Source organism: Gopherus evgoodei, chromosome 3, assembly GCF_007399415.2.
Source record: "Gopherus evgoodei ecotype Sinaloan lineage chromosome 3, rGopEvg1_v1.p, whole genome shotgun sequence".
Lineage (NCBI taxonomy): Eukaryota > Metazoa > Chordata > Testudines > Testudinidae > Gopherus > Gopherus evgoodei.
In genome coordinates this window covers 161,291,854-161,580,211 of record NC_044324.1, presented here as the reverse complement: position 1 = coordinate 161,580,211, position 288,358 = coordinate 161,291,854, and the positions used below count along the sequence as shown (strand labels likewise).

Genomic DNA, 288,358 nt, shown 5'->3' with positions numbered 1-288,358 from the left:
CCCTGTCTCTCCCTCTGTGGCTCTCTGCAGTGAATCCAGCCAGGCTAGACTCCAGTGGGAGGCTTGTACTGTCCCCCTTCACAGCCCAGTGCTCTCAGTGGGTATTCACAGTGACTCACGCACATTTTTCAAAAACAAGGTGGTAATTTATTAGTCACCTGGCACACAGAATCTAAAAGTCCTTAAATTAGCAAAAAGAGGAGGAACTTAAGCCACAGTCCAGTGTTGTCAAGTCAGTGCCTTGATGAGCCACCCAAACTGTAATGGACTCCATTTGTGGCTCTTTCCCCTGTCCTCTTTCTCTCCTCAGGTCAGAGCTCCTGAGTTCTTCCAAAAGGGCAGTCCTTATTCCAGTCACCTGACACCTTGTTCTCCAGCTCGGTTCACAGAGCTCACCTCCTGGGGGTTCCTGCTGTTAGGCTGTGATGGTCCCCTCTGGTATTATCCGGACCAGTGATCTGCTAGGTCACTCCAATCCTTGACTCTGAGAGACAGCCTTTCCCCGCACTGCTGTGAGAACCCCCACTCCTGGGCTGTTCACGCAAAGCCTCTGGCATGTAAGCTGCTCCTTGGATTGTGCAACCAAATGATACTAGCCAATGTCTCCGGTCCCAGACACAATCCTAGGAACCTCCATCTTGCAGTGTCCAGTTATACCTGCTGGATGCTGCAAACTCATATAGAGTTTGTCAATTTAACAAAGAAATTGATATGTACCAGGCTTGTTATCCCAAGGGGAGTCTCTGACACACTTCAAACCAAATGCACTGCTTCAGGTAGAATAAACAAGCAGATTTATTAAGTACGAAGATACATTTTAAGTGATTATAAGTCAAAACACAAGTCAGATTTTTGTCAAATGAAATAAAAGCAAAATACGTTCTAAGCTGATCTTAACACTTTCAGTGCCCTTACAAACTTAGATGCTTTTCACTACAGGCTGACTGGTTGCTATTCAGCCAGGCTCTTCTCTTTGATCAGCGCTTCAGTCACTTGGTGTGGTGGTGCATCTGTAGATGTAGGTGGAAGAGAAATTAAGAGCATGGCAAACATCTCTCCCTTTTATCATGTCCTTTCTTCCCTCTTGGCTTTGCCCCCCACTTCAGAGTCAGGTGAGCATTACCTCATTGCAGTCACAAACTGACCAAAGGAAGGGGGGTGACTCACTCAAGAGTCCAACAGAGCCTTTTGTTGCTGCCCAGGCCAGCGTCCTTTGTTCTTGTGAGGCTGGGCTGGGTTTGTCCCATACATGCCTTGATGATTTGTGAACTGCCACTCTGCTCTTAGAGAGTTTTTGCCTAGGTTTATTTTAAGCGATGTGGATACATTTTCAGCCTTATAACTATATACATGAAATTATAACATACTATAACATTACTGCAACAACAATTACTATAACATCACTATAACAACAATGCTCAGTGCATCATGAGTCTTCTGAAGACCCCCAACATGACAAACTTTGCATCGGATACCACACAATCATTTTACTGTATAAAGATGAACATGGGCGTGTAGGGTGTTCCCATGAGGTACCGAACGTCACATAGACGTTGATTTGTTTGGAGATTGGGATGTCTCTTTGTCTTGGGGGACCTTCTGTTGATTTGAGTCAGTTTCAGCCAGTTCTTTAATGACTGTTCATTCCACCCCGATAGCTGGGCGATACTCTCCTTCCCAGCCTGCCTCCTGCACTGTTTCAGGAGCAGTGTTAACCCATTTTCACCCACTAGGTAGCAATGCAAAAAACAGAGGGCAACTGAGGCATGCCTGGGATTCATACAAATATCACTGAAAACTCCCACTTTGTTACAGGAGGCTCATACACCCCATCTGTCCCCATATTGCTGGTGCTTGTAAACTGATGGTGATGCCACTGGATGAAGCTTAGCACAGAGTGGGAAAGCACTGTGCAAACTTCCCCCCTTGCACCACATCTACCCATGCATCTCAACCCTACCCTGTAGCCTCCCCTGCTATTCTAGTCCTGATGTACCTCATTCTTGATCTACACCGCCACCTTCTGTCACACTGTCAAGTTGTTGTTGTTCCAAAGGAACTTCATGCTAATCGGCAGCATTCCCTGCTGTTCCACGCCTGGCCCTCTCCTTGGCAGAGACTACTGTCAGGGTGATTTTATGCTAACCATTAATAGGGGCTAGGATGAGAGTCCACCAAACTCATTTCATTTGTAACTGTAGTCAGGATATCAACCCATACCTGTGGAGGTGGAACATTGGTATATTAATCCCTGATGGCCTGGTGGCATCTCATTTCATATTTGCCTAGAATTGCTTACTAATCTCTGGCTGAACTCTGAGGCTGCTGGGCAGAATGAAACAGGTATAGGATTGTTTTCAGTTATAACCCATTACCTTAATGAAAGGGCACAGGGAATAGATAATGCTCCTACATGAGCAGAGGCAAAGGACCAAAGAGTAAATAGCCTTTGTGAGAGAGAATTCCAGGGAGCAGGGACTGCAATATGGGAAAAACATTGGGGAAGAAACTGAAAGGAGTAAGAAAAATGAACACTATTGCAGGGCAGAAAAATCCAGGGTGGTAAGAGATTGCAGAAGAGGCACAGCTACTCATATGAAAACGCCAGAGCTGAAGGGAAACGAAAAGGCCAGGATCCTCTTGGATGCTGGAGATATTTTGGTGTTTTCTGTGGGATTGCCTTTGGATATATTTGGCTTCCTGGCTGTCTTCATGAGCCTTCAACTCACCATTTGCAGGGAAGTGGCTATGTATAATGATGTACAGATTCCAGTCTGGTTCATCAGTCTCTAGGCCAGTTCTCTCTCCTTCCTCAGCCTGCAAGAAATAGATGGTTTAGGGTCTGGAGGAATTAACCTTGGGGAGATCAAAAGAGCCATCAGAGGCATGGTCTACACTACGCATTTAAGCCGATTTTAGCAGCGTTAAACCGATTTAATGCTGTACCCGTCCACACTACGAGGCCCTTTATATAGATATAAAGGGCTCTTTAAATTGGTTTCTGTACTCCTCCCCGACGAGAGGAGTAGCGCTAAAATCGGTATTACCATATTGGATTAGGGTTAGTGTGGCTGCAAATCGACGGTATTGTCCTCTGGGCGGTATCCCACAGTGCACCACTGTGACCGCTCTGGACAGCAATCTGAACTCGGATGCAGTGGCCAGGTAAACAGGAAAAGCCCTGCGAAATTTTGATTTTCATTTCCTGTTTGCCTAGCGTGGAGCTCTGATCAGCACGAGTGGCAATGCAGTCCCAAATCCAAAAAGAGCTCCAGCATGGACCGTACGGGAGATACTGGATCTGATCGCTGTATGGGGAAACAAATCTGTTCTGTCAAAGCTCCGTTACAGAAGACGAAATGCTAAAGCGTTTGAAAAAAAATCTACAGGCTACACAATGCTGCATGACAAGCATAACGTGAAGCCAGAGACTCAAATGGATGCTCATGGAGGGAGGGAGGGGGTACTGAGGACTCCAGCTATCCCACAGTGCCCAGCAGTCTCCGAAAAGTATTTGCATTCTTGGCTGAGCTCCCAGTGCCTGTAGGTTCAAACACATTGTCCGGCGTGGTTCAGGGAATAGCTCGTCAATTTACTCCTCCCCCCCCCCCGTGAAAGAAAAGGGAAATAAATCGTTTCTTGACTTCTTTCAATGTCACCCTATGTCTACTGAATGCTGCTGGTAGAAGCGATGCTGCAGCATTGAAGAGCAGTATCCACTCCTCTCCCCTGCCTGGTGGCCGATGGTGTAGTAGGACTGGTCACTGTCTTTGTCATCAACCTGTGAGTGCTGCTGGCTGGCTTCAGGTGGGGCTGGCTTGGGGCACCTGGGTGAAAACAGGAATGATTCTCGGTCATTCCCAGTAGATGGGACAGAACGGCTGGTAACCATCCTCATCATAGCAACTGGGGGCTGAGCTCCACCAGTCCCCTCCCTTTCCTGTGTAAAGAAAAGATTCTGTCCTGCCTGGACTATCATAGCAGTGGCATGCTGGGCTCCTCTCCCCTGCACCGCTTAATGTCCTGCTTGGACTGTCAATATACCGGGAGGCTGCCTCCCCCTCATTTTATCTCACTAACAAGTCATTGTTTCTTATTCCTGCATTCTTTATAACTTCATGACATAAATCGGGGGGGGGGGACACTGCCACGGTAGCCCAGGAAAGTTGGGGGAGAAGGGAAGCAACGGATGGGGTTGTTGCAGAGGCACCCCCTGTGAATGGCATGTAGCTCATCATTTCTGTGGGATCTGACATGGAACAGCTGTGCTCTCTGATACACTGCTTCTCTAGTACATTTGCCCCATATTCTAGGCAGGACTGACTCTATTTTTAGAAACCCTAAAGGAGGGATTGACTCGGGGAGTCATTCCCAGTTTTGTCTTTGCGCCCCCAGCCAATCTCAGCCAGGGGCACCCATGATAGCAGCAGACAGCACAGAAGGACAGATAACCGTCATCTCATTGCCAATTTACACCAGCAGCAGACGGTACAGAATGACTGGTAACCGTCTCTGCTATCAAGCAAAAGCAAATGAATGCTACTGTGTAGCGCTGGAGTATCACCTCTGTCTGCGGCATCCATTACACATACGGTGATTGTAAAAAAAAAAAAAAGCTGAATGGGCTCCATGGTTGCTGTGCTATGGCGTCTGCCAGGGCAATCCAGGGAAAAAGGGTGCGAAATGATTGTCTGCCGTTGCTTTCTCGGAGGAAGGAATGACTGACGACATTTTCCCAGAACCACCCTCGACAATTATTTTTGCCCCATCAGCCACTGGGCTCTCAACCCAGAATTCTAAGGGGCGGGGGAGACTGCGGGAACTATGGGATAGCTATGGAATAGCTACCCACAGTGCAACGCTCCAGAAATCGATGCTAGCCTCGGACCATGGACGCACACCATCGAATTAATGTGCTTAGTGTGGCCACGTGCACTTGACTTTATACAATCTGTTTTATAAAACTGGTTTTGTAAAATCAGAATAATCCCGTAGTGTAGACATACCCAGAGCTTCAACACATCAACTGACGGCCATGGAAGTCAGGATACAATTCCCTCACTTGTTCCAGCCTCCACTCCCCTGCCCCCCTCCATATACACCATCAAACAATTAAGCAGGGTTATTGAGGAGATTTTAGCCCTACTCGTAAGCATCTAGTATTGGCCCCTTGCTGCTCCATCCTTCATTGGACCTTTAGCTGCAAATCAAAGGGCACATCTTGGAGAGGACTGTAATATCAGCACAAATCCAGAATAATTCACTGGACCTCAGTGGATTTACTCCAGATTTATATCAGTGTAAGTGAGAGCAGAATTGGCCCCTGCTTTTTCCACTGGTGATCTGTGGGGGAAGTGAGATTATTTTCTTAATATATATTTTAGATGAATTTAATGAATTTTAGACCTCATAATAAAACACTAAAAACCCGTCAAACTTGCTCTTCTCTGCAGAGGTGAAGGTGAAACCAATTCACTGAGTAGGGACAGGCAAATTAATGTAAAGAAAACAAACTATTCTGAGGGTTGGAACAGTCCATGTGCAACCTCACTATCACCTGTTCTTAGCATGAGAAAGTTTTGCCTGGGCCTGCTGTAGATCAGTTCCCTAAACTCTCCAGCCTCTGGCAGCACAAGCACTTTCCAGGTCTTGCTCTCTCTGTACAGGTTAATGAAAGACACACATCAACCCCTGGCCTCCCTTCCCAGAGTTTCTTGCCTTGCCTAGCCCCTTTTCTACTGAACATTCACACCATTACCAGGCCTGCTGTTTGCAAAGAATGCTGCACAGTTTGTTAGTTACACTTAGAACATAGCTCTATTAAATACACAGAACTGAGATATATTTATAGTGAGAGCAAAAGTAAGTATATTATCAAAGAAAAGAGATTCAAGTGATAGGGAGTAAGGATATTGGAAACAAACGGTTACATATTAAACAAAATCATAACACACTTTCTAGAGACTAAATTTAACTAACATGTTATACTCTTGTCTAAAGAAGCTTATCTTACCCAAAGTTCTCTCCAGTGTTTTCAACCAAGCCTGTCTGAAACCCCTCTTCTAAGAAACAAACTGGCTGTCCATTTACTTCGTAGGTGAAGGATACCAGGGTGTCTTCTCTGTCCCCCAAATATACCTGAAGATAGGGTTTGTCCTCATACTCTCACAGTTTACTTTTTCCTGTTGGTTTTCTTTCTTTGAAGTTTTCACAATCCTTCATTAGCATTCAATTCAGACTGGTGAGAGAGGGCCATTGTGAACTATACCATGCTTAATTTACATGTAAACAGCCAGATAGATAGAGAAACATTTCTTGTCTGCCACAAATTCTGTTTATTCCCCTTTGCTGGTGACCAGTCACTAGACATAGACCTTAAGAACATGATTTTCAGTGTAGATGCATAACTCCTTACACAATATCTGTACGTGTGTTTCACAATGATATTGATGACCAGTGAGCCCTCATATGACAGACACCCTTTGGTGAACTAGAATGTGTGTACCAGACCCAGAAGATCCCGGTGGTAACCCTTAAGTAGCCCCTCTGTGCCCCTTGCCAGTTGGCAGTAAGAGGTTCCTGCATCACACCACTTACTTTTTAATTAAATAGTCTCGGGCTGCCTCTGAGTGATCTGATTCCAGCTGGCATTGGAAGAAATTAAGTATTTTGAGAGAGGCCATTCATGTGGAATTACATTCTTCCCTGGTCCAACTCCACTGAAGTCCATAGAACAGTTACTCCAGGACTGGTGTTTTCAGCCTGTCTGGGAGGAGGTAGCATGACAAATCTCCCAAGAGAGCCCTTGCTCAGGGGATTTCTAATCCAAAGAGGCTGGGGATATGTTTGAATAAACAGCATCCAAATCTGTAGCTGCCTTTCCAACACAAATCTTTTTAGGATGACCCATCACTAGTGTTAACTTGCTGCACTTCTATGGACATAGGATGGGTTAAGGCAGAATCCACAGACTCTTGGGATATGAACCCCATAGTCCAAAGGGTACCAGATTAAGCTGTGAGTCAGAGGCAAAGCAATAGGCAGGTCATCTGACTGGTAGCAGCCAGTCATCTGTAAGTGTGAGTTAGGCTGCTTTTGTTGCCAAGATGCTTAAGAACGTGAGAAGGAAGAAAAATCTGCCTAGGTGGAGAGCTTGGGCTCTAGGGAAGAAGGTGAAAGAGGCTTCTGGAAACAGAGGAAGGAGGGCTGATAGACTGCGAGAAAGAGTCTGGGGAAGAGGAGGCAGGAACAAGAGTCTATCCATTGGGCCTGAGGGAAATAGAAGTGAGCAAAGTTTTGGCATTATAAAATATTAGAGAGTCAGTGCTCTATTTAGCCTAATCCACCCCCATAGAGGCCCATAAAAGTAGTTTGTTGTGACGTAGGTTTTGTCTCTCACCTACCACAAGAGCTCCCTCCCCCTGCATCCATCACCTTCAAAAATCAGCCAAGGCACTGAGTTTGGATTTAGATACCTGTCCAGCCTACCGCAAAGTTTAAGGGGTTCAGATGCAAGGGTCTGGTTTAGTTTGAGCAGAGATAAAGTGTGCAGCCATTTTAGCACTGTGCCCTGGAGACAAATGTCTGGTGAGGGAGAGAATTCTCAGAGATCTGATTACTGAGGCTTGTGTTGAATCTCTATCTATAGAAAACCTCATCCCAGAGCTCTGGAGGTAGGACACCTAGTCCCATTGTTGACTGGATAGGAGTTTCCCTTAAAGGTCATTCATTTGAGTTGTTTGGTAGCAGAAGTTTTACTTGGCCTCTCTTTGAGATCCTCACCTCCTCCTCCTGGTGCTGAAATGGGAGGAAGTGGTTTTGTCATTTAAAAGAAAGAAACAGATGGAATTTGTGGCAGCGCTAAAAAGCTCCAGCTTGTTGCCACGGTAACTGAAGGGGATTTTTAAAAATTATTATTTTAAATTCTTCATTGTCTTCATTAAAGGTAACAATGATAATAGCAGAGAATAAATAAAGCAGAGCCCCGCTGTGCAAATCAGTCCCTCAATAAATAAAATTAAATGAGAACTCTGTGTGATGAATGCTGATACAGTCACTGAAAGGATGGAAGGACTATGGGTTAGCTGAGGAGGCTGAATTAAACATACGGGTGGCTTTCTGGGCAAGGTAGATTTACACCTTGGCTCTGCCCCATGAATCATGGCACCAGGCTACACAGGTTAGGACTAATGTGCTGCTTAATGTAAGGAGCGCAGGGTAAAAACAATCAACTCATTTTTCAGGGCATCACCTGGTTGACTTTCAGGATCAGGAAGGAATTCCCCCATCCACATACACCATATATAGCATTAGACAAGTACATTATGGAGATTTGCACCTTCCTCTGAATCATCAGGTTGGTCACTACTGGACATAGACTAGCAGACTTCTTGAACTAGTGGATCTGAGGAATTATGACAACTTCTGGGTTCCAGTGTGAGGGGATATGGTCCAGGGTCTGTAAAACGATGAGTGATGGCTGACATTTTATAGCAACTTCCATCCAGAGATTTTTATGGCTTAACAAACTGATTATAAACTATGCAGACTGGTATCACTTCACTCACCACTGAAATGAAGTTACCTCCAATGTGGAACACAGCACCTGCTGTCCAGCGCACAGCAATACTGCACAACACTTCAGGACAGGAAGTGAACAAGAATCATCAGCCAACTGAAACTACATGGTAAATGTGAGGCAGCAGAATGCAATTCCTTAAACTGGAATTTGGGCAGAAAGTGGAACTAACATTAACATCAACAATAATCATCACTGGGCTTTGGTTCTGGAAGATACCACCTCAAGATGCTTTCACTTCACTCGTTATGTCAACTGGAGTCAGGCAGGCATAATCCTTAGATAGCTGAGTTACAGGGGGAAAGAACTTCAGAAGAATGAGCATAGCACAATCCACCATCAGGAATACGCAGCAACATTTCTTTCCTCGTGAAGCCAAGGTCAGTGAAGTGAGTGTGTGAACATGGTCAGGTCTAACTTGACCCAAAGTGTAGATTTTGTGAAAACAAGCTTACACAAAATGCAAGGCTATTTATTTATTATTATTATTATTTCCCATGGATTAAACTGATATGATCTGGTGTTATTAACATAAGGAATTTTTTTTTTAAATGGCGGTGAGGTAGTGTTGTTCTTCTCCAAGATCTGTGCATGGACTTTCTATTTCCTGCATGGATATAGGATCTTCAGACTCCGTGGCACTATACTTAGAGCCTGTGAATGTCTGTATCTGAGAGGGGCAGACCAGGGATGGGGTCTGGAGGATGTGTATCAGACCCACCCCCTAGACGCCAGAAATAGATATGCCCAAATTTAACACTGCTCCCTCTCCCTCCCATATCAGTGAAGTCTGATCACCAAAATGATACAAAATTGCCCTTAGAAGGGATTGGACAGCAATCTGCATTCTCCATCCACTAACTCCATCCTTCATTGGAGTCTTAGTTCACTGAGCAGTTATAGGCAGATCTTTTTCAGGCGGAACATTTGGGCGCAGTAATCCATGATTCCCTGCCTATGGTGCATGATTCCCTGCTCCCTTAGGAGCGGGGGAGCAATAAGCCAAAGAGATATTGTATCTTTCCCTCTGCAGACGCTTCCAGCTCTTGTACATGGCTGGAATATGTGGTAGAAATCTCTAATGCAGAAACCTTCCTTTAAGTACATGAGCCACTTCTGAAGTCATGTAAGCAGAAATGAAATTCACTGATATGTCATAAATGTTCATCTTATTACTGACTTTACTGCCACAGTGACCCAGTTCTTCTGTGCCTGGAAAAGGGAAGAACAGCTTGAGGGTCACATCGAGTCACTGTCTGGCGATTCCTTTATTACCAGTTGTAGTCCTCTTCCCCATGTTCCAACAAATTACAAGGAAGTTCCCCATTTGGTTTCTGTATTGCTCTTGGATCCTACATAATAGGAAGTGAATAATACTATCCTCTCTGCCATGGAGTAACTTCTAGGGTATAGCTGACTCCAGCTCTTCTGGGCACTGCACACATGCTGTCTTTGAGCCTTCCTTTTCTCCCTCCCCCTCTTTATGCGCACAAAAGCTGAAATTCCTGTTATTTCTGTCTACTTTAGCTAGTTTTCCAGTGCCATTAACTGGTCACTGGTTCAGAACTGGGGTTCAGTTTGAGTTTGGTATGTGTGTGCATGGGGGGGACCTTGGGTTGGTCCTTCCTTTATTCAAACCAGCTCTTCCTTCCCTAGATAACCCTAGGAAAATAGGAGACATTGGCCTTGAACTCTCTCCACACACTGGTGAATGTCTTTCTGACCTTCCCATATAGCAGAAACTTCAAGCAGGTTGTGATCTGTTCATTGAGCTAATGGTGGTAAACCCACCAAGGATCACTAGGGTCAGTAGCTTATATTGTCTGATAATACATTAAGTCATACTGTCACATTAATCAAAATGCCCCCTGGGAAAATGCGCTCCATGTTGCTGACGAAGTCTTTGGAAGAACTAAAGTCAACACAGATCCTGATGCATCCACCCCAGGTTTTATACAGACTGGGCTAGATCACTGTGAATGTTCTCGGTCAGTGCTAGTCCGATTCCCACCCAGGTAGGATGGATGCATTCTATAAAGAAGCTAATTCTTGACTTTGGTTCTGATTTTTAATGTGCAGTGTGCCTGTCTTGGGGGTATTGGTTCATGCCTCTTTCTCCTTTAATATGCATTGTGTAACAGTCTCTTCTTACTGAAATGCTTGTGTGTGTGTGTGTGTTTATAGTACAGTCCTTACTGAAAAGATCCAGTATGTGGAGAAGGGAGGAAGCAGCTATGTGAGTAGTGTGGTCTCTAGGCACCAGCACATCTCTGGAGCAGTGATAAAATCCTCAGGGGGTACATGCAAAGGAGGTCAGTGAATTAGGCTTTGCAGTCAATGTTTTCTCATTGGTGCAGCCCCAGATTTCCAGAATGGCCCCATCTCATGTCAGCAATTCTCCTGGGGGCCAGAAAGACTGACTGTGGATGGGACTTCTCTTCCAGGTTCTTCCATCGTGGTACTGACTGATAGGGAACAGAAGATCAGGGAACTGGGAGAGGGGAATAAATTCTTAGATCTCCTTTCCTCCCTATCAAAATAAATGAAGGAGCAGTTTTCAAGAGGGTGGAGCATCTGACCTCTCTAATTTTATCTGTGAGGGTGCAGATCTATTCTTTTCAAAGCTGTTTTCAAAGTGACTCTGATAACAGAACTGCCTACAGACAAGACTGCAATGATTATTCAAGGCATTAATCAGGGAAAAATTATGCCAGTTACTGATTAACTAATTACTGCAATCAAATATTCACTCCGCTCTTTGGAACAGTGGGCATGGCATGGGGAAAAAGCAACAAAAAAACCTCACAACAACCAAGAAGTTGAATTAATATTTTGAGGGCCAGGGGGTCCACTGGTTGGAGCCTGAGGCACATGAGAGAGAGCACTAAACTCCATGCTGTGTCCCCTGGCAGATATCATCCCAGGGCATCTCTGCTGCTCCAGCTTTCCAGATGAATGAAATAACGGGAAGGAATGGTGAGTGCCTCATTAAATGAGAAGCAGTTGAAAGTGACCCCTGCTAATCGCAGCAAATTACAGATTCAATAATGCCACTTAGCTCCATGTTTCTGGGGGCACATCCGCCAGCCTCATTCTGCCACACCGGCACTTTGAAACACTGGTAGTGGCTGTGCCCCCAGAACAGTGAAGCGGAAAACTCCAGAGGAAGGCATTTCAGTTGCACGGAGGAGCTTTCCAGGAAATCCCCCTCTTACAGATTCTGCACTGCAGGGTTGAGCAGCAGAGGGTAATAGGAAAGTTGGATGGTGGGAGTGAGGACAGGGGAAGGGATTGCTCTTCCTGGTTTGAGGGTGATTCTCCTAGGACTATCCAAACATTGCTAAGATCCCAACTGGCTACCAATACAGCAGTAAAAAATTAAGGACAATAGGTAAAAGCACAGAACAGCAGCAAATTACATTATTTAGCCCAGGACTGAATATCCAAGAGAAATTTATGACTATGAAATGTATTAGGTTGTGAAATAAAACCCCAAGGTTAGTGCCCTTCCATAAGACATTTAAAAAGAGCTAGGACAAAGCAGTGGACTGTACACTGTAGGGCATAATCCTCCTTGGCAGGGGGAGGGATCAGATCCAGGAGTCTCAGACTGGTGCAACACTTCTAGGTAATCGGTGGAGCTGCTTCTCTTTCAAAGGGGACTCTTGAATTAGTCTCCAAGCAGTGGGGCTTCCTGCTAGCTGGAGCTCAACACCAGAATCTCTTAGGGCTTTCAAAGGATCTTGGGGGGGTTGACCATTTGAAGACCAATCTGCACTCTGCATAGCTCCTATATGCCTTTCTTTGTTAGGTGGTTCATCTTGTCTTCCTAGCTATTCATATAAACAATTATTACAGATGCCAGGAGAAGGTAAGAGATCAGAACAGGGAAGGTATCTATGTGAGGATCTCAGTGTGGCTTCACTCTGAAAATGGGCCCATCACACTCAGCAGGTTCACCCCCTGCGTGTGTATCAGAGTTAGATCTGGCTACTTTGATGATTAAAATAAGAGTTTTTTTAATTAGTTGTATCACTTCTGGTATCCTTACAGGACCAGTATAACTCTGGGGGAGTGAGTTGGATTCTATTTCTTCCCTTGAGGTCTTAACAATTTTTTTGCCAAATTCCAATTACTTATACCTGTGAAAACCCACTGAGGACAATGGGGTGGCACAAGGGCCTCCAAGGGCAGAATTTGAAGACACTGGGGTTGCACAGGTGTCACTGATGGCAGAATTTGACCCACAGAGCTTTTGTTACTAGTGATGATGCACAAGAAGAACATAAGAACTGCCACACTAGGTCAGACCAATGGTCATCTAGCCCAGTATCCTATCTTCCAACAGTGGCCAGTGCCAGATATTTCAAAGGGAATGAACAGCACAGGGAGAAGGAAAAACCCTGCTTGATACTCATCTCCCAAGATGAGTTTGCAGATGGTGAAAAGAACCTTGAATTTGGAGTTGAGAGGTTCAAAGGGGGACATTTATCGACATGACCCACAATGAAAATGAATACATTGTCAACATGCATCTGTTAAGGCCGATGAGGTAAAGCAAAGCCCAGAAGTTTAACAAAAGGATTTCATTTTTATTTTTTTGAATTTTGACACATACTATTGAAATTCCTTACCAAGTAATTTTATTTTAAAATGGACTTACATTTTTCTGCTAACCGGAAGTTTAAGCAAGAACTTAGATACTAATTGCTATTAATTCAAAGTGTAATGACTGCAGAGGTTGAGCTTCATACCCGGTTCAGACATAAATTCATGCTTGATAATAATCATATTTCATAATGTTAGCTTCTTAATGTTTTTATTTTAAGTATCATCAAAAATTCTCTTCTAGCTCACTAACGCCCACACACTCATCCACTCACGCATCCCCTCACACACACTAATTTGCTCTCAAGTATTATTTTAAACATTTAAGTTTTTCCTCTCCGTAAATTTCAATCACAAATTATTTGAATTTTTTTTCCATTTGTTTTTGATCAGAACAAGAATTCGTCTGACATTCACAGATTAAAGTCTAATTCTTCCAAGAAATAAATAGCAAAGCAACCCCTCGCCCCCAAGATCAATGGAGCCATAGTAGAATCAGGCACAGCTTCATGGGTGGCGGGTATCACAGGCAGGGGGAGGTTGTGCCTCACCAAACAGCCTGGTATGGCCCCAGCCACACTTTGCCCCTAGACCTCCCCCTGCAGTTCCTAACTTCCTCCTCTTCCATGGCCCAGACTGGCTGGGGCTGGGGCCAGGGTTGCTCTACCTGGCTGGTGCTTGGGGTGCTGAGACCACGCTGCTGTGGCCACACCACCTGGCCACCTGGCACTCCAGGGCTGGGAGCACTCAGGCAGCCTGGACTGGGGGCCAGAGGCTGCGGTTGGGGTGCTCTGGGATCCTACAGTGGAGGGGAGGCAAAAGGGGAGTGATGGGGTCTCGGAAACAAGGGAGGGCCTGGGAGCTAGCCTCCCCCAACGGCTGGTTCACTAGCAGCCCATTCACAACTTTTATCCAGTCACGCCATGGGAAGGAGGCCCTTTTTTATTAAACTGCCCAGTGCTTTGCCTCATTTCCTAGTGTGCTTCAGCCAATGGAAGTTACCTTTCTAAAATAGCCGACTTCCTCTTCTCCGCATGGACTTCATTTCCTAAATCTGCAAGACCCAGTTCTCAGATAGTTAGCCCCTTTCCCCCCTCTCAAAATGGTCACTAGTAGGGCTTTGGTAGCCTACTTACCATTGGTAAGTTTCACTGCTTGGCTTGGTCTTCTCCCTTTCTTCCATAGACCTTGCACAGGGATTTGGGGTGTTGGACCAGAATTACACTGTGTGAAAAACTACAGGGAGAAATATACATTGCCTGAAATTAGGCAAACTAAGCATCTTGCTTAGATTATATAGACTAATAACAGTCTTCACATATGTTTATAAAGAGGACAGTAATCAATTGTTCTCCATGTCTACTGAAGGTAGAACAGGAAGTAAACTAGTTAATCTGCAGCAAGGAAGATTTTAGGTTAGATAATAGGAAAAAACTTTCTAACAATAAGTGTAGTTAAGCTCTGGAATATGCTTTCCAGGCCGGCTGTGGAATCCCCACCACTGGAGGTTTTTAAGAACAGGTTAGACAAATGACTGTCAGGGATGGCCTAGCTTTACTAGGTCCTGTCTTAGCACAGGGGGCTGGACTAAATGATCTCTCCAGGTCCCTTCCAGCCCTATGCTTCTATTATTATAGTATAACAAGGGGGCTGTCTGTCCACCCCCTGGGGAGCTCCAGCCCACCTGAAACAGAGCTGGAGAAACATGAAGGGCATCTTTCCTGAGCCCAATATCACAGAGGGATGTGGTAGAGTCCCTCTTTACATCTGATTTTCTCACTAAATAACAAATGGTTTCTCAGCATGAGAAAGGCTCTCAAATGGAAATACAGCACAGCAGCCCCTCTTGCTAACCCCTGGAGAACACTCATTCCCTCTGATCCCAACTGCAGTTATGGGCCCCGATGTAAAGTATTGTATAACAACTGCTTCCCAGTCAACTGAGCTTCCATTCACTCAAATACGTTTGATGCCTGTCTGACACTAGGGGGACAAATGGCTGTTCTTGTAGCAACCCTCTCTCCTCCCCTGGACTGCTTGCAAGTGGCACCAGAATACCAACAGGAAAACCTTCTCTAGGTTGTTCTAGAGAGAGGAGGGTCATACTTATATTGCAGGTGGCCTATTGCCCAATCAAGATCAGATCCCCACTCTACTGGTGCCAGTAGAAAAAAATAAACTCCACCCAAATGAGCATACCAGTAAATATAAGTACAAAAGCTATGGGCCAAATTCAGGTTTGGTTTAAGCAGGTGCCACTCCACTGAAGTCCACAGAGTTACACCTGCTTACACCAGTGCTGAATTTAGTTCATTTTCTCCAATGAGCCAAACCTTGTCTCCAAGACCCTGCTCCTGCTGTCATTCAAGTCAACGACAAAATGCTCAATGGGGATAAGAGCAGAACCCATGACAGTAACTAGATCTGGGGAGGGGTAAATGCTTTTGACATGCCTCAGCAGGGTCACAGCCATGGCTACCTGAAAAGGGGGCTCCCTCCCATCCAGCAGTAATGACATACTTTCTATGGTTGGTGAAGTGAACCTTGGGTATAATATATAGATTCAGGATTCCAACTGTGTCCATTTCTTCCTTCTGAACGCTGCTATAGAAACATACAAGATTATAAGGGAAGATGAAGTCACTCAACTGAGCATTAAATATTCATTCCCTTACATGCTTCATTTGGTTTGTTTTAAAATCCTTCCCTTGATTTTCTTGTTTCATTCCCGTAGAGCAGATGTGACGCTGGCTGCAGTTGTGGCTCTTCATTATTATTGTTATTTATATTGTGGAAATAGGCTCCAGTCAGGAGTGGGACTGACTGTGCTGGCTATTGTACAAACACAGGAAAACATGAGCACTTCCCTAGAGAACTCACAGTCTATAAAGAAAAACATCAGAGTAGTGGCGGAAAGGGATCCACCACACAATCAAAAAAGCAGCAAAGAGTCTGTGGCAGCTTATAGACTAACAGACATATTGGTACCAATATGTCTATTAATCTATAAGGTGCCACAGGACTCTTTGCTGCTTTTACAGATCCAGACTTACACTACTACTCCTCTGACATATAATCAAAGTCGCCTGGGTGATTGCAGCCACATGGCAGCATAGTTCTAGGACTTTAAAAAAAATTAGTTCATCTGTTTCACCTGGCCATAGTTTTGAGGGGGGTCTTTTGTTTTTTGGGGAGCACTCAGGGTTGGAATTGGGAAAGACAGGGGTGCGTGGAGTAAGAGAGGGGCCTGGGTAAAGGAAGGAGGAAACCTAAAGGGGTAGGAGGCATACAGGGCAAAGAGCAGAAGGGAGGGGAAGTGAAGGAGAATTGGTGATGAGAGGGGTGAGGTTGGGCAGTGGAGGGCAATTGTAGGGGAGTGGGCAGAATGCAGGGAACCATCAACCAGTGGCAATACACTGAGCAAGGAACAATAGAGCTGAGAGTCCAAGTGGGTATTCACCTATGAAAGCTTATGCTCCAGTACGTCTGTCAGTCTGTAAGATGTCACAGGACTCTTTGTCGCTTTTTGCAGATCCAGACTAACACAGCTACCCCTCTGATACTTGACAAATTTCAGAGCTGAGTGAAGATGCCAGCAGGAGCATGAAAAGGCTTGTGCTGCTGCTGCTACCCATCTGGAAGGGAAAGGAAAGGTTGCCCTGGGCAGGTCCCTCAGGCTCTGGGGGTGAGGGACAGTGGGATGCTGGAAGGACTTGACTTAACCCTTCCAGTCTCAGTTGTTGTTCAAAGCTGCAATCCTTGTTCACACCAGAAGAGGGCACCCCTTCAAGTGTTTGTTATGTGACACTCTTCATGAACACAACCACATGGCTAGAGGAGGTAACAGGGAGATAGAAGAGGGGCCTGCATGGGGTTAGGGCTGGCTCTTATCTCCATTTTGTCTGCTGACACACCAGGGTTAAGATGTGTGTGTGCGTGCGCGAGGTGCCACAATAACTACAGGGAGATGCAACAGAAGGAAGCACGAAAGCAGCTAAAATGCTGAGAGATTAACTCAAGCGGAAGGGATCGTCTGAAAAGAGAAGATGAAAGGAAAGTGAGGGAATATCAGAAGAGAGGCAAACAGAACAGGCACATTCGGCGGTAACTAACCCTGTTGGAAGAAGGTCGGTGGAGCCAAGAGAAGATGAAAGGGACTGGTAGGGAGAGTGATAACCAAACAGACATTTACCATGGGACTAAAGAGGGGAAATGATGGATGAAAAATAACCCCCTAGAGAGGGATGAAACAAGTGCTTTAACTAATCAGCTTGTCCAGCTGAGCTGAAGGGTTAATCTGGTTATGACACAGTGAAAAGACTAAACACATGGCAGGGGTCAGCTTAGCTGTGTGACCTCCATTTGGTCTCGCTCTGAGAGATAGTGAGAAAGGAATGGACAGGGATTGGGCAAAGCTTCAAATGGCTCAGACAGGCACCCAGAAGTTTGGTTGCTTCCTCAACTCTGGATTTGCTGAAAAATCTTATCCGCACAAGTTTACTGGAGGCATTTCCAGAACCTTCTGGAAACACAGAGATGTGTAATGACATCTAAACCACCCTGAGCCTCCAAGCTTGGGGTGAGGTTGGGAGCGGTGGCTTCAGTCTGAGTTTGGGAGGAATCATATTTTATCTGCACTGGTCACGTGTCTTCAGAAAAGAAAGAGAGTGAGGAAGGATGGTGAGGGAACTTGTAGATTGGATTGACACCCACTAGTTTGAAAGTAAGCCTGGCTTATGGTCTGTATTAGAAGAGACCAGCTGGACAGCCACTGTGCCTGTGGACCAGGATAGAAGTAGGGTTTATAACACTGGGGATGTTGCATCTCTGGAGAGTGGATATGCTTTCTCTGATATGGCAATAACAGCCCTTCACTCTCTCCCCTGCCTAATCTGGTGCAAGTCCTGAATAAGAAGATCAGTGATTCCTGGACATACTTAGGGTTGGATTACTGACATGATTTTTGCATATGTAAGACAAAAGTGATATTTTATAAAATCTGTTTCAATCGCTGTTAAATGCAGGTTAAATACGGTATCTGTGTAAGCTAGCTGGGATTGGGGCGACTGTAGCAAGGTGATCACCCCACTCTGGCCCTGGAAGGGTAGAAGCAGCCCTGGAGAGGGCTGCAGCTCTGAAAGCTGGGCTGATTGGGAAAGCAGTCACAGCTGTAGCTGGCTTAATAAGGGCCCAGCTGGCCCTTATAAGAGGGCAGTGGGCCAGGAGAAAGCAGTCTCCCTCTATCTGAGGAGGTAGATGGACCTAGCTGCCTGAGTGCTAAAGGATACTGGAGTGAAGCAGGGCTGGGGAAAGGCCAGAGGATGCGATAGCTGATGGATTCCTTCACCAAGTAGTTGGAGAACCAGCAAGAGGGAATGCCATTTTAGATTTGGTTTTGGTGAGTAGTGAGGACCTCATAGAAGAAATGGTTGTAGGGGACAACCTTGGTTTGAGTGATCATGAGCTAATTCAGTTCAAACTAGTTGGAAGGATAAACAAAAGTAGATCTGGGACTAGGGTTTTGTTTTTTTCCAAAAGGACTAACTTTAAAAATTAAAGAAATCAGGGAGGTGGATTGGACTGAAGACTTGTGGATCTAAAGGTGGAGGAGGCCTGGAATTACTTCAAGTCAAAGTTGCAGAAACTATCAGAAGCCTGCATCCCAAGAAAGGGGAAAAAATTCATAGGCTGGAGTTGTAGACCAAGCTGGATGAGCAAGCATCTCAGAGAGGTGATTAAGAAAAAGCAGAAAGCTTACAAAGATTGGAAGATGGGAGGGATCAGCAAGGAAAGCTACCTTATTGAGGTCAGAACATGTAGGGATAAAGTGAGAAAGACCAAAAGCCATATAGGGTTGGACCTTGAAAAGGGAATTAAAACCAGTAGTAAAAGGTTCTATAGCCATATAAATACGAAAACAAAGAAAGAAGAAATGGGACTGCTAAACACTGAGGGTGAAGTGGAGGTTAAGGATAACCTAGGCATGGCCCAATATCTAAACAAATACTTTGCCTCAGTCTTTAATGAGGAGCTCAGGGATAATGGTAGGATGACAAATGGGAAGGAGGATATGGAGGTAGATATTACCACATGTGAGGTAGAAACCAAACTTGAACAGCTTAATGGGACTAAATCAGGGGCCCCAGATAATCTTCATCCAAGAATATTAAAGGAACTGGCACATAAAATTGCAAGCCCATTAGCAAGAATTTTTAATGAATCAGTAAACTCAGGGGATGTACCGTACGACTGGAGAATTACTAACATAGTTCCTATTTTTAAGAAAGGGGAAAAAAGTGATCCGAGTAACTATAGGCCTGTTAGTTTGACATCTGTAGTATGTAAGGTCTTGGAAAAATTTTTGAAGGAGAAAGTAGTTGAGGACATTGAGGTCAATGGTAATTGGGACAAAATACAACATGGTTTTACTAAAGGTAGATCGTGCCAAACCAGTCTGTTCTCCTTCTTTGAGAAGGTAACAGATTTTTTTAGACAAAGGAAATGCAGCGGATCTAATTTACCTCAATTTCAGTAAGGCATTTCATACGGTTCCACATGGGAAATTATTAGCTAAATTGGAAAAGATGGGGATCAATATGAAAATTGAAAGTTGGATAAGGAACTTTTAAAGGGGAGACTCCAACTGGTCATACTGAAAGGTGAACTGTCAGGCTGGAAGGAGGTTACTAGTGGAGTTCCTCAAGGATCGGTTTTGGGGCTGATCCCAAAGATCTTATTTAATCTTTTAATCTTTTTATTACTGACCTTGGCACAAAAAATGGGAATGTGCTAATAAAGTTTGCGAATGACACAAAGCTGGGAGGTATTGCTAACACAGAGAAGGACCAGGATATCATACAGGAAGATCTGGATGACCTTGTAAACTGGAGTAATAGTAATAGGATGAAATTTAATAGTGAAAAGTGCAAGGTCATGCATTTAGGGATTAATAACAAGAATTTTGGTTATAAATTGGGGACACATCAGCTGGAAGTAACAGAGGAGGAGAAGGACCTGAGTATTAGTTGATCACAGGATGACTATGAGCCACCAATGTGATATCACCGTTAAAAAAGCTAATGCGGTCTTGGGATGCATCAGGTGAGGTATTGCCAGTAAAGATAAGGAAGTGTTAGTACCATTATACAAGGCACTGGTGAGACCACATCTGGAATATTGTGTGCAGTTCTGGTCTCCCATGTTTAAGAAGGATGAATTCAGACTGGAACGGGCAGGGCCGTCCAGGGGGGCAAGTGGGGCAATTTGCCCCAGGCACCCGCAGGGGCCCCACGAGAATATAGTATTCTACAGTATTGCAACTTTTTTTATGGATGGGCCCCTGAAATTGCTTTGCCCCAGGTCCCCTGAATCCTCTGGGCGGCTCTGGGAACAGGTTCAGAGACAGGCTACTAGGACGATCCGAGGAATGGAAAACCTATCTTATGAAAGGAGACTCAAAGAGGTTGGCTTGTTTAGCCTGACCAAAAGAAGGCTATGGGGAGATGTGATTGCTCTTTATAAATATAGACCAGTTAGTTTAACTTCTGTGCCAGGGAAGATAATGGAGCAGGTAATTAAAGAAATCATCTGCAAACACTTGGAAGGTGGTAAGGTGATAGGGAATAGCCAGCATGGATTTGTAAAGAACAAATCGTGTCAAACTAATCTGATAACATTCTTTGATAGGATAACGAGCCTTGTGGATAAGGGAGAAGCGGTGGATGTGATATACCTAGACTTTAGTAAGGCATTTGATACGGTCTCGCACGATATTCTTATAGATAAACTAGGAAAGTACAATTTAGATGGGGCTACTATAAGGTGGGTGCATAACTGGCTGGATAACTGTACTCAGAGAATAGTTATTAATGGCTCCCAATCCTGCTGGAAAGGTATAACAAGTGGGGTTCCGCAGGGGTCTGTTTTGGGACCGGCTCTGTTCAATATCTTCATCAACGATTTAGATGTTGGCATAGAAAGTACGCTTATTAAGTTTGCGGACGATACAAAACTGGGAGGGATTGCAACTGCTTTGGAGGACAGGGTCAAAATTCAAAATGATCTGGACAAATTGGAGAAATGGTCTGAGGTAAACAGGATGAAGTTCAATAAAGATAAATGCAAAGTGCTCCATTTAGGAAGGAACAATCAGTTTCACACATACAGAATGGGAAGAGACTGTCTAGGAAGGAGTATGGCAGAAAGAGATCTAGAGGTCATAGCGGACCACAAGCTTAATATGAGTCAACAGTGTGATACTGTTGCAAAAAAAGCAAACGTGATTCTGGGATGCATTAACTGGTGTGTTGTAAACAAGCCACGAGAAGTCATTCTTCCGCTTTACTCTGCGCTGGTTAGGCCTCAACTGGAGTATTGTGTCCAGTTCTGGGCACCGCATTTCAAGAAAGATGTGGAGAAATTGGAGAGGGTCCAGAGAAGAGCAACAAGAATGATTAAAGGTCTTGAGAACATGACCTATGAAGGAAGGTTGAAGGAATTGGGTTTGTTTAGTTTGGAAAAGAGAAGACTGAGAGGGGACATGATAGCAGTTTTCAGGTATCTAAAAGGGTGTCATCAGGAGGAGGGAGAAAACTTGTTCACCTTAGCCTCCAATGATAGAACAAGAAGCAATGGGCTTAAACTGCAGCAAGGGAGATTTAGGGTGGACATTAGGAAAAAGTTCCTAACTGTCAGGGTAGTTAAACACTGGAATAGATTGCCTAGGGAAGTTGTGGAATCTCCATCTCTGGAGATATTTAAGAGTAGGTTAGATAAATGTCTATTAGGGATGGTCTAGACAGTATTTGGTCCTGCCATGAGGGCAGGGGACTGGACTCGATGACCTCTCGAGGTCCCTTCCAGTCCTAGAGTCTATGAGTCTATGAGTCTATATATCAGAGGGATAAATATCTATGTGGACTAAAAACCTCCATTGTATCCTTGCTCAGTATCCTCCATCTACAACTTTACCTAAAGCCCACTGAGGCATAACTGAACTCCCTCCATCATGTCTGCAGGAGGGAGCTCTGATTAGGTGGGCCTCATAAGATTGCTCAGTACAGGGTTCCTCTCTTGCAGACCTCATAAAGCAACCTGATTTAAACAGGAGTGGGTGAGTGAGATTCTGTGGCCTGCGTTGTGCAGGAGGTCAGACTAGATGATCATAATGGTCCCTTCTGACCTTAAAGTCAATAATTCTATGATCTAATCCTTATTAAAACAACAGGGATATTCACAAACAATATACCCCTTCCCCACCATAATCCACACATTCCATAACAGCAAGCAGATCAATCACTTCGTTTCATAACAATATTCTTCTTCTCCACCAACACGCGCTCTGTGAGAAAAGTCTATGGAACTCTGTCATGACAATGTATCTTGGGACTATGGTCCTTTTGGAACCTTTACTGCTCATTTAATAAACACCGTATGAAATCACTGTGTCCATCTGTAGTGAGGTGGTACCCACCTCTAGCGAGTGCCTCGTTGTTCACGTGTGTGTCTGCACCTCTTTCAGTCTGTAGTAACCTCTTCTGGCAGTTTCTGTGGTGGTTTCTAGGGACACAGCCTCTGGCCAAGTCACGCACAGTCAGTATGGAACACAAGTCATACAGACCCCTTCTGTGCCATTAGTCCAACAAAGTCTTTAAGTGCTCCTGGTGCCATGAGAGGCAAGTTTGTAGAAATTTTGGTGGTGCCCAGAACCTGCCCCCCTAACTCTGCCCCTCAAACTCCACCTCCACCTGCCTAAGGCTCTGGGGGGGTTTCAGGGGGGGAGGTCTCAGGTGCAGGTCCTGGGCTGGGGATTAGGGTGCAGGAGGGGTGCAGGCTTTGGAAAGGAGTTTGGGTGCTGAGTGCAGGCTCTGGGCTGGGGCAGGGGGTGGGTGTGCAGGAGGGGGTGAGGGCTGCAGGCTTTGGGATGGAGTTTGGGTGCAGGATCTGGGCTGGTGGTGGGGGTGTAGGAAGGGGTGAGGGGTGCAGGCTCTGGGAGGGAGTTTGGGTGCTGGGTGCAGGCTCTGGGCTAGGGCAGGGGCTGGGTGTGCAGGAGGGGGTGAGGGGTGCAGGCTTTGGGATGGAGTTTGGGTGCAGGCTTGGCTGGGGGGGTGTAGGAAGGGGGAGGTGGTGCACGCTGGGGCAGAGGATTAGGCTGCAGGGGAATGAGGGCTGGGGCTGAGGATGAGGGGTTCATGATGCAGGGGGGCTCAGAGCTGAGGCAGAGGCTCAGGGTGCGGGGGGATGAGGGCTCTGGCTGGGGATGAGGATTAGGGTGCAGGGGGATGAGGGCTCTGGCTGGGGCAGAGGATTAGGATGCAGGGGGATGAGGGTTGGGGCTGAGGATGAGGGTTTGGGGCATTAGAGAGGCTCAGGGCTAGGGCAGAAGAGCAGGGTAAGGGCAGCCTGCCTTGCCATTAGTGGATGGCAGGCGCTAGGACCCTAGGGCAGCAGACAGCAGTTCTGCCGGGAGCCGATCTGCGAGCAGGCAGGGACGCGGCGGAGGGGGGATGCAGGGGGCGGGGTGGAAGGCAGAGGCCGGGACCCGCTCCAGGCAGGGACACGGTGGGTCGGGGTGGTGGTGGGAGACCCGCGGGGGCCGGGGCCCGGGCCCGGGCCCGATCCAGGCAGGGCCAGGGGAGAGACCCAGCTCCAAATATTGCTGGAGCAGGGCACCCGGCCCTGAATATTCCTGGATCCCGGGCACCTCGAGCCCATATAACTAACTGCCTATGCCTGGTGCTAGTAGGGAGTCGTGCCTCCAGGGCTTCCGCCCTGATGACTCTTCACCCACTCTAGTCTGTTCTGGCCCCCGCTCTCCAGCTGGGCCTCTTAAAAGTTCATTTCCCCTTCTAGGGGTTTATCACTGTCCCGTTGTAGGCCACTTTCCCAGGGGTTTATGGGGAGGATCTGAATTAATTACAAAGCAGACCTAGCAAAAGGTGACAATAAAATAGCACGCAGGTAAATGAAAGGATTCTCAGCCCTTTTCTATCCTCTTTGTACCTATCTGGCTGTGCAAAAGGGATGGAAACTGGCCAGATCACCTCTGCTGAGGACTCCCCTAGTATTCAGTTGGCACATAGCTAGTTCCTACCCCATCATCCATCCCATCCCTGGCATACTGGGCATGTGGGGTGCATGCAGGGAGGTGTGAGTGAACCACACTGTGCTTTGGCTCTCCCCGGATGGCAGACAGTCATTGCCAGCCATTGCCAGCTAGCATAGATCAGAGTAGTACCCAGGTTACTCTGACTTCTGCTAAAATCATGCCTTGGACCAGTGAAGAATGGGCTCAAGAATCAGGCAGCCTGTAACCAGTTTTCTGATGGATCTTCCTCTCTGCTCTGCAGAGCAGAGCTCTGCCACAGCTGAGAATTTGGGTCATTTTATCTAGTGTTCTTCCTCTTCCTCAGTGTTTGATAAAGGTCTGTAAGCATTGTCATCCTCCCTTTACAGATGGCCAAAATGAAGCACAAAGACTAAGTCCAAACCCTCAAAGGCATTTAGGCTCTTAACTTCCACTGATTTCAATGGAAGTTAGTAATTTGGCTGAGATCACTCATTCAACAAGTTAAGACTAGAACCTTGCAATCCAGACAGCCAGTCCCAGCCATTGCAGCATAGATGACTAGTTTAGTTAGCTCAAAACCCCATCAGAACTTTCGTAGACAGCAGCGTTATAGAAATAAGAGCTAAAAGAACCATCCACATCTTTGTGTTTGGACTTCAGGATATGTATAGTAGGGAAGAGTGAATTTACTGGGTGAAATTCTGTGGGCTGTGTTGGGCAGGAAGTCAGACTAGATGTTCATAGTGGTCTTTTCTAGCTTTAAAGTGTATGAACCTATGAATCTTTGGCAGAAAGTTCAGCTGCCACACAGTAAGTACCAGAAAGAACTTGGTCCCAACTTTTCACAGATGGTAGATGGAGTTCTCCTGCTTCAAACAACAAATAGTGCACCAGAGACTTAGAAAGACACGACATGAAATATTGATAAGAGTGGAACATTGGGAGAAATGTTTAAAAAGAGCAATCTTAGCTGCTTTTTCTTTCCAAGAGAGCTAGATGGAGGGTCAAATTCAGGAAATGGCCCCTGGTGCATTCCCACCCCACAGAGAGGGGAATCTACAAAGTTGGCTGTATCTAGGTGGAGTGAAGTAAAAACAAGCTGTGTAAGAGCTTAAATGGAATATTCCTGAGCCTCATGCAAAATGAAACGTGGCATCCAGCCCAAAGTAAATTCCCTAATATCCCTCCATTATTTTGACACTTAAATCCTCTGATCTCATGTGTCTGAGAATCTTTCTATTTAATGTTGGAAGAAGCCCTGCAGCATATATACCCAAGGTACCTCAGTGACATGCTAGAGTTCTTTGCTTAGTGATACACCTTCCCAGGGGAGTGTGATCTCCAAAGAACTTGTCATATTGTGCCTTATGTTGTACATGAAGTGGTGTTTATATGCAAAGCATATATAGCCAGAAACTGTACTAAAAGTTAGAGATAGAGGAGAACAATTCAGTCATCAAATACACCCCATGGTGGTCCATGTGAGATTTTTTCCTTACAGTGCAGTTTTAAATGTCCTGAGTGTCCGGGCATTTTGAGAAAGTCTGACATAACCTGTCTCTGGTCCTCTCCTGCAGTACCTGTTCTTGTTTTTTGTTTTTCAGATTCTCCAAACCAAGCCCCAAGTGTGTTTGGCTCATGAGATCTGTCTGGATCTCCGCATAGAGTCACCTGGGTGCAGTACAATCAGTATCTCTAAGCTCATGCAGCTTTATTTCCTAGTGCTTCTCTCTTAGAACTGGCTGTGGGGAGCTGGGGTTTGGCTGACTTGCATTGTTGCCTTACACCCATTTCTCTATCATCTTTGATTTCTAACTGGTGTTGCCAGTGGCACTGGAGAAATATACAATGGGACTGTGAAACTGCGCCTATGTGATAGAGGGTCTGGGGGTTGTAGTAGCCCCAGTGTGCTGGTCTCTAACTCTGACACGCTCTGTTTGCTCTTGAAAGCACTAAAGCAGTAGGCCAGATGGCCAGTCCCCTGCTGCCTTCTATGCAGCCACTGGAGCATTAGAACAATGTCGCCTGTCACTTTAACTGTATTTAAGCTGCTGGAAAGGCAGGAAACATAAGGTCTGAGTTTATCAGTGGAACTACTTCAGATAGTAGTTGGGATGGACAACATTTATCCCTGGAATAAAAAGTTGTACCCCACATGAATTAACCCCCGGAGGAGGGGATAAATAAATCCCATATTGTATGGCTGGAGAACTGTTCTACCTGGTCCCTTTGAAGTGGTTGTTGAGAAGCAGTGTTGTCTAAGTGCTGAACCGAGGCAATCTGAAGTCCTGTTCCAGGTCCTACCAGTGACTTGCGGGAAATCCTTTCAGAAGTGTCCAACTTACGTTGTGACTGCATTTTAGGGGGTCTGGCTTGAGGTGTGTGTTTGCCCTGAGAACTGTTTCAATATAATCTCTATTTTTAAAAGAAGCCTTTCCGCTTGTGCTACTGTGCAACACGTCTGACTGCGTGTGAAAGGAAATAATGCCCACTGGGCTTTGCCAGGAGGCATGCCTGTTATGAGGTGCTGCTGGGTGTTATTTACACACCTCAGAACAAAAAGTCATAGATCAGCTAAGAAAGGTCTCCTTAAATCTCTTGGTAAATAAAGACTGGGATGTCTGTTATCTGACTTCACAGCCTTTCAGTTTAATTATGTTAATAGCCATCATCAAGGGGGCAGCCTGGATTCTGGCAATTGATTTATAACCTGTGAATTCATCAGTCTTAAATTTCAAAGTCACTGTACTGCACCGTGGAGACCCACTGAAGGCTTAGTGTTCTGTGCAGGAGGTTGATGCCAACATTATGGATGCAAGTTAGCAAGGGTCCCCTATGCTATCCTTATCTGGCCCCATTCAGCTGTGATGGTGATATTAGAGCTCCCCATTGAATGCTGCTGGCCTGTGTATCCCAGGTGTGCAGTGTGATGACTTGCCTTTGAAGTACAGGCTGCTGGATAAAGATTGTTGTTATTGGGGATACTCCATGGACACTGGCTTGGCTCTCGGTGCTCTTTGAGTGATGGTGGTGGGTGAATCTATCCTCCAAAGCTTTGATTTGGAGTAGCAGCAACAATTTAGCTGTTTCTCCAAGGTACACTGCCAATTTAAAAAGTGGACTAAGGAAGCAGAGTGAGGATGTTCATGTCTTACCCTGGAAGTGAGTGAGGGGCTTGCAAATTTTACATGAAGTCAGCTGGAACTCACCTAACCAGCTGGGCAGTTGTATTTTCTGTGTAACCTGTGTTGGTTTAGACCCTGTTCAAATGAGATGACTGTCTTGCACATGTGTGGTGCTAGCTTGGTTTCTGCCACATTATGAGCAGGGCCTAAGAGATCCCTGTTCTCTAGGGATGTCTGGGGATTTTCCTAGTCTGAGTAGGAGCATTGCTCCAGTGCCACTTCAGCTCTAAGGCTACAGGTTGCTCTGACCAGGTGCAAGGGACAATCAGAGCTTGGGGCACCTGAAACTCAGACCTGGGGTCTGGATGTGCAGGGGATTGGGATAGATACAGCCTTTCGGATCTAGGCCAACAAGTCTAAATCCAGCCCAACACAGAGGTCACCCACAGTCATTAATATTTAGTTTGTGGGTGAATGGACTCTCTGAAATGGCCAACCCATTTCAGGCCACTTCCTAGCATGGGCTGGCCATTTCGGAGAGTCCATTGACCCACAGGACAGCTTTAATTCCATCCATGTCCAAAGCTGCTTCCCATGTGCTCCAGTCAGAGTCCACAAGAGTTGAAGCTCAATTGTTAAGGAGAGGGGAAATGGAGAGCAAGGGAGTGCTGCGTTTTCACCCAATCTCCGTTTTATCTGTACTTTGAAATGATATCATATTTCTTATTCTTGGATGCCTTTCCTCCTTGCTGAGTCCTTGCTGCTTCCTGCATCTCATACATAGCAAGGCCCTCACCACATCAAGAATTCATAATCATCCAAAAATATTCAATAGGAATATAAAATATTTACATGCAAAAGACTGTCAGATGGAATGAATCATTTGTGTTACTTCACTGGAAATCGTTCACTTAGAAACTGTATGAAATGTGCCAAGTTGCAATGCAATGGGTGTATGATCTAGCGCCGTGTGTATGATGTGGATCTGGGACCCCAGGTGGGCTCCCCATCTCCTCTTCTAAACTGCTATGTAATGTGGAGATGAAAAGAATTCCAGGCCTGGACAGTCTCCTAGTGTCTGCGGCTAGCCAAGCTGTGTCCCGTTAATCACAGAGTAACAATATCAGACAGAAAGAGGCCGTGTGGCTGGGCTTGGTCCATCCACCTGACACAGCTTATATTTTTGTCCTGGCTTCTGAATCTACCCCACACAGCCTTCATCTTCTTGCATAATGAGGACACTCCTGAGAATTGCTTCAATACCTGACTCCTTTCTTAGCCTCTGTTCATGCTCTCTTGTTCTTGAGCCTGTTTCTCTCTCAAATGCTTTCTTTTGGAACTGTCAAGCTTGTCTATCCAGTCCTCTCATAATTGCCTTCTCCTTTGTAAACAATAGTCAAATTCTGCTCCATTACAATGGGGGTAAATCTGGAGTAACTCTATTGATTTCAGGGAATGACTCTGAATGTACATTGGTGTAACTGAGAGCAGCATATAGTCTTGTGTTTTGAATACTCTGCAAAGAGTATGGGATAGTGAGTATGGGATAGATGAACTAGGATTCCCCTGGGGAGCACACTTGGCCCATAATTTTCAACTGCCAGCCAAAACCCCCTTACAAATGAAACACATGGGGTTAAATATCAGATACCCAAACCTGAATCAGACTTATAATTGTAACACTCTGCATAGTTGTAGTTGTATTTCCTAGTGATAGGAACCCTTTGGATGCTGCATGCCATGCTGGTCACCTCTTTGGGTGGGGAGCTCTGTAGTCTACTTTCATATTAATGTATGAATGACTAGCAAGGAAGATGGTGAAAACAGGAGGACGAGCATTCAGAGCAACTCATTCAGGCAGTCAGAATAAGGCAGACAAAGTAGTCTTAACAGTGGGGATAAAAATGCACTCTGTTTATTTCTAGTGTAGTTTCTCTGCTTGCATTCTTATTCATATGCTAACTTGCAAAGGCCTTCAGATTATTCCGAAAATTAGGGACAAGTGGATCCCAAATTCTGTATTAAACTTCAACATGAAGGTGAACATCATTCCAGAGAAAACATTGTTAGGATGTCATCACAGAAGAACCTACACTCTGGGTGGAAGGGAAGGAGCTAAGAGGACCTCAGAGTTCCAGGAGCCCATTCCTACACTCAGCTGACAGGCTAAGTGAAGGAGTGTCTGACCTTCTCACATTTCATGGAGGTCTTGGAGCTCAGGGATCTTCTTGGTCAACAACTTCAGCTACCCTTTGGGTACACCCCACTCCCCCAAGACTCACTAGTGTTAGGATCTGGATGTGCCATCCCCTAGAGGATGGATGATCTTGTAGTTAAGGTAACTGGATTGGGAAGCATCAGATGTGGATTTTTTCCTGGTTCTACCACAGATTTGCTGTGTGACCTTGGATAAGTCACTGATCTTGCTGCACATCTCTGTCTCTAAAACAGAGGTAATGATATTTACTGTCCACAAGAGTGGTGTGATGCTAAATTCAGGAAGTGCTCAGATACAAAGGTGGTGGTCAGAGAAAAGCCCACTATCAATGCATAGAATGTGTTAGAGTTCAAACTAGAAAAGAGTACTTTGGAGAGAGACTTCAGACCAAGTTAGAATGTCACACAAAAAAAGTGTGGCCCACAAAGTGTCTGAAGCTGAACTGTGAAAATATGAAATATAACTTCCCTGCTGACTCCAGATTCCAGCATCACCCTCTCCTTCTCTGATCATTTCCTCCAGTGATGGGGAGACATTCACACAGTTTCCCTGTCATTTCAGGATAGAAGTGGAAGATGAGGATGAGAACCATGTAATTTAGAAATGGTAGAAACCTGGGGATTTATATTGCAAAGCAAGGGGGGAAAAATCACTCAAGAATATTTTATAGAGAACAATCCTGCATTGTCAGAAGGATGAACGAGGTGACCTAATAAAAACCGTTAGAGACTTTTTTCAAAATCTATCACATAATAGAGGACTTCTTTCTCCAGAGCTGTCAATCCAATACCTTTCCCAGCTCAAAATTCACTCAAAAATAATCTTCATGAAAGGAGAAAAATCTTAGTTAACTGCTTGCCTGGGGCAAATAGAATGAAGCCAAGAGGCATGTTGGCAAGTAATTAACTATGCACTTTTAGCTGTACAGGTGCAGGAAGCACAGCTTAGATTTTTATTTATTAACATCATTAAAATTTTCATTCCAGCCATAGCTCTGGCACCAATGGGGCTCACAAAATCATGAGCAGGGCAAATAAAAATTGGCAGCATGCCTTATGCTGGGCAACACAAGTTCAATTGCTTAATAGAGCGAAGAAAATGCTGATTGAAATATTCAATCATTTGGGGGGTTCCTACATGCAATTTACATGAGGGGAAGGGTGGCTTTGTGGGAAAAAGACTGGATTGGGAGTTGGGAGATGCAGGGACATAGGAAGTGACATCTGAGATCAGGCCAGTGGTCCATCCAGTCTAGTACCCTGTCAGAGTGGCCAGTACCAGAAGCTACAGAGAAAGGTGCAGGAGACCTTGCAGGGCACGGTTATGGAATAACCTGTCCATAGGGGAAGTTTCTTCCTAACTTCTGTCAGTTAGTGGTTGGCTTATCCCCTGTATCATGCAATTTTACAAGCATTTTATATATGTGTGTGTGTGTGTGTGTATATATATATATATATGTATTGTTTCTAATATAAAAGTGGATGTTGTCATTATCCACACTTGTGTCTCTTCTTATTATCCACATGTGTCTCATCCTTTCTTGAATTCTGCTAAGCTCTTGGCCCTAATGAAATATTCTGGCAGTGAGTTCCACAAGTTAATGGTGTTGTGTGTAAGAAGGCATTTCCTTTTATCATTTTTAAATCTGTAGTCTCTCACTTTCATAATCTAAGAACAAAGGGATATTCCATGAAAGAGGGTAAATAGTAGCATCCAATGTACCTTTCTCTAGCATTTATTGCACACCTTTATGAATAAAAGGGGGCACAATAATCTTTATAAAGTAAATAGTCCTGTATGGGAAGACACTGAAATGTTGGCAGTCTTTCCATGCCTCTAATATTTTTATTGCCTACCTCTGGAGCCTTTCCCTTTCTACTATATCATTTTATGAGAGAATGACCAGAGTTTACAGTGTTCAAGGTGAGGGTGCACTATGGACTTAGATAATAGTATCACGATACTTGGGCATTTTCTAGCCTAATCCTTTTATACATGCCAATGTTTTGTTTGCTTTATTGACCAAAAATGAACACTGAACTGATGTTTCCACTGAGTCTTCTACAAGAATGCCCAGTTCTTTTTCCTGAATAGTTGGTTTTATTTAGGACTAGCAACGTGTATGTAGTTCAAATGATTATTCCTTCCAATGTGCATTTGTTAACAATAAATGTAATCTGCCATTTTGTTGCCCATTTCCCTAGTTTGGCTACTTTTTCATAGTCTTCTCTAGTCTTGACTTAAATAATATTGTATCATAGGCAAATTTTGCCACTCACAGTTCATTCCCCTTTCCCAGATAGATAATAAATATACAAAAAACCACCGATCCCTGCATTGAACCTTGAGGCACTCCACTGCTAACCTTTTGCCATATTGAAAATTGAGCATTTATTCCTCAATTTATTTTTTTCTGTCTCTTAGCCAATTTTGAATCCATGACAGAACTTTCACTCCAGATCTACTTAACTTAATTGTCTCTTGTGAGGGCCTTGTCAAAGACATTAAGTGTCCAAATAAACTATATCAACCAGTTTTCCTTTACCTGCTATTTGGTGACATGCTTAAAGAATTCTAGTAGATTGGAGAGGCATGGTTTTCTTTTGCAGCAACTGGATTGGTTAGTCCCTACCATATCCTCATCTAGATATTTTATAATTCTGTTATCACTTCAGCCAGTTTTCCTAGTATGGAAGCAAGGCTCACTAGCTCTGTTATTCCCAGGATCACTCTCAGCACTCTTTTTGAAGATAGGTTTGCTGCACTTAGGGTGACCAGATGTTCTGATTTTATAGGGACAGTCTCGATATTTGGAGCTTTTTCTTATATAGGCTGCTATTACCCTCCACCCCTGTCCCGATTTTTCATACTTGCTATCTGGTCACCCTAGTTGCACTCCAGCCCTCTAGTAGAGTAGTTGATATAAATGAGACCGGATCCTTTTGGTAGCAGCTCAGCTACTTCATTCTTAAATTCCTCCCCTCAGTTCCTATTCCTGGCTTTCACTGATTCATGATGTGGCCTCAGTCAAATGGCTTAACTGCTCTGGGTTGCAGTTCTCATTTGAAAAAAGAGGTAAATTAAACTCCTCTCCCTCACAGTGTATTGAGTGTTTGTTCATATTTGTAAAGTGCTTTGAGTTCTTCAGACAGAAATTGCTACAAAAATGCCAAGTATTGTTATTTAAGACCTTAGATAGTTATAATATAAAGCATTTCAGTTCACCTTTTAAAAGTGTAATTGAATTCTATATACATTGTTTCTGTCATCTGCCCTGTTTCTGATGTATTCACATGGTAGTGCACATGGGAAAGAATTGCCTCCCTTTGGATGGATGCTCTAGACTAATTGTTTTATCCTGTCTTTTTCCTGCAAACATCCCTTACATATTAATGTGTGACAATGAAAGGATTATGATGCCATGCCAACTGCAACCTTTAGTTAACGTTTTTTCATGCCATCTCCATTTTTGAAATTCCAGCTTTAAAATGTTTCTTTTCCTACTGCTTTTGTCCTTTTCCACTTGCCAAATAGATCATATATTTTTCCCCTCCTGTGTTTCTAGTAAAGCTGAACATATGACATGAATTTGCTTCTGTTTATTTGCAAAGCAGCCTTCATAACTTAGTCAAAACTCTGGGAACTAGGATTGCTGTACTACCGTGAAACCAGGCTTCCCTTGGCAGATTAGTCCACACCCTAACAAATCTCAGTTAGGATGAACTTCCTCCTTACATATTCCCTTTGTATCTTACCTTTATTCCTAATTGTATCACCTGCAATAATTCCTCTCCTTCCATTGTGTGTTAAGTATTTTCAGACTGTTACCAAGTGCCTCCTTTAGTTGTCTCTTAGACAAACTACAGATTTAGCAATTTTTAAAAATCTTTTCTCGTATAAATCTCTAGCCCCGTGATAATTTTTCTTGCTTTTCTCTGAACTTCCTCCCTGTCCAGAAGTGATATTTACTATCCTCAGAAGCATATTACCTGTTAATTGTTTTCTGTGGTGTGAGAACACGGATACAGATGAATGAGTGTTCCTGTTGCTTGTTCATCAAGCAGGAAGTGGCCAGTCTGCAGGAGTGGCTCCAGGCCCCAGCACGCCAAGCGCGTGCATGGGGTGGCAAGCCGTAGGGGGCGCTCTGCCGGTCGCTACGAGGGCGGAGGGCAGGTTGCCTTCGGCAGCACGCCTGCGGGAGGCCCGCTGAAGCCGTGGGACCAGCGGACCCTCTGCAGGCAAGCGGCCGAAGGCAACCTGCCTGCCATGCTTGGGGCGGCAAAATCCCTAGAGCCTCCCCTGCCAGCCTGGATATAGGATTTTCACACCTGGCTCCACCCACCTTTAGGGCTCTGTGGTGGCAGATTCCCCAGCTGATGACTTTCAAAGCTGCATAATATAGGTTAGTCTGTGCTACCCTGAGTGACCAGAGTTAGGAAGGTATATCTACAGAGCAGTGAGGAGGGCACTTCCCAGCATGGATGGACAGATGTACTAGCTCCTTTCAAGCTAGCATGTTACTAATAGCAGTGTGGCCACTGCTGCACTGGTTCAGGCTAGCCTGAGAGTCAGATGGGGTTGTACTTGGGCAGGTAGCCTGAGCCCGTCATCCATGCTGCCGTGTCTGTGTACCCATGCTTGAAAGCACCTCCTAGCTGCTGTGTAGACGTACCCTCAGCCTAGGCCTTACATTAATGAGACATTTGAGTGGGTGTTTGCACCAGTGTAATTTAAAACTGTAATTAATATGTTTAACTGTACTCAGAAGCAAGGATCCACAACACCCATTGAAGTCAGTGGCATTACTTCAAATGTACTGTTTGCTAATGTAACTGAGATCAGAATCTGACCTTTAGTAAGAGAGTTCCAGGCTTGTGGAAAGCTGCAACGTTACACCATTGTTTCACTCCCAAACATCAAACCTGCTTTACTCCAGAGCTCTCTGGCAATATAGAAATTAGAGATAAAAGAATACCTGTTAGACCATGTATTTCATCCTCCCCCATGCCCCCCCTTCCCAGGACAAGTTTGTCCCCTAAACTCTCTTTTTCAGGGCTCTATCCAGTCTAGTTTTCAAGTGTCCCAAGCAGTGGGACTTGAGGTATTTTCCATGCTGCTTGAACACATTGGGACTCTCTGCTCTCGTGTCTATTCTACTAGCAGTCCTCAACGGATGACCTGGCTGCACTGCTCTGACTTGCTGGTGATTCTGAGGGACTCTCTGGCATGGATTTTGCAGTACTTGAACTCCTTTGCAGAATTTTGTGGTAACTCAGTAATGAACATTGCCATCCAAGCTCCCTGAGGAAAGATGTTTTCTTCTTTGTCTCCCCACCCCCCACCACACACACACACAGACACACACACACACATGTGGACTGGATGGGACCGGAAAGAGCCAGGTGTCTGCAGCATGGAGAAGCAATTTGTGAACTGCAGGTATTTTGTCTGTTTACTTGAAAGCACAAAATTTGTCACTTGTGTGAGTAATTTGCTGCTAATTATGAGCTTACAATCTGCAGATAGAAAAATCAGAGCCAATGTGCATTTTCAGAGGAAAAGGAAAATTACCCCAAGCACTGTATAATTATGCACTTAGTGGAGACTCGCTCCTGTGCCCTTTCCAGAATGTTGCATTTGCTGTACAACTTGGGACGTTTACACACAACTATGTGTGTCAGAAATACATATATAAAATGCCATTACCAATGGTAGAGAGAAGTTGAGGATAAAATCTGGGGCACCGAATGGTTGGAATTTACTTATAAAAGTCCAGGATTGCAGTAGCTATAGCCCCAGACACCGAGCAGGCTTCACCTAGCCCTGCTCTATACCTCACTCCTGACCTGCAGCCCCCCTGCTATCCCAGCCCTGGGCTCCCCACATGCTCCTCAGCTATAGTCCCCCTCTTGTTCCAGTTCTAGGATTCTCATGATCACATTGTGCTAAACTCAACAGCATTTTTGCTTATTACCTCTAAGTGAGCATGAAGAATACTTGAGAATCTCACTTTTGTTGTTGACCAAATGTGGGATTTGAACTTAGGGTTCCCAAGCTGAAAGGCCACAGCACTAATGCCCTGCAGCATGTAGCTGAATGCCAAGCAGCTGTGAGAAGGGATGTGCCAATACAATGCAGTACAGCGTTATTTTGTGTCTCTCTACATAGTGAAGCCCAGACCATAGTAGAGAATTAAATTACACTATTGCTGAGATAATAGCAGAAGCGCGAAACAAGAGCCAGAGAGGTAAGAGATGTAATTTGAGATGAGATGGAGAGTCGATGAGGCAGAGAGCTACAGGAAGGAAAATGTTAAATACTTAATTGAATTTGCATAAGTGATTCCTTAATGATAAACTAGGGACAGGTAAAGTGGAGAAGTTAGAGATAGAAACGATTTATTAGGCCATCTTGCCCATACACCAGTTCAGATAAAATAACACTCTCCCGCTCAGTGCTGCTGTCAATCTCTGACTCACTCTTCTCTCTTTCCTCCACCTCAGACTCATGTCAAATATTTTCAGCTTTTTTTAAAAAAAAATCTCTTTTTCTTTGAGGTGCTGGGCTCACTAAAATCCTTGGAGACTGGAGCTCTTGTCCGTCCACACAACAGATGCAATGGGTGTTCCTCCTTCTCCTCCACTGCCTCTTCCTTCTGATGTAGAGGGACCCCCTCTTGGGTTGAACAGGGAATGGGCCACAGTGACTTGAACTCAGTCCTTGGTCTGTCCCCTGAGACTTCCAACTTGGTGGGCAATTAATGCCAAATATAGCTGCAGTTTTCATTGCGTAGATATTTGTCTTCCTGGCACCCAGCCAAACTCATTATTCACAGGCTGTTGAATAGCTGTGAGTTGGTCATGATTGTGGATTCCTGCTCGCTCTTGGGTGACTCTCAAGACTGCTTCCGAGAGGCAGGCACTCTGATATAATCCAACATCCCTTTTCGTCCCCAGATCTGCCCTGAATTCTTTCTCTAGTGGCTTGAAGTCTGGTTAACTTTTGCTCCTGTTTTAATTTTCATGCCTTGTGGTTCCATCTGGGACCTTGTGAGAGAGGCTGGGGCTGGAGCCAGAAGCAGGAATGTGTTCTAGAGACCCTGATAGGGCAGGGAAGCATGCATACTTTTGGGTGCTTAACTGAACCTACAAATATTATGAGCTCCACCCGTGACAATAATCAACTCCAGAATAAAGCTTCATCTGCCAGCGCCTTTATAGAATTATTTATGGATTAGCAGACTCTTCTCCTTCCCACTCCACAGAAGGATGGTTAGGAACAGTGCCAGCATTGCTGGAGACAAGCTAACACTGCAAACTCATTTTTTCATGAATAACTGTTTGAATTTTTAAAGTGAATTTTCTTCACCTGTGTTCATGCTGCCTCTGCCCTCCCCTTGCTCCAAATGTTGTCACAGACAGGTTTGCTGGCAGGACCATTTACAGAAACAGTGAATTTTAAGCGATTATTGGAGAATGAGCGTGAAAAGCAAATTTCAGATTCGTAGTGGTGAATATTCTAAGAGTTTACTCATCCAGTCAGAGACCAGAAACACACCAGGTGACCTATAATCCCCATCAAAACAGCTCCAATTTTGCACAGCAAATATTTGCAACAAACTAGCCACTAACTGAGAATTATTTGCCAGACTTTATTCAAATCATTTCAAATAACAAATACACTGAGAAAAGTGCAGTTTGTCCATAAATAGCCAGAAGAGAGATGAAATTAATCAAATAACCAATTTATGATTTATTCTCCCAGTTCCAAAAATCACACAGGATTCCAACTGCAGAGTAAATTCTTTCTCATCCAAACTCCTCTGGCTCCTTATTGAGACTTCTCCTTTAAATGCTGTTGTATTGTTGGCCTAAATTATTCATGTGTTGAAATAAATTTATTGGTTGTGGACTTGTCCCATATTCCTTTCCCTTAGCTGAAAATATTATTTAACTTCAAGGTGGCAGTTATGCAATTTAGTCTTTGTCTTCCATTATTGATGAATTTCAACATAAAATATTTAGGCACTTCCCCTGTTCTGCTTTATGTAGCACTGGCCATAATTATGTCAGATGGAATTTTCTCCTTTTTTGAAGAAGTATTTAGTAGAAGCCATCCTCTGTGGCCCTGACGTTGGGTATTTAAATGAAATAGTAATTTGTGCCTCCTTATTTTTAGCCCTTTTGGTAATATGCTGTTTTCAAAAAATGACCCTTCCAGTTCCTAACAATCTGTTGGCCCTGATCATACAATCCTTACTTGTGTGATTAATCTTTACCCTTCCAAGTAGTTCCACTGAAATCACCATGGCTATTCATGAGAGACTAAGGGTGACAGGTTCAGTCCCTACTTTTTGACCATCTTTTCTCCGCAATAATAAGACTTTGCCCTGTGTTAGCACCGGTTACTTAGGTGATATCAAAGCACTTTACAAACTTGAATTAAACGTCACTCAGTTCCTGGGAGATAAATCCTATTATGCCAATTTTACATATGGGAAAACCGAAGCCCAAGTTCATACAGAGATTCAGAGCTGGGAATATAACTTTAAAGCACTGACTGCCCCCGATCTCTACACCAGACCACACTACATCCCAGAACTGTGATTAGAACACAGCAGTAACACTCAGGACTCCCATGCTCTAGCCTCAAGAGCTGTCACTGTCTCTCTCCTTTGCTTTCTGGTGCCATTATTTTCACTTCTGATTGCACACACAGATGGAAATCAACAGATCATTAATAGTATCCTCTACTTAATTAACATGCAATTAGCTTAATGAACATCTAAACCTCATTCTGTAATTATTCATCTTTATATGTTGGGGAAGTCTGGTGCCCAGCTATGGTCCATTGTAAAGACAAGCCAAATGAGGTTTACTTCTGTAATTATTTCCAAGGGACTTGTTTGTGTAGTTGCTCCTCTCGGTTCTTGTTTAGTGCATCTACGCTGACGGGGCTGGGCTGCACAGCACTGGAGAGCAATGAACTGCATCTGATGTGGGAAGGACCGCTCAGCACACAAACAGAACCTTTTATGAAGTTTAAAACTGTCTTTAACATTTCAATTAAAATGCTGCTAGTGTCTGCCTGCCTCTGCGCTTTCTGCTTTCATCAGGGGTTGGTGGAGGAAATAACCTCAGAGAGGCTCTGACAGAGAGGGGGCAAGAGGGGAAATACTGTGTGAGGGGCTGCTTCCAGTTAGAGTATCCCAACTCACCCCTGCAGGTGGCTAAGAGCAATCAGCTGTGAACATCTCTTCTGCCTGCCTCACTGCTGAGTTTGCTCTGCCTGCCTCTTGAGTTTGGCGTCTCTGAGCACAGAGCCAGGACCCCAAATAACCTATCTCAATTCTCCTGCCTGCCTGCAGTTAGGCTGTTCTTTGTCCATCCAGTCCATCTTGGGTATCAGGCATCCTGTGTGTCGATTCCAGGTACATATACTGAGAGAGTGGATAATGGATCTGCATGGGGTTCAGTGGCTGAGCACTGGAGCCTTATCTCAGGGCAATCTCTTAGCAAAGAGTTTCAGAGGGCAGTTGCTCCATTCTTGGTTCCTTCCCCATCTCTGTCTTGCTACATTGTTTGGTTGTATAGTGGACACCAACTGGCATGAAGTGCAGGAGAACAGCAGACTCTCTTCCCTGTCCTTTCTCTCTGAGTTTGAATCCCAGGACAGGCAATGCGGAAGCCTTGTAGAGCTGGGTCAGAGCCCCATAGGCTGCACTGGGTATTGCACAGCATCTCAGGGCAGCTGATCTCTATGGAGCCATATTGGGAGTTTCACTTGGAGCAGGTGTAAATTTTAGTCCTCACTAGCATGTCGCACACTAATTGGCCTGTGTGGATCCTACGGGCTTGCACTAAAAGTTCCCTACTGTGTGTTATTGTCATCCTGTTTTGAACAGTCCTACATAAATGCACACTAAGGATTTTTACGTGTGTGTCACATAGGCCAGTTAGTGTGCAACACGCCATTGTGGATGAAAATTTACATATCTCTTTTCTGGACCAAAGTGCCATGTAGACAAGCAAGCCCAGAGTCTGCCCGGAGCACGTGAAGATGCTCTGGTGAGAGAGGGAGAGACTTCTGGCCAAAAGTAATATAGGAAGCAGGACATGAGGGAGAATGTGTGTCCTCATCAAAGCGATCTCCTCAGCAAGTCACCATCTAGGTGTCCTAGTACTGCCTGGCAGGAGGCTGGATTTGATTCTCAGTCTTCATCTCCTGCTGTGTCAGCCAACAGGCTCATGAAAGCAGAATGCTTGTCTGATGGGGTGAAGGGAGCATCTTGCTGGTTCAATAGCAACCCCGTTAGCTGACTACAAAGCAGCATTAACAGTGTCTGAAAAGGAGACCTGTTCAACCTTCCTGGGCTGGAAGGATGGTGGCAGAAATAGGGTGCCTATTAGTCTAGCAATAGAAAGAGGGATGTGGAAGAAACACTCACTCCCATCATCCCTCTAGGAGGAAAATCAAAAGATTTGTTTTCTGTTGATATCTCAGCAGCCCCCTCACCTCCTCTCTCTTGTCATTACAGGCTGGGGGAAGGTAGTCATGCTTTCTGCCCTATGCCTGGGGAAACTTGCTGGCAAGAGCCATTCTGTCTTTATGGGAATCCACACAGAGAGAGCAATGGATATCGGAGATATTAAAAAAACAACCCCCCTAAACCCACTCCAGTAAAATGCCATTGTAAAGTGGGGGAGGGGAGGGGAAACCACACTGAGCATTATTTCCTCCAGGCTGTGTTTGTTGCTGTTTTGAGTCAGCAAGGTTAACCAGAGAAATAGAGCAGAAAGTTGAGATTATTGGGAACAGCTGCAGCTGGGTTTTCAGATCCTTTCCTGATACTTCAATGGAAAACAACAAACTTTATTTACCCAGCACACACCCTTGCCTCCTCAACCTGGTACTGGCTTTGCAGAACGGGGGGTGGAGGGGGTGAGGGATGAGATCAGAGAGGAGCACGAGCAAACAGTAGGCACAGGGATGAAGAAGGGTATTTTCATCAGAGGGAAATCACCCCCACGCAGCCTCACCCAACCGCAGGGCTGATCCTGCAATGTGCTGAGTGCCCTTGTTGAATTCACATGGCTTTAATGGTGCTCAGCTACCCCCCAGGTCAGGCCCAAAGTTCTCAGTCAACTAGTTCCCTCTCCTAGTTAGCACCACTTTTTAAAACTCCTGCCGTGTGATCACACAGCTGTTGTCCTTATGCAGCAGTGGTGTTCAGTGAAAGAGCACCTTCTTGATTATCCTACTGAGCAGGAATGATTTGTGGGTGCACATGGGTCAGGCCATGCAGGCTATATAAAGAGCAATAAGTCTGTGGTACTAGTCTTCACCTGAACTCTTAGGAAAAAAATATAGCTAGAGTTGTGTCGCATCCGGAAATCTAGAGGACTATCCGACATCCCGCAGTATTGTGACTGCTAAAGTCCAGACAGACACCAGGACTGAAACCTGCCCTCTGGCTTAATGGAACATGTGCTGAGCTAGGATGCCATGAGTTGAAGTCTCAGCTCTCCCTGTTACTAATGTTAATATTTCTGGGCACTTCAAGAGCCCTCATGCTGAGCAAGGCCTCCTGCCTCTACCCTAGTAGGCAAGAAAATATCCTTCATGTTATAGGTGAGGTAATGGCGAAGCTGCACAAGGCCACATGTTACAGAACTAGCAATAGGACCCAGGTATCATCCACTTAGCCACTGTGTCTTTGAGGAAGTATCTAGGGTGACTAGGTTTTATAGGGACAGTCCCAATATTTGGGGCTTTTTCTTATATAGGCTTCTATTACCCCCCACATACCTGTCCTGATTTCTCACACTTGCTACCTGGTCAGCCTAAAAGTATTTAACAACTCTGTGTATTTGAGTATCATAAGCCAAATCCTCAGCTGGAGTAAAATGGTGTCTAATCCTTGACTTCAGTGGCATTATACTGATTTACACCAGCTAAGGATCAGGTCCCCTGACTGTAATTGCACCAACTAATACAGTACATTCCCTTCCCAGATTCCTGATTCCCAATATTGTGCTGGTCTCAAGGAAATACCTGTGTAACCCATTGGCAAAGTGTGTGTCACATATCTCTTTAGTGGCTGTTCCACAGAGAATCAAAACTTGCCACTGCTACCAGTTACTCCTTGAGCACAAGTGGCAGAGATCTCTGTTGGGTGCCTGAAGGGCCCGCAGTCAAAATGTGCTGATGGCCCCTGTGTTGGAGGAATACGTGCCCGCCTCATCAGTAGTGCTAAGTGAGAGAGTGGAGACCTCTGAGCATTGCTCATAGGTATTAGAGCCTTACACTTGTAAGTCACCAGTCTGAATCCAGCCCACCACAGTAGGGCCTGAAAGTTGTTTCCATCAAATGGATTTTTGGTGGCCTATATAGGAGATGAATTTGGTGGGCCTCAGTTCTGGTTTCCACATCACAAAGTCCCCATCATGCTTTGCACTAACTGGCAGATGCGGTGGAGGCCAAAGACTGCTCTCCCCACATCTGCCAGCATGCCTCAGTGTGTGTGGGAAGCTTGTCCTGCTGCTGGCGTTCATTCACCAGGGCTATCAATCTGACATACTTCACTAGCATTAACTCTGCAAGAGAAAATTAAAATGAAAGGATATAGTCATATGCACTTTATTTATGAATAGGCAAATTACGCTAATCAAGTATTTTTCATATGATATTTGCATGCCAGCAATTAAGTATCCCTATTTTTTTCCCCTGAAGGTAGTAACCATAGGTGCTGTCAGAAATTAGGGCTTGCAGTGGAGCCTAGGACCAATTAGCTTCGCCTTGTTCCCAGGCTTGGACCAGTCCAAATTCTGCCTGGCTCCTGTCCTGCTCCAGCCTTACTCCCCTGCCCAGTTCCTGACTCCGTTCCTGACTCTAGCTTTGACCACTAGGCATGACTGCCCATGCCTTGGTCTGTGACAGTTTGAGCAGCCCAAATAAAAGGGGGTAGCTTTCAGGATGAATCCTATGGAGCCTAACATCCCCTTGTTGGGTTTGGGAGACCCCTGCAGAATTTACAAACCCAGATTAGTGCCCTGCATGTGCAGAACTCTGCTTTCCAGATCCAAGCTTGCCCCAGGTCTATGGAGAACTGAAGCTTCCTTTACCGGGCAAGCTTGATAGGGATCGCAGAAAGATCCATGGCTTCCTGAACCAGTGTCTGTTCCTGTTCTTATTATACCTACAAACCAAGGTGGTCCATGGTGAGGCTCAGGGCCGTCCTTAGGCATAGGCAGAATAGGCAACTGCGTAGGGCCTCATTCTCCCTGGGGACACCATGCTGCAGGCAGCCCAGACAGTGTAGAAGCAGGGCTGCTGGGTCCTAGAGAGAGCCGAATGCAGCACAGTCTGAGGAATGGGATTGACTGCTGGGGTCTCTGGGAAGGGGAGGGGTTAGGGATTGGGAAAGGAGCTCACCTCCCCTCCGCCCCATGGAGCACCCCCTCCTTACTCCCTCCTCCCCAGGAGCACCCCTCTCTCTCTCCTCCCTCCCCTCCGTCAGGGCTGGGTTGGGTGAGGTGCTGGGGGAGGAGGGGAGGCTGGCTGCGTGCTGAGGAATGAAAGTGAAAGTAACTCACTTCCTGGGCAGGCAGCCAGAATTGGAATGTCACACAGGGCTTGGCTGGGGTTAGCCAGATGTGTGAAAAATCAGGATAGGGGATTGGGGTAGGGTGAGCAGATATCCCTATTTTATAGGGACAGTCCCAATTTTGGGGTCTTTTTCTTATATAGGCTCCTTTTACCCCGCCACCTCCACCCATCCCTGTCCTGATTTTACACACTTTCTGTCTGGTCACTCTAGGTGGGGTAATTGGTGCTTATATAAGACAAAGCCCCAAATATCGGGGCTGGCCCTATAAAATCAGGACATCTGGATCTGGCCACCCTAGCTGGGGAGCGCCTCTCCCCCGGGCTGGCAGCTGCCAGCGATCCATCTCATCCGGGGGGAGCTGCACAGGGCAGGATGAGCTGCTGTGGCTCCATGGGTGCCCCATCCCTGAGATCAGATGCTGTGCTAACTTCACCATGGTCTGTTGGGCTGGCGGCGGTGCCCGTTGGCATGTGATTGGACCTGAGGGTTTGCTGCTGCTGTTGCCACTCTGCAGCCCAAGAGGTGGATTTTGGGGTCCTGCAGTTTTCCACCTATCTTCTCCTCTACTGCAGCTGTTGGACCAGCAGGCTAGGGGGTGAGCCAAGCATGAAAGCAGTACTGTGTTGCCATTTAGATTGTCATTTAACAACTTTGTTTGCCCAAAATTCTTGCTAACAATCCTGAATCCAATTTCAATATTTTTTTTAAATCAATATCTTAGCCAAAACCAGAAAATTAAGTTGTTGACAATTATTAGTGACAGGTTTGGTTTGAGGCAGGGATTGGGTCAGTTTTCATCAGAGAAACAAAAAATGTTGACTGACTTTCCTATAGCCTGTTACTCCTGATAAGAGCCCTCCAACAACTGTAATATGCTCATCTCCTTACTAGTGTATAAAGCAGGGGTCGGCAACCTACGGCACATGTGTCAAAGGTGGCAGGTGAGCTGATTTTTGATGGTATGCAGCAGCAGGCTGAGCGGCTCAGCCCATCACTGCTCTGGGGTTCCGGCTGCTGCCCTATTGCCAGCTGGGATACCAGCCATCCGCCCCACTCAGCACCTGCTGCTGGCCTGGGGACTCCCAAGGAACCGCAGGCTGGCAGTGGGCTGAGCAGGCCAGTTGAACCACTCAACCTGCTGTCAGCCTGGGGTTCCATTCACTCAGCCGGCAGTGGGCTGAGTGGGCTGGTGGTGGGCTGAGCGGGCTGGTGGCGGGCTGAGCAGGGCCGGTGGGAGGTTGAGTGGCTCAGTCTGCTGCCAGTCTGGGGTGCCAGCAGCACTCAGTCTACTGCTACTCCGGGGTTCCGGCTGCTGGCCCCTTGCCAGTCAGGAGCTCAGCCGCCAGCCCCACTCTTCCTCCTGCCAGCCTGGGTGAGCAGAATCCCAGGCTGGTAGCGGGCTGAGGGGGGGTTGGCGGCCGGGATCCTGGCTGGCAGGAGTTGGTGGTCAGAACCCCAGACCAGCAGCGGACTGAGCAGGGCCTGGGATCCTTGTCTAGGGTTCCAGCCACCAGCCCGCTGCCGGTTTGGGGTTTCATTTACTCAGCTGGCAGTGGCCTGAGCAGGACCGGTGGCCAAGACCTCAGATAATAACAATAGTTTATTTATATAATATAGACATAGAGAGAAACCTTCTACAAACATTAAAATGTATTACTGGCACGAGAAACCTTAAATTACAGTGAACTTGGCACACCACTTCTGAAAGGTTGCCGACCCCTGGTATAGAGTAACCATATGTTGTACTAAGATTCTCCTGCCTTTTTTTTCCCCTGTGAGTCAGTATAACTTTTGCCAGCCGAGAAGTTGGGCAGCCAATGTTTTACGTTTTCACAATGTTTTCTCCAACTTTCATAAAGTAAATACATAGTTAATATGAGTTAAAAAGGCCAGGAACACTTCTTTATGAAGAATCTGTACAGCAGATCATGCCCATAGACGATCCAGAAAAGAAATTTGAGGTTGAATTTTTTAATGTTGTGATGGATAAATCAGTATCTGCTGTTGATGAAAGGTTTAATACCTTGCAAGTACACCATGAACAGTTTGGATTTTTGTATGACATAACTAAATTCAACGAAATAGGAAAACAAGAGCAACTAATGACAAAGTGCAAGAACCTAGAGAGCCTCCTGAAGCACGGTGATAGTTTTGATTTAAATGGACTTGAACTGTACGAAGAATTGAGTACACTGTCATCAATGTTACCACATGCAAAATCGGTGATGGACATTGTACAGTTTATTCATACCCGCAAACTTGTTGACATATATCCTAATGTGTACATTGCCACTCGTATTCTACTGACTATTCCTGTAACAGTAGCATCAGGAGAACGGAGTTTCTCAAAACTAAAGCTCATTAAAAACTATCTCCGCTCTACAATGAGTCAGGAACGCTTGACTGGTCTTGCTATTCTTGCGATCGAACAAGACACGACTTTGTCTTTGTCATACGATGACATTATTACTGATTTTGCAGCTAAAAAAGCCAGAAAGATTGCTTTTAATTAAAAACAAATCTTTGTTTCAATACCTCTTCATATAAATTTCCAATAAAATTTTGATAAATTAAATATTATTTGCATCATTCTGTCATATCAGAATTTTTTCTATAGTGCTGCTTCTTTAGTGCTAGTCCATCAACATTACAGTGTGCTTAATTAAGTTAAACTGGTTTTAATAATGTGAATGTGGCAAGTTTTCCAATACTATAAGCTTATGTTTGTGTTGCTAAGAGCAGATCAGGCACAGGGGCACCAGTTTAATAATCTCGCCTAGGGCACCATAAATCCTAAGGCCGGCCCTGGTGAGGGTCATCATCAGCTTGCTAAGCAGCAAGCTGCTGTTCTGGGCCTCTCTAGTAGTGGAGAAATCTAGCCCCTCCTGAGCCAGTTCAAGAAGTTTGTCTGTGCTATGGAGGTAATTTTCAGTGACCCAAATCAAGTGCATGTAGTGGCAGCCATGCTCCAGGCCCTGAGGGATGCCAATGGGGCAAGAGGAATAGCTCAGTGGTTTGAGCATGGGCCTGCTAAATCCAGGGTTGTGAGTTCAATCCTTGCAGGGGCCATCTGGGGCAAAATCAGTACTTGGTCCTGCTAGAGAAGGCAGGGGGCTGGACTCAATGACCTTTCAAGGTCCTTTCCAGTTCTAGGAGATAGGTATATCTCCAATTAAGGGGAGGGATATAGCTCAGTGGCTTGAGCATTAGCCTCCTAAGCCCAGAGTTGTGAGTTCAATCCTTGAGGGGGCCATTTAGGGATCTGGGAATAGGTCCTTCTTTGAGCAGGTAGGTGGACTAGATGACCTCCTGAGGTCCCTTCCAATCCTGGTATTCTATGATTTGGAACTTTAAAACAGCTCTTTCAAGAATTAGGGACTGCTCACCAACTGCAGGTCAGCAACAAAGTCTTTCTCCACAAAGCCAGATCATTGCTGCCATCATAACAATTTTAAGGCAGACTTTTCCTTCTATGACCATATTTAACACTTGACCCTGGTTTGTTTTTTACAGACTCTCAGTGGCTTCCCTTGTAAGAGGCATAGGCAACCTCCCACCCCATTGCAAATTTCAGTTTAAAATTACCAGTTGGTTCCTATTGGTTCCAGCTAGCAACTCAACTAGGTTTTGGAACATGAGCAACTACTGTATTGGTCTTCCAGTTCTTGAGACTCCAATAAAAAACAATAGAGACCAGCTGAAAGATACTTGTTGAGTCTACTGGAGTTTCCAATAGGTCTGCTAGCTAAAGGTAGCTCATGGCATTTTACAATATGGCTGGTTGCCACCATAATATTCATCTGGCTCTAGTTTATGCATATTTGATACAGCCCTCAGACCTCTGGCAGGTGACTAGTGCAACCCTTAGCTGAACAGTTAGGCACCCGCTTCCTTATGGTAAAGAGTTTGAAGCTGCACTGACCAGGGCCACCTAGAAGATTCAGGGGGCCTGGGGCAAAGCAATTTAAGAGGGCCCTTCCATAAAAAAAGGTAGCAATACTATAGAATACTGTATTCTCGTGGGGGCACCTGTGGGGCCTGGGGCAAATTGCCCCACTTGCCCCCCCTTCTGAGCAGCCCTGGCACTGACTTCTTCTGGCTTCCATCTGCAACTCAGCTGCTGTTGAAGACATGGGGAGAGTGAGAGGGGTGCTTGTGAGCTGCAGCTGGAACTACTGGTCTGTGGAGTTGCGCTGCTTGCCTCAAACCCACAGGCAGCATGACACACACACAAAGGGAGTTCTCCAGAGACTCCCAGGCAATGCACATGAAACTGACTCATCTCTGGCTGCCAAGAGGCTCTTCTGTCAGATGGAAAGAGCTGAGCTGTGACAGTTACAGCAGAGGATACAGTAGCAGCAGCACCTTGTCCTCTTCGTGTGCTTTCATCACTGCTCTCTGCCACAATTCACAGCTATTTTGCCTCCTAGCCAATTAAAACCATGCCCTGGGTTGTATTCTTTGTGTATTGTTTTATTTCTGACAGTTCTGGTCCAATGTCAACTGTGGTTTATAAAGAGAATAAAAAACTACCCCCTTCCCCCTAATTCCCAGACTTAATCTCCACATCAGCTCTTTTCCACAAATAGTCATCCATATGTATAGATGTGGGCTGTGTGTGAGAGAAAGAGTTGGGGGCAGGAGACAAAATGCAGAGTCTCAGAAGAGATTAGTGTGCAAACACAGCAGTCGGGTTTTCCTGGAGAAGGCAAGATGCTGGAAGTTCAGTATTTCCCCTTCACTGGTGATTGATGGTCTCTGAGTCTTGTGGGGGCATTAGAATTCTGCATTTTGATTCACTCTTGGCAAGTCTAAAGCTAACGAACAGTGTCCCTGAGATGTGAAATCAGGCCTCAGCGGACTCTCAGAAGACACGTCTATCTCTTGACTTTGCAAATATGCCTTTTTAACATACATTATTATCTATAATGTTTAATAATCTCTTATACACTTATGAGCTGTAGCACTTCTCATCCCCAAGCACTTGATAAATGACTATAAAATGAGTAAATGCTGCACATAGTGTCTCCCCAGGCTTGGGCAGATTAGTGCAGATTAAATTCTGCACTAATATGCCTGCGGCCATGAATGTTCCATTATATTTTACTGACTTCCGACAACTCTGCTGACAATATTTTTGTGCTCCTTGAGCAATTGAAAATATTTTTAAATCAACACTAACCTGTGTGTGTGAACACAACATAAGAATACAATGTTCTCAGTGCTGTGTAAGGAATGGACAAGGTCCCTTCCCTCAGGAATTTACAATCTTACATACATTTTTTTAAAAATGTATGTGAAAGCCCAATTTATGGGACACCTTTGAACTTTTGTCTTGGGAAATTTTGGCTTGAAAATGACCAGCTCGACTCTGAAACCAAGGGGGAGTGCGTGCGTGCGTGCGTGTGTGTGTGTGCGCGCGCGCGCGCATATATAATATACAAAGTGTGTGTGAGCGTGTATATGCAATATTTGAAGAAAAGTTTCAAAAGATTTGTGAGTTACAGTTAATTAAAAGTGTAACCTCTGACATTTTCCCTTTTGCATAGACCCCTCTATCTCACAAATATCTTGTTTATTAGGCTTCAAACTTCCTGTACAGTGAAAGCTTGTTGGAAGCTCATGAACTAGCTATATATGAAGAAAATAGATTATATGAAGTAAATAAGCAACTTTATTAATTATTTTGTTGGTGCCCTGTACTGCTCCCATTGATTTCAGTGGAAATTGCCTGATTCTATTCCCACTGTTGTCAATAGAAGTTTGCTACTGATTTCAGAGGGAGCATAAGTGGGCACTATATGTATGTGAACGTATTGCCCTCTATTCAGCTGGTTAACTATAGGATTTAAACTAAAAGCAAAGGGGGTGCTACCCCTCCTCTCTGTGGCTTGGGTAGCAACGTTCCTCTACGGCACCCTTCCCTCTTAACGGGCGCAGAGAGCATTCACTTTTTGTTCCAAACCACTGTTGGCTGGTGGGTTGTTGGTGAGAAAGGACATAAAGGTCTGTTCTGTATGAGATAGTGAAATTACGCACCTCCTTTAGCTTTGAGAGGTAGGTTCTGTCTGCTTGCCGCTGTAGGATAAGAATTCTAGACCCGGCTTCTCAAGTGTATATGTGGCTTGTCACAGCAAGGTAGCAACCTCCTCAGAGTTAAGGTTACAGCTAGGGGGCCATTATGAGGTTGCTTTTGATCCTCTTTGTAAGAAAAAGAAGGAAGAAAATAAAATTCCTCACATTTGGGCATTTCTGCAATTAAATTTCGTTGGCAAAAGAATATTTTCTGAAAATTTTAAATGAATTGAATTGATGCATTTTGAAATTAAAATACTTTAAATGGTCTCCTTTTAAAAATGTGTGCAAAGTGCCTACTATTTCTCCCTGCCCAGTTAAACTGCATTATATCACACAAAGTTCAGTATAGGTAGATTTTTACAATGGCTTCTGCAAGAGGCAATTTACATGGTCCGGAATAGTAAATGTTTAATAAATTGCTGTTATTTGAAAACTAGACACGATTCTTCATCAATAAAGCCAAAGAAGAATCATGTATTAATGGCGAATATTTTTGTTGGTGGTGTCTGAACCAGCCCAGACTCCTTTTCAAAAGAGAGTGGAAACTCTAGGCCAGGGGTCAGCAACCTTTCGGAAGTGGTGTGCCGAGTCTTCATTTATTCACTCTGATTTAAGGTTCTGCATGCCAGTAATACATTTTAACGTTTTTAGAAGGTCTCTTTCTATAAGTCTATAATATATAACTAAACTATTGTTGTATGTAAAGTAAATAAGGTTTTAAAATGTTTAAGAAGCTTCATTTAAAATTAAATTAAAACACAGAGCCCCCTGGACTGGTGGTCAGGACCTGGACATTATGAGTGCCAATGAAAATAAGCATGCGTGCCGCCTTTGGCACCCATGCCATGCCCTACCATGCCATGCCTACCCCTGGTCTAGGCTCTAGTAAAATGATTCTTTCTTTTGCATTTCCCACTAACATGCCCTCTTGATCTACGACAAAGTTCAGAGTTCCATTTTTCAAGAGCTGGCAAATGAGGGACAGAAAGCTTTAACTTGAGAAATGTTAATAGGACATTTTAGGTCAGAGGGGGAAACAGAACCTGCTCTGTGAGCCCTGGTCTACACTTTGAGTTTAGGTCAAATTTAGCAGCATTAGGTCAATTTAACCCTGGACCCGTCCACACGACCAACCCTATTTTGTCGACTTAAAGGGCTCTTAAAATCGATTTCTGTATTCCTCCCCGGAGAGGGGTTTAGCACTAAAATCGACCATGCTGGTTCAAATTTGGGGTAGTCTGGAGGCAATTCAATGGTGTTGGCCTCTGGGAGCTACACCAGAGTGCTCCATTGTGACTGCTCTGTACAACACTCTCAACTTAGATGCACTGGCCAGGTAGACAGGAAAAGCCTCAAGAACTTTTGAATTTCATATCCTGTTTGGCCAGCATGGCGAGCTGATCAGCACAGGTGACCATGCAGAGTTCATCAGCACAGATGACCATGCAGTCCCAGAATCGCAAAAGAACTCCAGCATGGATCAAACGGGAGGTACTGGATCTGATCCCTGTATGGGAAAAAGAATCCATGCAGGCAGAACTCCGTTCCAAAAGACGAAATGCCAATATATTTGCCAAAATCTCCAAGGGCATGATGGACAGATGCTACAACAGGGACACACAGCAGTGTCGTGTGAAAATTAAGGAGCTCAGGCAAGCCTATCAAAAAACAAAGGAGGCAAACAGTCACTTCGGATCAGAGCCCCATACATGCTGCTTCTATGATAAGCTGCATGCAATTCTAAGGGGGGCCCTACCATCACCGCACCACTGTTCGTGGACCCCTGCAAAGGGGGAGTCTCACACAACAGAGATGAGGATTTTGTGGATGAGAAGGAGGAGGTGGTTGAGGATAGTGCACAGCAGGCAAGCAGAGAATCCTTTTTCCCCGACAGTCAGGAACTGTTCATCACCCTGAAGCCAATCCCTCCCACGGTGGGCTCCCAGACCATGAAGCCAGAGAAGGCACCTCTGGTGAGTGTACCTTTGTAAATATAATACAGGGTTTAAAAGCAAGCATGTTTAATTATTAGTTTGCCCTGGAGACTTGGGATGCATTCGCAGCCAGTACAGCTACTGGAAAAGTCTGTTAACGTGTCTGGGGATGGAGTGGAAATCTTCCAGGGACATCTCCATGAAGCTTTCCTGGAGATACTCTAAAAGCCTTTGCAGAAGGTTTCTGGGGAGGGCAGCCTTATTCCATTTTCCATGGTAGGACACTTTACCATGCCCCTTACTCTCACAGAGATCATGGAGCGCACAGCAAGCAGCAATAACGATGGGAATATTGGTTTCACTGAGGTCTAACCTAGTCAGTAAACTGTGCCAGCGCGCTTTGTGCATTTGGATGTTTAATTCTACCATCATTCTGCACTTGCTCAGCCTATAGTTGACCTGCTCCTTACTGCTGACCAGGCTGCCTGTGTATGGCTTCATGAGCCATGGCATCAAGGGGTAGGCTGGGTCCCCCAGGATAACTATAGGCATTTCAACATCCCCAACGGTAATTTATGGTCTGGGAAGTAAGTTCCTTCCTGTAGTTCTTCAAACAGACCAGAGTTCCTGAAGATGCAAGCGTCATGCACCTTTCCCAGCCATCCCACACTGATGTCGGTCAAATGTCCCTTGTGATCCACCAGTGCTTGCAGCACCATTGAAAAGTACCCCTTGCGGTTTATGTACCGGCTGCCAAGGTGGTCCAGTCCCAAGATAGGGATATGCGTTCTGTCTATCGCCCCACCACAGTTAGGGAACCCCATTGCAGCAAAGCCATCCACTATGACCTGCACATTTCCCAGAGTCACAACCTTTGATAGCAGCAGCTCAGTGATTGCCTTGGCTACTTGGATCACGGCAGCCCCCACAGTAGATTTACCAGCCCAACTTGATTATTGACTGACTGGTAGGTGTCTGGCATTGCAAGCTTCCAGAGAGCTATCGCCACTTGCTTGTGAACTATGAGGGTTGCTGTCATCTTGGTATTCTTGCGCTTCAGGGCAGGGGAAAGCAAGTCACAAAGTTCCATGAAAGTGCCCTTACGCATGCGAAAGTTTCATAGCCACTGGGAATCATCTCAGACCTGCAACACTATGTGTGGTCCCACCAGTCTGTGCTTGTTTCCCGGGCCCAAAATCGGTGTTCCACAGCAGGGCCCTACCCCATTGTCACCATGATGTCCAAATTGCCAGGGCCCATGCTTTGAGAGAAGTCTGTGTCCATGTCCTTATCACTATTGTGATTGCGCTGTCGTTGCCTCCTCACCTGCTTTTGCAAGTTCTGCGCATACTGCAGGATAATGCGTGAGGTGTTTACAATGCTCACAACAGCAGTGGTGAGCTGAGTGGGCTCCATGCTTGCCGTGGTATGGCATCGGCAGGAGAGCAGGAGACCAGAGTTGCAGTGGAAGCAGTGGATGATGACGGATGCAACGAGAATAGATATTTATATAGAATGATGAGAGGACCTGAGAGGTGGATTCACGGCACTAGGAGAGCAGAGTTGCAGCAAAAGCGGAGGATGATGATGGATGGCACGAGAATAGATATTTATACAGAATGTTGAGCGGACCTGCGAGGTGGATTCATGGCACCAGGGTAGCAGAGTTGCAGTGGAAGCAGTGGGTGATGATGGTTAGCAGTCCTACTGCACAGTTAGCTGACAGCTGCACCCAGGACATAACGGCAGTGGTGACTGTGAGCTGAGCTGAGTGGGCTCCATGCTTGCCATGGTATGGCATCTGCACGGAAAAAAGGCACAAAATGATTGTCTGACGTTGCTTTCATGGAAGGAGGGGTGACTGATGACACGTACCCAAATCCACCCGCAACAATGTTTTTTGTCCTATCAGGCATTGGGCGCTTAACCCAGAATTCCAATGGGCGGCGGGATAGCTACCCACAGTGCACTGCTCCGTAAGTCGATGCTAGCCACAGTAGTGAGGACACACTCCGCTTAATGTGCTTAGTGTGGACATACGCAATCGACTGTATAAAAATCGACCCAATTTCATAGTTTTGCTAGAGTTGCTAGAGCTATATTTTATCCACCAAACCTCATTGCCTCCTGTGCCAATTGCTCCAATTGCTCCAACTCCATGTTGCCAAGTGTCATGCATTTGATATGACACTTGCACATTTGGCAACCCTGTCCCACTTTGCCCTGTCCCGTCTCCTTACATTCGGCTGTGTTTTGGGAGTACAGCTGCAGTTGTTTCTCCTGGCCACTGGGGGTTCAGGCAGCCAGCTGGCCTTTCTTCATCTCCTCTCTGTGCTACCCCTGCTGGCACCAGGTGTGTGGTGCCTCTAGGGAGGAGATGGTGCCTGGGGCAGCTGATAGGCGGGTGATGGGAGCAATGGGGGAAGGGGACAAGGGGAGGGAGGAGGAGAAGTGGTGGAAGATTGGGAGGCTACTGAGGAGAGGGGCAGGAGGAGGCCCAGGGCTACCCATAACCCCAACATCTTCCCCGGCCCCAAGCTTCTGCTGACCTTCTAGTCACCCTGCCCCACCCGAGTAACCCTTCAGCCTCTTGCCCCACCCCAGCCGTCTTTCTTCCAGACCTTTCCCCCCACCAACCTCCCCTTTCCCCCAGGTAACCTCTGACTCCTTCCCATCCCCTGGTCCCCATCGCTCTTGGTTGCCCTTGGTTCCCTCCAAACTTGCCTTGCTTCTGGGATGCCGGAGGAGTAGGTTTCCTCCCCTCTCCCAACACACACCTACTGCCCCGATTGAGGGAAGTGAGAGGGAGAAATCAGAGACTTTTTCACACTATTGAGAAATGTCACTCACGGAGCTGCACAAACTTGGCAGTAATGCACATTTCTATGCTTATCTGTACAGTTCATCACAACACAACAGCCTTAACTCTGATCTCAGCTGAATACCATTCTCTTAGAGATCAGGTTATTGTGTTGTGGAGCAATATGCATTACTTTATGGTTGATAAGAATAATTGGTTTATTTCGTGGGTGGTGTAAAATTTACAGTATCTTTTAACTATTCATTTCCTTGCCTTTAAGTGCTAGAGATTGGTAAATGATACACTAGGGAAGTCACTGTTGTCACTCAGCAACCATAATTGGATTTTGAAGTGAAGATTTGTTTGGTTTTGCAGTAGGAATCACTTCATCCTCCACTGAAACATAGCCTCCTTTGGGATAGGATGGAGCCACTGTTTAAAAACATGTTGCCACAATATGCAAGAGTTTAGGACAGGATGGGAAGCGGATGAAAAATTCTTCAGCTGCTGGAAACTAACGAAGGAATTTTGCTCAGCACAATGGGCACCAGGGCTAATGTTGTTGTTCCTTGGGGAGACGTGATAGTGTTTCAGGGCAATGCATGCTCCTGTTTATGAAGATATTATGATTATTGTTAAATAGCTTATTTCAGTGTCTCACAGGATTGCCATCCACGAAGACAGCTACATTGTGTACAGAAGGCAATTACTAGCTAGAAAAACAAATCTGTAATATGTGAACAACAGATCTTCCAGAGAAACTAGGGCAAATCACAGGACAAGTTCAAGCTAGAAAAAGCCTCACATACAACAAGTAAACTGAGGCCCATCTTGGAAGCCAGATGACAGAAATGCATGGAGCCACTATCATCTCAAGCTGTCTATATTCTTCCCAGCATCCCCCTTGCCTTGTGAAATGCTGAGAAAGTGTGTGTCATAAAGCTGATTTGTTTTGTTGTCTCCAGGGAACTTATTGTAGGGACACTAATGCAGAAACACGAGTTTTACATTTCATTCTGAAGATGGTAATCTCCATGATCGCTGTAGTACGTGGTGACATGATTCAAGTGGTGTGAGCTAGTATCAGCTAGTGTGATCATGCTATTTTTGTTTGCAACTGAAAGATCAAACTTCAACCCTTTGGAGGCTGTGAGAGGTGAAGCTGCCACTGGGGAAGGGTGGTATGTTTATTCCAGGGAATGGGAGGAAGTGCAGGGAAAGAAGAGGTGCATCTCCTTTGCATTTTCACTAACTTCACTAGGGGGCATGGACCAACGTTCACGGGGCACTCCCCATCAGTAGCCGGCCCAAGATGGGGAAGCTGATAATCCAACTGGTGGACCAATTTGGTAGTGAATCCTGGTCACGTGCCACCTGAGGCATGTTGCACATATGCCAAGAAGATTGGCATGACGTTCAGTTCATTCAGGAAGTAACTATACAGTGGCAAAGTAACTGGCCAGTGGTAAAGGGGTTTGATTACACTTGCACTCGGGAATGTGGGAGTGCTTCCTAATGATTAGGGCAGGGGACTAGGCCCCTGGAGTCTGGGATTTGTAGCTCCGACTTTGCCTCTGATTTGCTTTCTGAACATGTCTCTCAATTTTCCCTACCTCACAAGAGGGGTTAAGAATTTATGTTTGTAAAGTGCTTAGAGACCCTCAGAGGAATGAGAAAGGCACAAATGTGATTGTTATTTCTGTAATCTCCTCACACCAGGATTTTTCACTTTGGTTTGTTTTAGGCACAGTCTAACATTACTTGGATTTACAGTAACGACTTCCTCTTTTTAAATGGAATCTGTATAGAAATGTGCTATAAAAATAACCATGTAAATCAGGACAGCTTGTTTTCTAAAGTTTTGCGCTCTAAAAGTTTTGAGGTGAAAAACTGAACAGTCTGCTTCCACTAGGATTCAAGGATGTAGGGCTTTTCTATTGTATCATGTGATGGAGCGGTCTGTCCCTGTAAGGGCAGTGCTGCCTAGGGATTGGCCAACCCTGTAATGTGGCATCGCCCTTTAAGATTTTGGGAGGTCTCATGTATACCAGGACCTAGGATATATTGGGAGAAAGTAAGCAGTCCTGGGACGAAATCCTGTTGCTGTTTCTTTAAGGCCCTGGGACCAGGAGCCTCTCCGAGTAGGAAGGACAAGGTTCCCCTCTGCACCAGCCAACTGGGATGAGCTTTAGGAAGGTGACCAGCATATATGCTGCTTCCTCCCTTGTAGTAGGACAGACATAAGCAGGAAAAGGCTGGCAATACTTGGGGAAGAGGGGTAGCTGAAGGAGAAGCTAGTTAAGGCCCTACAGCTGGCCTAAACTGCACCACCAGCTCCAAGGAGAACTGGGAGAAGGGCCTTCCTGTCTTACGGAGAGAGACTGTTCAAAATAGAGCCCCGCTGCTGCCAGAGAGACTAAGCGCAGCTTTGTGGAAGCTCCTCGGTAAATAGTTGGGAAGAGGCTGTGAGAAGCCACAAATCCAATGTGGGAATAGCAGTCTGCAGACCTGGTGAAGACACTGGAAAACTGGGCAAAAGTAGAAGAAGCCCAGGGAAGTGGCAAGGGATTGAAGGAAGAGCCCTTATCGCCCCTAAAGCAGGGTCCCTGGGCTGGAACCCAGGTGAGAGGGTGGGTCTGGGTTCCACTATCTCTTCCCCCAGACCAAAAAGGGAAGTACAGTCTTCAAGACTGAGAGGCTGAGAATGGGGGCTTCCAGATAGGGTTGAGGACCTGGCATAGAGGGCACTAGGCTTTGTGCTCTTCTGTTTTAGCTGTTATCCCTAGAGGGGAACTGGACTGACAGGTGACCTGGTTGATGGGCTAGGCCATGGAAGTAGCAGACTGCTCGGAACAAGGGGTTCTGGAGTGGAGGAACACCTGCAATGCTGGGTCCTGAACCAACCGGGTGCTCTGGTGGTGAGTGTGCACCATAAGGGCCAACAATACACTTAAAGCATGTAAAGGATAAGCATATGGAATTCAGTTGACAGCTCTCCCAAAATATGTGGAAGGAGCTGTAGTCCTTCTGGGGATCTTAGTTTAAATTGAAGTAGTTCCAAATATTTTACTCACTTCTGTATTTCTTGGCATTCTTGGCTTTGTGTACATCTATAAAAATATATTAAAATATTCTCTGACTTGGCCAATGTGATTAATTTAAAGTGTACTTGTAACTTTTTTTCTGGACAGGAGGGGAAGGTGTGTGCGCATATCTCTGCGTAAAAGCATAGGTCATTAGGCCCTTGAGCCTAGAGACCTCCCGTGAAGGCCAATGAAATCTGAAAGTAAATAGCCTAAACTCCCTTCAAAGGTAGGCACAGCACTATTTACGGCATCCAACAAAGGTCATTCTGTGTGTGGCCCTTCCAAGGCTCTACGGTTGACCTGAGTCTTGCCATGAAAAATCTAAGTCATTTGAGTTGAACGCTTTGTGAGCTGGTTCTGTGCAGTGCCTGGATTTGGGCAACAGCTAGACAATGGCATCTACATAAAGTATAGGTAAGAGATCTCAAGAACCCTTAGTGGTATCTGCCATACTTCTCTTGGACATTTTGATTCTTAATGTCCAATATATGCCAGTTTAGCTGAAAGAAGCGGTAAGTAAACACATGTGGCACTTGTGAGGAAACTGCTGGGAAATGGAAGTATGGACTTTGAGACCCAAAAAGCAGCTCTGGTATGTGAACTCAAGGAAAATATCCCTTAACTCAGAGGTGGACAAACTATGGCCCAAGGGCTGCATCAGGCGTTCCAGACATTTTAAATTTGGCTCTTGAGCTCCCGCGAGGGAGCGAGTTCAAAGGCTTGCCTCACTCCATGCGGCTCCCGGAAGCAGAAGCATGTCCCCGTCTGGCTTCTACTTGCAGGGAAGCCAGGGGGCTCTGCACACTGTCCCCATCTTAGGTGCCAATGAACCATAGCCAATGGGAGTTGCAAGGACAGCGCCTGTGGACAGGGCAGTGCGCAGAGCTGCTTGGCCACGCCTCCTTGTAGGAGCTGGAGCGGGGACATGCTGCTGCTTCTGGGAGCTGCTTGAGGTATGTGCTGCCCAGAGCCTGCACTCCTGACCCCCTCCCATGCCCCGACCCCCTGCCCCAGCCCTGATTCCCCTCCGAACCCCTCAGTCCAAGCTTGGAGTCCCCTCCCACAACCTGAACTTTTCATCTCTGGCCACACCCCAGAGACTGCACCCCCAGCTGGAGCCTGCACCCCAACCCCCAATTTCATGAGCATTCATGATCCACCCTACAATTTTCATACCCAGATGTGCCATCGGGCCAAAAAGTTTGCATACCCCTGCCAGGGGCGGCTCTATGTTTTCTGCCACCCTAAGCATGGCAGTCAGGTGGCCTTTGGTGGCATGCCTGCAGGCGGTTTGCTTGTCATGCGGATTCAGCAGCATTTCTGGGGGTGATCTGCCAGTCCCACGCCTTCAACGTACCCACCGCTGAATTACTGCCTAATCCGCGGGACCAGCGGACCTCCCACAGGCATGCCACCGAAGGCTGCCTGACTGCCACGCTCATGGTGACCGGCATGCTGCCTCCCGCGGCTTCCCGCCCCAGGCATGTGCTTGCTGCGCTGGTGCCTGGAGCCGCCCCAACCCCTGCCTTAATTGGTAGCAGTTGTAGCAGCTTACACTATCCCTTCAGGTCTCTAACCACTAGGGGGCGAGACGACTGCAAACCAAAAGCAAGAAAAGCCCAGCAAATTGGAAATTTGTAGTGTTCAACAAAGCAGCAACCTATCTTCCCTCTCTGGCTCTGAAAACCCTCCACATCTCAGGGATGCTAATTCCCATTTATAATTCCCCCTGAATAAAAGCAGATATTCAAAATTGCTCAGCACGCTGGGTATAGCTGTCTTTTGAAAACCTGGGCAAAAGTAGCATTTTAAAATTAAATAGGTGACCAACCACATCCTACTACAAGTGCTTGTCTCTGCTGGTGATGTGGGAAATGGTGAACAGCCAGTGAGAGAGCAGAGATGGAGGGCTGTCATGCTCCTGAGGAATTGTGCTGGTTAACGAACACTGAATTAACGCAGCAGGTAGTCAAGGTGGAACTCCTCCTGTATGTGTCATGGTTATTGTTATCTGTATGGGGGCAGTGCACAGAGGCCCTATTCACTCTTCTATTTAAAACTCCTCTGGTGTTTCTTCACTCTTGATGTTACAGAAATCCTGGCTGGAGATGCAATCAGATACCTCACTGATGAGCACAGTATAGATACTTAGATTAGATACAGATCTGGATCAGTCTTGTCACAGAATTTCATGGTATCACTGCAATAACTCTGCATCATTATTGGAATGGCTCCTTTGTGTAGCTGCTTCTCGTGGCTATTTGCAGTCTATGATCAACAGTGGGGGAGATTCTAGAGTGTCTGGCTTGCATGTTCCTCCTCTCTTCCATGTCCTTGATAGCTACTCTTCCTTGTCCCATGAGGACCTTCTTTTCTGGGGGCATACGGAGACCATGGGCCCTCACATGCTCAGTTTCAATCCCATGCAATGTTGACTGATCAGTTTCCTGTGTATTTAAAGAGGATCCCCAAAATAGATTCTAGTGACCCCACACTCAGAGGGATGTAACCAATGAGGACAGTCTCCTCTCCAGAAGCTGGTCTTAGGGTGTGTGTGCATCTGGCAACTATTACAGCCCAGCCTCAAATGGATCCTTTAAAAAAATGGGTCTACAAGGTGAACCCAAGGGTATGGAAGCCATACTAAGCTGGTCCTGGGTGGGCGTTTCCTCCCCCTGGGGCTGAGCAGGCAGGGGCTGTGCTAAACTGGCCTCTGCTGGGAATGACTCTTTGCAGATTTTACACGGACTCATGCCAACCTGTTTCCTGCGGTGAGGTGGATTTAAAATGCTTTACAACAAGCAGCTCAAAAGGTGCAGTCTCCTTGCAGTGACAACACCAGCTAGAGCTTACACCCGAGGCTGACGCCATCTGTTTCTGGAGCCACTCTCTCACCCTTTCCAGCAGTTTTGTACCATTCCCAAGGCAGAGCTCAGTGGTCTCAGATCATTCATTGGCACCAAAAGGATTAGCAGTCAATATGCCATCTGCTGATTATGGTGGAGCAGAGGAGAAGGGGAGATTTGAGACATGGATGGTTATGGTTCCCTTTGTATGAGACTTTTGTTGTTGTTGTTGCATCACTTTGACTTAGCATTCACAGAGGTGTGTGTTGAAAATAGGTGGCTGGGGTGATGAGGAGGGAAGAGAGAGACAAAGGGAGCATGAGTTTCTTTAACTAGCACCAGTTTGTGTGGGGTTTATTTTGTTTGTTCTAAGAGGGAGGAGAGGAGAGAGGAAGAAAGCATGAATATAGAAGGAGGCAGAGGGAGGGAGAGAAAGGAATGGGGGAAAGAAAACTAAGAGAAAGATGCTACATGACAGTGGTAGGGTACCAACCCTTTGTATATTGACTTCAGCCCTCCTCTGAGCTGAAGCAGAGAAGCAACAGATCAGCAGCATGTAAGACAAACCCTCAGGTAAAAGCAGTGCCAGAGGGGAGAGGGGAATGTAGGGCCCAACGTCTCCAGTTTTAGAGCACCAGGGTGGGGCAGAGTAGAGCGCTGGTGCCCAGGGTAGAAGAGCAGCTAAATGCACTGACCAAAGTGCTGAGGGCTCACAATGGCAACAGAAGGTGTCACAAAAACCTTATCAGTGAAATGTAAGCCTCCCTCCCCCCCACCAAGTAGAAATCAGGTGAAAGCAGGAAAAGGAAACCCCAACAGAACAGTGACCAACTGCAACAAATACCCGCCTGTCGCAGAACAGCTGCATCAGAGTTGGTGGGGAGGGGGCATGAATATTAAGTTAGAGAAACAGAACCGGATTCACTCCTCATTTATTTCTGTACCGAACATTCGCTGTAAGGAAGGAAGTTAATCAAAAGGGCAGAGAATACTCAAGAGGTTCCCCGGCACTATTAATACTGTAAAATGAATCTAGGAAGGAAGCAAACACAGCCTAGGGGTGTATCCCCCAGACGAGGCCTGATAACCGCTGAGAGCAAAGCAGAGCGCCTCACGTGCATCAGCCCACATCGCCGCCACCTTGGCTGGGGGAGCAGCGCGCTCAGATGGAGCAGGCAGGGGCCCCCACCTTGCCACAGCATTCGGAGGGAGCGGGAGCTCCTAGGAACCGAAGAACAGGATGGTATTGGAGGCGGGGGCGGGGTACTGCTTATGTGCTGCAACCTGACAGGTGTCCCCCTGCTTTCCCAGCTCCCCACTGCTGCAGTCACAGGCGTCCGTCCGTCCGCCTCCTTTCCTATGGATCGCCGCTCCCACCAGCGCCGCAGCGTTAGGAGTCTCCTGCATCCCCAGCCGCCGCCTGCCCCAGCCAGCCCCACACTGCACTATCATCACCGCCCTGTTTTCCCATCTCCCGGGCTGAGAGCCGGGCTGCGCGGTTCCCGGAGAGCTCGCGCTTCCGCGTGTCCCCCAGCTCTTATCAGTGCCGCAGCGTTAGTCACCCTCCTTCCCCATCTCCTGGCCTCAGCCGGCACGTTACAGGGGCTCCCTCCCCCGCCCCCCTTTTTGTCACTTCTCGGGCTAAGCCCTAACAGCAGGACAGTGGCTCAGCAAACCCGCACACCGTGCTTGTGCCTGTGCCTGTGCTCACTCCCCTGTGTAGCGGAAATAAATAAAACCCAAGCCCCTGGGTTACGTGACAGAACTGGGGAGTAGGGCGGAGGGGAGGGAAATGCCAGACACCAGAAACCGGAGCGGATCGGTCCCCAGGAAAGGGGCGAAGGGATGGAGCGCGCTGGACTGCAGCGCGAAAACATTGACACAGGGAGGATGAATGTTTTAGTAACTGGACCTTGGCCTCGCCCACTTCATCAGTCGTCTCTAGCCCGGGGCCGCTGTGCTATATATATGACTGCCTCTCTTTGAACACCCCGGCTGCTCCAGAGGCTGTCTGCCTCTTCATGTCTCCCTGAAATATGTGCCGGAGTGTGTATAAATATTTCAGACGGGCAGGGCTTATTTGACAAGCGGGGACTGACAAAGAGACCAAAGGCACTTAGTTGTGAGGATGGGACTAATGTGTTCACTATAAACTATTTGGGGAGGGGGCACCGACCCTTATCCATCTTTCTGACAAATGGAAACCCTGGGGGTTCTGGTTCCCTTGTAGTTCGATGGCAGAGAAACAGGGCTGGTAAGTGTAGGTGGTTTTTGTCTTGTGTTTCCCATTGGAATCACTGAAAATTAATATTTTTTAAATGCTACCTGGTTAGACCTGAGCAAATCATTCATAAAAAATTCAACAACCGTCGTCTCTTATTGCTCCCAGAATACCCACGAACAGATCCGTTTCTGCCAATTACTCATTAGTCAATTACTTTTCTTAACTCCGTAGACTGATCTCAGCCTGTTCGCTGCAAGAATACCACATTTGCTATTCAAGCTGCATTGTTCGAGCTCTGATTAGTCAGTTAATTGCGATATTTCTTTCTGTTCCCTAATTGGATGACTTCACAGGTACTTCTGGCACAAATACTTGGGTGTGCTCATTTAAAATTTGGTAGCTGTAAATACTTTGGCGCATTATTTTGGAACGCATTTTCCATGGTCACTTGCTCAGTGAGACAGGGGCATGCAAATGTTCGCAGAAAGTTAACATAAAAGGGGTATGAATATGGCGGAAGCAAATTAATGTAAAACTCTGAGTGAATATTGCTGGATCTGTGCACCATTCAGATAGCTCTGTAACGCGTTGCTGGTACAAATCCTTAGCAGAGGTTAATAACTAAATTAAAAACCCTGCAAAGGGTTTCACAGGTTACAAACTGTACCATACTTATGCTTATCCCAGTAATCATTTTAAAATGTATTTCCCCATGTTACTGATAACATCGAAGTGCATTAAATCTGAAAACCTGTAAACATCTGACACTTCTCACTATTTGTTTCCTCTTTGTGCTTCACTTAGTTTTGATCAATTCCACGTTCTATCTCTAGGCGGTTTCACTTCCCTGCTCTCCACCTGCACTAGCATAAAGTTCTGCGTCTCTCTGCAGTTGTCTCCTGTGGCCCTCTTTAGGGTAGCAGCCGGCTGTAAGGAGCTGAATTTAAATCCCTCCCAAAACAGGGTGTATTGAAAGTTCTTAGACGTCAAGAAGACATTTCTACTCGTATGGAAGTTTGGAATCTCCCCCTGCCCCCCAGCTGTCGATAACCAATAGGGTTGAAACCTAGAGCTACTGACGAGTGTTCCTTTTACCCATCTTTGCAAAACTCCTGATCCTGATTTGGGGAAGAATATAGGCCTATTATAAACCCTACCGGCCTTCTCTGCCCCGTTAATAGGAAACTGGTCCTTATAGTCCAGCTAGTCTGGCTGCTCATGCTGCCTCTGTCACTGCTGCACATTATTGCTCCTCTCCATGGTTGAACACAGTTTACAATAGAAATACCTGCTCACTAATTAGCAGTTCTAACTGTGAATTGCTTATCTGTTAGAGCATGGATTAGTAAGCAGCCTTTCTCTGGGCGATCACTCTTTCTTTCCTGTGTGTTTAACCTTGGGTCTGATTCTTGTTCACACGATTAATCAATCCCTGCCAGGGCGCCTTTTACAAGTGGTTTTTCCTTTCGGTGTAACACCTCTCTCTATCTCCGTGGCAGCACAGGTTCCGATTCAGCGACCCCAGGGACAGAGGGATGAGTATCATCTCCGCTGGGGGTTCACTGTACCAAGGAGTGTCATTAGCAAAGGCAGCTACTTTCCTTAATGATCTATCGCAAAGTGTCTTCTAAAATCGCGGATAACTACAGCACCGATGATGCTAGTCTAGAAGCATGTTTGGGGCCAAGATACTAGGAAATCTCCAGCTGGTTCCTGCCCTGGAGAAGACTGGATATGTCTAAATACCTTACCTTCAGGCGGACTCTTGATTGGGTCACTTAAAAAAATAAAAGCTGCAAAGAATCCTGTGGCACCTTATAGACTAACAGACGTTTTGGAGCATGAGCTTTGGTGGGTGAATACCCACTTCGTCGGATGCATAGGGCGAAATGGGTATTCACCCGCGAAAGCTCATGCTCCAAAACCTGCGTTAGTCTATAAGATGCCACAGGATTCTTTGCTACTTTTACAGATCCAGGCTAACATGGCTACCCCTCTGATACTTAATAAAAATAGGGCTTGAGAGTTGAATGATCCCCGAGAGAATATTCCTAGCGGAACAATCATACCCACGAACAGAGGTTTCTAGAGATCTAGACTAGCCCTCCGCATCTGAGCCTGAAGGAAACAGCCGGCTACGCCAGAGACCTCGGGAAATGGAAACTCCCCTATTTAGACTTGCCAGGGACAACTTCGCTGGCGGCTCCTACGTTCTGCGTTTGCTGATTCCCTGCGCCCCCGGCTCTGTCGGGCGCGGGGGGGGGGGCATTGTGGTATTAGCGTTCTGATGCGTCGAAGGGAGTCCAAGAAGCAGTGAATAGCTAGGCAGGCTGCAATGGGAAAGGGAAGAGGCTGGAGACCCGCAGAGAGGCTTAAATTCCCCCCCTGGTCCTGAACGATCTTACCGGTGGCTTTCCAAGCCATGCCCACACGCAGAGATAAATAATGACAGATCAAGCAGGGGTAATGAGACATAGAGGAAGAGGGGCACAGATCCCTTTAACCTCCCCTTCCCTGCCTCCCCCAATAATCCAGATATCTTGGAATTCCTGATTATTCTTAGCATGTTTACAAAACCACTGCAAAGAGAGCTGATAAATTCTACTGCTATCTCCAATACAGCTCCTCCGAAACCTCAGTTGTGAGGGCAATGAGGACAATATTAGCGGTTTCTCTCCTGAAAAACGTCAGTGCACTTGCAGTATCCCCCGCAAGGTTCCCTGCTAAAACACCCCCCACCTTGAAGCGCGTTTGCTAATCTGCTCAATGTACAATCTGGTTGCGAAGAATAAAGAGCGGAGTCTTTCCACGGGAACTCGGGCTCGGGGGCTCGGTAGTTCATTAGACATATTTTGCTTCCCACTGGAAGCAAAACTCAGCAGAACTCTGCTCCCAGCAGCTCCTAAGCACTCTCTGATTAATATTGCAACAGCTTCTTCTACATTCTCGCCACATCTTACCTCCAGCCCCACAACTAATCATTTTTAACAATATGGGGGGGAGGGATAGATTTGATTCTCTGAGCAACTTTGATTTAAGACCCCCCCCCCACCACCACAAGGATGTGAGTGTGTGTTGGGGGATGTCTTTCACATGGAGTTTATGGAGGAAAAAGAAGCTTCCTGACCTACTGAACAGAAGTAAGACGTTTGCTCCACCACCTAGGAGCAGAGGGGACAGCTGGAGCATCTCATTCACTGGGTCAGAGGAGAAGCGCCTTCTTTCCGCGAAACCAGGCAGAGACGTTTACAAGAAAAGCGGAGTTCTTCCACCGGGGCTCTACAGGGACCTGCAGCAATTGGATTATTATTATTCTAGGGGGATGGTGTATTTTTTTTTTTCATCTCCGGATTGCTCTCAGCCGTGCTCCAAACTGCCGCGGGAGGTTGTCTTTCCCGTTGCTCTGCGAGGAGAACAAAAGCGCCAGGCGTCTGGACGATTGCAGCGAAAGTATTAAGAAGCAGAAGGCAGCCTGGTGGAGAGTACTCATTGCTCCTCCACAGGGCTGCGTTCGCGGCCAAGCCCCAACGCGAAGGGTGGGTAAAGGGAGCCTCGCGCACCAGCCGCCTTACACACACACGGACAATGTGCAAATGCACGCCCGTGCAACGCCAGCAAACGTGCAGTGCAGACCCATCCTACACAATCACACCTGTGCACGAGCATCCGGCGCGCTTGGACCATACGCAACTGCGCACCCCTGGAACACAACCATGCAGGGACAAGTGTGCAGAAACATATACACTACACAAGCACACACCCCTGCAACCCAGGAACTATAAGCGTGCAGGCCGTGCAACACACCCAACACCCCGGTGCACCAACAGACACACCCGTGCGTTACCCACCTAGGCACCCTGCGTGCACACACGCTTCCTGCACATCACGGACATGTACCACAATGCTACACTACGAACACGGTCCAACTTGTTTGTATCGCACCCATCCCCATGCTCATTGCGCCAAGCGTGTGTACCACCAACTCCTCCAGTCTCCTCTGCCCCTGGCCTTTTAGGAATGAGCCCCCGAATCCGCGTGTGCCCCCAGGCTGAATGGATCGTTGCCTGGTTTCTGGCATTTCTCTGCAGGGGAAGGAGAAAGGAGGCGAAAGAAAAGCCGCGCAGTTTCGATTTTTTGCCCAGCCTGTTTTCTTTTCTCTAATTTGTCATGGGTGAGGCCGGGGAATTAGGCAGGAGGCAGGGCTGTCTTCAAGCACAGCTGATTTAATTGGCTTTTCCCCACTCCTACCTTTAACCGAAGGGGGGGGACCAAATAGTGGAGAGGAGTGAAAAAAATGAAAAGCCCAAGGGGGGAAAAGAGGCAGAACCTGCAGCCGGGTCTTGGAGGATTATAGATTCAATTCGGGGCAGAGGCGCAGCGAACAGACGAGCCACGGTCACTCCCGATCTGCACAGCGGCTCAGGACATCTCACTCGTCGGGCCAGCCCGAGGCAGGAGCGAAGAGGCCAGAGAAGGTGTCGGCCAGAGGCGCCGAGCTCGCAGGGGTGGCTAAGTCTCTGCCCGGGCGAATGCTAGTCGAAGGGGAGAAGTAAAGCCAGATCCAGGCACTGGATTGTGCAGTGCACCCAGAGTGAGCCTCGGATTCCTCAACTGCCTTGAAACTGCGGATCCAAGATCTTAGGGGTGGGGGCGAAGGAAGAAGGGAACCAACCCCCCCCACCTCGGACTTTCACACTTTGGGAGGAAGGGGCGGGGCCAGGACCCATGTCTCCGAAGCCTCCTTCAAGGAGAATCCAACTTTCTCCAGCCTCCTAAAGCCTCAGCTGGCTTTGCAACTCTAGCCACCTACTAGGGGGGGGGGAACCACATTAAAAGCCCTCATCACGGCCAGCTAACCCGACCTCAGGGAAACTTCGGAAGCCAGAACGATCTGCCAGGTTGGCTGGGGGAAGGGAGCGAGAGGGGGAGGGGAGAAGAGCCAAGCTGAGCTGCAAACCACTAAGCAGGGTGCGTGTGTTGTAGCGATTCCTCGCTCCCCCACAGGCTAGGGGGGCTGGTACGGTGCACCTGGGCAACTTCAGGCTGGGGACCGAAGCTCAGCAGCTGGGGGAGCTATTGGGAGCTGCTGTTAAACGAACCCCAACCCCCTCCCTGGATTTAATGAATGACAACACCGCCCCTTCCCCAACAGAGCTGGAGACTAAAAGAGAGTCACCTATCCCCTCCCTCCACCCCTTTCTCCTCCTCCTGCCTCACTTCCCCTTGTGCCTTCAGCCAGCGCCTCCTTAGCGGGCGGGCGGCCGGGGACTCTCAAGTTGGCCCCAGTTGGCAGCCAGTTCGGGAAGCCCGGGAGCTCAGGAAGCGTTTGGGGTCTCCTTGTGGTCCCCTCCCCCCCAGTGACAGGAGCGGGGCAGAGCAGAGGGAAAAGCAGCTGGAGTTTGTCTGGATTCTGCTCCCCGCTGGATCCGTGTCTTCTGGGCTCCGGTTTGATTGTGTGTGTGAGTGTGAGGTTGTGTTGATCTTCCTGGAGCTCCTAAGGAGCCTGGGAGGGAAGAGGGGCCCTGGTTTGGTTTTTCCACCTTCCCTCCTCTCTTCTCCCTCTCACACCTCCCGTTTATTTTTAACTATTGCTCCTATTTTGGGGTATTTTTTTATTTCTTCCAAGTTGACTGTGCAGAGATCGGCGACTTCCAGGCGGCGCTGACTGACTTCGCTGGCCGGGCTGAGGCGCTCTGCTCCCGGGCAAGCCTCTCCTGGATCCCTCCCTGCTCAGAGGCGGTGGAAGTGCTGGGGATGAAGTAGCTTTCGCCTGTTTCTCGTTTTCCCCCCACCGGATGCTGCCTGGCCTTTTGGGCTGCTTTTCTTCGCCGGCTATGAGGGATCTGCCTTGAAGATGGAGATTATTTGTGTTTTCTTGCTGGCGGTGGTGCCGGTGTACATCCAGGGAGACGGGGTTTATGGTAAGAGACGTTCTTGTTCTATCCCGGGTTGGGAGGGGCGGCTGGGGGTGGGGTGCGGACCAGGCTATCAGGTCCAAGTTAAAAAGCACCTGCAGGAGGAAGTAAATGACTCTGGCACAGCTAGTGGCAGCCCGAGCGAGGAGATTGATGCAGCAATCGGGCTTCCCCAGACCTTGTCGCTACTTCACAATTCCTGCCTGGAATGTACGAGAGCGGGGAGATTGCACCGCGCGACCCTTTCCTAGTCTCTCTGGGTTGATGCTTTTTAAGGGAGAAAGCGGCAATTTGTGTCACACGGATCAGCCCCACCAGGTCTCCCCCTCCCAAACTAGAGACGTTCTAGGCCAGAGACTCGGCTGCAAAGCCCAGTGTCACTCTTGTACTGACAGTTGCAACAAGAGCTCAAAGTTGCAAGCTTCCCTGTGGGGTTTGTTTGCCTCTGTGCTGTCTTGTTTCCCTCGTGCGAGGACACCACGTCTGTCGGCTCTTTCCTGCTGCCGCTGCTGGGCTTCCTTTGCTGAGGCGGTGTGTGGAAAAGGCTCTGTTGGTGTGTGCGTGTTGGGGGTTTGGATGCTCTCCTAACCGGTCTGGCTTTGATCACCGTGCTGAATTGACAAAGGGCCGCTGCGCTGGGAGCTCCCTCTGTCACCTGCTGCAGGGGGAGCAGTAAAATACAAATACAATAAAAGCGCTTGTTTGGAAGGGAGTGTGGGAGGGTGGATGTCAGTCCACGCCGCGCTGGGGTTTTTGAAAGCAAGCGGGTCCAGGGTAATTGCTGCAAGAGTCAGCGCACGTGCGCTGAAGCTGTTAGGAGCTAGATAAGAGAGATGCTCTGGGGGCAGTGATCAAGGTGTAGACTGGATGCGCCAGGCTGGGTTAAGAAAGCATCTCCCCAAATCCCCAAGGACTGTACAGATCTAACTGAAAAGGGGTGTGGGGGCGACTTTGCCTTTAAATCCTACTGAGCTGTGTTACTTTGCTGTCATTCTTTAAAATTATTTCCTTGGCAGAGCTCAGGTTTAGCTGCTGTTTGTTGTTGCCCATTTGCAAATGAATGCAGGCAGCTAGCAAACTGCAAACGCAGATGACACCCAGCGTGGGACGGTTCCCACGGACACAGATTATTTATCCCTTCAGCTTCCAGGAGAGCAGCAGGGCTGACCAGCAATACATGTTGATGAGAACAGTCCTCTGTCCTGAAGACAGGCTCCAAGTTGATCGTACACGCAGGATTTGCTTTGGCAAGCACAGCAGTTCCGAAATACAGCCGCCCGCCCGCCCCCCTACTGACTCACATTTTTTGCTTTGCAAGGAGAGCTACATTTCCAACAAATAAACTCCCCCCCCCCCAGCCGACATGCCTGCTTTATCTTGGCTTAGATCTCCATTGTGCCTTGCTATAAAGTCTGTCTTGAAGATACGCCTTTTCCTCTAACAAGGAGAGCTTGAGGATAGACCTCCAGCGAGAGGCTCCCAATCCTTATGTGTTTTTTTTTGAAGAGCACGTAGCTAATCTCTTGTGTGAGCTCTGATAATGCTGAGTTCAGTCTCACTGACTGTGGCTAAGTCTTTGTAGGTCACTTTTTAATGATGTATGTCTTTGATGGGAAACGATTCTTCCTCTCCCCCTCAGGGCTGGGATGTTAATTTGAGTTTAGATCGGTTTTGTACAAAAACTGCTTTAAGTAGAGGCTTTACTTTTTTGTTGCAGTGTGTGTGGGTAGAGGAGGGATTGCAGGTTCAGAGGGAAATTGGAGGAAGCGCCCAAGAGCAGTGAGATGGGGAGTCTAATGTATTTATGGCAACAGAAACATGGCATGTGCAGGTTTTTTTAATCCTTGAGGATGGGTATTGTGCTCCTAGACAAACTTCTACATTTAATTAGTAGGACGGCTGCTGTCCAACTATTACTAGTTTTCTTTGCTTTAAAAGGCCTCTTCAATCAGTTTTAAGCTCTCTCGCTCTTGTCACACTCCTGTTTTGTATACACCTTCCTTCGAATGTGGTTAATTATACTGTTTATCTGGCCAGGGAATTCATATTTTAGCAGAGATGCTGCAAAACTAGATCTTCAGAATATCTACCTGATGTTTTTTCAGAAAGAGAGAGAGAAACTAAGATGAAGGCATCCTTTAAAGTCAGAACTGTACACTACTCATATTTATTTTGCTATTTCAACTGCACAAATAAAGGAAAAACCCAGCCTCCTTTCCCCCCTCCTCCTTATGCTATCTGTCGAGAGAATCAGGGTTTTTAATATAGAGCTGTCTCTGTGAGTGCAACTCAGAACATTGGATGCTGCAGTCAGCACACCACAAACTTTTATGGTGACTAATAGTTTCATATCCTCTTTTCTGATGCTTCCTCCGGCCTCTCTTCTAACACTCGCTCTGTACAAGCTCCAGCCAGAGCTGTTTGTTTAGATGTGAAATTGCTGTTACTGCTGGCTCGCCCGTGCTCGAGTGAGGCCATTATTTGCAAGAATATCTAAAACTGGATTAGAAATGCGTGCTTCCCTTACTTTTGTCCTGAATGTTAATCTCTAGCTATAGCCCCAAGCTAAATATAGTTGGAGTGTTTTGTGGTTGAAATGCTTGTCTCGTGGCACTTCATTTGGGAATTCAAGGATCTTGTTTCAGAACATTTTTCCTTCTTTTGAAATATTCTAATGGCGGAGATGGGAGCGGAGGAGAGACATTTGTATGAGGACTATAAATATATTTAATTAAAGTAAATCTAGTGCGATTAAATCAGATTAAACCAGATAAAATATCCATATGATGTACCCTTTAAATAATACCCCCCCCCCGCCCCGTGGATGTGCACAAAAGACCTCTGTCTAGGAGAGCTGAGTTGTTGGAGAGGTTTATTGAGATGGATGGTATAAATTAAATGTGTGTGAGGATTTGGAGGGGAAGAAGTGCCTAAAAAGGAGACTCAATTTAATTAGGAGTCAAGGTACTTTTAGCCTGTTACCTGAAGAGGCTTGTTACACAAATTGGTGTTTGTTATAATGACTGAAGCGCGTCTGAAACCCAATAATTTTTCCTCTTCTCATTAGCTGATTCCATCTATTCAACCATGTTTGCTAAAAGGGTATGATGAGGCTAGTCAGATCAGTTCATATAGTATGGCAGTTCAGTGGGCTGCCAAGAGACAACGCCTGCTAGCCCACTGCTGACTGTGTGATAGTCCCATTCCCAAATGACGTGTGTGTTTCCTGAGGGCTAGCCACACTCATGCCTCCAAGCCACATGCTGAGGCAAGCAGCAGGTTGTGATACACTTAGCAAATGATGCTCCAAAATGCAGAAAAACAGACAAGCGAAAATGCTTCCCCTGGCTGGGCAGCGCTGAATGTTTAGAACAAAGGAACCAAAATGTGGAGCAGGGAGGATTCTCTCTAACTATTCCTCTACAAATAACTAATTGGAGTTTTTGAAGGGGGATGGGGCAGGGGGGAGGGGTGTGCCCTTTTTCCATCACTTTATTTAAAGTCAGCCCTGTGAACTTCAAAATCTTCTCCAGCTTTGTCTTAGGCTGCTGCTCTGCTTATTCCACGAACAGCGGTTCACAAGCACTGATGGAGTGTTTTTACTGATACACTGTCAGCTTCTCAATGTTAACGTACTGCTTTTGAGCTGAGTCAAAGATGGTGGGTTGCTGTCCATTCCACCCCAGCCCTCCAGCTGCAGAAAACAAGAGAGAACTACCTTTCAGGAGTGTTTTAGGGTAGAAGCAAGGGCTATAGCAACATGCTAATGGGAGGAAAAAGATTTTTAGCCTGGAGATCAGGGAAAATGTCCTGGATGTGAGATGTGATGGCCACCTAACCAGAGGGGCTGGAAGAGACCTGTCATTTGGGTCATATAAATCTGACCAGGCATAGTGCTTGCAATATGGAGCAATCCTGTCTCGGCCTCTGAGAATGGGACTAAAAGACCAGGAAATCTCTCTCTGTTAAGACTCCATGACCCTGAAAGTCAGCTGTAGATTTCCCAGTCTAATGGGGTGGGCTGAAGGCAGCATAAAAATCTATGCGGGAAGTCTTTCCTTGCTTCTGTCATATGAGTGCTTTGGGGAAACATGTCCTAGGCTAGCACACAAACCCTCAGTCTCTTTCATTTAACACACACAAGCATTCCGTTTGTTTCCTGAACCCTTGTCTCTAAGGCCAATCCTCTGCTTCTAGAGCTTCTACATCACCTTCACCCAAGCAGGACTTCTCCTCATCTCTTACAAGCTTTGTGTGTTTCAGTGTTGGGCCGTGAATGCACGCAGATACACTGTAATATTAATCTCTAGCCAGCTGATCTGAACCAACAGCTCCTCTCCCTCTACTTCCTTTGTCCAGATGTTCCACCAGCTGAGCCACAGTGCCAGATGGCCTGCTTTGCAGCCTCTTTGCCATTCCACCCATCCCTCCCTTCGGGGCTGCTTCTTTAAGACCCGATTCTGCCTACACTGAAGTTGATGAGTTTGACCGTAGGCTTAACTGGCAGCAGGGTTGCATCTGTAAGCTGCTTCTTGGCATATTTTTATTTTGGAAGGTGTGTTGTAGGTAGTTTGTATAAATACAGTGGCTCTCTTGGCTCCACCCAATGTGTCCCTTCCCCTGTGATCAGTCAGGCTTCCTTGTTAGCCATTGGATTTAGATCATAAATACCCTTCAGCACAAGACCTTTGTGTTATATCTATAAATTGCCATTTATATCTCTGGTGCTATATAAACATAATCTCCCACAGCATGCAGGTTGGGCCAACACTTCCTGAGCATCTCCAGCAACTCCTTAATATCAGTGAGCTAAGTATTCTCAGCACCACTCTACAAATCCAGTTTGAGTCATCCTGCCCTCCTCCTGTTGTACAGCCTGTTGGTTCTTTCCCTTTGCGTAGCCAGAGCCTTGTTTTAGGTCAGTGGAACTGTGCTCCAAACAAACCCTGAAATTATTTTAATATGCAGTACTCGGCAACTGACATTATCCTCCTGACAGGTTGTTTGCAACTTACTGGTAGAAGTCAAAATATTTCACTATAGGTGTCATCAGAAACCACTATCCTATGCTAATTTTTGTGGGAACTCGAAGACAGATGTTGAATAATTTGACACGAGCAACATAGCTTATAAAATTATCACCATGTCAGGTTTTTGTCGGATTTTGTGGAAATACATATTTCAGATGACTTGAAAAGAGTACGACAGAAGGGTGTGTGGATACAGCAAGCAGCTCCAAAGGAAAAGCCGTGGTGCTACAGGCAAAGGCAGGTGGTGCTCTTCCCTGCTAGTCTCTTCTACCAAAGAGGTACATCAGCAGTGATGACGAGGCACGGTGCTGCTGGGGCCACTGCTATGTAGCTATTAACGATCCTATGACACTCCCTGAAAGCTAGAGCATTGGCCCTAGTGCCCTATACCGATCTCACTTTGCATAATTCCTTTTCACTTACCTTAATTCATTCTGCAGTTTCAACTACAGAAATTATTTTTCATACTTTTATATCTCTCTCTGCCTCACACTGCACCTTCTATTTCCCCCACCGAAAAAAGAATTTCAAACCCCAACCACAAAAAAACCTTCCACACCATTCTAATTAGCTATGCCTGGTCTACGCTTACAAGTTTTGCCAGCACAGCTATGTTTGTCTGCTTCATCTCAACTAGGAGAGTTTGAACCCAAGTTCAAATCCCTGCTCCGATGGCTATTTTATAATTTATACCCCATTGGCCAGTGTCAAGAGGTGGGATTGCGAGAGACTTGCCTGAGGCGACCCCATATTCCAATGTCTAGGATGCTGTGCTGGCATGTGGAGGCTCATGTTCAAAACCTGGCTCCACGTTAGGCAGAGGGAGGAACTTGGGTTTCCCACATCGCAAGGGAGTGCCTTAGCTACTAGGCTAAAGGTTATCAAGGAGCCAGCTTTCTCCTCCCCCAGTTTTGTGACTGGTGCCTAAGTCCTGAAAAAATGTTTTGGCTGAAACTATTTGTGTCAAATCCCCTAATGGTTTTGGGTGGGCTGAAACTGCCTTTTTTTGGGCCAATAAACTATTTATCTCCACTTTTATCCAGCTCTACCAGCGAAGACTTTCTAGTGTAGACAAGGCGTTAGTGTTACCAGTGCAAAATGGTTGCTGGGAGCCATCCCCAGATGTGACTGCTTATCAGTTCTGGGTGAATGAGTATACTGTTTGTAGTGCGCTTTTCTTTTTCCAAATGAAAGGCATTGTACAATGATATTTCTCGTTACAAACGCAGCAGGTGCATTCACCCAAAAATAACTCGGTGTGTGTATCATCTCCCTATTGAGTGTTTAGCATGTTCACCAAAGCCGAGTGAGACTAAGCTTACTGAGAAGAGCCTTCCAAACTTTCCACTCCAGAGTGTTCTAGGCCTGGAGTGCAAGAGCCCCAACCCAGTCCCCCTTTTCCAGGTGGTGGCTGCCAGTGCTGCATTAGCAAGTTGTTTCATTCTGAACCGTGCCAATATCCTCCAGGCTTGGGGGATGTGGAGCTGACACCAGGCAGCAGAAAGCAGATCTGGCGGATCCACCAGGAGAGAATGATACATGGTAAGGAGTGCGAGGTGGGAGAATAGGGGTGTGGCTTTTTTGTGTGCACGCTTGTGCACACCAGTGTTTAATTAGAGATCTACCCAGTTGGGATCTAAAGTATTTGTTTAATTTTTTTAAAACTGGTTTAATCCTCCCTTTCATTTAAGAGACTCAAAGGTTTGTTTTTGAGCCGAGAATTAGCTTAGCAATAAAACCGCTTCTAAAAATGCTTGTTACTCCATGGAGGAGATCAAAACCACAGCATACATTAATGATGAAGGGAATCAATAGCTGGAGCAAGGGAAGGGGAATCCTCTTGTCCTAGCTCAATAAAAGAGTTAAGCTAGAGACGGAGCGCTACCAAAGGGGTAATGGGTTACTTGGGAGTCTTGCTGAGCATAGCCTGGCAGGACCTGTTCTGAAGCAGTGACCTTTCTTGCCCAGCATTGTGTGTTCCAAGAAACAAGGGCCCTGAGTCTCCTTTTGCTCACTCCAGTTTTATACTATTGACATCAGTTGTGTTATTGTTGATTTTACACCAGTGTGAGTGAAAGGTGAATAAGGCTACCAATGAGCAGCAGCCACTGCTGTTTCACTCAATCTGTAGAGTGGCCAAGTGTCCATCAGCATCAATTCCATTGCAGTATACAGTTCTGTATGAACGTCTGCTATGGATCCTGCTTCCTTGAGCTTTTCCAGCCCTTGTTCTGGCCTGGCCTGTCTCACCTCTGTCCACTCAGGTTTTTTCCACTGACCACAGGTGGGTGGGTGGGTGCACAACGGGCTAGGGAGCCAGTGTTGTTGATTCACATCTGACCATCAGGGGGAGCTCTTGCCTACAGCATGCCTTATCTGTAGTTTCTGAAGGTGTGTGTCTGTGTATCTGTCCTAAAACCTGAGCGCCCCAGGGATCAGATGAACTTGCGATTGCTGTTTTCCATTCTAGTAGAGCTTATCTGAATCATTGTCACTTGTGCCACGTTCCCACTCATACACACACACGCTCACAAGTGTGTGTGTAAATACACTCATAGAACTGATGATAGTGAACTCAGTGAAAAACGATGAAAAGAGATTTGTTTTATTTCACTGCAGAGTGCAAATGGTGCTTTTAGTGATAGTGGCTCTCTGCCCATGGGGAAGCTGGTGCATGTGTTTGTGTGTATGTGGAGGGAGGCCCTTTAAGTTGCCCTTTGTGTTTGGAGCTAAGGTTGCACAGAAACGTGCACTTGAAGCAAGACTAAAATTTGTTTCATACTTGAATGATTGAACTTAGCCTCCACGTTTGGCCCAGTATTGGCCTCTGAGGACAACTGAATTTTCTGTGTAACTTCCTTCATAAACTACTTGCTAATTTGTGAAAGAATAATTTTAAAATCGCTCCTTTTAAAAAGCTTGTTCTGTTCTCCTCTTTCTTCAGGTTCTTCTGGCCAAACTTCCACAACCTCTAAATTTCACAGAGTCCTGTTCTGATGTATTGTAGATATAGGCCACTTCTGTAGTGCTAGGTACAGAGTACAAAGTGAACTGAGGGAACAGCTAGAGATTGCTGCTGGACAGTTCCCCTTGTGTTAGCTCCCGTCTCCAAAGTGCCTGAGCAGACCATGGTACAGTGGAAAATCAGGCCCATTGAGTTATTCCCCATATTCAGGATAAACTAATGGAGCTACACCAAGATTAGCCAAAGGAGTTACTCCCATCCAACAGCTACTTCCATTTTCCAGTGCTGACTGCCCAGTGATGGCTGCTTCTTTACTATCTGTCTGTCTAATCTTTAGAAACGTATATGGCCCCAGCTAGCATAGTATACAAGAGCCTTCTCTTCAACATATTTATCGTCCTAGCACTGTCCTACCCCACAGAGATGTTATTACCCCCATTTTACAGATGGGGAACTAAGGCACAGAGAGAGTAAGACTATGTCTGTGCTGCAATTAGACGCCCAGGCCAGCTGATTTGGGATTGCAGGGCTTGGGCTAAGGGGCTGTTTAATTTTGGGGTAGATGTTGTTTTGTCTTTCTGGGACCCTCCCACCTTGCAGGGTCCTGGAGCCCAGGCTCCAGCCTGAGAGCAAATGTCTGCATCACAATTAAACAGCCCCTTAGTCCGAGGCCTGTGAGCCAGAGTCAGCTGGTGAGGGCCAGCCAAGGGTTTTTAATTGCAGTGTAGACATACCCTGAGTGACCTACCGAGGTAGGGAATCTGTGGTACAGCAAGGACTTGAATGTAGGTCTATCAAGGTCTGGGTTAGTGCCTGAACCAGTGACCATCCTTCCTTTCCTCTGCGCAGATCCTCGGTCAGGCAGGCAGTTTGAGCAGTGGGGAATATGGAGGTAGGTTCTGGGAGATGAGCAGAGATGAGGGGAGGAGGGATTTTAATGTGGTATTTTTGGGAGAAGAGGCTAGTCTACAGGGGAGAGGATGGTTGTGGTAGGAGCCCTGCTTGGGCAGGAAGCCTGGTGTCTTTGCCCAGTGTCTCTGGTGCACTGGGGCTGCGGTGTCATGGAGAGATCTTCATGTGCCAATGCATCATCACAGAGACACTTTGGCTCTCTGGAACACCATTCAGTGAGGCTGAGTGGCTCTGTACCAAGGCATCATGTGCTTCCCATAGCTCTGCTGCTACCTTAACATGCCAGGGGAGGTCTTTGTGCCTGAGTACATTGGATCCACTTCATTCCCGGTCTCTCCTTTACCACCATTAGCTTTTAAACTTGGGCTGTGGCTGGAGAAGGGAAGTAGTTAAGACTGAGCAGGGGAATGGATGAATGGAGTGCAAATGGGCGTTGAAAACTGAACTACTTATTTCCACGCCTTTCCCACCTTGCCTTAGTGGGCTATGCAGTCTAGCAACTTTAACAACAGTGTTTTGTGAGGGGATATATCATTAATCTAAATCTCTCTGGGGATTTCAGGGACTTTTAAATTCCTCTGAGCGGGGACCTTTGTGCTTGTCTGTGAAGTACCATGCACATTCCTGGTGTTCTATTAATAATAAAAGACTGTAGACATGTGGTGATATCATTTTAGTGGCTCTTAGATGTAAGGAGAAGTGGACCACCAGGGAATTACAGTGGGTCCTGAGAGGCCTGTCATACTTGCCTTTGCTAAGAATAAAATCCCCTTTAGAATGGCTGAGGTCCCCAGACGGCCAGGTCACTGCTCTGTAACATTGGAATGCAAAGCTCCAGACAATAGATGGGTAATATTTCAGAGCACAAAGAATTCAAGTGGCCTTTATGGATCTCGCCATTGTTGTTTCCTTGTGCCTCTCTCTCTCTCTCTCTCTCTCATTTTGCAATACACTCAGAGATGCATTGTGTCTTGTTGCCCTTGGTAGTCTATCCCACAGACTAACTATCATCTTACATATGGAAGGTCCCACACAGCTCACTTGGTGACCATTGTATGTGTGAAAATTTGTGTCTAGCCAGGATAAAATGGCTTGTGATTTAAACTACTCTTTGGAACTATTCATAGTATAGGGTAAACGGGATTGAAGTGCTCCTGTTGGGGTACTGTAAATGGAAAGATTGTCAGGATGAGGATGGAAATTGTCACAGGTGTTATCTCTGTAATTTCTGTAGAGAAAATTTGCAAATGTTACCCGGAGAGAAACTGACAGCGTATTGAAAATTAAAGTCAAGCTGCAGGATAAAGGTTTTGGATGTCTGCAGGTGAGCATAAAATACAGGGATAGTTGTTTGCTGTTACTGTTTGTTACTAAAGAAATGGGCCTTTGCTAATTGGCAGAAATTGGCTTAACAAAATAAATCTGGATTGGAATACAGTATATCGCTTGTATGGTCTGGGTTTTTGAATTTGATCATCAGAATCTGTTTTTGATTCAGACAAGGGCTCACCGAAAAAGCATAATGGCAAAATGACTTGGACTTAAGAGAATGTGGAATGACATTTTTAATACTCAAGCTATGCTTTGGGTTTTTTTCAAGAACCTGCAGGAAAGCAGTTTGAGGAATTACAGAAGCAAAGAATGATTTTTGCTGTTGAGTTTGGTGAATGGGCTGCACTGGGGGCTGGCAGGGGGGTGTATGTGTGAGAGAGAGGGAGGGAAGAGATGTGTTTCCCTAAAACTGATGTCAAGATAAAGATTTTTGTGACACCTATAATGAAGTTGTCATCAAACTCCTGCTTGAGATCGTTTGGTGACTAGTTCCAAAACCATCAGATGTATTTGTTAACTTGCCAGGAGGAGTGAAGTTTATAAAACATGATTTGACCCAAAAACTTCCACTGATTGTGTAAAGAGGATTATTTTTTTTTAAGGATCTGTCTCTATCACTGAGTGCACAACTGTGGTTATTTAAGGACTTATGGCCTCCATTACTGTAGTGTTTGATCGTTTCACAAATCTTTAACAGAGCTATCTTACAATGCCCCTCCTTTGGTACTGTTACCCCATTTTAAAGTTTGGGAATTGAGAGACAGAGAGGTTAAGTGATTTTTGCCCACAGTCCCACCATGAATCTCTGGCAGAGTTGATAGATTTGAGCTCAATTCCCTAATCTAGCCCCTTAACCATCTTTCCAATTTTTGAAAGAGTACCACGTGCCATAATTAATATCCCTGCTGTAGCCCAATGAATAATTGATTGAATTCTCCAAAGTTTAAATTTTGTCTGCTAGTTTAGAGAACATTTTTAAAGAAGTATTAATATAGGGAAACTGTGGAGAAACCTTGAAAGTTCTAAAATGGTTACAAAAATCTGGAATGAGGATTGGAAGAGAAATGTGCTTTCTTTCAGCACTAAGTTGTTTGTTTAGGGCATAGCACAGATTCTGAGTGATCCATCCTTTCATAGGAAGAAAAGGCCATTGAGAGTCTGACTGTAAACCAAAAACATTTCAGCATCGATAACTTTTTAAAATGATGTTAAACTACTATGGAAGATTCATTCCAAATTTGTCTACACTAATAAATCCAAGAGTTGAATTCAGCTGGCTCCTGATGGCTCAGCAAATTGGCATTTATTTTGGAAGCTACCGTCTGGCAGCGGGCCAGAGTCTGAACTTTCCTTTACAACAAACAATTGAAGTCTGTAGCAGCCTTTAGGGATAAGTAACCCCTCCAAATATGAACCTTTTGCAAATTGTTGCAGTAGTGTCTGCCTGAGTCTGCAGACAGCCTGAAATACAGCTCTGCAAAATGTGAAATGGCCTTGTTCATCACAATGGGGTGTTGATAGCAGTTTTGTTAACTATTTCATTGATAGTAAAAGCAAACAAGTAAGGAATGATTATGCTATGAAGTGCTGGCATTGCAAGGTGTGATAAAAGAGACAGACAGATAAAGGAGGAAAGCAGAGTTTTGCAAGGCCCTGAAGGCAAAGACAAGAAATTTGAATTTGATGCTATAGAGGAGTGGAAGCCAGGGGAGGGGGAAGGATTCAGAGTTGGGGGTGACTTGGTCAGAAGATGAACAAGGGGAAGCGTCTTGGGAGCAATATTCTATACAGATCAGAGGGTGACAACATGAGTGTCGGGGAAGCCAGGGGTGAGGAGCTCACAGGAGTTGAGACTAGGGGTGATGAATGTAAAATAGGTTTGGATGGAAAAGAAAGGCAAAGGTTTTGAAGACTGAAAAGCAAATCTGAGAAATTCCACCATTTGGGTACATTTTAGTCCAGAGTTTATTACTATGAGCAGGTGATGCTCTTCATTATGTGCAGGAGCTGTAACAGTTTACATGTGCAAAGATGGAAAAGAGAAAGCCATAACATTTGCTTCACAAATGCTTCACAAAGGCTGCAGTGAATTACACCCTGTGCTGCCTTCTCAACTGAGGTATTTTTGGAGCAATTAAAATTCACAAATACACATTTGAAATGAAATCTACCTTGATCACTGATCAAAAACCTTGAGTTAAAAAGGCCGCAAAGAAAGTATTCCACCTATCGCAACAGCTAGGATTCAGAGATGGGCTTTAATCTTAGCTGCATATCCAAGTTCTACCTAGTACAAGCCTGGATGAAACTTGCTCTCTGTTACCTCTAGAAGTAGGGACACAACTGGAAGCAGAATCAGGATATAGACTCTTCCCATTACTGCTTGAGAAAGAAGTTACATTTTTCTCAAACATCTAAATTTGTTAGGAGCCAAAGGGCTTGTCTACACTAATACTTAGTTTGCAGCAAGCAGGGGGTGTGAATCTACCTCACCTAACCTGCTGTGTGCACCCTGCTGACATGTCCTAACAGTTTAGGGTGCTTTGATCTAATCCCATTTCAAAGCGGGTAAAAGCAAAGTGTAGTAACTGTTAGTGCACATCAGCGGGGTCCAGCAGGCTAGCTCAGAGCAGATCCACACCCCAGTTTGCCACAAACTAAATATTCATGTAGACAAGTCCGTAATCCTACTTTGAGAAGTGGTTGGAGGTATAGATCCTCAAAGATAGTTAGGGACCTAAGAAATGAGAATTAGACACCTAACTACCGTTTGAGGATTTAGAACATAGGCTCCTAATTCCCATTGACTTTCAAAGAGATTTAGATGCCTACATCACTTTTGAAAATGGGACTTAGGTGCTTTTGAAAACGTTACCCATAGAAATAAGATCCTTCTTTGGGTAAGATAATGTGGTGTAGTTTTTCTGGTTGGCCAAATCATATAGAAGGTGAGAAATTTCATCCTTATTCCTATAGAAAAATGGAGTTGACAGCAGAGAATTATTGTTTACTATCGGTTATAAGATTAATACCGTAAAGCACCCATGCTAAAATTACAGGAACGTCACCAAGGCAAAGTGAAAATGAGAAGTGTGGTGGTCAGACTTAAACCGAGACATAGCAGAAGAAATTAGCCAGTGTGAACTCTGGAATGTGCCAGAAATTGTTTCATGGCAGTGGGGTATTAGGCCTTGGCGAAGACAGCGCACTGATTTATTTCCCCCCAGATCAGTATAAGCATATGCACGTTCTTGTAGCTGATGCTTTTTCCAGGAGGTTGGCAGTAACTTGTACTATATTGCAAATGCTTTTGCTGCTCAGACTATTGAGCCAGTGCAGACTATGCTGGCATCATATGGTTTGTCTAAACAGACGAGACATTCAGTAAATCGCACTTAATCAGTTTTATCTTTCGGCTTCAAGTGGGTCAGTGGCGTGTTTTTGTTTTGGCACTTAAAAGGGCAATAGACAGAAAGGAAGGTAGAGTCCTGCAATGTTGCATTGCAGACTTTGCTTGATTGCATAGCTCAGCACTACAGATCCCAGCCCAGGAAATTCCAGCAGCGCTAACTACCAATAAACATCAGGTAAGAATTAAATTTGTTGAAGCAAATCTATCAAAAGAAAGGAGACAAATAAATAGCGCAGAGTAAGAAACCACGATACAAGCCTCCCAGACTTTTGTGTGTAAACCAAAGAGCATCAGTTTTAAATTACAGAGGAAGGCCAAACCAGGGAAAGGTGCTGTAAGAAAAGCGTTAGGGCTAGTGACATGCTTGGGGAGGTATATAGAGAAATGATGAAGAAACATGTTGTCTAGCTGTTACTAGATAAAAAATAGTAATTGCATGGTCACCAGCAACATCAATTCCTTTTCTAAAAGTGAGAACCTTTGTTTTTCTCTCTCTCACTGGCCTGGTGATGATACCAATGATATTGTTACGGTTGAAAACAAGGAACTGGAAGAGCAAGTGACAACAGCTCTCCCTGACATGCAAATCTTGCCAAAGCAGGATCTCAGAGCTTCCAAAAGATGAACTTTGTAATGTGAATATTACACAGGAGGAGTCTGGAGTTCTTAAGAAAATGAACCATGAGGATTGTGTGTGGTTCCTGTGTGTGTGTGTGTGTGTGTAATATATATATTGTGACAGACCCAGACCAGTGGACTACAGGAGTCTAGTAGAGGGCAAACATACTGGTCACTGGATGAGTAGTTTTCTGTTCCCTGAGTGACCAGAGCAGGGGCTGCACTGGAGTAATCAGGGACTGCTAGAACCAATTAAGGGAGACAGGCTGATTAGAACACCTGCAGCCAATCAAGGCAGGCCAATCAGGGCACTTGGGTTTAAAAAGGAGCTCACTTCAGTTTGTGGTGTGTATGTGAGGAGCTGGGAGCAAGAGGTGCAAGGAGCTGAGAGTGAGAGGGTGTGCTGCTGGAGGACTAAGGAGTACAAGTGTTATCAGACACCAGGAGGAAGGTCCTGTGGTGAGGATAAAGAAGGTGTATGGAGGAGGCCATGGGGAAGTAGCCCAGGGAGTTGTAGCTGTCATGCAGCTGTTACAGGAGGCACTATAGACAGCTGCAGTCCACAAGGCCCTGGGCTGGAACCCCAAGTAGAGGGTGGGCCTGGGTTCCCCCCAAACCTCCTAACTCCTGATCAGACACAGGAGAAATTGACCTGGACTGTGGGTTCCACCAGAGGGGAAGATCTCTGAGGTGAGCAAATCGGCCAATAAGTGCAGGGCCCATCAAGGTAGAGGAGGAACTTTGTCTCTCTCTCTCTCTCTCTCTCTCTCTCTCTCTCTCTCTCTCTCTCTCTCTCTCTCTCTCTCTCTCTCTCTCTCAAAAAAAAATATTTGAAGGTCTGGAACATCATGTGGCATAGTCAGAAAAGCTGTTGTTTGGAAGCAGTTGTAGGCTGAGTCCAAGAATGGAGTAGGATGTGTAGTAGATAAATCTATCAATGTGTTTGAGGGGATCAGATGCTATTGTGAGGGGTGCAACGTAAGTACACAGACAGGAAAGCTTGGATTTTGGATGTGGGGGGGTGGGGGTGTAAGAGCCTTAATGGTTTTATGGAAAGATGTTTGATTTTGACAGAGTCTTTGGTAGCTGTTATGTGTTGGTCCATCGAGACTCTTCTGGAAGCTTCTCAGGTTTTCTGGAAGCTAATGTAACCACCTCCTGTTATCCAGAAGCAAAGGGAGTGTGTGTGGGTGTGTTTTAACATTAGAGGAAAAGTGAGCCAGAATATGTTTAGAAGTCCTGTAGCCACAGGTTCTGGAAAAGCAGTTTTCAGCTTTGATTTGCTGCGCTACATGTAAGACTCAGAATCTTAATGAAAAATATTTGTAGTTTTTAATCAGTGCAGTTATAATGGATTCTTATCCTGGTTCTATATTTTGAAGCAATCCATGTATCAGCTCGATTACACCCTGCATATACCCAATGGTACATGTACCTCAGCTTGAGAATTGCTCTTTTCTGCATGCCAGTTGACTAGAGTAGTGACTGTGCATGGTCACAGTAGAGCAGATGCCCTGTTGAGACTGAATGTGATGTCTGGGGCACAGTTATTGAGGAGTTCTGATGAGTTCTAGAAATGCCAAGCTCTGTACTTTGCTTTTCAGGATCTGTTGTCCAAAGAAGGTGGTCTGTAAGCGGTTTCTTCGTTTCCCTAGGTACTAAAGATCCAGTGACCACTCCGGCTCCCGGACTCAATTGATCACTGATTGTGGTTGGCTTCTCATCCTTTTCTTCCTCTCACATCCACACCATTATCTGCGGCCAGCCTGGAGTAATGGGGCAAAGGGTGTCTCTGTTTCTCTCTCTTTCTCTTTCTCTGAACCAGCAGCGGTTCCCAAACTTATTTGATCACACCCTCCTCCTTTACGGCCCCCTCTCTCCAGTCAAGAACATATATCAATTAAAAAAAAATCAAGATGCAGCTCTCACTAAATATTAAAAACAGTACAGCATTGATTCAAACAGAGCCATTTAAGACTATAGTAATGCACATTTAAAGCGAGCTATTGCTTATTGGCATCACACTGTTGCTACTAGTGCGATGAGGGCACCTGGTTTTTGGAGCAGAGCAATTCCGACCTGGGTTGGCAATGCCATACCATGCCACCCTTATTTCTCCGCAGCTGTTGGTGGCGGCACTGCCTTCAGAACTGTGCGGCCAGAGAGCAGTGGCTGCTGGCCAGGTGCCCAGCTCTGAAGGCGGTGGCCCTCCCCCCACCAGAATGCATTCTGCGCGTGCACACACATGTGCACACACTGTTTGAGAACCTCTGCCCCACAGCAGAAGAAGCTGGCGGTGTCAGTACCCACCTCTTCCTGGAGACCATGGGGACCGTAATTGTCATGGTATGCAGTTTCCATGGGTCTGGGTAGGGGGCAGGAGTTTGCTGTCCAACCTTTGCTTTCTGGCACGACAGCTTATACTGCTGCTCTGCTGGAGTATTAGGAGACTTTCCTTTTCTTTGTTTTATTACATTATTACTCTTACTTATATCTGCTCCCTGAGCATCTCTGGATCATCTTGAACTGCTCCCTGCCCTCCTTGGGGTGGGGTTATAAGGTACAGAAGGAAGCATAAAGATAAATGGAAGTAAAGGGGAGCATCTTCCAGTCCTGGCTCCATGGGAGCTGACGTTGCTCAGCACCTTGCTAGGCTGAACCATATAATTTTTATCTGAACAGTTTTTTTCAAAAGGTTGGTCACAAACTGCTAGTAAGTGACAGCTTGAGAGAGGAAAGAGAAGGTCCCTGAGTCCGTCTCCCATTTGAGGAGGCTTTCTGCTCTTCTCCTTCCCTTCCCAGGGATTACCATTAGGGAGGCAGAACCAACTCCGCCTCCTGTTTGTTCATGGTGGCCCTGGCAGATGTTCCACAGCTTCCGGGGGCACAGGTCACTTCTTTGTTTTGTGCTGCATTTTCTGAGCACTCGGCATGCTGGGAAAGATGCACAGGTGCATCCAAGCCTTGGATGTTGCTGCTGACTTGGGGATCTGGGCTGCTCCTGTCTTCTACAGATAGGCCTGTAGTTATCCCAGGTGAAGGAACAAGCAGATGCAGAGGCTGCGAAAGAGCTACCTCTAATTGTCTGAGAAGAGCTTGGGGATGCTGTATCTCTGAACTCTGCTGCTAATTATTCCAAACACACTTGTTTTCTGGCTGTGCCTCCCTTTCCCTGTCAGTCCACCTGCATCGGTTCACACAAATCTGAGTTGGTCAAAATCATTATCAGACTTTTCCAAAATATTCTCTCTTTGGGAGGAGGATGAGGTGTGGCGGTTAGCAGGGGAACTGGGAGTCAGCTCTTCCTAGGTTGGTCAATGATTTTGTGTGAGACCTTAGGTAAACTGAGGCAAAGTGACCTGACCATCTGTTTTTATAATATATACCTTGGCTTCCCCCACAAACACATTTGTTACTTCTGCTCCTGTCCTTTCGCTGCTGAGCACTTGTGAGGCAAGTCCAGCATTTTCTCAGCTGTGCCTTGGTTGTAAACAGCTTTCTCTCTCCTCTCTAACAGCCTCTTCTGCCTCCAGTCCTTGCTGACTCCTCTTTGCTGGCCATTCTCTCAGCTTCCTCCTCCTCCTCCTTCATCCTTCCTGCACACAAACTAACTAGGACTTCTTTGCCTAGGTTCTCCCTAGATTCCTGAGAAGCAGGTTTATCAGTATTGAGCAGGATCTCTCACTGGCTCTTTCCCTCCTCTCTTTTCCAGCTCCAATTTTATCCTCTCCTCCTTTATTCTTGCTTTTGACTTGCATCTTGCTTCTGTTTGCCTCTCACCCTCCAACAGGTTTGGCAGGACAGACACCCTTGAGTCCTATATAGTCAAAGGGCTTTCCGTGGCTGTCTGATCTGGCTTACATTGGTTTTATGCTGCAGACTTACTCCTGACTTGCACCCATGTACAAGAGAAGAATTGGGCCCTGTGCGTAGAACAGCCCATGTCAATGGGAAATGTAGGACTAGTCAAAATCTAATTCTAGCCTTTCTGGTAGTGCTTTGCCATGTCCGTTGAGCCCCCGAGATACCCTGATCAATTTCATGCTGCTAGAAAACTTGGTCAGAAGTGGCCAGTTCATGTCCTGTAGTCCAAGTGCAGAGTTTTCCAGTGCAGCCAAGCTGCACACATCTTTGATACACTATGATGCAGCCCATAGATGCTGAAGTTCCTAATATGTGATGCTCCATCTTGCTTCAAGTAAAGTTTGGCCCAAACCCTGGTGTGGGAATAGCTCTGAAGATCAAGTGTCCTGACTCGACCAGGCACCTGCTTTGAAAATGATACTTAAGGATATAAAGACTAAGCTATTGGCAGGGAGGAATTTAGTTATTCACTTTTGCTTCCAGCAAAACTGTAGGTTTCTTACTGAGGCTCTGGACTGGATTGTGCCTCCAGTTACCCCCTAGAATAAGGCTGGAATAAATGAAGCTTTACAGGTGGGATTTGGCCAGATGGCAGAATTTAATGTGGCCAGAAGCTGTGGGTTCATTCAGAGGCTGTCTGGTGTAGAGGCTCTCATGTGACTGCTTGGATGAAGAGGGCTCTGGTTCGAAGGGGTGAGATATTTTGGATAACTTGCCCTTCCTGTTGTTTAAGTGTCATTTCTCTTCACAGCAAATCAAGCCCCGTAACTTTGGAGGCTGCTCCAGTTTAATTACTTGTCATGACCCCATTCAGCCTAACCAGGCCCATGGACAAGTGCAACCCCCCCTCCCCAAATCTCTCCTATCCTCTACTGTGTCTGACTTTTCTCCATTGCTCCCTAGTATGGCTCCTTGAAGTATCAGTGCCCACACACTACAGCAGTTAAGTGCCAAAGAATGAACATGTATAATAATAAGACTGTGGTTTGGAGACATTTTGGGAGGATTTTTCTTTTTTCTTCCCTCATAATCTGTTGGAGTCCATTGGAATCCCTGCCTGGGGAAAGGAGCTGCTTCTGGATTGTTGTGTGTGTATTTTGGCCTTTTCCTTTACAGTCCTCCCAGGGGAAACAGCGTTACTACTGGGTAATTTTGAAAATCAATGCCTTTTAGGAAAAAATATTCTGTTTCCTCAGAGCTGAATTTGACTGAAATTGGTGGTGCTTGGGGTGTCTGTGAGCCACAGTCTCTGGGATCCCAGGGCTTGGGGATTAAAATATATAATAAATAGAACTAAAATCCATATAAGGATTCAACTGGGAACCCAATGAATGGGCTGAGTGAAATTCCTACTTATTGCATGCTCCCCCACAGGCTAGGGCCCGTGTAAATAGATGGATTTTCAACAAAGGTGTCAGCAGATTCGGGATCCTCCAAACCAAAGTGTGAACCAGGTTTGGATCAAGCCTTTCATTGAAAATGCCCCGCCAGCTACCCACAGGTATAGAAATCTAGAAACACATTATTAATACTAGTGGTGTTAGGCTAGAGACAGGCCCCTCTGCTCTTGCTCTAAGGCAGAGAGGACTCAAACCATAAAGACCATGGTAAGTCAAGGACAACACACTGAGTTGCACTGAGCTATGATGAGAAGTCAGTGCAATAAGTGGACTACCAGCAGAATGTTCTCCCTACAAGGAATACCCCTAAGTGGGGAGCTGTCTTTTGCAGAAGCCTGAATCAGGGTGGGGAGATGCCAAATCCTAGAGGAAAGTTTGCAACCTCCTGGCCAGGAGAAGGTGGGAAGTGTGGGGAGAAGACTCCTGGCTATGACTGCACTTCGTGCATCAGAAATCAGCCAGGAGTCCTATAGAAGCCCTGAACGATGCACCTACTAACAGAAAGTGGCCAAGCCCTCTCTGTGGAGGGGTAGATGGTAGCTTGGGGCAGGGGCAGCTCTAGACATTTCGCTGCCCCAAGCATGGTGGCATGCCGCGGGGGGCGCTCTGCCGGTTGCCGGTCCACCGGAGCTGCGGGGGCAGCAGACCCTCCGCAGGCATGCCGCAGAGGCTGCCTGCCTGCCGCCCTCCCGGCAACCAGCAGAGTGCCCCCCCGCGGCATGCCGCCCCAAGCACGCGCTTGGTCTGCTGGGGCCTGGAGCCGCCCCTGGCTTGGGGGCAATGGAATGGGCATGTTGTGGATCTTTAGCTCCGTTTCTTAGGGGGACGCACTGCAGAGGGAGCAACAGGAGCTGCTCAGGTCCATGAGGTCTCGGCAGCTTTCCGTGTGGCTAATAAGCAAAAAGGGCCCAGACTCATGTGGTGTGTGCTGGGGTTGCTTTAAGTTTCAAGTTCTCTATATAGGCCCAGTTGGCAGCTTTGCACTATAGTGCAAAGTATCGAATTCTGAGGCTCAGTAACTCGCCTCACTTTATGTTGGTCTGGTTGTATGTGGTGGTGGTGTTGCTGTGGGGCAGGGTTTTGTGGGATGCTGGGGAAGGGATTTGAGGGGGTAATTTTACTCCCATCCTCAGATCTATTTGGGAAACTTGAGCACCTTTTTAAACAATATTTTTAAAAGGTGCTTCCAGGCTTTTGATCATGGACAGCTCCAGATGAAAATGAGGCAGAACTCGCATGCAGATACCTGGGTTGTGAGGAAGGGGTGGCAAGATTAAGGGGTCTGATGCAGGACCCTTGTGGTCTGCTGATCAAGAGCCAGTGAGAAACTGTACATAACTTCTCCCTCTTCACCTCCACTCTGCCACTTTCTTACTTGTTGACTGTCAGCTGATCTTTTAAAGGGCAGGGATGGTCTCTGATCTCTGTCCCTCCTGGGGTGTCAGAGCCCGGGCTCCAGTCTGAGCCTGAATGTGTGTACTGCAGTTTTGCAGCCCTGCAGCAGGAGTCTCAGGAGCCTAAGTCAGCTGACGGATGTTGAATTGCTGTGTAGACGTACCCCAAGTGTCTCTGAAATCCAGCCCCTGCATAACGACACACCATTATATGTACCTAAGCCAACTGACCAGTTTTATTTGTGATGCTTGAAACCTCATTGCCGTACCCTTGAGTTTTCTGACAGGCTAATGGGAATCCAGTTCCTGCTCCTGTTGTGTGCTCTGTGTGTGTAAGAGAGAGAGTGAGTGTGTATCCCATTACTACTCCAGAGCTCTCTCCTCACAGGGAAATGGCAGCCCTGCCGTTTCACTGGCGAATATTAATACATGTAAACATTTTTCAAAAGGCTTTACTGCTTTCTGCGTGGACTTTGTTACATTCCCACAAACATGACTACTTTTGATAGATGGGTAAACAGGGAACAAGGAGGGGCGAGGGAGCAAAATAAGCACATGAGCCTGCTGTAATTCAGAGCAAGGCAAAATCAGATTGTGCGCTTTGGCTAATTTTCTTATTCAGCTATTGATCTCGTGGCTGCTCTGGAGTCTATTAGCAGTCAGCCAGTGAAAATATTTCCCATTGGGGGCTCTGACCTGAGACGGGGGTGAATCTATAGCAATTTGTTCAAACAGAGGAAAGCTTTTCCCTCTGATTTGTATTCCAATTTGCACCATGTACAGAGGGGGCTCCTTCCTGGGGGTTTGCCGGATGGTGCTTGTCAAGTGGGAGTCAGGCTCCAGCCAGCTGAAGAAAGCCTGGTTAATACCCAGAGCCACTCTCCACCTGTCTCTCTCTTCATTATCCAGCCTCAGTATCTGCCCCTGTAACCGGTAAGCGTCTATCTCCCAGGGGAGCATCCTGGCCCTTTGTGCCTGCCAGCAGTGGGAGGATGGAGGGCTGCGTCCTGTCAATGCTGCCAGCAAGGGGTGAGGAGGCACCTCTGAAGAGAACTGTTTATCAAAGAGGAATAGTTGTGGTGTTAGGGGCATATGCACAGACACTCCACCACTTCTTGCTGAATTTAGTGCTGATCTAAGGTGCCAGTCTGACAGCAGCTCTGAAGACTGAAGTCATCTATATTGTGGTCCTGGCCACTTGAATCTACCTGCACTGAAGACTGAATTAAATTGAAGAACATTGACATGCTTCCTGTCCTGCCTTTTAAGTAGCCAGGACTGTACAAATGCAGGCAGTACAAGCTTCCTGTGCACCCCCATCCTATCCAGCACGAGCAGTGGTAGTTTAAACTTCCCTTGAATGCACCCAGAGCCTGCTACCAATATGCTTCAGTTCAGGCTCTCTGCTGGTTAGATCTTTGCCTTTTCTGTTTGACAGTGCACACAAAGGTGCTAATTGTAATGAGTGCTTGTGCGGCGGGCCCTTTTCTATTAGGAGCTCAACTGAAACCCACCAACCCCTTTCATGTGGGCTGCTAAACAGCCAGCTGGTAAATTTCAGTCGCTGTCTTCCTGGGATGGATTTGAACTAGTGTCCTAAATATGAAAAGTCCCCCCTCTCATTCCCCTGAGCTACTGGTTTCCAGTGAAGGCACTTCTTCAGGGGTAACCTGAGTGAAAGATCATTTTCTTGGCAGCCTTTATTCTTATTCTTGGGGGAATTTTGTAGAGCACTTTGAGATTCTCAGAGGAAAGCACTAGAGCAGTGGAAAATAACATGGGAGTGCATGGGGTTGGCAGCCACTGTCTGGAGAGGTCACAAGCAGCTCCAATTCTCTCTCTGGTCTCCTTCTGAAGTGGACTGACTAGGCTGGATGCCAGAAACTCCCCGAATCCCATTGTGTGGGTTGCTGTGACTGTCCCTGTCTAGGAATTAGTCCAAAAGTCTCTGGGATGTATTGGAGGACTGGTTAAATGTGGGATCACAACACAAAAGGCTGAGAGTTGGCCCAGAAAGCTCTCTGTTTGTACAGAGGGGTGTGTGTGTGTGTGTGTGTGTGTGTGTGTGTGTGTGTGTGTGTGTGTGTGTGTGTGTGTGTGTGTGTGTGTGTGTTGACGCTGAGAATCCCCAAAAGATTTGGACTCTCCAGTGACTCTAACCTGCCAAACACTAGGGGGCACTGGGAATTGGAGGGCATCTTTTGAGGATGCCTGTATGTTCTAAACTGAATAAATCCCAAATTCTTAGTAGGCCATTAGGCTTCAGTATGGACTGATGTCAACATCTAGTACATCTCAGCTGCTTGCGGCCCAGGTGGGAGAGTTGTTCTGGGATTTCAGTGTGGAAAGTCCTTAGGCATCTTGTATTTAAAGGGGTAGAAGAGAAGAGGGGTGGAAGAACAGGCAAGGGGAACAGGGGAGATAGGAGGGTTGGATTAACACGCCTATTAGTTTTTCAAATTTTGGAAATTGACTAGGGCTTGCTTGGCCTTTACTGCTTTTGGCTTTAGTTTAGTGCCAGTCATTGAGACAGCTGGACTTATGCAGCGAGAGGGAGAGAAGAAGTAGGGTCAAGAGGGGAAAATAAATCAGAGCTTTAAATCTTAAGTCCATTCAATTTTAAACCACAAGTTTATTCTTGACTTGGCCATAACTTTCAGGGAACCAGCCTGGATTCCAGGGAGAGCTGTAACTCCAGCTTCAAAAAAGAGTGCAAGTTTATGAGCTTTTTAAAGCAGTCAAGCAGAGGTCCCTGTAGGAGCTGACATGAGGAGAGTGAGGAATGGGAGAGTCAGTGTTTTGTAATATTTAGGGGATTATTTAGCAGTGTCGGGGTTAGCTGGGACCTGCTGCTTCTATAGGGAGTAGAATGCTTATTAATGTACTGAGTGGGGAGAGAGAATTACCAAAAGAGGCTGCATCCCTTCTGTCCAGCCAGGAGGGACATTGAACGCAAAGAACCAGAGCCAACTCTTGTTATCTGCCTGTTCCCTACGTTTGAGGGAGATCCTGATCCCATCAGCTGAGCACATGGCTTCAGGGCAGTAGGCAGCGTGGGTGCTACACAGTCAAAGCAAAGGAAAGCAATTAAAATCCAAGGTGATGCTTGATGTACACCAGTGATTAGGTCCCATCAGGAACAGGTGCTTGAGTTCCACGCCAGATAATTGGACCAGTAATTATAGTGTCTTGCTTAGGGCATGGCCAGTCCCTGAGGCTTTAGAGAAAGGTGGAATGACTCATGTAATGCAGTACATTTGTTATTTTACATCCTCCCCTGTCCTCTTCATCATTCTGAACCTGCTGCCCTTTAATTCCATTGTCTCTTTGTTCTTAGGTTGTGAGATTGGCCCCAAGGAGAACTGAACAGTTTTTACTGGGTTCTTAACACTTTGACTACTGGCTACAGTGCCAGTCCCGCAACACAGGAAGCAGGTGGTTGTTCTGGAGAAGATGCTGCTATGACTGCATAATGCGCTAGTGTGATTCCCATCTGGGATTCTGTAGGCAGGTCAGAGGACCATTCCACAGGCAAGAAAGTGCCTTGGTGAGAGGGTACCAAGAGGCAAACAAGATGCACTGTCTTGAGAACTAATCTTAATGAAAAGTTCAGGGAGTTGAGCTGATTTCCTTTGGAAAGAAAAGACTTGAGGTAATAGTCTCCTCAGATCCTCACATGAATTGAGTCCAATGGCTTCCTCTGCTGAAGAGTCTGCAACCAGCAAACTGTACTTTTATTATAGAACACTTTCTGCAGAAGCACTCTAGAAAAACATATGGGTTATCTGTAGAAAACCTAATAAGTTACGTATTGGAGTTTGGGAAAGTTCTGTAGAATACTAGCCTCTGGGTTCATGTGGCTCTGTAAGAGCTCAAGGTTAGTGAATAATCATCCCATTTCTCCTCAGGACTGTTCCATGTCCCATCTAGTTCAGTACCAAGGACAGCAGCCCTCATTTCTTTCCATGGCTTCTGTGGATCCAACCATTCCAATGTATTTCCTACAATATATTGTTGTGAGGTAACATGGCTGGAAGACGGGTTAGATTCCCTGAAATGTCAAAGGTCGCCTGTTCTTCATAGGCTTTAACTCCCAGACTCCTGTTTACACATGCCTGCCCAACCACATTGTAGAGGAAATCAGGCTGCATAAGAAGGGAATGAGCTAGTTGATCCCAAGTCTCTTCCAACTCAAAATCCTATGCTTCATAAGTATGTGCACAGTCAGGTGCCAGACATTGATGTCCTCTCTTAATCCCCAGGACAAGCCCAGCACAACCAACAGCAGGGCAAGCTTCCTACACTTTCCCTTTCCATTGTCTCTCTCCTGTCACCCAATATGTGGACCTCTAGGAATGCGAGAGAGTTCAGATTCCATGCTATGGTGCAGTGATCCCCACCAATAGGGGTAGTCAGTCACAAAATGGGGGCAGTTTGTACTGTAGGCATCTGGGCACTAGACTAGAGCCGCCAATTGACTTTCACACTGGCCATGAGAGGGTAATGACTGTCCTTAGCAGACTGAGACCCTTTCTGTCTCTCTCTGGGCTAAGTTCTGAATTTGTGTGTGAAGCAGAGAAGGGAAGAAAACTGAGAGGCAAAGGGAAAGCAACTTAGCTAAGCAGGAGCATTTGGGCCCATCTCCAAGCTCCTCTGAGGCTCTGCCCCCAGTGTTGCTCTGTGTTGCAAGAGGTTGAATCTCTTGGGCTACAAACTTGTCTGCTCCCTGATCCATGACTTGTATTGTGTTTGCAGCCATAGTCAGAAGGAGATTCTGAAAAATAGCCAAAAACAGAAGAAACCTGAGGCAGAGTCTCACTCTAGAATGAAATCAGCCCCTCTTGCTCCCCACAACAGAAGCTCTGCTCTCTCCCCATCACTGATCCCTCTGTCTCCCTCCTCTGAACAAAATAACTGCTTTCCTGGCCCCCAGCCAAGTGTAAGAAATCCCTTCCCCCAAGCAGGCCTAAAGCCCCCTGCTTCTTCTCCGACAATAACCTCACTTCCCTGCAAGCAACCATCCCAGGCTCCTTAACTGTACTTCCTTATCCTGTATTGTCAGAGTGAACCCTCACCGCTTCCTGGCTTAAGGCTGGGTTTGGCCACGGGGAGGCGATGAGTGCTGGGGGAGGAAGGGGAGCATATGTGGGTGGTGGTCCCAGCAGGACTTTAGCGTTCCAACCTGACTTTGCCTGCTTAAGGTTAGAAACCCTCCCTGTCATAATGCCCTTGGTGGCCATTCAAAACCCTTAAGGACTAGCTAGTCTCAGGTGACCTCCTGAAGTATTCTGGTACCCATGTGCATTCATGGTAGGGTTAGCCAGTTTCCAGAAGGTTAATGGAAGAGCATGACAATGGAGGCAGTTCTAGGCTATTTTATGGAGAGCCCATCTATCCACCCCTGCAGGGTATTGCATATCAGCATGCTCAACCAATGAAATACCAGCCTGATCTCATCAGCACAAATTGAGGGCAGGACACTGTTTCATGCAGTTGCTTGAAAGCTGCCTTTTATGGATATTCTATCATTCACATCTTTTATCTGGGAGTGGGAATAACACACTTCCCACCAGCCCTGTGCATGCTAAGTGTGCTTTGCTCACATGCCATTCCATCTGCCCATCTTTAACCCCAGCTTCTGTAGCCTCCACGGCCTGTATGCAGCTGTGTACTTCTGGGAAGTCTCGCTGAGCTCTGGTGTGCAGGCTGTGCAGAAGCACCGGATACAGAATTTCTGAGAACTCTTCTACTCAGCAGCAATGGGGAGCTTCTCCAGGAGTGGAAGGAGTGTTCAGCCAAGGGGATGTGCTGAGTACACGCTTTCCTGGTAGTGTGGTGCACCTGTAAAGCTGCAGGCTGTACACTAATGGCCTGATGCACCTGGATACCGAGAGAGATCTCTGTTACACTGGAGGGTTATTGCTCTGGATTCTATTCTTCAGCTGAGGAGTCAGTTTCTGCCCATCTCTAATGGGCTGTCATGGTGGAAGGGCTCTTTACCTATAAAGCTGATGGCAATCCCCTTATGCTGCCTCAGTCTGTGTGTGAGGGCTGCTTAGTGCAGTACAGATGCTATATTGCCTTGCACAGTTGCTGCTGGTGTCTGACTCATGATTTTGTACAGCACTTGCAAACACTGAGACTATGACAAGCACTAGAGAAACCCAAATATCTCTTGATTGATGGTCCTGGTGTCCTGTCATCTGGGGCCACTGCTCAAAGGAGATGTGATGGTACACGAAGAAACCTTTGCTTGATTTTAACCTTACTGGGGAATGGAGGAGCTTCATTTTTTGGTACTGATCCTATTAAACATTAGGTGAGATTTTTTTCCACTTCCTGTCCTAATTAAGTACAGCGGCTGTGCTCTGCCCTGATGTGAATGCATTTCTGAAGGTGTGTGGGGAGGGGTGTGTGAAACAATTTGTGTTGCATTTCTGGTTATGAGGGAAGAAAGAGCTTGTGCGAGAGGCTTTCGTGCCCCTCATTTGAGGGGCTCTGAGCTACACCAGGAACCCAGGCCAGATGTCAGGTGCATGCTTAATAGCTGGGCAATTCTTGTTGAAACGGGCCTTGTGCCTTTCCCAGGGCAGGGCGCGGCCTGGGTCAACTCTGAACTATGCTGCTGGGATAACAGGGAGGGCTGCACAGGTAGCTGGTTTTGGGGCACAGATTCCCTGGTTTCCAGCTGACTCCCATGATCCAAGCTGGTGTCACTTTTAGCAGCCAATGTGATTTTACTGCTCATAGATGAATGCTACAGCTCTGCCTCCTGTATTTTGCATTTCTCCCAAACTGATCCCCTCCTCTATATGGCTGCTCCTTTAGCTGGAAAGTGAAATTGTGCCTTTTCCTGGTAGATACTGCGGCCTGCCTAGCTAGTGCCTGAGGGGCAGAGCCTGCTGGGTGCCTGGCTGGGTCTCCAGGAGGAGGTTGGCGATTCCTAAGGAGCATGCTCATACAAGGAGACAGACTGGAAACGAGAGGCCCACAGCTGGGAAGGGAGCCGTCTGGCACAAAGAGAGAGCCAGACAGGAATGTGATCAGAGTAGAGGCCCCTGTGAGACAAGTCACATACTGCTTATGTGCCTAACTCGGCACTAACGCTTTTCTTTTGAAAGATTCAATAGCTTTGGTGCAGGCTCCTGCCTGTAGGTGCTGTTTTACAGCCTGAGTGCTGCCGTGACCTGAGACTGCGAGGAGGAGTGACTGCCTGTGTTATCAGTTCCTAAGAAGGCTTGCTCTGGTATTGCTTGTGCAGCTCTCTTCTTCTGCCTGTTATTCCACTAGGGCCATATCTGTCCATAACCAAAGAGGGTAGTTGAAGATGGAAAAGAAAGCCTTGCACTTGCAGCACCTTCCTTCCAGAGATCTGAGTGTTCTGCAGGGTGTGTGTGTGTGTGTGTGTGTGTGTGTGTGTGTGTGTGTGTGAGAGAGACAGACAGACAGACAGACAGACAGACACTCGGGCTGTAAGCAGTTGCTCAATAGCCACAGTGCCCCCAGCTGTCATGTCATGATGTTGCAGGGGTCCTTTGCCTCTAGCGCCCCTATTCCCACCATTCTACTTCTGCCACACTCTACATCTTCTCAGTCTGAGCTGTCTGGCCAGGCCACCTTTCAGCTCTGTTCCTCTGGGGTAGCCAAGAAGTGCAAAGGAAAATGGAAAGCCTTAGTGACCATGTAGCAGGCCTTCAGCCCCTGTCTGGGCTCAGTAGTCCTTGCCCCTCTCCTGAGGCTTACACTGCCCCTCCTGCAAGGAAGTGGTAGGGATCCCAAGCCCACTCTCTTCTCTGGATCTCAGTCTAGGGCTTTTTTTATCAGCAAATCTGGTCTATTTCTTATGAACCCTTGCTGGTTCCCTGAGCTGCTTCCTGCCTTTGCCAGCTTGCAGGTATGTATGGAGCTGCACTCTCCAGACTGCTTTCCCTGCAGTTTTATTCCTCAGTTGCAGCGTTTCCCAGGCTGTTGCTAAGCAGCTTTCCCTGGATGGCGCCTGGTTTCTCTGGCAGCTGCCTGGAATTCATCCCTTTTGCTGTTTTCTGCCTTTAAGGCCAATCTCAGGGCATGAGCTCTCCTCTGTTCTCCCTCACTGGTCCTGCAGTCCTTCCTGTATAGGAACCACCCAGTCTGGTTCCCCTTTGCTGGGTCTAATCTGTCATTAGCTGTCTTCTCTCCAGGTGCCACAGGATGGGCCCTCAAATACCGTATTAGCCCTTTACTTGTCAGTGTGGGACATGCGCCTCATCACAAATGTCAGGCAGCTGATGTTAATGCAGCCTGGCTACTCTACAGCAGCAGGCACTTGCTGTCTCTGCTGGGCTGAAGAGGATGGTAGACGAGGGGGTGCTCTGTGACTATGGAGCCTACTTTTGCTCCTCCCTGGTTTCCTCCCTCTCTCGCATCCGGGCAGAGTTCCTCTGGGCGGCGTCCGCTGGCTCCCTTGACGCCATCGAGGAGCAGTGGGCACTGTCTTTGGTCCTCTGCTCGGTGTCCCCATCCGGGTCCCTTCATTTAGCCCTGTGACCTCACTCCCATCCCTGTTAGATCTTTAGTTTTCCCCCGTACTTAACTGAGATCCCAGACCTTGTGGATCCTCCCCTGAGGCTGGGGGAGGTCCTTTAGTAGTGCCTGCCCATCTCCAGTATCCCAACAGACTGCCAGAGGACAGGTTGGCAGACATGTGGCCGAGCTGCTGGAACATAAATAACAGAGTCGGCCCACTGGAGACTGTTCCCCTTGGTTCTACCACTAAGAGCTAGAACCATCTTCAAGAGCAGACAGGGACAGAGAGCTATGGATTGAACATCAAGAGCTCCTGACTCTGACACTGACTCCTTCTGTGCCTTGGGCAATTCCTTAATCTCTCTCTGCCCCAGTTTCCCACCTGTAAAATGTGGATACCGATACTGACCTACTGCAAAGAAGGGACATTAGGTTTAGGGTTTTTGAACAGCCCTTTGCAGATCAAAGGCCTGCATCAGTGCTGAGTGGAGAGGGGTTGAACCAAAACCTGGATCCAACCCCCGCCCTCCGATCTCTCCCTAAAATGCAGATTGGCTCAAATGTAGAGCTGGCCTTCGTGGCTCAGGCCCCTCTCTAGCGTGTGATTAAGTGTTGTGTGTGCCCTTCTCTGTAGCAGAAGGGGGACAGGGCAGGGCCTTTTCTCCTGGAGAAACAGATGTGATCACTCTCTTTACACTCGATCTGGAGCCGATTCCCAGAGGGACCCCACACCAGACCAGAGTAGATGCGATTTATGCAGAAAGCAAGAGTAAAGGGATAATGAAAATGAAGGGGGAGAGGCATCTCTATTATCTAAGCCTCCAGAGACCTCCTTCCACCTGGGTACCCCCAACTGCCCTTGCCTAGAGAGACATTCAGTTCATCTATGCACGACCATTGCTCTGAAAATCTTCTCTCCCGGCTCCTGACAGACGGCCATCATTGTTGCTGACAGCTAATAAAATTATGCTGTTTGTGGCTAACGTGTCCACTAAACAATGTAATCTGTGCACAGTGAGAACAATGCATCATGTGGGTCCGCAGGGCCCAGTGATATTGAGTTACTGTTAGTCAGCAGAGAAGGGATGCTGAATTGAATGCAATAACATTCACTCAGCACTCTCCGGGGAGAAGGGGAGCAGAAGCTGAGTCCTGTAAGGAGGGACATGAATTACAGGTAGAATCTCGCTTAATTAATCTTCCGAATTCTCAGGCAGCTTGGTGCTCCAGGGTCTGCCTGGCTGTAGAGGATGCTTAGCGAGGTGACTCGGCTTCGTTACAGCTGATTGTTCTGCAGCTCCCACCCCATTTCTCAACTCCATTTCCCCTCCTCATTGCTCCAGAGCAGCCATAGAACCTGGCCCAGTTCTCAGGAGTGCCTGAACAGCCGCTGAAAAGGATCTGTTGTTTTCTGCAAATAGAAGAGCTACTGGGCCCCACTTGTGTCAGATCTTGACCCCCATTCCTTCCTCCACCCCATAGACACACACTGTCTACTTAGTCTCCTGCTCTTTGACCTGTATGAGCCACTCTGTGGCTTAGTTAAGGGGAAGGGAAAAGTGCAGCGATGGGTCGCGTCCCCAGTTACCAGAGACTCCTCAGTTCATGGTGCTGAGACTTGATAGTAAGGTATGTAGCTCTGACCTTTATTACTTATGCCAGAAATTGCCTGGGCATCTGCATGGCACTGACTAGACTCTCAGGGTATGTCTACATCTACAATTTTGCAGTGCTGGTTGTTACAGCTGTATTAGTACAGCTGTATAGGGTCAGCGCTGCAGAGTGGCCACACTTACAGCAACCAGCGCTGCAAGTGGTGTTAGATGTGGCCACACTGCAGCGCTGTTGGGCGGCTTCAAGGGGGGTTCGGGGAACGCGAGAGCAAACCGGGGAAGGAGACCAGCTTCGCCGCGGTTTGCTCTCGCGTTCCCCGAACCCCCCTGCAAACCGCAGGGAAGGAGACCTGCTTGCTCGGGGATTCGGGGAACGTGAGAGCAAACCGCAGGGAAGGAGACCTGCTTGCACGGGGGTTCGGGGAACGCGAGAGCAAACCGCAGGGAAGGAGACCTGCTTGCTCGGGGGTTCGGGGAACGCGAGAGCAAACCGGGGAAGGAGACCTGCTTGATTACCAGAGGCTTCCTCAGGTATGCTGGGATACCTGCTTATTCCACGGAGGTCAAGAAAAGCGCTGGTAAGTGTCTACACTTGATTACCAGCGCTGGATCACCAGCGCTGGATCCTCTACACCCGAGACAAAACGGGAGTACGGCCAGCGCTGCAAACAGGGAGTTGCAGCGCTGGTGATGCCCTGCAGATGTGTACACCTCCTAAGTTGCAGCGCTGTAACCCCCTCACCAACGCTGCAACTTTGTGATGTAGACAAGCCCTCAGAGTCTCGTCTCAGCAGGTGACAGCCACTCCTGCTGTGTTTCTCTCTCTCTCTGGTAACAGTATCTCTTTAAACATATCATTGGGTTTGCACTGTGACAAGTGACCCATTCTGAATAAAAAAGGAAATGACTTGTATCCCAGCTCAGATCTGAGTCTCTTGAAGGTCAGGCAAGGTTGGTTTAAAACCCCTTTGTATGGTGTGTGTATTCCACTTGCCTTACAAGTTTTTTTTATATTTTGGCCAGGAAAAAAAGAAAAAAACTCCACCACCAAAACATCCCCCTGGCAGTTGTTCTCATGGCATTTCTGGCCTGACTGGAAGCAGGAGAGTCTGGAAATCTCCTGATCTACAAAATTTCCAACCCACAATGATGTCTGAAAGATCTCATCTGCGCTGAGCTATGGCCACCGTGGATGCTTCCCAAGTAGGTGGTGGTAGGGGAATCTCAGATTCACTAGCTCATTGTAGGTTGGATCTTTATCTGAAGTTGTGTGTGCTGGAAATCCTGTTGGATTGGACTTGTGCAATCATAACATTGATTCTGCCCTCTGTTAAATGGATGTAATTTGCATCCCCCCTTGGTGAGAGCTAAAATTGTGTAACCAAGGGCAGAATTGGGTCCACATGTATCAGAAACAGAAAACTCATTGTAGGTCTCCCGTGATCCCTCTCTAAGACCATTGGGAAATTCTTCCCTAGTGTCTGTTGACAGGCTTTATCCAGTCTTGTCTGAACTAGAGCTCTCTCCCTCTCACTCCGTGATGTGTTCTAGAGAGCCTCTTCCTGAAGTCTGAAATCAAACAGCAGCAAAGTTTGGGGTGAGGTCACTGCTTCTTCTCTCTGGCTGCTGCTGCTGCATGACTTATCCCTGGCTCAGAAAAATACCTGGGAACAGCTCATCGTTTTGCCTTTTTGAACTGCACCAGATTGCACCAGATACTGAGTACTTTCAATGCATTTCCTAGTAAAAGAGATCCCCAGGCCTCACTAAAAGTCCTACAGCCCCCTCCCTCCACCCACACTCCTTATTACAAAACAAAGCAACAATATTATTAACTGGAGCCGAGTGAATGATTTGTACTAAATAATAGTCAGTGATTTTTTTTTTAATGTATCTTCTGCAATAGTTAATTCCTTATGGTAGGAGAGAATCTCCCACCCATCGGCTCCTTCAGGCCCCAGTTCAGCAAAGCACTGAAGAATGTGCTTAAAGTTACTCATGCACCTTGCTGGACTGGGGCATGATGACTAATAATAATTCTATTACTATTTCCTGTATAGCACTTTCCAGCAGTAGATCTCAAAGCGCTTCAGGATCTTTTAATGTTTTGCTCCTCAACCCCACTGTGAGGTTGTTACCCCCATTTTGCTGTTCCCAAGAGTTTGCTGGATAGTACTGCCTTCGTTCTGGTCAAATCACCTTCCCTAATGGGACTGGGCTGTGTCTGGAGAATCGAAATGAGCGGCTGCAGTGGGATAAGCTGTAGGGCGCCCCTTATCCTGGAATGGTCCACCTGAAAGCTCCCATCCTTGGGGGAGGGATGCGCTTGGATGGGCTCTGAAGCACAGCATGGCTTAGGTGGCATGGTGTGGCGCCCCAGCAGTGCAGCACTTATCCCGCATCTAGAGAAGGGATAGGAAAGAAGGAGTACAGATGTTTGCTGACAAGTTCTCCAGAAAGGATTGGGGGCTGGAGGAGGCAGTACAACTGTTATGATACATGCTGTGTGTCCTCACAAACTGTATATCACAGCAGGGATAAGGGGGATAGCCTGGGCTCTGGGGTATTAGTCAGACTCACTGTGATAATGTTGGTACCCTGCCAACTGGTCTGTTTCAAATGGCAGGCCCATATCTTCCAGAAGGTCTAACAGCAGGGTCCCTTCCCCCCGGGTCTGGCACCCCAATCAGAACCATCTCTCTCGCTCACTCTGCTGGGCTGTGATTGGGTAGAGAGCCTGATCTCCACGTATGAGACAACAGGGTGCAGAAGAGTTCAGTGCTGAGGATGGGAGAAGATCTAAGGCCGTTGATCCCCCTATGTCCCTGAGCCAGTGTTCAAAGGGGAAGTGGAAACATTTAATCCCCCATCCGGCACAAAACTAAAGGGTCTGGATGTGTCTGGCTGCCTACTTATAATGTGTCCCTCACTAGGGTGTCTGAGCACGGCTCTGTTTGCGTGCAGATGAGAACCGTTTGAGTGTCATGTATGTAACATGTTTGAATGTGCTGATGTGCAAAGAATGCAGGTCATACTGACAGGATGGAGGACTCTATGCAGGGAAGCAGTGACTCTGAAAATGATTTGGAGGTGATGGTGTATAATCAGCTGAATGTGAACTCCCAGTGTGATGCTGTGGCCAAAAGGACTAATGTGATCCTTGGATGCATAAAAAGGGAATCTCGAGTAGGAGGGGAGAGGTTATTTTACCTCTGTATTTGGCACTGGTGGACTGCTGCTGGCACACTGTGTCCTGTTCTGGTGCCCATAGTTCAAGAAGGATGTAGATAAATTGGAGAGAGCTAGGGGAAGAGCCATGAGAATCACTGAAGGATTCAAAACCAGGCCTTATAGTGATAGATTCAAAGAGCACAGTCCGTTTAGCTTAACAAAGAGAAGGTTAAGGGATGACTTGATTCCAACCTATAAGTATCGATTATGGGGAACAAATAGTTAATAGTGGGCTCTTCAGTCTAGCAGAGAAAGGTACTGATTTGATTCCCGTGGCTGGAAGTTGAAGCTAGACAAATTCAGGCTGGAAATAACAGTGAGAAAAATTAACCATTGGAACAACTTAACGAGGGGCGTGGTGGATTCTCCATCAGGACTGGATGTTCTTCTAAAAGTTCTGCTCTAGGAATTATTTGGGGGCAGTTCTCTGGCCTGTTCTATACAGGAGGTCAGACTAGATGATCACAATGGTCCCTTCTGGCCTTGCTGACACTACACATCTATGAATGTGTGGGCATAAGTGTACATGACTCTGGGTGGAGCAGAATCCTTTCCTATCTGTCACCATATGCCACTGCACTGAGCTCCATACTCAGCCAGTCCAGGTAACTGTCTGCAACAGAGTCCCCAAATGTGTATATGACCATTCTGCTGGGGAAGCAGGTGAGCAGGAGACAAGCTGGTTCTTGGGTTGTTCTCTTTCTACTCACAGCCTCTTGTGTATTTTGCTGATCCTTTGGGTCCAGCAGGGACACAACACATGGAATATTTGGGGAATTTTCCATCTACCACCTACTGCAGACTTTTTCAAACGGGAATACTGGTGAGACCATGCTGGTGAACTCCACTGTGGATCTGTTAGAATTGGGCTGTAACTGGAGAAGACACCATTACAGGCAGAGTGGGAGATGTCAGATGTGCACCTGAGAAGGCGGAACGTAAGCGCTTTCCACCTAGGCTGTGAAAACAGCCCTCTTGCTCCTTACCCTGTTGATTTTCAGACCTCGGAAAGCCGCTTTCCCGCATCGGCTCTTCTGCCCATACTGCTTGACTCCCTAGAAAGCTCAGCAGAGTGATGTTTCCAGGAACCCTCCCCATGTGCCCTGATTGTAAATAGCTGTTGAATAAAGAAGCAGACAGGCTTGGAGGGAGTTGGAGCAGTGCTTCTTTTCTCTCTGCTAAATACTCTATTGCTGCACTCTCCCCATGAACACATGTAATTACACACTTATACACCTACACCACAGGCAGTTGCACAAAGGTACATGTTCCTGAACGTGCCCACTGAGCTTGTGCAATACAACACTGTGTGCACAAATGCTCCATATCCGCTTGCAACCCTTACCCAGGCATACTCCTCTCTGTACATGCACTTGCAGATCTATGCCCTGTTGTGTGTAGGTACCTATATTTACGCACACTTGCCCACTTGCCCTCCCACCCCCTCCTCAGTCACTCACCTGTGCACCCATGTGTGCGTGCTCCCCTCTGCAAGCTCCCCCACACCTCCTGCATGCAGTCACACTGCTGTGCTGCCTCCTCGGACCAGCTCTCACCCGCTGTACAGTGATGTTCAGATGAATAAAAAGCAGCATGGAGCAGGCTTCTTTGCTGGAGAAAGCCCACTCATGGTCCAGCACTGAAGTAGTTAATGTACAGGGACAGAGGTGAAAAGGCAGGAGACTGGACTAAATGACCTATCACGGTCCCTTCCCATTCTATAATTGGTCACCCACTGGTTCCAAAAGCCAGCATTTCCCGGCCAGTCACCCATGTTTGGCAAGAATAAGGGAGAGAAGGAGAGACCTCCAAAGGATGAGCAGACACCTGAGGCAGGTGGTTATGGACTGTTCAAGCACATCCCAGTGACACGCCATGGGAATTGGGCATCCTAGACTGCAGAGGGCTGTGAGACTGGGCATGGAGAGTGAGAGAGGCTGGAGAAGAGCTAATGTCCCCTCACTAGTGCTTTACAAAAGGCCTCCAGAACTAACTGATTAAGGACTGGCTGAGAGTCAGCTGGGTGTAGCTGAATGTGCATTTATTTGATTAAAATCCTCTTCCCCCACAAAATGTATATAAATATCACAATAAAAATCCTACACTGGAGAGTGTGTTAAGGTTGCAAAGTCAAACACCCAAAAGTTAGGAAATGTCACAATTAAAGGGGCCAGTGCAACCTTAATTCAACTCCATCTGCATGTGCATTATTGATACAGCCCTTAATGACCTGATCACCTGTGTAAATCCAGTGGGACTTTGTTGACTTGAAGGATGCAAGTTAAAGATACACATTGTGTAGATGAGATCAGAATCTGGCCCAATGTCTTTTGGGTGAAATGCACAACTGAGATCTTGATCACTTGTGGGCACTAAAGGGCCAGTGGCTCTTCTTGCAAGAGTCCTGGCCAAGTTCCAACTTGGGTATTTACATTTTGCCTCCATAATTCCCTGTGTTCCTTCAAATTCAGGCTCCTCCTTCCCTTTATGTCCTAAACCATCGGATAATGTTGTGTACTGTGAAACAGATGCCGTGTACCACCCCAGAGGCAGCTGCATTTCAGTGCTGACTTGAAGTGATCCCTGGATGTAGTTTGTAAAGCTCTTTTGGCATGAAAGAGGCTATAGAAGTGTGAGGCAACATTATTTCCCTAGTTTTGGGCTATTTGGTTTCTAAACTCTCTGTTAAGGAAGATGTGCAGAAGGGGCTGAATATGCCACCCTTCCCATGACATGCACCAACCTCCCTGGATGCTTCTGATAACAGTAACAAGATTCACAAAAGTGCATACAGAGAAGGGGCATCTCTTGTATTTCAGCAGTGTGAGTGTTGCTTGGAGTAACAGGCTGCAAAGAAGGAAAGAGATAAGGGCTCTGTTGGGGAAGGGGAGTGCACCATGTGTGGCAGTTGGAAATTATGATCTGTGATATGGAGTGGGAGTGTGGGAGTATGATTCTGCCTAATGGCTCCATCACTGCATATATGCATCCAATTCTCCAGGCCGTACTTCTACACGCAGCAGCTGGTGATGCTAATCCTTTGCCCTTATCAGGCTCACTGAACAGTGATTATAAGTGTGTCCTCTAAGGAAGCATTTTCCCCCAAAGAGAAGGGGTCTGGGAAGTGCTGATGGCAGAGGTTCTTGTGTCCTGGGTGAATGGTTGGGGTTGGACCGTGTAGTCTGGGCTGGGAACTAGATTGCAAACAGGTGGGATGTTGCCTGGGTATTTCTCTTGAATTGAAGTTACTATAAGGAGCAATGTCTCTTCTGACTGAGAAGTGAGTCAGATGGTGCCTGTTACATTATGAAGGATCCTCATTTAGTTTTGCATGGCCTCTTGTGGACTCCTAAAGGGTCTACGTCGCTTTCATTTTTTTTATCATGTCCCTGATCAGCGTTCAGAGTCCCATTAAAGGTACAGTCCTGTTTTGTTGGCATTTTTAGCCCAACCGGAAGCTGGAATAATCAATTAACATTAATTATTATTATTTATTAATTATGTCTATTATGGTACTATCCGAAAGCCTCAACCAGGGTTGGGACCCTGTTGCTGGGTGTTTTATGATGGCAGCTGAAGAAACAATCCCCACCCCAGAGAGGATAAATAAACCTTGCACAAGATGGAAGCTCTTTGCATTAGCTTTCCTTCCTAGTTTTGTACACCTAAGCCATGAGGGCAGTTTAGCTGAGTATCAGGCAATAGCTTCCAATTGCTGAGCTCTCTGAAGCTGTAGAACTGTCTCCCCAGGGAAGCTGGGAGTCCCCTTGTCTGCAACATTTAAAACTAGACTGGACAAAATACTAGACAACATGCTGTGGGGAAACAATCTGCTGAGATGGGTAGGTGCAAAGGACCTGTGTGATTCCTTCTCAGAACTGTCCCTCTAACCTATCTGAGCTTCATCAGTTAACCCATTGAAACACCTACCCACCAACCCTGGTGTCATTGTGATCTCCTTGGTGGCTAACCAGGGACAGCTGGCACCAGAAAGCCCCATGTGACCAATGGAACTCCAGTAAAAGAGGGATTAATAATCATTTTTAAAACAGCTTCATTTGGCTGTCCTGTGGATTCATGGCTGTGCCTGAGAGTTGTCATTGCTACACCTGGAGTTGCAGACACGGAACAGCGCGCACATCCCCTTCCACCCAGCATGGGGAGGGGGGCATTAGAAATGGGAAATAAATCTTGGCACTGAGCATCCATAGGGCTATTTTGTTTAGTGTGTGTTCTGGGGCCACTCAGCCTTTCAGCATCTGCTGTGTTCAGGAGGCAGCTGGTACTCAAGCAGCTAATGAAATTGCCACTGATCTCCTTTCTCTGGTGAGAATAATTCTCCAAGAAGATCTCTGAAGGCTCTTGTTTCCCTGTGCAGTTTGTAAGCTGTTGGCTTTGCTGCGCAGCAGTTTCTGCATCCACCTCTGTGGGAATTAGTGGAAAGCTGGAATGGTGACAGCCTGGAATGCTGGAATTTGGTGTTTGTCAACTCAGCAGCACTTTAATTATACCCCTGTTCCTTTCAGGAGTGTCCCCAGGGAGTAGCCTGGGGAGTTCTAGCTCTATCTACACCCCTCACTACTTGAGCTAGAGGGGTAACCATTGGCCTCTCTACTCAGACCTTCCATGAGAGAAGCAATAATAGTGATGTTCCAAACACACAGGCACCAAGTCTGCCAACTTGTTTTGCATACAAAGCATTCAAGTGCTCCCCAGGAAGAACTATCAGAGCATGACATCTTTTGAGGACTGTTGATCTGGGCCCTTTTTGAACCACCAACCTTGGGATGACAGATTCCTTATCCCAATCCTTTGAGCAAACCAACTGACCTGCCCTAAGCCTGGACTGGAGATGGTGTCCTAGAAATGAAATGCCTCCATTGCTCATTTTCAACCCATTGAGTCACTCAGAGGATTCACTGAATGCCTTTTGCTTAAATATAGATATTTATTATTTGTATTGCTGTAGCGTCTAAGCGCTGCAATGATGGATCAGGACCCCACTGTGCGAAGTGCTGTCCAAAAGCAGAACAAGATGGGCCCTGTTTATAATCTAAGCATAAGACAAGAGGCAACCAGTAGATGCAGGAGGAATAGAAGGAACCAATGAGACAGTACTGGTCAGTAGGCGGGTAGATGTCTCACATAGTAAATACATGTCTCTAAAGTTGGCTTCATGCATTATATTAAGCTAAAAAGCTAGCAGCTGTTGAAGTCTAGGACAGGAAGCTTCATTACGCACAGGAGACTTGGCTCATGCTCTGCAGTGTGAGTGAGATTTCTTTGCTGTGCTCACACTACTATGGGCTGGCAGTTGGAGACTGGGAACTTGGAGTGCGATGAAAGTATCACAGGTTGCTCTGAGTCTTCAGTGTCTTCCAGATCTGAAACAAGTGGGAGCTTCATGCTTCCCTGACATACAACTGTGTCTCCCTCCATTTAATTCCTCAGGCAGTGTTTGCTGTTTAATGGGGTGTGAGGCTCAGAGCTGTTCTTCCCGTGCCTTGTTTTGTATTCTTAGTTGTGAAGTGATTCTTTTTGGGGCACATGCATGTTCCAGTTACCCAAAATCCATTTTAGGGTTAATGCATGTTCATTGCAGAAGCAAGCAAGTACTTTGTACAATCTTATAAATTGATGGTATCCGCCTTAATTAACACCCGGTGCTGAGCTAGCCATCCACGCATCCTTCTTATTGGAAACAGCTGAGACTTGCTTTTCAACTTTCAATTTTATTAAGTCATGTGTTGCCCAGAACAATAAAGCCCTGATCAGATTATGGAGCATTTTAATCTTTTGCATATCTCTAGCACATTTCATCTGGTGATCTAGGATTGTTTTACAAACATTAATTATGAAACTGCATAACCCCCCTCTGAGGAAGGTAATAACTGCAATAATACTTAGCACTTAGACAGGGCTTTGGATGTACAAACAATAAGCTTTAAAATTGAATACATGGCAGTAATTATTGTCATTCTTGTTACACACGTGAGAAAACTGAGACACAACGAGGTGAAGTGTCTTGGCCAGGGTTATTCATCAAGTCAGTGATGGTCAGAAATAGAGCCCAGGGGGCGTGACTCTAATTCCTGGCTTTAGTTACAAGGCTGCACGCCGTTCCTTGAGTTGGGTCTGAATGATGAAGTCTCAGGGTGGCATAGATAATGGCAACTACACATTCGCTAGCAGGACACAATCTGTAATTGAGCATAATACTGGATTCCACATCTTTTGAACTTTTTGTTCAGTAGTTTGGTATATCTGGCTTTTTGGCCAATAAAAGGTCCTTCATCTGGGTAATCGATTGTCCTGAGAGCTAGATGGTATCAAAGGGTGACTTAGTTGGAATACTTTTGCCATTTCAAGATAACATGAGTCCATTTAACTCATAATTTATTGGGTTTCCCAATTGTTTTCCTGTTAGCATTTGAGATCAAAAGAAAAAGCCAGGTAGAAAACTTGACCAATGACTAAACTTTTATCTTCTTTAAAAAAAAAAAAAAAAAAAAAAAAAAAAAAAAAAAAGAGAGAGGGATTGTGGGACATGATCATATGGGGTAGAAGGGCAATCATTGCAACGTATGGGTCGGTGAATTCCTTTTCCAGGCAGTCAGCGTGCTGTGTATTATCATTGTATTATGAAGTGACCCAACCTCTGTCTCACCTGTAGCTGCAACAAGGCCAAACCTACCTTTCTTCCTAGCCTTTGTCTATGTAGAGTGTAATTTCTTCAGGGCAGGGGCTGTCTCTTGCTATGTGCCTCGTACCATGTGTCCCCAGTCTTGGCTGGGGCCTCTAGGTGCTGCTGTAATGGTACCACTAATGAACCTTTCCTCACGTGCACTTTAATGATGCTAATCTGAAAATAAGATAGACAACCAAATTTGTCCCAGCTAAGTGGAGTAGGCTGATTGGTGCTTGAATGATCCGTGGGGTATCTGATTACTCGTAGAACAAGTACTGGAGAGTGAATTCTATTAGCAGGGAGAAAAGCAGCTCGGCTTCCTCCAGCTGTGGCCAACCCCAATTCCTTCAGTAGGCAGCAGAGATGGTCAGACTGAAGCAGCAGGAGGAAGTAGATAGGAATAAAATGATGCTCTCTTCGATGTGACTAGGGGAACTAGTTATGGTGAAATAAGAACTGACCAAAACCAACTCTTTGAGGTTCAAATAATTGGATTCCCTTTTAAAAATATTTTTAAATCTTCTGCATTCTCTGGCCTTAGTCAGAACTTGAAGTGCTGAAATAACTGACCAATGGACCATCTATTTCATGAGAGAGACTCTTCTTTGTAGACTTGTTGCCCAATTTTGTGCACCAAGAGATTCAACTAAGCACATGTTTTGGGATCTTATCAACTTTTTCCTTCTTCAGACTCCTGGCTCACCTGTAGTCTTTAGGCTTTTCCTGTTCTTTGGGTCAACTGCTGCCAGAGCACAGAGAGCCCTTCAGGAGGGCTCCTTGTATAGGCCTTGAACTAGGAACAGAGGCTGGGTTTGGGACTAGATCTTCCTGTCTCTCCTCAGAGCAGGGCTAGTGCAACCATTTAGGAGACCTGGGCGGTCGCCTAGGGCACTAGGATTTGGGGGGGGCGCCATTTTCTTTGGCAGCAACCGCAGCTGATTGGCGCCACAAGCTTGGGAGTTGGGAGAAGTGAAGCAGCCATGGCGTGCTCAGGGAGGAGGCGGGACAGGGGTGAGCTGGGGTGGGGAAGGGGTGCCTCAGGGCAGAGGGTGGGGTTGGGGAGCTGCCACAATGGGGCGCCTCAGAGTGGAGGGGGGAAGCTGCTGTGAGGGGAAGCGCTTTAGGGTGGGGGGGCAGGGGAAGAGGGTGCAAGGTGGAAGTTTCTCCTAGGGCACGAAACATCCTTGCACTGGCCCTGCCTCAGAGGCCAAAGGCCTGTTGTTTTACTTGCCATGGACTGTACTAGATGAGCCCACCGGCAGCCACAGACCCCAGAAGTGTTTTTAAAAATCCCAAATGTATGAAACTATCCAATGAAACTCAAGAAAAATGGTATTAAAATATCCCTAGGTCTTAGCCGGCCCCTGGACTTGCCTAACTAGGCCAAAGCCTTTTCAGTTACAGACGCGAGAGTAGAAGACTAAAAGCCTTTGTCTTAAGAAACCCTGTGTTTCCGTTGCTTGCCTCTCAAGGCTTTGCCTGTCAGTATTTTAGTCGTGCTGAGCTCCATTTCTTTAGTGTCAGAGATCATCTTGCTAACTTTGATGACTTGTCATCTATCCTTTGGCTTCTTTGATGTCCCCAGGTGAGTCCCAGAGTCATCTATATGTGAGCCACTTGAGAACGGTGAGCTTGTGGAAACGGTATCTCGGGAAGCAAATTAATTTCTGCCCCTCTTCCCAGTGCAATAAGCCAGTTGACAAATACTCTTGTTTCTCAAAACCCCACGCACACATTACACCTTTCCCAGTTTCCTCTTGGAGGCTCTAGTGTTTCAAATGACCTTTTGCTCTGCACAGATATCAAGTAATAAATTCATAACTTTGCTTTCTATATCTCTTGCTCCCAAGCCCATTTGCATGGGTCTCCCATGAGGGGGAGAGGCTGTGTCAGTGTCAACTAGCATGCCATCCCTTTTGGTCTCCATTGTAAAGGTGTTACTGAAAAATGGGGAATTGTGGGAAAATATGTATCAAATGTTTCATGAGGGATAGTTACAGCTGGACACGCCAATGAACAGTGGGTGGGAGAGGCTCAGATTTGGTGTGGAGCTGATGTGCTCTCTCAGAATTGCCGACTGCTCATGTGTTGCAGGAGTTTGGTGAGCTACAGAAAGCACTAGCTGGAAATTCAGTTTGGAGCGAGTTCTTCACAACTAACAGTGGCCTAAAGCCATTCCCAGGGACAGAACAAAAACTGCAATATCTTGATAGTTAATGTAATATACAGAAACTGTGAGTCCAGTTTACTGAGCAATAGCCCCAGGGACAGTGATGAGTGCAGAAGGCCAAAGCGGATAAATAGGTCTTTAAGAAACCAAAAACTGGCCAGGGTTTCATCACTTCTGACATCTCTTGGGAGAGCTGCTCGTCCACAGAGCATTCCTTCCTCCTCCAGGGCTGAGCAATGACAAGCAGAAATACAGGCATGACTGGCATCTGCACAGTGAAAGTAGCATGGCCAGCTGTTGCGCACAGCTGCATGCGAACGTATGGAAAATCTATTAATTGGAGTCGGGACACAATACAAACAGTTTGTTATGGTGTCAAGGCTATTTCATTGCACAATCACACAGCAGATGTGAAGTGATGCAAAATGCTACATGTGAACAGATAGCTGCACATGGGGGGAAATCAGCTCCTTCTGTATTCTCTTATAATATGCTGAATGGTATGGAATGATGCCCAGAGTTTGTGATCAGGTAAAGAAACATCCCATTCCTAGGATTGTACAAAAGGGGGCAAAAGGGAAATTAAGGTAGGAGCCTCAGCTCTGAATTTGTGACTCTTGTGAAATATAAAATCTCAACTTTAAAATTGTAACATGCTAGCTTTTGGGCGTGCATCCCTGTTCCTCTACTGAGTGGAATGCTAGACATGCTCAAGTGTGTCTCATAAACAGTTTGCTGCTTCACTTAAAGGGATACTCTCCATTAGTTCATGACACAGGAAAGGGGCTATGCTTTTGGAGCAGAAGGACCTGAGTTCTGTCCCCACTAATGATCATAAGTCCCTGAATGTCCATAGCATGTATGTTTGTATGTCCCATCCCAAGTGAGCCTCATATGCCACAGAAGCATCTTGCTGGCTGGTGCCTCTTTGTGGGTGTCGTGTTGCTGGGCCTTCTCCTTGGTTGTTGCCTCTGTCTGGGTCTTCCGTGGCCTAGCCCACCGGCCAGGTTACTTAAAAATTGAATCCTCTTCCAGGGCATCCAAGTCCAGCTGTAACTGAACAGACTCCAGGCTGACTTCTCCCAGCAGACCTCTTTAGATTCTCTTTGCCCAGTTCCTCGTGGCCAACAGCAAAGTCCTTCCAAAACAAAGAGAATCACATCAGCCTTTCACAGAGCAGCAGGTTCCAAGGCTTCTCCCTGGCACCCCTCATTAGAATTTCAAATACATTGGCCCTGGGACTGCCTCCCTGGAGTCTGGCCCCTTGTTCTAGGGGCTGCCACAGGAGCTGACCCTCCACTCTTGTGACTTCGCTCTTCAGCTACAACCCAGATCAACTGGTCTCCTCTACAGCCTGTCCAGAACTGCTGGGCTTCATCTCTTTTAAGTCCTATACCCAGGCCATTACAGGTGTGGCAGGGTGGGGCTAATGAAGCAGGGCTGGCTAGCCCTGGGCATCTTAGCTGTGAAAAGCCACCCTGTTGTGGTGTGGCACTGTGGTGGCCAGGGACATATTAGTTGCATTGACTTGTGTGCATTATGGAGATGCTGGTTGCAGCTCCATCGTTAAGGTTGAGTTTGACTTTGCACTTTAAATTCCTGTTTTATCTCTTTGTTATGTATGAAAAAATACAGCATACTCTCTCAAGAATTACAGCACTTACACTTTGAGCACAGAATGAATTTACTGAGCACTTACAAGTAAATCCATTAATTAATTTGAGTTCAGATTAATTTTAAAATGATCCTTTTAAGAAATTTAACATTTGTCAGTCTTGTCTTTGTCCTGAATGATCTTAATAATGGAATAGCACAGACTATTCAAACGTTACATATAATTAAAATGCATTAAATCTTCTGCCTGGATTATGTTTGAAGAAAGTAGGTTATAATTACAATAATTGTTAATAACTTAGTTTATCAAATTATTCTGAGTGTATGGGATACAGACAGGGTCAGGTCAATAGCTCAGGGATGTTGTAATTTCCAAAACGAAGCACTACAAAACCAGGAAATTCACAGTTAAGATTACACTTAAAAGAAATCCAAACTAGTTAGAGTATGGATATGCACAGTTAAAACCTTCAAACAGCCTTACTTCTGCCCTCTCTTACTGCCATATCATAACCTTGCCATTATGATTGAGGGATATTAGTGCTTATTGTCTCAGATTAGATTAACATTGATTTTTAAAGATGCTATTTCTCTTCCATATGTTTCTTGACTCATGGCATCACTATAGGGCAGACATAAGTGTGCATTTCTGTAACCTGACATGTCTGGCTTTCTTTAAGTGTAACTGAATTTCCTGGGTGTGCAATGTTTGCTTTAGGGATAATTACAGCAGTCCTGTACTTTTTTTTTAAACCCTTAATTTACTTGTGTACCTTCAAGTTTAACACCTTTTAAACACTGGCTCTTGTCCTGGAGTACAGTATTAAAAAGCTGATTGCACCGCTTTGCATTGTGGGCATCCCAAATCCTCACTAGCATAGGAGGCATCTCTTATAGGGGAATTTTTCTCCCCTCCTCCCCCCATCTTTATTTAGAGAAGAGGGGAGGTGGGGAGAAAATAAATAATGGACAAAGATGAATAAACTCCCTGAGATTGTGAATCAGTGCCTCTAGAAAGGCAGCAGGAGACTTGTACAGTTTCAGCTTCAACCCCCTTGGCCAAAAGGCCCAAGAGAACTCAGACGAGAGCCCTTTAAACAGATCTCTGTCTTGCAGTCCTTTGACTTTTTTTGCTATTGCTACTTAAAAGAGAAAAGCCTTTTAATATTTAAGCACCATTAACTTGGTTGAATTATTAAATGTCAATTTGCATTATGTGCATAAAAGGATCAATAAACAAAGAGAATAAAACAATGGACTTGGCTGAGGTTAGGGAGATGTCAGCTCCTCTTATCGGAACAGGAGGGAATCGCTTCCTTGTCTGTCGAGCTGTGGTTATTCATTATTGGCGCATGAGAGAGAAAGAACTGGGGACTGCACAGGACTCTTCATACCAAAGGCTTTGCAGGGATTTAAAGGGATGCTCTCAAGATGAAAACTATTTGGCTTGGTTTCCAGGGGTGCTGAGCATCCACAGCCCCCTCAGCCTCTCTGGAAAATCGACCAGCTTTTCCTTTCTGCACTTCCACTCTATTTACATGGTGAAACTGGGCTGTGGTGTGTGTCTTTCTGGTTTTTACTAATTTCACTGCTGATAGTTGCTTTTGGGTTGAAGTTTCATGTGCTGGGAGGATGGGTGGGGAAAACACCACTGAAAACACCGGTTTTTGTTTAATAAAAAAACAATTCCTGAAACTCTATGGCAACATTTTTCTGTTTGTGACTATGAGTTTAGTGCTGAATTAAACACCCCTGGAAACTTAAGGCAGGTTTTGCCATTAAAACATTGGCCTGGAATGAGGAGAGGTGTATTCAATTCCCTGCTCTGTCACAGAGTTTCAGTGTGACCTTGTGCAAGTCATTTAATCTCTTTGTAGCACAGTTTCCCCATCTGGCAAAGGGTGGTGATGATACTTCCTAACCTGACAGCAGCAATCTCAGGATAAATGCATTCAGGTTTTGTGAGGCGCTCGGATAGTACAGGGACAGGGGCTGTCTGAGCAGATAGATCATTCTGTTTCCACAGAATGGGTAGAGCATGGGCAGAGGCGGAGCAGGCTTTCCCTGCACCATCCCCAAATGTGCCTCAGTAATCCTGCCCCGAAGGGACAGCGTCTAGACATCACAGGGGGGTTCATGCTCTTTCACCTGCTCCGTTCTTGACTTCTCTGCTAGTGCTGCCAGCAAAAGGACTGGTTAATGCCAGTTGTGTTGGGTTGGTGATGTGAACACCTGTTCCCTGGGAGCTGGTTTGAGATCAACCAGCTTTCCTTACGCAAGCCACAAAACATTCATCAGACAGCAACAATTCAGTCACTATTGACCTGGGCTGAATTCAGACCTAGGTACCAGTGTGCTTAGATCCTCCGTATACACCGCGTCAGACAGAGTGAAATGCTCTGTCCTTGCCGAATACTGTTCTGCTGCAGAAAACCCTGACTGGAAATACTTGAATTTAAGGTAACATTTTTGGTTCCAGCTATTTCAGGCCCTAGTGAGGAAAAAATGGAGGGTTTAAACAAATTCTGGTTGGAATCTCCTACTTTCCCCAGGTCCTCTGCCCTCCATTGTTTAAATGGCTTCTGACTTTCAGATAGGGTATGGTCCAGCAGTGCGTAAACAGGCCCACATGTTGAATCTTCCCCTTTTAGCTGTAAACTGCAGGTGAACCTGTGTGGCACGCTTTCTATACCTAGGAGTCCCCTCCTTCCCATGCCTCATTTATCTGTACCTCTCCTTCTGAGACAGTCACACTGTCTCAGAGCTGACACTGGATATACTAGGAAATGTAGAAAATGAGTGTCCTCCGGCTCTCTCTGTAGAAGGTCCCTCATTTTCTTCTGACAATTCCCTTCTCCTTCTCTCCTCCCTTCCGTCTGCTATCCACTTCCTGCAGTTCTTCTGGGCCTCGATCTCCATCTAGCTGGAAGATGCTGGTCCTTTATTATCTCTCACTTTGAAGGACATTGCTTGATTTGCATGAAAACTTTTGTATTCCTATTCAGTTTAGGGAATTCATAGATTAAAAATGCCAGATGGACCACTGTGATAATCTAGTCTGACCTCCTGCATAACACAGGCTGTAGGGCTTTCCGGAATTAATTTCTGTTTGAACTAGAGCATATCTTTTAGAAACCCAACAAATCTTGATTTGTTTTTCTGAAGCCTCCTTTCCTTATTCATAAACAAAACCTATGGTTTGGGTCTCCTTTATTTTGACCTTGTTCTTTTAAAAAATAAACCTGCTGGTTGAGTCTGTACCTGTGTGTGTCTGTGTTTTGGGTGTGCACATGTGATTGTGGTGGTCAAAGTTTGCACTTGTCCCCAAATGTTCTCAGTGCTGCTTGCCAGCAAACCATGTATGGTACTGTTCTCTCTCTGCCTTTTTGTTCTCTTTCCAACTTGGAAGTCACAGCTGTTGCCCCCTGATAACTTTTTATATGAAAAGGAGCCCATACTCCATCATTGATCAGGTCACATGCACCTTTGCTGCTAATCCAGTCGACAAATGATTAGCAAATTGACATCTTCCTTTCCCTTTTGAAGGGCTGAAGGCTGCATGTGTGTGCTTGCCTTTCATCTCTGTTAAATGGTCCAGCAGTAAAGCAGCAGCCGGAGTTTCAAAGTGCTCTGTTTTCTGGATCCGTAGCTGCAGATGTCTTTGTTGAAACATCGCAGTTGTTGTACCAAAGTGTATGGGTTTTTTTGTTTTTAAAAAAAAAGGGAAAAAAGAACAAGAGAGGAAATAAAACAAACGGCAGTAGCAATGACCTTGGGAATGAGCTGATCTCAAATGCAGGGATGATGGGAGAGAGGCAAAACCCTTGGGATGGTTAAAGCAAAACACACTTTCTGACAGAGGTTATTAGCAGCAAGTAACAGTTTTCCTTAGGACATTCATCTACTAAACTCCGCTACCTGCATTGTCCAGTTGCTGTGCACCTGGCTGACTCTCAAGACTTGCAGTAGCAGCAAAGAATCCTGTGGCACCTTATAGACTAACAGATGTTTTGCAGCATGAGCTTTCGTTGGTGAATACCCACTTCGTCAGATGCTTGTAGTGGAAATTTTCAGGAGCAGGTATATATATGCAGGCAAGCTAGAGATAATGAAGTAGGTTCAATCAGGGAGGATAAGGCCCTGTTCTAGCAGTTGAGGTGTGAAAACCAAGGGAGGAGAAACTGGTTTTGTAATTGGCAAGCCATTCACAGTCTTTGTTTAATCCTGAGCTGATGGTGTCAAATTTGCAGATGAACTGAAGCTCAGCAGTTTCTCTTTGAAGTCTGGTCCTGAAGTTTTTTTGCTGCAGGATGGCCACCTTAAGGTCTGCTATAGTGTGGCCAGGGAGGTTGAAGTGTTCTCCTACAAGTTTTTGTATATTGCCATTCCTAATATCTGATTTGGGTCCATTTATCCTTTTCCGTAGCAATGCCCCTCTGCTATGTACATCGGCCAGACTGGACAGTCGCTACGGAAAAGGATAAACGGACACAAACCTACCTCATTATCTCTAGTTTGCCTGCATATATATACCTGCTCCTGGAAATTTCCACTATATGCATCTGATGAAGTTGGTATTCACCCATGAAAGCTCATGTTCTAAAACGTCTGTTAGTCTATAAGGTGCCACAGGATTCTTTGTTGCTTTTACAGATCCAGACTAACACGGCTACCCCTCTGATACAAGACTTGCAGTGTGTATCAGTCACCACCATTGGGAGAGGAAAGAGGAGAAAGACAGGAAAGCAAAGGGCATGAGATTTGCACAGAGCAGCTGGCTTCTGGCTGAGTTCTGTTCAGGCCCTATGGGTTTGGCCCTTCCAGCTCCCCAGGCACAACTGTTGCTGTTGGATCATTTGCAGCCTGGTGGTCAGTGGGAGCAGAATGGACCTGCTTGCTTGCCATAGGATACAATGACAGTATGCTGAGATGCAGACAGCAGCCTAAGAGCAGGATGTCTCATGAAATGAAGGATCTTTGAGAGGCTTTCCGACTGTTATCATTCAGGGCTTGTGTGGAGGTGCCTGTGTGAAATGAATAGTTGGGTCTCAGCCCAGCTCCTACTGGGCATTGGTGCCCATCACAAACCACCATCACTATTGGCATTAATTGCCCTTCTCCCCTCCCCCCGTTGGTAGTCTCCATAGAGAAGCCAAGGATTGAATAGGACATGGAGATTAGACTACCACTTTCCTCACTGGAGGAGATTTCTGCAGAGGATGAAGCACATAAGAAGGATGGATGGATGAGCGATGGAGTGTGAACTTCTACTGTCCATGCTGTTCTTAACCTTTGTGTAAAGAGAAGTTCCCAGGCTCGAACCCTTCACCAGTGCTGCAGCTAATTGAAATGTTTAAAAAAGTTTTTAAAAAATTGGTTTGTAATTGCAGCTGGAGTGGAACCCAGCTGGGATGCGGCTCATCCTCTGCTGCATCTCTTTTACCTTGTGGCTGCTACAGCGAGATACAGGGATACGGAAAAGCTTTGCTTCTGCAGACAGGGAAGCAAGGCCCAGGTAGTGAAGGAGGACTGAATCCTTTCCATGGCTAGGCTCAGAGGATGAGGGATACTTATTTTCCTCCCATTATTTGGAGTCTATGAGTATAATGTTGCTGTGTAACAGGATCCGAATATAGCTAACCTCTGCAAACAGTATTTAATGCAAGAGAAAGCAAGTCATTTTCCCGACCTAAAGAATTGCACTAGGGATATAAATATCGAGCTGATGCAGGCCAAAGGGAAGCGATGGTCCTGCTTTGGTGGTTAAATATTTCACTGAAGCCCACAATATTCTTCCTTGTAAAACAAATCTAATGCCATTGCCCCCAAATTGAGCCAAGCCTTCTGGTGCATCAGCCACCCTCTCTGGGGCATATGTTCTGCAACTCCTGCTGTTTTTTTTTTTCCTGTTTGTTTGTTTTTGTTTTGTTTTAAAAAGCAATATCTAAATGTTGCTGGAAGAGTCAGTGGTGATTCAGCAGAGGTTCTCCTAGCATGCCGCTGGGGCAATGTTTTGCTGGTGGTGCCATTGTTTGGAGATGTAAAGCTAAGATTCTGACCACTTCTGAGTTAAAGAGCCCATGCCACTTATTATAAGTGGCTAGCTTGCCTCCTGGGTGATTCCATGCCAGTCCCTAAAATTCCTCCCTGCAGTTTCCATCGGAAACAATATTCTTCACTTGTGGTGTAGTGTTCTGGAGGGTCAGGCAAGCTTTGCTTTGTGCACCTCCGTGACAGCTAAGTTTCTGTGGTGGGTGGAATGATTCCTGTATATTTATGTAAATGCCGCAGAGGCATCTGGCAATTTCCAGATGAAGTAAAGCAAGTTCCCTGCCCCCAAGGTACGGCATTTGTAATTGAATATAAGCAGGCAATCCAAAGAGCAAAGCTGGCACTAGCACATGGGGTTCAGGGTGGGTTAAGCTGGCTGGCATGCTGGGAAAAGAGATGTGCTCAGCAGAGCTTTGCTTTGTTTTGCACACCCTTTGGGTTGTGATCGTTAGTGTTATCATGTTAGATTAGTGTCATGGTGGCTTTGTTTTGTGATCCTCTCCTGAGTGGGGCCAGCCGTGCAGAGCACCAGAGTCAGGATAGTGCTGGAAAGGGCGCTAAAAGGAATTTAGGGAAATGGCTTGGTCAGTGCTTAAAGAAGTGGAAAAAGTGGAGGGTCTATCAGACACCACATCTGCCTGTCCCCCCTGCCTCCAGCCCCAATCTGTTCTCTTCCACATCGATGCTGTCCCTCCACATCTGTTCCCCCCTCCCCCCCGCAGCTTCACCTCTGCTCCTCTTGCAACTTCAGGGGCTCTTCATCCCCTCTACCAGAATAGGGAGGCTGCAATGGGGGTGAAAGGTCTTTCTCCCCCTCCTAGACAGGGGAACAACTCCAGGGGCTCTTTACCCCTTCTGCTAAGGTTGTCCACCTCTGAGATGCAGGAAAAAAACCCAGCCACTGGCTACCCACACACACACAGAAAGGGTCCCAGTGCCATCTACGGCTGATTCTCTTCTTCCCCCACCCCCCAGTCATGAGCCCCTATCTCATCCCCTCCTAGGAGCCCCTGCCTCCCCCATCCTTCTCCTCACCCCTTCCCACTGGTGAATCTTGTTTCCATCCCACTTCCTGGCCCTCAGTGCTGAGAGGAACAACCATGGTTTTGATGGGTTGAGGGCCTGGTGTGCAGAGCAGGTGCCAGCTGCACAGTAGTTACAGGATTGCTGCATGTGCACCCAAATTTCAGGGAAGGCTGGTCACAAGTAGAGAAGAACTTGGCACATTAAATATTTTTGCCAGCAACTTCCAAGCCAGGCCAAAAAAATTTGGCCAGGTGGCAGCCCTACCCTGCCCCTTCCCAGCCCCGGTGTTGCAGGGAGGGGAACAGAGGAATGGTCCCTGTTGCTTACAGAAGGGGAGGGGAGAGAAGCAGAGGAATGGTCCCTGTTGCTCACAGAAGGGGAGGAGGGCACGTAACTGCTCTAAGTAGCTGGACTCTTTCTGTTCTCTCCTCCCTCTGTCCTGAGAACAGATCCTGACGGGAGGGTAATTAGACCTCCAGTGGAGGGAAAGTGGGCAGTCAGAAGAAGTTTCCCCCAAGCACGTCTGAAATGTGCTTCTCAGACATTTTATTTGCAAGTCTGCCACCTGTTGTAGTCTGGCATACTTTACACAGAGGAGAGCAAGGTCACTAGGTCCCCAAGAGGCAGTGGTTTTCCAGGCAGAGAGGGAGATGTGAAAGAAGGTCCAGAGCAATGAGTGGGAAGACCCTGAAACTCTCATATCTCCAGAACTCCCGCTCTTAGTGCCTGGTCAGTGAACCTCTTTTCCCCCAACTCCTGAGAGTAACCCAGCTCTCTTAGTGTTAAGGGTCTGAGACCAGCTAGACTCGGAAGTATCTGACTGCCTCAACTCAAGGCTACTCCTGGCTGGGACTCTGAAAACCCACTGTGACGAATTCAGTCACAGAGACCCCCTTGAGGCTGTCACCTAACGTTGGAATTACCTCTGAGCCCATTTTCCCTGCCAGTTTAGCACTCCAGAACCCTGCATTGTTGATCTAGACACATTAGTCCGCTGCAACACAGACCCCAGTTTAGTCCATGCCCCCAAAGCAGCAGACTTTACCTAAAAACAGCTCAGCAGGTTACCTGTCTCCCAGCACCCAGACATCCAGTGCCGAGTGGGATGCAAACCCAAATTAAATCAGTTTTACTCTGTATAAAACTTATACAGGGTAAACTCATAAATTGTCCGCCCTTTGTAACACTGATAGAGAGAGATGCACAGCTGTTTGCTCCACCAGGTATTAATCACTTACTCTGGGTTAATTAATAAACAAAAGTGATTTTATTAAGTATAAAAAGTAGGATTTAAGTGGTTTTAAGTAATAGCAGACAGAATAAAGTAAGTTACCAAGCAAAATAAAACAAAACAGGCAAGAAACTGAATACAGGTAAATATCGCCCTCAGAGATGTTCCAATAAGCTTCTTTCACAGACTAGTCTCCTTCTTAGTCTAGGCCCAATCCTTTCCCCTGGTACAGTTCTTGTTAGTTTCAGCTCAGGTGCTAACTAGGGAATTTCTCATGACTGGCATACTCCTTTGTTCTGTTCCACCCCCTTTTATGGCTTTGGCACAAGGCGGGAATCTTTTGTTTCTCTGGGTCCCCACCCTCCTTCTAAATGGAAAAGCACCAGGTTTAAGATGGATTCCAGTACCAGGTGACATGGTCACATGTCCTGTGAGACCCCAAGCTCTATTCTTTCCAGCCTGACTCACATGAACACAGGAAGGCTTACAAGTAAACAGAGCCATTTGCAACCAATTGTCCTGGTTAATGGGAGCCATCAAGATTCTAAACCACCATTAATAGCCCACACTTTGGATAGTTACAATAGGACTTCAGAGTAATGCTTCATATTTCTAGCTTCAGATACGAGAATGATTCATACAAATAGGAAGAACACACTCAGTAGATTATAAGCTTTGTAATGAAACCTTTACAAGAGACCTATTTCATAAAGCATATTTCAGTTACATTATATTTACACTCATAAGCATATTTCCATAAACATATGGAGTGCAACATCACACCCCCATTAGGATTTAACTCTCTGCCTGGTTAGGCAGGGATCTCCTCCTAAGGGTGTCACTGGGGCAGAGCTGCAGAGCAGGCACCAGGCACCCAGGACTTGTTCACAAGGCAGTGGTTGTAGTGCTGACCAACCAGACTTCACCATTAAGAGGTGACATGAAGACATCAGCCACTTGGCTTCAATTAGATATCACCTGCTGGCTCCTCCCTTTCTTCTATTTGCATTGCAGAGTTAATTCTGACAGACACAGCCCGGTCTTTCTCCAGCCATTAATACACTATTGATTCACAGCGCTCATGACAGTGTTAATGGACACTGATTGTGTATTATTATTTCCATAATCAGCCTCAAGCTGGAGTGAATTTTCCTTTGCAAATGCTCCGTCGATATTGTGCCCAGCTTTCTGGCCTTCCAGGGAAGGAGCAGGCCTGATTATTTGTTTTGTTTAAAGTTTCAGTGGAGCCTTTGCTTTCCATTATTAATAGCTTAATCAATGACACCCGCTGAATAATGAGAGAGTGCCTCCCTGCCCCCCACAACCTTCCTTCACAGCATTTGCCATCCCTTCCCAGGGCTTGTTCTTGCAGACGCATTTTCATGACTATGCAAAACTGCCCCTTTGTGCTAAACACCCCTGCTCCATGTTAGTATCTGCTCGCTATCCTGAAATACCGGCATTTCCTACAATATTAGCGCAAACCCTGCATGTTGTTTCTATTCACTTTATTAAAGCCACAGTAACACTGCATCTCCCGTCTTTAACATTTTTTAGCACAAATTTATTTGACTGTGTATATCAGAATTATCTTAACGGCTTTCTATAATCCCTTTGTCAGGTCTCCCTTGAACCAATGACCATCCAACTTCTATCTTCCCTCGCTCTTATGACTTAGAGGAATGATGTCATTTTCTTGTTCTTGTTGCTGCACTGTATCATTTTTTTTCTTTCAGCCAAGTCTGATCTTGCAGGTAACAATTGCAAATGTCTCCAATTTCATCTATACACTTGGCCATTATTAGCCATGACATCATAAGAATGAGGTGCTGCCTCTTTTGTTACAGTGGCTTTCTGAGCCCAATTTCTACCATGATAGATATGTACTCAATCATTTGGTTTCAAATAAGGTAGCTTAGGCAATCCTCAATCATCATAATTCTTTTGATACAAACTTGGCTGATATTTATACTTATTCCTTTCCTTCTATCCTTTTTGAAAAAGCATAGGTAATTTCCTGTTACATAACAACTGTGCAGGTGCTAAACCTTGTCATAATGGCCATGTTCTATAATTTAATTTAAATCAATATTGATTTCTTCAGCTTTTATTAGTAATCTTTTTTATTATTTTAACACCATTTTCAACTTGTCCATTAGATTGTGGGTAACATGGACTTGATGTAATGTGTCTGAAATATATGCTATGCAAAACTTTTAAACTCTCTTAACTATGAAATTGAGGTCCATTTGCAGTCATTGCCCTATTGGGAATACCATGTATTGCAAAAATTGATTTTAATTTTATTAATGACTTGTTTGGCACATGTGTTTTCTAGTATAGATATTTCAGGAAACTGTGAAAAATAATCAAGAACTATAACATATGCATATCCTTTATATTCAAATAGATCTAAATCTCCTTTAGACCAAGGTATTGAGTTTTCTTGAATAAATGTCAGAGGTTGTTTAGACTGAGTACATCTATATTCTTGAAATTATCTATGGCTTTATGTATTCTTTGTGAATCAATCTGTAATCCCTGATTAGTAAGTGTGTCTCCTAGAAGCATTAATTCTTGCACTTTAAATTTACATTTGTGTTAAGCTTCAATCCTGCTTCTTTTGCTTTAGATAATGCTTTAGTTAATCTTATATCCTGCTCTTTTAAAGTTCTTCTCCATATTCTTATGTCATCTATGTACACTTGTGTGCTACCTATGTTTTCAAAAATCTTTTTATTGCTCTATGAAATATGTCTGAGCTGAACATAAGCCAGAAGGTAATCTTTTTAAAACATTAGTGTCCAAAAAGGTGTGTTAAATGCCCATAGCAATTGGCTTTCTTGCTCCAGTGATATTTGCCAAAATCCATTTGAAGCATCTAAAGAAGAAAAGTGTTTTGCTTCTGACAGTTGTCCAAATATTTCTTCCCTGGTAGGTATTTTAAAATGTTCCCTTTTAACATACTTTGTTTAAGTCTTCTGTATCTAAATATAAATGTAAGTATCCATCTTTCTTTTCTACTATTACTAATGAATTCACCCACTCAGCTGGCTCTTCCACTCTTTTAATTATATCTAAATTACCTGACCTTTCCGATTCCTTTTGTACCCTACTTCTTAAAGCTAAGGATATTTTTCTAGTTGCTTGTATAACTTGTTTCTTTGTTTCATTTAACTCTGTTTTATACTTTGTATCCAATTTACCAATGCCAAAAAATAGTTCTGTAAATTGATGTTCTATTTCCAGTGTTTCAGAATTTTGAATAGTCTGAGTTCTACCGGTTAGATCTAGAGAGAAACGTGTTTCTAAACCTAAAATAGAAATATCTTGTCCCTTAACTACTACAGATCTTATGCTTTCTAAATTGCCTTTAACTAAGACCTGTAATTCACTAATACCCATAGCTTGAATTTTTTTTTACCACTGAAAGATTGTAAATTAATATGTATTTGTTCTTTCTACAGGTTTTACTTTAGACCTCCTATAATGTCTTCTGAAATGAGAGTAGCTTGTGCACCTGTATCTATTGCATACAAAATAAATGTTCCATTAGAAGATAGTGTAAGGGCTCAGTTCTCCTTGTAATTTACAGAGCGACTTGGTTTCGGAATACCCAGAAACCAGTTTTCTTCATCTGTAATGTTAGTTCCGTATTTCTTACTTGATGTCTTCTCTGAGACTTTTGAATTTTGAACTAAATGTAAATATCTACTTTTTTTCAGACTTTTCTGTTTACAAACGTCTGTGAAATGATTCTGTTTCCTGCAGATCTGACAGGTCTGACCATATGCTGGACATTGTCTAGGTTAGTGCCTCCAACCACATCTAGAATGTTCCTTCATATGCTCAAATGTTTTACCTTTAACACTCTATGGACTTGTTTGTTTCCTTTTCCTTAGCAAGTCTATATTCACATCAATTTGTTTTCTTTCTAAAATGTGCAATCGTTGTTAATTAAATTCAGCAGTTTGGCAAATTCTCACTGCTTTTTCTAGATTTAGATCTTGCTCAAACAGTCTCTTTTGTTACACAGATACCTTTTTATACCCATCTTCATTTGATTCCTTATCATGGATTCTGAGGAAATTACATGTCTGACTTCTTACCTTTTAGATCTGTTTAAAAATTATTCAAAAGTCTCTTCCTCCCTTTGATTCCTTAAGTGAAACTGAGATCTTTCAAATGTTTCATTTCTTTTTGGTAAACAGTATTCCTCAAATATTTTTAAGACAAACTCCTAGTCGGCTCCTTCTCCAGCATTAAGCTCAAATGAATTAGATAATGAAATTGCTTTTGTACCTGCAGTATTCACAAAGATAAAAATCTTTTGCTCATCTTCCTTATGAGTAGAGCTGATTGCCCTAAAAAATGCATCAAATTCTTGTGTAAACCTTTTCTAATTTTTTGGCAGCATTGCTTGACATTTTGAGAAATGTGAGAACTCTTCATTTATCCATCTTATTTCGTTCCAATTTGTTTTCACTTCTGAGTAACTCTTACCTCAGTTTTTTTTAACTTCTTCCAGTTTTTAATCACTTCCTTCACTCCTTTTGCCATGTATTGTTTTATGGCCAAGTAATCCACTGGTCTTAATAATAATAATTCAAAGCTAATAATTTAACAAATCTTTATTAGATACATAGTTAACATTGATTTAGTTGAATTAAAATGCTCTGTATGTATCAGTCTAACCTAAAACCAACAGGCTTTTCCCACTGTCCTCTCCCACACCCTTTAATTAGATATAATTAAAGCCACAGTAACACCACAGCATGTGCCATGTGTGCAAAGGTCTCTGTGGTTGCTCTGAACTTTACAGAAAAATTGGGGTAAGACTCTGCCTTTTGCTGCCAAAGCAGAGGCTCCTACCACTTGAGAATCTACCTTAGCTGTTAGCAGTATAAGACTTATGACACACAGTGGAGAAGTTATGATTCCATCCTGGAGAGGGTGGTGATACTTAAACTCTAGGTAGCTGATCACAATACTATCTCAGCAAGAAAAATTGAATGATTTATAATTTAATTCCAATAAACCCCTGCACCCTCCATTTGATGCAACATATTTTAGGATTTTTCTGCTGCTTTCTTGGCACCAGCTGCAAAGCTCATCCACTAGCTGCCTCTTGTGCGAGACAGGAGATGTGAGAGAATATGATTGGCAGCCAGCTGCCTGGCTCTTCAGGGCTTGAGCAGATGGTGTCAATCGGACTTGAAGTGAGTGTTCAACACTGCCCTCTCCCCACTCCCGTGTTCGCTGTAACTCCAAGGAGATTGACCCAGACAGATCAACAAGACAGGGAAAGGGCTCTGCCTTCATATTTTGACCTACTTGCAAAAGAGGATGCTTTATAATCGCACCGGGTACATAGAGAATCACGTGACTGGCAAAACTGGTGTCTTGAGTAGTTCTGATGAACTGTGTCAATGAGGAGCAGGAGGCTCTAGCCTACAGGGGGCAGCAGGGAGGAGCAAAACAACCCGCTTCACGCCAGAGGGGGACGGGACTGGAAGCTGTACTTGACATGTGGATTTTTGGTGCTGCATTAACAGCTTTGGGGGCTGAAGTTCTTTATCCAGGGAGGCAACCCCAGAACAGGTACAGCAAAGGTGGGGGCAGGGCAGCACTGTGTGTAAGGATGAGTTGTCCTCCCAGTCCCCTGTGGAGCACCCTCAGATCTTTCCTGGGATCTGTGTTTAGGAGTGGACGGCATGCTGCGGAGGTCCTGAGATGATGACACTCGTGGTCTCCTACTCCAAGACAAAGGAGCGTGTGACGTATCCATTTTCTCTGGCCTGAACAGCTATCCAGGGTGGATGGATGCAGGCTTGCTGCTGTTAGACTTGTTCCTGAGGCTAAGGCTGCTCGCATGGATTTTTTCTATCCTTTTTAGAACAAGAATATTGAACATCTGGATCTGAGGAGCAGACTGCAGAGAGAAGTGCACCCAGCAATAGCCCATGGATATGAGAAAACAAAAGGGCAGGTCACATTTGCTGACCTGGCTGATGTCTCTAAGAGCCTGGGGGGATTATGTGTAAAATCTGTGAAGAACGGCTTATAACCTCGCTCAGAGCACAGCAGGCCTGACAAACTCAGCCCCAGGGGAGCTGACTCCAAGCTGATTCTGCACTGAACTGCTCTCAGCTGGGAGTTGTCTGGCCTTGGGCCAAACCATTGGAGCCATTCTGAGCAGGTCTTAGCAGAGAGTCATCTCCTGGCATGCTGAGCTGGCTTTGTTATAAGCTCAGCCCAGCGGGAGAAGACTCCCAGCTCAAAGCAGCTCCTTCCGGGGGAGGCTCCCTTTCGGTACAGCTGGCAGAACTGCTCTCTTTGGGCCCGGCTCCGATTTCTGTTTGGAGCTTAGCTGTGGGGCCCCACTAGCTTGTCTGGTATAAGATGAGGGACTTGGATAAAACTTCAGCCTCTTCAGTGTCTGGCCCCAGCCAGCTGACCCAGCAGGTTCTCTCCTCCGTGTGCCCCAGGTTGGTTTTAGGGCCCTGTCATGAAATAGTGTCTGGAGGGAAAATGTTGACCTAATATGAAAAAGTTTGGTGTTCTTCCCATGAAGTTGAATGGTCTGAGTAGTATACAGCCTTGAGTGCACCCTGGGTGTCTTTCTTTCTTTGCCCCAGCCCTCACTGCCTTGCCTCCATCGTTGTACCATCTGAGCCTTGTAAACATAAATGGATTGATCTCCACAACCCCCCTTGTGAAATAAGGAAGCAATGTCATCCCCTTTTTATGGCTGGGATCCAGGGCAGCGAGAGATTAAATCCCTTGCCTGAAGTTACACAAGCCGTGTGGCAGAGCAGAGAACGGGACCCAGCTCTCTTGAATCCCAGTCTGCTGCCTTCCCTACAAGATCATTTCCCTCTCCTCCACTACTTGTTATTAACACGCTTGACCTCTAAAGAGCAGGTGTCTCGTAAGCTTCCCACATGATGGTGATAACATTGTACAGTACATTGCACTGGCATAAAGTTATTTTATCCTCTCCAATTTCCTTTCGCTTTAGTGTGTAAATATATCAAGTGAGAGGCTAGTTAGAAATCTCAGTGCAGAGGCCAAGCGCCCTGTGGGCCAGGCCTTTCCAGAGCTGGAAATATTAGGATGTGCTGTGAGATGGGTAGATTTTCAAAGGCTGCGTCTTTCCCTGAAAGCAGCTGTGAGTGTCCTGGACTGTTTGCTTTGTCTGGAGCAAAGCCCCTTGTGTTGGGCTTCTCTGTGGTGGATTTCTGTCCAGGAAGAATGGAAGTTCTGAAGCAGCTTTGCTTTGGTTGTTGAAAAGTAGACTGAAGCCTTGGAGAAAAGACCAGAGACACAATCCTGCCCCAGCCTCCAGCGTGCATTGGAGCACTTCCTTTTCTGCCTCGCGTGGTTCTTTAGGTTTAGCACACTCAGAGAGGCATCCAGGTTTAGGGAAACCCACCAAAACATGTGGAAATGTCTCCACAAGGCTCATACTTTATGGGACTCTCACAGGGAATGATGGAGATGACTACTTCATTCCCAAGCACCAACCCCCTTGCCTCACAGTCTGATCTTCCTGTTCCTCCCAGGAGAAAGCAGCTTCCACAAAGCCTTGTTTATTGTGACAGATGCAGTCTCACCACCTGGGGAGGGAGCAGTGCTGTCTACTGCACTGGAGACCTATAACCTTTCTGTGTGCTAAAAACCCCATGGGACCCAGGATGATGGGAAATAATAATATTCCTTCCATGTGAGCACCCTGTGAATGGAATTAATCCTCATCCGACCATTTTACAAAGGGATGAAGTGACTTTCCCAAGATCATACAGCACATCCCAGCAGAGCTGGGATCAGAACCCAGATCTTATAGCTTTTAATTCTGTGATTTACCCACTAGGATATCTTTCCTGCAAGACACTGAAAGCAGAGTTTGCCCTTGGCTATCTCCCTGCTGTCTCACTGAAGTAAACATAACTGATGACGAAGTTTTTTCTCTGGTCAGACTCCCATTACGTGGTAGCCAAGTGGGTTCACAAGCCGTCTGCAGATGGTACAGCAGATTTTCTAAATTCTCCATTCAGAAACCTGGGCTCAAACTGGATTTAGAGGACAGATGAAATGTCTTCTTCTTGTTGCTGGAGACTCAGTGCTGTTACTGCAGGAGAGAGTCTACTACTTTAGACAAGGATTGATCAGCAGCAGTGGTTCACTCTCCCAAGGGCCTCTCTCTGTAATCAGGGGAAGGGGTCCTGCTGCAAAGAGGATTGGACAGGGAAAGCTTCCTAACAGTGTGTGTGGGGGGGCTCTGTGCCTCAACAGTGCCCTTCCCATACCGCCACTTCTCCCTGAGGCCCTGCCTCTCTTCCCCCCCACTCCCCCAACCCTGTTGCACTTCCTTATGGCTGGTAAAAAGTGGGAGAACCATGGGTCCTCTGCCCCCAGCGCCAGCACCCCAGGGCTCAACCAAGTTATTGATACTTACCAGTAAAGCTAGAAATATAGTCTTGCTTCTGAGCAATATGGAAATCCACTGGACTAGAGAGAGCTCTGTGGAGTGACAGAGCAAGAGAGGACAAGGAACATCTCTTAGGGACTGTGTACACATGGAAATTACTGGTATAATTATACCAGTGTAGTTACCAGTATAACTCCCCTGTGGGCACTCTGTTCCAGAATATGAGAGCCTTTTTCTGATTTAGCTTATACCACTTCCAGAACAACATAAACTAAACTGAAAAAGGCACTTTTATTCCAGAATAAGTGTGTTCACGTGGGGAGTTATACCAGCATAACCGTGCTGATAAAATCCTCCATATAGTCTAGCCTATAGGGACTGTTTTGGAGATAGGGCTGGCAGACAGGAAATGGTTAATCAGAGGAGAGGAGCAAAAAAAAAACCAGAGACTTCAGTGGGGCATTGACCAGAGGGAAGACAGCCACTGAAATTAGAAGATTTAAAATGACCTGGAGTGTACAGTTAAGCAGGGTGCACAGAGGAATTTAGGGAAACATTTAAGTTAAAGCGACAGAAGCTGAGCTGTTACCACAAGCGAAAGAGCTCTGAGGCAGGAAGGGTCTGCTGGAATGCAGGCAGCCCCACTTCAAGGAGAGAACTCAGGATGAGATTGGGGCGGAGGGTGTCTGTTTTAATCCGCAGTGGAGATTCCTCCCAAATCCAGAATTGGGCGCAATCAGCGTGACTGATAGTTGGCGCTGTAGAGTCAGGATTGAGGTGCCCTGGCAGGTCTGGGGCTGGGGACTGGGAGCCCAGGACTGAAGAGCAGAGCAAAGGACGTCAGGTCAGCACTGAGGGGACACGGCAGAGCTGTGTATGAGAAGATTGCACCACCTCCTCTTGCCCCGCACTAGCCATAGTGCTACCAAGCCCTTTCTGTTCCTTAAAGTGCTTCCACTTTCTCCCTCTCCCGACACGGTTAGCAAACAATAATCCCCCCATCCTCTTGGGAAAGGCAAGTCTCTCATCTGCTCAGTCATATCAGTGTAGCTTTGTGTCCTGGTTTCAGAGTTTTAGTTGTTAATGACAAGACTCTTGTGAGAGCTATCCCAGGAGATCTCTCCAGACGCTATAGGCAGGAGAGGGAAGGAGCGGCAGAGATGAGTGTCCACATATTTGCTATAATATCATTCCAGTAAATGCATTGATTCTATTAGCTCACAGTTGTGTGGACAATACTTATCTGATGATCCTGCCAATAAATTGCCATTGAATTGGAACAAGAGAGGAGACAAGGTGATAGAGGAGGCGTGATCACCTAGCACACCGACCCTGTGTAGCACTACAGCCTGCACATTTGATGTGTTTTATAAATGGCCACCTCTTGGAACAGGGTAACCAGTCATTGAAATGCGACCTTCTTCCCAGTTGAGGGTGAAAGCCTCTGCTATTTTAAATTAGCCTAGTTTGGCTAACGGCAATGGAGCTGCCCCAGCTTACACCAACTGAGGATCAGGGCTTTGGTCTGAGTAACACAACTGCCAGGGGTGGCTCTAGGTGTTTTGCCACCCCAAGCATGGCAGGCAGGAAGCCGCGGGACCAGTGGACCCTCCACAGGCATGCCACCGAAGGCAGCCTGCCTGCCGCCCTTGCGATGACTAGCAGAGCGCCCCCTGTGGTTTGCCGCCCCAAGCACGCGCTTGGCCTGCTGGTGCCTGGAGCCACCTCTGACAACTGCAAATCCCCTTTTCCATTGTCCAAGCCCAGCCTGGCCTGGGCCTGTGCGGCTAGAAAATGCAGAGCTGACTGTTTAGAGCTGCAAAAAGCACTGCTTTCATTTCGCACTGGCTAACAATATTTTGATTTTTTCATCCTTAGTGGCTGCGTGGTGACGGGATCTGTGGCTTACTCCAGAAGTCCCTGCACCTTGGCAAACTTTGTGCCAAAGCTGGTATTTAACTCTGCCTGCATAATGGGGTTTCCTTGCAAACCCTGTGCTTGGTTTGGAGAGCTTTTATAAAACTCTTTGCTTTAAGCCCTTTCTTCATTTCCCTCTCAAAGCTGTCCTGTATTGAATTATGCTGGGGATAATAGGGCTGAGGAGATGAATCCACATGGAAGTGCTGCAGCAAGAAGGAAACACATGCTCCACTGAACTAGTAACATATTCAGGTTTATCCATTCCTTAAAGTTAGGCTGCAGTTTTCTGCCTGGCCAAGCACCGGTGTCCCATGGGGATGCGCACAGTCACATACAACACTCCCCAGCTGCTGCAGTGATCATGAAGGCTCTCAGCATATGGACCAGAGGACTGTTGATGCAGGTCCTCTCAAACCAGATCTTTTTATATATTCCCCCTTACTACTTGTAGAAATGGCTCCTATTCCTGTTGATCAGGACTGACTAGCAGGGTTTGAGGTGAGGCATTGGTTGGTTTAAGGACTTGGTAATGGGATATGGAGCCTTTCACCTTCACTTCCCTCTTAGGGGGAACCAAAAATCTTTCCTTTTGGATGCTGCTGCATTGGCCTCAGTGAAAAGCGTTGATGGTCTCAGTTCAGTTCCTAGTGTTGCCACAAATTGGCCCTTGTTGGAGTCTCAGCGGAAATCTCAGGGATTTAAGGAGCCACAGAGAATGAAGTCCTCTCTCACTGCTAGAGGAGGATTCTTCTAGCACAAGGCTAAGGCATGTTGATGTGACAGCATGGGAGAGACTTGTACCTACCGTGGCCTGTGCTGTAACCTGTTCTGGGGATAAGTACTAATAGCCAGTGCTTATACAGCTCTGCAGAGCCCTTTGGAGTGACTGGCTGATTAACTCTCATAACCCCACTACAAAGTAAATCACCATCATAATCTCTCTTCTACAGGCACAGAGCACTCCTGATTTGACCAGGTCACACAGCCAGTCCCAGACAACACTCCTTCTCAGAGCTAGGAATAGAGTTCAGAAGTTCCTGGCTCCTATTGATCACTGGCTTACGCTATCTCTCAGTGTACTCTAGTCTTCAGTCTCCACAGCTGCTAATCCCAGTTTCTTTCCCCCAGATTAAATTCACGGATGCCAGGGGAGGGAGGAAATTCCCCAGTTTTCAGAGCAATGATGCTCTTGCCTCTCCAGTACTGACATTAGTCTTGCTTTCATTTTCTGCAGCCCAGCAGAGGCTGCGTGGCTCCAGGAGCGAAGTGTGGCAATTCCAACAGTTTTGTGAGGACTTGGATTCCACCTATATGTTGCTGGCATTTCCTGTTCTAATTAGTTCTCTCTCTCCCAGCTCCAGCTCAGGCCCAGATCATCCATGCGGGGCAGGCCTGTGTTGTGAAGGAAGATAACATCAGTGAACGAGTGTACACTATCCGGGAGGGCAACACCCTGGTGCTGCAGTGTCTGGTCACGGGACACCCACGGCCACAGGTAACCTTTCTGTAATGCCAGTCACATGCACCCCTGTGCTTCTCTGTTGGGTTCACTCTAATCTCGCCTTGTAGAGGAGACATTGGGGGTGGTTGGAGGACACATTTCCCCACTACCTTCACTCCTCTACCTTTTTGAAGGTAGGTTCCTCTCCTCTCTTTCTCCCCTGGCTTCCTGGGCAGTAGCTGCAATAAAAGAAAGAAAGGGCTGAGGAGCAGAGACACTGGATGAGTGAGTGTCCTCTGGAGCTAGGGCTGTGGCCTACAACGAGGCCAGAAGTCCTACCACAGTACAGCATATGACAATTTCGCTGTGGCTCGAGTACTAGTGAAAACTGTGTTTTGGGAGCAACAGGGCCTAAGGTGAAATATTGCCCAGTTCTGCCTGCGTGCTGTATATTGGTAGCACAAGTCTCTCTCCAGAGCATCTATCATTCTAATGGACCAGAATGAACTAAAAAGATGGGCTGTGTTGAATTCAGGGCTGTGTAGGTAACACTAGAAACTCCAATCCTCTCTCCACAGGACAGGTACAGCTTGGACAGGGGTAGTGCAAGCTTCCCTGTCACATCTCACCAATGTAAGAGTGAAGTCAAACCTCCGTGGTCTGTTCAGCCTTGGCCTCTCGGACCAGGCCAGCAAAGGGGATCACTCAGTTAGTGGAACACTGGGGAAGGGGGCATTTTTCTGATTTGGACACTTGTCCATGATGACCTGGACTGGGACCTATCAACTCATTTCATACAGTGGACGCCAAGCAGCTGCCAGTGGTGGTAATTTTTGATTGCTACTGTCTAAAGCTGGATTCAGACCCATGCCATAGAGAACTGCAGGGAAATTCTTACATAGCAGCTGATGTGTGTAAATGACCCCAGAACATGGGTAAAACTGTGGCTAAACTTGGGCCTTCAGGGCCAGAATAAACCCTGGGGAGTGAGTTACACTGTGAATGAAGCTCTCCGGGGGAGAGTTATAAGAGGATTGGTGAGAAGCTCAGCTGTTCCTGCTGCCCCTGCAGCAGCCTTGCCAGCCGTAGGCACTGATGCTGATAAGCTGTAGCTCTGTGTGTGCCAGCCACCCCTTCCCTGCACTAACTGACCAGACGCTACTTGTCTCTTGGGCCTTGGCTGGTAGGAAATGACAAAGGAGAGAGAGAGCAGCTCAGCCAGAGAATCCAAGTTAGAATTAGCCAACAAAATGTCTTTTAAGAAACAAAATGATGGTGAGCCAGGATGTTGGGCAGCTGGGCCACTCAACAGAGCCTCTTGTGTGTCATTGTGGAGGATTACCTACCCTAGGCACTTAGGCACACTGATCCTGTGCACAGTGGGCAGATCCTGGCTGTGCAGAATAGAGGCATGGAGACAACTGATGCCCATGCTGCTGAGGAGCATGCAGGCAATGTGATGCTCATGGGCGCTCTGAGCCTGGCAGGACTAGAGAACATTGATGTACCCCTGGTGCATACAGAATGCTGCTGCACAAGAAAGTGTGGCATCCCCAGAACCTGTTTGTTTGTGTGTAACACTAGCACATGCAGAGCCCAGGTGTGCAGATGGGACCCTGGCGTGTATGTCCAAAGAGGTCAGGCAGACATGGAACACTGGCTCACACAGAGCTATGCCCACATCCCATCTCTCTCTCTCCCCAGCTTCCCTTCTCTCCCTGCCTCTTCTCTCTTCCTTCTCTACTTTGCCCATCTACCACATCCTTTCTGTCTCTTAACTCCACTCCCACGCATGCTCTCTGCGCCTTCCCCCACTACTCCAGATCAAAGCTCTTCTCTTAGCCTTTGTCTAATCTTTTCCCTCCCTTTCTTCCGTTTACTCACTGAAGCTTTAACGTGTAGCTCAAATATTTAAACGAAGTTGAAATGAAAAGGCTGGGGAAAGATTAAAGAGCTGACTGAAGCAGCTGTGCAAACAAGAGACTCTGAGATTTGGGGCCCTAAAATGATCTCATCATAACCCTGCCAAGACTAAATAAATTCATCGCATATGGCCATTAGCTGAGCAAATCTGCCTAGCAGGGGAGTGGGCTGTAGAATCCCGCCATCTTTAGAGCAATGGCTCTAGTTCAGCCCCACGTCAACTGGCGTTGGGCGTGGACCAACGTACCCACTCCCCTCCAGCGGCTCTGTCTAGCGTGAGGGCAGTTGGAAATGAATATCCTTTTAGTGTTTGCTTTGGGTTCAGTGCAAAATGACCTGGTGGATCTCAACCCAGTTGCTAGGGGATAGGTGTCCAGATTGCCGGAAGCTACCATAGCAACTGGTGCTTCAGAGATGTCTGTATTGAACTCAAAGGCATAGGTGCTGGAACTAAGGGTGCTGGGGGTGGTGCCGCACCCCCTGGCTTGAAGTAGTTTCCAGCATATCCAGGGTTTACAGTTTGGTTCAACGGCTCTCAGCACCCCTGCTATACAAATTGTTCCAGCTCCCTTGGTCAAAGGTGTGACTGTGCCATGTGCAGACAACCCTAGCTAGCTTGAAAAGTTATAGGAATGAATTTGCAACAGCAGGAGTGGCAGCTCAGGCTAGCCACTCGGGTACATACCCGTAGTCCTGGGTGGGCTTGTACAGAGTGTGCTGCCATGCCTTCCCCCCTATTGTTCAAGCTTGCTAGGTCAAAGCTGGCTCAGGTATGTGTACAAGTGCTGCAGTCACACCTCTGACTGCAGTGTAGATGTACCCTGAGAGCAGAGGCAGCCAACAAAGGAGACTGAGAGGCCAATGAACAAATGGGCCATGGGCATTGATTTCCTTCCGTGCTCTCTGGGTTGGGGTAGGGGAAAGCTTGCACAGCTGCTGTATATTTTATGAGATATACAGATAGGACTTCAGTCTCCAGGGGCATGTTTCTGCATCCCCGCAGTTAATTGTGAAATGACCTACAAATGTGCAGGTGGTGTTCTAAGACTAACCGTAAAAAAATGTAAAATTGTTTGAATTCTGAAGGGCTCTTTTTCTTTTATTAAAGTGTGTTTACGACAAAAGAGAGACTTACAAAAATAACCCTTGTGGGGTCCCCTCCAGAGGGGGAGACAGGCTAACAGCAGTAGCTGAACTTCTCACTTTGGAAGCCAAACAGATGAATATCCCCATTCATAGAATCACAGAAATGTAAGGTTGGAAGGGATCTCGAGAGGTCATCAAGTCCAGCCCCCTGTGCTGAGGCAGGAACAAGTAAACTTAGAATGTCCCTGACAGGTGTTTGTGTGATGCAGTAGGGAGCGAGGCGGATTGACCTGGGAATGTCATCTAGTTTTACTGAGACTGTCTGCATGGGGGATGGGAGAGCAGGGATGACTTTAATTGAGGGACAGTACCTGAGCCAGGAAGAGAGTGGGGCGAGGCAATGCCTTTGCCCAGGAAACTGGACAAAGGAAGAGGGGGAGAGAAGAAGGGGGAGAGAGCCGGCTGGAGGGGTTTTGGTTTCAGTTTGGGCTGGCTGGGAAGATGCAGGGAACCCCAAGTCTGGGGTCTAAGCTCCTTGCCTCCCAGATTGACCTGGCTGAAGGGTCCTGGTTGTACCTACAAGCCCTGCTTGGGACTGTGTTCCTGTCGTCTAATAAACCTTCTGTTGTACTGGCTGGCTGAGAGCACAGTGAATCTCAGGAAGTGAGGGTGCAGGGCCCTGACTCCCCCCCCACTCTGTGACAGTTTGTCCAACCTGTTCTTAAAAAACGTCTAATGATGGGGATTCCACAACCTCCCTTGGAAGCCTATTCCAGCACTTAACTACTCTTTTTGTTAGAAAGCTTTTCCTAGTATCTAACCTAAATCTCTCAGGCTGCAGATTGAGCCCATTACTTCTTCTCCATGTCTATTGAAGGTAGGACAACAACTGATCACTGTCCTCTTTATAAAAGCCCTTAATACGTTTGAAGACAGTTATCAGATCCCCTGGCAGTCATGTGATCCCAAGACTAAACATGCCCAGTTTTTTTAACCTTTGCTCAGAGGTCAAGTTTTCTGTAGTTATTAATTATTTTTTTTGCTCTCCTCTGGACTCTCTCACCCTTTTTCCTAATCCTTTCCTAGATGCACAGAATAGGCACAGTACTCCAGGCCCCACCAGTGCCAAGAAGAGTGAAATAATTACCTCCCATGTCTTCCACTCCTGTTAATACATCTCAAAATATTTGGCCTTTTTCTCAACTGCATCACATCCTTAACTCATCTACTCAACCTGTGATCCACAATAACCCCTTTTCGGCAGTGCTGCTGTGTAGCCAGCTACTCCTCATTTTGTAATTGTGCATTTGATTTTTTTTCCTTCTTAGGTGTAGTACTTTGTACGTATCTTTTCTGAGTTTCATCTTGTTGAATTCTGACCAATTCTCTAATTTGTCATGCTCATTTTAAATTCTAATCCTGTCCTCCAAAGTGCAACCCCTCTCCACTTTGTGTCATCCTCAAATTTTATAAGCATACTCTCAACTCCATTATTCAAGTCATTTAATGAAAATCTTGAATAGTATTTGGATCAAGACTGACCCCTGTGGAACCCCAGTATCTGCGCTCTCCCAGTTTGACAGAAAACCATTGATAACTACTCTTTGAGTATGATCTTCCAACCAGTTGGGCACCTGCCTTATATTAGTTTCATCTAGACAACATTTCCCTACCTTGCTTATCAGAATGTCTTGTGGAACTGCACCAAAAGCCTTACTAAAATCAAGATATACAAAGTCTACTGCTTTCCTCCAACCTCTATGCTAGTAACCCTATCAAAGAAGAAAATCAAGCTGGTTTGGCATGATTTGTTCTTGACATAGCTATTGCTTATAACCCTATTATCCTCTAGGTGCTTACAAATTGATTGATTGTTTATTTGTTCCAGTAAATTTCCAGGTATAGAAGTTAGGCTGACTAGTCCATAATGTCCCGGTCCTCTTAGTTCCTCTTTTTAAAGATGGGTAACTAAGTTTGCTTTTCTCCAGTCTTCTGGGATTCACCCATCCCTGATAAATTATTGAAAATCATTGCTAACAGTTCTGAGATTACTTCAGCTAGTTCCTTAAATACCTTAGGATGAATTTTATCAGGCCCTGTTGACTTGAATACAGTACTTCTGACTTTATCTAGATATTCTTTAACCTGTTCTTTCCCTGTTTTTCCTTGTGTTCCTTTCCCCTTGTTGTTAATATTTAATTGTATAGAGTATCTAGTCACCATTAGTGAAGACTGAAGCAAAATAGGCATTCAACACCACAGCCTTCTTGATGTAATAAGTTATTAGCACTTTTTCCCAGCTAAGTAGAGGACCTACACTTTCCTTAGGGTATGTCTACACTACGAAATTAGGTCGATTTTATAGAAGTTAATTTTTAGAAATCGATTTTATACTGTAGTTTGCATATGTCCACACTACGTGCATTAAGTCGGCCGAGTGCGTCCTAACTATCATGGCTAGTGTCGACTTACGGAGTGGTGCACTGTGAGTAGATACCTCACAGTTCCCACAGTCTCCGCCACTCATTGGAATTCTGGGTTGAGCTCCCAATGCCTGAAGGGGCAAAAACATTGTCACAGGTGGTTTTGGGTACATGTCATCAGTTGCCCTTCCCTCCATGAAAGCAACAGCAGACAATCGTTTCGCACCAGACACCAAGGCAATTAGAAGAGCACAGCAAGGCATGCTGCGCATCAGAGAAGCTTTGAAAACCAGTTTCATGACTGGCCAGGCTTCGGTGTGACAGTTATTTGTGTTTCTCCTTGATGCAAACCCACCCCCTTTTTTATTTTAATTCCCTGTAAGCCAACCACCCTCCATCCTTCGAAATAAAGTAACTATTGTTTTGAAACCATGCATTCTTTATTAATTACAAAAAAAAAATGAGAGAACGGACAAGGTAACCCGGGTGGGGTGGGGGAAGAGGGAAGGACAAGGCCACATTGCTTATTATAGCCACGCTACAAATCAAAACTGTTTGAATGATAGTCTTCTGTTCCTTGGGCCATCCTCTGGAGTGGACTGGTTGGGTGCCCAGAGCCTCCCTTCCGCCTCCCCCTGCCCCTCCCCTTGTGTTCTTGGGCATCTGGGTGAGGAGGCTATGGTACATGGGGAGGAGGGTAGGGGGTTATACAATGGATGCAGCGGGGGTCTGTGCTCTTGTTGGCTTTCCTGCAGCTCCAACAGATACTTGATCATATCCGTTTGCTCCCCCATTAGCCTCAGCATCACATCCTGCCTCCGCTCTTTGTGCTCACTTAATTCTTTCCTGGCCCTGCCATTAAATGCCTCCATGCATTAAGCTGTGCCCTATCAATGCGGGAGGACTGCATGAGCTCAGAAAACATGTCATCGCGAGTGTGGTTTTTTTCACCTTCTAATCTGCGATAACCTCAGGAATGGAGATGATAGGGGGAGTGTAGAAACATTCTATGCTCTACAATTCTGGGGAGACTGCATGGTCACCTGTGCTGTTGAGTTCGCCATGCTGACCAAACAGGAAATGAAATTCAAAAGTTCCCAGGGCTTTTCCTGTGTACCTGGCTAGTGCATCAGAGTTCAAAGTGCTGTCCAGAGTGGTCACAATGGAGCACTCTGGGATAGCTCCCGGAGGCCAATACCATCAATTTGTGTCCACACTATCCCAAATTCGACCCAGCAAAGTTGATTTTAGCGCTACTCCCCTCACCGAGGAGGAGTACAGAAGTCGATTTTAAGAGCCCTTTAGGTCGACAGAATGGGGTTGGTTGTGTGGACACATTCATTTTTAAATTGACCAAACATGGCTAAATTCAACCTAACCCCATAGTGTAGGACCAGACCTTAGTCTTTCTGCACTAAAAAGTTAGGATGACCCAGCTACATCGCTATGGGGTGTGAAAAATCCACACTCGTGAGATACATAGTTAATCTGACCTAACCCCAATGTAGACAGTGCTAGTTTGATGGAAGAATTAGGTAGTATCCACACAGAAGTGCTTAAACAGCGTTGCTGTTACAGTGGCACAGTTGCAGCATTTCAAGTGTAGACAAGCCCTTTAGCCTTTCTGATTTTGTCCCTACTTGCTTGTGCTGTCCTTTTGCACTCCTCCCAGCAATTCATCTATGTTTCCACTTTTTGTAGGATTCCTTTATGATTTTTCAGGTAATTAACGAGCTTCTGATGGACCCATATTGGCCTCCTACTAGTCTTCTCATCTTTCCTTTGCATCAGAATAGCTTGCAGTTGTGCCTTCTAATATTGTCTCCTTGAGAAACTGCCAACTCTCCTGAATTCCTTTACCTCTTAGGTTTTCTGCCCATGGGACCTTACTTCCAGTTTTTGAGTTTGTTAAAATTTGCTTTTTGGAAGACCATTGTTTTGTTCATGCCTTTCTTTTGTTAGAGTCACGCAATCAGTCATTCCATGATCACTTTCATTCAGATTGCCTTCAGATTCGCAACCAATTCTTCCTTGTTAGAGTGCGTCAAGGCTAAACTGGCAATCTCCCTGGTTACTTCCTCCACTTTCTGAAACAAATAGTTGTCCCCAGTACATTCCAAAAAGTTACTGCAAATGTGTTCTGCTGTATTATTTTTCTAAGGGATGTCTGGGTAGTGAAAGTCTCCCATAACTACCTGGTCTTTGTGTTCTGGAGATTTGCTATATGTTCTGTGTGTTTGTTTATTCTCCATTGCCTGGAAAATGATGGTAAAGGTGCCAAGAGAAGTGGTGATAATAGCTTTGTAGCCATGAGCTAGTTACCTGCAAGGCTCCACCCCTCCTGGCCATCCATGCTTGGCTTGCTGGCCAGCTTCTGCCCTCCAAGGATCAGCACGGAAAGCCTTGTGTGTGCCAGCACTAAGCAAACCGGGTTTGGCAAAGGTTTTGTGCTGGCTAATTGAACTGATCAGGAGTGAGCAAATGTAATGCACTTTTGCGAATAGTAGGGGGAGTTTAATGGCAGGGGAACACACAGCAAGATGGGAGGAGCTGTTACATTTGGGGGTCACTGCGGGGCACTAGTGGGTTGCGAATGGACAGGTGCAGCCATTTGGCAGGGACATTTTGGATCAGCTGCTAAACCTGCCTTGGCTCCAGTGAACATGGCTGTGCCTGACTCTGTGGGCATAAGGTGGGGAATGTTGCCTTCTCAGATGAGGGGCACAAAGGTGAGTGTTGCTGTAATCTGAGGCCTTAGAGCTGCGTCCACAGCTCTGAGTCCATTCGTGTGGCTTTTTGCTGTGTTTGCCTCCCTCCCTCTCCTATTCCCCTGCAGGTGAGGTGGACCAAAACTGCTGGCAGTGCCTCGGACAAATTCCAGGAGACATCGGTGTTTAATGAGACACTTCGGATTGAGAAGATCCAGAGGCTGCAGGGAGGCCGCTATTACTGTAAAGCTGAGAATGGGGTTGGGGTCCCTGCCATCAAGTCCATTCGAGTAGATGTGCAGTGTAAGTCATTTAGCGGCAGCCCAGAGCACCCCACAGCTCTATTGTGTGTCTATAACTAACTGTGTGGCCAGCAGGACTCTACATGAACCTAGAACCATGCTCCCCTCCAAGGGACAAAGGGACAAAAGTGGTACCTCCGGAACCCACTTCCCCCTGGGATGTTAGACCCTTTGTGGGGCAGGATGACTTTATCTGTCTAAATCAACCTCTCTCAGCCCAGGGACCGTGATCCCCTCCAAGGGTCCCCAATGGTTATCTGGGCTGGTGAGGGTGTTTGGCTTCTGTTCCCTTTTGTTTTTCTCTGTTTCAACATTGACTTGCTCTCCACTCCAAAATGGATCCACCTTAGATACCTGGAACACCCCAGAAACCATTGCACTGATTCCTACTATGCCTCATCTGAAGCACTGTCAGAACAGTGGGATGCTCCTGGGGAGGCTGCATTGTGAATGGCTAAATAAGGGGTGAGCATAGGAGGAAAGCCAAGAATCCCTCAATTTAAGCCAAAAAGGAAGAGAGCTGATCTGAAATTCCTCTGGCCTTTTATTGCTCTACCTGGGTCTCTCTCACCTTGGAGATTCCACTTATTACGCCTTGTGGGGTGCAACATTTATACATGGGCTGTTGTGGCCAGCTGTGATGAAGGTTAGAATGGGGTTGTGTTGCTGTCGTGTGGATACCCCCTTGTGAGAGAGACCAAAGACCTGGAACCAAGCACGATTTTGAGGGAACTTTACTAGGCAGACACTTTCTGCTTTGCGGAGGATAAGCAGGCACAGTACAGCACAGACTCCCATCAAGCTGCTTCCTTGTTTGGTGGGAATTCTGCTCATTCCTTGGGGCCATCAACTGATGCAATTCCCTTCAAATCTTGGTGGCACCAAACCAAGGTCCTCACTGACCTCAGTTCTGAAGGTCCAATTAAACATTAAGTAAAGGTTTACATTAGAGATTGGCCTGAGCACCCCCACAACTTTGGGAGAGTCAGGATCCAGAACTGTGTCTTGCAGCCTGGGCAGGTTCCTATTTTAAATCAGCTTTGACTGTTGCCTTCTGCTTTGGTTTGAGTTTCTCTCCTCCCTTACCTTGCCCCACTCCTTTACCCCACTAGGGCAGTGTTGGGTGAGTACCATCCTACTACTTAGGCAGGGGGCACATGTAACTCCTCCTGCAGCTAATGCTGCTGTGGGTGGGGTCACTGTTTCTCTGTGGATTCCAGCTGTCTTTGCTCTGAGAAGTTCCCAAACCACCTAAGAACTCTTGGCTTGTCCACCTTTCCACTTTCATGTCTACAGTTCAGGCATTTAATTGCTCCCCTACAAAGGGAACTTTGGTCTTCTCAGACCATGGCATAGCAGCTTGTCCAGGTCTCTGTGTCTTTAGGAATGGGATTGTGGAAAGACTCTTGATATGAGCATTGTAAGTTGTGGGAGGTCCCTTTGCATTGGGGTGCAGTTTGAAAGTAGGGTGATGTAGAGTCCTGTGGTTCCTCATGCATTTCTGACCTTTAGAACTGTGGGGCCAATGGGGTGGCCAAGGGCTTTCTGATACTAACGTCTACTCTGCACATGGACTTGGTAATGCATCTCTTCTGTTTGCGTGTTTTGTGGGAGAAGAGTCTGCTTTCTTTCAGTATTTGCTGTATATAAAAGGGAGCAGTTAGGAAAGATCAGGTAGTTGTTTGAGGGATCACAAGGGCCAGCCTTTAGCTGGCTGAGCCAGAATTTCAAACTATACCCTTCTTTTCCTTCCTCTAATACATAATTGGGAACAGTCCCCATAATCTCAGTGCTGCCCTTAGTTTTAGTGTCTTCAGTGGCCAGCCCTGGTGCTCTGGAACATTCAGTAGGATGTATTGCAGATTGCCTGGGAAGCTCCGTTAGGCACATGCAGATGGTTCCAAGGAGGGTACAGTAGCCTGCAGTGAATGATCCCACTGCTTTGGGCCAGAATCAGAAGGTTGGCTGCTCCCTGTCCTGGTTTGGTGGGGCTGGGGAGTGTCAGTCTCTCTTAGGTCAAGATCAAGTGGACTATGGGAAGAGCAAAACACAAGCACACTCTGGGCCACATCCACCCTTAGTGTCGCTCTCCTGAAGTCAGGAAGTTGCACCAGGCATGGATTTGGCCTTGTCGTGCTTAGTGTGTGCCCGTGCTGGTTCTGAGGGCAATTTGCTTTCACAAGAAGAAAGCTCTAAACTGATCTGGAGACTGAAGCCCCATAGAGGCCGAGTTTCATGGATGGAGGTGTAGGTTGCCATTTATGCACCCAGATCTTCCAAAGTTCCCTATCCTTTGATTTTCACTAAAGCAAGTCTTCCTCTAAGGAGAAAGCAAGGCAGTGTGCAGCTGAGTATCAACGGCTGCCAACCAGCCTTCTGGGCAGGGGGATCTAGGAAGCTGCAGTTGCCAGCAGAAAGTTCCTAGGTCTCGCTGCACTAGGCAGGGATGCTGCTGCCTGGAGCGGTTCCATGCTGGGGAAAGGGAAGACGAATGGAAAGAGGAAGATGCTGTTGTTGAAGCATTCCATGCGGTTGGGTCAGTGCTAAATGTGTCCCTAGTGCAACTCCATTGACTTCAGCGGAGTTACTGTACGCCAGAGACATATGTGTTTCCTTGGTTCTTATTGTAGCATCTCTCAGGAGGGCTGGGCCAAGGGCTGGCAGCTATTAAAAGAGAGTTTGAAGGAGGAAATCTAGGAATATAAAGGAAGATAGCGCTCTGCCCTACCATGGAGAGAGCACAAATGGATGGGGGCTGGGAGTTCTGGGGAGCTGGTGTGCTCTGTCCATGGGGGTTGGAGGAAAATCTCCTATCATAATAGTGAACCTCTTGCTTCCAGTTGACTAAGCATTGGCAGGCTGGAAGGATGTTAGCTGTAACTCAAGTCTTCTAATGTCTTGAGGGATAAAGGAAGGAAATGGAGGAGTGGGGTGGTGGTAGGCTCTGCCCAGGGTCATGGATGAAGGGGAAGGATAGTATAAAATTCAGTTAGCGCTCCTGTTAACAACACGTGTAGAGAAGGGTCTCTTCTCTGTTTTTCTTCTCTCTCTTTCTGTCATTCAGCTAACAGTTCAGCTTATGTCTCTAAATCATGATGCTGTCAGGCTAACAAATCTTGGCTCCCATTATAAATGCTGTCTTCAGAACACACGCCTCATTAAAATATGTAAACAGACTGGTCCATGCGCACATCTCTGTGGGGAAGACATGCTAGTCAGAGAGCGCATTAACAGCGATTAATCTTTTCCCTTTGTAGCTAGATTTCCAAACTTGCAAACATCTGAACCAATATTTTAAAATCCACTGACATGTAAGAACATGGAGTGATGGGAATGCACGCTTTCCCTTCATAGGCTCTGGGGCAGGGGGGGTCGCAGGAAGGCACAAATGAAGGCAGTGTGCATGGGTTTTACTGATAGTTACCTCAGATGTAGCATTCACAGTCAAGTTGGGGCCTGATTCTGAGCTTGGTGATGGGGGGATATCCAGAGTTGCTCCACTAAGATCAGTGGCCACCCTCCCCTCAAAATGTAGAGGTGTGTGTGAGAGGGGTTGGGGGCATGTCAGAATCAGGAGTCCAGTTTGGCCCCATCTCTCCAAATTAGTACAACTTTAAACAGGGCCTGAATGTCAATTAATCTCAACAGTGATGCTGTCTCATGTTCCAGTCCAGGGGTTCTCCAGCTGTTAGGTCTCCCTCAGACAAAGGGGCTCCAAGACTCCATCTCCCCTTTCTGCTCCCACACTAGCCCCTCACAGCACAGGGGCACAGTTTGAGAAGCCCTTTTCTAGCAGGAAGGTTGCAGTGGGCGAAGCCTGCCAGCATGGTGAGCTCTCCAAATGGGACCCTCTGCAGGACTCTTCTTCAGATCCTTTCAAATTAAAGGTTAATACCAGGACTAACATGAGTTTGGTGTAGGGGAAGTGAGAGAGGACTTGGGAGGGTGTTTTTTTCTAGGGAGTGGAGAGAGAAGGGGACAGTCTAATGGATAGTTTTGGAGTCAGGGAGGAAGATATTTACAGTGCTTTTTTAATAGGGGTGGAGGGGATGGTGGAGGGGAGAGAGGATCTGTGCACATGGTAATAGGAAGAAGGGTTTGGGGTGCACTTTTTTAATGGGAGAGAAGAGGCTGCATCCAGATGTTCCTGTGTTCTTACATCCCATGGTTGACATTCCACCAGACTCTTTCCTGTCTGTGAGATGAATTTCCATCTCTGTCCATCTGTTGTTCCCATTTTCTCTTCAGCTTTAAGGTTTTTCATGTTTTTTTCCATTGTCTGACCATGTCCAAGAGAAGGGTATAGCCCCAACTTCCCAGAAGAAATCCCTTCCCATTCAGGGACAGAGGCCACAGAAGTGAAGGGTGGGAGCAGAGGGGAGGAAGGGTGGGGGAGGAGAGTTCTTGAGGTTTGGAGCCCTTTACCTATCAGCTAGAACAGAGGATTGAGATCAGGGAGCAGAGGGGAAGTGATCTGGGAGCTGGAATGATGACATTGTGGTCCTGTCAGATAGCCAATCAGTTAATCTTACTGCCAGCTGGAGGCTGCAAATCAGAGCTTATTTCCTGCTCCTGGAATGTTGTGGAGTGGACTGGAGATGGTTTCTCCCAGCAGTTCCCTTAAGGTTCCATGTGTTGAGTCAGGTCTGCTTCTAGCTTAGTGTTTTCATTGACTGACTGAGTGTGTGTGTGTGTGTGTGTGTGTGTGTGGAGGGATTCCCCTCTTCTCCTCCCTCCTGGAGCTTTGTCTGCTCACCAGGCTGCATGTACCGTGGCCTGAACCTTGCTAATGGCCCCCGCGGACCTTCCCCTCACTCCCTTCCAGATCTAGACGAGCCCATTCTCACTGTCCACCAAACCATCAGCGATGTACGTGGCAGCTTCTACCAGGAGAAGACGGTCTTCCTCCGGTGCACAGTCAACTCTAACCCTCCCGCTCGCTTCATCTGGAAACGGGGTGCTGAGACACTCTCCCACAGCCAAGATAATGGAGTGGATATCTATGAGCCACTCTACACACAGGTGAGAGAGACAACACCCACCCCCAAACCTCACCACTGGCTTGTGTTGGCAAATCACCCACCAGGGCCTGAAGATCATCATGGGTCCATCCCTACCATGCCGTGAGGGGAAATGTTGTCCTCCTCCTGGCACCCACCAGGTTCCCCAATAATCCAGGATCCCTGCACAGTTTATTGTCTGTGGGTGATGCTTCTCACTCCCCGCTTGGCTTGTTCCATATACTAAGGAGAGGGTGGTAGGAGAAGTGTGGATTGCAAGAAGCACTCCCAATACAGAGGACTGTGATGGGTCAAGAGGACTCCTCTGCCTGCAGGCCTTCCCCTAAAGTGTTTAATGTAGACAAAGGGAGAAGAGTGGAGCACGAGGGAGGATCGTAGCTGGGAATTTCTTGTCCTACCATCAGAATGACGCCTGTGCCCAAGGGCCACTGCGGCCTCTTTGGGGATGGAGCCAGGGATGGCTAGGCAGGAAACCTCAGGAATCCAGGCCAAGTTATTCTGTTTCGTTATGTTCCTTAAAGAAGGAAATGGAATCCAGTCCATAGGCCCCTGGTACTCTTCCCCTGTGCTCCCATCTCTCCAGCTGCACATCCCCTAGCATCCCATTGCTACACACATGCTGATGGCAATACACCTTCTCTGCTCATCAGGTTCACTCCTAGAGCCATGTGTGCTGTTCACAGCCAACAGATTTTTAGCCCTTTTTCCTTTTGGCAAACTGCCTGTGAGCAGGCCAAGGTTTTCATGTTTGTGTCAGTTACTCCTAACATTAAATGAAGAGTTTGTGGAAATTAATTTGAATGGTTGAGATGATTCACTGAGCAAGCCATGTGATTGGTTCCCTAAGTCACATGACACTGTTTCTGTTCCTAATTGGATGCCATACGCTTCCTGTTTATGAAGAAAGAATGAGGAGTACTTGTGGCATCTTAGAGACTAACAAATGTATTTGGGCATAAGCTTTCGTGGGCTAAAACCCACTTCATCAGATGCATGGAGTGAAAAATACAGTAGGGAGATATATATACAGAGAACATAAAAAGATGGGGGTTGCCATACCAGCTCTAACGAGACAAATCAATGTACATTGGCCAAAATGGACAGTCTCTATGCAAAAGAATAAATGGACACAAATCAGATTTCAAGAATTATAACATTCAAAAACTAGTTGGAGAACACTTCAGCCTCCCTGGACACTCAATTACAGACCGAAAAGTCACAATTCTTCAACAAAAAAATTTCAAATCAGACTCCAATGAGAAACTGCAGAACTGGAATTAATTTGCAAACTGGACACCATTAAATTAGTCTTGAATAAAGACTGGGAGTGGATGGGTCATTATACAAACTAAAAACTATTTCCCCATGCTAATTTTCCCCCCTACTGTTGCTCACACCTTCTTGTCAACTGTTTGAAATGGGCCAGCCTGATTATCACTACAAAAGTTTTTTTTTCCTCCTGATAATAGCCCACCTTAGTTGATTTGTCTCGTTAGAGTTGGTATGGCAACCCTCATCTTTTCATGTTCTCTGTATGTGTATATGTACATCTTCCTATTGTATTTTCCACTCCATGCATCTGATGAAGTGGGTTTTTAGCCCAAGAAAGCTTATGCCCGAATAAATGTGTTAGTCTCTAAGGTGCCCCAAGTACTGCTCATTCTGTTTGTTGATACAGACTAACACGGCTACCACTCTGAAACCTATTTATGAAGAGTGTTTTGGTTTGGAAATATGCATGAGTGTTTGTAATTGCTGGAACTGACGGTGCTAATAATGAAGAGCTTTTCCAAATGGAAGTATGTGCATCCCAAATACACATGTACTCTTCCTCTCTGTCTGTCTCTCTCTCTTCCCCACCCCTCATCTTAATGTGCAGGTCAAAATTCTCATGCTTTCTTATGCTTGTTTCCTCCCCCCCTCCACACATTGCGCCTCAAGTCCCAGTGTTTTTCTTCTCTGCAACTGTAGTGGTGGTGGAAGGGAATGCTCTTGGGTAGCCTGCATTCCAAAGCATTCTGGGAAATGGAGCCCTAAAGTCTGCTATGGATTTCAGTGCCCCTCATTGACTGCCTTGCTGACACTGCTGAAGTTGGTTAATGAAGCAGAACAATGCCATGAGGCAATGGGGAGGAGAGGGGGAAAGGATAGTTCTTGAGAGGACAGCTTCATCCCTCACATCTCTCTGCCAACCCAACCCCCCTGCAACTGGGCCCGAAGCAGATTCTGGCCAGTTTTTATTTTTTATTTGAGCCACGCCCCAGGCAACCTCTCAGTTATTGAGGCTTTGTTCATAGTTTATTGAAACAGGCCTTCCCTGCATGCCATGGAAATGGGCAGTTGGAAAAAAACCCAAAAGAGAGATGGGGACAGAAAGACCACAGCACTGTGGGTCTGTGATAGGTCAGTGCTACTACTTTGGTCTTGAGGGGATTTTCTGTCTAGTCCAGTGCTGTATAATGTCCAGTAAGGAAATTCTAGGCATTAGAACATCACCTCCTCCTCTGGCTTTCCCTTTTCAGGGAGTTTGAGACTGACTCTCTGTAGAAACTGGATAATGGTGAAATCTTAGGCTGTGGAATAGTGCCCTCACAGCTCAAAGAAATTCTCTTCTGTGTTCCATCTGTGGGTTCCTGTCAAGGGACATCCCTGCCAGGGTCATTCCTACAAATGCCAGCTAGAGGGAACGTGGTGTAGGATTGCCCTGTTTATGCAGAGGTGCCCTGATTCTCCTCTTCTTTCTACTGGCTTAAGCCAGAAATTGAAGTTAGCAAAGTTACATGGATATAGAACTGGTGTGATAGCAGAATCAGTCTTGTCACTCAGATGCCTCATGTTTAACAAATCACAATTCAGTTATTCTTGTACTATTGTATTCTCAGCCAGTCAGGTCAGATACACTGGTGTCAGTATAAGGTTTTGATGACTGACATTTTACAAATGGGCTAAAGGCTTAACAGTTTGTGCTTTTGTAAACTGATTTACAATCTAGGTTTATATACGTTTACCCGACGCTATGTCTACTGATCAATAAACTGGATGCATATGAGCCATGTGTAAATCACTGGTTGACATGCACATTGTAAATGCCCTTGTTCATGCAGCATAGCAACGGATCTCCAGGGAAGTGTTTCTCACTTGGGTATTGGTCTCCTAGGAATTTATCTGCTAATTCAGTCAGGTCAGATACTACATGTTCAATGTATAATAATGTTTGTGAGCTCCATGTCCTGTCCCATGCAGTCATCTCAGGAGGATTTGTCAAGCTGATATCGTTTCACATTTACAGATTTTTTAAATAAAAATCTGTAAAAAGATGTTCACAAATAAAAGGACAAAGGCAAACTGTCACAAAGGCATATGAGTTAGGGGGTACAAACCATGGGGTGCATCTCAGAACTTCCCAGAAGTGTGTCTCATAAATGTGAATATACAGAACCCATATCATGTGAATTTAACAGAGTTATTCTGGTTCTGCTGTGTGCCAATGACTGACAGTGCCAGAATCTGATTTTAGTTACACTTCTATGAAAAATCCAGGGCAACTCCATTAAAGACAGTGTCGTTACTCTGGAAATATATCAGTGTAAATGAGATTAGAATCTTGAGCAAAGGGAAAAGAAAGGTTTGATCATTTCTTTTAATATTTCTCTTAATTACCCTTTTTTCTTCTACTGCAATTTTTTGCAGTTTAACTCTTGAGCATATATTTAGCCAAGTATTAAAAGACTAAAGTCTGGAATCTGATCTTGGTTACCCTGGGTTTTATGACATTGTGACTCCACTGACTAGAGCTACTGCTGGATATCCCAGTGTGAGATCAGAATCTAGCTCTAAGTAGTTAAGAGCCTTTCAATCCTGCAAGATGATCCTGACGCAATTGACAAGAGATGATCTCTAAAGCTGCTCAGTAATGCTTCCAGGTTACATGGTAGTGCTGCTGATTCTGTTTGTTTATTTAATTTATTTAGAGAATGACTTGGGTTGGAATTATCACCACAAACATTTTATTGCTTCTTTTACAAAGGAACGAGGGGCTGATCCAGAGAGGTCCTGAGTGCTCACAACTCCCATTGATCAGCACTTCTCAGAATCAGATCACAGATTTGTAGCTGAAAGCTGTTTGTTGTACATCTGTCATTCAGTTACTCTGCTTCCCTTCTTTCCAAACTCCCAGGGTGAAACCAAAGTTCTAAAGTTGAAAAACCTGAGGCCACAGGATTATGCCAGTTACACGTGTCAGGTATCCGTCCGGAATGTCTGCAGCATCCTTGACAAGACAATCACTTTCCAGCTCACTAACACAACAGGTAAGAGAGCAGCAACAGAAATGCCTTTGGGCCCTGAGCACCTCTTGCTTGCTGAACAGCTGTCCTCCTTCCAAGGTCTGATGAAGTGGGATCCAATCCAATACCTATTAAAGTTAGTGGCAAGACTTCCACTGACTTCAGTAGGCATGGGATCAAGTCCACAATACAAAACTTAGCATGAATCCAACAAAGAGTTGGAGCAGGAAGTGTCCAGCAGCCCTTGGCATTCTTGTGAGCTCTCAGCTGCCATGGCTGGTGGGATGTCATGAGAACAGACTCTGTTTAGGTGTCGAGGGAACTACGTAGATTTTTACCTAGCCAACTTTTTACAAAAAGAAAAGCAACTTTCCTGATTTGCTTTTTGTACAGTTGATATCTGGTAAAATGCTGCACAAACTTTCCCACAAATACTCCGTACAATATTTGGATGATTTTGCTCCACCCTGATTCACACCCCTCATGTGGCTGTTTTCTGAAAGCATTCAAGCCATCAAGTTCTACTTGCACAGATGTCTGTGGAAAGCAGATATCAAAACAAATTTCACAACCACATGCACAAATGTTCATGACAGGAATGCTTGAGTGATCACCCAGTCAAGGAACAGAAAAAATATAACGTGATCATTCAGAGAAGTCCTGACTAATTAACAACTGAATATCGTATATCAAATCCTTGCAGATAGTTGTTCACAACTAATAAATTAAAAAAAGCCCCAAAAAGCAAAAAATTGTCAAATATTTTAAATAATGAATAAATATGAGAAAATTGCTTTTTTTGCTTTGGGATATTCTGTGATCAAAGAAGAGGCTGAACTCACTTCTGTAATGTGATGTCATGTAATGTACTTGTTTGAATTATTCACTTAGCTTTAATATAATACAAAGTAGTTTACATCCCTTGTGTCCTCTCTGTACAACGAAGGCAGAACTCTTGATGGTGCCAACTGTTGATGAGAAATAGTTAATACTGTAGAAAATTATGTATATTGATCTAACTGAGCCTAGGGGCTGAGACAATGAACATGTTTTTATGTATAAATAATTAAATACCTTAAGAAAAGAAAAACCTAGGTTAAATATTAGGGAGAAATGTTCCTAACAGTGAGATCTTTGCAACTGTCTCAAAAGGTGGAAGCAGCATCACTTGAGTCCTTTCAAACTAGAGTGGACAGAACAGTAGAGCATTCATTACAAGGCACAATCCTGCCCTAGTCAAGGGGAATGGGGGCTCAAACAGCTTTTCTAGCTCTGACTTCTGAGACAATATGTTTGTAGATTTATAGAATCTAATTCCCCTTCAGAACCACGCTCCCCAGATAAATGCAAAGCAAGCATCCTTCTTTTCATTTCAGCCCCTTTACTGAGTGAACAAGGAAGCAGGGTTTTCAAGCTGATCAGATCTGGTACCAGTACATGTGCAGTACATGGCTAAATTGACTCAACTTCTTAGCCACTTGCACCAGATCAACATTTGGCCCATACAGCAGATGTGTGTAGCTCTTTTGCTATATATAGATATATATTCATATTTATACATGCACAAATAAAAAGTCTTTCTCTCTATATATGTGAATAATTTTTTAGATTCTCTCTGATCTTGCATAAATCTCTTCCTCCCCTCTTCTGCTCATGCATTAGTAACTTCCTTGTAGCATTGGTTGTGTCCAGAATTCTGAACAGCCTTTCTCATGATGTCTTTGCTTCTGCACCTGGAGAAAAACTCAGGGAGCATAGAGATGCATGGAAATCAATCTTTAAGTATTTATAGACCCAAATAGTATGGACCTTTGAGGGGAAGTGATGGGTCAGGTCAGAGAATCTTCTTTCCCCAGCTTGTTTGCTGCTTCTCTGCCATTTGGCTATAAAAGTGGCTCATATGATTCGTCAGGGGCCCCTTGCTACTGACTGACTGTGGTGCAGATCTGTGCTTTTCCCTGCCAGGGAGTCCAGAGTTTGGGCCTGATGGGTTCCCCCACCCCGACTTGGCTCTTCGATTATCTTGGGCAGCAGCTGAGTGTTGTGGCTGCAGCACAAATGTCTGCAGCACCAGTTTCGATTCCTGTTCTCTATGTGCATCCTCCCCCTGCAGGAGTTTTCTGCCACCGCCACCTCCTCCTCCTTCCTGATGATGCTTTTTGGTTCTAGAGCTCTGAGGCTGACCCAGTCGGTCTGGTTGCAGAACCCAGTCCTGTCTCAGCGCCAATTTGTTGCAGCCTGTGTGTTGGGATCCAGCTGTGGTTGGGGAATGGCTGACATTTTCTCTCTTGATTTCTGCAAAGTTAAGCAGCCCAGCTGGTTAATTCTCCTGCAGTTTTACTGCAGCAAATTGGACTTCAAAGGGAATTGAAAGCGACTCTTTGTTTTTAATGGTCCCCTCGCTCCACAGCAGACTCTGCCAGCAGGTTTTCTGAGCCGAGAACAAAAGGAATCGCCACGGGTTACAAATAAATGAGATTCATCTCCTGCATAACAATGGCTGCATCTTGTTACCCTCCATCCGCTGACTAGAAGAGGATGTGATCCAATCTCAGCTCCCAGAGTAGGAGCTGGGTTCATGCCGTCTAGCTGGAGAAGCATTGCCTTGAGATGTGCAGGTGAACATTTCACAGGTTCCTCCTCTCCTGGTTACACACACCAACTACCTGCCCTGAGGAAGCAGCTGCCCAGTGAGGTCATGTTTTCTGAATTACCCTGCACAGAACATGTCCTCACTCAACAGGATTCTAGCAGTTAGGGCTGGGCAAACAAGTTCAGGTAAACTAAAAGAATAGCCCAAAATCTTTACCAGAACCTGAAGGAGATCTGACTCATGCTTCACTGCTGTCTTCCTACCCTCCTCCCACCAACCCCCACCCCAAGGAAATCAATCTCTGACACTTTCCAGGTCTGCCCCAGAGGAAGAGACTCCCTACCAAGACCATGAGTGCAGTTTCTACCAGCTTGGCCAAGGAGAAGCAACTCCCAGACAAGACCAGCTCAGTGTCAGGGGAGTTGACTACTATTCAGTATCAGCTGGACGAGACCGAAGGTCTCTTGGCTCAGGGCAGCTGCCTTAGGGATGGTCTTGTACCCTGTGTCATGTCTGCACAGATTGTGGGGGTTTGTCCATCCAGAATGAGCCAGGCCACCCTATTAGGGGCCTCTTTGGATTTGTGAAGCCCCCTCAGAGCCTAAAATCACCACTGGCAAATACACAAATTATTTTTGCTTCCTATCATACACTAGATTTGATGTTTATTTTCCAAAACTCCAGGTTGAGGGACCCTCAAGGGACCTGACCTTCGGCTGTGGCCAAGAGAAATCAAAGGAATTAAACCGTGTGCTTCAAACTGATCCTTATGATTGGCAGCAAAAGATGGCAATCCTCTCCCTGCCCCCCCCCCAAAAATATACAGCACTTGCACAGTTGGCCGGGTGCTCCCTGTGTATTTGACAAGGGGGACATTGGCCACTGCTAGAGACAGGACACCATGCTGCAGTGCTCGGAGCTTTCTGGCTGTAGTTATGCTGCTAAGTTATGCTGCCTTCCTGGAGGAGAGAGCAGCCGTCCTAACCTTGTTTGTATGAACCGTAATTCAGAGATCCAGCACAGCTCATTAACACAGAGTCCGGGGAGAGGAGAGGCAGAAATAATGATGCTGTTAAATCAGGCTTCATGAATATGTAACAACGTCTTATTTTGCATTATTATAGCCGTTACTTAAAACGCCCTCTCAGCCTTTGTGCTGTCGCTGGTTGCTTTCTGAGCTCTGTCTGGAGCCAGTGATGGAGCTGACAAGGGCTGTTAAAGGGCCTTTCATGAGATGAAGTGGAGAAGGCAGAGGAAAGCTTTTGAGATCAGTTCCTGGGGAGGGCAGGAATGAAAGAAACCAAACACAAGGATGTGAGCATCCAGAAGATGAGAAGCTGCATGTGCACTTTAAATCTGCCCAACCTGTGCCATAAAGGGAAAGTCATCTGGGCTGTACCCCAAGAGTGTAGAACCATGTATTTGACACGTGCACAGACCCAGGAGGAAGCTAGTGTTTAGCACCAGCTGGTGGTTGGGATACAGGACCATGAATGATCTAGACCAGCAGTTGCCAAACTTAGATGGCTTATGTACAGCCTTCTTTAGTGATATTTGAAGTATCACGAGCAAATTTCTTCTTTTAGTGCCAACTTCTTTTAGGCCTTAATAGGCTTAAAGCATTTCTGGATCCATAGTAAAATAGATTCCTACTGATGTCTGAAGTGTTAGATTATAGCATTTTTTAAACATCCCAGGTTTTTAGACAATGAATCAAAAAGAATCATCAATTATTATGTCTTCCTTGTAATTGAGTAACACAAAACATTTGTCAAGTGACTTGATATATTTTGGTATACTGCTAAACTAAGCCGGTGGCTTGACGGTTTAATTTGTCTCATTTAAGTTCAAAGTTTCTGCTAATTCTTACTTGGATTATTGCTGAACATAACACAAAGGTGTCGTCTTCTATTGACAATAGGTCCCTGATCCTCGCTTGGACACCAGACAGCTTCAGCTCCGATTCACTCTTGTTCCAATGCTTCAGGTTTCCAGCCCCCCTCCAGTTCCCGCTGAACCCGGGAACTGTGCCAGTCTCACTGCAGCCTTTGGCCTCTCTGAAGAACCTTTCACACAGATTTCCTCCTTCTCTGGTCCCTGGACCCAACTCTTGCCCTCTATGTGAGGAACTACACAGCCTTCCTTCGTGGGGCCGTGCCATGATTCAAGCAGGCTTTTCCAGCCCACCAGTATCCAGATTCCATCCTTACTCCACAGAGCCTCCCTTGGTCCTTGGACTCGCATACTTCTTCCCCTTGCTTTCAGGCCTCCCGACAGCCCTCCTTCTTAGGGCCAGGTTCTGATTCAGGCAGGCTTTCCTGGTCCACCAATCTCCCTTCTGGCTCTCACTCTGGTGAGCCTCTTGCTTAACTCAGTACTCCCCTGCAATTCTTCTATCCAGGCTCTCTGCCTGCTACTACTTCGGGACTCACCTAACTTTTAAGGAGGTAGCTGCTTCCTTAACACCCGCCCCTATTCTGCTCCTCCCTTGAATACCTGCTTCCTTAAAGGGGCCATATCCTGAAACAGGGCTTGGCTGGTCCTGGGCCCCACTCCCCTTTAAAGGGGACAAGACCAGCCTTTTACAGCGTACCACTTTCAACAAGCTCCTGTACCACCAGTGGCACATGTACCACACTTTGGGAACTCATGATCTGGACAAGTTCTGTTCTTCCATCCCCTGGGGCTGAGCCAGCAGGGCCATAGCAGTCAGAAGGAAGGTAGAGTGCTTGCCTCAAGGGAAGTTCTGTCCGTACCAGGAGTCTGTTCTGCAAAATGGAGTGGAGTCTCATGATGTGAGTTGTTTGGGATATGTACTTAATATAGATGAGCTCCAAAGCTCCTTCTCAGGCTGGTAACTGTGGAGGGGTGAACTGGTCTGATGAGAGCTGAACCCAAACCCAAACCATCATAGGGATTGGGAAGTCTCCCCTCTCCTTCTTTAGCCATTCCTCACCCCCTATGTGGCTGGGGCAGCCCTGTAGCCCTCTTTGCTGCCTTCTCGCTAGCTGTAGACTTTGGCCTGTGGAAGATAAGGTTAGTTCTCTTCTCTCGCCTCCACCCCCCCGCTGGGCATCTTGACTTGGAGGAGGCCTTTTGCCGTTCTCTGCCACTGGCGGGACCCATTACTCCCTCCTGGATTCTTCTGTTTTTAAACTGTGCTGCACTCCGCACTGCCCTGAACTGGTCCCCAGCAGGGCAAAGTGGCTTCTGAAATCTCTCAGCTGTTTAAAGTTTCACTGAGTGACCCAGAGTGTGGGAGGAAAGAAGAACCCTCTTTCCATGCACTTCTGCTCTTCCATGTTTGGCTGGTTCTCTTGGTATTCCTACCAGACTGAATGCATGGAGTGCCAGAAATCTCATGATCTGAGAGCCTGTTCTCATAAGATTTCTGGCTCTGTTATGCAGAGATGAAAGATTGAGAGAGTTCAGAGCAGCACCTGAACTTGGGGGTCTCTAAGTTTGTGTGTTAAATTAAGGATATCCTTGTGATGGTATCGGAGGTGCCAATGCTTTGGTTGAGCCCTGCTGCACTACTGGTGGAGGTGCATTGCTGGAGAGGAGCAGATAATATGTCCTGGTGTCCAAGCGATTTAAGCAGATTTGGCATCTAGCATGCTAGCTAAGCCTGACCTAACTTTAATGTTTTGACTAGTCTACATGCAGAGTAACACCTTTAGCTAGATTTTGAAAAAGAGTGAGGTTAGGCTTAGCTGGCATGTGTTAACTAACCCAACCCTTCATCTAGTTAAGACACAGCCTCTGTTAGAACGGGCATGGATGTGTACGCCATTCCGTGTGTGTGTGTCCCTTTAACTTCTGAGGCTTGGAGGGGTTATGCCAGTATCTCTGGTTTGAACTGAAGGGTGACTACTGTATTTGGTAACTTGTTACATGTGAAAGGGACATCTGCTTTTGGGACAGTGTGGGAATAATTGTCTGTATTTTCCACTTAAGTGCATAGAGATTGATCCAAAGTCCACTGATGTCTATAGACATCTTTCTTTTGGCTTCAGTGGGCTTTGGATCGGGCCCTGAGTCATTGAGCCCAACCCATGGTGAGCTGGTAGCAAGTTAATATGACCTATTTCAATGAATCTTTTATTTTCATATCTTTCCCCACCACCTCTCCTTCCACTCAGTCTCCTGTGTGCTGTTTCTGTAGGAGGCATAGAGATATTTGCAGTGACTTACACAACATTTTCAGCAGGGGGTATGCAGAGGCTTAGAGAGAAGCCACAATGCAAGTAACTGAGCTTTTGTTCCATCTCGGTGTCTGCAGGCCCCTATTAAAGACAGAGGGAACTGATACAAAAAGTGCAATATAAATTAACCTGTGTGCAGGGGATTTTGATGTTGTTGCTGTGAAAATAAACCCAGCATTGGTTCCCCATTTCTCTGTCATCTTGGCTGGTAATGTCCATCTGCAGCCAGTTACTTGAACTGGGAGCAAAAATCAGCAAGCCTTAGGGCCAGATTCCCCACTGCTTCTGTGTTGGCAGTCGTACTTATGCAAAAGAGTGTAAAATTCTACAGTTCTGATTTGGAGCGGAGAATTGGGCCCTACATCTATAACAGAGCCAGAGCACCTCGTTAACATACTGTTACAATGTTCAGTGTAGATGGAACCTAACCTTGCTCCTAAAGCTTGGACTGTTCAGGGTTTACGCTGCAATCACAAAGTGTCATTGCAGCTCTTGCAGACATACCCAAGCAAGTTGTTAATCACCCTAGCTCAGTCCTGGAGCAGGGAAGCTGCAGCAGTGCGTGCATCAGTCCACCTGGAACCCTGGATAATTATTCATGAAGCTAGCCCATGCTGAAGCATGCGCTGCTGCAGCTTCACTGCTCTGGGACCAGGAGCTAGCTAGATTCAAGCTAGCTCGGATATGTCTACACCAGCTGCAATCTAGATGTATCCTCAGTTTTGGGTCTCCGTGAGGTCCTGTCTACGCTATGCCTTTTAACCCTGTTGTGGCCAGGTCCCCTGCCTTGGTTAGAGATGCAGTGTTGATGGGGCCCTAGATTCACACACATCATGTTTTTAATGAACTCATGGCCAGCCCACACTCACTCAGCTGGACCTGCTCTTTCCCAAGAGCAAACTGAGAGTCTCTCCATTCAGATAGAACTGAGTGAAGTCCAGGCTGGTGTGAGTTTCCTCAGAGCTCACTAGTGTTCCCATTTTTCTCTTCCAGCCCCACCTGCTCTGAAGCTGTCTGTCAATGAGACCCTGGTGGTGAACCCAGGAGATAATGTCACTATGCAGTGCTCCCTGATAGGCGGCGACCCACTGCCTGAGGTAGTCTGGTCTCACTCACCCAGCCCTATGCCTCACAATAGCCTTATTCAAAAGGGTAACCTCACCATCTGGGGGATCTGCATGGAAGATTCAGGCTACTACAATTGCACGGCCATCAACAATGTGGGGAACCCAGCTAAGAAGACAGTGAATCTGCTGGTGCGATGTACGTTCTTCCACTGCGTGTACTTTTGGGGCGTGACTCTGGGTTCCCAGCACACATCATTCTTCATTTAAATAAGGGGTAAATGTGCTACTCCAGCAAGGGACTGGTAGCACTGGCTGGAGAAGGTGCTGTGCAAGCTTCCACACCTACAGCTCTGCTGATGCATCTCATTCCTGACTCACAGCACCCACAGTTATTCCAGTCCTGTCCTTCCATGGCTCTGGAGATGCTTTCTGATCCTGACTTGCAGCACCACAGCAGGCCTTGGGGGTGTGGGGCCATTGTCTCACATGGGGATCTCATTTGGGCATAGGGCTGGGGGATCCCTTGACCAAGAGTGTGTGGAGCCATTGCCTCCCATCGGGCAAAGGGTAGATATCTCACATGGGTATCCCCATTGGGCACAGGGCATTTTGTCTTCGCTAATTGGCTTTGCACCTGTGTTCATCCCAGCCATGAAGAACGTCACCTTCCAGATCACCCCTGATGTGATCAAAGAGAGTGAGAGCATCCAACTGGGGCAGGACCTGAAGCTCTCGTGCCATGTGGATGCCGTCCCCCAGGAGAAGGTCATCTACTTCTGGTACAAGAATGGGAAACCGGCCAGGGTCTCAGATCGACTGCTCATTTCCAGGAACGACCCTGAACTCCCACCAGTGACCAGCAGCCTGGAGATCATTGACCTGCGCTTTAGTGATTATGGCACATATCTGTGCATTGCGTCCTTCCAGGGGGCTCCCATCCCTGACCTCAGTGTTGAGGTGAACATCTCTTCAGAAACAGGTGAGCCTCCACCGTGGAGGCCTGGGGCTTTGAGGGAGTTGGGTCAAGGGGCACAGTATGAATTAGAATCCTGAAACCAACATATTCTTTCCAGCCTGAGCTCTTGAAGACCCTCAAATAAGCCTTGACTTCAAGTGTAAGAGCTCTTGTTCCTTCCGCTTGGGATGACAGCTATGCTGCGTGCCTTGTAGTATCCTGAGATGATGAGGAGGTCGGACTAAACCAAAGAGAGCAGCCCCAGCATGCTACATTTTATGCGGAAGCCAGTGTGTGCTGGGCTGGATGCTGTGGGCATTTCTCGTGAGTGGCCAGTGACCCAGCAGGGATAGATGGGTTCTCAAGTAGCTAGTTCCTTCCTTTAATATGGAGTCTTAATGGGTTAGTTTCAGGCTTCTAGTGACCTGAGGCACAACATGACTGAGGATGTCTGATTACGGATTGGGAAGGCCCAGATTGAAGCCCAAGCCAACCTCAGAAGGTTGAAGAAGGGTTTGAAGAAGGGTTTGAAGAAGCCCTGGCCAAGAGCTTATCGTGAAGGAACAGCAAGGGAATGGGATTTTACCAAATGTTCCAAGGCTGGTGGTTGTGGGGAAGGAGGTAGTGTTCTTTCACTTCTTTGGTGTGACTTAAAAGAGACACTCCCTCTGATATTTTTCCAGAGACTGAGATGGCAGGACCTGGCTTGTGTCCATGGCCACGTATGGTGGGAGCTGTGTGATGTCTCTCATAAACCCTCGTTCCATGAACAGCTTTAGTGTTTAGTGTCCTAATTCTAATCCTCAGGACAGCTCTTGAATACTTTCTGCAGGAGCCCAGACACTATAAATCTCACCCTCTTTTCCCTTCCTAAAGGGCCTCATCCTTCTCCCAGTAGAATCAATGGCAAAACTCCCTTATTTGCTTCAGTGGGAGTCCCAAATCTGTGCTAGCAAAACATCAGATCAGATTCTGTTCTCAGATATGCCCATGCAGTCCCCCTGTCTTCCCTGGGATTGCTCAGGTGTGACTGAGAGCAACGCCGCACCTACTTGTAGATAAATGGTGAGCGAGCCTGAGGGAAGTCAACTGGCTGCAGAATCTGTCCTGATTTTACAAACTGCTTCAGAAAGTTTCCTTATTCATAGTGATGTTAACCAGCTTTAGCTGGTCCCAGGGCTGGTGCAACCATTTAGGTGACCTAGGCGGTCGCCTAGGGTGCTAGGATTTGGGGAACGCCATTTTCTTCGGCAGCGACCGGATCTTCAGCTGCCCTGGTCGCCGCCAGCATTTAGGCGGAGGGAGCTGGCACAGGGGAGCGCGGGGAGGGCCGCCTGCAGCAAGTAAGGGTGGAGGCCGGCCCGCAGGGGAACTCCCCGCCCCAGCTCACCCCTGCCCCGTCTCCTCCCTGAGCACGCCGTGGCTGCTTCACTTCTCCCACCTCCCAGGCTTGCAGCGCCTAAGCTGATTGGTGCCGCAAGCCTGGGAGGTGGGGAAGTGAAGCAGCCATGGCGTGCTCGGGGAGGAGGCAGAACAGGGGTGAGCTGCTTCACTTCTCCTGTTTCACAGGCTTGTGGCACCAATCAGCTTAGGCACTGCAAGCCTGGGAGGTGGGAGAAGTGAAGCAGTCATGGCGTGCTCGGGGTGGAGGCAGAACGAGGTGAGCTGGGCCGGGGTGAATGCCTCAGGGCGGAGGGTGGGGCGTGGGGAGCTGCCGCAGGAGGGGTGCCTCAGGGCAGAGGGGGGGAGCTGCCATGTGGGGGGGTGTCTCAGGGCGGAGGCTCGGGGACGGGAGAGGGCGCAAGGTGGAAGTTTCGCCTAGGGCGCAAAACGTACTTGCATCAGCCCAGGTTGGTTCCAGTGCTGTCCATGACCAATCTGATTTCCTGTCCTGTCTGTGCCCTTAGCAGAAAGTGTTGGAATTGGCTCTTATTTTTCGGAAAACCTCCCTACTCTCAGCAAAAATCTGTAGCAATCTGCTCCAAAGGGAATGTCCCCCGATGCTTTTGTGATAATGGGATACTGATCACTTACTGTGTACTTGCTTTTCAGCAAAAAATAAATTAATTAATTCATTTGTACTCCTAACAGCCATGGAAGGTAGGGGAATGCTGCTCCTCCCCTTTTTACCATTGGGGAAACTGAGGCACAAAATGACATGACTTGCCCCAAATCCCATGGTGAGTCAGTGGCAGAGTTGGGAATGTAAGCCAGATCTGGCTGTAGCAATGGAGTTTAGAGCATACTTCTCCCCATCCCACCCCCGCAAAAAATCCCAATAGCTAATAGAATGTAATAGATATAAGGTCGTAGGAGTAAGATGGCAAAGGTCTGTATGATCACAGAGTCTGTCCCCACTACAAGGGCTGGACAATATTTGCTGACCCAAATGTAGGTACAGGGCTCAGGAGTTAAAAAATCTACAAGGAGGTGGCTGTGGTGGCCCAAAGTTGCTACAACCTCCCTCCCACCAGCAGAAGCTGAAAGGGCCAGCACAGGACATAGGGGGTTGGCTGGGCAGAGAGCATGCTGAGGCTGATTGAGTAATGTGGCAGTCTGGAGCATCCCATCGAGGGTCACTGCCAGCTGCGTTCCTCTGGAGCCAGTGAAATTAAAGCTGCTGTCTCCAGCCAGAACCCCAAGAGAGGGCAGGCAGCAGCACCATTACCTGCCTCCCTTCAGGCTGAATTCCCCCCCCCCTGCACACACTGGGTAATGGGGAGTGTTTGTCCATGCTGGGGCATCTGGCCCTCTGTGTGCATTTAAGGAGCAATAAAGACCCCACCCTTTGTGTTTGGTTTGAACCTGTTGAGTTTTTCCCCAGAGCCATAGTATTGAAGCAGCAAGGTGGAAACTATTCTGCATTCCCTGGCCATCTGCTGCCGCCCAGCAAAACAGCCCCTGATTCGCTGAGATGGCCATCTCCAGTGGGAGGCTCAGAAGAGATAGCTTTAATTAAAAAAATCTCCAAATACAATTTGCAGTTTTTCCCGGTGGTGAAAATTGCCTCTCGCCAGGTGAGCGTCTGCTGGCGGTGCTGACTGGTGGGGGGGGCATCGCTTTTTTCACACCAAACAGGAGAGCATCTGATGAGATTCCAAAGCCCACAGGGGACCTGTAAATTGAAAACTCAACTTCTCTGTTGCATAGAGAGGCCGCTACCAAAGGAGACCGAGGCCAGAGCCATCTTAAATATGCTCTTAATGCAGTTATGTGTTGTATGTGTGTGAAAATAATCCCAGAGCACTCTTTCTCATGGGCAGAGGGTAAATTGAGTGAATAGTGGCCAGTTTGGATTGAGGTGGCCCCTGGACTTTTAAGCTTTCATTTAAAAAGAAAAAATATCTAGCCCTTCCATTTGTGAAAGTATCAGTCCAAACGTCATCCCAGTGCGGTGCTGGCTGCAGAGAGACAGCCTGAAACAAGAGCTTTCCGAGAAGTGAGAACAGTCACATTTGTCTCAATGGGATGTTAACTCTGAAACCTAATGATGACATTTGGAATGTAAACATTATGATTGATGTTCCTGCGAAAACCATCTACGTCTGGATGGGTTCTTGGTGGAGCCTGGAGCATGAACAAAGAGTCCCGTCCAAGTCAACTCCATGTTCATATCAACTGGAGATCTTAAGGTATGTCTACACTGCGATAAAAGACCCACAACACAGCAGTGTCTGGCCCTAGTCACCTGACCTGGGCTTGCAGGGCTTGGACTGCAGGGCTATAAAATTTCAGTGTTAGATATTCAGACTTGGGTCTCAGAGCCCAGGCTCCAGCCGATCTCCCTTGCAGAGTCTCAGGGACTGGGCCACAGCCTAAGTCTAAACATCTACACTGCAGTTTTTAGCCTTGCAGCCCAAGCCCTGCGAGTCCAATCACCTGGACCCAGGCTCTGAGACTCTGTGCCACAGGTTTATCACAGTGTAGACATCTCTCTTAGGCTCCTTATGAACTTTGGCTGACAATAATGGCTGGACACTGGAGCGCGTGTCACTAGAGCTGTGTGAGTAACCTGAGTTTTTAGTTTGGTGGCTGAACCCCACCCCAGACTCAAATATCCAGCTTTTATTTTAGGTCCACCAAAAACAAACACTTTTTGAATTTTTCAGAAAAAAGTCAAAATAGATAATTTTGAGTCACAGTAAATGTTTAGGGGTTTAACTTTTTTTTAATTAAAATTAAAGTAAAATTCAAAAGACTCCAAATATTTTGTTTTCAAAACAAAATGGCAAATTTTACACAGATTCATGAAATGTTCTGCTCGACTGAATCTGCATTTTTGGCAAAAATGGTTCTATCTAGAGCAGAAGCACCATTTTTTCCCAATCAGGAAGGTCCCCTGTCCAGGAACTGGATTTGCTTTGTGCAAGTTCTATACATTGGTGTAGCTCAGGTTCTAACCCGGGGTGGGCAAACTTTTTGGCCCAAGGGCCACATCTGGGTATGGAAATTGTAGGGCGGGCCATGAATGCTCATGAAATTGGGGGTTGAAGGGTGGGAGGGTTCTGGCTGGTTGTGCGGACTCGTGGGTGGGGCTGGCAATGAGGGGTTGGGGTGCAGGGAGGTAATCCAAGCTGGGACCCAGGGGTTTGGAGGGCAGGAGGGGGATTAGGGTTGGGACAGGAGGTTGAGGTGTGAAAGGGACTCGGGAGGCAGGCTCCAGGCAGCACTTACCTCAAGTAGCTCCCAGAAACAGCAGCATGTCCCCCCTCTGGCTCCTATGGAGAAGTACGGCCAGGCGGCTCGGTGTGCTGCCTTGTTCACAGGTACCGGCCCTGCAGCTCCCATTGTTTGCAGTTCCCAGCCAATGGGAGCTGCAGGGGCAGCATGTGGAGCCCTCTAGCTGCCCCTACGCGTAGGAGCCAGAGGGGGGACATGCTACTTCTTCTGGGAGCCATGCGGTGTGGGGCAAGACCCTGACCTCACTCCCCAGCTGGAGCAGAACAAGCCCCAGACCCCATTCCTGGTGGGAGCTCAAGGTCCGGATTAATATGTCTGGAGGGCCTGATGTGGCCCCCGGGCTGTAGTTTGCCCACCACTGTTCTAACAAGAACTAGGCAGCAGTTCTACTGGGTTTGCTGTCATTTACATGGGTCTATAGGGGCTGTACTGAGCTGGTCTCAGCTGTGAGTTGCCTCTCCTCTGGGTGAGCCAGCGATAGCTACACTGAGTTGTATTTCTCTGAGGTAGTTTTTTTTGCACATCTTGGTGAGGATTCACAGTGAATTCTAGTGTAGAATAAGTGAAGGTATTTAACAAATCCAACTTGTGTCTGTGGTTTAGAAATTGACAAAGGTCCTTCCTCCTGGATGTCTATGGAGACTGGGAGTGGAATATATGAAACATGCACCCATAGGCCACTGTCTCCAATTCAGCCCATGTAAGGAGATTGGATTTGGCCTCTCGCTTCTGGGCTACAGTTGGGGAATTGAATGGCTAACAAGATAGAGACTAGGATGTGGAGTCTTTCATCTCTAGATCATCAGTTCTAGCCTGGTTTAGGCTGATAGTGACTGAAAGTGTTTGACAATAGTTCACTGATGTACATGAAGTGAGTTGAGCTGGCACTTTCTGTTGGTGCTGGCACACTCAGAGGCCATGGGAATGAAACACTCCTCTCTGCCTAGAGGTGGAACCTCCATGGGGTGGCTGAGATTGGCTGGGGTAGAGTGTGGGGAGCTTTGCTCTGGCATTACCATCGGAGGGCTGCCAGTATGACATCCTTCCCCACAAGTGCAACCATCCTTCAAAGGTTTCCCTCATGCTCTGCTGGAAGGATGTTATCTTGACAAACAAACAGTTCCTTTTTATTATCTTCTTTTTAGTGCCTCCAACCATCAGTGTCCCCAAGGGCCAGTCCACCATCACCGTTCGGGAGGGCTCCAGGGCTGAGCTGCAGTGCGAGGTTCGAGGGAAGCCCAAGCCGCCCATCATCTGGTCCCGGGTAGACAAGGAGGCCCCCATGCCCTCAGGTGCCATGACAGTGGAGACTTACGATGGGAAGCTATGCCTGGAGAGCGTTAGCCGAGAAATGAGTGGGACCTATAAGTGTCAGACAGCCAGGTACAATGGCTTTAACATCAGACCCCGGGAAGCTCTGGTACAGCTCAACGTACAGTGTGAGTATAACAGCATGATTCTGTAGCTCCTACCTCTGTGCCAGCATGCACTGGTACCTTGCTAAAGTCTGAGCAGGTGATGCTTATGGTGCTGCTTTCAAATAGGGTTGGAGTGAGTGTTTCAGCTGGTGGACTTTGAAGGGTTTATTTACCTGACGTCCACACACGAGCCGACATGCCAGCCAACTAACAACGTATTCCAACCAACCCTGGGGGCATGTTGATCTGCTGTTGGTTGGGTCACCTCACTTGTTCGTGTAGCAGTTGCCTCTGTGTATGTGTTTGTGTATGTGCATATATCTTACCCACATAAAAATTACATTAAAAAACATTATTAGGGTTGCAAAGACAAGCACTCAGAAGCTAGGAAGTGCCAGAATTAAGGTTGCCTGTTCAACCTTGATTCAGTCCTCTTGTACATCTGCATTATGATACTGTCTTTAATTACATGATCACACATTATTTTTTTTCTATAGGACCCCTCCTGCCCCATTCAGGATGGACCTGCTCTGGGGATGAATCAGGGTTGTGTAATGAAGGAAACAGTTGTAGATAGGACCCCTGCCTCCTTTGGTGCAGAAGTTGGAAAGTGTGTAGTGAATGAGGCAGGGAACTGCAGGAAGAGAAAGGACAGTCTCATGCTTAAGACAGTTGAATGCTGCCCTGGAGAACTGGATTTTATCCCTAGCTTTGCCACAGGATTACTATGTGATGCTAGTCAAGTCACTTAAACCAGACTTTTCAGAGGTGGTCACTAATGGTTTGTTCCTCATTTGACTTGACATCTTATGGTCTGATTTGCAGAAGTGCTGAACACACACAGCTGCAGCTGAAGTCCAATGGGAACTGTGATTTGAACATATAAACGGCTATATAGTGCTACGTACTCTTAAAAATCAGGTCCTAGGTGTCTCAAATTTGGCATCCCAAATTAGTGAATACTTTTGCCCTTAATCTCGCTGACCCAGTTCCCTGACTCTAAAATGGGGATCATGCCACCCACTTGCCTCACAGGGGTGTTGTGAAGAGAAATTAATTAATATCTGTGAAACACAGGGTTACTACACTGATGAGCCCCATCAGAAAACCAGTGAGGAAATTTGTCTTCAGAGCAGGGTTTGAATAGTGTGCAGTAAATAAGGTCTGGGACCACACACTAAACAATGAGGAGAAAACAAAACATTGAATAGATGCTCATGAAGTGAGTGCTGTCTGTTCTGCACACCGAATGAGGCAGGGGAAAAAATAGTATGTGGTCATGTAATTAAAGACTGTATCATAACCCATGTGGACAAGAGGGTCAAATTAAGCTTGCATGGGCAGCCTTAATACTGGCATTTTCAAATTTTGAATGCTTGAGTTTGCGACCTTAATACTGTTCTTTTAACATCGTTTTGTGTGTGTAATTTCCTAGCTTTTAAAAGAGCAACCTTCTCCGAAAAAAAAAAAAAAGGAAATTCCATCACGTGGTGTCATACTGACACCCACATGGCTCATCAACAGGATTTTAACCTTTATATCCACCAAATAGGCCTTCACCACATAAGCTAATAGAATAACTGATAGCAGTAGTAGGTTGTCATCCTCTCTGTGGTCCAGCACTAGAGGAGGATGGGAAACATTGCCAGAGGGTTTCACAGATATTTGTTGACAGCAGAGGAACGGTGAGACTCTGGAATCCTGAGTTCCCATTCTAGGCTGTAGAGGGAAGTGTGCTCTAGTGAACACGGAGCCCTCTTCCCCCATTCCCTCCAAGCATGACACCCTTCTGCTCCATCCCATTCAACCTATTTCTGCACCAGTCCTGTCTCTCCCACTCCTGGTTCCTTGTCCCAGTACCCATTCTCCTCACCTAGTCAGTTCCAATCTCCACCCCCCATCCCTGTCTCCTTGCCCAGCCAGTCTCAGTTCTCCCCCAAAACCTTAGAACCCTGTCAGATCTGTATGCCTCACCCTTTAATTCTTCCCTTCAACCCTACTGATTCTCCGGTCTCCATGCTTAGCCAGTCCCTCCCACCTCCTGGTTCCTCAGCCAGTATCTGTTTTCCCCAACCTGCTGGCTCCCAGTCCCCTTGCCCAGCCAATATCAGTCTCCCCCATCTCATCTTCCAGTTTCCCCTCTTGCCTGCACCAGCCTCCAGTCCCAAATTCTATCCCCACCCTGTCATCTTGTCCTAATGTTCTCCCACCTGCCCTCTCAGATCCAGCTTTTGTTTACTCTGCATTTGAATCGGGCAGTTTGCTCCTCCAGACTGCTTGGGCCTAGAAGGGGAACCACTGAGAGCAGATGAGCTGGAGGCTCCCTGCTCTCTTTGTTCAGGTGCCTGGAGCTGGTATGGCCTGCAGCCGCCCAGAGCTGCAACTGCAGGAAAAGTCCTACTCAGATCTGCAATGAACATGCATGGCGTAGATGGAATCTTCAGGAAATCTAGCTGCCAAAACTCTGTCTTTACTGAGCACGTGCAGAGTGTGGCCTCTCTCCCCACCCAGGCTTATATCTTGGCCAAATTTGGGCAGATTTTCATGGGGACATTGGAAGGCACATCTTTGATTAAAATTTGAAGTCCCTGCTCCAAAGCATAGGGGGTGCTAAAGCTTCTCAAAGAAAGGTTGCTAGAACTTAACATGGGCAAAACAATGTATTATTCCAAGTCTGGTTCTTGGATGTGGCAGATCCATTTTGGCTGGAATTCCCCCCGACAAATCAGCCTGAGGGAGGGCACTGGTATGGAATATTTCAGCTTAGATAGTTAAAGTTTGGCAAAGTTGCAAGTAACTGAAAATAGGAAAGTTCAGGTAATCTTAAGGTACGTCTACACTACCCACCAGATCGGCGGGCAGCGATCGATCTGTCGGGGATTGATTTATCGCATGTAATGTAGATGCGATAAATCGATCCCTGATTGCTCTCCCATCGACTGCTGAACTCTAGCTCGGTGAGAGGCGGAAGCAAAGTCAACGGGGGAGCCACGGCTGTCGATCCCATGCTGCGAGGACACGAAGTAAGTAATTCTAAGTCGATCTAATATATGCAATTTCAGCTACAAGAATAGCGTAGCTGAAGTCGGCGTATTTTAGATTGATTTCCCCCCACCCTTCCCGTGTAGACCAGGCCTTAATAATGGGCTGTGCTACCAACCCCACCTATAATATATATATATACACACACACACACACACACACACATAAACAGGCAGCAGGAGACCACTGAGTGGATTTTGCTCTGTACTGCCATCTTTGCTGGTGCCCATGTCATGCCATTCTATTTGGATGCCTTGTTGCTCAGTGATACCTCCCCTGGCAGAAGAATGAGGCTATTCATATCCCAGGCTGGAGTGTTTAGAAGTTATTGGTGATGTTCTGATGTGTGGAGCAGGTAGGGGTCTGGGATAATCTGTGCTCCCTTCTTAGTAATAGTATCTTCAGTCAGTCAAGTGCTGCACTGGGTGAAATTCAGATAAGGAGAATCCAAGCCTAGCTCCTTTCATTTCCCAGATTAAACTGAAGACTGTGCTGAATAATATTGAGTAGTGTGGAGGGCTGAGGCCAAGGTGGTAACTCTGACCACAGAGCTAGTCTCATCAGGAAAGATTAAGTACTGAACTCCTGTGAAGTCCTCCTGAGGATGTGGCAAGCATGGGATTGATGGAGAGAATGTTAATTTGCACTAGCCTGCACCATCCATGTGCTGTGACTAAAGTGCCTAAGTGCGTTGCACAGAGTAATTCATTAAACGCCAACCCCCTCTTTCCCCATCCTCCATCCGTCACCGCTAGAAAAGGGAAAAAACCTACTCTGATAACCTGACGAAGCTGAGCAGACATGCACATTCCATTTCTTGCTGTTGGCATCTCCCATCACTTCCACCTAAGGACAAGCAACATTGAGTTTTATTTGGATTCTGGTTTGGCCCAAATTCAACTGGAAGCCATGCATGATCCTAGAAATTAACCCCCTCCACTTCAAGACTGCAGTCTTGGCCAAATACTGAATGGGTCACAGGGAATGAACTCACCATTCCACCTACAGCTTGGTTCCTCCAAAGCAGAAGTTTGCAATGCCACTGCCTGCCTATCCATTTTGTGCCTAAGCAGTGGACTTCAATTTCCGGTGCTGTCCATCTAGCTCCTTTTATCAGCATGAAATTCACAAAAAACAAACCTCAGCAACTGGAAAGTGGAGCAAAGTCTAGAGTCATCCCTGCCCCCCGGCTAAACAAAACAACCCATCTGTTTATCCAGCTCCCTTTTTGTGGAAAGAGCCGGGTGCCCCAGCAGGGGCTTGCTCTGGTTAATTGAAATGCTGTTCTCCAGTGCGGGCAGCTCATTAGTGTTGTGGCTTGCTCTGGAATTCTAATCTTGTCAGAAATGGGAGTCGTGTGGCTTCTGAAGCCTCTGTGATGAGCATGCTTCCCCTCCCCAGCCCCAGCCTGCTCCTTCCATCTGAGAATCCACTCAGGTGAGGCAGGGGGTGTTTGTTTGAGCTCCTTTTGAACCAGCTTACACAGAGGAGAGTGAATTGTGGGTGATAATGTGGTTGTTTTGCTGATTTGTTCTAAAGCTAGGATGCAAAATCAATACGGCAGATCTGATTAGATGTCAGAACCTGTTTCTTTTTTCTTCTCTTTTTTTTTTTACCCATATAGTTCTGTATTGTGACAAACAGCCCAGAAATGAGCTTTGCTAACAGTGCTGCAATATGGGAGAGAGAAAACGAGATGGGAACAAACCAATCAGCTGCCAAAAATGTGGTGTTTTGATTCCTTTTATTATTTATATATTGTGAAAGTGGGAAAAGTGGCTCTCCTTTCATGTTACATGCTGGAATTGGCTAAGGGCAGCTCTGTGACAGGCCACACAGTTTGTTTCCTGAACTCTGCAGCTCTGGTGGAATAATAGGTTTACAAGAGTGCTTTCTGGCTTTCATCTCTAAGGCTAGGATGAGGAAATATGGTGTAGTGGTGAAAGCAAGGGAGTAGGAGAGTCAAGACTCCCAGGGTTCAGGTCACAGCTTGGTGTGACTAAATCACTTCACATCTCTTTGAAAAGGGGATGAAAGTGACCTACCTCACCAGGTGAGAGTTAATGCCACAAAGCCCTTTAAGATTCTTAAATAAAAGGGGCTATAGAAGGACCAGGTATTATTATTACAATAATAAATATAAAACTGTTTAGCAGGCTTGTTTCAAGGCTAGGTAGTCACTTTCAGAAGAAGCACAGTATGTGTCATAGATGCATATTAAAATTAGGGACAGACAACCAGGTTCAGATAGAGATGGGGCTGATCTGCAGATTGTGGGCTTGGCTTAGTACCGCTGCAAAGTTCAGCAGTGTTTGGAATCTAAAGTGTGGTTTGGGCCATCTCAAAAGAGAGAAGCACTAAATGGGATCTGGTCTCAACCAGGCATCCCAAAGCCAGCAATAACATAGTAACTAATCTTTTGACCCCTCTGGATTTTAAGTATCCTAAAAGCAAGACAGAGTCTTTACAGTTACTGAAAATGGCAGAGGTTAATTTAAGTTCTAACATCTTTTAAACTATTGTCCTTTGAGAGAGTTGTCTTATCACGCTGACATGACATTGTTAGATATTTGCATTGTGGTGTTGCACCAAGATGTAACAAAGCAAACTGTATGATGTTATATCCTGGGTGCAGTATTCTGCCAGGATAATATTACGTCAGTCTGAAAGATTTTTCCGGCCCTGAAAGCCAAGCCTAGTCTGTAAGATGTAGGACAGCTCTGTCACAATTGGAATCCACCTGTTCCAGTTTCCACCCACGTGCCACACAACACCAGAACATCTGTTCCAGAATGTGTTCTGCTAATACACTGGATAAGATCAGTTGTCCATCTAATTCAACTGCCCTGGGAGTGGTCTACACTTGGCACTTCAGAGCAAGTTATACTGCCCTATGTGCCGGGGCTTCACTTACCATGCTGGTGCCTCCTGCTGGTTGTCTTGATTAGCTGTGCAGATTAGTATGCCTATTCCTGGTAATGCTTTACCTGCTGTCACTTCTGCTCCCAGACCCCCCATCACTCCAAGGTCCGTGGCATCCTCTTCATGAGACAGCCCTCCAGCCAGGTCACAATCTGTGTTCCTCCCTTTCGGGGGTGAGTGTTGCAGTCCAACTGTCCCACCAATTCCCCAGTGGTGACTGCAGCCAATTGTCCGGCCACTTCCCTGTGGCTCCAGTACCCTCTTTGCCCTTGCCTCAGGGCCTTAGCCTGTAAATCTCAGCAGTCAGCCAGGATCTCTTCTCTAGCTCCCCTAGTCCCTGCTAGCAGCACTGCTCTGTCCAGGATGCTAGCTTCCTTCTGCCTGCCAGGCACCGAGTCCTCCCTCCTTCAGTTCCAGGGAGCACTGACCCTGCTCTGCCCTGCAGCTCTTCTTATATGGCCTGCTGAGCTCTGATTGGCTGTTCCTCGCAGCCCTTCTACTATTGGCTGCTTCTTGTGCAGCTTCTCTAGGGCCCTCCCTGGCATGCCAGTGTGGGCGGATGCCCCATCACACCCTACAGTACAACTGACCACGTGTCTGGGGATTCCTTTCTGGACCCCACAGGTCAATGGCTTATGCATGAGAACTACTGTCCCTTATACTGTAAATTATCATTCTTTTTCATGCTAAGGTTTACAGATCTGTTACAACGGGTACTTCAGCCTTCCTGCAGCTTGGGGGTGGAACCAGACTGCTCAGTCCCTAGCAGCAGGGAAATAACCCATCTCCTGAAGTGCCTTCCATTTTTTTCTGCCTTCACAGCAGCTGGTGGCTCAGCCAGGCCTCCCTGTTGCAGCAGTTTTCTGAGGGAAATGCAAAACTTTATATCCAATGTTTAGACTATCAGTTTGACTCAATAATGTGTCTGTCTAATTCCCAGCTGTGTCCCAGGGCTGCATTTACCTTTTGGGGGGATTGTCCCCTCAGCTCCGCTTCCCCTTGGAGGCGTCTGCAGTGGCTGGAGCAAGCTGAGAAAAGCCAGAGGGGAAGGGGCTGTGTTTTCCTGCTTCACTCCTTTATCAACTGTCTCATTAGGGAGACTGGCCCGCTTTCTGGGCAGGCCACAGTTTTCTTACCATGGCCCATGACCCTGGGTTGGGTCGCCTCGGTTCCCCTTCCCCAAGCAGGAGAGGAGCCATACTAAACTGGAGAGGTGCGCTGTCAAGGTTCCTCCCCCACTCTGAACTTTAGGGTACAGATGTGGGGACCTGCATGGACACTTCTAAGCTTAATTACTAGCTTAGCTCTGGTAACTCTGCCACCAGCTAGAAATTTCAGTGTCTGGAACACTTCCTGTCCCCCCAAAACCTTCCCCTCCCTGGGCAGCCTTGAGAGGCTTTTTCACCAAGTGAACACCAATCCAACCCTTTGGATCTTAACACAAGGAGAATTTAACCACCCCCCCCTTTCACCCACCAATTCCTGGTGAGTCCAGATCCAATCCCCTTGGATCTTAAAACGAGGAAAAATCAATCAGGTTCTTAAAAAGAAAGCTTTTAATTAAAGAAAGAAAGGTAAAAATCATCTCTGTAAAATCAGGATGGAAAATACTTTACAGGGTAATCAGATTCATATAGCCCAGAAGAACCCCCTCTAGCATTAGGTTCAAAGTTACAGCAAACAGAGGTAAAATCCTCTCAGCAAAAAGGAACATTTACAAGTTGAGAAAACAAAAATAAGACTAACACGCCTTGCCTGGCTGTTACTTACAAGTTTGAAACATGAGAGACTGATTCAGAAAGATTTGGAGAGCCTGGATTGACATCTGGTCCCTCTTAGTCCCAAGAGCGAACAACCCCCAAAACAAAGAGCACAAACAAAAGACTTCCCCCCACCAAGATTTGAAAGTATCTTGCCCCCTTATTGGTCCTCTGGTCAGGTGTCAGTCAGGTTTACTGAGCTTCTTAACCCTTTATAGGTAAAAGAGGCATTAATCCTTAACTATCTGTTTATGACACACACTCTGCTGGGCAAGATGCAGCACTGACTGGGTGGAGGTTGCCTTGGCCCCTCACCTGCCCCCAGCAGGAAAGGAGGCAGGAAGGATTGAAAATGAAGACTTGGATGAACTGATTATTGGTTTCATGGACCACTAGAAAGAAGTCAACAAATAGAACTTACTTTACTGGCTGGTGAAACGTCCATAGTTAAACCAGTGAAGCGAAGCCTTGTGTGACCATAGCCCAGGAGGGCTTTATTGTGGTGTATAATAGCATCCAGGCGAAAAGGTCAAGTCTCTGTAGTATAATGCTCTCAACGTGCCCAAGCGAAGACAGTTTGTGCAAATCTCTCCATTCAATGCTCCCTTAGTGCATCCACCTTATTCTCAATGCTGTGTGGTCATAGAGACCAGCTTTGGAACCTCTAGGCAAAACTACCAAGATGGAACCCCTACAGGAGGTGTTGGTACTTCCTATCCACTAGAGTAGGCTGCTAAATTGTGAGGTTCTCCTAACCCCCCCCCTCCTCAGAGTTGTATTTTGAATTCAGGCTGGTAGTCCTCTCAGCTGTCACAGCATTCATTCCTGAAGTAAATTCAAGAAATACTTCTCCTGCAGTTAAGCATCGAAGTCCAGTCCTTATGAGCACTGGCAGTCTCAGGGCAGAGCAGTCATATCTGCTGCATTGAGACCTATTAGATGGCCATTAGTTCACTACATTTTGCATATTGGTTACCCAGTCTTAGCCGATGCCTTTTCCTTTCTTTTGGCAGAGTTCTTCTCCATGCCTTAGTGCCCAGGGGAGGTGGAATCATTATTTATACATAATCTACCTTGTTTTGGACGTCAATATTTAACGGATAATCCTGCTTCCCACCCCAGAGGCGCACCACTATGAAAATCCCATTATAATGGATTTGTAGAGCTTAGTATGAGGGAGAACAAAAACATTTATCCATGCTTACCTGAGAATTTCCTTTCTTGGAATAAGGTCCAGAGATCTGGCCCATTTGGGAGACAGATGGATCATCGAAAATAGAGATGGAAAGTAACATTCAAGGGTTTGGGTTGTTTGTTGTTGGGAAGAATTTACCATGCTCTCCAGCAGGAGACATTGCTTTCCCTCAACCCAAGTCAAACCCAATCTGTAACTTAAAGTAGATTTGAATTAGCCTGGCAGTAGAAGTTATGTCAACTAGAAGAGAGGCAGGACATTTCTCTGATGCCAACAACTAAAAGGAAGGATTACCTGGTGGTTAGGATAATAGCTTAGAATTTAGGAGACCCAGGTTTGAGTCCCTGCTCAGCAACATACTTAGTGTGACCTTGAGTAAGTCATTTAGCTTCTCTGTGCCTCAGTTCCCAAATAGCTGTGCAATACCTTACTAGTGGTGGTGTGAGGATACATACATTAGAGATTTTGAGGCACCCAGCTACTACAGTGGGGCCAGATACTACAGCTATTACAGAGCGGGCCAGTTAAGTACCTAAGATACATAGGTCTGGTTCTGCCCCCAACCTGCAAGCAGGCTGAAGTGCCCATTGTAACTGTCTGTCGATCTTATTACTCAAAGGAAATTTTCAGGTAAGCACAGATACATTTTCCTCTTCTAGCTCACACACGTGTAAATGTTATTCCTGGTGATACACAGTTGCTTCATCCCTCTTTGGAATCCTGCTAAGCAGTTTGCAGTGCTGTACATTGGGCAAGTAATAGCCAGCATCAATTTGACCGTTATCTGTGGCACTAACAGAAGCGCACAAGGGGAAGAATGGGGCAATACAGTAAATAAGTAAACAAAACAAAACAAAAACATCAGTGGATATACACAACTGGAAATGGAAATGCATTAAACTCTGTTTCAATCAGCTGTGGAAGTCAGCCCTCAATGTCAGAGCTTTTTGCTGGTGCCCTACCTCCACTAAACCACAACACTGCTCTATTAAAATGCTCTCAGGGCTTCCTGGCATGGAGCCTATCCTGGGAGGTGGCTAGAACTTCCAACAGCTTTTTGTGATAGCTGATGTGTAGCTAGTTGCAGAGGCATGAAGCCATGTCCCAGATCTGGGCTGCATGACTGCTGGTGAGGTGACCCATATCTCCAACTCAGGGCTGCCTTCTCCATCTTACTGGATTTGGCCATCTGAGCTGGAGTTTGGAACCACCTGCTAAGAATTTTAGCCTGGGGTGGTTTTATTTGTTGTATTGTCCTTTTGATTCCCTTTGTCTGTAGTCTGCTGCAGCAAAGCAGTTCTCCTGCTGACCTTTCTCGTGGGGCTATGGCTACACTACACACCTTACAGCGGCGCAGCGGCACTGATGCCACTCTAGCGCTCCTAGTGCAGACTCCCTAAGTCAATGGGAGAGAGCTCTCCTGTCAACTTAACTACTCCAGCCCCCAGGAGCGGCGGTAACTATGCTGCCAGAAGAAGCTCTCCCTTTGATATAGCGCTGTCCACGTTTAGGTTGGTGTAACTTACCTTGCTCACAGGGGTGGCTTCTTCACACCCTGAGCAAGATAACTTATACCACCGGAAGCTGTGTGTGTATGTAGTTAACGAGGGTCGGAAGATGGCTTCTTCTCCCTTTGGGAGGTCAGAGCCTGTCTCCCTCTTCTGTACCTGCTCCACATCCTGGGGAGCTCACTATTCCCGAGAGAGACCCCGGAGGGTGTGAGAGCCTCGACCCCTGCCCAAAACTCCGGGGTGGTTGTTTTTTTTTTAGCATCCACATGATTAAAGACCAGCCGAGGTTCTGGGAAGTGAGATCTTTCCTCAAAGTCCTGAGGAAATCCTGCCTTATATGCCTCCAAAGTGTTTGCAACCCCAGGGGGCTTTATTAGTGCAAAGGAGAAAATTAATTATGGTCACATGCATGCCCTTGGACGGGTACTCTTTAAACAGAATGGCAGCTAGTCACAACAGATGTAAAGTCTGATTCTGTCATCCAGTCCCACTTTGTGATGAACACCTCCCCACATTCATCCCCTCTGCTCCTGACTAAACATGCTGTGATCAACACCCAGTTTCTGTGCCTGGAAATACACTGCCCAGAGTCTGTGTGCACGTGCACATGCATGTACCACTGCCCTTTGCTGAATGGAATTAGGACTGCACAGCTGTGTGCCATGGGTGTATGTTGCTAGTAGCTAACAGAGACTTTCCTTTAGCTCTAGCTGTAGTAGCTTGCCCTGCTCCAGTAGGGCTCAGTCCATCTATGCTGTTTTAGTGGTGTTCCGGATGGCCATGGTGCAAAGTATAGTGACAGCTGTGAAAACGTAGGTGACCGTGGGTTTGTTATGCTACTCAGGGAAGGTGTGTACCCTCCAGCAGCCCTGTGGCATAGGTGACCGAGATCTTGACAGCTGCTCCATTGGCATTTTGGATTCCATTTTAGAAATGGATTGTGTCAAATCTGGGAGTTGGGTGACTGATGTGGATGTAACTCCTGCTGGCTATTTAGCATTGTCAGCCTTACCCTCCTGCCAGCCTCATGGCATTGGAGAGGGTGTTCCATTAGTCCAGCACACTGCATTCTACACTTTGTTGCCCGTTCTGCAATGAAAGAAGCTCTGTTCCTGACATCTATGGTGTTTGCAGTCATAGCCTTTGCAGGTCTAAACCAGAGGATCCCTAGAGTAGTCAGTTCCCAGTCTCTGGCATTCAGTGCTGTGCTAAGCTGTGCCAGGGGGTTGGTCTTTGGAGGCAGTTTGTTCTGAGTTTTGCAGCATGAGAATGGGGAGGATTTAGATTTATTTAATTATGTCTTTCTTTGGTATGTAATCGTTAGAACTCTCTGAGGGGCATTTCAGTCTCTCTCTTCTCTGCTTGTTGCTTCATGGAAAGCTTCATGCACCCTACCATTAACAGGAATTTTCTTGGGAAGTCTCCTTTGTGCAGTGAGCTCTCTTGGTTTTATTTATGTTGTTGAAATTGACCCAGCAAAGCTCATCTGGACAGGGCTACGGTCAGGGGTCACCGGACATGGGGCACGGTGAGGAAAGGGGTATCCAAATGGCCTAAAGGGAGCACACACAAGCAGTGGAGATAAGGAGCCTCATAAAGCAGATTGGAACATGCCAGCTTTGCCAAGCTTAGCACCAGATACATTATACTCAGAGAGGTAAAGGGACTGTCACTGCTGTTCTTGGCTGAGTGGCTGACTGGTGGCTGTGAAGGAAGGAGTTTCTTATTTGCTCCTGATACCCAAGTCAGGGCTCTGCGTAGATTAGTGCTGCCCCTGCCTACATATCCTAGTTGGGGTGGGTACAAGACACCAGATGGCAGCCCTGGATCTATATCTGGATGCCGGCAGGGGGAAATGTCCCTGGGATAGGACACATGACTGCTCCTCGGCTAGCATCCTGCCAGTGCTTTCATTCAAGCCCTTATGCAGACTGTTGTTCAGCCCATAAATATCTTTGTGGTTGTAATGAGGGACTGAGGTGAAACTTCATGTATAAATTCCTGGTGCTGAGAGATTGTATTTGTTCAGTTCCAGATGAGAACTGGTGTAAATCTGTTGATCTATTTCTTGGTTGGGGGAGGAGGACAAATACACTTTTCTATAAACTGCCTCGATCCTAATTTTTGGCCAGACTCTCCAGCAAAAAAGGATGTAATTTCATATGAGAGAGAGCACCCTGCAGCTATTGGGTTGGGGCAGTGACTCTCATTTTCTCTGTTCATACTGTGCCTAGCACAACAGGGCCCTCACGTGGTGGAGGTCTCTTAGGTGCTGCCATGATGCTAATAGTACTCCATCGTGTCAGATAGCCCTATTGGGATTCATGCTCAAGTAGCTCTCTTCCCTTGGCTGTGGCTGAGCCACCTGTGTTAAAATAAGCCCCTGGATCCTCCCTGAAGCTTTGCCCCCCAAACTGGAATCTGAAATCAACTCTCCTGAGGTTTGTGGATGTTCAGTTCTGGATTAAATAGGAACAACACAGCTGGCACCCATCTCTAATCTATGTGAATGTTCCCAGGATGGAAATGCTCCCTAGCCCATTTGTAACACACCCAACACTCTGATGAGCTCCTCCATGGAAGGAACCACCATTTTGCCCAGTTCTCAGGGCCTGTCTGGGCTTGGGTTATCTCCCATGTTGTGGTCTGATCTGTAGCACTAACATCACTGGGATGCTGGAGAAGAGTGTGGGGGGTCTGCTCTTAGATCCTCATTCGCTAGGGCTGGGAGCAAGGCAGGGGAAAAGGATGTATGTTTTTCCATTGCTGAATGCTGCATGCACCCCAGCTAATTCTCAACGCCCTGGAGACAGCCACGCTGAGTCCTCCCCATCTGGAGGAAGAGCCACTACAATTCAGGAAGTGTTGGGGGAGCAGAGGAAGAGGAGATCATTGGGGGAGATGAAAGGAAAATGTGGAAGTCTCCAGAAGAAGTTCCCTCCCAATACTAACCATCAAGCTCTGCTCAATGCCTCAGGCATGGTGCAGATAGCACTACTGAATCATGATGAGCATAGAAGGTCATCCCTACCCAAGCCCTTAGGAGCTAAACCAGGGAAGAAGGGACACTAGGACTTTGTGACACTGACAGCTGACACCCAGCCATTCCAAACACCTGCATTTCCCTACGGGAGGAGTTGTAACTGCTTGTTGCTGGAGTTCACAGTTTGAGTATGTCTGTAGCTTTGTCCTTGTCCCAGCTGCAGGCTGTATCTTAGGGCAGGCTGCACTCAGGGGACACTTGAATGACATCCCTTCACTTCCTTCTGAGTCCTATGGGAGGAAGGGACGCTGTCACTGGAGCAGAACCATTTTCCCCCAGAACCTGCTGGAGGACTCCAGCCAGCAGCTGAAGGGAGTCTGCAGAATATAATACCACTTCTGGGGTGAGGGAGGTTTGAGGGGATATAATACAGAGGAGACGTCCCTGAGACACTCCCAGTGTGAACAGAAACGCTACTAGGAAGCTAAGCATCCAGAGAGGGCTTCTGGATTCAAATCTGCCCCCACCATTCCTTACCCAAACTTTGAAACAGAACCAACTCCATTTGCCCAAAGGGAAAATGTTTCCATGCAAAGTAAATACCCAGAGGTATCCAGGGATTCCTTGACAGGTACAGTATTCTCTCCACTCCCAACCTGTGCCAGGACTGTTGTGCTGAGGAAGCTAGGACCTCAGCTCTCTAGAAAGGTCATCTTTTAAAGCTCCCTATAGGAAGATACTATTCATATTCTGATCTGTACTTTTCTGGATGTGCCAATCTCTGATTGAGGCAGAATTTCCTCCCAATCTTTGCCAGCCTTTTCTCTTTGCACTGAGATTGGACATTTTACTGTTTCTGCTCACGTGAATTCTAATGTTCACCCCTACCCCCACTTCCCCACTGCACAGTCTTCTCTTCTTCCTATCCTCAAATTTTAGCTGTGATTTTTGGGTTTAAATGGTCTCCAAAAATCAGATAAAGTTGGCAAGTAACTTGATGAGCCCCAAGTGATGCTGCATATCTTGCATGAGTTCACTACAGAACCCTCATTGGGTCCAGGGACTGACAGACAGGGCCTGAGTCTTGTGTTCCTATGCAGACCCATTGCATTTCATATGGTTTCAGGCTTGACTGTGAGTCTTTCACACAGCTCTGGTCACAACCGACCTTAGAAAACCTAGGAAACCTTTTCATTGCAACTGACTGGGTGGAATCCTGTCTCTAAGCTTGGATTCTTCTCTTCTGAGCTCCTGGGGTGCGGGGAGGGAGGGTAGTTGGGAAGGGTTGAAAACTCCGCTCAGAATGGGACGGGAAAATCTTGCATTGCTTCAAAGTGACCTACGTGGCTGAACGTGGAGTGGCAGTGGTGAGTGAGTCTGACGACCATTCCAGCCAGTCATCTGTAGTCCAAGGTTGCTGCAACCTATTTCTGCTTCAGATCCGATGAGCTCTGTAAATCTCACCCATTGCAAATGTGCTGAAACATGGGCCCAAGTATTCTGGGCACAACTGATAGCAGGAGTTGGCTGTCATGCCAAAACTAATGCTGGTTCCAGAGAGTGGCTACGGGCTAGCTCAAGGGACAATAAATGAAAACGGCATTTGCACTGATCAGGGATTTCCTTACTTAGTGTTTATAGTGAAGAGACATTTTACCATCCTAATTGTGAGCCAGACTATAGTAGCTAATAGCAGTTTAATGCAATATAAATGGGCTTAAAAGTGATGGTCCTGCTGGGATTTCCTTAATAGTTCATAGCATATGCAATTGCATAGTACGTGGCCTCCTGGCCAATTGCTTGCTGTGCTGTGAAATGGGAGACTGGGGCTTTGGCAAAGAAGGGACAGGAAGTGGCGCTCAATGTAAAATGTTTTGCTGGGGACAGGATAAAGGAGAATTTGAAGAGATGAGACAATAGAAACAGCTAGTTGGGTCTGAGGAAAATACAGGGACATGCGGGGGCCAATTTTCTTTAGGCCTCCAGTAGTGATTTGCACCATTTTTTGCTTTGCACTTGTTTGTGCATGCAAAACCTGCATTTGTATGTAGAATCCCAAGCAGTTGTGCATTTTAGTTTGGTGCATAGGCACCTGCCACTGACTTTGCATGTGCACATGAAAAGTAATTTGTGCACACAAATGAAGCTATTTGCTATTTTGTTGGAAAACCCATTAGAAATGTGGGTTTCCTTATGGCTAAAGTTGTGCCTCCCAAATTCTCCTCACAGGCAAAGAGTGAGGTGGAAGCCCACCTTTCGCAGAATTGTGAGAAAGGAAAAGATTGATTGTTCTCACCTTGAGGTTTTTCTGCTGTCTGCACAGGTGGAAAAATTATTTAATTGCCAAGAATAGCTTTTTCTTCACTAATGGATCTTATAGATGCATAATTTTTTTTAATGCCAGAAGGGACCATTATTATCTAATCTGATCTCCCACATAGCTCAAGCTAAAGACCCACACACAGTAATCACTGCATCAAAGCCATCACTTCTGTTTGGGATATAGCCATAAGATGCAGAGGTGGGGGTGGGGTCACATAGGCCATTGCCCAATCACTTTTTGGCCCACAGCAGCCCAGCTTGAGGCAGGTGACCCAGTGGTGCAGGGACCAGGAAAGGGGCAGATCAGGGCATCATGGGGGACAGCCTTGCCTGCAAGCTTTGGTGAGAGCTGTCATAAACAGATAGTTAAGAGTTAATGTCGCTTTTACCTGTAAAGGATTAACAAACAGGGAACCAAACACCTGACCAGGGGACCAATCAGGAGACAAGATACTTTCAAATCTCGGTGGAGGGAAGCCTTTGTTTGTGTTTTTTGGGTTTTGCTTTGTTCTCTCTGGGCTCTGAGAGTGACCACACGTACCTACAGGCTCTCTAATCTTCTATTCCAATTTTGTAAGTACAAAGGTAGAAAGGCGGTATAGTCTTTTTATTTGTTTTTTCTTTATTTGCAAATGTGTATTTGGCTGAAAGTATTTTAAATTGTATTTCTGCTGGAGGAGGTTGTTTCTCCAATTTCTATAAGCTGACAGACCCTGTAACTTTTACCATCTAAATTACAGAGATAACTTTTACCTTTTTTCTTTCTTTTTATTAAAAGTTTTGCTTTAAGACCTGTCTGATTTTTTCCCCTTGTTGAGGCTCAAGGGAACTGAGTCTGTACTCACCAGGGAATTGGTGGGGAGAAGGGAAAGGTGAATTTCCTCTTTGTTTTAGATTCACGGAGTTTGAATCTGTATTGCCTCTGGGTGAAGGGAAAAGGGGGGGGGGAAGGTATCATTCCTCTCTGTGTGGTGATTCAAGGAGTTTGAATCATGGTGATCTCCTAGTGTACCCAGGGCGGAAAGGAGCTGGGAGGAAGGGAGGAGGGGGAAGGAAAATGGTTTATTCCCCTTTGTTGTGAGACTCAAGGAATTTGGGTCTTGGGGAGTCCCCAGGGAAGGTTTTGGGGGAGACCAGAGTTTATCAGGCACTCTACTCTAAGTTATGTTTGGTGGCAGCACTACAGGATCTAAGCTGGTAATTAAGCTTAGGGGAATTCATGCTAGTACCCATATTTTGGATGGTAAGGTTCAGAATTGGAAATTATACTATGACAAGAGCCAATGAGGCAGAGCAAGGAGCCAGGACGGGAGCGTCTGTGGGGTAAGTAGTGGTGCAGACTTGCTCTCTAGTGACTCTCCAGGGGCAGGATGCCCCTTGTGTGGTCCCCCTCATTTGAAATGGCACTGTGCAGCCAGGGGCTGTTGTGTATCTTTTAGAAAGACACTCAGCCTTAACTTAGACTGCAAGTGAGCGTGAATACACCATGGCCCAAGAGCTAGGCACCCAAATACCTTTGAGGATCTGTGCCCATGTCCTGAGGTAAGTTGTTCCAGTGATTTATTACCCTCCCCATTAAAATGTTGTGATTTATTTCTAGTCTAAATTTGTCTAGCTTCTGCTTCCAATCATTGGAGCTCATTATGTCTTTTTCTGCTAGATTAAAGAACCATTTTCTGTTAAAAATCTCTTTCCCATGTAAGTCTTCTAGACTGTGATCAAATCATCTAATGTTCTCTTTAACACAGTAAATAGATTGAGCTGCTTTAGTTTCTCACTATAGTGTAGGTTTTACAGTCCTCTAATCATTCTCGTATTTCTTCTGAATCCTGTCCAATTTGTCAACATCCTTTTGGAAGTGTGGACACCATTATTGGACACAGTATTCCACTAATAGTCTCAATGCAGAGGTAATACTGTCTCCCTGCTCGATATTTCCTTGCTTACAGAAAGAGCCACGGATTGCATTCAACTTCTTAGCTATAGCATTGCATTGAGAGCTTATGTTCAGTTAGTTATCATGACCCCTAAGTCCTTTTCAGAGACAGGTTTCCAGGATAGCTCTTTTATGCATGACTTTACATTCTTTGTTCCTAGACACATGACCTTGCATTTGGCTGTGTTTAAAACACATTATTGTTCAAAAGAACCCACCTTACCAAGCAATCCAGGTTAGTCTGTATTACTGACCTGTCCACATCGTTATTTACCACTCCACTATTTTTAGTGTGCTCTACCAATTAACTGGAAGATAATATAAAATCATTGCCGGTAAAATTTGCAAAGATATTGATAGCACTGATATTGAACAGCATTGGGCTGAGAAGAGATCCCTGTGGGACCGCATTAGAAACATTCCTCATTTACTATTACTTTTTGCATTCTCTTAGTTAACCACTTTTTTAATCCATTTAACATGGGCTATATAGATTTTTCTATAGTGCTAACGTTTTTAAAATCAGAATGTCATGCGGGACTACGTCAACTGTCTTATGGAAATCTAAAGGTGTTATGTCAACACCTTTGCTTTTTTCTCAAAAAACAATATAAAATGTATTTGATGAGTGATTTTTTCCATAAAACCAAGTTTGACATTAATTATGCTGCCATCTTTAAATTCTTTACTAACTGCATCCCATATTGGTTTTTCCATAATTTTGCCCAAATCAGTAAAGAATTAAAAGATTTCCCGACATTCAGCCTAAATTTTTCTTTTCTTAAGTTAACCCTATTAGTCCTAGTTACTCTCTGTTGCTCCATGCTAAATTACTCTCTATCCTTAGTGTTTATATCCTTTAGATATTTGCAGACGATGTTAACTTCTCCGTCCCTTCCTCCAGCTGTAGCTTAGCCAGGCTAAATATATTTAAATCTCTTAATCTTTTCCTGTAAGTCCCTCTACCTCTTTGATCATTTTTCTGCTCTTTTCTGAACTCACATCACTTTGTCACTATCTTTATAGTAATGAAGTGCTCAGAACAGAGAGCTGGAGTTTCCCGAGAGCTGTATAGAGAAGGCTCTCCACACTCTGATCTGGGACATGATCCTCTGAGACCAAGGTTCCTAGATATGAGTGCAATATCTCAGGGGGTTCTCCCCATACATGTGTAGAGAAGGTTTACCCCTTCCTTGATGGGATGGTTCAGCAATCGACATGTTACCCAAACTCATAAAAATGCCAGTGTCACTGCTGAGTGCTTTGAGTGCTAGAGGTGCCCCAATCAATGAGGGGCATCACAAAGAGGTTTCAAAAAGCTGGATGCCACATTACAGAATGAATGATAACTGCAACCCTCCAAATAAGAACTGCTGAAGAACTGGTTCAAATCTGGAACCCAATCCTGAGTTTTGATGCCCTGGATGAGAATAGGGGGATGTACTGCAATTCTTGTTGGTGTAATCAGAAGAGCCAGGAATGAGAGTGACTGATTCTTTGTAGAATGGACCCCTATCATTGCCTTCCTGGAATAAAATCCATCCTGCTATGATAGAGTGGGGAAAGAAAAGCAACCAGAGAGCACTCCAGGCTGTCGTTGAGAAATGTACTTCCTGCCCCTCGCCTTGCAAGCTCCCCTCTGCTGCAAATTAAATCCCCTCCAGTTGATATTAAAAGGATGACTGTGAGGTGCTGCTGCCTCTGCGATAAGTGGGCTCAGCTCCTCCGAGATGCTCCTTTGATGCCAGCCCAGTTTGAAGTCTGTCACAGAAGGAGTCTGGCAAATCAAATGTCAAAACGTGTTTATCTGGTGAGTGGGCTAACAAATAAATCTCTCTCCAGGTCTGAGTCCAGGTGAGATGAGACAGAGCTGTTGGCCAGATAGGGAGGGCGAGGGAAGCAGGCACCGGGGGTGGGCAGCAGGCAGATGTCCATGAGTGGATGCCAGTTCTGTCACTGGTCTCCTTCCGGTGCCCTCTGCTGCAGAAAGCACCCTGAATTCAGAAGAGTAATTTCTATGAATGCACAATGCCTGCAGCTGTCAGAAACCACAGAGCTCTGAATACCGCAGCTAAAGCCAGTTGCTGTAAGGTGCTCCAGAGTTTCACTAGTGGTTTTGGGATGTTCCTTTGCTGTAGAAACACAGTGTCCAAGAGTGGTAATAGGGAGAGAATATGTCAAGTGTCACAGCTTTGGCAAGAGAGTCCCCATTGCATGGCTCATTGCGCCTCTCTGAGACAGGCAGCATTTGCTAGTAGTCTGAGCACAAGACTGAGAGCCAGGAACCTCCTGAGTTCTAATCCCAGCAGTGACACTGACTCCTGCTGAGAGCCCAGAAAGTAGGGTCAGGCAGTTAGACCAGGAGTCAGGGCTCCTGGATTCTATTCCAAATTCTGCCACTGACTCCTTGTGTGACCCTAAACAAATCTTAATCTGTCCCCACCTGCTAAGCGGTGCTGGTAATACCCCAGCTCACATTTCTTCCCACACTAGTAATGTCCAAAAGCTGTTACCATCTAATGGCTGATGAGAACCAAGTCGAACATCTCCCTGCATTTCCATGGGGACAGATCCACAGGACAAATACCACTTCCAGGACTGGCATTGATTAGTGTTTTTTCCTGGAAGCCTCAACAAAGAGCGTGAGGACTGAAAGGATCATGGAGACCGAACTTCCCTATTCCCTCAAGATCCAGATGAGGGGCTGAAAGCCAGTCTGAGGAGAGAGGTGGGGTCTGGGGGAAGCTTGCTCTGACCTTGTTCTGTATATGAATAGGACTGTTGTTGTTTAACCCTTAGTACCCTGCCTCTACATCTTGTCTGTACAATAGGTAATGGTTAAGAATTCAAATTAAACATATTAATGATTAATAGTCAATATTTTGCAATTATAATTGCCTTAGATTGCTTTCCTTCCCCACCATACTCTTCCTGGCTTGGGACCCCTCCCCTTCATACTTTAGGCCCTGCCCTTTGTGTTGACACAACTCTGGTTTTTAATAACTATTTCTGTCTCTGGCTGCTCTCCCCTCACTTCTTCTGTCTGTTTTGGAAGCAGCTAGAGAGTGTCTAGTGCTCCCAACTTAGTATTTAGACTCAAAACAGAAGGCAAGGTAAAGCTATAGCCCAGCTGCAAGCAAAAGGCTCTGACCACTATTGGCTTTGAGGATCATTGCATTTTACAGCAGTAATTCTTCTCCTCCCTTATGATGTTTGCTGTTCAGCAGCACTTTACCTGCAGTTTCACTGTTTTTAACTTTCAGTGAATTTTATTAAAAGGCCCAAACATACAGGGGTCTGGAATTCCTGGCAGCTGGTAATGGGATACAGAACCTTTCCCTTCCAGAGTGCTACTTTGAATCCAGGTTTCAGAGTAGCAGCCATGTTAGTCTATATCCGCAAAAAGAACAGGAGTACTTGTGGCATATTTGAGCATAAGCTTTCGTGGGCTACACCCCACTTCATCGGACGCATAGAATGGAACATATAGTGAGGAGATATTTATACATACAGAGAACATGAAAAGGTGGAAGTAGCCACCAATCCAGCCGGCAATGACCAAGAGCCATTCCTAGCTAATGGCTGTTCTGAGGTCCGTGTGAATTCAGTAGTGGGGGACCAGGGAGTCTCAGCCTAGTTCCTAGTAGGCAGCAATAGACCACAGAAATCAAACCCACAGATGGTGCTAATTGGCTGCTTGTTGAGCAGACTGTAAAAGCCAAAGATGTGTCATTTGGTTTGGATGAAAATATGCATATCCATCTCCATCTGTGCCTTTTGTTATGACTTTAAAGGTGATGTCTTGGGTGCAAGGAGACTAGCATACAGAAGGCCTGCTCCTATGATCCCCAACAGCAGAAAGCATTGCCTGAGCGTCAGACTTCAGTTATGTCTTATTTTACTGGGGAATTCCTTGAAGCGAGGTGCTGAAGCTCCACAGGGAGGTGGATAAGTATGAGCTTTATTGATCAGGTGCATGTTGCATGGGTATCCCAACAGCATTCACTAAATGCCCCAAGTCCTGTCTCAGCAAGCACTGGGCTCAGTATAAAACCTGGGAAGATTAGCCAGTCTCTTCTCCAATTGTTCCAAAGTCCTGCTTGGGAATCTGGAGGGGCTTGTCCCCGGATCCACGCACTGGACACTAAAGGGTCTACTTTCACCTTCTCGCTAATTCTGGGGGCTTAGTTTTCCCCCTTGCAGCATAAAATACTCTCTGTCTGTGATTTTTCTCAGAAGGTGGAAATGGTACCAGCTGCCCTCTACCCTTGCCCTTATTGCTGGGGCTTGTGCATCTGTCTCTGGCAGCCATTGAGTGCTGGTTCCCTGCAGCCCTCTGCAATGCTCAGAAGAGTCAGACAGAGCAGCGCATTCAATTTTCTTTCTTTTCTCTTTTTCCCTTATATGTGACTCTGCTGGCATTTAAAACTCCGAGGCCCCATTTATCCCCAGAGAGAATTAAGCTGGAATGTACAATAAAGCTGTGCTCCTGGCTGGTGACGATCAGAGGGGGAGGAGGAGGGAAAGGGGAAATGTAAAGAGTTAGAATAAATGCCAGAGTGACCTTGTCAAGGGCTTGGATAGTCAGAGTGAAATGTGGCCGAGAGCTTCTCCGGGTGCTTCTTGTGAATGCAGCGGGGGCTGCTGCTTTTCAGTTCTTCCATAGGAACCACAACACCTGCTGGCCTGGGTTTGCTGGGGTACATAGGTGTTCATCCAGGCTGTGTGGAGGACGCTGGCCTTTGGAACTTCTTGCTGTGCATAAGACTGGATGCTAACATTGGAATGCTTTCATAGGCATGTCTGGCCTGGCGTCTTGCGAAATTCTAGTCTGGGGGATCCCATTTGCCTCCCTGAATTCCCCCTGCAGTTTCAGCTGGGACTGGGATTCTTTACTTCTTTACCCTAGCTGGTCATGTAGCTTTCCTGTGCACCATTAAAAAGCAGGATGAAGTGTTTCCTGTCCTATTCTAGAGAGAGGGAGACTCATTCGGAAAACATTTTGGATACAATATAATTGGCTGATGTTGTTTAATGAGTGGTTGGATAGAAACGCCACATAAACTGTTAGGAGTTGAAGGTGTGTCATTAGAAATGAATTTGAATGCCTGTGTGCATGCACACCAATGTCTCCTAGAGAAGGAAACAGAACCTCAACTGTGTGTCATAGGTCCTATATTGCTAACAGCCAAGGGAGATTCTTTTGCTAAAGTTGCAAAGGTGAGTGTTTTTCAGGATAGGCGAATTTGAGCTCTATCTTGGCTGTTGTCATGAAGTTCCATGTTGCTGCCTTTTAGCAAAATAGTGAAGCCCTAATTGACCGTGGCTTGGTTACAGCATTTCTCTCTAAATTTGTGCTAAAATCCTCGATTTGCTCTATGCCATTGATGTGCTAGTAACTAAGACACTAGCATGCTGCATCTTGTTCTAAAATGGATATATTCATTTTTTTAATCTCTTGCATACATGCCCTGTCTGATCTGGTGATGGGTGGGAGTTATTTGTAAACATTACTCTGTGTGTGTGTGTGTGTGTGTGTGTGTTCTGTGCCAGCTCCATCTTTTTCAACTCCTTTTTTTTCTTTCAATTAAGGAAACCAAGTGTGGTGAAACCTAGCATTTCAAGGTAACAGAGCCATGGGAACAATGTGGCTTTACAGTACAGTGGAGTACTTGTCTGTGTAGTGTCTCGTTACCATGAATTAGTTGGACACTCATTCCAAGCAGAGTTCCAAAATGTCTGGACTAGGTCTGCTTTTAGGAGGAGCATATGTGGGACAAAAGGCCTGGAGATTCCCACTCAGAATAGACTCTATTCCGACGCCTGCTGTGGGAAACAGTGGTGTAATATACTAAGCGCTGCAGCTATTCACAGAGTAAATCACTAAACAAAATCTTTACTACAATAAGGTTTGACTAGTTGAGTTAATTGGCTTCGGCAGTTTGTAGAAGAAGAGAGCTGGAAAGCTGAGATTCCGCCTGCGTGTGCCTACGTTTTAACTTGCTTCTCTTTTAAAAACATAAAAGTATGTGACTGGCATTAGGACAACCCTGCTCTTCTCCGAACCCCAGCCTCCCCTCTCCTCTCAGTTCCAAACAGAGTGTGCTTAGACAGATTTGTTGGGTTAGTAAGAATGGCAACTCTTAGAGCGTGGCTTCAAAGCACTTTACGGACACACAATCCTTAGGACTCCACTATGTGAGTGGGGTGGGTATTATTATCATCACTCCCATTTTACGGACAGAGAAACTGAGTCACAGAGTGGGGAAGTGCCTTTTGCAAAGCCACAGAGAGCATCTGTGTTGGAGTTGAGATTAGAACTGAGAGAGCTTTCTTGAGGCTCCCCTGCTCTAACCAGTAGGCAGTACCATTTCCTATTTTGCAAATCAAGCGTGTGCAATTGAGCATGTAAGTGTCCCTAGCATAGATGTTTCCATATGGAAAACTGCTTTGGTTGGGACCCAGTGTGCCTTACTAGTGTACTGAGAATAAGTCCTTCAACTACCTTATATGCGTGTGTGCGCTACTGGATGGCAGCCAAACGGCTCAGCTCTGTGTCACAGCAGTACAGGGCCCAAGTCCCCTTTAGCTCGAGTGGGTAAGGGTCTGTGCTTTTGGAACAGGAGAATGAGTCCTATCCCTGCTGCTCCCTGGTCTGCAGTGTTGTGATGGCCAGGACGCCCTAGATGGCTGTGGATTTGTTACAATATGGTGTGGGATAGGACAGCTATGAGCTGTTACATAGAGTTCCACATATCCTAGGGCCCAATATGCACATATAGCAGTAGCCACAGCAACAGGAGTAGTATCATCATAGATTCACTTCCATTTTCCCCAGGGCCCTGGCTTCTCTGCCTTCCTGTGATCTGGTGCTACTGATAGAAGAGGGGATTCCTGCTTGATTTCACTGCTTGGTATGCTGTGTGGCAAGCCAGCTGGTAGGCCCCAGCAACCTTTAACGGGGTGGTGGTGGTAATGCTGAACCTCAGCGGAAAGAATGAGGAGGCAGCCAGTGTGTGCATGTAATGAGTGCCAGGCAGTTGGTGGCTCCCTCTCCCAAGTTAGGAGAGAGATGGATGGGGTCAGGTGTGTCTAATAAGGCCCTGAGACTGGCACATGCTGGTTTCCCTGCCATGATTAGAAGTTCCATTCATAGATTTTTACAGCCACTTGGGATAGCTTGTGTAATACAAAACCCAGTTAATAACAATCCCTTCTCAGAAAGGGCAGCCTTTCTCACAGGAGTGTGGGGGTTAGGTTCAGTGGCAGATTTAGAGTTAGTGGGGCCCTCTGCATAGCTTCATTTTCCTGCCCCCCCTCAGGACCCAGCCAAGAAAAAGGACATTCTCTCTTATCTCTCCCCCCACCCCGTTTTTCATTCTTTTTTTTTTCTTCATCCTCCTCCTATATTATAAGTAATAGGAAGTAAATGAAAATAAAGTGAGGTACCTTGATTGGGGTGGAGCTTAGGGTGCAGGAGGGGGTGAGGGATGAGGGTTCTGGGAGGGAGTTTGGGTGCAAGGTGCGGGCTCTGAGTTGGGGCAGGGGGTCGGGGTGTGGGAGGAGGAGTGAGTGGTGCAGGCTCTGGGCTGGGGTAGGGTGTTGGGGTGCAGGAGGGGGGCAAAGGGGCAGTGCTTACCTCGGATGGTGTGGCTCCCAAAGTGACCGGTGCACACACCCTTCTGGCAGCGCCTCTTAGGCAGAGGGGGCAGGGGTTCTCTGCGTGTCGCTGCCCGCAGGCACAGCTCCCATTGGCTGCAGTTGCCAGAGTTGGCGCTCGGGGTGGGGGCAATGCACGGAGACACCCCCAGCCCAGGGGCTGCAGGGACATGCCAGCCACTTCCAGGAGCAGTGCGGAGGGAGGGAGGCAGAGTGGACAGAGATGTGCCTTAGCCCTGCTCCTGGCACATCTCTGCGCACCCCATAGGGGGAAGGGAGCAGTAGGCCTCCATGCACTGGCCAGGGCGGGGACAGCGTGTGGAGCCACCTGCCCCCCACCAGGGGCATACAGAGATGTTCCAGCAGCCATCCGTTTCCGGGAACGGTGCGGGGCCACCAGCCATGGCATGCAGGCAACCTGCCTGCCTGAGCCTGCTGTGCTACTGTCATAACATTTCTTCCCAGATCTGGACCTTAGCGTCCAAAATATGGGTGTTAGCATGAAAACCTCCAAGCTTAGTTACCAGCTTGGACCTGGTATCGCTGCCACCAGCCAGGAATTATACAGTGCCTAGCTCACTGTGGTCTCCCCAAAACCTTCCCAGGGACACCAAGACCCAGATTCCTTGAGTCTCACCAAAAAAGGAAATAACCCACTTCCCTTCTCCCTCTTCCCCTCCAGGTGTTCCCTCCCTGGGTTCCTGGAGAGATATACAGATTCAAGCTCCATGAATCTAAACAAAGGGATTCCACCCTCCCTGCTTCAAGACCTTGAAACACAAGTACCGAAAGATCTAACCTCTCTCCCCCCTCACCCAGAGGGTATGCAAAGTCAGGCTTAGTAAATCTAACACAAAGAGATTTCCCCCCTCCCTTCGTTTCTTAGCCTTAACCAATGAAAAACACTCAAACAGGTCTTAAAAAGAAAGCTTTATATAAAAAGAATGAAAAAGGGCATAAAAGGGTCTCTGTATCTAGGTGACAATATACAGGGTCAATTGCTTAAAAGAAAAATGAATAAACAGCCTTATCCAAAAAGAGTACACTCCAGCAACTACACACATGTAAATACAAAAAAAAAACCAATATAAACCTATTGTTTTACTATCCTTGTACTTACAACTTGGAAACAGAAGATTAGAAAGCCTGGAGATTCCTGTGGTCACTCTCAGAGCCAAGAAAGAGAACAGACTACGAACAAAGGACTCACACCCAAAACTTCCCTCCACCCAGATTTGAAAAAGTCTTGTTTCCTGATTGGTCCTCTGGTCAGGTGTTGTTTGTTACCCCTTTCCAGGTGAAAGAGACATTAACCCTTAGCTAGCTGTTTATGACAGCTACTGCATTTTGGGGGGGGCCCTGTCATTGGGGGGCCCATGCCACTGCATGGTGTGTTTAATGGTAATTCCACTCACAGTTAGGTTTGTTCTTTTTCAGTGTTAACTGACCCTCTTAGTTCCTGGATTATCCCAGCTCATGCCCATGGTATAAAATGGAATCTGCCGGAGTTAATCTGTTCCTATCGGCTGTAAGCTTCTGGGGTAGAGGGTTACAGCTCGCATTTTAAGTTTGTGTCAGAGTTTGGAGGGAGAGTTGTGCAGCAGAGCAATCTGAGGGCTGCGGAGAATAAAATTGCTCTCTAATCTAAAAAGACTTTGTTATTTCTATCACTCTCAGCTGGAATTTATTTTCGTATGTTTTGAATAAAAGCTAAGAATTTTCTAAACATATGGCTACAAGGCGATAAAACAGCCAGAGCTGGCCCCTTTCAGCTCATTCAGACTCACGGGGCTCGGGCTGCGGGGCTGTAAAACAGCAGCATAGACATTCAGGTTTGGGCTGTAGCCAGGGCTCTGGGATCTGGAAAGGGAAGGATCTCAGAGCCCAGGCTCCAGCCTGAGGCCAAACATCTATACTGCAGTTTTATAGCTCCATGAGCCTGAGTCGGCTGAAACAGGCCAGCTGTGGATGTTTTATTGCAGTGTAGACATATTCCAAGAGGCTCCAAATGGGTATTCTGTGACAGGGGATGAAGCCTGGTGTGATGTTTAAAGCACAGAACTAGGTGGTGGGACTCCAGGGCTCTATTCTCAGCTCTGCTGCTGACTGTGTGACCTTAGGCAAGTCAGTTCCCTGCCCTGTGCCTCAGTTTCCCTATCTGTAAAATAGTGAGAATACCAGCGCTGAGGCAGCCCGGTTGAGAATTCCTTAGTGTTAGTAAAGTGCTTTGAGATCTGCAGAGTATTAGTTGCTTCTGACTTTGTGTTGCTTAATACATGTAGGTGGTTCTGGGCTTGGTCCCGACCAGAACTGGGCCATGCAGAGGAGCATGGACATTTTTGGAAAAAGCAAGCTAGAGTTCATCTTTTTTCAGTCTGCACAGACCAGATTCCAGCTGCTTGTGGAGGAGACTGGGTTTGAATTTAGGGCTCAGGCCCATGCTGGTGCTGCTGTTGGAGTTGGTTCTTCTAACTCTAGTTAAGTTGACCCTTCTTACATCTGGGTGCTGGCTTGTCCATCACCTTCCCCATGCAACTCAAGCTCCTCCCTCCCCCTCTACAGCTCACTACAGCATCCCTCTCACCTGCATCTCCAGCTCAGGCCCCCTCTCTCTCTGTGTCCTGACCAAGCTTCTCTCCCTTCTCTTCTGCCATCCCTCACTTTGTGCCTTCCTCCTCTACGCTCCAGGTAGGAGCTTCTCAGCTAATGCAAACTGAGTCCTCTGCCCATTTTTCTTACAAATTCCACCTGTCACCCAGAAATCACATTCATGCCTTTGGCTTGTGAGCTCCAGGCAGGGACCTGGGTGTGTCTTTTGGCTTTCTGCATCACATTTTTCACCTGTTGTAAAGCAACAAATCCAGCATGGGATAAATAATGATCCTGGTACCAAGGATCTGTGGCCCCAACCAGGGAAAGATGGGAAGGGGCCACCCAGCCATGGACTCGCCCCACATCCCCACCATGCCAAGAGGGCGCTGTTTGGCAGGGCACTCACCATGGCAATGGGATGCAGAGAAGTGGTGACAGGAGAGTCTACAGTGATGTGAATCCATGGAGAACAACACTTGTGGCAGCTCCCAGTGGGCTGCGTGGTGTGGAGAATGGGATGACTGGCCACACACCGAGATAGGTACCAGCTTCCAGTGACTGCTTGACTGTCTGCTGCAGGTGCAGGTTGGATGTGAAGGGGAGGCGGGCTGTCTCCAAGTCATGGAGCAGTCAAGAGAGCAGTCAGCACTGTTCACTCCTCCGTGTCCAATCATCGATACCACTGCCACCTTTGCAGCTTTGAGTTGAGGGCCACGCAGGGACTGTGCCGCTAATCTGTGCCCTGCCCCGGGTTACACAGAGAGACCTCCTCCATATTATCAAAATCAGTTTTCTCAGGCTTTGTGCACAGAGGCAGGATTTAGCTGTGTTGCTGTCTTGTGACTTGTGGAGCCCGTGACTTTCCTGGGGCTGGGAGAAAGTTTCCTTGACATTTGTGGATGTTCCTGCAGGGCAGGTGGACCCGAGATTAACACATTTCACCGAGAACTTTGGGCGTCACCATCTGGCACAGCCTGGGAGGCTGCACAGTGACAGGCCAGGGAGACTGTGGACTGGATTTCTCACGTGGGAACTTTGACTCCTTTGTGTGGAATGAGCCTCCTCCCTTCTTTGAAGCTAAAATAAAAAGACTTTAAAATGAGTTCTTAAAGGTTGGCTTTGGGCCAGCAACCATTGCTCTGCCCTCTGGTGTGGCAGCACAAGCGTGGTTCGAGTAACTTCCAGGAAACAAAGAAAATCAGATCATGATTGGGGCCCAAAACTCCACCCCGGACACTTGACATTTCTCCACTCTACTTCCCTGACTCCTGCTCTTTTTCGCCACGAGCGCCCTGGGATTTCTCCTAAAAAATAGCCCTGCTACCCCATGGGCCCCATTTGCTGCAAAGCTCCCAGACTGGCTGCTGTGAGGATGCCCCCTGGGCTCTCTCTTGGCTTTCAGATCCCTGGGTTGACCGAGTGAAGCCATCCTAATTGGGTTGGTTTTATTTGTTCCTAACAAGCAGGTGAGTGATTATGCTTTTGACTGTTGCACAATAATTCTGAGGCTAAGGCAGGCTGTCTTGGCCTGTGTTTTCACAGCAGCAGCATCTGAACAAGCCTGCTGGAGAAGTATTGCTGCTTTAACGCTGGCTGACAGGGTAATGCTCTGCCCTCTTCACCCCTTTCATAACACTTCTTGCCATGTTGCTGTTCTCTGGTTTATTTGGCACCGGAGGAAAACAATAGTCCTTGTACATTTGCATAGCATGTTTCATGCAGAAGTATCCTGGAATCCTGTGTATGCAGAGATTGCTCACCCAGGGCTGAATGCAGCCACCCCTGGGGTGGAACATAGCTGGCGCTTTACAGCGCACACCAGCACTACACAAGGGGCTTTAGGGAGGAAATGGAAGGGAGTTTGGGGAACCTGTATGTAATTGCCCATGTTGGAATTTGTCTAGGAAACCAGGGCTGGCTCCCTAACTCCCTAAAGCATGTCACAGGACAAACAACCAGGACGTTGGCTTTATGGTACTTCTAGCGGGACAGCTCCTCCAGCCCCATGCATTACAGTTTGTGAGGTGCTGCCTTGTGTTTGCGGAGGAGGGCATCTCCATCCAGGGAGAAAGGCAATCAGAGGCGACAGTTTATTTTCCCCCAGCACACACACAAGAGAGTGGTGGTCACATATCCTGGTTGCCGTGCAGTCTGAGTAGGGAATCTTCATTCCCACCTCCATGCTGCAGAATGGTAGCAGAGCCCCAGAGCATCTGCACATTCAGAGCTGCAGTAGCCCCTGAGGAAAGAGCTGGGTTCTACCAGCCCTGCCCCTGCTCCCTTCTTGTCCCTCTTCTGCCCTCATCCAGTCCCTCTGTCCTAGGGCTCAGGCAGGGTGTCCCTGGAGCCAGCAAAAGGGACCTTTTGTTTAGCTCCTGGCCCCCATCTCCAGCATAATGACCTACACTGCTGCTGCAGATCTCACGGACCTCCATGGCCTGCTTAGTGCTATGAAATGGTGGCTCCCCCCGCTAGCTCGTTTGCTTTGGCTGAGTGTGTCTGTCGCTGCCACGTTACTTTTGAAGCCTTCTCTTTTTCACTTCCCCAGCCAGTCTCGATTAGAACACCAGGCCCTGCTGGCTTCAACTAAGGAGCAGATGTGACCCAAGAAATGAGATAGCAGCTGGGGATGAAGATGACACTTGGTCTAATCAAACAACTTCTCACATTATAACTCTGTGAGGTGGGAGACGTGTGAGCCAAAGGCAAGTCAGTGCTCAGAGCGCCTGCTGAGACACACCGCTAGCAAGCCATCTGTAATGAGCTGACCATGCCACTCAACACACGGCAAGACACACTCAGTCCAGAGCTGTTTTTAATCCTTTTAACTGCAGAGAAGGACCAGATGGCTGAGAGTTGGGCCAGGTACCTGGAAAATAAGATGGTTACTGTCAAGCAAGGGCGACCTGGCAGAGGAGGTCCTGTTGTACCAGACCTGGAGACGCTCTTGCCCACCATGGCAGAGGAGATTTTTTCACATTAGACATGTAAGGGTGCATGTTGCCCACAAGACTGTAGATGTTACCAGGCTCCTGGAGGAAGAGTAGTTTATTGTACTAGACCTACATAAAGACATCTCTGCTTTCTCTTTTGGAGCTCAGGCTGTCCAAGAGCCAGATTCTGCCCTCACTTATGCTGGGGCAGCCCCACTCATTTTAGCAAGAGAGCTTTTGGTTTTTTCCACTTTTTCTTATTCTTAATCAAAAGTTTTTGTGCTGGTGGAAGGTGCTGGACTGATAGCCCTGACAACTGAAGTCCTCTGTTAATACATAAAATAGGTACAGCCCCCGCAGTGGTGATCCACACTACCCCCATGCTGGGTCCCATCTACATGCTTCACTCATGCATTCCGGAGGTCTCAGAGTGTTACAGACACTAATGGATTTGCAAAGCCGCCTTACCCCCAGAAAAGCAAATAAATGTTGTTAGCCCCTTGTGACTGATAAGGAGACTGAAACATCGAGAGGGGAAGTGATTTGCCTTCCAAGGTCAGTCAGTCAATGGTAAACATGAAAACAGAATCTGAAGTCCTGACATCCAGTCCACTGATCTAACCATTAGACAGCGCTGCCATGTATATCTCTGGCTTCTTGCCTCCATTATAGCCCTCTAATGCCCCATGGCTCTCCCAAGGGGTCTGTGTTCTGTGAGGGTGGACAGGTTTTATCCTAACAAGGGACCAGGATTTTATATAGCTGATACATTTTTAACCCTCCTCTACACTAAGTTGCACAGGAGAAAACCAATGTCAGGCCAGGTCCACACTACAGCATTAAATCGATTTAACGCTGTACCCGTCCACACTACAAGGCACTTAAAATCGATTTTAAGGGGTCTTAAAATCGATTTCTGTACTCCAGCTAAACGAAAGGAGTAACCCTAAAATCGATTTTACTATATCGATTTAGGGTTAGTGTGGACGGAAATCGAAGTTATTGGTCCCATTCTTTTACTGAGCTACCCAGAGTGCACCGCTCTGGAAATCGATGGTAGCCTGGGACCATGGACGCACACCACCGAAGTAATGTGCCCTAATGTGGACGCGTAAAATCGATTTTATAAAATCGATTTTATTAATTTCGATTTTACTCTGTAGTGTGGATGTGGCCTCAGTGTTTGGGAGCTACTTCGCTGTGCTTTATGGTGCAGATCACACTGGCTTGGAGGAATTACTACTGCTCTTGTTCTGATTTAGGGCTTGCGGGGCAAATGCCGGCTGTGGAGCTTGACAATGTGGGCTGTACATTTAATACAAAGGTGCTGCCTGGTGATAATCCAGGACTCTGCATACAATGTCCCACCTTGGCAGTGGGGAGGTAGATGAAGTATTGTATTCTGGGACCTGTGCTCTCCATGGGAGATGAGGGTGACTGCAGCCTGCTGCAGCCCAGCCACAAGTAGCTGGGAAATGGCTGATGTAGCTGTTGATTGGACACACCCTGGCAAGGGGGAGCAATACGCAGTCAAAAGTAGCAGGGGCGTGAGTACCGGGAGATGATGTGGCAGCCAGTGAGGGTCTAACCCTGGAGACAGATTGCTGCTCCAGTAACGGGTTTTCTTCCTGTTCTTGTCATTATGATTTCCAGTCCCTCCAGTGGTGGAACCAACTTCTCAGGACGTCCGCCAGGGCATGGGCCGCAGCGTCACCCTGCGGTGCACCATGCTGAAGGGGAGCCCCATGAAGGTAGCCACAGCCGTCTGGCGCTTCAATGGGAACCTCTTGACACTGCTCCCCACAGAGCAGCAGGACTACTCAGAGCTGATGCTGGACAGCGTGAACCGGGAGACCAGTGGTAGCTACGAGTGCAGCATCTCCAACGATGTGGGGGTCTCCACCTGCCTCTTCCACGTGTCTGGTAAGTCTCACAAATTGCCTCCTCCTTATTATGTTTTTAATTGACTTGCTTACAATGAGTTTGGGCTGGCAAGCCCTGGAGACAGACACCCTCTCTCCGTAGAGCGGGTATAGTATAAACAAGCTGCTGCCATGCCCTCTCCCTACCAGGGTGCTTCAGTTGTGTTCCAGGAGGACTCCCCCTAGGGCTGAGTAGGGAGCTCGGCATCCACGGCTCATACAGGCCTTGGTGCCACTGCTGCCACTGCCTAGATGGGGGCTAGTTAGTGCCAATTGGTTTGGTGCATTTTTGTAATGTGAACACTTGCTCTAAAGGAACAAGAGTGACACACACTAAACTCATTTCACATAGGCCACTGTACAGCTGTCTATTGGTATCCACTCTCACAGCTACAGACAGCCTGAATGTTGACCAAGCAGGCGTGTAAGACTCAGCATCCCATCACCAGCCCTGGAAGACCTCCAGTCCCTTCTTTTAAAACAAAATCCTTCTTTTAGTGCGTATCCTCCTGGTTTCCCCAAATCTTTGTGCAGCAACATCTGCTTGGATAAAAACTAAGCAGGGTCTGATGCTGTTGCCCAGTGGATTTGCTGCTGGGATTTGTGCAAATCCAGCATGTACAGTGAGTGAAATCCTTTCCAACTCCATGAGCAGCAAAAAGGGCAGCGGTGCTTGAGCTCAAAACAAATGTCTGACCTAGCCACTTCTGCTGATCGTTAAAGCAATTTTTCCCTTGACCTGAGGTTTGACTTGGGCCCCAATTTCTACAGAGGTAGATTATACCCCATCTGGCGGCAGATTAAGTATTTATACAGACAAGCCCTTACTCCCTCGGTGTGGGGGTGTGTGTGGTGGCAGGGAGTGGTTGGAAGGTTGGTGGGATCTATTTCATTTCACACCTTCCACTTAGTCATTTCTCAAGCCCTGGTACCATGCTGGCCTTAGTCTTTTCCCTTGATACACTCCAGGAACATCCTATTTTGACCAACTACAGTGACTCCTCCCCTATCCCTTCAGACCTCTGTGCATTTGTGTGGCATTAGGTTTCTTTCTGTAACTTATGCCACTTTCCTCACTAACCAGCAGCCAGCACTTATGCCATCACTGCGAAATGAAATCCATTGTGCTCTGTCAAACCGAGCTCTGACTCTAGCAAGCTTACTCATTCCTAGTGGACTTGGAAATGCTTCCAGCACATGGATTCCTTCCTGGAGCTGGTAATTCATGGATTAATGCCATTCAGTGTGTGGTGCTCAGTCCCATGAGACAGGATCCCCTTAGCAGCCAGCGTGTTCCTTCTGCTCCAGCCTTTCTCAAGAGCCAGGGCATAACTTTCCAGTGCTAGCTTTTGGATTCCATGCTCTTCTGCCCATTCTTATGACCAAACATCTACAGGTCAAGGGAAAACCTCGGCACTCATATAGCCACATGAAACTTTTGAATTCTTTCTTAGCACATATATCTGAGAGGAAGGATAGCCCAGCGATTAGGGCATGAGTCTGGGACTTGGGCCACTTGGGGGGGGGAGGCTATTCTCTGCTCTGCCACAGACTTCTAGCGTGACCTTGGGCAAATCACTTAGCCCCTCTGTGCTTCAGTTCCCCATCTGTAAAATGAGGATAATAGTACTGTTCTACTTTACAAGGTGTTGTGATTCATTTAAAGATTGTGAGGTGCTCAGATATGGGGGCCATGTAAGTACCTAAAATGGATGGGTGTATGGGGGTGTTAGCTTCTTCAACAGATAAGAAATTAATTTGTTACAAAGTTTTACAGGCACAAGGTGACTTGTAGGCTGTCTCGCACCGATTCCACACACACCTTACTAGCAGCACTGCCATCATACTCCTAAGGTCTGGTCAGTGCTAATCCACTCTCCAGCTTCACCTACATATAAGGTCCAATAATATGATTTGAATGTGTAACAGTCTGGTTCTCCTTTCACCCCAAAACAGTTGGAAAAAAGTCCAGCAACAGTTCAACTTTCCAAAAGTGAAGTTTTAAAAGTATCCGATATGCCATAGTCATTATTAAAGGGCTTCTTCCCCCCGCCCTTGCTGCCACTTCCATCTCAGAGTCAATTAATAAGGAATTAATGTTATGCAAGATGGTAATTACCATCATTTCGGAATCCATTATGAAACGACTTCTACAGTCAATACAACTTGAATAAGCAGTAATTAATCTTGGAGGTGGTTCTGAACTTCTTGCTTGTGCAAAAATTTGTCGATAAAAATAATAAGAAAAAAAGACTTGGACATTAACATTCATATTCTCCCTCAGAGTTCACAGAAAACAAACCCTAATATATGGAGATATACCTATCTCATAGAACTGGAAAGGACCTTGAAAGGTCATCAAGTCCAGCCCCCTGCCTTCACTAGCAGGACCAAGTACTGATTTTTGCTCCAGATCCCTAAGTGACCCCCTCAAGGATTGAATTTACAACCCTGGGTTTAGTAGGCCAATGCTCAAGCCACTGAGCTATCCCTCCCCCAGATCCAAATCCTGAATCCTTCTAAGCCTGATTACACCTCCACAGAATGAGAGGGCCTATGCTTCAAGTGGAAAGTGACAGGAGTGTGTTCTGCCAATGGGAGTGGTTGGGGGTGATGCTATTTATGCTCTGCACTCCAGCAATCCATGCTATTTAGAGATGGCCCCAGTCTGGGAAATTCACATCTGCATCTGGACTCCCCCAAAGTCCAGGGAGAGTTCTGATTCAAGCCCATCTCTTGCCTTGCCCCTTTTCACTCTTGGGGACAGATTTTGAGCTCAGTCACAACAGTGTAAATCTGAAGCTACTCCATTAAGCCAGGTGCAGCGACTCTATTAACATGTTTATCAATGACCTGGAAGAAAATGTAAAATCATCATTGAAAAAGTTTGCAGATGACACACAAAATGAGGGACTGGTAAATAATGAAGAGGACAGGTCACTGATTCAGAGTCTTCTGGATAGCATGGTAACCTGGGTGCAAGCGAACAATGTGTGTTTTAATGTGGCTAACTGTAAATGTCTACATCTAGGAGCAAAGAATGTAGGGCGTCCTTAGAGGATGGGGTAATCTGTCCTGGGAAGCAATGACCCTAAATTGATTTGGGGGTTGTGGTGAATAATCAACTGAATGCAAGCTCCTGGTGCAACACTGTGGCCAAAAGAATAAATGCAATCTTGGGATACACAAACAGTGGGATCTCGAATAGGAGAAGAGTGGTTATTTTAACTCTCTATTTGGCACAGATGCAACCACTACTGGAATACTGTGTTCAGTTCTGGTGCCCACAATTCAAAAAGGAAGTTGATAAATTGGAGTGGCTTCAAAGAAGAGCCATGAGAATGATTTAAAGGATTCAAAAACGTGCCTCTTAGTGATAGACTCAAGGAGCTCTATCTATTTAACTTAGCAAAGAGAAGGTTAGGGTTTATGAATACCTACATGCGGAACAGATGTTTAACAATGGGCTCTTCGGTCTAACAGAGAAAAGTGTAAAATGATCTAATGGCTGGAAGTTGAAGCTAGACAAACTCAGACTGGAAATAAGGTGTACATTTGTAACCACTGGAACAATTTGCCAAGGGTTCTGGTGGAGTCTCCATTATTGACATTTTTTTATAAATTAAGATTGGATATTTTTCTAACAGATATGCTCTATGAATGATTTTGGGGAAGTTCTATGGCCTGCGCTTTATAGGAGGTTAGACTAGATAATCACAATGATCCTTTCTTGCCTTGGAATCTGTGTCCCAAATCAGATTCTGGCCCTGGTGCCTTGATTGGTGTCCAAGGATGGGCAGCTCTCACAAGTGCTGGCTGAACCTCAGAAGGCACAGGATTCCATTCAATTAAGCCCTTGGAATTTGGACACTTCCCTGAATCCTATTCAAACTCCGCAAGGCTGGAGAGCAGCTGAAAGCAGCTTTCGGTGTGGTATTTTGGTGTTTGTCACCAGAAGCCTAGAAGCACAGAGGAAAGGGGATGTGTTTTCAAAGAGACTCAGGGGCACTCTTGAGGAAGATTTTGGGTTGGGTCTTATTTTACCCAACCCAGTTCCTGCCGCAAAGCCAGCTCACTTTGATCTCATCTGTGGAGGCAGAGGCAGAAAAAGGGCTGCTGCTGCCCCATGGAAAATCCTTCTGTTACCACCCATCTAGCTTCTTTCTAGAGCATATTTTCTTCTGTCTCTCTCTTCTGGTGCAGCTCTTCATTTCTAGGAGGAGACATTGGCTCAGAAACCAGATCTTTTCCCCCTTAAAATACAAATATGGTCTATTGGCCAAAAGATCTTTTCCCAGGGATTGTTAGCAGGAGGCTCTATGAAGCAGCTGATGAAACAGGAGTAACAAACATACCACTTTAAAGTTGCCTCACTCGAAACTGAAAACAGAAGGGAGATCAGAGTTAGTTCAACGACAGAACTAAACCATTGTCGCCTTCACTGGTGCATTGTTATGGTGTGCTGGGGGTCATTAGGTTGTTACCTTCCCCCAGTAGCTTAGCCAGTGGAAATGGGAGCATAGAAACGTATGGTTTGAATGGCCTTTAAAATGTAAATGAGGTGTTTAGCATGATGCCAGCCTATGCCCCTGTGCACAGAGGACCGCCTCAGCTGCAGTTGCGCTGATGAGGTGGGCAGTGAAGTCTCACCACCCTCACCCTCTCACTCTGTAACTTAAGTTCCCACCCATCCCCTTTCTCTTCTTTCTTTTTCTTTCCCAGCCAAAGCTTACAACCCAGAGTTTTACTACGACACTCCCAACCCCACCCTCAGCCAGAAGCAATCCAAGAACTACTCTTATGTCTTGCAGTGGACACAGAAGGAACCCGACGCAGTGGATCCCATTCTCAAGTACCGGCTGGATGTCCGGCAGGTAAGATCCCTAATCGCTCATCTCCAGCACCCTACCCATACTTGGGAAGACCAGCTTTCAATGAGAGCTGGGAGGAGCTTACCTCAGATACTACCCACAGATTGGGAGCTGCTCTTAGCAGAGTAGCCAGAAACTGAGGGTCTGGCCACTCTTTCCCCCCAAGGAATTGAAGAGGAAAGCCAATTGTGCAGGTCAGTGTTTATGTTCCAGTCTGTTGTAGGGGAGGATTGAGGTGCTAAAAGGCCTCACTCCTTAGACTTTTCATTCTCCATCTTCTGAATGGGGTTTTAATATGAATGCCCTTCTTCCTCCCCCTGTCCCCCCCCCTGCCAAGTCACTAGTAAAGGAGTGTAGGTTAGGTTGGAGACTCAGGCAAGTGGAATTTCAGCCTCTTCACTCATTAAAATAAAGGGAATAAAGTGGCAAGCTCTCTGGGCTGGAACTGCAGGGAAAAGTCATTGTTTGTGTTACGGAAGGTCTTTCATACCGTCACAGTCATGAAGTAATTGGAATTATATAAACTCTGCAGGAGCAGGGGTTTCGGTTTCTAGTTCTGTACAGGCTGGAGGGGAATTGTGGAGGGCCAGAGAGGATCAAGGGAAAATAGGAGAGGGCACTGGCTAGAGAGAATCACAGTCTGACTTTTAAGAGTGTGGTAACCTAACCAAGTATCACAGGATGCTTCCACCCAGGTTTTGCCCCCTCATTTGGGGCAAAATGCCCAAATTTCTCCAGGTTTTTAAGATTGGTGCTTCTTGGGGTCTGGTAGTTAATGTGTTTGTGTGATGTTTGGGAGCAAAAGATTATTTACTGTATATGCAAATCAAAATAATTAAAAAAGAATCCAAGTGCCTCCCTCCTTTGGGTCACATAGTGTGTCTCATCTTTATGTCTGTGTTTGATTGTGAGCTCTCCAGGGGAGGGACTTCTTATATTTGTTTCTCGTACAGCGCAGAGCACATTGTCAATGCTTAACAAATAATCACCACAATATAGGACACAGGGGAGCTTTTTATAATGAAGTCACTTTATCACTGAACAACTTCACTGTAAAATGGGATTCACTGTAACCAGAATTGCCATTTCTGCCTTTGCAACTCTCTGAAATAATTTAGGATTTTCATTCTTTTTCATCCTCAACCACGTTCCTCTCCATCTATAAGGGGAGTACATGTAGTCTCAGATCTGATTCTCATTTACACGGAGGCCCCCTTACACCTTTGTAAATGAGCCTTGAAGAGGAAGGAAATGACATTTACGCTACCGGAGTGGTAGAAAGGCCTTTGTGGAAAGGAGAATTAGTCCTATTGTCTTTGTCTGCATTTCGCAATATATCACTGTTGGCATTATCTGTTTCTCTTCACTGGCATCATTACATTCTTATAATGAAGATTTTCCTGCATTTTCAATCTAAACATGTTTGCATAAATTTATTACTTGCTGAATGCTGCATCAATAGAGTATGATGTCAAGTGGGGCCATAGTAAGGTATATTAATCTCATACCTGGCCATTCTCCTATGACATGCTAAAGCTCCCATGGGGGGAGGTGCATAGAGGAGGAGGTTTGGCACTGAATAAGTATGGGGGAAAAGGGGAAAAAATAGACAGTTCATTCCCCACTCAAGACAGTGCTTGGACACATGCTGACAGAGAGTAGAAGGCAATACGTTTCCACGATACTGAGCTGGTCTGGTTCTCCTCCTACAGTGTTGATCAGTGTTCTGGCTCAGTGGGTGTGTTCCTCCTCCACTTTCCATAGTGGGGTTCACCTTTGCATTCCTCCCCTCGCTTTCCACCCTCTTTCTGGGTGATCTCATCCTCTCTTGTGCTCTCAATGTTTATTTTAATGCTGGTGACTCTCAGATCTCTCTCTGCACTCCTGACTTGTCTCTCTGCATCCAGTCCATGCATCTCAGCCTGTCTCTGGCATTTTCCCCAGATTTCTCGTCATCAGCTAACACTAAACGTGGCCAAAACAGAGCTTCCGGTCTGTCCTCTGAAGCCCTGCCCATCTTCCAGTTCTTATGTCAGTTCAACACCACGCTTCTCCCTGCCACTTGGGCCTGTAAGTAGGGAGTGCCATCTTCGACTCCTTACCTTTTATGCTATTTTCCCCAAGGGGGCATGGCAGGATACATGAACAACCCTTTGCCTTGTTGTTTAATCTCCTGGGTTCCTTGCCTAGTGGAGAACACGAGATTGCTGGTGAATACAACTGTGAAAAGCAAAAAAGGTGCTGAAAAGCTTAGCTGGAAAAAAAAGTGCTTTCATGTGAAGAGCCCTTAAGGGAAGAAAATTTGTCTGGATAAATAATAAGAGTGTGTTTGTCTGTGAACTCTTCTCCATGGATACTTCCTATCTTCAAGGTGCTAGCTATGGTGGAATGAAAGTTCTATTATGGGAAGTCTGAGAGTAAGGATTTCCCTCCTCCCCCATTGTGATGGAACATTCTGCTCAGAGTAAATATGCCTTCTGATCAGTCATGTGCAGTGTCAGTCCCAGGACGTGAGAGACAAGGTGGGTGAAGTAATATCTTTTATTGGACCCACTTCTGTTGGTGAAAGAGACACACTTTTGAGCTTCACAGAGCTCTTCTTCAGGTCTAAGAAAAAGGTGCTCATCAGTCAGCCATTCCCAGTGTTTAGAGAGATCCTAATTTACCAGTCAGCTGGAATTCATCAATTCCTCAGCATCCTTGGAGCTGCTCAGGTTCACTGGCCTGTCAGAATTCATCCCTCAGCACCATGACACCCCCTGAACACATCTGAGCCAACAGAGGGGATTCTTGGGTGCTGACGGGTGAGGGGCAGCCAGGTGATGACTAACTCTTACTGAGTGGAATTACAGGAGGTGCAGGAGGAGTAAATGTAATGATTTTGCTGGATCTCATTTCAGTCTCCTCAGTTTGGTTTAAGGGCTCTTGGTGTGTATATATAATGCAAAGATCCCTAAACAGCTGCATGCTCTGCAGGACCCCAGGGAACCCTTGAATTGAAATTGCCTACTGCAACTGTTGAAAACTGTGTTGGGTGGGAGTAGAAGCATTGCTTATTGTTTGACGGGCAAAGTGGCGCCTAACCTTCTGTCTCTTCCTGTTCAGCAGCTCTGGACAGACAGTAGGGTTAGATGGGGCTGCGCCTTCCAGGGTGACGGATCTAAGAAAATCGAGTACTTCAGAGATGCTGGCGTTTCCTGCACAGAGACTCCCAACAGGGGAGGCCTGTGCATTTTCAGATGGGATTTGATTATTCAGGGCACTGCTGATGATGATTATGAATGACAGACAAACCGGTTCCATTTGGATACAAATTAACCTAAACTTAAAAAATAGCCTGATAGCTTGGAGCTACCCCCAGGGACAGCACCAGCAGTAGCAGTTCAAGCCTCTTGAAAAGCCTTAGTTTTATCTCTCACCTGAAGGACCACACCTCCAGCAGCAGGCCACCCAACTGCACTGTGCAGCAGCACTGGCTTCGTTAGTGCTTTGGAGGGAAGCTTGTTCTGCACCAAAGACTCTGCAAAGCCCTTCTTTTTTCATTTCTTGCTAACCAGGGTCAATCCTGCTTATGAAGTCTAGTGAGTTTTTGCAGCCTCAGGTGGTTTGACTGTGGGCAGATTGTAAGGCCTAGGGTTATTTTTCTTCCAAGCACAGATATTCCTATAGCATGGAAAGGCAGCAGGCACGCTCTGAAAGCTTCCTGCATTGCTTGGGGATTCAGAGCAGCCCACTCAAACCAAACCCTGGCTTAAAAAATAAAATATACTTTCAGTTGCTTGTTTCTTTGTATGTGGTTTATGCCCTCCCAGAGCTCTGCTCTAATATTAAAGGGAAATGAAAAGCCTTTTAATATTGTGTGCAGGTTGCATCCTGGAGGAAGGATCTGAGCTGAGTTGGTGGTTACAGGGGACAGTGGCAGAATTACTGTGCGCTCAATGAGACGGAACCCATCTGTGACCCGAGGCTGAGGAAGAAAGAGGCAGGAGAAGGTACTGGTGCAGAAGGAACGTTTAATCTTCACGCTGCCCATCAGGGGAACCTGAGGCTAACGTTTCCTCCTTAAATTCTGATGTGTGGCCTCCAACCAAAACCGGGCCAGTTTAACACATTCCTGCCATTCCTCTGATTGGAACAGACTCGGATTTGCCTGGCGAAGTGTTCCTCAACAGACCCCCTCAGCAACCTGCACCAGCCAACCATCTGCAGTGCAGGCTTCTCACTTCCCCATTAATTGCAAAGAGCGCTCCCCTCCTGGACCCACTCGCTAAATTAGCTAACCAGGTGGCCATCTCCAATTAATTCCTGCCAGGGAGCCCAGCGTGTCTTTAATGAGATCAGTCCTGTGCAATATCAGAGTGATTGGAGGGGGGGAGAGAGAGAGAGACTCTTTCTCTTTTTGTTGGTGCTTTCATCCTCTCCCTGTTTGATAAACATCCTCTGCTGCCTACAAAACTGAGCTGGGCTTGGGAGCCAGCTGCTGCTCACCCCATCAGCCAGCCAGAGGGTGTTAATGAGGGCTAAGGCGGTGGGGAGCCAGGCTCACCACATTGGAGGTGACCTATAACAGAGCTGCTCGGCCATACTCAGGACAGGGGCGTTAGCAGGGATTTAATGATGGAGATTAGAGTGGAAGGTTAACTCTGCTGATGGCCATTGCAGTTCAGCAGGAGGTGTTTTATGCTAGGTCCATTTGCCATAAAATTGTGTCTTTCTTTCTTGCCTCTAACATATTTTTACCCTCCTCCAACCTCACTCGATCAGTGTCTCTAGATGTTGCTCTGTCTTGTTAGTGCAGAAAGCCAAAAGCCCCACAGGGGAGAGTGCACAGGGGCTGGAGGGGATCCCTTACCTGTGCTCTCTAGTTCCTCCTGCCGGCTGACTGAAGCAGTGGCATTGGCGCTCCAAAGCGAGGTGTCACCAGCCCTCTGTGCTGTTTGCTTTCATTTTCAAAGCCAGCATTCTCAGCTCAGCACATAAGCAAGCCTGTAGTAACACACCAGTGTATGTATTTCCCCATTCAGGAGCAACTTCTGAGCGACAAGCTCATGTACGCCACCCTGTGCTCATGAGCAACCGAACCCTAACAAACATAAATGTCCCGGCACTAACCAGCTAATGTGTGTGTCCCAGCAGGTACAGACAACCCTACAATAACAACCCAGCCCAGCACTCACAAGCAATAATAAACCAGGGCTCGGGTCAGAGCTCATGCTTTAGGAAGGGTTCTGAACGAGTGAAGAAGGAAAACATGTGATGGGTGCCTCTCCTAGCATTCGGCCCCCTATGCTGGGAGATGAACCAAGCCCCTTCTCCAGACATGGTAGCTGCTTTAGGCTAAACTGATCTAGAAATGGTACAGAGATGTCTCGCAGGGGAGGGAGGAGGAAGGGTTACCTTGAGGCTACAGAAACTGAAACTCCTCCTAAGACAGTCTCAGGTGTCTGAACTCGCTTTACAAAAACAGACTAACGTTTTGCCAGCTCATGGGGATTACGTGCTGTCTAGGCAACACCATGATCATCACCAAGGAAACGACACCACATGGGGCTGTGAAGATAGGCCTGTGTCCATAACATAATTATCCTGAGGTTCATTGCCTGTGCACATATTGGGCCAGAGTCTGCTCTCCCACACACTGGTGTCTGACAGGATTTTCACCTTAGGAGACCCTGCAGGAGCTATCCTGGAAGGGAGCAGAGTCAGAGGAACTGAGCTGAAGTTCTTAAATTTAAGTAGGATTTAGTGAAAACCGATCAGTCCTTTTGTCTAACAGTATCCTAGAATGTTAGAACAAGAGATCAGAGGATTTACCAATGGCTGGTAAATTTACAGTGACACAAGTAAAAGGAAATACTGTTCTACACATAGGAATGAATTAAGCTGACTTAGAGTTGCACATGGAATGGGTATGGCCCACGGTAGGTTGTCTGCCTGTAGAATTACTTCTGGAAATGGTTGAGTCCCACACCAAGAGGCTGCATAGCTTTGGGTATGTCTACACTGCAGTCAAAGCAATGATCACAGCACATGTAAACACACCCCAGCTAACTTTGATCTGGCTAGCTCCAATCATAATTAGCAGTGAAGCTGTGGCAGCACAAGCTAGCCACTTGAGTACACTCCCAGGTAGGCTTATACAGCCTGTGCTGCTGCTTTGGCTTCAGTGCTGCTGTTCGAGCTAGCTAGATCAAAGCTAGCTTGGGTATGTCTAGAACAGGGGTCAGCAACCTTTCAGAAGTTCTGTGCCAAGTCTTAATTTATTCACTCTAATTTAAGGTTTCGCGTGCCAATAATACATTTTAACATTTTTAGAAGGTCTCTTTCTGTAAGTCTATAATATATAACTAAACTATTGTTGTGTGTAAAGTAAATAAGGTTTTTAAAATGTTTAAGAAGCTTCATTTAAAATTAAATTAAAATGCAGAGCCCCCTAGACCGGTGGCCAGGACCCAGGCAGTGTGAGTGCCACTGAAAATCAGTTCGCGTGACCCGTGCCGTAGACTGCCTACCCTTGGTCTAGACGTACAGCAATCACACCTGTCGCTGCCATGCAGACGTACCCTTTGTGACCAGTAATTGTAGTTATGGACTAAAATAAGGTAATCGCAGCTCAGGGCATAAATTCATTGCTTTGTGGGATGAGAAGGTCGTTTCTAGAGCTGATAAAAAAAATTCAATGAAATAATTTTCCATCAAAACTTTTAAATTTAAGTTTTGGCTGAATTTTTATCTAGTTATTTTAGATCCAGGGTAGATTTACTGGTCAAAACCAGAGAGAGAGACCCAGACTAGCCCCAGAATAACCAATGCTCACCTGGGATGTGGAAGACCCAGATACAAACTCCTGCTCTGAATTGGGCCGAGCAAGGATGTTAACCTGGGTCTCCTCAGACACCCCAGCGGAGTGCCCTAACCACCAGATTATAGAGTTAGACTTCTCTCGTGTACAATGAATATTCATTCATACAAAGTGGAGCAGCTCCAACAAGTGACATTGAGAGAGTCAGTTTCATCAGCTTGCCAGTACCTCCCTTGCCCATAGTGCAGATACCTGGCCACAAAGTGCCAAGTGCAGGCACCAGATTGAGTTGCATAAAGATGTCTCATATTTAGGATGACTCTCCCAGGTTGGGATGCCTTATGACTCTGGAAAGGTTTTTTTTTAATCAACCTCCTTTTTGCCTTCCCTAGCCACCAGGCTGGTGTCTGATGGTGTCCTATTATAGCAGCACTTCATGTGCAAAGTAAAAATTGAATTGGCTACAAAAATGTCCTTCTCTGGAGTGAGTAACATGTCAGATGAGTAACACCTGGAGAAGGCTCTCAGATCTAATTTACTTTCCACCATTGATGCAATTTGTTTCCTTTTTACTCAGCCAGTGACACTAGACTATTGGCATAAGTAAGGGTGTGCAAGACAGAGCCCTTAATGAGGCAGAGGCCATTGGAGTAGTGTAAACAGCAGGTAGGTGTGGTTTGAAGTTTTTGGTTCACGCGGCCATGAGGCAGAAAAAGCAGGAAGCAGGTGACTGTGTCTTTAAGGTCAGTGAGAGGAAGAGCGGCTTGGGATGTTCAGTAAAATTGAGTGACAGCTTTGCTAGGTGAAAGGGGAACTGTAGGCAGCGATCAATAGCGCATGATGGACAAGATTCCTCCTGAAGCATAATAAGATTTGTGTGTCAGACCCCGGGAAAAGCAGCAGCATCCCCATTAATATCTGGGAACAGAGGAGGCAGGATCATGCTCCATCTGCTCCCACCACTCCTCAGTATTGGGCACGCAGCTGCAGTCACTTCTGCTGACAAGTGTTTAGTCTCTGCTTTCCACTCTGGATGTTTGTCAGTGGGATGTGTTTGTGAGGGCAGCCGCTAGCATGCGAGCTTCTCTGCTGGGTCTGAAGAGTTGGAAAGACTCCAAACTAGTTGGATATTTTGGGGCGGGGAGAGGAGGGAGCTCCCTTTTAGTTTCAAAAATATATATGCTATGCAGACCAATTTCCGTTCTAACTAAACCCACAAAGGATTGCTTCCATTTGGGACCAGCACAGTGGGGCCAGGGGAGGTGACTCCTCCCACCTGGAGCTGGCTTACTGCAGCCACGCGATGCGGGCAGGAGAGTGTTTGCTAGATCATGCAGTATGGTTCCAACTGGCTCTGCCAGGGAGAGGCTCAGAGTGATTCCTGCAGAATCCTGTATGCCAGCAGTGTCTCCAAGCTGATAGCAGTTCAGCCTGGTTCCTATTGGATGAACCAGAGGAAGGTAAATCCCACATTAGACCATCCTGACATCTGTCAGCTCTGCTAGTGAGACTCTGTTTTAGCGCACCCAGGAGGAGTTCAGCAAATGATTCACAACAAATAATTTGATTAATTTTGACTTGTGTTATTCACAAATTGCTCATGAACAATCATTAAACGGTCAGATTTATGCGTTATTGGCTGTGATTCAGGAAGGTTCGCAGCCAGTAATCCTTGGTCTGCAGCTCATTTGCAAGTGCTTAGTTAGGAACACTGGCAATTTCAACTGTGCAGGTTAGAGATATCAGTTCCGTGGTGTTTCTGTTCTCTGACTAGCTGATTTCCATAACTAATCGACACAGACTAGTGAGTAACTTGTGAGTGTTACAATCCAACCAGCAATTCAGAATTTACTTTTCAATGAAAAATTGATCTTAAAATTCACTTTTCATGAGTATTTGTGCTAGAGTAAAACTGAAGTGCTTGGTGGTCCGAGAGAGAACGCAGAAAGCGGGTTAACTTTCTAATACAAACAAATAATTAGGGACAATTTTTTCAATCGTTAGCTCCACTAGAACAGTAGAACTAATACTTCAACTTTTATAAAAGGGCCATATGATCTCCAGTGACTGCTAACTGCAGGGCCTTGTCTACCTGTCTAACTCCAACAGCATAGCACCTCCAAGTGCCCGAAGCTGGAAGTGGATGACTGGATGGATCACTCGATTGCCTGTTCTGTTCATCCCCCCTGAAACACCTGGCACTGGTGACTATTGGAAGATGGGATACTGGGCTAGATGGACCTTTGGTCTGCCCCCCTATGGCCGTTCTTATGTTCTTTCCCTGCTGAGGCTTTGGTTCAGTGCTAATTCAGGAAAGGAGGGGAGAGAAAAGCACCTGCGCTGTATTCCTATGCCAGCCTTACAGGTGTGAGATATTGAGTTCACTCCACCTTGCCTGTTCCTGTCCAGCTGGCTGTTCACATAGTCAGCCACTATTGTACAGAGCTGAGCACAGGAAGAGAAATGCAAGCCAGGCATCAAAGAGAAAAGCAAAAGAGCCTTTTGTGCCTGTCTCTTATCCCCCCTCCCTTTGGTGCCCTTAAGGAGTACGTGCTAGTTACTGAGTCTTTCTGAGAGTCCCTATTGGAAGGTTGGGATGCTGCTTGGGGCTTCCTTTCTTTACTTCATTTACCATTTTCAATAGCTTACCTCCACCGCTCCCTCACTCTCCTCGGCCCTTTTCATGTATATTTGCCCTCTCCCTCCCCTCGCTTTCTTTCCTTTTCTTTTTGTTCTCTTTCGCTCCCCCTGTTCATTCATGAAAGCTGCCTGTGTGTGGATGTGGAGGAGAGAGAGGAGCCGGAGCCAAAGCAGGGGGAGTGCATGTTGGGGTTTGCAATCTCTCCCGTAGCAAGTATCAACTAGCCAGGTGCTTACTCCCCTCGGTGCATGGAGGTGTTTCCCTTGGTCATGGCTCCCTTTGTAAGAGAGAGAGGTGAGTGCCATATTCTGTGGCTGTGATTTGTTGGAAGAGCACATTATCTTGTCAAAAAGAGGGGAAAAAACCTCCCCTCTAGAGCTAGTCTATGAAATGGTTGCAGGCTGGGCAGCTGGATTTCCCCAGCTCAGAAGCAGGGATATAGTCACTGCTAGAAATTGCTTTCTGTAACTGTTTGCAATTATGTACAATGACCTTTTCCCATCAAATAGAACACTAAAAAGCTTCTATAGCCCAGGAGTTGCCAAAGTGCGGCTCACAGAGCTCAATAATGCAACCTCAGGCCAGCCATCTTTCATATCCAGGTTAGGCCCATGGGGACAACAATCCCAGCATGCAAAGTTCTATCTTGAGCCAAATGGGCAGGTGGCTTGGCTCGAGAAGGATTCTGTGCTGGACTCTGTATTCTCCCTTTGTACTAAAGGTGAGGGCAATTGCGATGAAATTAGGAATGGCCCTTGGGTGCCCAGCTGTTTGCCAGGGTGCCCTGCTGTAGGATTGACTTGGGTAAATGGTTTCATTAGGCCTGGGGTGGCGTGCCAGAAAGGGTGCCAGTAGGTTCCATTAAGGGACGCTTGGCTCGAATAATAAACAGTTTTGCACTTTGTTTTGTTTTAAAATAAATATCTTCTTGCCAACTCTCCCACAATGGGTTCTGTCGTCGGCAGGGAGGCCAAGCAGGCAGGCTGTGGCGATGGCATTCCCTTCTGACTCCTAGATGTCGTGTCTCCTTGGCAGGAGTGGGATCCGTTGGTGCAGCATTGTTCCTGGCCCAGGCTCTGCCTGTGCTGGGGATAAAGCGAGAACTTCAGGCTGTGTGTTGTGAATTCAGGTGCTTCCCAGCATGGGCAGATGAAGTCAGGATCTTGTGATCTCGGCCTTGTGGTCTGAGACCCCTAGCCCAAACCGCAGGGCGCTGTGCACCTGCGGGACTGAGAGGGAAAGATAATGGAGCGTAGGGAGAAATGAGGAGGAAGAGCCTGTTGGAGCGCAGGGGTAGGAGGATTAAGCTGAAAGGAAGTGTTTCTGTGATGGGGAGGGGGAGTATTTTGGGGGGCACCAACATTCTGGATGAGTTTTGTCCCACTCAGGCTTGGTTCACACCTGGCTTTCCATAGCACTAAATCCATTTAAATTCAAGGGGGAAAGGAACAGGAGCCCACGGCTTCCCCTCCCAATGTCTGGCCAGATACCTTTATCCCAGCGTAAGGCTCCTCCTCACCTCAGGATCGATGGTGTGGTGCAGCCTCTGTAAGGCCCAAGGCTCAGACAGCTGCCAGGCATCCTTTAGCTTGGCTGAACATTTCACTTGATTCTCTTCCTGATGAAGTGAAGATTAGATCTGTTCTTCTTACATGGGGGACATATGTTAATAAAATACATATTGCTTTCTCATCAGCCCCTAATGAAAGACATCATTGAAGAGTGTGGAACAAGCCGTTACAGTAATTCATGACAGCACCAATTTGGCTTCTCTGGGAAGCTGTAAACTGCTGTTCTTGGCACCTAATGAGGATGGGCAGCTGATCGTGTGGGTGAGAGAGCAGGAGAGAAACTGTCGCCTGCCTTCGCTGGCTCAGGCCCTCCCCTGCAGCCCAGCTGAAGATCGCAATGGCTTTTCCATTTGGAGCTGGAATTTCTTTTCCACTCAGCCCAGTAGGGGAATAACTCTCCTAATAACAGTTTACTGCTAGCTGAAATATGTTTCGGGACCATTCATTTGGCTTTAATAATGAATTTGCTTTGGATGTGGTGCTCGCTAACCAGCGACATTCGAACCATCGTATTTGACTAGATCAGGAGCTCACAAAACAGAAAGACATGAATTTTTAGTTCATCCATCTGTGCAAAGTGGATTTTATATCTGTAAGCAATGATTCTTTCCCCCTGGACGCCTAGAATTTGAATCGTGCTAATCCAGTGGGGGAAGTGGAAACAAAACCAGCTGAGAAATTTCCCCCAGTCCTGGGATGTCTTCTCTTGACAGATGTCCATCCAGACTGAGAGTAGGAAATAACCCAAGACACAGGAGCTTTGACCAAAGCTCAGAGAAATATCTCAGCTGTTGGTTTTGTATCTAAACACAATCACCCAAGCACCCATCTTCAGAGCTTCAACATGGCCAGATACCAGTCAAAGAAATCGCGGTTGTTCCTAATCCCCAGGGAAGCTCTTTGTTTCAGAATGTGGTTGTGTTTTTTGTTTCTCTGAATGCTCAGGAAACAGGAACTGGGCTGGAATGGGTGAGGATTTTTTTTTTGTCTGCCTAAAAATAAATAGGGTCAAAGCTCTAGACAACAAACCAACTTTCTTCTGAAGCCTCACCCCATGGCATAATAACTGGAGTCCTAGAGAAGCATAAACTCAGGCACGCACATCCACTTCTTTATGTATGGGAGGGAAGCTGCTGCAAAATTTTGCAGCACTGTGGAAAATATTAAAGGCCATGCTCTGAAGGAGTCCCCAAAATTCTCTGAACTTAGCCACCTGGTTTGTCGGAGCTTCTGTTAATTCACCATCAGCCTGTTTCCCCCTGATTCTGTTTCCACTCCTTGTGCTCATGTTCCTGTTTTTGTTATTGTTCAGTGTTATAGAATCCAAACTCTAGCAGAAGAGAAAATGGATTAAATTCACTGGGTGAAGGGGGCGATCTTGACAAAATCAAACGAAAGGTACTACCAGCTTAGAAATGAGCCCTTGTACTGCAGGCCCAGGGGCAAGTGAAACACCATGCTCTCTGGTCCAGATTCCATCTGATATTGGCTGTGCTCTGAGATGGAGGCTTGGCATTGGATAGTGAGGAGGGGAATTGCAGAAGTATATGGATCTTGGCAGGATGCCCTGCCAGGAGAGAGCTGCCTGTGTGACTGCTTAAAAAACTCTCCACAGATTCTTCAGAGTGGAATAAATGGGACTTTGGACACCAAATCTCTCTGCAGCATAAGCCCATCAGTGCCACTAGTGCAGTAGGCTTGGGGGTGAGGGGGAGGGTTTAAATCGAGTTTTGGTTTGCTCCCAGCTCCAGTCAAAACGTTTTCTCAGATTTGTGAACCTTTCAGGTGAATCAAGGCTCAGTCTGGAGCAAAACTGTGCTATTCCCAGCTTTGCCATTGATTCACTGTGTCAATCTTTAACAAGTCAGTCCATACAGAATGCAGCTGCCCAAACTCCTCCTCTTTGCCCATCAATGTGATCATGTCTCTCCACTCTTTGAATCCCTACACTGGCTCCCCATCCACCATCAGGACATATTTATGCTGCTTCCTGTCACTTTCAAAGCTCTTTAGCGCTCTGCCCCAAATACATATCTTCTCTTGCAGAGCTGGTCACCCTATGCTCCACCAGCGTCCTCTGCTTGTCAGCTTCTTGCACAGTGCCTCCGCGCCTTTTTCCAGGTGATCCCTTATGCCTGGTACAACTTCTCCAAGCTCCTCAGCAAAGCCCCTAACCTATCCATGCTTAAGTCCCTTAAAATTCCACTTCTGCCATGCTGCCTACAATGAATCTAGTTGATTTATATAGAAATATCTGGAGAGTGGCCAGCACATTATGGGCCCTACCACTAATAAGTAGCAATAATCACTTAAACCTTGTATGTGGTTGTAAGCGAGTTGCTTACCCGCTCAGGGCCTCAGTTTCCCCATCTAGGAAATGTGGATGCGGGCCCTTGTCATAAAGAATGCTGAGCTTGCTTAGTATGAACACCTCCTAGAAGATGTAAAGTTGTACAAATTCCTTACTTTTATTTTAGCAAGGCCATGAACACCTGGGAGCTTCACAGTTGCCTCTACAGGGCTTCTTGCAGTTTCACAGCAGCAGCAGGAATAGAAGAACTTCAGGCCAGGGACTGTCTACTCTGTGTGTTCAGTGCCTTGCACAATGGAGCCCTGTCCTTCGCTGGTTCCTAGGCACTACTGTAATAAACATGATTAATAACGGAACTCACATCCTCCCCATCCCAAAACAGAGGCTGTCATAGTATAATTCCCAATTCTGAACCTTAGCGTCCAAAATATGGGTACTAGCATGAATTCCCCTAAGCTTAATTACCAGCTTAGATCCTGTAGTGCTGCCACCAATCAGGACTTAGAGTAGAGTGCCTGATAAACTCTGGTCTCCCCCAAAACCTTCCCTGGGGACCCCAAGACCCAAATTCCTTGAGTCTCACAACAAAGGGGAGTAAACCATTTCCCTTCCCCCTCCTTTCTTCCTCCCAGCTCTTTCCCACCCTGGATACACTAGGAGATCACCGTGATTCAAACTCCTTGAATCACCACACAGAGAGGAATGTTACCTTCCCCCCTCCTCTTTTCCCTTCACCCAGAGGCAATCCAGATTCAAACTCCCTGAATCTAAAACAAAGAGGAAATTCACTTTTCCTTTCTCCACCCTGCTCTCTTTCCCTTCTCCCCACCAATTCCCTGGTGTGTACAGACTCAGTTCCTTTGAGCCTTAACTAGGAGAAAAAAATCAGACAGGTCTTAAAGCAAAGCTTTTAATAAAAAGAAAGAAAAAAAAGTAAAAGTTTATCTCTGCAATTTAGATGGTAAAAAGTTACAGGGTCTGTCAGCTTATAGAAACTAGAAAGAAGCCTCCCCACCCCAGCAAAATACAATTTAAAATACTTCCAGCAAACTACACATTTGCAAATAAAGGAAAACAAATAAAAAGACTATACCGCCTTTCTACCTTTATACTTACAAAATTGGAATAGAAGATTAGAAAGCCTGTAGGTATGAGTGGTCACTCTCAGAGCCCAGAGAGAACAAAGCAAAACCCCCAAAAAACAAACAAAGGCTTCCCTCCACCCAGATTTGAAAGTATCTTCTCTCCTGATTGGTCCTCTGGTCAGGTGTTTGGGTCCCTGTTTGTTAACCCTTTACAGGTAAAAGAGACATTAACCCTTAACTATCTGTTTATGACAGAGGCTTCTACAACAAGCCAAAAGAGACTCTCCGTCAACTGTTAGCAGCAGAGGGCTGATGACACATGGCTGGGTGGATCTAATTCCCTCCTGTAGAAGGCCATGATGCAGTTCAATACAGCATTTTTGGTTTTATGTATGGGGAACCACTTGGTACTCACTGGGCTTGTTCTGTTTAAACTCCCAGCCAAAGGCAAGGTTTGCGGGAATGTCTGTGAGATCACAGCCCTAGGGGAAGGAGCTCACATGATATGGGTCCTTCTCCTGCTCCTCTCAGACACACTGGATGCTGAACTGGATTTGTGCAGCCTTTCAGAGTAACAGTCTCTCTTGGCTGCCATCACCTTGCTCTCAATCACAGCCCAAGCACCAGCATGGCGACTCCTGGACTGGACAGAAATAGGCTGCTTGGCTGAGGCCGTGGAGCACTAGTGGGTATGCGGGAGAGACAAACCGGACCCATCGCTGCCAGCGTTGTTGCATTTGAAACAGTTCTAAATTGGCTACCGTTACAAAGAGGCCGTCGCAGAGGCAGTGCTGGCTGCTGGGGGTTATTTACTCAGCGCTGCTAGCTGATGCTTTTTTTTTTTTCTTCCAAGCCCCTTTGAGCAGCCTGTTCTCCAGCAGGCAGGAGGAATTACAGGCCTCACACTCTCCTGGCCCCAGCTCTGTTATCATTCCTGTCTGTGCTCTATAGAGATCAGCTCAGGAGAGCCCAACTGCCTACTCCTAACAGGGTCGTTAGCAGGCTCCAAAGGCTGCTGGCTCCTGACAATCCAGTGGGGAGAGGTGGGCAGCATACCACGTCACACACGTGTGTGTATGCCTGAGAGAGACAGTTTGTATACATGGCTGTGTGTTTGTGTGTGTGTGTGTGTGTGAGAGAGAGAGAGAGAGAGAGAGAGACAGGGCTGGGGAGGGAACAAGACTGAATGGTGTCTGTATGCTGGTGGTTTTGCACCAGCTTGTGTTTACACATCTATCTTCCCTCCCTTCGTTCCCTGCACAGGGGCCCATGTGATTGGAGATGGGAGTTGGGAGATCTTTTCCCAATACCCTGGCTAAGTGCTCAGCTGATGATCGTGTGCACACAGCCACCCTCTCCTCATTTGCTGTCTAGGAAGGAACATCCAGGAGAATTAGAATGATTTAAAGAACAGAGGCAAGAGATAAAGAGTTGCGAGAGGAGATATAGGAGAGCAGGGCTAGTGCTCACGCTCCAAGCTGAGACGTAGCAGGGAGCTGGGACAAATAAGGACAGAGAGTGGTAGGAATGAGTAATGACTCTGGGAATCATGATGCTCGTGGTTGTTTGTGTCCCTTTGCTCTAATCTGCTTGTCGTGTATTCTGCAAAATTTTAATATACTTTTTTTTTTCTCGTCGGTTGTGATAATCCCTCTGAGGCTTAGGACTGAAACTGGTTTCCTTACTGCTTGGTTGCTTCTCCATCACACGCACACTGCTGGTTTCTTAAGAGAAGGTTGCTTGTGAGGCTGCATATACCAGCACTAGGACGGCTATGTTATTGTAGGATTGCATGCAAACACTGCGTGTTGTATGGCTTACTGTATTGGTGTGCACCTTGCTTTGTCTGTGTAGGGTTGCTCGTGAATCCTGAACCCATGCAAATGCTGATTTGTTATTGTAGGGTTGCTCGTGATGGCTGTCCAGTGTGCTCTGGTGTTGGTTGTTACAGAGCCATGCAAGAATATAGGGATGACTCACTGACTTGTGATAGGATTGCTTGTGACTGCTAGGCTGAGTGCACTCGTGTGTTGTGGCCAGGTTCTTCAGAAGTGCCGTGCTGCACAGAAACAGGTGTATTACTGTAGGGCTGCTGGTGTTGGGAGGAACGCCATTTTCTTGTTGTAGGATCATTTGTAGCACTTAGTTATTGCCAGGCATTTTATTTATTTATGATGATTAAAACATAACTTGATTTGAAAAAAAAAAGCCCCTATTCCACAATGCCATGGGCTTTGCAAGCAGAAGAAATAGCAAGGTATGAGCCTCTTGCACTCCACATGTCTGTGTGATTTTTGTTTTGTTTGTTTGTTAAAGCAGCTGGGAAGGGTAAGCTAAACCAGCCCAACTCCATGCGTCTCAATTTGAGACACTTGAACATGGAGTCTGTCCTCTCAGTCAGCCTGCCCAATGGCCATGCTGGAAGCAGCACCCTGTAAATGCCAAAGGTCAAGGGACAGGACTGGTTCTTTAGCAGAGGCCAAGCCTGAGGGACCTGCTGGCAGTGTGTGCTGGTGAAAGATTAGAACTAGGAGACACAGTCCTGGATGCTCTTATGCAGGCAGCTGTCAGATTGTGTGTCTGTGTGGAGGGGTGAGGTTTGGGTATGTAAAGCTGCCTGCAATGGCTCAAGAGCATAAGTACCAAGTAGGAAAAGAAACCAGAGAATTATTTATAAGGTGAAAGCAGACAAACATACACACACAAATGTGTTCCAGTTTTATGTTTCAAAAAGTAATAGATGCTTCTATAATAAGCCAGCTCTATATGTCCCTTTGTGCTAACCCAGGCTAAGCATGGAGGATCTCTTGTTTATGCATAGTAAACCTTGCGCTCCCCTGCCACCCCCCAAGTTCAAGCAGCACAGAGATGCAATTCCTTCTTGTTAAGGGTTTTTATTCCCTCCTCCCTTGTGCTCTGAGCTGTGAATTCAGCTGATGGGAGGAATCCTCTTGCATGATTTGTCTTTAAAGCAGGGAGGGCCGAACAACCAATGTATTTTGTCCTCTTTCACATCCCACAATCATCTGTCTGGTGTTGATAGACTTTTCGTGTTGGGCAGGATATAGCACTTCCTGTTGCAGACCAGCACTTCCTGCTAGTTAGTGTCACTCTCTTGTCTGGTGATTTACATGGTCACAGCGCCTCACAACACAGCTGCTCAAATATTACCTTACAGTATGGAACGCAGATGTTAGAAGTGAGATTAATTCATCCAGCAACTCACAAGCATTCAATAAAGTCTAAACACATTCTTCTACTTCTCATATCTCTTTCAACAATACTGAGACACAGGTGAGCCAGTCACAGATGAGTGAGTCAGACTTATTTGTCAGTGTTCAGTGGAGACAGGGGGACCTTGGCATGAGCTGGCATCTGCTTTGCCAGCATCACCAGGCTTTCATATGCTTGCGGGGTATTCATGGCTGTGTATGTGTCCATGTGTATATGAATGCAGGAATGTGTGAAAACTGTGTGCACTTGTTTGTGAGTACACACATGTTGATTGTGGGGGTGACATCTCCCTTCCCTAGCACTTCGGTGCACCATTTTCCACATCTGCTCTCCCCGCCTCCCACATCAGCCTGCATAATGTCTGCAGCAGGCACTTGGAGGCTGATGGGAATGGTATGTTTTTTCCTCCCTGTCCTTATTGTAAATGGAAGGAGGTGAAGGCAGAGATGAGACTGTGCGTTGCTCTGGCTCCACTGGCAGCTTCCTGCTCCCGGTGATGAATGAGCTCATTGCTGAGTCTTGCGTGCGCCCCTTCACTGAGGCTTGGGAATTTCTAATGAAGGGGCCAGCCGTGATGCCACTGTGTGTGTGTGTTGTTAACGGCACAGAGTGATATTAGGCTACAGCGCTGGGCAGCATAAGCAGGAGGAGAAAAGAGAGTGGAAGGGAGAGAGAGAGCCAGAGCAGCACAGAGTGGAGCACAGATTTAGGGGAGAATGGAGCTGGCAGCATGGCATTGCAATGCAAGAATAACAGACACTACTCCCAGATTGCTGTGTGCAGCTGTAACCTGCTCTGCAGAGAACTGCTGCTGTCAGTCCCGGGTGGAAGCACTACTGAGAGCTGGATCTGGCCTCAGCCCTACTATTGTCTGCTGGGCCTGAGCTGGTCATTGCTACCAAGCACCTGCTCCTGGCTTACAGAGCAAATGGGTGGCTGAGGCTGCCTGGAACCAGCCCTTGATCTCGCTCACGCTGCTATTTCACACTCTAAATTGTGCCTTTACCAGTGGCCTTGGCCCCTCCCCTCCTTTGTAGCAAATTTGGGTTTGTGCTGCTGCTGACACATAGACACCCGTATTTCCAAAAACTTCCACCACATTTTGGCACTAGTGTGGACAGTCTCAACAAAGGAACCAAAATCTGAATGGGCCATGGAGAGTGAGTTCCCCTCTGATGCCTAGCGAGGGCCATAGGTGCTGGAACTAGGGGTGCTGGAGGGGCTGCTGCAACCCCTGGCTTGAAGCGGTTTCCATCCTATACAGGGTTTACACTTTGATTCAGTGGCTCTCAGCACCCCCTGGTGAGGGCCCCTCCAGGGCCGGGATATGTTGGTGGGGCAGTGTGGGGAAAGAGAGAGTATTTTTAAGTGCATTTCAAACAACTGAGTAAAGCAGACAGGCCCCTGTGCCCCTGTTTGCCTCCCTTCCCTCTCATGTCTAGGGAAAAGTGAAGATCTCCAAACACCCTAGATGTCACCAGCTGACATCCACTGTGCTTTGATTGCAACAGGCCTCACAAGCTGAGCAAGGCCGGACTGGTTCTGCCCTTGGATATGAACCCCTCAAGGACAGCCTGGGTGCTGCAGGAAGTTGTGCTGGTGATTTAGTAGGGGGGGGCTCCACTTCAAGTCAATGCCCAGCCCAGTGGAGAACCATGCAGTTCGGACCCCATCCCCATCCCCAATCACTGACCAGCCAAAGTGCCCTGGTGTTTTCATGGCTTTGGCTTTAGGCTTCTCTACAGACCTGCCTGTCTATTTGTTTCTCTACCAAGGAGAATGGCTAGAACAGGGAAATGATCCCTGGCTCCTGACCACCATCTCCTGGCTGGCTGTGTCTGCCCTGTGCCCAGGGACTGAGGCAGGTGAATACATCAGCCTTAAAGGAGGGGCTGGCCCTAGGCTTTGGATCAGGCTCCCCCTATCAAAGAGCCCCAGCTCAGGACTGTAATTATCTTTCCATTTTGGCATCATCCTTCCCCCTGCCTCTGGCTCATGAGCTGCCCTTGCTTCCATGGAATTGCTGGTGTGGCATTAACCAGGGCACATGGGGTCGCTGCCACCGGGAGCTGGATACTCTCCAGCCTGGCAGAGCACACGTGAGAGGTGCTGACAGACGGGTGGGCTGAGCTGTAGGGATGCCAGCTGGATCAGCCTCCAGTGTGCTCGTGTGCAGATGTGCCACTATTAATGCAAACGGATCCTAACAGCATCCAGGTCACGCTCTATTCCAAGAGAGGCTATCCCAGTCCTACCTCTGACACAAGAGGAGCCTTACACACGAGGGAATCAAAATGGGGCTTGTACCTGCAACAATTCCAGCAGCTTAGCAGGATTGTGCAATGACCAGTCTTCCAAATGGTCATTTGGGAGCTGTGGCCAAACAACCTGGGGTGAAGGAACTAGGTCTTAGCTACCCTAGGAGTGCACTGGGCTCTGGCATAAGGTCACTCTGGTGGTAGCCACTGTTTTGCATTCTATGAGTGCATTCATAGTCTGCCAGTGAGGGGCTGGAACCTGACAGAGAAGGGAGTGTGTATGCCGTCTCTCCCAACAGCTCTGCTAATGCAATCCTCACCAGCAGCCCCCTTTGCTGTTCCAGTGCTGGATCCCAGACACACAGCTCTGCCACAGCCCCTCAACAGGACCAAATTAACCCATTTCTGGGCCCTAGGCAAACATTCACTTCTGGGCCCCTATCTTGTTGGAGAAAGCAGCAGTTTGTTTACCCAATGCCCTCCTCTGTCCTTGGCTCCGTTGGGCGTGGCACAGTGTGGCTCAGCTGGGTGTTGGGACTTCCTCTGCCAGCCCAGCCCCTGGAGAACTTAAAGTGAGTGGTGTTGCAGCCTGAAGCACGAGGTCACAATGCCGCTCAGCTTTGGCCTGGCTAACCCCTTGTCATGGTGGAGGAATGTCCTGGCCAGATCTGAGTGGTGGGGTGACCCCGTGCTCCAGCTCGCAATACCATTCACTTAAGTATGTGAAGTTGTTTCAGGTCGGGGCAAACCCACATTGGTTTTAAAAAAGATAATCGGGGCCTTAGGCATGTGCCTCTTTTGCCTACATGTTAATCTTGTCCTGCCTCTCAATCCTGACCCATGGGTCCCCATTCTCTCCCCTGACCTTCTAAGCTGGGTGCTTTGCCCATGTATTTTGGCCCCTGCCTACCCTACCCACCTCCACCCCTCTGCTATTCCAGTCCAATCAATTCAAAATTAAAGCTGAATAGGTAGGCTGAATATCAGGTTGCAGGATAGTCAATCAAAGGAAGTGGAGGAAGCTCCATTGCTTGGGACATTGAACACCAGACTGGGCAAGGCAGTGTTGAAGAGACTAAGCAGGGCCCCATGTTCTCTGCAGCACAATGGGACCAAATATTGTGGCCAAGGGCCCCCCTAAATTCTGCAGCAAGAATCCATAAATCCGCTAACGTTGCTGAGCAATGTAATGTAGTTCCATGACATACCCTCCATTCCCACCCCTCTGACACCCAAACACACACCTCTATGACTCATCATTGCAAACACTCAATGATAGATCATTCACCAGTGATCCTTTTCCGCAACAGGCATTTTTGACAATGGACTTTTTTGCTCATTTCTCCAGAGAGCCCAGCACTCTGAGCCGCCCTCAGCAGTCATGATGTTGCCTAGACAGCCTGATTTAGTCTCCTGTCCATGATCGTTGCAGGGTCCATCCTACCAATATGACTCTCAGGTCTCTGGGGGACATGTCCATACCAATGTAGTCTAGCCTCACCCAACTTCTCTGCAGTTGGGCCAGCCTGGATTAGTCCCGTCCCCCGCCCCCCCCCAACCTCATTTCATTTCTTATTACAGAGCATCCAACTACTTGACCGGCCTACTGAAAACTGTGTCGCCACTGTTCAGTGTTGGTTTGCAGAGTCTCGCAGTCTTCTGCACATATCACTAAGTTATCAGTGAATAGCATTTTCCAAGGCAATTCCCTTCTGGGATTCTCACTTATCTCAGCCAGGAGAGCTGAAAACAAAAAAGGACTCAACGCAGACCCTGAGTGCAGGCTGGAAATTCTCTCCCTGCGCTCCATTTGGTTTTTGACTACAGTACTCACTCCAGCATACGTATCTGTATAAGATGGACATATCCTTCCAGTACACCTTTCCATCACAAACTAATTCTTTTAGTATATGATCATACCCCTTCTCCAAGTCCACGCAAACCAGGCCCAGTTGCCATCTCTTTTCTCTGACCTTCTCCATTGGGATTTGTAGAGCAAATATGGCGTCAACTGTGTTCATTTCCATCATAAAGCCATGCTGATCCTTCCAAATTTCAACTCATTTCCTCATGGATGCTTTTCAGTCATCTATCCCACACCTTCATAGCAGGTGATGCCCACTTAAATGGGTGATAATTGACACACACTGTAATATCGCCTTTATTTTTAAACGTGGGCAATATCATGGAACGGACTTGTAAAATCCTTGAAGCCATCCCTTCCCAGTGACTTCAGCACATCCAGACTTCATCTGGTCCAGGTGCTTTCTCCTTTTTCATTTTCCTACACATCTCTACAACTTTTTTCTCCTTTATGGAGGAAGAAGGGAAACTCTTATTTCAAACATAGGGTGTGGGGCTTGAACAGCTGACCTGTACTGCTTGTCCAATAGATATGCTCATGTGAACTGATGCCCAGTGAGCCTGGCTGCAGCACTTTAATTGGAATGAGCAGCAAAAATGCTGAGTTCTGTGCTACATTGTGGAAAAACCATATTCTATGTGCGTGGAGTTATGGAGTCTATGGGCCCTGACTGAGAAAAATGGGGCAATTCTCCTCAGAACCATTGTTTCAGGTTTTCTGTCACATTTTCAAGGTTATCTTCCCATCCGTAAGAGCTAGAAGTTTTGTTTCTTTTAAATGAAAGCTGAGATTCTGGAGCACAGTTCTGTGACAAGGAGTGACTTCTACAGCCAATTTCATGGCAGTAGATTACACGAGGCCTTGACTATAAAGAGCATTCCTGCCTGGCTGTGAGGGAATAGAGGCCTGGTCTGGATGGCCCACAGAGCCTTTCAGATTCTCATTTTCGGGCCGCTAATACTGATTCCATGGGATCTAATTTTTTTTCCTTGCAGCTGAATCAGAGGAACACTGTCCAAACGTTAATTCCTGTGAAGAAGATGGAGAAAGGCCTGCTGCTGGAGCACATCCTGCGCAACTTGAAGGTTCCTCAGAGCTATGAGGTTCGCCTGACGCCCATCACCAACTTTGGGGCTGGTGATATGGCTGCCCGCATCATCCGGTACATGGAACGTAGGTATCTTCCCCCTACATCCCACCCAAGAGAGCAAGGGCAGGGTCCCCCTCAGCGTTGGGTTGTTGGGTTGTGATTACAGGAGGGAGTCTCAGGGTGATGCAGTGTTGTGGTGACGCAGTGCCATCACTGCCCTTTGGCCAGGGCTCTGCAGCCTTCCTCACCATGGGACCCCATGCAAAGATTTTGGTGGGGGGGGGCCAAATTCATTTTACATAATGTTATGTTCTTTGCTTGACAGTGTTCCCAGTCATGCTACATGGCCCCTTTGCTGCTGGATGATATTAGGCTCCTCCGTTCATGTTAGGGCACAAACCATGGGCATTGTGTTGTAGCCGGACTGACCGCAAAAGGGAGCGAATTTGAGGGGCGTTGGAGCAGTTCATTCCACAGCTCTTTTCATAGCTAAGCCAATGTGTTGTAGCTGTGTTCTAACTCATGTGGAGCGCAGGGCCCTCTCCCTGATCCTGCAGATCACTGGACATACACCCAGCTCCCTGCTCCCCACCACATTACTGCAGGACACTGAGCTGCTTTGATATGCTGTCAGATAGTTGCCCTCTCAGTTTCACTCAGGAGTTTGGGCCCCACCAGTTCAGCATGTAAGACCCACCTATTCCATTTCCATGTGATTTTGCACAACCCTCCATTCCCATGGGGTACAATTGTGCCTCAGTTTCCCCAGGGATTCCAGTCCCCTTTAGTTGCATACCCGCACCTAGACCCTATTGATTTCCTGCAGGGTGACAGACCCTATTCTAAGGGCTACCTCAGTTGTCCACCAGGTATGAAGCTGTCTGGATTTCCCTGCTTGATACCAGCCTTCCCATTCCCAATGGATTCCATAAAAGAATCTGCTTGGGTAGCCCTGCATTGCCACTAGATCCAGGGACTTGTGCTGAACAAAAGGTTTGCATCTGGGGTTCTGTCTGCATTTTGAAAATAGAACTGTGAACCCACAAACTCAGGACCTTGGCGTGTCCCAAACACAGGGATTCACCCATTTGGAACTCAGGGGATGTGAGGGGGCTGTGGGTGATTTGGGCATTAGTGGCATTTCTCAAAGTGTTTCTTTTTTGTTTAGGTTTTGATTTTTTTTCCTTTGGAAACAATGCTGTTCTAAACCCTTTTGTTTTCTGTTTCCTTTCCCAGCCATTAACTATCCCAACCTGGCAGGTAAGCAACGAGGCCTCCGGTTTTATTTTTGACTATACTGAGCAATACCTGCCGGGGCAGCCACAGGCAACTACTAAACTTGCCAGAGAGAATGGGGGGAGGGGGAGTGCGGGGTGGCACAGGTGGCTTTGCCAGTTCCATTCCCCTAAAATAGCATGAAATTTACAAGCACTGAAAATTTCCTCCACCACCAAGTGCTCTTTGTTGTAACCCTTCATGTCGACAGGAGAAAAACACCAAAGAAACTCATCCTACTTACACCTGCTGTACATATGACCTCTAACACAGCTCTCCTAACTTTAGCAACATGCTCCTATCAAGGGGAGCATCAGCAACTCAGCATTGTCCCAGCAATGTCTGGCTTTTTCAAAATAACCCATCTGGTCTGAATTGGGAAGGGAGTTGCCTGATACCCTGCGGGATGTTGGAGAATGTTTTCCAGCATGGCTCTTCTTCCCCTGCAAACGCCCACACTCCCATTCCTTAATCTTCTTTCCCAGCATTGTTCTTTCTCCCAGTCATTGCTCTTCCAGTTATTCCCTCTGAGGGATGCACTTCCAGCCCAAAGCTTTAGGAGCTGGCTGTGGGGCCTGATTTTTCTTAGGGTACTGAGCACCCATAGCTCCCTTTGACTTTGAGCTGAGAGTCCTCAGCATCTCTGAATAATCAGGCCCTGCGTGTTTAACAGGAATAGGATGGTGCCCAGAGTTCTTGAGAGAGGATTGTTTAGGGTGGTCCCAGAGGGTTAGAACTAGTGGTAGAATCATCTCCTCTGGGTGAGGGTGGAAGCCCCACTGGCTGAAACACTGGAAACTTGGCCAGGTAAATAGGGCAGAGGTTCCCATGTTGACAGAGCGCTGACTGGTGATCCACAGAGAGCAGGCTGGTCCCATAGTGCTGGCTCCTCCTCCTTGTTTCCAGCTGCCAAATTGAATGAAACAAATTTGAAAACATATATTCAGTATTTTCCTAATGTTCCTTTTCCATGTAAGCAAGTACTGTTGCTGCTACAGGGATGCTGTGATGGTGACTGGGAGGAGAGGGAAGGGTCTAGGCAATGGCAGCTGGGACGGGAGGCAGACAGGAGACATTCTTTCAAACAAGGTGTGGTCCACACTCTGAAGAGGTATTTGAACCCCTGCGCTAGGGAGTTTGCTGTAGGAAAAGGTTCTGCTCTAGCTAGGGGCAATAGCTTCCTATCTAGTCATGAGGCTTTTCTGTCTGTAATTTGTATGATTCTGGGACTTCCCTCCTACTAGCATGTCCCTCCCCCCACGCTGTAGCATGGCACCTCAAGTGTCCCATGTGCCTCCAATTCCCACATCTCTTGAGTGAGAGCTGCACCTTGGCCCCTTCTCCCAGCTCCATGTCTTCTCTCGTGAAGACTCACTGGGAAACATTAAACAAATTGCCAGGGTCCTGTATTCTCTGCGTCCAGAACACGTTCCCTTCTGCACCTGGCCTGGTGAGAGATCCCATCTCAGTGAATAGGAGAAATTCTTCCTTTTGCCACTTCTTTTCATTTCCAAATAACTCTCAAGAAATCCTGTGGGGACCCCTATCCCAAGAGTGATCATGTCCTTGGGCACTTGAGAAGTGGGGCCTCAGCTGTTTGACAAGAGCCACAAGACTGAAACAACACTGATGCAAATGGGTATGGTTGCAGCCCCCCTTATATTTCGATACAGGGGAACAGTCACAGGTCCCACATGCTGTGCTCCATCTTGAGGCAACTGCACTGAATGCTGGGAGCTATGTGCTGCTCCTTGTGGGTCCTACCCACCGCATGAAATGTGTGAGAACAACTGCTTTGTCGTTGCTTTGGCCATCCCCGCTTTATAGCAACGTGCCTTCCCTTCAGACCTGCTGGCCAGTGAGATATGGTCACGAAGGCTGCTGGCTTTGTGTCCATGCTGCAAAGTTAATAACCCAGAATTGCACCCTCCCCCTTTGGAGCTGCTGGCTCCACAGGTCATCAGAATGTCTCTCTCTCCCCTTAACTCTCCTTTCTTCCACTTTGAATTCCCTCCTGAATGCCCAGCTCTGTGGAGCAAAAGGCAAAGATGAGATGATTAATGCCCATGGCAGCCTGATCCAGGGCACACATAATGGTGATTAATTTACAGGCTCGGAGTGTTGCTTAATATAATTATTTCTTCATGCATATTCTCTTCTGATCTAATAAGGTGTTAATGATGTTGGGCCATGCATGCTTGTGGCATGGTTACAGATGCAAGTGCAGCAGCAATCAAAAGGGAGGGGACGGGGTGCTTAACTTTCATGCACTTTGAGGTTAAAGACAGGAGTGACAATAACCAATAAAAATATATCTAACTCTAAGAAGTTAAGTGATACCTTCTGTTGTTTTAAGGGATCCCTGACTCCTTGTGGTCAGTAAAGATCTCCTGGCACTTACTGCAAGAGTAAAAGTGTTAACCCAGGGCCAAATTCCAGCTCGGGTGAGTCTGTTCTTTCTCCCAGAACTCCCCCTGCTGGTTCAGTTGCTTACAATCTTCACTTCCTATACTAAAATCTTGTGCAGAACTTGTGTGTGCAGTCAAACAGCTGCCTTGTTCCACTCCAGAAGTGGTGGGTGAAATGATTTCCCCGTATGTCCAGTCTAGCATTCTGACATCCTTGGAAATGAAGTGTAGTGAAATATAAGAGATTATTGTTTTCTCTGCCACAGGCCATTCCCTTTCTGAGCAGGAGCAGTGTTCCCGTCTCACGGCACGTCATGCTAATGTGATCGGTCATCTGTTGCATGCGATAGAGGGTGATCAGCCCATGGGATTTACCATGCCTGAATAGACCTAAGGAGATTCATCCAGTCCATTGTTTGCGCCTAGTGCTTCTAGCCCTGGCTCTGACAATGGTCAATGGAAGTTGCTCCAGAGAAAGCTGAAGCTCCTTCCCTACTGTAAATGTGCAGGAGTGAGAAATGAGTTGAGTGGTTAGAGCATGGCTCTGAGATTCAGGATTCTCGAGTTCTATGCCAGCCCTGGGAAAGGAGCATGGGTGCCTATTGGCTCGAGCACTGGACTGAAGTTGGAGACTCCTGTTTCTATTCCCTGCTCTGTCATTGGCTGTTTGTGCAATGAGTGCAAATCAGGCTGTATGTTGTGCTCGGTCTTAATCTCCCCACCTGTACTATGGGGATAATGATTGCGTATCATCCCAGGATGTTCTGAAGCTCAGTGAATGAATGTTTGTAAAGCACTTTGAGATCCTTAGGTGGAATGCATTATGGATCTAATAATACTGAACACTCTTATATAGCGCTCTTCATCCCTGCATTCCAAAGCACTTTACAAAAGGTGATTAAGCATCACTGTCCTCACTGTCCAGCTGGGGAAACTGACACACCAAGGGGAAGTGACTTGCCTATAGTCAAACAGGAAGTCAGTGGTAGAGTGGGGATAAAACCCAATACTCTTATAGCCCAGTTCCATGTCTTAGCCATCAAACCACAATAATAACAAGTGCAGGTACCCCTAAGTGTGTTATATGTAACAATCACTATCTGGTTCCCACAATCTGTAAATGGGAATAGCTTCCTTCTTTACATGCACCACAGCAGCCTGACTATCCGGGCTGGGACTGGCTCCCCCATGCCTGATGTGAAAACCTCTGTTCCATTTTTCTAAAAGGGGAAAAGCCTAGAAATGCTAAGAGCCATGGCAGAGGATCACTCCTGAGTGAGTGCAGGGAGGTGGCTGTGACCAGGGATAAATACCAGGGCACTTTCAGCTGCAACTACTGCAAAGCACATTGAGGGACTCTGCCAGGTGAAAGAAGCCTTTGGGAATCCTGCTCCACCTTGGCTCTGACAACCCAGAGAAAAGCTTCTGTGTTCAATATTTAACCCAACTGTTTAATATTAAACAGGGAGGTTCCTTTGCTCTTCTTGTTGCTGAACCAGGATCTCAGCCAGGAGGATGGAATTTGAGGCAGGGTTTGCATCACACCGCCAGGGCAGCCGTCAGGTTACTGCTGTATTCTCAGTGATGCAGGGGATCATTACAAGTATTATTGCATAAGAACATAAAAACGGCCTTACTATGTCAGACCAATGGTCCATCTAGCCCAGTATCCTCTCTTTTGATAGTGGCCAGTGCCAGATGCTTCAGAGGGAATGAACAGAACAAGACAGTTTTGAATGATCCCTCTGTTTTTCACTCCCAGCTTCTGGCGTCAGAGGCTTAGGGACACCCAGATCATGGGATTTTTATCCTTGACCATCTTGGCTAATAGCCATCGAGGCACCTGTCCTCCATGAACTTATCTCATTCTTTTTTGAACCACGTTATAGTGTTGGCCTTCACAACATCCCCTAGCAATGAGTTCCACAGGTTGACTGTGCATTGCGTGAAGAAGTACTTTCTTATATTTGTTTTAAACCTGCTGTCTATTCATTTCATTGAGTGAGCCCTAGTTTTTGTGTTATGCGAAGGAGTAAATAACACTTCCTTATTCACTTTCTCCACACCATTTTATAGACTTTGATTCCCTCCCCCCTTAGTTGTCTGTTTTCTAAGTTGAACAGTCCCAGTCTTTTTAACCTCTCCGCTTACGGTGGAATAGTTGTGTCCTCACCAGCACCCCCAAGTCCCTCAGGGTGTCCCCACAATTCAAATGCTGTTCCTTTCCATGTTTTTAGTGTGTCACACACCAGCCTGCCTGCTCAGTCACTCTGAGTGGGAAGACCGTTTTGGGTAATGACACGCAAATGAGCACACCATGCATTCAGCGAACCACAACCAGCAGCCCGTGAACTGTAGTTAGGATTATCCAGGGGCTAAACCATGGCGAGTATTTCACTCTGGCAGGGCTGATTGTGCTGGTACAGGAGCTGGGCCTGGTGGAGGTGAAGCCAGGCTTGTTGGTACAACCTAAACAGATTGGAGGCTGGTGAATACCAGCCTCCCTTGTTGTGATCTGAAGGTCTGAGCACATCCAGCAGCACAACAGGCCTGGATCTCAGCCACCTTATTCACATAACCCGCTGGAAAGGACACGTAGCAGCTGCTGCCTCACTTCTTCCCCTGCCTTTCAGAGCTGGAGACAAACCAGCCATGGAGAACATATGACCATGATCCCCATGCCTCCAATCTCCCAGGCTCTTGCCAGGGCCAGTCCCCACTTCTCCCTCCTCCTCTTCCAGCTTCAGCTGCAGAGCAGCCCCTGTACTCAGCGCTACAAAGCGATAGCTAATTTGGATTAGGATGCTAATTAGAAATGAATGGACTGAACGGAGAGCACTTAGCCAGGGTTAATCAGAAGTTAAATGGGCAGCCGAGCTCCCTGTGACTGCATTCGGCAGTTTCCTGCCGAGCTCCAGGGGCCTGTATTCAGCAGCAAAACCCAGCTGCCTTGGTCAGTGAACCATTGTGGTTGAGTCCCTCATGGACAGAGCATAAGGCACAGGTGGTAGTGAGGGCCGTGTGTGGATACCAATGGATCTCAGAAGAGTCAATTTCTCTTCCTTTTCACCCTCCCAAGTCTAACATGGTGGGTGCTATCCAGTCCCCATAGCAATGTGCCATCAAGGAGAGACAGGCATGCAGTAGAAAGAGGGGACAACAGTTTAAAGCCCCAAATTCTATGCTCCAGATAAGGTCTCCAGAGACACTGACTGAGCCACTGAAATCCACGTGACTCCGGGCTCTCTCCCAGCCAGTTTCTGAAGCAAGCCAAATCTGGAATCAAACTTATTGGGGATACAGGAATTTGGAAACATAGGAACTGATGTAAATGAGAGTTGTGCTTTCACATGCCCCTAGGGAAAATGTGTTGCTGGTGCTTAGTGCTCAGCTTGTGTCCCAAAGCAGGGGGATTGCTAGCCCCTGTCAGTTTCTCCTTTTAAACGTGTGGCTTTCCAATTTCATTGGGTGCCCCTTGTAGAGAGGAGCTCCTGGTTGAGCTGTCCTGCAGGGGCTCAGGGCAGACTGTTAAGAACCAGGGCACAAACCCCTAATTGGCTGTAGGGGTATGTCCAGACTACCCGCCATATCGGCAGGTAGCGATCGATTTATCGGGGCTCGATATATTGCACCTCATCTAGATGCGATATATTGATCCCTGAATGTGCTCCCCGTCGACTCTGGAACTCCACCGGAGCGAGCGGCGGTAGCAGAGTCGACGGGGGAGCCGCGGATGTCGATCTCATGCTGTGAGGACAAGAGATAAGTCGGAATAAGATACTTCGACTTCAGCTACGGTATTCCCATAGCTGAAGTTGCATACCTTACATCGACACCCCACACCAGTGTAGACCAGGCCTAAGAGCTATACTTAGATTTCACCAGAAAATTATCAGGTGTAAACACCTCAGGCACTACAACTTAACGTGGAGTCCCAGACAGTCCCCTTGGGTACTCCAGGTAAGCCTGCCTTTGTGATAGATGATCCCTTACACCATGAATCACACAAATATTCAGGTTATTCCCAATCCCAAAGAATCGATCACTTACTCCAGGTCAGTTGCACTTTGGCTTGCACACCGAAGTCTATGTTTGTAGCCAATCCTATACTAAACTATCTAAAGATTTATTAACTAGGGAAAGGAAATGGGAGTTATTTACAAGGTTAAAGCCAGTGAACGTGTACACAAATGAGTCACAATCTTAAAATTCAAAAGGTAACAGAAGTTTCTATAATAAGCAAGTTCTATATGTCCTTTAGGTCTAACCGAAGCTAAGCAGCTGGGGATCCCTTGCTTGTGCCTAGAAACCTCCCCCGCCCCCGGAGTCCAAGCAGCAATGAGACATTGTTCCTCCATGTTAGGGAGTTTTATTGCCTTCCCCCAATCTGCTTTGAGCTGCAAACTCAGCTCATGGGAGGAATTCACTTGCATGACTCATCTTTGTGGGGTGGGCGGGGGAGAGTCAACAGCAAAGTCTTTTGTCTTCTTTAAAGTTCCACTCTAGTCCTTCTGGTGCTGATGGGCCTTCCTTGTTGGGCAGGACATAACAACCTCTGTTGGATGCTTGTGTTTCACATTGTATGTCTCTCTTCTGTCTGGTATTTACACAGTTAGAAGCTTACAGTGCAAATGCTCAAATATCACCTTGCAATATGGGATACTAATGTTATAAGTGAGATAATGTTTAAATCCTAAACACACTCTTCTTCTTCTAATACCTATTTTAACAATGCTAAGACACAGGTGAGCCAGGCTGATTCTAGCAATGTACTTGTCAGTGTTCAGTGGAAACATGGGGATCTTGGAATGAGCTGGCACCTGGTCTGTCAGGGTCACAATCCTGATTTACCTTTGCTGCAACATCCACTGATGTGTGAGTTTTTATACCTCACTTGTGTTCCCTCCAATTTGCTTCCTCTCTAAACTGAGCAGTTCCAGTCTTATCCAGGTTCCTGACCTATGGCGCGCGCTCTCCAGCCTCCAAGCATTTTCACTTGCCATCACTGGACCTTGTTCTATTTCTTCTCTATTTCAGCTCCACAGAATCCTAGTGCAGGCATCCAAGGTCAGTGGTTAGGCCTTGATCTCCTTGACCTGGGACCTGTCCTCAGGGGCAGCTCTAGCCATTTCACTGCCCCAAGCACGGTGGCATGCCACAGGGGGGCGCTCTGCAGCTTGCCGGTCCCGCAGCTCTGATGGACCTCCCGCAGGCGTGCCTGCGGATGCTCCACCGGAGCCGTGGGACCAGCGGACCCTCTGCAGGCACGCCTGCAGGAGGTCCACCGGAGCCGCCTGCCGCCCTCTGGGCAACCGGCAGAGCGCCCCCGCGGCATGCCGCCCCAAGGACACGCTTGGTGCATTGGGCCCTGGAGCTGGCCCTGCCTGTCCTTTATCATAAAAGTTCAAGGTGGAGAAGCCTTATTAGGTCCATTTGGTCCACTCTCTGGGAGCCAATGTAACATCAGGTCTATGCTAGAAGCTTTTGCGGAATAGTATTGTCAGTTAGGGGAGGAAGATGACTTTAAAAAAAAATTCTGTACCAACAAAACTGTCCAGGCAGTTACATTAGCATAAAAGTGTTTTTGCTGGTATAGCTTGTTTCACACCAGGTCTACTCTACAAAGATTTGCTGCTTAACAGTATCAGTTAGGAGTGAGGGGGGAAAAAAATCACTCTCCAACCAACACAGCTGTGCTGGCAAAATCCCCTGTGTAGATGAAGCTTATATCAGCAAAAGAGTCCTTTGGCCGATGTTGCTTTTATGTCATTCGGGGAAGTGGTTTAGCTACGCAAGCAAAGGAACTCCTTTGTCAATATAAGTTGTGTCTCCACTAGGGGGCTTTTTGCTGTTATATCTATTACTGCAAAACCTCAGGGTTTGGCTACACTTGCAGCTGTACAGCACTGGGAGTTACAGCTGTCTTCGTACAGCTGTGTAGGGAAAGCGCTGCAGTGTGGCCACACTGACAGCTACCAGCTCTGCAGTGTAGCCACATTTGCAGCATTTGCAGCGGTGTTGGGAGTGGTGCATTATGGGCAGCTATCCCAGCGTTCAAGTGGCTGCAACATGCTTTTCAAAAGAGGGGGGTGAGGTGGACTGTGACAGGGAGCGTGGGGGAGACAGAGAGAGTGGATTTTTGGAGCCGACACTGTGTCAGCTTCCTGCCTTGCAAATTCCGACCACTTCCCCCACCCCTCTCTCATTCACTCTTAAATGCAAATAGCCTTCAGACCAGATAAGCAGCTGCTCGGAAGGATTTCCTCCCCCCCTCCTCCACCGTGCTGTTTCTCTCCTCAGGCAAACACTAGCTGTGGACATTCCCTGCCTGCCTCTGCTCGAGCAAACAGTAGCTGTGTTTGTTTTTTAGATAAGCAGCTCCCGGAGCCCCAAGTTCACAACAAAACAAAGAGAGGCATCACAACAAAACAAAGAGAGTTCTTTAGTTAAAAGCTTTATGGGAAAATTCCAGAGGTCAGTTACAGCGTAGTAAGATTAATCGCTGTTTACACTGGCACTCCAGCGCTGTAGCACCAGCGCTGTTCTCTTTATTCCTCTCGTCCATGTGGAGTACAACCAGCGCTGTAGCCAGGGAGATAAAGCGCTATATGTGCCTTGCCAGTGTGGATGGGGAGTATGTTGCAGTGCTGTAAACCCACCACCAGCGCTGCAACTCTCCAGTGTAGCCAAGGCCTCAGATTCTTCCCTGCAGTGCATTTGCTCATGCTTGGTCCAGTCTGGTTTCAAATATCCTGGCGATGAGGCTTCTACTGGGAGATGATTCCACAATCTAGCACAAGGGTAGGCAATGTAGGGCACACATGCCACAGGCGGCATGCGAGCTGATTTTCAGTGGCACTCACACTGCCCTGGTCTTGGCCACCGGTCTGGGGGGCTCTGCATTTTAATTTAATTTTAAATGAAGCTTCTTAAACATTTTAAAACCCTTATTTACTTTACATACAACGATAGTTTAGTTATATATTAGAGACTTGTAGAAAGAGACCTTCTGAAAACGTTAATGTATTACTGGCACACAAAACCGTAAATCAGAGTGAATAAATGAACATTCGGCACACCACTTCTCAAAGGCTGCTGACCCCTGATTTAGCAGATATCGCTTTCAGAAAACTTTTCTGGTTTATTTAGCTTGAATTCTCCTTTTACCTTTCTATAGCTCTGCCCCCATGGAGCACCCTACTGATTCTCCTTTCTCCTTGGTCTTAGTACCCTTATTCCACTGTTGTAGACAATTACATCCTCTACTCAAGCTAGATGTATCTAAGGTGTCACAAGGAGTCCTTGGGTTTTTTAAGCTGATTAAGCTTTCCTCCCTGGTTAGTTCCCTGCCCACCTATCCCTGTGGTGAAATGGATTCCTTCTGCACTGACGCAGCATTATAGTGCAGTGTCCCAAACGCTGACTCGTGCATTCTCCCCCGGTGAAAAAGCCAAACTGGCAGGTTTGGGGCGTGGTGAAGCTCAGTAACTGATCAGCCCCTTTTCTGCCCACAGATAACACCTGCCACTTTGAGGACGAGAAGATCTGTGGCTTCACGCAAGACAAGATGGACAACTTTGACTGGACCCGTCAGAATGCCTTGACTCAGAACCCCAAGCGCACTGTCAACACAGGGCCATCCACAGATATCAGTGGCACAGAAGAAGGTACGCAGGCTTCCAGTTTTTCTGTTGCTCAGCTCTGTGTGTGTTGAGAGCATGAAGACCCATTGTACTGTGTCTTGCCAAAGCCCTGTCAGGGGCTCCTTAGCCCACAGCCTCCCCATCCCCAACATCCCGAGGATGCAGTGCTGATCTGCTTTCCAAGCACATGCGTCTGCTCTGCATGGGGTGCAGGGAGCAGGCGGTTAATTTGCATGCAACTGATTGGCATTAAATACACAATTAAAACGCCCACAACTTTGTTTAAAGAAATAGTGAGAGCTCGTTACCAGCTAATTGCCTGCTGCCAAATGCCCTTGTCCCATCTGATGCTTGTTTTGAAGTCACAGAGGGAGAAGCAAGTAGGAAACTGCTCTATTACTTAGGAATGTCCAAGTTGGTTCCAACCAGATGTTATCTTAAGGAGGGATCCCAGTGAGGCCACCAGCCCACCAAATCTCTCCTCTGATATTGTTGTTTAAAGATCTTGCCATCCAGGGCAAATTTGTTGGAGCTTCTCACTCAACTGGGCACAGTGAAATTAGAGTGATCAGATCCACTTTCCTCTCTCGTCCATTTCACTCCCCAATTCTCCTGCACAAAGCAGTCAGATTTGGGCTTCTCAGTGCTGCAGGGGAAGGACTTAATTCCCCCCGCCCATCGCCCATATCCCAAAATTTGAAAAGCATGACCTCTGCCATGCCAGCTCAAACTGCCTGTTGCCGCTCCTCAGTATACTCCAGTGGCAGATGAAAAAACCTGAGCAGGATCAGCAGGGCACAACTGGCCAAGAACATGGTTGGGTGTTTTCAAAGCAAAGGCTGCTCAGTCAGGGATAAGAAGAGCTAGCCTGACTCCTTCTCCCAGCATTTCTCTCCATGTCAGAGCCTGCCCTAAATGTTGGTTCTAAGCTGTCAGCATCTCCTTTGAGCTGCAGGGAGGGAGACCTGGTGCATTACCTTTCCCCACCTTTCCCTCTTGGTCTGTAGGTTATTACATGTTCATTGAGGCCTCCCGGCCCCGGGTGCAAGGAGACAAGGCCCGGCTCATCAGCCCCCTGTACAACATCACCGGCAAGTACTTCTGCGTCTCCTTCTTCTACCACATGTATGGGAAGCACATTGGTGAGTCACCCGAGAAGGGGCAACACTGGCCTGGGGTGGGAATCCTCTATGCGGGACAGTCTTCCAGCCATGTCTGCTCTGTGATTCTCTGTTATCCTCAAATAGTCCTTTTCCACTGCCTCAGTGCAGAGCTGAATGGGTCTGTGAGCCCTGCATTTAAGGCCTTCTCTGACAAGGGCACCAGTTCCCTGCAGTGCCTACCTGTACCTGGCAGTAGCCCTTCAGCCCCTGAGCCTCTGCCTCCCTACCACACCAGCACCATGCCGTGATCCCCCATGAAACAGGGCTGTGCTCCCTTGAACATCCCTTTCCTGTAGAACACCTGCTACCCATCACCATCCCCTGCAGTGGCCCCTCACCCCTGCTCTTCTATCTCCTGCGCTGTAGCATAACATCACGCCCTTGCATCTGATCTCTCGTTCTCTCACCATACCGCAGCCATCCCACAATCCCCCTCATTCCCTGCTCGGCCAGCTGTGAGTGTTCCCATCTCTCCACATTAGACAGCAGGGTGTGATATCACAGGAGAGACTGTGGGCCTGGAGGGGTGCAGAGGGAATTGTATCGGGGGGTATTGTCCCTTTGTGGGACATAAGGGGAAAATGGGACTCTGTGGTTGCTGAAGTGTTTTTGGGATGGAAGCCAGAGTAACAGATCTGCGGGGAGGGGGGTTGTATCCTGAGGCAAAGCTGTTCTGAGGGGGCATCTCCTCCCACCCAACTCAGCAGGCAGAGGAGCAGGAGCCCATGTGCTTAGCAAGCACCATGGAAGAGCCTGGCACACTAATGAGTTTCTATATACACTCAGGGAGTAATTGCTAATTTGTCACCTCTTGATTTTAATTTCATTAATTTGAATAATAGATGCACTCTTCCCACAGTGCACTGGGTTATTAATCTCCTGCTGGACTGGAGCCTGACTGAAAAAATCATGGCCCAGACAGGAGTGTGGCCGCCTTCTGGTAAATGGGGTTAATTAACAGCTCTGCCTCAATGCCACTGAGGTCAATGGCATGGAATGTACTCCAGGGACCAGTCCCTTACACCATGACTCCTGTGTGTAGCGAGGCAGAAGAGGCTGGGGTCCAGGATCTGGGCACTTCCTGCCTGGCTTGGACTATTCTGGTTATGTGGCTGTGAACTGCTTCACAGCAATGAGGAGGTGAAGGTTGTCCTAGCGGTCACTTAGGTGTCCACCCCTGGACCTTCAGTGAGGACTCAGGGACCGTCTAAATCAGTGGTTCTCAACCAGCGGTACATGTACCCCTGGGAGGTATGCAGAGATCTTCCAGGGGTTCATCAACTCATCTAGATATTTGTCTAGTTTTGCAACAGGCTATACAAAAAGCACTAGTGAAGTCAGTGCAAACTAAAATTTCATACCTGCAATGACTTGTTAATATTGCTCTATATACTGAAATGTAAGTACAATATTTATATTCCAGTCAATTTATTTGATAATGATATGGTAACAATGAGAAAGTAAGCCATTTTTCAGTACTAGTGTGCTGGGACACTTCTGTATTTTTATGTCTGATTTTGTAAGCAAATAGTTTTTAAGTGAGGTGAAACTTGGGGAACGCAAGACAAATCAGCCTCCTGAAAGGGGTCCAGTAGTCTGGAAAGGTTGAGAGCCACTGGTCTAGCTAATACTTAGTCCTGCCAGGAGTGCAGGAGACTGGACTAGGTGACCTCTCGAGGTCCCTTCCAGTCCTATGAGTCTATGATTTTGCCCCGCACTCAATGTCGTGACAATTCAGCAGGATCTCAATATGCTCATACTTGCTGCATGAGTGAGCCGAGCTGTATTGGTGCTCTCAGGGGTAGGTTGTGCAGAATTTAGACCCATGTCAGTCCCACTTCACACTGGGATTTTCTGTGCCTGCTGGACTCATCCAATCACTCAACAGAGCTTGGGTCACAACGAGATACTTGCATGACTTTGTGCATGGACTCTCCTGACCTCCTCTGATTAGGTCACCCACAATTGTCTGTGGAGTGAATCAGAAGCTTTTGCTGTGGACTGACCAGTGTATGTTTTTACCCAGCCCTTCTCCAGACATCTTAGAAGGCTTTCCCCCTTCATCAGTCCAGCGCAGAGTGAGACAGACCAGTGGCAGAAGGAGGAGTGGCAGGGGAAAAGAGAGCTCCTCCAGCCTTGCTTAGTTTGGACATAGGGCATTGTACCTCATACGGGGCACTACAAGAAACCCCTTCTGCAGGACAAAGACCCTCTTCCCATCGGAACCTTTCAGTACCTACATGTAACATGGTGGTCTGGGTTTGGTTTGGAGGGAGGATGAAATGGATGCAGATGGGAATGGATGCACTGGAGTTATTTTGCTCATTGACATTTTAACCCTTTCTGCGTTGACTCCAGCTTTTAAGAAGCCAGAAAATCTCAATGACTCCAGAGATTTGGGACAACCACTGGGTTCCATTTCCATGCCCCAGCCTCAGGAATCTTTCAGCTTCTGTTCATTTCTCCATTCAGACTTAATATGATCCTCCCTGTCTGGTCCCCGCTCCCCTCTTGCCACCCGAAGGGGCTGTTAAATTTGTGCGAGATGGCTGGATTGTTTAATGTTAATGGCATCTGATGATTTCTCAGGTTTGGTGCTGTTTGAGCTGAGGGTGAATTCTTTAAAATGCAGACTGACCAGATAGAGTCATAGGGGAGAGAGAATGCTTCTCCCTTTGTCTGTTGGAGCTGTGGCCCATGTATTGTGGCCCACCAATGCATTCCTCCATAAACCTGAGTTCACATACTTACTTCTCTCTGTTTTAGAGCAGTGCCCATTGCTGTGCTCTCGAATCAGTCTGGCTTCAGTATAATTTGCTGGGACACCAGGGAAAAATCAGTATGTTCCCAGTAAATCAGAGCACCCAGTAACCCTAACACTGCCTGTCTCGCCAAATCTTGTTCTGTAAGGTGACCTACTGCTAAAACGTACACTTTCCCTACTGCTCGCATGAAGCTGACTAGTCTTCCAGTGCTGGCATATCACCAAGCTCCTCTTCTCATCCTTCTGGACTCTGGCCCAGCATTGGGGATCTCCACTAGCATCCACCACATTTCTTGGACCCTGTCCTTCCCTGGATGCTCCTGCCTTCAGCAGCTCTCCAGCCTGAGGGCTCTCTGGGCAGTAGCTAATCTCCCCCATTAAGGACACGTGTTCCTTCCAGAAGGCTCTGTGGTTAGATCTTCATTTCCAGTTGATATTTCTCGCTCTAAGAACAGTTTTGCTTGCACGATCAGGGGATCAAGTGGGACCAGGCCCGCAGCTTTAGTACTGCTGAAGGGTGCCAAGTGGATGTCCCTTGAGGCTGAAGTCATCCAGCCACAGAGCAGGTCCATCCCACTCAGGGCTCCAGCTCTCCGGTTCATTCAGTCGTTGGCCTCTTCACTAGGAGCTGTTGTGCCAAATGAGGAACGGGACTGAGACCTCCCACCCAGCCATGCGTCACACCTGACAATCTGATGGCGATGACTTAGTCACTGCACGTCTGAGCCACTTTCCTTTCACTCTCCCTAAGCTGTCCATTCCCCATGTGCACCGCGCATGCTAGTGTTTATATCTTGGCCAGCACAGCTGTGCCAGACCCAGTGCTAGCACAGGCCCATTGCACCAGTGCCAGCCTGTGTCCTGTTTGCATGACCAGAAGAATATCAGCAGGCCCAGGGCCAGCATGCATATGAGTCCCAGCCTCTCCCAGCAGCTGGCCCTCCACCGCGGCACCATGCAGCCCTCTGCCACCATGGAAAGAAGCAGTGTAAAAGTCAACATGTATTTATTTTTAATAACTAGTTTATTACCTTTTATTCCCCACCACCACCACCACCACCACAACAGCTTGGAAGCTGCTTTACTCTCACGATTTGACTATAAAATATCCATAGCCATCCAGGCAAATCTTCCCTGGGAGAGTTCCCAGCCCCTGCTCGTTTATAATAGACATGACGAAAGAGAGAAACCAAATACAAATGGAGCGTTTGTAGCCGGGGTATAAAATATTCAGTGACTAACAGAGCAGGGCAATGTTGAACGTCTCTCAGCTGAGCCGAGAACGAGATGGAAGGGAGCTCTCTGGAGGCCCTTCCCATTCCCCTTTGAGTTATTTGGCTGTTGCTTCTTCCACACTCACCCCCTCAGAATTAGGGTTCCCAGTATCCTGTGACCTTGAGATGCCCCAAGGAACCTAGAGGTAGGGAATCTCCTTTCTACAATGCAGGGTGGCAGAGCATCTTGTTTGCAGTAGAAGGAAATCTAGAAAACAATTGTCCTTAGCCCTTCTTTGGTGTGTCTCCATTCAAGGATCCCTTTACATTTCACTTCACCCACATGAATGAATGAATGCGCACACCCCATGAGGGGGCTCAATACCATTAACCCTAGTTAACAAAAGAGGAAGCTGAGACCCAGAGAAGAGTCTTGTCTGAATATCACAATAAGTCAGTGCCATAGCTGGGGCTAGAACCCAGGAGTCCTGAGCACGAGTTTAACCATTAAGCTCCCGCCCTGCAGGATACTAGCATAAGAGATTAATTGCTGGAGCTGCAGCAGTGTCTCTTACCATGACTACTCATATCAAGATTCACAGCTATTTATCTATGGTGCTTCCTGCCGTAGTAGCAGTTGCAATGCTGTGCAAATGGTCCGCTGTTCCAGGGCAGCACCATGTCTTCTCCCCTGCCAGACACACCCATGCACACAGAGCTTGCAGTGGAGATTGGGATACCTCCTTCATTTACTTGTGTTGTCAATTGCAGTTCCAGATGGTGAATGGTTTGGGGGTCTATCAGAGCAGGGGATTTGGCTCCTCTGAGACATAGCACCTTATTATGTGTGGCCACCATGCTAGATGGCTTCATTAGCACAATCAAGTGCCCAGACTCCTGCCCAGAATGCTTCCTCTCTCCTGAAGCAGTAACTGTGCACAAATTGGAGGTACTTGGGGGCTGAATAGCCAGTCATGTGACTACTTTCATCCAATCAGTGAAAGGGATTTTTTTCCCCTGCTTTCGGATTCATGATGTCACTGCTAGCTTGGGTCAAAATGTTCAGGTTTTTTGGTACATTTACTACCAGTACTAGTCGCTGCCATGTGAGGTCTGCATCTGGGCTAGTAGGGGGATGTGGCCTCAGAGAGGGAGCGTGGGAACTACCCCTCCTCCTATCCTGAAGTTCAGGGAACAGGTTTATTATCGTGGGTCTGTCCAACATCTCTCAAACTCAGCTGACGAGTATTAAAGACACTGTTATTCCAATCCACCTCTGACGGTGATCCTGTCTGGTCACCAAGTTAAATGGGGTCTGGCCTGGCCATTAGCTGGATGTCCCAGGGAAACGTGAAGTGATGCTGGTGATTCAGATGGAGATGTTCTTTTTGAGTCAGTACTGAAACCAGTATGGGGATGAGGGGCAGAGAGGTACTTAGGTAGACAGAGGTGCCAGCTTTCAGATGAAACAAAGGCTCTGATATTTGCAGGTATTAATGATCCCAGGGCACTTGTCACAAGATTCAGGATGTTAACCTCCAGGCTCCTGACCAGCTTGCAGGGTGGGTAAATTCATCCCGTAGACCTGTGTGTTCATCACTTCCTGTGTTGTGCAGTGTGAATGAGCACTGTTAAAAACAGCTGCTACTTTCCACCCTGCAGGTGGCTGTTTTTTAGTAGTGGGTGAAGAGAGGTCCCACTCTATAACACATCTTAATAAAACATGTTGAATTGCCTCCAGAGGGCACAGCACTGTATCATGTAAGATTATGTCATTGAGATGAAGTAGAGGAGGCATATTTCTCCAAATGGGCATGATTCACATCCCTCGAGGCTCTTGGGAAATAAGTTGCAATAGGAGCTGAATGAACAATTTGCAATGAATAATTTATTCAGTACATTTAACCCTTTTTTTTGTTCACGAATCATCCCTAAATTGGCTCTGGCTTTTCCTGATTTTTGTTGTTGTTCAAAATGTATTTGACATTTTTATGAAAACAAATATCAGTTCATGGGTTGTTTGCTGTGGGCAAGGAGCATTCAGTCCTCTGCTATACTTCAATGTACTCTGATAGCAGCTGTTTACTTGTTTATTTTATTTTTTGGAAGTTGCTCAACTGCTATGATGAGGAGCAGGATTATAAATACCTGGCAAGATAACCATATATTGTACTATGTTTTTTAGACTCTCTTGATTGAATACATAGGGGCTGACCCAAATTTCACTGAAGTCAATCTGAGTTTTTCTATGGATTTCAATGAGTTTTGAATTAGGACCATAGATTATTAAGACCAGGAGGGACCAATAGATCATCTTGTCTGACCTCGTTTATGTCACAGACTGAGAAATCTGATTACTCCAACTTGAGCCCAATAACTAGTATGTGTCTATCCTCTGATTGGATGAGCTTTATTTTTATTGTTATTTATTTGCATTCAGCACCTAAAGTGTGCCTGACACTTTACAGATGTCGCCTGCCCCGAGAGCTTAGAGTCTAAAAACCAAAGAACACGTCATGGACAAAGAAAAGATTCACTTGATATTTAATTCTGTGACTAAAACCCCTTCTCCTCTCCCTCTTTTTATTATAAATCCATCTGCCCTGACCTGCCGGCTCCCTTGTACTCCCCCACACTGAAAGGGTGTCCCACAGCGTCAAGTTTCCAGTGCAAATACAAATACACATTCAGCATTTGTATTCTTCAAACATGCTCTCATATTTGCTTACAATTCACTGTCTGGCAGCATTCCATCCTGATGGGGAATTCGCTTACAGGAAAGTCAGTGGGAAATGAATCTTCAATGGGTAGAAACAGGCAACACAGATTCACCTACCAATGCCAGTGAATATCTGCAGATAACCTTTGGCACCATTTGCTCACTTCGAGTTGCCATGAAGGGTGTCCTCGTGGGAAGCAGCTTAACCCAGTCATCCCCAGCTGCTCAGAGGAGACCCCACGCTGTCTCCCCACCCCCTTCTGGTTTAGGATTACAGAACCTTTGCACCAGGTTGAGCAGCTGTTTAGAACTGCAGCCCAACCACCTCTCCAGGGCACGAGGTGTTTTCATCAATTATTCAAACCCTGAAATCAAAACTTATCAGACACTTAAGAGAAATAATGAGAAAGTGGGAGGGAGATCTACCTACACAGCCGCATTCCCCTTATATATTGCTAGGCCACCTTTCTGTTCTCTAAGTGGAGCTTTAATTGCTTCGCCACTGCCCAGCAACATAGGTATGTCAATGAAGATTGCATCTATCCTGTAGTTAGTTGATCCAGGTATCTTTCAGCAGAACAGCCATATGTGCTAGTGTTCATTCCTGCTGCATCTTAGGAGAACACCAGCTGGATGTCCCCAGCATATCAAAGTACAATATTGCCTTTTGGCTGCTGAGGCTAAAATCCAGTTATTCTGCCTCTTCCAGAAGGCCTTAGGAAGGCAGTATTGTGCATTGAGAATTAGCATTTTTTTTACATGAAAAATCCTAAAATACATGAACTTGTTGATGCAGGTGCAGCTACTGCCATCGCTTCTATTGTGGCTGCCCAGCTAGTAAAAGGCTTTGAGAGGTTGGAGAGGCACCCTAACATCTGAACCTTTCGAGGTTGCAGGAGCAGAGTGGGAATCCCATCAGAACAGCCAGTCTCCTGCAGAATTTCCAGTCGCAGTCCAGAATGGGAAGGGTCTGTCTTGCCATAATCTGATCCTGGCAGAAAATCAGAAGTAGAACAAGTTGGAACATGTAAAAACATCCTCCTTGGACTGAACCATGAGACTGTTACCCTCTCTGGCATGCAGTCCTTTGGCAAGGCGCACCTCTGATGGGCTGCTGAGGGTGGGGAGTGAGTGGGAGGACAGAAAGGATTTGGAGCAGCACCTTCAGTTCCACAGCAAAGATAGGTGCTCCCTTCTGCTCCTCTTTCACTTGCTCCTCCCCACTATTTGCCTGCCAGGGCATTGCACTGAGCCATCCCAGCTGTCTGCCATGCACCAGCTGCTACAGACGTGGGGCCCAGCGACTGCCCTGCACTTGGCTTCTGGTCTTGGGGCTGAGAGACCACAGGGAGCCCAACCAGTGTGTAAATTGTGCATCAACTGAGCGGCTGGCTGAGTGGCAGAAGATGAAGGGAGCTGCTACCCACAAAGCAAGGTGGAGTGTGCCAGGAGCTCCATGCGATTAGGCGACCCATAGCACAGGCCTAGAGGAACTGGTGGAAGAAGGATGCTGACAGGCAGAGAACAGGCACGAGCAAATCCTCCCCAGTGAAACATCAGTGAGTTTCATCCTGGTCTGTGGTATGTTCCCCGTTCCATCTCTGCCTGCTCATCAGGGGCTTCAGGAAGCTTTTTACCCTCTGACTCTGTGACTGAAGACCCAGCTAAGGCAGTGCCTGAAAGTGAAGCAGCCAAGCCTCTCTCTCTCTCTCTCTCCAACTGCTCTTCTCTTTTGAACCCTCTGTCTCTTAATGAAGCAGACTTCTGTTTCAGCTCGACTGAGAGCGAGCCCCAGCACAGTGCTCTAGCCAAGGGAACTGAGCGAGGGCCTGGCTATCTCCTATGGCAGAGATGAAAGGGGCGGCTATCAAAGCAGCAAGGGAGGGCTCTGTGTTGCACTGCACCACCGAGGAGAATTCTCCTGGAAGCAACTGAACATGTCATGGAACAAACAGCTGCTGAGCAAGTGACTGGCAATCCTGAGAAGGGTCAGCGTTCCCCCTTCGGCTCTATCCCAGCCTCTTCAGTCTGCAGAGCATGACAACCTCTGAGCACAGGCTCCCTCATGGCAAAGGGATAGTACTGCCCATTTCCCCTCATGGCAGAAACAGCCCCAACATCTCTCCTCTCTGCTAGTATCCAGTACTTCTGGGACCTTCCGGTGCAGAGGTGCAACACACAGGAACAATCAAAGTGGGGGAGAAGATAAACCTTTCAGAACCCTTCAAAGGGCCTGGTTCTAGAAATAGGCTAAGCTTCCATGGGGGAGAGGGAAGGGCTCCTGTGATTTCTGAACCAGATTACCCATTGTGGAGAAGGTGGGACGTGTATTTGTTTTATGAAGCAATGTGTGACTCCATTTACCCACTCACTTTGTGGTGTTACCCACTGGGTGTGGAGAAGTAAGAAATGGATGTTGGTCATGTAGGCAGTCTGTGTTGGTATGAATGAACTATCGAGGGCTGTCAGCAGATGAATGGAGTTGCCTTGGAGATATAATGCAAGACCAGTGATTGGCCATTAACTGACAGCCAGGGGAAGGAGAACATGTGGAAGCTGCGTGATTTGAATTGGAAACAAGTATCTCAGGTGTGAGCAGACTGGAATAGGAATCCTATGCTGCCCTGTGCAGGGGAAGATTGGATCCAGGACTGATGGGCAAAGCAAGGCAGTTTGAATGCAAGCCTGGAGTCTGCATCCCAGGCCAGGGCAACGAGGGGGCTGCCTAACTGGAAAAGCAGAAGCTAGCAAGTTAGGTGAGATCCTAAAATACTATACTCCAGTTGACTAATCAATAGCAGTGGCAAAGGCTAGCTGCCCTGTGTCCAAAGCAGCCCGGTTCCTGCTCACTGCTGCCTTTGCTATTGCAGTGACGCTACCCTTTTCAGAGCACTAGGTAGATGAGAGAGCTGGCGTGAGTATGTCTACATGAGCAGGGAGTCGCATCCCCAGCTCCTTGGGTAAAAGTAGCCAAAGGGTGAAGAGAAAACCAAAGTAGTGCCTACCAGTAGCTGGTGTTCTGGCCAGCTACCCTGTACAAGATGTGAAAGCTGAGCTCCACATTGGTTCAATGGCAGTGTCATTGGAGAGACATTTTAGACCCAGGAATAGGTGACCGGCTGGGTAATAAAATGCAGATCAGAACTGGAGTCTGGGATGCAAATCTCCACCCTGTGAATCTTCTCAGGGGCCATACAGAAATTCCTGCAGAACCCACCGGGACTGGGTATACTCCCTGTCCGTGTGGGGATCTAGCAGATGGTTCTGGCAGCCAGCCCTACTCCCCCAGCATTCACCATATGTGCTCTGCAAAGGGTGTTTTGAAATGATTTCTCTTCCTCCCCCATGCCCACCTTCGCCACGGTGCTGTAATTGAGAACACAAGCCTGGTGCTGATCGCTTTCCATTGTTAAAGACATACAAAGGTGCAGCACAGTGTGCCTCTCTGGTGGCACTCAGAGTGAAATGAAGGCAGTGGTGTTTATTTCAGTGTGTACACTACATGTAGGCGCATCTGAACTAAACAGACTCACTGGTTGCTTTGAATCTCACCCTGGCTCTATAGCATTGCAGTCCAAAACATGGGCCCCTCTCTGTCCTTTTTGATGGTAAAATCCAATTTCTCCTTTCTGTACCATGATCAGTCTTCTCATGACGGTCTGCACCCCCAGGTGTATATTTTATTTCACTATGGGTCCACGCCAGGGCTTTTTTCTTTAAAAAAAACAAACAAAAATTTTAATTTGAACCATCTGCCTAATTTGTCTGTCACTGCAGTATCTAAGCACCCAATACTGTAATTAAGAGAAGTAGCTCCTGTTGTGTGGGGAAGGGCCATTTTCTCTGCTTTCCTCCCACCCCACCCCAGGTAGGTTGTATGGCTGTGGGTTAGATGGAGAAGGGACAGGAACAGTCATACTTGCTTTGTGTAGCCTGCCTGGGGGGCGGGGGATGGAAAGGTTGCTCTGTGATGTGAAGGCCTCATCCTGCTGGATGAGCTTTGCCATAGACTTCAGTAGGATTCTCATCAAGCCCTAAACCAAGTGATATCCTGTAACTGGGCGGACCCACCCCTGCAGCGCCTCCTACTGGTCGTCCTCAGGAATTAGCTCAAACTCCAGTTTGGAGTGCCCTCTGCAGGCCGGTGATCCGCCTTGTTCTCAGCTACTGGCCCCATGTCCCTCCCTGGATCCCGGTGCCCCTTTTACATGGGGTTCTGCCCCCGTGGCAGTGACCCCTTTCTCTTTGGGGTTTCCCCCTCCTGGGAACCCCCCACCCTCTGTCCCCACTTTGCTTCAATATTGGCTACTGCCAGTCATTGTCTAGCCCCACACCCTGGGGCAGACTGCAGTATCAGCCACTCATCATCAGCAAAGGGGTTTGGACCTGCTGCCTTGGCCTACCTCTGGGTTGCACCCTGCAACCCCAGTACCTGTTGGCCTAATCCTAGGCCACAGCCTGGGGCTTTCCAGGCAGGAGCTCCCCAGCTCCGCTGCCTTTCCCCAGCCCTACTCCACGCTAGGTACCTTGTCTAGTTCCCAACAGCCAGGCCCTTCTTCCTCTACAGCCAGAGGAAGACTCTTTTTTCCTTCTGGCGCCCCTGGCCTTCTTATACAGCCTTATTGCTCAGTTTGGGGCATGGCCCCCAGCTGCAGCCACTCCTGCCATCAGCCCAGGCTTCTGGCTCCAGCTACAGCCACATCCTGGGCTGTTTTAAGCTGCAAAGGGCAGGAGCGGGTAACCACCCCGCTACACACCCTTTCCTCCCAATCTCTACAGTTGGAGTTCCAGTGTAGGGCTTTCTACCCAAATACCAGCCTGGCCTCTTTCAGAAGCAATGTTGCTCTAGATCATTGAGCAGGGATGCAGAAGGAGGTGGTCCCTGAAGTAGCTAGGCCTTAGCCTCCTCAGAGCTCTGAAGGTGACAGCTAGACCCTTGAAAGGGACCTGGCTGAAGACAAGCAAGACCAAAAGGCTATTTACTGTAGTACATGGACAATAGTTCCTTATAATGGAAATGCCTTCCCTTCCCTGACTATGGCATTTCTAAAAGGATAATGGATACCATGGATAAGACTCTTTGTAGATAGGTGCTATACAGTATCATATGTCCAATGTATAGCAGAAAGCCATGTTTAAGGAACAGGTCTATTAGCAATGTCCAAAATACCATGCCATCAAGGTTGTAGGGCGATCATGAGTCCTGTTGAGTAGGGATGCTGTCTCCCAGTAGGCTCAGTACTAAAAGAACAGCAGCACTGCAGTTGGGACCCAGTCCTGAGCCTGCCATCAGCTGATTGGAAGCATCTAGGGGGAGCAGGTGTGAAGTGGAGTCCATAAGGAAATAAGAAGTCAAACCACAGACACAACCTGCCTGTGTCAGGACAGAGCAGCCCACAGAGAAGGTAAGGAGAGGCTCAGCTCATCATGACATTGAGATCATTGCGCAAATCCGAGACCTTATTGCAAATGTAGGAGCAAAGGCCTGAGTGACCTGTGGGCCCTGATCTTCAGTTCCTTATCACAGGGAAAGGAAGCACCTCCAGCTCACCAGGGATAGAGGATAGTCCTATTGAGAGAGGTAGAGAGCAGGTACAGTCTCCACAGATGCCAGCTGAGATACAGAGCTGTAATCAAGGCTCTCCCAGCCCTTCCTCACACTGCCTGGGGGAATGCAGGTGTTTGAAGACTCATTCAGTTCAAGTTGCTCTTTATTTTCCTCATTGCTGGGCTGTAAATAATCAAGTGTCCAGCTGAGAGTGTGGCTGACTCTGTCCTCCTCTCTTGCCTTCCTTATCCCTGACAGGCAGGTGAGTTCCAGGAGAGACTGACGGACTCATATGCCCAAATGATTATTCTGAGGGCTTCCAAGTGTCAGAGACTCTAACCCCCAGATGGCAAAGTTCGTTGTCTGACCACGAGAGAGAGAGGCAACACCAGCAAGGTCCGATCAAAAGCTCTTTATTAACAAGTGCACGCATCAATAGAGAGCAGCTCGTCTCCAGAGAGAACCAGCCTGCTCTTTACATCTTAGTATAAGCCTATATAGACAGTTCTGTCTCATTATAAATTATTCACTGGAGCAACCCACCCCCTTTTTCTAACAGCTAGAAACTAGACACTTTTAGTATATATGTTTTACAGCATTAGGTGATTAACAATATCTTAGCAAGCACCAGAAGTTAGGAATGTAGGGGACTTAAAACAGACAGAGAACTGAACCAAGGAGTGAAAACAGGGAGGCTGGGATTTTTTGTCAGTTCTTTAAAGGAACTGTTCCTAACACAGCACAGTTGGTACTATACCAGGAATGCAGCCCCTTCCTTATTTTACTTTTTTTCAGCGCTTCGTGAGACATGCTGCTTTTTAGTTTTTTTCCACTTAGGGATTACCCACAAACCTTTGTTAGCCTGACTTTGGTCAGGTTGGCATACCTGGTTTTGTCTGCTATATCTTTATTCAGGCCTAACACTAGGATGGGACTGAGCTGGTGACAGGAAATGGGAATCTGCTATCAAGGCAGATTTAGTTCCCACTTCACCCAGCTCTGTTTGAGCTTTGCAAATTGGCCGACTGACTCCCGTGTGTGAGATAGCAGGGAGGCTGAGTGCAGGGGATCAGCTTAGGGATTTTCAGTTAGTCAGCCTGTCCTGTGAGGGACTTGCCTACCCCAAATCCTCTCTGTCTCCCCCTTTGCCCTGATTGTCCTCTGTTTACACATGAGAAGACTGAGGCAGGGAGAGGGGAAAGTGACTTAACCAAGGTCCCACAGTAAATCAGAAACAGACCTGGGAATAGAACCCAGGAGTCCTGACTTCCTGTTCTTTAACCACTAGACCATGTCCCCTCCCACTCTTTTGTTTTGGCTGTGTTTTCAGTGGGCCTCTCTCTTTAAACACAGCAGTAAATATTCTTAGTTTAAAATTACACAATTTAAAAATCCCTTGAGTCAAATCCTGTCGGTCTTACCCAGGAAGGACTCTTACTGACATCAGACAAGGTTCATGGGCATTTTGCATGATCGACTGCAGCATTTTGCCTGTTATTTTTAGCACAATTGATAAATGCCCCGTGTCGTTCAGCTCTCTATGCTGGAGTACACACAGCGCCTACCCCTAATTACAGCTTCCATAAAATGAGCCAGATTCCCCCAAGTGTAGCTCCATTACAAGTCCACCGATGTCAAATTGCAGCAGGGATGAAGTATGCCTGGAGGGTGGGCGGGGAGGAGGGGGAAGAGACACTCCCATGGATCTGGGCACATCCAACTCTGTTTTCCCTTTGCACGTTTCTGCCCCAGGAAGATGTATGTAGCCCACAGTGAGACTGTACAGATTTGAACCCTGCCAGGCTTTGTCCCTTCCTTCAGGCAGATACTCAACTGGGTATTTTTAATCCCTGGCAAAACCCACAAAATTGCCTCTACCAGGCACAAGTAACTGATTTTTCACAGGTTTGCCATGGAGGGAACATTGCCAATTTAAACACATCATGTTGCCATTTACACTACATTAGATATTGATTTAGAAAGTCATGGCAATAGCAAGAAGGGAAATCTGGTCCTCTTACTCCAAGAACTCAGGCCCCTACCACCTGAGCGAAAGGAAAATCTTCCTTGCTCGCTAGCAGAATAGGTCCTACGACACACAGTTGAGCAGTTCTGACTGCATTCCACAGAGGGCAGTGATGGGTATACACACTAGCCAGTTCATTACAATATGTACCTATCACATGAGGTTAACTCATTAATGCATGCGAAGTGCTTGGAGATCCATGTTTTTTCTCTGACTATGGACTCTGGTAGCACTCTCCCACATGTAGCCAGCATCCAGTTGCACCAGTATTCATTAGGCTACTGAGCCTGCCCTCTGTAAAACTGCTGAGTCTCACTATGCAGAAGGGTGTCTGTCTGCAATGAGCTCTTGAGTCTGGTGTGAGGGATCCAACAGACAGGACTAGGGCTTGAGAGAGCTTGGATGGAATCCCGTCTATTAAAATAGGAGTGAAACGAAGCGTTGAGCAAGCAGGCTTGGGAGGCTGTTGAGAGCCTGTAATTGTGTTTATTACACATATGTTGCTATACAAAGCATCATTAGAGACAATGGAAGAGTAAATACCTCTTATCATAGCACAGAGACAAATTACATTCCTATAAATTACAGCTCAGCGCAGCTTGATGGTATTTCTCTCCCTCCATCACCAATATGATCGTTTTCCCCACTCTGTGTCTCACCTCTGAGTGGTAACTTTCCACTACAGCACCATAATTGAGAACACAAGCCTGCCGCTGATTGCTTTTCATTATCATTCATTTAAATGAGCGAGAGAAAGGCCTGTATTTGTTCCCAGGATTATGAACAGTAATAGGTTCCTTTTGAGGGCTTTAGTTCGCTCCAGGGATTTGCCTGCTCGGAGCTTTGGGCTTGCTTTATGATCAGCTGGGTTAAAATAAACAGCCGTGCCCAGGACACAGTCAGAGGCCTGGTTACAAGAGGAAGGGCTTCGTCTCTCTGCGCTGGGGCAAGGGCTGGGGCCCTCATGTTAGGCTTACAGTTGGCTCTACAAAGCTGTAGTGTATCTGTCTCTACACTGTACATCTACTGTATGGTAGATCACCCCCTTATCTCCATCTCTGTTTAATCTAACCTAGGATCCAAACTCCTTTTGAATTTCTGGGGTGGTTTTTGGATTTGAATCCCCAGACCTGATTGGTTTGAAGTTGAATCCAAATCTAACTTCTGGCAGCAGCCAAAATCGGTTGTGAACAGCTGATCTCATGAGATTTCCACCTTTGGGGGCTGGAATATTACAGGAACATCTGTTCTGAGTTTCACCATCATTGAATCCGAAACTGTACCCCCGCCTACAGCTAATCCAGGTCTGCGCTGTGATCCCAAACACCACCTGGCTTCACGCTCCACTCCATCAAGCTAGAGGGATACAGTATTATGCATACTACTCTGTGGGTATCTCTCTACTCGTCATACAGTCCTCCTTTTCCTAGCCAGACCTCAGTTACTTTGCTTCCTTCCAGCCACACTTTTTAGATCTCTCATCCTTTTGGTCAGTATCTTAGTCTCGCTGTAGGGCTCTGTGTTACCTAAAAGCTCTGTGGAAAATGCCACACTGCTGCTTAAGCTGCCGTTGTTCCCAGGGTTGAGCTTGTCGTCGGGTGCTGTGCCCGCCTCCGTTCCCTGGCTCACTGGCCCACCCGTGCCAGCTGTTCCTAACTTTTTTGCAGTTCCGACAGAGTGAAGTTCCTATCCCATGGCAACGGAAATAAGACCTTTTCATCCTGCAAGCAGGTAACATTTAGCAGCATCCCCTTGGGTTACTGTATCTGGCATCGCAGTTGGTTCTCTTTTGTGTTCACGCCACTCTTCTGAAATGCCAGCTCTGTGCTTAAAGGAGCCAACAGAAGGCACAGCTTACTCGCACGGTAATTGATTCCTCCTCACATATTACAGGCCTTTATTTTCCCCTCTGATTAGAAAAGATGAGATGATACAGATAACAAATAAAATACCAAGATCGCCCTATTGGAGGGAGATACCAATGAGACTGGCAGTGCTCAGGGATTTTCCTCTGTGCCGCTCTGTCACTGTGGGCGCCGACCTGCTGCAGCACTCTAGCAACAGACACCTGGCCTCCCATTAGCTGTGTATCACAAGCAGGTGTTTTGAGGAAAGTCAAACCACAGTCAGATGGGCAGGAGGACGGGGAATGAAAAGAGGCAGCAAAACTACCAGTAAGGATGTGGATTTCTAAATGAGAAACTGTACATCACCGTCAGATAAAACCAGGCTAGAGGCTTGATCGCAGGTACAGCTGGTTGGAAATTTTTTTGGCAAAACGTTTTTTGCTGAAAGATGCTGATTCATTGAGACCAACACAATTTGCGAACCTGGGTCAGAGTCAGCGAAGCACTCAACTCAATGCAGTTTTGGTAACGAAAATCATTTTGAGGTTGTTGAACCAGAAGGTTTGGTGGGGGTTGAGTTGAAACAACTTTTTGTTTGGAACTATTAGTAAATCTACTCTTTAAAAAAAGGGAAAATGTTTCAATTTTGACAATCTTTCAAAATTATCTAAACCTTTTGATTTACCCAAATCAATTTTTTTTCCAGATTTTATGTTTATGAAAATTTTCAAGATTTCAACTTTGCATCACAATTTGGGATGGGAAAATGTCAAAAACTCTCATTGGATAGGAAGAAAGTTTTCTGCCCTGCCCTAACTGCAGGCAGCTGTCCTGCACTGGCCCTCAGGGAATGAATGGAACAGAACAGGCCCATCTCTGATGGCTGTGAGCTGAGGACTGGAGGCATCTCCCAGTTAGATTTTTCTCCTACATGGAGCCACTGGAAAGTCAGTATAATTACTACTCTCCCACTCACTAGCATCTTCCATCCAAGGATCACAAAGCATTTGTAAAGTATCAATTAATCCTCATAATCTTCCTCTGTGAAGTGAGTTAATATCATTATCCCCCTTTCACAGATGGAAAAACTGAAGCACAGAGCGAGAGGGAATAACTTGCTCAAGATTACACAGCAAGTCATAGAGGGCTAGAGCTGGGAATGGAATCCAGGAGTCCTGATTCCCTGTCCTGTGCTGTAACCACCAGCGTATCCTTCCTTACCCCAGGAACTGTACAGTGTCTGCTACTGGGGAATGCCCACCTGGAGCTGTTAGGCAGCCTTTATAAACAACTGGTTGGACATGGAACCTCTGCTCTAGCAGAGGGACATTGGTCCCCTTACGAGCATAAGGTGTTTGGCTTGACCTGAACCCATCTGAAGTATTTATCAGGGAGTTGAAAGTTATGTAGGAAGCAAGGAGGATTAGTAGGGATGAGAGAAGGCTCCTGTTGCACAGAGGGGCATAATCACCAGAGCTGCATGTGGTCATTCGTCAGGACTTTGTGGATCTCAGCTGGGTCCTGCTCACAGAGTTTGTTTTCAGAGGAATATCCTAGAAAGCATGAGGCCATGCACCATGGGCTCCATTGATCACATCCAGCACTCGGGGCAGGATCAACCTGGACCATGACACAGGGCCCTCTCCTGGTGCCTTCCTGGTGCTAGGCAGAAGCTTGCTGGCATTAGACCACATATGTTCACAGCCTATCTGCTGGGGTGGCATAGAGCCGGCCTGCCTTTGCTGATCTTCAGGCTGGCTGGGATCTCTCTTCTCAGCCTGTTGTTCCATCTCTTCAAGTAAGCTGGGGTCTGGTCTGGGAAGAAAGAATCTTCAGTCCTCCACAATCCTCGCAGAGAGAGAGAGAGAGAGTGTGTGTGTGTGTGTGATGCCACCCTTGCTGCCCCAGCAGAAGACAAGGGGTGCGGTGGAGCAGGAGGCACCACTGTCATCCCAGTGAAGCTCTACCATGCCACCTGTATTCCCAGCTAAGTATTCCCAGCTGTTACATTGGAATGGAAGCTGTACTGCTTTTTAGAGCATAGGACCAACAATACCAGATGGTCCCATTTGGAGGCCAGAGCCAAAGGTTTATTGCCAAGAGGAGGTACTCCCATCACGAGGCATTTAAGCTAGGCTGGACCTGGAGACCATTATAGGAAACAAACCAGGACTGACTGAGCAAAGGAATGGACTCTAAGGCCTCTTAAATCTTCCATTTCTTTGGCTCTCATCAGTAGCTGCCATCCTGTTGATTTCAGAGAGCTTGCACTCTTTGCCATGTCTGAACATGGCCCTATGAATCCATCAGAGTAGCAAGCAGAAGGCCATAGTCCCAGAGACCGTCGAGGGGAATGTCTTTCCAAGCATGCTCAGAGAGGCAGCGTGGGTTAGTAATTAGAGCACAGGCTTAGGAGTCAGCAGACCTGGGTTCTTTTCACAGCTCTAACATGGATTTGTAATGTAATCTTGGGCAAGTGACTTAGCTTCTCTGTGACTCAGTTTCCTCCTCTGTAGGCTGGGGCTAGTGATACTGACCCACCTCACAGGGGTGTTGTGAGGCTTCATTGATGTTTGTAAAGTGCTCCAAGATCCTCACCTGGGAAGTGTGTATTATTTATTATATTTCATTTATTTAGTTTATTAGTATTTTTATTACTAGAGATCTTTGCTGGGCAAAAGGTAAGAGCCTTGCTCCTTTTCCCCTGTTACTGCAGAAAGAGGCCTGGAGTTGACAGCCACGGGCGTGCTCAGGATTGGTTTGGTCCTCGATCAGGAGTTCACAGTCAGTGCATAGCTGGCACCAATTCACATTCCAGATGCTCCTCTTAGTCACTTTCCATTTTGCCTTCTCTTTTTTCCTAGGGCACCAAAGTCCATATATTGAACGATTTGTCCCACCTCTGGCTGCTCAGCCAGGCTCTTGCATGGCAGATCCTAGCATCAGTCACTAAAAGAGGTTAGAATAGAGGGTGGCTGTTTTTAATCCTCGCTCACTGGCAGCTTCCTGCTAATTCTTTCCTCTCTCCGCACCTCTCACCTTCCCAGCTCTGGTGGCTATAATTAGCTGTGCTCAACATAGTCTCATTGACATTGATCTATGGGGTTATTTAGTTCCTGCTTGGACCATCAATTCACCCTACGGCCTCAATGAGATTCAGGCTTCATTCTTCTTCAATCAGACACTCCTTCACTGGTAGTTTCTGAGGCCAGCGGGCAGGGAGGACATAAGGATGCCCGTGGCTAAAAGCTGTCTTTTGCTAGAGACTCCCACAGTGACTTCCCTCATTCCAGGCTCCATGTTTCCACAGAGGAGAGCCCGGGTTCACTTCTCTCAGTCTTCCCGAGGTCACGCGACGCTGGCTGACCTCTCTGGAGAGCGATGTGCTGTGTCACATGTCACCTCGGTTTGTGGTGTCAATCCAAGTGCAAAATGGGCACCTCCGGGGAAAGGATCTGCTCATACCATTCGAAGGATTTTTTTTCCCCCTCACTTGTTCAAATTCACCTCCTAGGAATCAGAGATGGAATGTTAGGTCAGCCAATCCATCCTGCCTCCTCACCAGTCCTGACTTAAACCCAAGGTGATGTTTGAATAACTCCAGTCATGGGGTTTCTTTTCCTTTTCTTTGGAGACGATTCCACAATCTTATTGGGAACTTTTTCTTCCTGTTCAGCTTGTTTAGTTTAATCCCATAACTCCTACTACCAGTCCATTGGACCTCCCTGAGCAATTTCTCTTCCCCATTAGTGCTGACTCCCTTTGGCCATTTCTAGGCAATCTCTCTCCCTTCCCCGTTAGTGTACGTCTACACTGCACCTTGGAACTAGCCTCCCAACCTAAGTAGGCAGATTTGCACTGTTTTGCTAAAAACAGCAGCATCACTGTTGTGGTTCCAGTCTCCCAGGCCCACCCAACCTCTGGGTCTGAGCTCAGGTGGGTCAGTTCACGTCTTTGCTGGAGCTGCAACATCCATGCTGCTATTCTTAGCGCACTCGCTCAAGCCAAGCTAGTGCGTGTCTGTCTACCTGGGCTGGAAGGCTTCCTCCTGGCTGCACTGCCGCTGTGCCCATAGTGGTGTGTTAGCCAAGTTACAGATATTTCATGCTTTTAACCTTTCCTTGTGAGTCAGCCACTCTGAGTCTAAACATTTCATCATCTTGATTACACGTCCCTGAACATCCTCCAACTTATTGATAGCTTTCTGACAGTGCAGCCCCCCAATGGGGTCCTGCCACAACCAGAGAGAGAGAGACGTCTGCTGCTGCATGCCAGCTACCTCTGAGACTTGGATGCCATGTATGAAATGCTCCTAGATGCACTGTGACCAGAGCGGTATGGAAAGGGATTGCTCCCTCCCTGCCATGTGCCTGGTGCCTCTGAGAATAAAGTATCCAGGTCAGAACACAGCAGACCAGCTGCAGTCAGACCAGAGGCACATAGAGCGAGGGTATTATCGCCTCCCTGCTCTCAGATATGACACCTCTGGGTATGGAGGCCACAAACACGCTGGTTTTTTATTTTTTAGTCATGGAAGAGCAGCAGTGGCTTCAGCCTAGCCCTTCAGTGCGAGGGCTGGAGATGCCATGATTCTATTCAAGACCTCCCTGGTTCCCATCCCCTTCTGTCCTCTTGCTCTAGGAACATAGTCCTGTCCCAGGTGATCTCTGTGGCTCAGATCTTCAAAGATATAGGCAACTAACCCTTGCTGAAATCATGGGCAGCTCTGTTGGGCAATTGACATAGGGTCATTAATGCCCCAGTTTCAGCAGGACTCTCTGGGACACCTGTGTCATAAACAGATAGTTAAGGTCTCTTTTACCTGTAAAGGGTTAACAAACAGTAAACCAAAAACACCTGACCAGAGGACCAATCAGGAAACAAGATACTTTAAAATCTCGGTGGAGGGAAGCCTTTGTTTGTGTTTTTTGGGTTTTGCTTTGTTCTCTCTGGGTCCTGAAAGGGACTAGATATCCAACCAGGTTTCTTGCCAATCTCCCTGCTACAGTCTCTTATATATTCAAAATAGTAAGTATTAAGTAGAAAGGCAGTTATAGTCTTTTGATTGTTTTCGGTATTTGCAAATGTGTATTTTGCTGGAAGTATTTTAAATTGTTTTTTGCGGGGGGGAGGCTTCTTTCTAGTCTCTACAAGCTGAAAGACCCTGTAACTTTTACCATCTAAATTACAGAGACAACTTTTACTTTTTTTCTTTCTTTTTATTAAAAGTTTTGCTTTTTAAGACCTGTTTGATTTTTTCCCCTTGTTGAGGCTCAAGGGAATTGAGTCTGTACTTACCAGGAAATTGGTGAGAGACAGGGAGAGAGAAGAGGGGGGAAAAAAACCTGATTTCTCTGTGTTGTGATTCAAGGAGTTTGAATCATGGTGATCTCCTAGTGTACCCAGGGTGGGAAAGATCTGGGAGGAAGAAAGGAGAAGGGGGGGAAATGGTTTATTCCCCTTTGTTGTAAGACTCAAGGAATTTGGGTCTTGGGGTCCCCAGGGAAGGTTTTTGGGGGGACCAGAGTGCCCCAAAACACTATATATTTTTGGGTGGTGGCAGTTTATCAGATCTAAGCTGGTAATTAAGCTTAGAGAAATTCATGCTGGTACCCCAACTTTTGGACTCTAAGATTCAGATTGGGGAATTATACCATGACAACCTGCAAGTTGATGGAGCCTGACCCAGCCTCCAGTGTCCAGTTTCTTTTTTGCAGGCTCCTTGAATCTTCTGGTTCGTGTGCAGAACAAACGGGCCATCGACACCCAAGTCTGGTCGCTCAGTGAAAACAAAGGAAACGAGTGGAAACAAGCACACGTCCCCATCAGCCCTCCAGGACCCTTTCAGGTAAGCAGGCACTAGACCTGCCCCCCACCTCTTGGGTGCACGCTATGCCCAGGAAGAGCATCACCAGAACAGCCCTGTCATTATGCGTTGCCTAACAGGGGTCGGACACAGGGTATGTATGGTACATGGGAGGGCACAGGGCAGTTCCCCACTCCCAAGCTTGTGGGGAGGGAGTGAACTGAAAGTCACAGCCAGTTTCAGGGGGGGAAGGAGAATGTGGTTTCATGCCTCTGCAAACCTCTTGCCTAATTCCATCATGCACAAGCACAGATTTGTTACTATCAATCTGCAGTTGAGGCGAGCACTGTCCTGGGAACTGGTCTGATACTGCAGGGTTGCTTGTGAATGCTGGATCAGTGCACTGGGCTGTTACTCTAGCACTTGGGAGCTTCCTGTCGGGGGCAGGGTTGTGCGCTCTGGAGCCATGCACACTGGTTTCTTGTTGTAGGGTTGCTTGTAAGCACTGGGCTTTGCACTTTTTTGGGGCTTGTGAGTGCAGGGGCACACCTCCATTAGTTGTTGTAGGGTGCTTAATGCAATGCCCTGCATGCTGGGTTGGTGTTGTAGGGTTGCATGTCAGTGCTGAGTCTGCGTACACTGATTTGTTGTATAAGCGTGAAGTGCCTATACTGTGGGGTGCTATAAAATCACAAATAAGAGCCTGAGTGCAGCATGTTGCTGGGTGGTGAGCGGGCCATGGTGCTGGGTGGCGAGCAGGCCGTGTGTGCTCTCTCCAGGTAGGGTGACCAGACAGTAAGTGTAAAAAATCAGAACAGGGGGTAGGGAGTAATAGGTGCCTATATAAGAAAAAGACCCCAAAATTGGGACTGTCCCTATAAAATCGGGACATCTGGTCACCCTATCTCCAGGGTAGCTGAGCAGGGACTATAGTGGCCATGCAGGACTAGTAGTGGGGGCTGAGAGGAAGAGGGGATGAGCCAGAAGCTGGGTTTTACCCTCTCCTTAGTGAGTGAGAACTGGCACCAATAGTGTACCCCCTGCCGCCAGCAGGTAGTGATTGAGTCTCTGCCCCTGGGCTGCCAGCAGATTTTGGTAACCATGGGAACAGAAGAGGGAGCTCAGGCTGATGAATGACAGGCTCTGAGAAGGAAGGAGCCAGTCTCTCCAGGATTCCCAACCAGGATGGGTGGCATAGGGAGGGGAGCCCTACAGCCCCCAAATGGAGATGCAGGAGATGCCCCAGAGGTGGAGTGGGAATTGCTGTCTCCTATCTGTGGGGAGCAGGGGCTGCCCCAGTTCAACTTACTCCCACCCCAGTGCTTTAGTGACAGTAGGTCCCTCACTGGCCTGCCCAAGGGCACTCAGGAGAGTGACCCTCTGTGCACTGCAGGCGTGGCAGGTGATAAGCACACGGAGCCCCACGCTCAGGCAGCCGGCGGGTTGGAGAGGGAGAAGAGCCCCGTGGGAAACAGCCTAGGGGCTGCAGGGGAGTGACCAGAGGGCTGGGAGAGCAACAAATCCCACTCAGGGGGCTCAGCCGGGGGGCAGCCAAGTGGCTGTAGGGAACAGAGACTGTTCAGGGGGGGTGACCAGTGGGCTACAGGAGCCTAGGACCCTGGGCTGGGGGTGGAACCCCCTTACGGTCACGGCACCTATGCTGGGCAGTTGGCATCTGTGGATGTGGCACCCTGTGTCCTACCTGTTCTGTATACATGGGCCTGGCCTGTCAGTGAGGCCATTCCCCTGCCTCGGGGCAGCCCCCCTCACTGTTCATTGTCTCTGTCCGCAGATCATCTTTGAAGGCGTCCGCGGCACAAGTTATGAGGGGGACATTGCCATTGACGATGTCACTCTGAAAAGGGGAGACTGCCCAAGGAAGTCGATTGGCCCAAATAAAGGTGAGTGTGTGAGAAGGCTTGAGTATGCATGTGAGTGGGCACCTGGGGGGCTGCTAGATGAAGAATGGGGGGGGATCTGATGTGTTGGTATTAGCGTGTATCGGTGAACAGAGAGGGAACATGTGTAAGTATAAGTACACGGTGTGTGTTGCTGGGTGAGTGTTAGCAGGATGTTTGTGTCTGTGGTGTTTTTACATCAGTGTTGCTTGCTGTGGGTGGGTTGGTGTGTGCGCTGGGGAGGCGGGTAGTGTGTTGGGTGAGTGTTGGTTGTCAAAGGGGTATGTATGGGTGTTTGAGTTGAGGGTATGTTGGTTGGGTCAGTGTAGGGTGGGTGTTGAATATTAGCTGGGTCTGAGCGGACACTGGTGCAATGGGAAGTATGTAGAGTTGAGTGTCTGGTATGTTGAGGGGTGTTGGATATCAACTAGATCTGTGTGGGTTTTGGGAGGGGTGTTAGATGTCAGTTGGGTCTGTGTGGGTGTTTGTGTTGGGTGGACAGTGTGTAGGGTAGGTGTTGGTTGGGTGTAAAGGAGGTTTTGTTGGATGGATGGCATGTAGGGTGACTGGATGTTGGTTGGGTGTGGGGGAGGTTGCTTTGGGTAGGTGGTGTGTAGGGTGGCTATTGGATGTTGGTTGGATCTGTGGGGGGTTGTGGTGGGTGGGTGGTGTGTAGGGTGGTTGTTGGAGGGTGTGGAGGGTTGTATGGGGAAGTATACACTTACTGCTCAGTGTATGATGACACATTATTAAAGCAAAGCCTTCCAACAGGAAAGGGGAAGAGTGTTTAGCTGCCTGATCAGGTAAAACCATGACAGCGTAGGACACAGATCTCTCATGGTCAACGTGACATTGCTGTTCGGTTGCTCCAGAACCTCTAACCCCTGAACTGGAAAATAATAGTCCAGGGTCATTGTGACCTTAAAGAATGAAGCAGAATCCATATGGATGGTTGTAGCGATGTGGGACTCATCCCTGCAGCACCTTCTGCTGGTCTCTTCTCAGAATTAGCTTGTCCAGCCTCCGGAGCACCCTCTTCAGGCTGGTGTCCCACTGCTGCTTGGCCCTCGTGTCCCTCCCTGGACTCCTGTGCCCTGTTATCTTAGGTGCTGCCCCCTGGCAGTAACACCTCACTCTTGGGGTCTCCCCTCCCCAAGGAACCCCCACTTCCCCATCTCCACCTCGCCTCAGTCAAAAGCTACTGCCAGTCACCAACTAGCCCCCGCGCCCTGAGGCAGACTGCAATATAAGCCACTCATCACAGGCAAGGGGGTTTTGAACCTGCTGCCTTTCTCTGCAACCCAGTACCTCTCTGGGGCCTTGAACAAGGCCCTGCAGCCTGGGGAGTTGCCAGCCTGGAGCTCTCCAGCCCCGTTGGCCTTTCCCCAGCCCTGCCTCACTCTAGGTGCTCTGAGTTTCCCAGCAGCCAGCTCCTTCCCCCCCCCCCCGAAAGCAGAGAGACTGACTGCTCCCCAGTCTACTGCCCTCTTATAAGGACCAGCTGTGACTACTTCCCCAATCAGCCCAGCCTAAGGCTCCCAGCCCCAACCCTCTCCAAGGGCTGGCTTTTAACCCCTTTCAGGCCAGGAGCAGGTGACCACCCCTCTACAATGGTGTTGCTGTACCTGCTAGCTGGTCAGAAGCCTGCAACTGGGCACTGAACTCTGTGTTAATATGCCAAGGTCTTGGTCAGGGTATTGGGCGGTTGCAAGACCACTATTTCTGGAGAGGCTTTTGAAGCATCACAGATCCTGTACCAGTGGAGCTGGCTAACACTAGTTATTTGAGTAGCCTTGGAAAGGGGGTAGATCTTCTTTGAGCTTTTAAGGCTCAATCCTCCAATGAGAGACAGACTGCATCAGAACTGAGGGTGCCAGCTAACCCGAGAACCCTAGAATTTCGAGATTGAACAGAAGTAGCTGTATTGGAGCCTATTTAGTCCACCTCTGAGGCCCAGGCAGGACTGTTCCCTAGAGTATACGCTGGAGCTGCTTGTTCAGTCTCATTCTAAATGTCCTTAGCAATGTGCCTTTTCCCTGGGGAGACAGTTCCCCAGCCTAATGAATCCTACAGTCAGGAAATACGTTCTACTTGGCTTCGTTTCACCATCCCACTCTGAACAATCTCTCTCATTTCTTAGAAAATGCACTTTTCACATACATGTAGGTGGATCTCAGATCACCCTCAGTCATTGTTTTGGCAAGAAAGATTTAGTTCTTTCATCTTCACTCAGAAATAAACCCTCTAGCCCCATTATCATTTGTGGTCCTCTTCGCTAAGCCTCTCCAGTTTGACGATACCTTCCTGACATGAAAGGTGTCTAAAGAGGGACCCTTCCCTCCTGGCTGTAGGATGTGATGCCATGGCTGTACTATAATAGCCAGTTTGATGCCACATTGCAGTGGGAAAGAGGAACGCTGGTTTTTCCTTGACTTCTGTCCCTGAGCACGAATGCTAGTGTCCCACGAGCATAATCCCAGCTACAGTCTCAACTGGATCCCCAAGAAAGAGAGTGGGACAGCAGGTATCCAGTGTATGTGGAGCTTGCAGTTTCCTGTGGGGACAGCTGGCACTGATGTTGGTTGACTTGCTTTACATGGTATGTCTGTTTTCCATAACCAATCTCTCTCTCTCTCTTTGGCCTGCAGCAGTCGCCCTTCCAGGGAGCGGCGTCCCAACCCTGCACAAGTCTTCTCTCTGTGGGCCACTGACTTTTTTCCTTTATGTGCTGCTCAGATGATGGCAAGCGAGCATTCCTGTCTTCTGGACAAGACATTCCTGCTCCTTTCCTACTCAGTCACCTCTACTCCTCTTCCTCCCCTTCCTCACTGGCACACCAAAGTGTCCATATGTTACCAAAGACTGACAAGCATGACCACGCAAAGGGATCTGCTCAGAACCTGGTGGATTCCTCAAGAAAGTCATAATGTCTAAAAAAATAAAAACACAAAATGAGAGAGAGAGAGAGAGAGAGAGAGAGAGAGAGAGGAAGGAAGAAAACAATCACACAAGAAGGAATGAAGAAAAATGGGAATGACAAAAATGTAAAGAACAAATGAAGGAGGAAACTCCCCCTCCCCGTGTTTCCTTGGGAATATCTGACAGGACTTCCTCAGGGAAGTGGGAACTTTTGTTTTAAACAAAATATATATATATATTAAAGCACAAATTTCTACCAGAACTGTTAACTTCTTTACTGCAGAGGCCACAGCTTAGGAGACCATGTATCGCAGCGCTCCCCTTTTGACTCTTCATGTTCCACCTTTATCCTGCTGGCTCTGACTGCTGTGTACCAGCTGCGGCGCCCCTACAGTAACATCCCACCTGTCTCCATTTGGGGTAGCTCACCTCCCGTGTGCTGGTTGGCCATAGACTCTCGCCTCATGCTGCATGTGCTTCAGTGTCTCCATCCGCATCTTCCAAACTTCCATATATTCAATTGTCTATGTGTGATTTGCTTTAATCCACCCAGCACTCCTTCTCCCACTTGCTGTGTCCTCCCGCCCCGCCCAAAGAAGTCAACAGCGGAGTGGACTCATCATCTGGATTGTACTGAGTGGTGGAAAAACCCTGGGTCGATCCAACTGCAGCACTGACCACCAAACGCTCCCAGATGTTTCTCTCTCTGCATCTCTCACTTCCCACCACTGGGTGTACAGACTCTGATGATGGAGCCGAGGCTGCAAACAAAAGCCTCTCAGTGGGATGGAGCTGGCAGGGTGATGACATGCAGACAGCACTTGTCAGTCAGTGCACACTGGAGTGGGAGCTGCAACAGCCTTGGGGCCAGGATCTCCTGTCAGATTTTTTTGGTTAACTAACTTCTTTCTTCATTCCACTGTTAGCCTTCCCTGCCCCAAGCTCCTATTTCCTTTCAGACTGTGGAGAGAGGCATGGATTTGCACTCTTTATACTTCCCCACCCCAAACCACAGGCCTCTCCTAGTCTCCAACCCTTGTGCCCTCTGAATGGATCTGAAATTGCAGCTGCTGCCTTGAACTTCAAGAACTTGTGGTCCCCAGGATGTATTAACTACAAGGGAGGTGCAGGGGGGCAACTGGGTTCCCTTCACCAGAGTAACAATCAGAGGAGCCAGGGGATGGAATGGGCACTGAAGCTCCTGGGTGACTGGGCAAAGCAGGTGGCTGGATCCCAAAGAGAGGATCATTCTGGTTTTCACTTCTGTTGGCTGCTGGGGACAAGGGTGCAGGTAGAGAGAAAGTTGGGATTTCTTCTTCATGGAGTTCATGCTGCCACCGTGAAGGAATAAAGCCAATGTCTCAGGAGAGTTGCCTCTTGGCTCTGACCCTGTTCCAGCCAGATCCATCCTGCTCCCTACTGCAGCCATGGCTTGGCCTGGGGGTGACATGGTGTGTAGGTATCTGCTGTACCAGGTGAACCCAGGAGCAAGGTCTCCCTTAGGCTAGCCAAGTAGGAGCCATGTTGACCTTGTTACAGCTGGAAACAGCTCTGGGCCTACCTTTCTCTCACCCCTCCCACCGAAGAATAATGTTAGCTGTACCTGTGGGGGGGGGGGAGAGATTCAGTGAGGTGACACTCTTTCCTCTGAGGCACACCCAGTCTGCTCGCTATTCCAAGAGCACAGCAGAGGTATACTAACCTGTCTCAGGTGTAGACTCACCAGCACACATGCCCCCACCCCACCCTCCTTGATGACTTTATCATAAATTTTGGCTTCTCTGGACAATAGCGTGTAGCTAAATCAGCTCAGTGTATCACCTGCCCAATGCCTTCTGCGATGCTTGGCTTCCCAAAATGTCTGAGGCTTGGCTTCCCCTCACACCCGGTGGGGAGGCCTGTGTTCAGTGCTCTACCTTCCTGTCCAATAGGGCCATCTTCCAGTGCTTGAGCCAACCGCTCACTCACTAGGCCTCTGGAAGATGGCATCTTGAGTCATTCTGCAGTGATCCTCGTGGCCAGTGTAGGAGGTGTGCTGATGGGCTCCAAAGGGCAGGGCCGGCTTTAGGCCGATTTGCCTGATTCCCCAGAATCTGGCCTCGTGCCTAAGAGGGCGCCATGCCTTAGGCGCCTTTTTAATTTTTTTTTTACTCACCCCGGCGGTGGTCAGCTCCACCGGGGTCTTCGGTGGCCCCGCTCTCCTGGCCAGAGCTCTGGCTGTACCGCTGCAGCCCCACGGCCCCATGACCGCAGCCAGAGCTCCAGCTGGAGTGCGGCAGCCCCACAGCCCAGCAATCCTGGCCAGAGTGCAGCAGCCCTGCGGTCCCGCTCTCTGGGTCGCGGGGCCATGGGGCTGCCACGCTCCATCTGGAGCTCTGGCTGTAGCGCGACAACCCCACGGCCCCGCGACCCTGCTCAGAGTGCAGCAGCCCCGCGGGCCTGTTCTCCTGGCCGGCAATCCAAAGTGCTGCCGAAGATTGGGAGCGCTGCCTGCTGAGTACAAGCCCCGCCCCCCTCAGGATTTGGGCCCTGCACTTGCTAAAGCCAGCCCTGCCAAAGGGAGTCCCATCCAGTCATCCTCAGTCATCCTCAGCCAAAAAAAGGGTGTTGGGCTGAGGCGAGCCTTCACAGGGGACTTCCCAAAAGATATCGAAGGGTCCAGCCACGGGGTTCCAAAACTCCAGTTGATTATTTTCCTCCTCTCCAGGACTGAGAACTCTGCCCTCTTCATCTGCTTAGTCCCTTCACCTCTATCTTCTGAGCCCAGATCTTAGTCTCAGTGAACATTTAGCAAGGGAATGTGGTACCTTTGCCATTGGCCAGACATTGGAGTGGGGCCCTGCAGGATAACCTCTCCCTACTGCCAGCAGACACTGGGAAATGCAACCAACCAGCCCCCAGCTTTTTAGAAAATCTCCTTCAGTTCTATGCCCCAGAATGTGGTCTCTACAGGAAGCAGCTTTCTTTCCTCCTTGTATGCTTTCCAAGGAGTCTGATCTCAATCCTTGGAGGAGAGCCGATGCTTTCCACAGGCAGCACAGGGGCCTCGGGTGTTTAGTGCTAATGATTTGGGTCAGCTGCCAAGGTTCCCTATCATGTTGCAGCAGGCCTTGGGATGGAGTATGTTCCTTTCCAAAAGAGCTAGCCATGAGAGCCCATATTTTCTTCTCAGTGTGGGAGTGAGGAGGAGGCAGGTCATGAATTTGCAACTTTTGAAATTTTGGGGGAATGTGGGTGAGCTCTTGTGATTAAGTTCCCCTGAGGAGGAACAGGAGGCATGCTGCAGAGGTGGAGGAGAGGGATCAAGGTCTTGAGCAAGAATTATCCCTGAGCAGGGGCAGGTGAGAATGGACTGATTCTTAAAAAGAAAACCTGTGACCCCTACATCCTTGCTCTACTGCAGCATCTGGCCCATTCACCACACACACAGGAATGTGCCAGAGCCACTGAACTGACCCACCACGCTCAGGGTCACACTCCTGTCCATGGTATTAGGGCTGGAGAGCAGCACAGATTTTTCCCTTAGACTGCAATTGCCTTCTCCATTCATTGGGCTCAAATGATCACTGCTTTTTGGCCAGTTTGCCCTTGTATAAATCTCAGGGAGCCCTTGTTCATCCCTCCCTTCCTAGATTCCCTTCCCCTTTATCTGTGGCTTGAAAGCAGCTGGTGTTGTGTTTACTGGAGCTTCATTAACCCAAGTGCCTCAGCTTGTCAAGAGTATTAAGGATGAAAGGAAGGAATTCATTGCACTGTCAGCAGTGCTGAGTGTGTGGAGCAGAGGAAGGAGCCAGTTCAGCAGCAAGGATGCCTCGCTTCAGGGGGATGGAGACTGCACATGTGAGTGGGAACATGCTGTTATTCCTTAGAGGCCTGGTCACCTTGACACAGGGGACCTCACAAACTAAGCTGGGTTGTGTTATGTGGTATTAAATCAGGGGTAAGCAATCTATGGCACACGTGCCAAAGGCGGCACGTGAGCTGATTTTCAGTGGCACTCACACTGCCCGGGTCCTGGCCACCGGTCCGGGGGGCTCTGAGCTTGAATTTAATTTTAAATTAAACATCTTAAACATTTTATAAGCCTTATTTACTTTACATACAACAATAGTTTAGTTATATATTACAGATTATAGAAAGAGACCTTCTAAAAAATGTTAAAATGTATTACCGGCACGCGAAACCTTATATTAGAGCGAGTAAATGAAGACTTGGCACAGCACTTCTGAAAGGTTGCTGACCCCTGTGTTAAATAGATGGGAGACTCCGAGGAAACTTCAGGTACTGCAGGAAATAGTATTTGTGGTTAGGGGTCAGTACTAACCCCAGCCTCTGCACTGTGCTTTCAGATGAGGTCTAAAACTATATTCTGCACCCCGTGTCATTAAAGATCCCCTGGCACTTTACACGGGTGTTAAACCCAGTGTTCTGGGCAAATTATAATGGTTACATTTCATTACAATGTGCTTCCTTCAGGTTCTGATGCAGTTTCAATTAGATACATTAGTCTTCGCTTCCTGACCTTTACTGTTGTTGTGTGACTATTAAGTAGCTGCTTTGTTCCACTCCAGAGGTGGCTGCATTTCAGATTATTACTCGCTATAGTTTGGCACTCCCCGCAGGAGAACAGGTGCTATATCTGTGTAAGTGACTGTGTTTATTCACAGGGAGATCTTTGGTAGGTAGTTGTAGAGATGAAGTAGGGCATTGCTATGTGGGTGTAATCCAATATATATTCAGCCCTTTTTTTTTCAGTACATGAAACAAAATGTGCGTGCACAGGCATAGATTGCAGGTATCAGATGTAGTGAGCGATACTGTATAGTTAGGCTTGCAAAGGAACTTTTATTTGAAACCTTTCTGCAGTTGCTCAGTGCATTCTGAAAAAATATTTCTTTTTTATTATAATTCCCCACATTGGAGTAACAGCCCCAGTTACAGGTCACCAACCTAGGATTTTCAGCTATGCAAGCAGGCACTCCCACTGCTTGCAGTACAGGTGCAACTTCTTTGGCTGGTACGGTAGTAGACTTTTATCCTTTTACATGTCTCAGCCACTAGAAGGCAACACAACTGGCATGTTACATTTGATCTCAGGTCATGAGCAAGTCCGTTGGAAAGTCTGAGGGAAAATCATTCCAGCCACTTTGGAATGAAAGCAAGCAGGAAAAGAAATATGTATTTTTTGCATTATTTAAAAAATTATTCAAACTTTTTTTTAACACACAAGTTAAAAAACACCTGAAGTTTAAAACGTTATGTTTGACACGTGTGCGAATCTACATCTGTATCGTCTCTCAATGCACTAGTTAATTATCAGCCTTGCAGAAATGTTACCCCGGGGAAGCAGTTTTATCGGGGGGTGGAGAAGTGGGAAAGCAGTACAATACAAATGTTTGTTCACAGGTTTAGCCTGGGATACATTTCATGACAGTTTTGCAAGGCTGATTGATGGTGTGTATATGTATTAATGATCATGCTACAAATGGCATTTCATTCCCAGCTGCTATTCAAGGCAACTGAAATTCTAACTTCGTAGTATACGAGGCCCTTTGGGCCCTAGCCCACTCAGAAACACTGCAAAGAGTCTTCAGTATCCGTGAGAGAACAGGCACTGTAGTTCACCTCCTAGCCTGGTCTGCTCTTAGTTCCTGCAAGCTAGCAGTATCGAGAGAGCTGCTGTACCTCTGGACTGGTGTTTTGTGCTTCTCAACCTGCAGACATTACTGGGTTTACAGTGGCGCCAGTGGTGCCATGGAGCCAGTCCCATGCTCAGAAGGGGCCCCGGCCTGCTCCGCTTGCACTGCGCCCTGAGACCCTGCCAGCCCACTGGCTTCCCCCCCACCCATCACTTGCTCCTCTCGACCTGCCTGCCAAGGACTTCTCTCTGCCCCCTAGCCAGACCCCAGTGCACCTCCAGCACCAGGCAGTCTTTGCTTCCCACCACCTGTGGGTCCCCACCTGTCTCCTTGGAGCTGAGCCACCTGGGACTGGTGCAGAAGCCTGGCCAGTCTCAGGCAGCCGGGGTGAGGGGGACAGTGTGGCAGGCTTGGCTGGGCCCCTCCAGGCAAGTAGATCCTGAGGGAGCCCAACTGGGGCAGTCCCTGGCGTGGATGATCGCACCACTCCTGAGGGGCCAGAGCAATTCCCCAGATTCCTGGGACCAGCCATGGCTGCGCTGCTGGCTCAGCCCAGCAGACACAGTTGCTTCCCAGCAGGGCTGGTGAATGTGGCCAGGAAGCAGTGTATGGGGGAGTGGCTCTTGGGGGGGGCTCTTGCCGGGGGAGGGTGCTGGGCTGTGAGGGGGTGAGGAAGGTGTGTGTGTTGAGGTGCCGGGCAGTTGTGGTGGGGCTGCGGACAGGGGGATGCTGGGCAGGGATGGTGTGCAGGGCACCGTGCATATGTGGGAGGGCTTGGGAGGGGCTCTGGACATAGGGAGTCGGGGCAGTTGCGGGAGCAGGTGCTGTGTGGTGCGGCATGGGCCCACCCCCAATGGGAAGGGGCACACTGGCAGCACAGGGCTGGGGGAGACACTGTTTGTCTGGCAACAGCTGGTTTGTAAATTAGTGCCCTTGCACTGGGCTGGGCAGAGAGGGGCCACCACTGCTATGCCCCTGGCCAGCCCCTCGCTCCAGGAACTGATCTCCCCACACCATGCTCCATTGCACCCATAGGGGCCCACAAATATGTTTGGCACCGGGCCCACAAAAGGTTAATCCGGCACTGCCTGCAGAGGGGATGGTCACTGGTGATTATGGATTATGGATTATGGATCGGTTCCAAGATGTCCATTGGGCTGTTGCCATATAGCTAGAAAATCCACCACTGAGCATTGGGTCTCCACTTTGAATCAGTCCTGTTTTCAGTCATTGGCCGGGCCCTATTGCTAGTGCCTGTTTCTCCCACACTCCCAGCAAAGTTGAGGCAGCAGGTTGAGCCTGAACTGGTGAAGGGAGAAGCTGCTCTGAGTGACCCCCTGTGCAGAGCAGCATCGACAGGTGCCAGAAGCAGTGGCCCCCAGGGCCCTTTGTAGAAGGGCATGAATGGATCTCTGCCTCATCCCACTCAGAGAGGGGTGTTTGCCTTAATTATTATTTCCTTTTCTGTAGCCCTGAGGCACCCTTGCCATGGAGCAGGCCCCCCTGGTGCTGGGCGTTCTACAAACACAGAACAAAAAGATGGTCCCTAATCTGAGAGTTTCCAATCTGTGTTCTTGACAAGAGACAACGGCTGCAAACAGACCAACAGGAGGAGCACAAGGAAACAATGAAACAGAATTAATCAGCATGATAGGCAGTTGGCAAGTGCTTTGCAGGAGCCTTGTGGCAAAGGCAAGTTTGGAAGGAGGCTACAGGGTGGATTTTTAAAGAGAGCAGCCTGCCAAGCATGTGGGGCAGCATGGGAGGAAGCATGATGGCTTGTTTGAAAATGGAACAAGTGGATAGTGGAGGCTGGCAGCATGGGCTGGTCAGAGGCAAGAGTTGACGTCTCAGTAGTAAATGAGAGAGGATAGGGAGGGTGGGACAGGCCACGAAGGGCCATGAAAGTGAAAACAGGCAGCTTGATTCGACAGGGAAGGGGCAGCCATCGGAGGGATGCAAAGAGAGGAGTGACGCGGTCAGAGGGCTGGGCTAGGGAAATGATCTGTGCAGCAGCATTCTGAATGGCTCCAGGCAGGGCATGCCAGCAGTGGTCAAGGCCAGAGAGAAGGATGTTGCAGTAACTGAGACACAAGCGGATGAGAGCCTGGGTGAGAGTTTTACCTGTGTGGATGGATAGGAAAAGCCGCATCTTAGGCTATGTCTACATTACCGCAGTAAGTCGCCCTACGCTACGCAACTCCAGCTGTGTGAATAATGTAGCTGGAGTCAACGTACCTTAGGTCGAGTTGCCACGGGGGGTGGATAGGAGACTTACCTCATCTTCTTGTCCGGGGTGGAGTACAGGGATTGACTGGAGAGCAGTCAGCTGCCGATTTGGTGGACCTTCACTAGACCCACTAAATCGACCCCCATTGGATCGATCGCAGAGCATTGATCCCGGCTGTAGCGTAGACCTGCCCTTAGAGATGCTGTGCAAAGGAAATCTACAAGATTGGGACGTAGCCTGGGTGTGAGAACCTGGAGAGAGGTCTGAGCTAAAGATGACACCCACCTCACAGGCCTGAGTGAATGGCATGATGGTGGTGCTGCCCACAGCGATCAAGAAAGGAGAAATCACGAGGGGGAACAGAGAACTGTGTTTTACACACACTGAGCTTGAGCTGATGGCTAGACATCCATGAGGAGGTGTTCAAGGGACAGGTCAAGATTTTAGCCTGGACAGAAGGAGACATCTTTGGAGCAGAGGTAGATCTGAGAGTTGTCAGCAGGGACCCGGCAGTTGAATTTGTGTTTGCAGATGAGATTACCCAGAGCTGAACAAGGAGCTCAGAGTGGTGTAATTTCGATCCCCTTTGTATGCTGCAGCCCTGCCAATGAGAGACAGCCATCCTGCCCCCAAACTGCAGCATCCCCATGCCACCAGTGCCAGGGAAGGAACGGGGCATGCCAGTCACTGCTGGCTCTGCCTCTGGAGGCTGGGTTCTCTGGGGAGTGGTATTACAGCTCCAGGCAACTGAGATCTGTTCCTGGAAACTTTCTTCTGCCTTTTTGGTGGCAGTGGTGGGAGGCTAAATACCAATTTCCCCAAGCAACCCAGCAGCCTTTCCCCCGCTCCACATCCCTCCCTGAACCCCTTCTCCATGATCCCAATCCCTATCTGCACCACACTGTCATTGTTCTCAGGTGCCCCATGCATACAGTGCTCTCGGCCTCACAGAAGCACGAAGCACGTTGCAGCTGGTAATCTGCAAGTGCTGTTAGGGCTGGAACTGCCAACCCTTGTAGTTTTACCTTTGTCTGATTGCTTTTTCATTCGCCCTGTTCAACCTTGGATGATGCTAAATAAATGAGCAAGACATTTGCAGAGAAACAAGTCCCATGGTGCTTTGGAAATTGCATTTTAACAGGACCCAATTTATGCTCCACAGTAATAGCCAGGAGATGGTGGTTAGCAGCAGGAAACTGATAGCACCAATACACTCAGCAGCCCCGAGATGAGAGCAAGGGCCTTTGAGTGCTGCTGAGTCCCCCTTGAAGGGCGTGCAGTGAATCGGCACCCAGCCATCAGAGTGGAAATGTGCCACAGCCAGTCCATCACCTTGTTTCTGTGCAGTGGGATTCTGGGGGCCGTGAATGGCCACTCAATGCCTGGCAGTGTTGCTTTAACCCAGCAGCAGCCAAGCGTGGCCCCAATGCCATATCTGGCCTCTGGAGGTACAGGACACCCCTGAGCTGCCTTCCTCTTTAACACAGCCATGGCGCCTGCAGAAACCATGTTCCAGGCTGCTCAGGAAGGTAGCATGTTGGGAACCGTCGCCTCTGTGGGCCACACCTCCCTACGAGAGCAGCAGCAATGTGTTTTGTTTCCGTCCCGTTAGATGTGACTCCTGAGGATCCCAGTATTTAGCAACAGAACCCTGGGTTGAGCGTAAGCTGAAAGGGAACCCTGCTTTAACCTTTGGGTCCCTCCTAAACTTGGATGTTACATCCCTCCAGCTCTGATGGGCTGCAGCATGGCAGGAAGTCAGACTTCCCCCGTCCTTACCCCCTGAGGCTGAAGGCAGCCTGAGCATGCAGGTGCCTTTTCAGCAGAGATCCTTTATAGAGAAGAAGAGAAGCCAGAGAGAGGAAGAGCAGTTTAGCCGGGCGAGGGATTGCTTGCCAGCCTTGCCGCAGGCTGTGTAGCTGAATGAACTTGCAGCCACATACAGCGTGTGTTGTGCTTTGCATTCATTTGGTGTGGGACCCTCATGTCAGGAAAGCTATCCCTCCCACTCATCTCCTAGCCCTGCCTTAGCCTGTGTTGGCCTGAGGGTGTCATTTAAACTACCTAATGATTGAGGATGGGGCTGGTGGCAAGAAACATCTCCATTCAAATCTTGACCCCTGCTGTGGCCTTCGCCAAGGCACTTAATGGCTTGGTGCCTCAGTTTCCCCACTGGGAAAAAGGGGGATTGTAGCTGCCCCCATAGGTGTGCCGGGAGTACGGAACGTTGGTAAGGTGCTTTGTAATGGTGAAGCTCTTAAGATTAGAGAGGCAATGGACAGCAAGGAAATCTGAACTTCCCAGCTGGCCCCCTCTCGGTAAAATGGGCCAGCCCAAACTTCCAGCTCCAAACTCCGCATCCTTGCAGGAGCTCTGAGCAAAGTCTGCAGTTGAGGCCTAGTTGTTACGGGCTAAGCTGGCTGCCAATCAAATCGCAGGCCTCACTTCAGTGAGTAGCAAGTGGGCTCCCATGCCACCTGTATAGTCACACTCCCTGGGGTGGCAGTGCACAGGAGGGAGCAGGGGATTGCCTGCTGGATAAGCCACCCACCCTCTCCTCAAGCCCCACTCAGCTGGGTAGCGAGCCGTGCAGCATTTCCTTTGCGAGCGTGTGGCGCCAGCATACTGCCTGTACAGGCTAGTCCTCGGGGAGGCTGTGCAACTGCAGAGGGAGTTCAAGCTGAGCTCTCAGGCACAGGCATGCTCTTGCTAACCCTGCTTCCGTTCATAGTGGGGATTTTCTGTGTGGGGGACAGAAGAGCAAGAGTCAGGGTATGGCCAGGGCTGTTAGGAATGGAGAGCCTGGCAAAGGGAGGGGGGGTTGGCTCTGAGGGCAGAGCTGTGAAGGCCTCGGGCTTAGCCAGTTCTGCTAGGTTTGGGCTGGCTAAGGAGCCACTTGCTCCCATGGGATGAGGTGGAACCTCATTTCACCATACGTTCTAGTCATAGGATTGGGGATTTCTCCCTGGCAGCCAGTGTACAGCATGATCGTTCCCCTAGGATGGCTGAGACACAGCATGGTCCATAGAAGGTGGCACAGGACAGGGAATTGGCCTGCAGCCCTTCATAACATTTGCTTTAGCCAGTTGTGGCAACTGCCAGCAATTTGGCTTAAGCAACGAGCCAGAGGGCAGGGCTGCATCAGCTGGGGTTGTGTGTGTGAGAGATGTTACCCTCTCATGGCTGGGCCTTCCAAGAAGAGAAGGGACCACCTACTGCTTCCAGGAGTTATTTAATTGACGGAACTGGATTCTAGTGTGGCTCCCAGCTCTGGCTGTGATTCAGGCAATGATTGTGGCTGTTATTTGCAGAACAGCGATATGTTACAGCGCTAGGTGATACACGAGGGAGTTTTCCGTAGGTGCCAGGAGCTTGGAGCCTGGGTCTGTTGTCATGGGGCTCAGCAAAGCTAGGGGAACAGGCCCTGACTAGGAGCTGCAATGGGCCAGACATTAGCAGCCCTTATCTTCTGTCCCCGTCTGGACACTTAGGGTGAGGGGTGCCTTCTGTGCTCCCAGAGGAAAAGATGAATGTCTAGTCAGGCTGACAAACCAAGTTTCAAAGCAGCCAGGAACAGACCCTCTGCCACTTCCCTGTCCTGCATCTCAAACACTGCTCACCTTGATCAGTCCTGCCTGGTTTTCTCTTGGGAACCCAGGCAGTGTCATACCTGCTGGGTGCAGGTATTGCCATTGCTTCTGCTAGATCGGTAAAGGGATGGAAGAGTTGTTAACAGCATGCGAGGGTGTCAGGTTTGGGAATTGACGGAGAGTGTCTCCGCATTCCTGGAGACAGCTGCTGCTAACACTGCACTGGGGAGGGACTGCAGGCAGCAGATTGAAAGGATGCATCCGAAGGCAGCATTGTCAGCAGCAATTCAGGGCCCCTGTGCCAATTTACCAGGCAAGACTGCGTCTGAGGGCACTTAATACACTGCATGACTGGGCACTAGGGTAGGAAATCAGTCACAGAAAACTGCCCTACCAACACTGGCACGTAGAGTGGTGGCAGGAAACCACTATAGTGCCATGTCTGTTTGATGTATACTGAGTAACACTGAGATGCTACTGCATTGCTCACTAAACCAGGCGGTGCTGCAGAGTATTCCTACCAGACTGTGCACACATTTTAGTGGGAGAGCACAATCAATTTCCGTATCTTTTAAACGCTGCGAACACGGGCCAGCTGTCATATTGTAAATCTTCTGCATACACCACCGAGGCGGAGATGATCAGAAAGCCAGAGATTTCCCTTAGGACATTCAGCTGCTGGAGTTAGAAGGCCTTTCATGCCGGGGGAAATGTTCATACAGCAGGGAGTCCCAAAACCTTCTCATGCATTTTTGTGATTGTCCTTATGGGTACTTTGTTTGTTACTGAGCAGAGAAGTAGGAATCTCCAAACATTCACTATGGATAATCCTGCCCCCTCACCCCCAACCTCACTCCCCCCAAACCTGGTTGTTTTTTCTTACATCTCCTGGATGTATCCTTATAGGTGGAACCATAGCAATGCTGATATTAAGGTTGCCTAGCAGAAATGCTTTCAATTAGATTAGTTCGACCTATATTCCCTGCTCTTGGAACCCTTGGGGTTTGCAAAAACCAAGCGGGAGCTCTCCCCAGTACATACTCGCACTCTCTCATGCCATTTGCAGTGCAGGCCAGAAATGCTGCAGGAACATGGCCTTTTTGTATTGTGAGTCCCGACCACACCCTAGCACCGCAGCAGCAGCAGCCAAAATGGCAAAATAATCCTTAGACAACATTAACTGCCTTCTTTTGAATCTGAGAAATGTCTCCACTCCAGTTGGGAAGATCGGCCCTGTGGGGTTAGTTTTGTTTTTTCCAGTCAGAACCGTCTTGCCCATTTATCAAACACACCGAGCAGGGTGCATCGGAGAGCCGTCACCCAACAAGCAATTGTCCCATGGAGAACTGACTGCACTGGGGGTATGTTCCAGCCAGCATTCCACATTCCCTCTTCCTGAATTTGTGTCACCAGCCATTTCATTTCCAGTCCGGAGAGATCGGGGGAAACTTCCCTGCTGCGTCCCACAAAGGGGATCACACCAAAACCCTGTCCTCAACTGCAGGAGTGACGGACAGAATCAGCTCAGGCCAAACCGTGAGCCGCTTCAGTGGGATTCGGAGCAGGGAGACTCTGCCGCCCCCGCCCTTCTGCTTCAAGGTCATCACGGCCAGTAGAAAGAAGACGACCTGACCGAAGCATTAGGAACCCGTGACGATGCCACAAACAGACTCTGTGTATTTGGGGGTTTTGGTGAGCACCAGGGAGATTCTTTGATGTCTGTTGTTTTTCCCATTGGCGTCCTTGGTGGATCCTGGGAAAATGGCCCCCTTCACGGCCATTCGTCTCCTATTCACATCAGACCATGATCCTACTCTGCTCCTCCGTGGGGTGGTGTCTTGCAGAGCCTGTCGCCAACACCTACCGCAACATCAAAGGTCACAATTCTAAAAGCACAAACTACAAAGGGACCGAAGGAGGAACCTTTGAAACAGGGTGAGATGTTTTATAAACAATCCTCCGCCCACCCCCGCCCTTCTTCCCCTCCATGTAACCGATAGATTCTCAGCGTGGATTGTTTCATTCAAATAAAGCTGCAGTATGCAAATGAACGAGCATGTGTGTCAGTCTGTGCTGGGTGTGCATGGAGGTTAATACCTCCAAACACATGGGAGTGCTTGGCTCGGGGGACACAAAGATTTTTTGGGGGGGATATTAGCTCAGGGGCCACACTGCAATGTGTGGGGGTGTTGCTAATGGGGGATTGCTTAGCTCTGAGTCACCCCATTGAAATTTGGGGGGAGCTCTGTTGTCCCCCATGCAGAGGCCTTTTCTTCACATCACTGACACTTTTGTAAGACACGGTGCTGACACGCTTTCTTTTCCAAAGCCCCACCTCCTGCCCCAGCTGCCCAGCCAGAGGCTGCCGAGGTTGCTGCTGTTGCTAAGCAGTAGCAGGTCTCTTTCTTTCTTGTACACAGACCTCTCCCACCAGGGACAGGGCAGCAGCTTGAAAACAAGGCTAGTCTGTGAAACAAGCATGGGGCTGTCTGACTTTATAGCAGCACTATCCCCAGCAGGGATGTTCCGCCAAGACACCAGTTCATATATGCACTGGGCCTTGTTCTAGTTGTATGGAACTGGTGCTACACCCCCACTGCCCAAGCACCCAAAAGGGATTCTCAGGGGGAGATGACTGTTCCCTGCCCAGGGAAAAGTACAGGGCTATTCCAGCCTGTCTCTGTGTGCATTGCTTTATTATGGCACTGTGGGCAAAGCTCCACTCTGCCACCCAAGAGACCTAGGCTTGATGCTTGTGCTCAGGTTCTCACGCCCTGGGCTAGTGGGAGCTGGAAGTACTGGCCCAGGGCTTAGTAGATGGCAAAGCCCTAGCTGCTAACTGCAATGTGCCCATGCACAAGACTAATGGCAAACAGTAGGGGCATCTCTACTCCAATTGGGGACCAGCAGACTATTTAAGCAATAGCCATGCTGACTACCTTTGCTATTATTGATGCATTTACTCAATGCCAGCTGGGATTTTGCTCTAGTACACACCACAGCTACTGGCACCGATAGAACTCATACCCTTCTGCTTCAAAAGCACAGCCCCACTAGCTCGTGTGCCATAGGAAAATCTTCATTAGCTCTTATCAGTACAGGATACATGATATGCAATTAAGCAGTTCTAATTCCATCCAGCAGAGGGCAGCAGGGTGTGCATAAACATGCACACACAAACACAGCCCAACTACTTACATCTTTAGAGGTGGAGCCGGTCACGATGCCTATAGTTAAGGTTGTCATAACATTTCTTCCCAGATCTGGACTTTAGTGTCCAAAATATGGGTGTTAGCATGAAAACCTCCAAGCTTAGTTACCAGCTTGGACCTGGTATCGCTGCCACCAGCTAGGAATTATACAGTGCCTAGCTCACTGTGGTCTCCCCAAAACCTTCCCTGGGGGGACCCCTAGACTCAGATGCCTTGAGTCTTACAACAAAGGGAAATAACCCCCTCTCCTTGTTACCTCCTCCCAGGCTCCCCTCCCTGGACGACCCTAGGAGATTCCCTGCTTCCAGTCCTTGAAACACAAGTACTGAGAGATCTAATCTCTCTTCCCCCTCACCCAGAGGGTGCAAAGTCAGGCTTAGTAAATCTAACATAAAGAGATTTTCCCCCTGACTTCTTCCTCCCACCAATTCCCTGGTGAGCTGCAGACTCAATTCCCTCAACTCCAACAGGTCTTAAAAAGAAAGCTTTATATAAAAAAGAAAGAAAAAGACATTAAAAATAGTCTCTGTATTAAGGTGACAATATACAGGGTCAATTGCTTAAAGGAAAAAAATGAATAAACAGCCTTATCCAAAAAGAATACAATTTAAAACATTCCAGCAATTACACACATGTAAATACAAAAGAAAACAATATAAACCTATTGTCTTACTATCCTTGTACTTACAACTTGGAAACAGAAGATTAGAAAGCCAGGAGATAGAAAAATCACTCTCAGAGCCGAGAGGGTCAGACCCAAGACAAAGAACAAAGAACTCACACCCAACACTTCCCTCCACCCAGATTTGAAAAAGTCTTGTTTCCTGATTGGTCCTCTGGTCAGGTGTTTCAGGTTACTGGTCTTACCCCTTTACAGGTAAAAGAACATTAACCTTTAGCTATCGGTTTATGACAAATTCCATCCAGCAGAGGGCAGCAGGGTGTGCATAAACATGCACACACAGACACACCCCAACTACTTACATCTTTAGAGGTGGAGCTGGTCACGATGCCTATAGTTAAGGTTGTCTAACACATTTTTAGGCCCTGTTTTCAGTTGGCTATAACTTTACAAAATGTGAAATGTGCAGTCTGAAATGTCTTATGCAGGGTGTCTGCTTCAGGCAGATTTTTTTTTTTTTTTTTAAATTTCAACTCAAATAGTTCAGCTGTTTCTGAGAGTGAGGCTAGGGGGTGGGGGAAAATCATTGTTTTGTCCAGGTTAAAAATTCTTACAGCTGCTTAGTTGAGAAGCTCTAGTCCCTCCATGCTCTGCAGAGGGAGTTGAAATCTTTAATTACATGATCACATACTATTTTTTTCCCCACAGGACCACTTCTGCCTCATTCAGCGCACAGGCTGGACCTGCTCTGGGGATGAATCGGGTGGATAATGAAGGAAACAGTTGTAGCTAGGACCCTCCCCCCCCGACCTCCTTCACCGCAGCAGTTGGAAGGTGTTTAGTGAATGAGGCAGGGGATTGTAGAAGAGAAAGGATGGTCTCGTGGTGAAGGCAGTTGAATGCTGCCCTCACGAACTGGATTGTCTTTCTACCTCTGCCACAGAGTTCCTCTGTGTTGCTGGTCAAGTCACTTCAACTAAAATTTTCACAGGTGGCCACTAACTGTTTGCTCCTCATTTGGTAGGCATCCAGTTTGATACACCTGGAACTCAATTTGCAGAAGTGCTGAGCCTCCTGCAATCAAAGTCAGTGAGAGCTGTGCTTTGAACAGCTAACCTGCAATGTAATGCTAAGAATTCTGAAACAGTAGGTGAGGGATAGGCAACCTATGGCACATGTGCCGAAGGTGGCACGCAAGCTGATTTTTCAGTGGCACTTACACTGTCCAGGTCCTGGCCACTGGTCTGGGGGGGCTCTGCATTTTAATTTAATTTTAAATGAAGTTTCTTAAACATTTTTTAAAAATTATTTATTTTACATACAGCAATAGTTTAGTTATATATAATGGACATAGAAAAAGATCTTCTAAAAATGTTAACGTATTACTGGCACGCGAAACCTTAAATCAGAGTGAATAAATGAAGACTCGGCACACCACTTCTGAAAGGTTGCCGACCCCTGCAGTAGGTCCAAGGCGTCTCATGTTGGGCGTCTCACGTTGACAGTTTTGGCCTTAATCTCGCTGTGCCGCAGGTCTGCGTGTGTAAAATGGAGGTGATACTAATAATATCACTTCCCCCGAACAGCTGCTGTGATGTTAATTTCATTAAAGTTTGTGAACAGTGTGAATGCACCAGAGAAGTGTCCATGATGATATTACTAAGTGTGTATTCCGGGCAGGAACTGGATGGTGTCTGTAAATAAGGCCTGGGGCCAGACATTGAACGATGAGGATAAAAAGAAATATTGACTAACTAGACATTAATTGAGTAACATCCATGTTGTGCACTGAATGAGAATGGAGGGGTCCAGTAGAAAAAATGGTAGGTGATTGTGTAATTGAAGATTGTATCATAATGCATACACACGCAGGGGCCGCTTTAAGGTTGGCCAGGCCACCTTAATTCAAGCACGTCCTAACTTTCGAGTGCTTGATGTTGCCACTTTAGTGTAGCTTCGTTTGGCTGCAAGGCAGAGCTCCAGTGTCACAGATGCACAGAGCACTTCACAATAGGTAAAACGAGCTCTGGCCCCCAAGGAATGGTGGCTGAGTCCATTTCTGCAAAGCCAAGCCCAGCCCTGCAACCTCGCTCCCTGAATCAGAGGAGCGACTGCCATTCTTATCTGTAAGCAGCTTGGCGTGTGCCTCTTTTACGTCGGGGTCCCTCACACTCACTGAATCTCTTCCCCAGTAAGGAGGGCCCCACAAAGAGGGCTTTGGGCAATGGTTATCACACCAGCAACCAGGTGGGGTGTTTCGAGAGCCCTCATGCCTTCTGGGACATGAACACAGGTGGCTGCAGCGGGAGGCGAGCTGACAGACAAACCAGTTATAGGCATCGAATGGCGGGGCCAGCAAACAGGCCTGGCCTGCAGAGCGTGCAGGTGCCGCAGGATGGTCAGATTTTACAATGCTGCCATCCTGCTCAGCTAGCCTCATTTGGGCTCCGGGTGCCTCAGCCCATCTCTCCCCGGCCCTGATGTAGGTGGAAGGAAAGTTGGGTGGAGCTGTGGGGGTGGAATTCACCACAGAAAATACCTCCAGCTGCTTCAAGCAAATCAGTGCTGGATGCTGGCAGGGGAGGCATGGCATGTGCCTCACCTCTCACCCCTACAGTTGCCGGATGTCAGGTTTTCAGCTGAAACACCCGCTCGAAAAGGGACTTGGCGGCACTGGTCAGCACCACTGACTGAGCCATTAAACTTCCAGTTGGCACAGGGTTGGCAAGCTCCTGTCCCAGCTCCACGTGGCTCCCGGGAGTGGCTGGCATGTCCCTCCAGCTCCTAGGCATAGGGGCAGCTCTGAGCTCCAGCACCAGCGCTGCAGCTCTGGAGGGAAATGCCAGCCGCTTCCTGGGAGTCACCTGAGGTAAGTGCTGCCCAGACCGTGTACCCTAAACCCTTGCCCCAGCTTAGACCCCCTCCTGCACCCCAAACCCCTCATCCCTAGCCCCACCCCAAAGCCCACACCCACTCCTGCCCCCTAACCCGGAGCCCCCTCCCACACCCTGAACCCCTCATTTCTGGATCCACCCCAGAGCCAGCACCATGAGCTGGAACTGTAACCCCCTCCTGCACCCCAACCCTCTGCCCCAGCCCAGAGCCCCCTCCTGCACCCCAAACCCCTTATCCCCAGAGCCTACACACACACACACACACCCCAGCTGGAACCCTCCCACACCCCAAACCCCTGCCCCAGCCCAGTGAAAATGAGCGAGTAAGAGAGGGTGGGGGAAAGCGAGTGATGGCGGAAGGGGAGAATGGAGATAGCAGGGGCAGGGCCTCGGAAAAGGGATGGGGCAGAGGGCAGGGCAAGGGTGTTCCTTTTTCTGCCATTAGACATTGACAACCCTACTCCCCCCCTTTAGGTGCTCTGCCTTCCTCAGGTGGTGCATTGGACTAGAAGGGATGGGGTCTGAGCACAGGAATAGAAACCAGGACACCTGGGTTCTTTACTCCAGAGTCTGCCACCCATTCACTGCACACCCTTAAAGGCAAGTCCCTGCCCCACTCTGTGCCTCAGCTGTAACATGCGGCTAATGCATGGGTGGGGGCTGCATCAGCTACTCTTAGTGCCTTGAAACTGGACCATACATGAGAAATACTGATTCTCTGCCAGGCTAGCAGGACCAGGCAGCAGCATCCCCCACACAGCAGCCAGACTTGGGTATGTGCGTATGGGGCCTGCAAGCTGCCACAGCAGAGATGCAGGTCAGGACTGGGTGGTGCAGAGACAACTTCTCTACTTGGGAGTTTCCCCAGGCAAAGCCTGTAGGTCTCAGGCAGGAGTCACCATCAGCTGCTGTCATATAATGGGACCTTGCTAGGCTTGGGAGTAGGTGAGGACCATGGGACTGGGAATGGGGGAGAGAAAGCAAGACACCAGCAGGGCCAGGGAGGAGCATGTGTAACCCATGGGCAAGTGTACGTTACAGAGGCTATGAGCTGTGACAGCTGACAGCCAGGGAGGCCTAGTTCCTGAGCTCAAGCTGGAGTCCCGGTGTGAGGGCACAAGGGCGGTGGTCACACAGTTCCAGTGTGGAACGAACAGTGGGAGTGAAGAGTGCTCAGCCTGGCGACAGACAGATTCTTGCCTAATCTTATTTGCCTTGGGAAGCACAACAAAGGGCTCACCCAACCTCCTTCCCATGCCTGGGGCTGAACTCCACAACCTCTGCTCCAGGTACACCCACACTGAAGCCATGTGCCCAGAGGAGCAGGGCACAGAAGCTTAAGGGAGGTTCATGTGTCCCACTCAAGGGTGCCGATCCCAGCCACAGGCAGCAGCATCTCATCTGGTTGCAAGTGAGGCGTGGCAAGCATGACAATCTGGGCTGTGCCATGGGACACCAATGCACAGCCACTGTGAGGGGGAATGGAGCAGTCTATGTCTGCGCACTGTGTCCTCAGGCAGAGGGGCCAATCCGCGGTGCAGCAGGAGTTAGGGAGATTCCTGGCAGTGATTGTGCCACCCAGGAGGGCTGTGCAGGTGCAGGCTGGTGCTCCCTGTCCCTGCTCCAGGGCAACTCCCTGCCAGAGAGGACTTGGCTTCTTGCACTGACAAAGATCTATTAAGCCTCATCCATGAGCAAGCGCCTGTGTGCAGTAATATCCTGCACACGGCAATGCCAATTCCAATCAGAGCGAGAAATTCACGCATCCTGGGTACACCCCGATGAGGCGATCTGCCATGTCTCACACAGCCGCTGGTAATAGTTATGTTACCTCTGTGGCTCAACAGCAAATCCTGGCAGGTGGGCTACGGGGAGTGGCAGGTGGGCTACGGGGGAGTGTTAGCAAAAGCAAAAGCAAAAGCATCTGGCAATCCAGCATCTTAGAGTACTGGCAAGTTCAAAGGCTCCCATAGTGCTTCCTAGACTGATATGCAAATCCCTCAGTCCCCACTTCGGGGGCAGAGCAAGCTGTAGATGATTTGAAGGGGGCAATAGCGATTCCACGTAACAGTCTAGGACAGGAAGTAAAACAACCTATTGTATCGACTTGGAGCTATGGGATGCATTTAGCCATGCACTGTAATTTATGCAGGGCTAACTCCTTGACTCTTACAACAGTCACCATGGAATCATTCCTGATGACCTACCCACAGCTTTGGCTAGTCAAGGCTTAGTTGTTGCAAGCCATGGGGCTTCCACCACTTCCCTTGGGAGTGGATCCTAATGCAACTCATGGTTTCCTTTGCTCGGTTTCGTCCCATTAGTCTCAGCCCACACCAGCCACTGCCTCTCCCTTCTTGGTGTCCATTCTTTTCAAATACTCACATAAGATCATCCCACATCCTTAAAGTTACTGCTCTGCCACACAGCAGAGCCTCTGTCTGCAGTACAGTGCAAGGAATAACCACATCCCTAAGCTCCAGCTGCACATACAGCCCTGGAGAGCTAGTAGGGGCACATAGCACCAGGAGTGCAACACTCCAGCAGTAGGACATGTTTTGCTTTGCTCTCTGGAGCTGGGTTCAGACTCCCATCTGTGGCCGTCTGTCCCCAGGATTCCAGATATTCCTTCCTCAGCTCAGCTCGCCATGCTGTTTTCCAGCAAAGTTCCCCTTCGGAGCCTTGTCAGAGCCAATGACAGTGGTGGAGCAGCAGCGCAGCACATATCTCCCCACAGGGGGAGCCGAACCTCTGGGAAGGGATTTTGGGCCAATCTGGCAGCAAGTCCCAAAACATGTTTCCTAGGGAAGGAAGAGGCAAGCATGGGGCATCGGGGGATAAGGCACCTGGCCAGCTGATTATAAGACAAAAGCTGGGTCCAATACAACCAGCCAGGAGACCAAAATGATGGCACCACCTTCCTTCCTTCTCACACATTCACTCTCCTACATTTACACAGGTGCCCATGGATTATCAGAAAATGACCAGCACCTCCTAAAACAGAGGGAGTTGGGTTAGTCCCCTAGTGTCTGAAAGGAGAACTGCCAGCCCTAGCCACACATGCCACTTTGCTCCATCTCTGTCCTCACCCACAGCCAGTGTGTTGCTCTGACTTTTAGGATGCAAAAGACACTAGCTTCTAAGGTGGCCATATCCATCTATCACCCCCGCTGAATGTTCTCTGCAGCCACACCTCTCCCTGCCTCTATGGGGCCATGGCTGCCTTTGAAGAGAATAAAAAGGAGGAGGGAAACCATTCTCTCTGGCCTATTTTCAATCAGGCACTACAACTAACAGATGCAGCATCGGCTGTCAGGAAAAGCAGCTGGCAAACTACAGCTCCCCTAGGTTAGCGCCATCCTAAGGGGTGTGCACTGTTGCAACGGATTGGCTCCAAAAGCTCTTCCTCAGTGCTGGGTCCAAAAGGGTTAAATTGCAATCTCAGGCTGACCAGGACTAAGTCCCCATGAGCAGGACCCTAGCGTGCAGACAGGGGTGCAACAGAACAAGAGAGCTGCCAGAGTTCATCCTGGAAATCCAGTTCAAGTGCTTCACCTGCTGGGTGCACAGTCTGCCCGCAAAGCCCAGGTGCAGAGTGTGAATCCCTAGCCGGCTGTTGCCTTTAGTGCTAGTGGCCCCTGGCTGAGAGCACTCTGCTGCCTCATGCATTACAGCAGGGGTCATTAGCACCCATGGTAGGTACCAGTGGGGTGGTGCTGGGTGTGGTCCCCCTACCGGGGCCTAAAGTCATTCCAGAGACCCCAGGCAATATCAGACCAGCTGTTACCCCCATACAAGCGAGGAAAGAAGAGGACACAGAGGCCTGCACGCCCAAGCAAGGAGGTCCATTTACCTCCCTGCAGTGTAGAGCCACTGCCCTGCCCGGGTGGCAGGAGGGCTCCGCTCTGCTCTGGCCTAGCCCTCATGCTGTGAGCCACCTCCCACAGAGGGCGAGAGTCCTCACGCCGCGGGTGCTTACCTCGGAACACTGTGACCTATCGCACCCTGTGCGGCCACAGGGAGCGCCAGAGGGGTACGGGGGCCTCTCAGTCAGAGGCAGGCTTGAAGCAACAGCAAGCAAACCAAAACAGCTGGCTTCTGTCTGCATGACGTTCCCCAGGACTCTCATCCAGCCGCTAGCCAGCAGCATTTCAGAGAGAGCCTGGCGTGTGATCAGAGAGGGCTGCACAGGAGGCTCTAGCAGCCAGAATTGGACAAAGATTGCCCCGTTTTTAGCCTCCACATACTCAGATCCTCTGGGCTGCGCTCTTAATATCCATCGTTTCTTTGTTCTGTCAGTGAAAACTGCCTCTTGCTTTTGGGAACAACAACAAACACAAACCAAAAAGAATAAAATAAAAAAAAAAAGCCTGAAAAGAGCAATTCCTATTATCAGCACTCCCAGGCTCTGCCAGTACCGCAACCCCAACCCACAGACTCACCCCTGTTATTCTAGTGCCCCCCACACACAGCTCTGCCCCTGCCCTGCCCCCATGACCTGCAGCCAGGCCTCTCCCCCCCACCACACACAATCCCAGCCCTGGGCTTCCCACACACAACTCTGCCCATGCCTCAAAACCCTGACCTGAAGCCCTCTCCCCCCGCCATTATCCCAGCCCTGGGCTCCCCACACAAAGCTCTGCCAGTGCCCCACCCCTGACCTGCAGCCCCCCTGTTATTCCAGTTCCACCCCAACCCCACCAGTTCTTCTAATGTCCCTCAATCTTCATCAAGAGCTCTCAGCTAGGCATTCATGCCTGGGCCATTAGGAAATCAAAGAGCCTGAAACCATTTGGTCCTTTTTTTCGAAGGAGCTGACAGCAAAGCCGTAAA

General features: G+C 47.3%; 1 protein-coding gene across 1 annotated transcript; it reads left to right on the top strand.

Annotated features, from left to right (window-relative positions):
• The first annotated feature begins 67,894 nt into the window (after positions 1-67,894).
• MDGA1 (MAM domain containing glycosylphosphatidylinositol anchor 1) lies at positions 67,895-265,371 on the top strand. The gene is made up of 17 exons (XM_030554282.1): positions 67,895-68,095; positions 132,852-132,991; positions 141,206-141,380; positions 146,205-146,401; positions 150,578-150,710; positions 158,478-158,747; positions 159,201-159,530; positions 165,332-165,625; positions 198,113-198,382; positions 203,104-203,255; positions 226,014-226,191; positions 227,345-227,368; positions 237,306-237,458; positions 238,442-238,576; positions 260,433-260,563; positions 262,314-262,422; positions 265,068-265,371. The coding sequence occupies exons 1-17, from the start codon at positions 68,029-68,031 to the stop codon at positions 265,157-265,159; spliced, it is 2,850 nt and encodes a 949-aa protein (XP_030410142.1). The 5' UTR covers positions 67,895-68,028; the 3' UTR covers positions 265,160-265,371.
• Positions 265,372-288,358: the final 22,987 nt, after the last annotated feature.

What these genes read in the sequence shown, in the direction of transcription:
- MDGA1 (XM_030554282.1), top strand. Translation starts at nt 68,029, where the DNA reads ATGGAGATTATTTGTGTTTTCTTGCTGGCGGTGGTGCCGGTGTACATC. An exon ending in CCAGGGAGACGGGGTTTATG is followed by an intron (nt 68,096 to 132,851) that starts GTAAGAGACGTT and finishes TCTCTCTCCCAG; the next exon opens with CTCCAGCTCAGGCCCAGATC. An exon ending in CATGTATGGGAAGCACATTG is followed by an intron (nt 238,577 to 260,432) that starts GTGAGTCACCCG and finishes TCTTTTTTGCAG; the next exon opens with GCTCCTTGAATCTTCTGGTT.